Raw genomic sequence first — 238672 nt, forward strand, 5'->3', positions numbered from 1 at the left:
GTGCACTCCAGCCTCGGCGACAGAGTTAGACTCTATCTCAAAAAAGAAAAAAGAGAGAAAATCCACCAACTTGGAAAATTAAAACAGCCCCAAGGGCATCTAGGAACAGTTAACTGCACATCTAAACCCAGGACCGCCATTCTCAGAATCTTTGCAAGCCGAATGGATTGAGACTTCTGACATTTCAGGGCTAGACTCAAAAATCCCTTTAAAAAAATTTTGTTTTTGAGACGGAGTTTCACTCTTGTTGTCCAAGCTGGAGTGGAATGGCACGATCTCGGCTCAATGCCACTTCCACCTCCTGGGTTCAAGTGAGTCTCCTGCCACAGCCTCCAGAGTAGCTGGGATTACAGGTGCCCGCCACCATGCCTGGCTAACTTGTATTTTTAGTAGAGATGGGGTTTCACCATGTTGGCCAGGCTGGTCTTGAACTCCTGATGTCAGGTGACCCACCTGCCTTGGCCTCCCAAAGTTGCTGGTACTACAGGCATGAGCCACCATGCCCGGCCCCTTCTTTTTTTTTTGTCTGTTTTTTTGAGACAGTCTCGCTCTGTCGCCCAGGCTGGAGTGCAGTGGCTCGATCTTGGCTCACTGCGAACTCTGCCGCCTGTGTTCACACCATTCTCCTGCCTCAGCCTCCCGAGTAGCTGAGACTACAGGTGCCTGCCATCATGCCCGGCTAATTTTTTGTATTTTTAGTAGAGACGGGGTTTCACCGTGTTAGCCGGGATGGTCTCGATCTCCTGACCTTGTGATCCGCCCACCTCGGCCTCCCTAAGTGTTGGGATTACAGGCGTGAGCCACTGCACCCGGCCCCCTTTTTTTTTGTTGACACAGGGTCTCACTTCGTCACCCAGGCTGGAGTGACGTGGCGTAGTCGTAGCTCACCACAGCAACTTCCCGGGCTCAAGCGATCCTCCCACTTCAGGCCCCCGAATAGCGGGGGATACAGGCAGGCACCACCATGCCCAGCTAATTTATTTTTTTCTTAGTAGAGATGGGGTTTCGCGATGTTGCCCAGGCTGGTCTCGAATTCCTGGACTCAAGTGATTTGCCCACCTCAGCCTCCCAAAGTGCTGGGATTACAGGCATGAGCCACAACAGCTGGCCCCTTTCTAAGACAGGGTCTCACTCTGTCACCCAGGCTGGAGTGCAGTGACACTACCATGGCTCACTGCAGCCTCAACCTCCCAGGCTCAAGTGATCCTCCTGCCTCAGCCTCCCGAGTAGCTGGGACTACAGGCATGCACCACCAGATGCTGTTAAAGCTTACTGTTCCCTCTGCCTAAAAACGCCCCTCTCTGATTAAGAACTGCACTTAAGTTCAGTCATGGAAAGGGACATGATGAAACCCAAGCCCAAGTTCACGGAACTAACACATCCAAGGGCAAAGCTGTATCCGGGGACAACTGTGTCAGTGGGACCCCACCTCCCTCTCTCCTCCCTCAGGCAGGCAGGTGGTGTGCACGCCTCCTTTCCTTAGCAGTACCCAAAACACCGAGGATGGGAGAACGATGAACAACACATTGATTGGCTGGCCCTGGACTGGAGTACATGTTCAATCAGTTAGGGTTTATTTTGGTATCTGTCATAGAAAACCCCCAAAACCAGCAGTTTACACAAGGTAGAAGTTGAGATTGGTTCTCCCCCTTCTCTCCCCCATTTAAATAAGTCTGTGCTGATATCTGGCTCTGCCATCATTAGGGAACCAGGCTCCTGTCATCCCTAAGGGACTGCAGTCATCCGTACACGTGGCAGTATGACTGCCAGGGCTCCAGCCATCACGCCCACATTCCAGGAAATAGGAAGGGGGAAGAAAGGGTGTACTTGTCTTTTAAGAATCCTTCTAGAAGTGTCACGTAACACTTCCATGTACATTTCACTGGCCGGACCTTAACTACAAGGGCGGCTGGGAAGTGTTGTTTTAACTCCCAAAGTGCTAGGATCACAGGCATGAGCCACTGCTCCAGGCCAAATTTTTAAATTTTTTTGTAGAGATGGGGTCTTGCCATGTTCCCCAGGCTGGTCTCCAACTCCTGGGCTCAAGTGATCTGCCCGCCTCTGCCTCCTGCAGTGCTGGGATTGCAGGCATGAGCCACCACACCTGGCCTCCTTATCTTTTTAAGTCCTGGCACAAAAGTCGCTTCTGTCCTCCATGAAGCCTGCACACTCTGGTGTGGCTCCTGTTGCAATCTGGACCTCTCTCTGGGTTCTAGAGTGTTGTCTGCTTCTGTGCTGATTCCTCCGTCAGCAGTGGGAGGAGATCCATGTCACTCATATCTTCTCTCTGGTGCCTAGCAGAGTCTGGGCACACCGTGGCACTCAAACATACCCCCTGAATGAGTAAGGGCCAACCTTGAAATACCTGGGAGCTGTCATCAAATACCACGGTGTCATTTGTCCCATCCCGTCACAGATGTGAAACTGCAGGCCTGGCATAGATAAGTCGACTCCCGTTGGTTACCTAGCTGAGGCCACTCTAAGAGCTGAGGCCAAAATCAGGAGAAAAAGAAATGCAGCAAAAAAAAAAAAAAAAAAAAAAAAAAAAAAGGCCAGGCGCAGTGGCTCACGCCTGTAATCCCAGCACTTTGGGAGGCCGAGGCGGGCGGGTGGATCACCTGAGGTCAGGAGTTCAAGACCAGCCTGACCACCATGGTGAAACTCCATCTCTACTAAATACAAAAAATTAGCCGGGCGTGGTGGCACATGCCTGTAATCTCAGCTACTTGGGAGGCTGAGGCAGGAGAATCACTTGAACCCAGGGGGCAGAGGTTGCTGTGAGCTGAGATCATGCCATTGCACTCCAGCCTGGGCACCAAGAGTGAAACTCTGTCTCAAAAAAAAAAAAAAAAAAAAAAAAAATCGATGTCCACACATTTCATTTGAAATGGACCCAACCATGGCAGATGCCGGCTGGGTGCAAGACGCAGCCACGAGGCTCCTGGCTACCACTCAGTGTCCACCAGGCTCCAGAGGTAGTCGCTGATGAATTTCCTGGAGAGCTGGGTGCTGTCCAGGTGGATGGGCTGGGCCACACTGGGGCCATGATGGACTGAGGCACAGCTGTAAGGAAAGCCTGGGACACAGAGACCCTCACACAGCCCCACGGGGAAAACTATACTGCCTTTACTTTTTTTTTTTTTGAGACAAAGTCTCATTCTGTAGGCCAGGCTGGAGTGCAGTGGTGCGATCTCAGCTCATTGCAACTTCCGCCTCCTGGGGTTAAGCGATTCTCATGCCTCAGCCTCCTGAGTAGCTGGGACTACAGGCATGTGCCACCACGCCTGGCCTCAGGTCTTCTGCCCGCCTCGGCCTCCCAAAGTGCTGGGATTACAGGCGTGAGCCACCACGCTTGGCCTGCTATACTTTACTATATTTATTATAGACATGGGGTCTCACTAATACCCAGGCTGGTCTCAAACTCCTGGCCTCAAGTGATCCTCCCACCTCAGCCTCCCAGGTAGCTGGGACTACAGATGCACGCCATCACACCCAGCTAATTTTTACAGGGTCTTGCTATGCACCATTTTACGTCCCCACCTACAATGCACAAGGGTTAAAATGGCTCCCCAAAAAGGATACTGCCTTTGATCATCCCTGGCTCACACTCATAATCCCACTCAATTTTACTAACTTGGTGGTAAAGTTGAGCCACGTACCTGTACAGGAAGACAAAAAAAAAAAAAAAAAAGAAAGTTACCCAGCACCAACTTCAACCAAGAGCCGGACTGCACAAGGAGGCACAGGCAGGCACATGTTTTGGCAGAACCTACACGGCCGACGGGATTGTGATTGTCGTGTCCTCGTCGACCTCCTTCTCCTGTCGCTCCAGATCCGCCTCAATCTCCTTGAGCTCTTCCAGCTCTCTGGTGAGCTGAGTAGGGCAGGTCGTTAAGGACCCCAGCTTTTGAGAGAGGGCTGCCCCTGCGCTGACTGCAGCTGGGAAGCCCAGGGTCTTGGCTCTATCTACGCACACTTTCTTCTTTGAGTCAGAGTTTTGCTTTGTCACCCGGGCTGGAGTGCAGTGGCACGATCTCAGCTCACTGCAACCTCCACCTCCCAGGTTGAAGTGATTCTGGAGCCGCAGCCTCCCGAGTAGCTGGGATTACAGGCGCACACCACCACGCCCTGCTAATTGTTGTATTTTTAGTAGAGACAGGCTTTCACCATGTTGGCCAGGCTGGTCTCAAACTCCTGACCTCAAGTGTTCTGTCTGCTTCGGCCTCCCAAAGTGCTGGGATTATAGATGTGAGCCACTGCAACTGGTCTTTCCTTTTTTTTTTTTGAGACAGGCTCTTGCTCTGTCACCCATGCTGGAGTGCAGCCTCAATCTCCCAGGCCCAAGTAATCCTCCCACCTCAGCCTCCCAAGTAGCTGAGACTACAGGCATGTACCACCATGCCCAGCTTATTGATTGATTGACTGATTGAGACAGAGTCTTATTCTGTTGCCCAGGCTGGAGTGCAGGGGCATGATCTCGGCTCACTGCAAGCTCCGCCTCCCGGGCTCACGCCATTCTTCTGCTGGGACCACGCCTGGCTAATTTTTTTTGTATTTTTAGTAGAGACGGGGTTTCACTGTGTTAGCCAGGATGGTCTTGATCTCCTGACCTCGTGATCCACCCACCTCGGCCTCCCAAAGTGCTAGGATTACAGGCGTGAGCCACTGCACCGGCCTAATTTTTTTATTTTTATAGAGACAGGGTCTCTGTTGTCCACGCTGGTCTCCAACTCCTGGGCTCAAGTGATCCTCCCACCTGGGCTTCTCAAAGTGCTGGGATTACAGGCGTGAGCCACTGCGCCTGGCCCTATGCGTGTTTTCTAGCAAGGCTGATCCCCTAGCAGAAAAGGATATAGGAGGCTGGCCTTCAGACGGGTGTCCTCCTCCCTAGCCTCCTGAAGCCCAGCTTCCAGCTGCTGCAGCTCCACGCCTCCCTGGTGTACCTGCTCCTTCGCGTTGAGCAGGCTCTGGGCCACTTCCTTCTCCATGGTGAGGATCTCTGCAGGGTGGAGAGAAGCAGGCTCCCTAAGGTCTGTCCTTCCCCAAGGAAAGCAGAGAGAAGGTGGTTCGCCGCCTCCACTGGCAAGAAACATGCCCCTTCTTGACTGCAGCCCTGTGTCCAGAGAGTTCTACTGGCAACTTGTACAACTACTGTTTCACCAAAACACATTTAAATACACCAAAAATAAAACCTCATCCTTCTTCACACACCTAAAATATAACAAAATAGTTGGCCAGGCATGGTGGCTCATGCCTGTAATCCCAGCACTTTGGGAGCCTGAGGCGGGAGGATCGCTTGAGGCCAAGAGTTCAAGCCTGGGCAACATAGGGAGATCCCATCTCTACAAAACTAAAAACAATTAGGCTGGGCATGGTGGTTCACACCTGTAATCCCAGAACTTTGGGAGGCTGAAGTGGGCAGATCACCTAAGGTCAGGAGTTCGAGACCAGCCTGGTCAACAAAACCCTGTCTTTTTTTTTTGAGACGGAGTTTTGCTCTTATTGCCCAGGCTAGAGTGCAGTGGCGCAATCTCGGCTCACTGCAACCTCCGCCTTCTGGTTTCAAGTGATTCTTTTGCCTCAGCCTCCCAAGTCACTGGGATTACAGGCGCCTGCCACGATGCCCAGCTAATGTTTTGTATTTTTAGTAGAGACGAGGTTTCACCATGTTGGTCAGGCTGGTCTCAAACTGCTGACCTCGTGATCCACCCGCCTCAGCTTCCCAAAGTGCTGCGATTACAGGCGTGAGCCACTGCGCATGGCAACGCCGTCATTATTAAAAACACAAAAAATTAGCCAGGTATGGTGGCAGGTGCCTGTAATCCTAGCTACTTGGGAGGCTGAGACAGGAGAATCACTTGAACCCAGGAGGTGGAGGCTGCAGTGAGCCGAGATCGCGCCACTGCACTCCAGCCTAGGGGGCTGAGGAAACTCCATCTCAAAAAAAAAAAAAGGCTAGGTGCAGTGGCTCACACCTGTAATCCCAGCACTTTGGGAGGCCGAGGCAGATCACCTGAGGTCGGGAGTTTGAGACCAGCCTGACCAACATGGAGAAACCCCATCTCTACTAAAAATACAAAATTAGCCGGGCGTGGTGGCACATGCCTGTAATCCCAGCTACTTGGGAGGCCAAGGCAGGAGAATCGCTTGAACCTGGGAGGCAGAGGTTGCGGTGAGCCGACATCGAGCCATTGCACTCTAGCCTGGGTGACAGAGCAAGACTCCATCTGAAAAAAAAAAAAAAAACAAAAAAACGCTACTGGTGGCTGGGCACAGTGGCTCATGCCTGGAATCCCAGCACTTTGAGAGGCCAAGGCAGAAGGATCGCTTGGACAGGAGTTTGAGACCACCCTGGGATATGTGGCAAAACCCCATCTCCACTAAAAATACAAAAAATTAGCTGGGCATTGTGGTGTGCACGTGTAGTCCCACCTACTTGGGAGACTGAGATGGGAGGATCACCTGAACCAGGGAGGTTGAGGCTGCAGTGAGCCATAATCACTGTCACTGTGCCACTGCACTCCAGCCTGGGTGACAGAGAGAGACCCTTTCTCAAAAACCCAAACCAAACCAAAACAAAATAAAGATGGCTACTGTTCCTTTCTAGAAAGCTGCCAACTCAGAGAATGCAGATTAAATGCCCAGGCCAGGCGTGATGGCTCATGCCTGTAATCCCAGCACTTTGGGAGGCCGAGGCAGGCGGATCATGAGGTCAGTAGATCGAGACCATCCTGGCTAACACGGTGAAACCCCGTCTCTACTAAAGATACAAAAAATTAGCCGGGTGTGGTGGCGGGTGCCTGTAGTCCCAGCTACTCGAGAGGCTGAGGCAGGAGAATGGCGTGAACCCAGGAGGCGGAGCTTGCAGTGAGCTGAGATCTCGCCGCTGCACTCCAGCCTGGGCGACAGAGCGAGACTCTGTCTCAAAAAAAAGAAAAAAAAAAGAAAAAAAAAAGAAAAAAAAAAAAAGCTTCCCAAAGGGCCCATGTTTAGGTTTTAGAAACTTACATTAAGTTATTTTTAATCACAGTATGACATGTATATGGTTCTGCAAACATAAACACACACGCACACACCCTTCTCCAAGCCTCTCCGCCCCTCTGAAGCAGCCACTTTCAAGTTTTGGCTGTTTTCTCTGGCACTGGCCTCCACATTTCTAAGTAACTTGCTTATGCTGCTATTTCTTGATGGGCCTGGTTCAGATGGTGCCTGCTGATTTCCTGTTAGGACAGCTGAGGCTCTGGCTGGCTCACACAGCCTTCCCACCTGCTGTCTATCCGCCCTCCTGAAGGACAACCAAGTCTTCTTGAATTCTTCCCTGAGTAGTAATCTCTACCCCATGGCTGTTCATTATAAGGTGCTCCTACTTGACATGTTCTCACACAGCTCACTGAGGGGAATTTTTTTTTTTTTTTTTTTTTTTAAGATGGAGTCTCGCTCTGTCACCCAGGCTGGAGTGCAATGGCATGGTCTCAGCTCACTGCAACCTCCACCTCCCAGGTTCAAGTGATTCTCCTGCCTCAGCCTCCTGAGTAAGCTGGGATTACAGGCGCCCACCACCATGCCCGGCTAATTTTTATATTTTTACTGGAGACGGGGTTTCACCATGTTGGCCAGGCTGGTCTAGAACTCCTGACCTTGTGATCCACCCGCCTTGGCCTCCCAAAGTGCTGGGATTACAGGTGTGAGCCACCGCACCCAGCCTTTTTTTTTTTTTTTTAAACTTTTATTTTATTATTATTTTTGAGACAGAGTCTTGCTCTGTTGCCCAGGCTGGAGTGCAGTGGCATGATCTTAGCTCACTGCAACCTCTGCTTCCTGGGTTCAAGCTATTCTTCTGCCTCAGCCTCCCAAGTAGCTGGGATTACAGGCATGCGCCACCATGCCTGGCTAATTTTCTTATTTTTAGTAGAGGCGGGGTTTCACCATGTTGGCCAGGCTGGTCTTGAACTCCTGACCTCAGGTGATCTGCTCGCCTCAGCCTCCCAAAGTGTTGGGATTACAGGCACGAGCCACCTATTTTTTTGAGACAGTCTTGCTTTGTTGTCCAGGCTGGAATACAGTGGTGTGACCTCAGCTCACTGCAGCCTCCACCTCCCAGGTTCAAGCAATTCTCCTGTCTTAGCCTCCCAAGTAGCTGGGATTACAGGCAAGCGCCACAACGGCCAGCTAATTTTTGTAATTTTAGTAGACACCGGGTTTCACCATGTTGACCAGGCTGGTCTTTAACTCCTGTGCTCAAGTGATCCACCCACCTCGGCCTCCCAAAATGTTGAGATGACAGGCGTGAGCCACCACACCCAGCCTGAGGGTGTACTTTAACTCCTCTGCTCCACATCTGCGACATGAAAAACAGGTCCAGAGACAGAGAAGTTCAGTGACTCGCCCACAGGTACATAGCTCCAAACCTAGGACGTGAACTGGATCTGTTTGACCCAAAGCCCAGGATCCCTGGATCCTGACTCTCAGTTTTCTTGGCCCCAGATTCATCCATTCTGCTCACAGCCAGGCTGGCTGAGTCACACCTTTCTCCTCAAGCCATCAGAGGGGGAGTTAATGGAGGGGTGGAAGGAGGAGGAGGGAAGGGGGGAAGAGCCTGCTTGGGACATCACACTCAGGATAATATTCAGACTCCTCCTGGGCGCTCACCAGGCCTGGCAGTCAGGCGGCTGCTGAGCTCATCTTCTGCTTGCCAAGTTCATTCTCACCTCCTGACCTTTGCATTTGCAATCCATGCTGCCAGGAACACCGTTGCTGAGCCACCCCGTGGACTGGCTCCATAGGCCAATCAAGGCTCAGCCCAGGCCTCTTCATAAAATGTGACTGTATAAGGCATCCGAAACCCCTGGCACTGCAGCTGTCAGGAAGAACTGTATGGCGGTTCTTCAGAAATCAAACTTTGAATTACCATTTGATCTGCTTCTGGCTGAATACAAAAAAGAATTGAAAATAGAGTCTTAGCCGGGCCCGGTGGCTCACGCCTGTAATCCCAGCACTTTGGGAGGTCAGGGTGGGTGGATCACGAGGTCAGAAGATGGAGACCATCCTGGCTAACACGGTGAAACCCTGTCTCTACCAAAAAAAAAATTAGCCGGGCGTGGTGGCGGGTGCCTGTAGTCCCAGCTACTCAGGAGGCTGAGGCAGGAGAATGGTGTGAACCCGGGAGGCGGAGCTCGCAGTGAGCCAAGATCGCGCCACTGCACTCCAGCCTGGGTAACAGAGCGAGACTCTGTCTCAAAAAAATAAAAAAAAGAAAATAGAGTCTTGGGCTGGGTGCGGTGGCTCATGCCTATATACCCAGCACTTTGGGAGACCGAGGTGGGCGGATCACGAGGTCAAGAGTTTGAGACCAGCCTGGCCAACATGGTGAAACCCCATCTTTACTAAGAATACAAAAATTAGCTGGGCGTGTTGGCACATGCCTGTAATCCCAGCTACTTGGCGGGCTGAGGCAGGAGAATTGCTTGAACCAGGGAGGCATAGGTCGCAGTGATCAGAGTGAGCAGAGATCACGCCACTGTACTCCAGCGTGAGCGACAGCGTAAGACTGTCTCGGGAAAAAAAAAAAGAAAAGAAGAAAATATGGCCGGGCGCAGTGGCTCATGCCTGTAATCCCAACACTTTGGGAGGCCAAGACGTGTGGATCATGAGGTCAGGAGATCGAGACCATCCTGGCTAACACGGTGAAACCCCGTCTCTACTAAAAAAAATACAAAAAAATTAGCCGGGCGTGGTGGCGGGCACCTGTAGTCCCAGCTACTCAGGAGGCTGAGGCAGGAGAATGGCGTGAACCCAGGAGACGGAGCTTGCAGTGGGCCAAGATCGCGCCACTGCAATCCAGCCTGGGTGACAGAGACTCCATCTCAAGGAAATAAAAATACAGTATTGAAGAGATATTTGGGCACCTGTGTTCATAGCAGTGTTATTCAACACAGCCAAAAGGTGGATACAACCCAAGTGCCCATGGATGGATGAATGAATAAACACAATGTGGTCCATCCTTCTATATCATGGAATATGACTCAGCTTTAAAATGGAAGGAAATTCTGGCCAGGCGTAGTGGCTAACCCCTGTCATCCCAGCACTTTGGGAGGCCGAGGCGGGCAATCACTTGAGGCTGGGAGTTTAAGACCAGCCTAGCCAACATGGTGAAACTCCATCTCTACTAAAAATACAAAAATTAGCCAGGCATGGTGGCACATAAGTGTGTTCTCAGCTACTTGGGAGGCTGAGGTGGGAGGATCACTTAAGTCTGGGAGGCAGAGGTTGCAGTGAGCCAAGATCACACCACTGCATTCAAGCCGGGGTAATGGAGTGAGGCTCCGTCTCACAGTAAGTACACAAAATGAAAGGAAATTCTGACACAGGCTATGACATGGATGAACCTGGAGGACGTTATGCTCCATGAAATAAGCCAGACACAAAAGGGGAGATATTGTATGATTCCACTATGAAGGGTAGATATTGTACAATTCCTCTGTGAGGTTCCTAGAGGAGTCAAATTTGAGACACAAAGTAGAACCCTGGTGGGTGCCAGGGTCTGAGAAGGGGATGGGGAGTGAGTGTTTCATGGGGACAGAGCTTCAGTTTGGAAAGATGAGAAAGTTCTGGAGATGGATGATGGTGAGGATGGTTGCACAGCAGTGTGAATGTGCTTAACGCCACGGATCTGTGCAGTTAAAAATAGTGAAGATGGGCCGGGCACAGTGGCTCCGGTCTGCAGTCCCAGTACTTTGGGAGACCGAGGCAGACAGATTACCTGAGGTCAGGAGTTTGAGACCAGTCTGGCCAACGTGGTGAAACCCCGTCTCTACCAAAAATACAAAAATTAGCCAGGTGTGGTGGCAAGCGCCTGTAATCCCAGCTACTCAGGAGGCTGAGGCAGGAGAATAGCTTGAACCCGGGAGGTGGAGGTTGCGGTGAGCCCAGGGCGTGGCAGCAGCAGATGCTCCATAAAAAATCTGAATGCCTTCAGGAAGAAGGGATGGGCTATTGTCACAACCATTTGACAGGGAAGGAAGCTGAGGCACAGAGAAGTTAAGAAACTCACCTCAAGTCTCACAGCGGACATGGGGATGGGTGCTAGGATTCAAACCCGGAGCTTTGACTCCTGAGCCCCAATTCAAACCCTGAGACCGCCAGCTCCTGCTCACGGAGAGCTCAGAAGGGGCCAACCCCTCCAGGCTCCTATATTTACCACTAAACCCCTGGGGGGTGGGGGATGGTTGCTGTCATAAAGCCGATTTCTCAGACGGCGAAACCAAGGCTCAGAGGGGGCCGTCCCAGGGGGGATAGGGCAGGAGATGGGAGAGTCCAGGAGAGAAGGGGTTTTGAGGTCGGCCTGGTCGCCCCCTCCCAGCACCCGGGCCCCGTCCCCCGTGGGCCCGCGCCCACGCTCCGACCCTCACCTCGCAGCTGCTTCTCGGCACCGTCTTGCGTTTCCAGCAGCCGCTCCACCACCTGCTCGTGGCGCCCCAGCAGCCTTCGCTGCTGCGCCTCCGCGCGGTTGGCGCCCAGCAGGCTAAGCAGCCCCTGGCTCACCTCCTCTATGTCGCGGAAGGCGGCCATGACTACGCCAGGCCCCAACCCGCGCAAATTTGACTGCCCGCGGGGCCCGCCCTCTTCCCGAAGAGCTTGCTTTCCATTGGATTTTTTTGATACGTCAGTCATAAGCAATGGCCAATAGACATAGGGAACAGGGTCTTAGAATGGGGTAAGCCGCCTTTGGTCCGGCCTGGTGCGCCTGCGACCACTCCTCCGTCAGTCATCGGCGATGACCAATCGGCGCAGGAAGGGGGAGGCTCCGTTAGCCTTCCCGATGCGCCTGCGCGGGAGAGAAAGCGGCTGTTTATTTCTCCATAGGTCGAGCGCCTGCTCTGTGCAGGGCGGGGTTCTAACGGCAAAGCAGCGAGCAGCTTCTCCTGGAACTTACATCCTACAGTGTGTGCGTGGGATACACAATAAGCATAGAGAATAAGTAGATTCTATGAGAGGCTGCATAGCAAAATGGCGTCTGCAGCCAGATTTACTGGGTTCGAATCCCAGCGTTGCCACTTACTAGCTGTGTTACCCTGGACAGACTTCACCTCTCTGTGCGGTACTTTCCTCCTTAGTAAAATGAGGGTCATACTAGTGCCTATGTCAGCGTTGGCGTGATCATTCTTCTTATTACTTTTTTTTTAGAGACAAGGTATTGCTCTGTCACCCAGGCTGAAGTGCAGTGGCACAATCATAGCTCATTGCATCTTCGACCTCCTGGCCTCCAGCAATCCTCCTGCCTCCGCCTCCCAAAGTGCTGGGATTACAGGCGTGAGCCACCGAGCCCAGCCTGGCGTGATAGTGTCTGCTATTCAGTAGGTGCTATATCGTTGTTTAATGAAACATACATAGAATCCTAGCATGTAGCTGGGTGCAGTGGCTCACGCCTGTAAGTCTGAGCTCTTTGGAAGGCTAAGACAGGAGGATCGCTTGAGCCCTGGAGTTTGAGACTAGCCTGTCTCAAAACAAAAAGAAAAGATCAGTGCTGACTCTAAGGTGCTGGTTCCATGCTAGGCACTAGTATTTCTGCAAGAAACAGTTAAGATGTTAAGATGGCATCTTTTTTTTCTTTCTCTCTTTCTTTCTTTTTTTTTTTAAGACGGAGTCTCACTCTGTTGCCCAGGCTGGAGTGCAATGGCATGATCTCAGCTCACTACAACCTCTGCTTCCTTCAAGGCATTCTCCTGCATCAGCCTCCCGAGTAGCTGGGATTACAGGTGCCCGCCACCGCGCCCGGCTAATTTTTTGTATTTTTAGTAGAGACGGGGTTTCACTATGTTGGCCAGGTTGGTCTTGAACTCCTGACCTCGTGATCTGCCTGCCTCAGGTTCCCAAAGTGCTGGGATTATAGGCGTGAGCCACCGCGCCTGGCCTGGCATCATTTTTATGTGTGCTACCACCTAAAGAACATCTCATTGCTTTCCTATGATTTTTTTTTTTCTTTTTTTTTTTTTTCTCTTGAGACAGAGTTTCGCTGTTGTTGCCCAGGCTGGAGTGCAATGGTGCGATCTCAGCTCACTGCAACCTCCACGTCCCAGGTTCAAGTGATTCTCCTGCCTCAGCCTCCCGAGTAGCTGGGATTACAGGCATGCGTCACCACGCCCAGCTAATTTTGTATTTTTAGTAGAGACAGGGTTTCTCAATGTTGGTCAGGCTGGTCTTGAACTCCCAACCTCAGGTGATCCACCTGCCTCGGCCTCCCAAAGTGCTGGGATTACAGGCATGAGCCACTGTGCCCGGCCTTCTTTTCTTCCTTCTTTTTTTTTTTTGAGACGGGGTCTTGTTCTGTCCCCCAGGCTGAAGTGCAGTGGCTCAGGTGATCCTTTCATTTCAACCTTCCAAGTAGCCGGGACTGCAGGTGTGTGTCACCCTTTGGTGCCTGAGAGCATGGCTTCTTGAACCAGCTGTGTAATGTTGGCATAGACCTCACCTTCTTTGTGCCTAAAGGCAGTGAATAACAATTAGGCAGAGTGAAATCAAGAGGGGATAAGACTTCAGGTTCACTTTCTGACGCCGCAGCTTACCTGTGACCTTGGCAGGTTCCTAACCTTTGTAAGCCATAGTGGCTAAAGATAGCCCTTTCTTATTAGCTGCCAGGAGGTGTCCCAGAGATAAGCCAGGCAAGATTGTGCAACTCGAGCCTGATAGATCTAAAGGCTCCTGTGGAAAAATGCCATCCGCCCACCTCCCTTCCAAAAAAGCAAAGCGAGAACCGCTTCACAGCCATTAGGATGGCTACTGTCCAAAACCAACCAACCAGCCAAGCAACCTGGAAAATAACAAGTGTTGACCAAGATATAGAGAAATTGGAATGCTGTGTACCCTTGCTGAGAATGTAAAATGGTGCAGCTGCTGCGGGAAACAGTATGGCAGTTCCTCAAAAAATTAAAAATAGTATTACCATATCAGCAATTCCTCTGGGTATATCCCCAAAAAAATTGAAAGCAGGTTGTTGGGCCGGGTGCAGTGGCTCATGCCTGTAATCCCAGCACTTTGGGAGGCCGGGGCGGGCGGATCACCTGAGGTCAGGAGTTTGAGACCAGCCTGACCAACATGGAGAAACCCCATCTCAACTAAAAATACAAAATTAGCCAGGCGTGGTGGCGCATGCCTGTAATCCCAGCTACTAGGGAGGCTGAGGCAGGAGAATAGCTTGAACCTGGGAGGCGGAGGTTGCGGTGAGCCGAGATTGCGCCATTGCACTCCAGCCTGGGCAACAAAAGGGAAACTCCGTCTCAAAAAAAAGAAAGAAAGCAGGTCGTAGAACAGATATTTGCAAGTCCATATTCATAGCAGCCATTATAGCGAAAGGGTGGAAAGAGCACAAGTGTCCTTAGATAGAAGAAGTAATAAAACGTGGTTCATGTCTACAACGCAATTTTTTTTTTTTTTTTTGGTTTATCTGTACAACGCACTTTTTTTTTTTTTGGACCACCATGCCTGGCCACAATATTTTTTCTCTTTTTCTTTTTTTTTTTTTTTTGAGACAGGATCTCTCTCTCTCTGCCAGGCTGAAGTGCAGAGACGCAATCATGGCTCACTCGACCTCCTGGGCTCAAGCAATCCTCCAGCTTTAGCCTCTCAAGTAGCTGGGACTACAGGCACATGCCACTACACCCATCTAATTTTTTTTTTTTTCCTAGAGACAGGGTTCTCATTGTATTGCCTAGGCTGGTCTCCAACTCCTGGGCTCAAATGATCCTCTTGCCTCAGCCTCCCAAAATGCTGGGATTACAGGTGTGAGTCACCGTGTCTACCATGTCTGGCCCATAGGACAGAAGATTATTCAGCCTTAAAAAGGAAGGAGGCCAGGCGCGGTGGCTCACGCCTGTAATCCCGACACTTTGGGAGGCCGAGGCGGGTGGATCACGAGGTCAAGAGATTGAGACCATCCTGGCCAACATGGTGAAACCCCGTCTGTACTAAAAATACAAAAATTAGCTGGGCCTGGTGGCACATGCCTGTAGTCCCAGCTACTTTGGAGGCTGAGGCAGGAGAATTGCTTGAACCTGGGAGGCGGAAGTTGCAATGAGTCGAGATGGCGCCGCTGCACTCCAGCCTGGCGACAGAGTGATACTCTGTCTCAAAAACAAAAAGGAAGAAAATTCTGACCAGGTCCAGTGGCTCACGCCTGTAATCCCAGCACTCTGGTAGGCTGAGGCAGGCAGATCGCCTGAGGTCAGGAGTTCAAGACCAGCCTGGCCAACATGGCAAAACCCCGTCTCTACTAAAAATACAAAAATTGGCCAGGCATGATGGTGCGCACTTGTAATCCCTGCTACGTGGGAGGCTGAGGCAGGAGAATCACTTGAACCCGGGAGGCGGAGGTTGCAGTGAGATGAGATGGTGCCACTGCACTCCAGCCTGGGCGACAAGAGCGAAACTCTGTCCCCACCCCGCAAAAAAAGAAAGGAAATTCTGACACATGCCACGAGGTGGATGAAGACATGTTCAGTGAAATAAGCCAGATACAAAAAGACAAACACTGTGTGATTCCACTTATAGGAGGTCCCTAGAGTCGTCAGATTCATAAAAACAGAACGTACAATGGTGGGTCCCAGGGGCTGGGGAGGGGTATGGGGAGTGAGTGTTTCATGGGGACAGAGTTTCAGTTTTGCAAACTGAGAAAGTTCTGGAGATGGATGGTGGTGATGGTTGCACAACAGTGTGAATGTGCTTAATGCCGTTGAACTCTGCACTTTAAAATGGTTAAAGTGGTACATTTTATGTCATGTATATTTTACCACAATTAAAATTAAAAATATACTAAAAAAAAAAAAGCAAAGCAAGAAACTGTGTGATGGAGGGAATCGGTCTTAAGGGTGAGCTGAACAAGAGAAATAAAGATAATGACAAATGGTCCTGGCAATTGCTTTGTGAGAAAGTTTATTTCCTAAGAACCTGTCTTGGCTCACAAAGCCAGAGGAAATTGACATGAGTAATGGATCTTCTGCCTAGAAATACACTCCTCAGCATAACATTTCTGGGTCTTCCAAAAACCTTCTGTTATCTCCTGACTGAACAGCCTAGCAGATAAACAGAGGAAATGAGAAGTCAGGAGATATGATTACCGCTGGGAAATCTGAGGGGAGGGGCCCGTGGGCTGCTGGGGCCAATGATATTCCTTTTCCAGTTCTGGTGCCAGTGACTTGGGGGTGCCGTTTGCAAAAAAGCTATGGAAGGAACTATACCCTTTTGTGCACCATTTGTGCACAAAATATATTCATTTTATACCTCAAGAAAAAAGAACTGTAAAAAAAATTAAGACCAAACATATTAGAAAAATATTTGGTAGGAGATGCTCCAAACTGTTGACAATGGTATTCCTACCAAGTGGGATTATGGCACCCTGCAAGGACTAAACACTGCTGTATTGTTTGAATTTTGAATTTTTTTTTTTTGAGATGGAGTTTCTTTCGTTGCCCAGGCTGGAGTGCAATGGTGTGATCTCAGCTCACCACAACCTCCGCCTTCCAGGTTCAAGCAATTCTCCTGCCTCAGCCTCCTGAGTAGCTGGGATTACAGGGGTGTGCCAGCACATCCGGCTAATTTTGTGTTCGTAGTAGAGACAGGGTTTCTTTTCTTTTCTTTTCTTTTTTTTTTTTGAGACGGAGTCTCACTCTGTCGCCCAGACTGGAGTGCAGTGGCGCGATCTCGGCTCACTGCAAGCTCTGCCTCCCGGGTTCATGCCATTTTCCTGCCTCAGCCTCCCAAGTAGCTGGGACTACAGGTGCCCACCACTATGCCCGGCTAATTTTTTGTATTTTTTTTAGTAGAGACAGGGTTTCACCGTGTTAGCCAGGATGATCTCGATCTCCTGACCTCGTGATCTGCCCGTTTTGGCCTCCCAAAGTGCTGGGATTACAGGCGTGAGCCACCGCGCCCAGCCTTTTTTTTGTTTTTTGAGATGGAGTCTCACTCTGTCGCCCAGGCTGGAGTGCAGTGGCGCGATATCGGCTCACTGCAAGCTCCGCCTCCTGGGTTCACGCCATTCTCCTGCCTCAGCTTCCCGAGTAGCTGGGACTACAGACACATGCCACCATGCCCAGCTAATTTTTTGTATTTATTAGTAGAGATGAGGTTTCACCATGTTGGCCAGGACAGTCTCGATCTCTTGACCTCATGATCTGCCCGCCTCGACCTCCCAAAGTGCTGGGACTACAGGCATGAGCCACTGTGCCCGGCCGGAGACAGGGTTTCACCATGTTGGTCAGGCTGGTATCGAACTCCTGACCTCAGGTGATCCACCCGCCTTGGCCTCCCAAAGTGCTGGGATTACAGGTGTGAACCACCACACCTGGCTCGAATTTTGACTTTTTTTTTTGAGACGGAGTCTCCCTGTTGCCCAGGCTGGAGCGCAGTGGCACAATCTCAGCTCACTGCAACCTGTGCCTCCCAGGTTCAAGCGATTCTTATGCCTCAGCCTCCTGAGTAGCTGGAATTACAGGCGTGTGCAACCGCGCCTGGCTAATTTTTGTATTTTTAGTAGAGGCGGGGTTTCACCATGTTGGTCAGGCTTGTCTCAAACTTCTGACCTCAGGTGATGCCCAACTTGACCTCCCAAAGTTCTGGGATTACAGGGGTGAGCCACTGTGCCCGGCTGAATTTTGACTTGTATAATAAATCACTGTAAATTATTTGGCATTAGAACACAAAAGTCACTAAAGAGCCATTTTTTAGGCCAGGCATAGTAGTTCATGCCTGCAATCCCAGCACATTGGGAGGCTGAGGTGGGGAGATCGCTTGAGCCCAGAAGTTTGAGGCCAGCCTGGGCAACATAGAGAGACGCCATCTATACAAAAAAATTTAAAAAATTAGCCAGGCATGGTGGCACACACTTGTAGTCCCAGCCACTCTGGAGGCTGAGGTGGGAAGATTGCTTGAGCCCTGGAGGTTGAGGCTGCAGTGAGCTCTGATTGCACCACTGCACTCTACCCTGGTGGGCAACAGAGTGAGACCCTGTCTCAAAAAAAAAAAAGAAAGAAAAGAAAGAAAAAGATTGATTTTTTTTTCCTGAGGTGTTCACAGCAGGTGTTCAAAAACTTTGTATGATGGCAATATTCAGTATCTCTGCAAGTCAATACAATAGCCACCAACCATGTAAAGCTATTGAGAACTAATTATAATTCATTGACTTTATTATTTTTGAGTTGGAGCCTCACTCTGTTGCCCAGGCTGGGGTGAGTCTGCCCAGCCTGCAGGTGCTGCAGTCTTGGCTCACTGCAACCTCCGTCTCCCAAGTTCAAGTGATTCTCATGCCTCAGCCTCCCCAGTAGCTGGGATTACAGGCATGCACCACCATGCCCAGCTAATTTTTTTGTATTTTTAGTAGAGATGTGGTTTCACCATGTTGGCCAGGCTGGTCTCAAACATAAATGATCCACCTGCCTCAGCCTCTCAAAGTGTTGGGATTATAGGCGTGAGTCACTGCGCCAGGCATAATTCATTTACTTGAGATTTTTTTTTGTTTTTTTAGAAACAAGGTCTCACTCTGTCACCAAGGCTGGAGTGCAGTGGGACAATCATAGCTCACTGCAGCCTCGCCTCGAACTCCTGGCCTTGAGTGATCCTCCCACCCACCTCAGCCTCCTGAGTAGTTGGGACTACAGGCACAAGCCACCAAGCCTGCTAGTTATAATTCATTCATTCATTTATAGATGGAGGCTTGCTCTGTCACCCAGGCTGGAGTGCAGTGGGGCAATCTCAGCTCTCTGAAACCCCCGCCTCCTGGGTTCAAGTGATTCTCCTGCCTCAGCCTCCCAAGTAGCTGGGACTACAGATGCCCGCTACCATGCCCAGCTAATTTTTTTGTATTTTTAGTAGAGACAGGGTTTCACAATGTTGCCCAGGCTGGTCTTGAATTCCTGATCTCAGGTGATCCACCTGCCTCAGCCTTCCAAAGTGCTGGGATTACGGGCATGAGCCACCGTGCCCAGCCTCATTTACCTTTAAATGAAAATAGCCACATGTAACTAGTGGCTACACTATTGTTGGGTGCTAGTCTAGGACAGAGCATGAAGGTGTTTACTGTGATATTCTTGCAACTGTTCTGTAGCTTTGAACACTCTCCAAAATAAGTCCATTTTGAAAAAGAGATTTGCAGCAGCTCATGTGTGTAATCCCAGCACTTTGGGAGGCTGAGGTGGGAGAGTGGCTGGAGACTGGAAGTTCGAGACTGGCTTGGGCAACATAGCAAAACCCCATTTCTACAAAAAATTTAAAAATTAGTCCAGGCGCAGTGGCTCACGCCTGTAATCCCAGCACTTTGGGAAGTCGAGGCGGGCGGATCACTTGAGGTCAGGAGTTCAAGACTGGCCTGACCAACATGGTGAAAACCCGTCTCTACTAAAAATACAAAAATTAGCTGGGTGTGGTGGTGGGTGCCTCTAATCCAAGCTACTCGGGAGGCTGAGGCAGGAGAATTGCTTAAGTCCAGGAGGTGGAGGTTTCAGTGAGCCTAGATCGCACCACTGCACTCCAGCCTGGGAGACAGAGAGAGACTCCGTCTCAACAACAACAACAAAAAGTCAGGGGTGGTGGCGCAGCCTGTGGTCCCAGCTAGTAGGGAGGTTGAGGTGGGAGGATTGCTTGAGCCCTGGAGGTAGAGACTGCAGTGAGCTATGATTCGCACCACTGCACTCCAACCTGGGAGACAGAGTGAGACTCTCTCTCCAAAAACAACAAAAAGTGGTGGCTCACGCCTGTAATCCCAGCACCTTGGAAGGCTGAGGCGGGTGGATCATCTGAGGTCAGGAGTTTGAGACCAGTCTGACCAACACGGTGAAACCCCCGTCTCTACCAAAAATACAAAATTAGCCGAGTGCGGTGGCGGGCGCCCATAGTCCCAGCTACTTGGGAGAATTGAGGCAGTAGAATCGCTTGAATCCAGGAGGCAGAGGTTGCAGTGAGCCCAGATCGCGCCACTGCACTCCAGCCTGGGTGACAAGAAGCAAAACTCCGAAAAAAAGAAAAAAGAAAAAAAAAAGGAAAGATATCTATCTTAAAGCTTAAAAGGGAGCACAGTGAAAAAAGAAAAGACACAGAATCATCAACATTATTGGTAGCTTTATTAAATTTGTTTACCTTCTAAAAAAAAACGATTACAAAAAGGAATACTTCATTTAAGTGTAATACTGGCTTTATGGACGTACCGTGATCAGAAAGTGAAATTAAAGCTCATGGATATGCGTGAGAAGAGAATCGGAGCAGAGGCACGAGTCCGGTATCCCACGGAGAGAAGGAAGTGTAGAGAGATGCGTGGACCCATCTCAGGGGTCACGCATTCCTGGACCAAGGAGTTGCTTCTAAAAGCTTAAAATAAATGCACTGGCTGGCTCCAGGGCTGGACACACAGGCACAGAACTCTTGTACTGCTTCTCAAAGCTGCGGCCTTCCTCCTCAGACACCCACAATTAATTGTTTCCAATCAGCTTTGGTTTTGTTTTCTCTGCAATTTACATGCAAACACCATCTATCTATCCATCCATCCATCCATCATCCATGCATCCTGCTTGTCTCCTTTGACCAGCCAAGCCCTATTTTGTTTTACGTACATTCCCTTCAATAAAAAATCAAAGCAAGCCAGTCTACATCAAGCCAAGAAACCTACTTTTCTAAGGAGAGAAACCAGTGCTTTGCCTTCTTTAATGAACCTGCGAGCTCTCGGCGCTTTCTCTTGCTGAAATGTGGCTTTTAAAGCCTTGGAGGCTGAGCTCACTGGCCTCGAAAGGGCAGCGCGCCTATTTGGTTTGGAGCGCACTCCTGATCACAAGGCACATTTTTAGAGGCTTGGAACCCTTCCCTTTCTGTTGCTCACCAAGTAAAAGGCACAAGAAAGAAAATGATGTGGAGATTCTTAGGGGACCAAAACAGGCCACGAAGGAAACTGTGAGTGTCTCTGGCAAGCCCCGTTTCCCGCAGGCTCTGTTCCACGCAGCTCCGGAAAGTCTCTAGGTTGTTAAAAAGCCCAGCTGGCCCATGTTTGGTTTTCAGCAAAGCCCTGTCTCTTTAAGTTTGCGCTGGGAGGCCTGGGGACGGCCAACTTTTAATCGTACACACATGGGGTTTTTGGGAGCTGGCCCTGCGTTTTGCCAACAAGCGCATGCCCTGTTTTCTTTCCTTTGAGGAGAGAAATTCTGGAGTCCTGGGGAGGGACAGGACAGCCCTGTGACCATAGTCTGGGGCCTGGCGGGGGGACGCAGAAGCCACCCTGAGAGCCAGATTCTTTTCCTGCGTCTTCAGGTCTGAGGGATTTTCTAGGAAAATTAACATTTGCCAAGGCCTCCATGTGGGGAAGGGCGGGGTTTCTGGGTAATTTGTCTCTCTTTTTTTTTTTTTTCTTGAGACTGGGTCTCGCCGTGTTGCCCAGGCTGCAGTGCAATGGTGTGATCATAGCTCACTGCAGCCTCGACCTCCAGGGCTCAGCCTCCCAAGTAGCTGGGACTACAGGCACACACCACCACGCCTGGCTAATTTTAACATTTCTTGTAGAGATGGGTCTTGCTGTGTTGCCCAGGCTGGTCTTTAACGTCTAGGCTCAAGCTCAAGCTCTTGCCTTGCCCTCCCAAAGTGCTGGGATTACAGATGTGAGTCACCACGCCCGGCCGGTAATTTCTCACTGTGAATTGATTGGCTCCCTGTAAGTCACAGAGCCTGTCCTGAGTCCCTTCATTTGAATGAGGGTGAAAAGACTGAGTTTTCTGTCCCGGGTGACAAGGACAGAATCTATCTTGTGAAACAACCAGAAGAAAATTCCCCTAAGAAAGCCGTCTAGCGGGGCAGTGGACATAACACTATTCTATATCAGACAATTAAATGTGAGGGATGAAGGGTGAACCCCAACTGGTGCGTAATAACACTTAGGATTAAAATGAAAATATGCAAGTTCCAGTGACTTTCAAATCTGGCAACAAAACCTAAGATTCCCACCCCCTCCTGCAACAACCATTCAAAAATACAATATTTTTTTCCTCTCTCTCTTCCTCCATCCATAATTACCAGCTGACTGTTCTCAATGTTCTTCATAAAACCCACACCCCAGCATCAGCCCTGGCGCCAATGTATACAAGAATTTTGCTTTGGTCTGCGCTGTGGCCACTTTGAACCAGGGAGCCAATAAAACCCGCTTGGAGCTGGAGTCCTGTGGCCGTCGGGGCTCCCCCAGGGAAGCAGAGGGAGAGCTCGCTTGCCTTTGAGCTGTGGGCCTTGGGGAGTGTGAGTGGGGTGGGCCAAGGAGGAACGGGAACAGGGAGGAGACGGGACAAGGGACGGTTTGCTCCCGGTCTGGCTGGCCCCTGCCTCCCTCACGGCTACTCTTCTGCCGAGGATGATGTAGGGCTCTCGTCATCTGACATTGGGGCAAACTGAAACAGAGAAGCAGAATTCTTTTTGTTTGGGATCCTTTCCAATCCCCCGAGGCGCCAACGTGGTGGCTGGCCTGGTAGATATGATGGGTAAGCAGGAGGGAGGTGTGGCCCCTGGCCCCAAGGAGGTGGCGATCTGCGGGGGAAGCAAACTCATGACTGTGGCCGAGGATGTTCACCGGGCGTGAGGGATGCAAAGGAATGAAGGTGGACAGTGGCTGGTCAGGGAGGGTGAGGTCTCAGCTGACTGTGAACGGTATCAAGGGGCCAGTGAGCAGGTAAGGGCATTCCAGGCAGCGGAAACAGCACGTGCAAAGGCCCTGGAGTAAGCGCAGAGGGGGTGTGGCAATAAGGCCAGTGTGGCTGGAGGGGGAGAGAAACAGTAGTGGGGAAGGTGAGGCTGGTTGTGCAGGGCCTGGTGGGCTTTGGAGAAGACTTTGGCTTTTTTTTTTTTTTTCTTTTCTTTTTTTTTCTTTGAGACAGAGTTTCACTCTTGTTGCCTAGGCTGGAGTGCAATGGCATGATCTCAGCTCACTGCAACCTCTGCCTCCTGGGTTCAAGTGATTCTCCTGCCTCAGCCTCCTTAGTAGCTGTGATTACAGGCAGGCGCCACCACGCCCGGCTAATTTTGCATTTTTAGTAGAGATGGGGTTTCTGCATGTTGGTCAGGCTGGTCTCAAACTCCTGATCTCAGGTGATCCGCCCATCTTGGCCTCCCAAAGTGTTGAGATTACAGGCGTGAGCCACCGTGCCCAGCCTAGATTTTTTTTTTTTTTTTTTTTTTTGCTTAAAGACAGGGTCTTGCTCTGTCGCCAGGCTGGAGTATAGTGGTCCAATCATAGCTCACAGCAGCCTTGACCATCTGGGCTCAAGCAATCCTCCTGCCTTAGCCTCCTGAGTAGCTGGGACTATAGGCATGCACCACCACGCCCAGCTAATTTTTTTTTTTTTTTGAGACGGAATCTCACTCTGTCACCCAGGCTGGAGTGCAGTGGCGCGATCTCAGCTCACTGCAACCTCTGCCTCCCAGGTTCAAGCAATTCTCATGCCTCAGCCTCCCGAGTAGCTGGGATTACAGGTGCCCACCACTACACCCAGCTAATTTTTGTATTTTTAGTAGAGACAGGGTTTCACCATGTTGGCCAGGCTGGTCTCGAACTCCTGACCTCAGGTGATCTGCCCGCCGTGGCATCCCAAAAGGCTGGGATTACAGGCGTGAACCACTGAGTCTGGTCTGAATGCTCCCTGAGGCCCTGCCTCAGGGCCTTTGCACTACCTGTTCCTGCTCTGCCCGGAAGACCACGTGATTCACTCCCTAACTTCTCCAGGTGTTGACTCAAATGTCATCTATTCTCTGAGGGACTCCAATAGCTTCCCCATCACTTGCCATCCCACGTCCCTTGTTTTTTCTTTTTTTTGAGACAGAGTTTTGCTCTTGTTGCACAATGGCATGATCTCTGGCTCACTGCAACCTCTACCTCCTGGGTTCAAGTGATTCTCCCGCCTCAGCCTCCAGAATAGCTGAGATTGAAGGCATGCGCCACCACACCCGGCTAATATTTTGTTTTTTTAGTACAGATGGAGTTTCACCATGTTGGCCAGGCTGATCTTGAACCCCTTACCCCAAATCATCTGCCCACCTTGGCCTCCCAAAGTGCTGGGATTACAGGCATGAGCCACCACGCCTGGCCTCTTTCTTTTTGTTTTTTTCCAGACAAGGTGGCACTCTGTCACCATGTAGTGATGCAACCACGGCTCACTGCAGCCTCAACTTCCTGGGTTCAGGTGATCCTCCTGCCTCAGCCTCCTGAGTAGCTGGGAGTACAGGCATGCACCAACACGCCTAGTCATTTTTGTATTTTTGGGGGAGACAGGATCTCCCTATGTTGCCCAGGCTGGTCTTGAACTCTTGGGTTCAAGCAATCCTTCCACCTCGGACCCCCAAGGTGCTGGGATTACAGATGTGAGCCACCGTGCCCAGCCTGATTGTGTCTCTTACCAGAATGCCCACTCCATAAGGGTGGATACTGTTTTCTGTTTTGATCAGTGCCGTGACCACTGGGGATGACCTAGAACTGGGCCTAACATGCAGCAGGCGCTTAATAAATATTTTTCAAATGAGTGAATGGTGACTAAGACACGCATTTGGAACCAGACAGACCCAGGCGTGAATACTGTTATGCCAACCATGACCATGCAGCCTCTCTGTGACTAATCTCCTCACTGGGGCACTACGAAGGTTCAGCAAGCAGCTGACCATATTGTGACTTTCTCCTTAGCATGAACCCCATGCACAATCAGCTCTTCATAAACATCCGTCTCCTCTGGCCGGGCACAGGGATTACCCCTGTAATCCCAGCGCTTTCAGAGGCCGAGGAGGAAGCATGGCTTAAGCTCAGGTATTCAAGACCAGCCTGGGCAATATAGTGAGACCTAGTCTCTACAAAAAATATTAAAAAATGTCCGGGTGCAGTGGCTCACGCCTGTAATCCCAGCACTTTGGGAGGCAGAGGCGGGCAGATCACTTGAGCTCAGGAGTTCAAGACCAGCCTGGCTAACACAGTGAAATCCCATCTCTACTAAAAATACAAAAATTAGCCAGGCATGGTGGTGTGTACCTGTAATCCCAGCTACTCTGGAAACTGGAGGCAGGAGAATTGCTTGAACCTGGGAGATACAGGTTACAGTGAGCCAAGATTGCGCCACTGTACTCCAGCCTGGGTGATACAGCAAGACTTTGTCTCAAAAAACAAAACAAAAAAAACTCAGCCAGGTGTGGTGGTGTGCACCTATAGTCCCAGCTACTCAGGAGGCTGAGCTGAAAGGATCACCTGAGCCCAGGAAGTGGAGTCTGCAGTGAGCTTTAATTGTGCCACCGCACTCCAGCCTTGGTGACAGAGTAAGACCCAGTCTCAAACAAAAACAACACCGGGCATGGTGGCTCATACCTGTAATCCCAGCACTTTGGGAGGCTAAGGCAGGTGGATCATGAGGTCAGGAGTTTGAGACCAGCCTGACCAACACGGTGAAACCCCGTCTCTACTAAAAATACAAAAATTAGCTGGGCGTGGTGGTGCACGCCTGTAATCCCAGCTACTCAGGAGGCTGAGGCAGCAGGATTGCTTGAAGCCGGGAGGCGGAGGTTGCAATGAGCCCAGATCGTGCCACTGTACTCCAGCCTGGGCGACAGAGTGAGACTCTGCCTCAAAGACAAAAACAACAAATCTCTCTCCTTTCAGAGACCCACCCATCCCGTGCCTACCCGGCCGGATTGAGACTCACCGAGCACTTGATGTTCATGCGGGAATATAGCATGGACGCAATCTCACTCTGCCCTGCGTCCAAGGCCACCATCAGAGCTGTGCTCCCATCCTGCAGAGTATCCGGTGCTATGAATGACGTCCCCATGCTGTGCTCCCGCCCTCCCCGGGGTGCACCTGGTTGGAGACTCACGCGATCTGTGAGTGAGATGTCACAGCTGGGCACGGCCAGCAGCAGCCCCGCGATCTCCTTGTGGCCGTGCTCACAGGCGCACATGAGGGCCGTGGAGCCGTCATCATCTTGCACGTTGACGTCTGCCTCACAGGCCAGCAGGGCTTTGACAACGTCCACCCGCCCGTGGCTGACTGCCAGCATCAGGGCCGTCTGTCCTGCCTGGGGAGGGCAAGGAACAGGATTATGGCTCATGCAGGCCCCAGGGCAGGACACCCCCTGGTCTAGAACCTGCTGTAGCTCCCACATACTCTGATGGTGAAATGTACCCTCAACTTGCTGATCTCCTCCTGAATCTCAGACAACCCTCCCGCTACCAGGGCAGTAATAAATCAACAGAGACAGAAAGCAGACGAGTGGTTGCCAGAGGCTGGGAGAAGCGGGGGCGGAGGAAATGAGGATGGATACAGGTTTCCTTTGGGGGTGAAGAGAATGTCCTGGAACTAGACGGAGGTGTTGGTTGCACAACAGGGTGAATGTATTTCATGCCAGTAGTGCTTTTGGTTTTGTTTTGCTTTATTTTAGAGACAGGGTCTTGCTCTGTTACCCAGGTTGGCGTGCAGTGGCACGATCGCAGCTCACTGCAGCCTCAACCTCCCCAGGCTCAGGTGATCCTCCCACCTCAGCCTCCCGAGTAGCTGAGACTACAGGCATGCACCACAATGCCTGGCTAATTTTTGTATTTTTTGTATAGATAGGGTTTTGCCATGTTGCCCAGGCTAATTGTTCACTTTAAAAGGGTTAATTATTTTTTTGGAGATGGCGTCTAGCTCTGTTGCCAGGCCGGAGTGCAGTGGTGCAATCTCGGCTCACTGCAACCTCCACCTCCTGGGTTCAAGCAACTCTCCTGCCTCAGCCTCCTGAGTAGCTGAGATTACAGGCGTGTGCCACTATGCCCAGCTAATTTTTGTATTTTTAGTAGAGATGGAGTTTCACCATGTTGGCCAGGATGGTCTCAATCTCTTCACCTCGTGATCCGCCCGCCTAGGTTTACAGGCGTGAGCCACCGTGCCCAGCCTAAAAGGGTTAATTCTGGGCACTGTGGCTTACACCTGTAATCCTGGCACTTTGGGAGGCCGAGGTGGGAGGACTGCTTGACGCCAGGAGTTAGAGATCAGCCTGGGCAACATAGCGAGACCATGTCTCTAGTAAAAAATAAAATAAATAAAATACAGCCTGGACAACTTGGCAAAACCCCGACTCTAAAAAAACAATTCGCTGGGCATGGTGCCACACGCTTGCAGTCCCTGAGGTGGGAGGACTGTTTGAGCATGGGAGGTCAAGGCTGCAGTGAGCTGTGATTGCACCACTGCACTCCAGCCTGGGTGACAAAGTGAGACCCTGTCTCAAAAAATAAAAAATAGAAATAAAATAAAATAAAAAGTTAGAAATAAAGGAGTTAATCTTATGTTTTGTGAACTTCACCTTCTTTTTTTTTTTTTAATAGAGAGGAGGTGGGGGTGCGGGGGTGTCTCTAGGTTCCCCAGGCTGGTCTGGAACTCCTGACCTCAAGCAATTTATCCCACTTTGTTCTCCCAAAGTGCTGGGGTTACAGGCATGAGCCACCTTGGTGAGCCTCACCTTAATTTTTTTTTTTTGAGACGGAGTCTCCCTCTGTCACCCAGGCTGGAGTGCAGTGGCACGATCTCGGCTCACTGCAACCTCCGCCTCCTGGGTTCAAGCAATTCTCCTGCCTTGAGTAGCTGGGATTACAGGCACATGCCACCATGCCCAGCTAATTTTTATATATTTTTTTAGTAGAGATGGGGTTTCACCATGTTGGTTAGGCTGGTCTCGAACTACTGACCTCATGATCTGCCCACTTTGGACTCCCAAAGTGCTAGGATTACAGGCATGAGCCACTGCACCCGGCCAATTTTTTTTTTTTTTTGAGACAGAGTCTTACTCTGTAGCCCAGGCTGGAGTACAGTGGTACGATCTCAGCTCACTGCAACTTCCACCTCCCAGGTTTAAGCGATTCTCCTGCCTCAGCCTCCCGAGTGGCTGGGATTACAGGCACGTGCCACCACGCCCAGCTAATTTTTTAATTTTTTAGTAAAGACAGGATTTCACCATGTTGGTCAGGCTGGTCTTGAACTCCTGACCTCAGGTGATCCGCCCACCTCGGCCTCCCACAGTGCTGGGATTATAGGCATGAGCCATGGTGCCTGGCCTTAATTTTTTGAAAATGAAGCCACTAAAAAAATTTCTTGGAAATTAAAACAAAATTAAATCAATAAAGATAAAGCAGGGTCATGCCTGTTACGGCCCGTCACAGCTCCGTTTTGTTCCTTTGCTATCTTCAGACTATTGGCGATCCCTCTCCTCCTCACTGTCCTCAGTGGGTCCTGGTTTCCCTGCTCTTTTGCCCAGACACCTATTCGTAAGCCCCAGTCACCTCCACAGTACCTGTTTCTGCTTCCCAACACACAGCCGAAGGGAGTGCTCAAACCAGGAATCAGGCCACGCCACTTCCCTGCCTAAACTCCCCTGGTGGTTTCCTGTAGCCCTGAGTCCAAACTGGCTCGAGTCCTGGTGCTCCCTGAAATGCTTATGGCTTGAATTGAAGCACGGGCTAGTGAGCTTCAGGAGACCATGCCTGCTTGTTCGCCATTTGAGTCCCCAGTTTTCAGCCCAGGGAAGCCAGCTGCTGCTCAATGAACTGTCCAGCAGGATGTGGGATGGGGTCATATTAAGAAAGATAAGGACCCCCATATCCTCCACTCCTTCCAGTTTCCACAAGAAGCTCCTGTGTCAGAGACAGCCTGGCCATGAAGAGCAGGGCTCTGAGCTAGACCACCTGGGTTTGGGCCTGTCACTCAGCTGGGATGTCATAAAGTAGGAAGAGCCACCTGGATCTGCAGCAGCCGGGGTCCCCATACCTGGCTGGCTTTGGCATTGACGTCACCGAGCCGGAAGAGCTGAAGGACAGTCTCGATGTCATCCTGGGTCTTCAGGGTGGCCAGGGCGGTTAGCATAATAGGGCTGTAGCCAGCACGGTTCTGTTTGTCCACCTTGCAGACACCTGAGAGAGGTGGTGTGAACCCTTAGACCAGGGATCTCTGCTAGTGGACTGCCCCAAGGAACGTGGATATCACGTCTCCTCCATCAGTCTAGGCATGCCCAATCCCTCCCTTTTCTCAGAGGACCTCACTCTGCCCCAGAGGCCTCCATCTCCATTAGACCAGGGGCTCCTAAAGTTGGAGACAGTCCCTCCTCCATCAGATTTGGGGGCCCTGATGCTGGCATCTATATTTAGGGCTGAGAATAGAAACTGGGTCTCCCCTGTTAATTTTGGAACAGCCATTTACCCTCAGACTGGCCCGTGTCTCCCCCATCAGATTGTGGGTCCTGAGTCCTTCATCAGCCCGGGAGGCTGTCTCCCCCAATAGAAGAGGGAAGGGCAAGTTTCTTACTGACTGAGGACCACATCTTCTTTCCAAGCCCCAGACTTGAGGACGCATCCTTCTCTTAGACCAGGGCTCCAGAGATGTCACCTCCATCATGCAGGTGTGTTAGGGCCACATGTTTTCCCTAACATCACTTCTGCCTTTTCCATTATGCTGGCTAAAGGTAGGGCCCGTGCCTCCCCCACCAGACTGGGAAAGCAGTGTCTCTTCCATCAGACTGGGAGGACAGCATCTCCCCCATAAGACCCGGAGGGTAGAGTCTCTGCTATCAGACTAGGAGAGTCATGTCTGCCTCGTTAGACTAGGAAGGTGGTGTCTCACTCATTAGACTAGGAGGGTGGTGTCTCCACCATTAGACTGGGAAGGCGGCATCTCCTCCATCAGACTGGGAGGGTGACATCCTCGCCATAATGAACTGGGAACGTGTCTCCTTCATTAGATTAGGCAGGTGGTGTCTCCTCCATCAGCCTGGGAGGGTGGCATCTCCTCCATCAGACTGGGAGGGAGGAATCTCCTCCATCAGACTGGGAGGGCCATATACCCCACCCCATTGAACTGGGAAGGTACCGTCTCCTCTATCAAACTGGAAGGCTGGTGTCCCTCCACATCCGATTGGAAGGTGGCATCTGCCACATCAGACTGGGAGAGAGGTGTTCCTTCTATTATACTGAGAAGGCCGTGTCTCCTCCATCATCTTCTCCATCAGATGGGGAGGGCAGTGTGTCTTCCCTATCAGACTGGGCATGGTGGACAGCTGGCTGGTTTAGAGCCGCCTCGTCCTCCCCACTGGGCTCACCGCTGTCGAGCAGCTGCTGCACCACGGGGAAGTTGGCATGAGACACAGAGTAGTGCAGGGCCGTGTTGCCGTTGCTGTCGGCAATGTTGACCACGTAGTCCAGCAGCCGCGCAGACATGGCCCGGAACGTGACCAGGTGCCGCCGCACCAGCTCGGGGTGTGCGTCGCTGCGGCAGGCCAGGCGCAGCCACTCCTGCAGCACTGTGGTGTAGGCCACTTTCTGCATGCGAGTCAGGTGGGAGAGGATGTGAGGGCGGGGGAGGCCCACTGGGACATCCCCCACCCCAGATGGGCCCCCTGGAGCAAAGCGTGGTGCCCTTGTCCTGGAAAAGGATCTCAAGGGAAGTGTAGACGCTCCCAGAGGGAAATGTAGACATCTCTGTCCCAATAAGACCCTTGGAGTGGGGTGCGGACTTTGCAATCCCCAACACGTTCCCCGAGGAAGGTGTGAGCACCTCCACCCTGGATATAATTTCTCTGTCTCTCTCTCTCTCTCTCTTTTTTTTTTTTTTTTTTTTTTTTTTTTATGTGAGACAGAGTCTCGCTGTTGCCTAGGCTGGAGTGCAGTTACATGATCAGGACTCACTGCAGCATCAACCTCCTAGGCTCAAGCTATCCTCCCACCTCTGCCTCCCAAGTAGCTGGGACCACAGGCGTGCACCACTATGCCCAGCTAATTTTTAAAACAATTTGTAGAGGCTGAGTGCAGTGGTTCACGCCTGTAATCTCAGCACTTTGGGAGGCCAGGGTGAGCGGATCACTTGAGGTCACGAGTTCGAGACCATCCTGTCCAACATGGTGAAACCCCATCTCTACTCAAAATACAAAAAATTAGCCAGATGTGGTGGCACATGCCTGTAGTCCCAGCTACTTGGGAGGCTGAGGCAGGAGAATTGCTTGAACCTGGGAGGCAGAGGTTGCAGTGAGCTGAGATCGCACCACTGCACTCCAGCCTGGGTGACAGAGCAAGACTCCATCTCGAAACAAAAAAACAAAAAAAACCAAAAAAACCAAAAAACAAAAAAAACAATTTTTTTGTAGAAATGGGGTCTCACTATGTTGCCCAGGCTGGTCTTGAACTCCTGGCCTCAGGCGATCCTCCTGCCTTGGCCTCCCAAAGCACCGGGATGACAGGCATGAGCCACCGCGCCCAGCCCTGGTTATAATCGCCAAAGTCAAGTGTAGATGCCCAAAAAGGGAAATCTGGATGTCCTGCCCCTGAAGCCCCCAGGAAGAACAGGAACCCAAGGCCAGGCTTGGCCAGTGAGTGTTCGTCCTCCAGCCTCTCCCCATCTCCCTGGCTTCTCTCCGAGGCCCATGACTTGAGCACCACCACCCCCATGCTCTGGGCTTGGGTGTCAGGGTCCCCACTAGGCAGGAGCAGGAAGTCACTGAGGATGACGAGAGGGCACAGGTGGGGTGGAGGTAGGGGTCCGGGGGGGCCACCCTAGGCCCAGGGCCAGATCGTACCAGCTCCCGCTCCGTGAGGGCATTGGGATTGTCCAGGTACTTTTCCAGGGCCAAGCAGGCTGAGATGAGGTCAGGGCTTAGCTCCATCCTGCCGGGAACAGACAAAGCCGGGAACTAAGTAAGCCCTGCTGTGGTGCCTGGGAAGGGACTTGACATTCTGCACCACGTCACTCACACTAGGGTCACCTGAATGGTGGCATCTCAGACTCTCCTTCACCCGGGACACACATTTACATTGCACCCCAAGGGGCAGCTGTGGGGAACATGCAGATCCCCAAGGGAGAGTGGACACACAAGCCAAAGTTTATTCCAAATGCCCAGTGGCAGATGGAAAATATTTCCCAAGGGCAAATTTTTTCACCAGGGGAATAAAAAAGAGACGTAAATAGAACAGGCAAGTAGAGGAAACATCCCAAAGTAGGTGGGTGATTTCGGGATAAACTTTGGCTGGTCCCCCCAAATCCTAACCCTGGCAGCCCAAAATACTTCCACCAGGCCCTTTAGCAAAGCCTCCAGAACTTCAGATGCCCAGAAGGAGCAAGTGTTCGTTTGCTAATTCAGACTAAAGTGTGCATGACTGATAGGAGGGTCCTTCAAAGGGCTTGAACAGTGGGGGTTTGAGGCAGAGGTCATCCACCCCCGGCCCTGCCTGAATCCCTCCCAGCCAGAAAACTGACCTGATCTCCTCCTCCGTGTTTGATCCTGATGCCCCCTCAGCGGTGGGTATGTGCTGAGATTCTCGAGACAGCTGGCACTCCTGCCGGCTGGTCTTGGCCGCTGCCGTCCCTGCAGGCCTGAGCTGGGGGGCTTCGGCCACACTCGGAACCCTCTCCCTCGGCTCTGGGGCCTCGTTCTCTGTGCTGTCGTTGTCTGAGATGTTCTCTGCTGTGCTGGAGTCCTCGGATGATGACTCATACCTGGGGAGGAGCGAGCGGGGCGGGGAGACGCTGCAGAGGGAATGAGAAATGGCGGGAAAGGAAGGCAGGGATCTGGCGACCTGACCTCTGTGGGCCTCAGCTTCCCCATCTGTTCAATGGCAGTATTGACATTCCAGGGCTGTGGGATGTGGTTTACAGGAACTGGCACACAGTAAGCGCTCAATAAACATTAGCAGTGATTATGATCATGCTTGGGGGGAGGGGCACTGCTTTTCACCTGCTGCCCTTTGACACTTCCAGCATACCCACCATTCTTTTTTTTTTGAGATGGAGTCTTGCTCTGTTGCCCAGGCTGGAGTACAGTGGCACTCACTGCAACCTCCGCTTCCTGGGTTCAAGCAATTCTCCTGCCTCAGCCTCCTGGGTAGCTGGGATTACAGGCGCCCGCTACCATGCGTGGCTAATTTTTGTATTTTTAGTAGATACAGGGTTTCACTATTTGGCCAGGCTGGTCTTGAACTCCTGACCGCAATTGATCCGTCCACCTTGGCCTCCCAAAATGTTGGGATTACAGGTGTGAGCCACTGCACTCAGCCATATCCCCCGCCTTTTTAAGATAGGGTCTGACTTTTGCCCAGGCTGGAGTGCAATGGTGCGATCTCGGCTCACTGCAACCTCTGCCTCCTGGGTTCGAGCAATTCTTCTGCCCGAGCCTTCCAAATAGCTGGGACTACAGGTTTGCACCACTGTGCTCGGCTAATTTTTGTATTTTTTAGTAGAGTCAGGGTTTCGCCATGTTGCCATGTTGGCCAGGCTGATCTCGAACTGGGTTTACAGGTGTGAGCCATTGCGCACAGCCACCTCTAGCCTTTTTTTTTTTTTTTGAGATGGAGTCTCGCTGTGTTGCCCAGGCTGGAGTGCAATGGTGTAATCTCGGTTCACTGCAACCTCTGTCTCCTGGGTTCAAGCGATTCTCCTGCCTCAGCCTCCCAAGTAGTTGGGACTGCAGGCACCCACCACACCCAGCTATTTTTTGTATTTTTAGTAGAGATGGAGTTTCACCATGTTGGCCAGGCTCGTCTCGAACTCCTGAACTCAAGTGATCCACCCGCCTCAGCCTCCCAAAGTGCTGGGATTACAGATGTGAGCCACCGCGCCCGGCCACTTCTAGCCCTTCTAACACAGGTGATTCAGACTCCTTTCCACTGCAAATAGGGCTCTCTCGTGTGTCTTGCTGGCTCTGGACAAAACCTAATCAAGGTTCTAGGCTCGGCATTCAAGGCCTCAAACCAACCAACACTTCCTGCATCTCCCACTTCGTGTCACTCTGCTTTCCTGCCTCTGAGCCTTCAACACGCTGTGCTCCTGCCAGGAGAGCCCTCCCCACACCCTCTCTTCACCTTGCTAGCTCCTACTTCTCCCGTACCACCTGTGTCTCCTCCTTCTGGGACTCCCCTAGGGCCACCTGGGGAGTCTTGAGGCCCCGCACCACCTGAGTGTTCCCCATCACGGCTCCAACCACCCATCAGCGCCCAGCTCCCCACTGGACCAGGAGCTCTATCAGGGCAGGAAGTGGAGTCCGGCACCTTCTGTGGGGTAGAGCTGTGCAGCGGTTACACCTTGAGCTCTTGAGCCAGGGCACCCGGGGCTGACTCCTGCGTCACTGAGTGAGCTCCAGCAACGTGCTCAGCCTCCCCATGCCTCAGTTTCCTCATCTCTGTGTTGTGGTTTGATTAGACGAATTAACCAAAGCAAGGAGCTCGAATGAGGTAATTAGGAGGCTCTCGTGCGTGGATGAATGGACGAGGGGGCGGGAAGTATGGCATGGGGGGTGGGGTCTTCTTCTCTCACCCGCCATTGACCCCCACGAACTGGAGGCTCCTCCGGTGGGCCGTGGGGTCTGCAATCTCCTCTTTCCGTTTCATGATAGATCGCACGCCTGCCGGGGGCCCGCCTGGAGGGGAGGACAGAGGAGGTGTTGTGAGAATCCTTCAGGGCCAGACTCCAAACTGGTGCCATCCCGGTGCCCCGTCCCTCTTGGCGGCCACCCACCACTTACCGGCTCCCCCGGCCTCCTCGGACTCTCGGGAGGCTGCTTGCCTGGTGGGCTCCCTGTGGGTGGTGTCCTGGGTGGGCACTCGGCCTGTGCTCTTCTCAGGCTCTGTAAGGGAGGCTACCTCGGACCCCGGCGGTGACGAGGATGATTCGGAAGGAACTTCTGGGAGGCCTGGAGGGACAGGAAATGAGGTGTCTCCTCTCGGTCATAAAAGCCAAACCACCACAGCCCTGCAGGTCATACACCCTGAGCCAGGAGCTGTAACAGGGCTGATTTTTGTGTTACCACATCCAGTCTTTCTGCCCCTTGAAGGGAAGTCAGATTATTACAGATGAGGAAACTGAGGCACAGAGCTGCCAAGGTAACCCCTTGAGCAGGTGGCAGAATCCAGTTTGGTGCCTGCCCAGCAGCTAGTCAGGGACAGGGACAACCCTGTGGCCCCATATTCCTGGCTCGACCCTGAGTGATCGCTAAAAATAAGGTTTGGCCGGGCACAGTGGCTCATGCCTGTAATCCCAGCACTTTGGGAGGCCGAGGTGGGCGAATCACCTGAGATCAGAAGTTTGAGACCAGCCTGGCTAACATGGTGAAACCCCGTCTCTACTAAAAATAGAAAAATTAGCCGGGTGTGGTGGTGCACACCTGTCGTTCCAGCCACTCAGGATGCTGAGGCAGGATAATTGCTTGAACCCGGGAGGCGGAGGTTGCAGTGAGCAGAGATCATGCCATTGCACTCCAGCCTGGGCAACAGAGCAAGACGCTGCTCTTAAAAGAAAAAATCAGATAAAAACATGTCTTGGCGGCCAGGCACAGTGGCTCATGCCTGTAATCCCAGTACTTTGGGAGGCTGAGGCGGGCAGATCATGAGGTCAGGAGTTCAAGACCAGCCTGGCCAACATAGTGAAACCCCATCTCTACTAAGAATACAAAAATTAGCTGGGCATGGTGGGGGGATGCCTGTAATCCCAGCTACTCGGGAGGGTGAGGCAGGAGAATCGCTTGAACCTGGGAGGCAGAGGTTGCAGTGAGCCGAGATCACACCACTGCACTCCAGCCTGGGTAACAGAGAGAGACTGTCCTGAAAATAAAAAAAAAATTTAAAAAACACATCCTGACTAAAAAAACGAAACGAAACAAAAGACAACCAAAGACAACAAAACAAAACACACACCCAGGTTGGTCTGAGGACAAAGGTGACTTCCTGGATGCTGAGGTCCTGGACTGCCAGCCAACAGCGTGGAATAAAAGTCCAGTTTCCTTTTTGTGTAGCCACCAATGTCTTGGAATCCACTCAGGTCCCCCTGGGCCACATATGGCTGCTTTGTAAGACAGGGTTTCACTCACTTCAACCAAGCTTGAGTACAGAGATGCGATCTCGGCTCACTGTAACCTGTGCCTCCCGGATTCAAGTGATTCTCCTGCCTCAGCCCCCTGAGCGGCAGGCAGTAAAGGCGCATGCCACTGTGCCCGGCTAATTTTCTGTAATGTTTGTAGAGATGGGGTTTCACTATATTGCCCAGGCTGGTCTTGAACTCCTGAGCTCAAGTGATCCGCCTTCCAAAGTGCTGGGATTACCGCCTGAGCAGCACTGCCCAGCCCATGCATGGTTTCTGTGTCAGCATTTCCTCGGGGGTTCCCCTTCCTGTCCCCCGGGGCGCCAACTCTGAAGACCAATTAATCTGAATTCCCTTTAATGGCTAAAAAGGTTGTTGGTGTTTTTTTCTTTGTGACAGGATCTTGTTATATTGTCCAGGTTGCCCTGGAACTCCAGAGCACAGGGATCCTCCCACCTCAGCCTCTCACATAGCTGGGATTATAGGCATGAGCCACTATGCCCAGCCTTAAATTTTTTTGCCATATACAGTGACTTTCTGAGGCCCACAGGCAATATTCAACTTTAGTACAGAACGGTGACCAAATGCTGGACACAGGCAAAGAGTAACATAGACAAAGCCGGCTGCATGAGACACTCGGTCATCGGCATGGCCAACAGCATCCCCAGACCAGGGTGTGGCCAGCTCACACCACAGAAAACATAAAAACCATGCCAGAGCCAGGGCTTGAACTCATGAGTGGGGAACCGAGCGAGAGCAAACGCCAGTTGCTATGTCAGTGTCTTGATTTTTCTTTTTAAACTTGGCAATAAATTCACATGAAACAAACAAACATACTGCATGGCCAGGAGACAGATTCACAATCTCAATCTCTGCCCAAAATGCAGGGTGCCTAACTTGAAATCCTGGGAGAGGCCGGGCGTAGTAGCTCACGCTTGTAATCCCAGCACCTTGGGAGGCTGAGGTGGGTGGGTCACTTGAAGTCAGGAATTAAGAGACCAGCCTGGCCAACATGGCAAAACCCCGTCTCTACTAAAAATATAACAGTTAGCCGGGCATGGTGGTGGACATTTGTAATCCCATCTACTCAGGAGGCTGAGGCAGGAGAATCGCTTGAACCCGGGAGGCGGAAGTTGCAGTGAGCCGAGATAATGCCACTGCACTCCAGCCTGGGGGATAGAGCGAGACTGTCTCCAAAAAAAAAAAAAAAACAAAAAAGAAATCCTGGGAGAGCCAAAAAATGAGGTGGAGCAATATTATGCTAAGTGAAAGAAGCCAGATGCAAAAGGGACAAAAACATTGCATGATTCGATTCACAGGAGTTCCCTAGAGTTGTCAAGGTTTATTATTATTATTTGATACGTCCCTCTCCATCATCCAGGCTGGATTGCAGTGGCGTGATACGTCTCTCTCCATTGTCCAGGCTGGATTGCTGTGACGTGATCTCGGCTCACTGCAAACTCTGCCTCCCAGGTTCAAGTGATTCTCCTGCCTCAGCCTCCTGAATAGTTGGGATTACAGGTACCCACTACCATGCCTGGCTAATCTTTGTATTTTTACTAGAGACAAGGTTTCACCATGTTGGCCAGGATGATCTCGAACTCCTGACCTCAAGTGATCCATCTGCCTTGGCCTCCGAAAGTGCTGGGGTTACAGGTGTGAACCACTGCGCCCGGCCCTAGAGTTATCAGATTTAAACAGACAGAAAATAGAATGGTGGATGCCGGGGGCTGGGGGAAGGAGAATGGGAAGTGAGTGTTTAATGGGGACAGAGTTTCAGTTTGGAAAGATGAGAAAGTTCTGAAGATGGATGGTGGTGATGGTTGCACAATAGTGTGAATGGGCTGGGCATGGTGGCTCACACCTATAATCCCAGGACTTTGAGAGGCTGAAGCGGGAGGATCTCTTGAGTCCAGGAGTTTGAGACCAGCTTGGGCAACACAGGGAGATCCTGTCCCTAACAAATACAAGAAAAAACAAACAAACAAAAAATGATGCAAAAGTACTTAATGCCACTGAATTATATACTCAAAAATGGATAAGATGGTTAAATTTTTTTTTTTTTTTTGAGATGGAGTCTTGCTTTGTCATCCAGGTTGGAGTGCAGTGATGCGATCTTGGCTCACTGCAACCTCTGCCTCCTGGGTTCAAGCCATTCTCTTGCCTCAGCCTCCTGAGTAGCTGGGATTACAGGTGTGTGCCACCACGCCCGGCTAATTTATATTTTTAGTAGAGATGGGGTTTCGCCATGTTGGCCAGGCTGGTCTCAAACTCCTGATCTCCAGTGATCCGCCTGCCTCAGCCTCCCAAAGTGCTGGGATTACAGGCTTAAGCCAACACGCCCGGCCAGATGGCAAATTTTATGTTTTATCTATGTTACCACAATATTGTAAATGGTGAAAAAATTTGAGAGGCTGAGGCAGGAGGATCGCTTGAGGCCAGGAGTTCAAGACCAGCCTGGGCAACATAGCAAGACTCTATCTCTACAAAAAATTTAAAAATTAGCCAGGTGTGGTGGAGTGCGCCTATAGTCCTAACTACTTGGGACTATACTTGGCTGAGATGAGAGGATTGCTTGAGCCTGGGAGTTTGAAGTTACATTGAGCTATGACAGCACTGCTGCACTCCAGCCTGGGTGACAGAGTGAGACCCTATCTTTAAAAAAAAAAAAAACAAACAGCCAGGCACGGTGGCTCACGATTGTAACCCCAGGACTTTGGGAGGCTGAGGCAGGCCAATCACAAGGTTAGGAGATCGAGACCATCCTGGCTAACACGGTGAAACTCCATCTCTACTAAAAATATAAAAAATTAGCCAGGCATGGTGGTACGTGCCTGTAGTCCCAGGTACTTGGGAGGCTGAGGCAGGAGAATCGCTTGAACCCAGGAGGCAGAGCTTGCAGTGAGCCGAGATTATGCCACTGCACTCCAGCCTGGGTGACAGAGTGAGACTCTATCTCAAAAAAAAAAAAAAAAAAAAAAGTGAACAAAATAAAACCAAACAAACTAGAGCAGAACCAAAGCCCACTCCGCCTCAACAGAAAAGCAGGCAGTGACTTCAAAACCTGGGATGGCTCCTTCCAGTCTAAGGAATTGAAGGTTAGACATGGAATGCTAGCATAACAAGAAGTTATAATAAAATTGATGATACTTCTTATTGTTATCCCACTGGGGAATGGGGTCAACTGACACTAAAATTTACACAAAAGAACTAAAGTCCATTGATAAGCTAAGACAATTCTACAAAATAAGAGCAAAGATGGAGTAGTTGGTCTATGAGAGAGTAAAACATATTTCAAAGCCACAACCATGAGAACAGCAGGGCATTTATGCATTAATACATGAGAACAGCAGGGCATTTATGCATTAATAAATGGACCAATGGGACAGAGAAGACAGCCCAGCACAGGCTCCAATCTCTGGGCATTGAGTGTAAGACAGAGGGGGTTTCCACAAGCCAGTGGGAGACAGTGGATTCTGTGGTGTGGTTTTGGGAGAAGCAGCTTACTTTACATGAGAAGAACCAAGCTGGATCTCTATCTCATAGCATACACAAGAAAGAAACTGTGAAGAATTAAAATGAAGGTGCAACTACAAAGCTAAAGGGAGATAATGTAGCAGACTATCAGGGACTCAGGAAGGGGAAAGATTCATTCATTCATTCATTCATTCAGTGACAGAGTCTCACTCTGTTGTCCAGGCTGGAGCGCAGTGGCGTGATCACAGCTCATTCCAGCTTCAAACTCCTCAGCTCAAGTGATCCTCCCGCTTCAGCCTCCCGAGTAGCTGGGACTACAGGCATGCACCACCACGCCCAGCTAATTTTTTTTTTTGAGACAGTCTTGCATTGTCACCCCAGGCTGAAGTGGAGTGGGGCCATCTCAGCTCACTGCAACCTTCACCTCCCTGGTTCAAGCGATTCTCCTGCCTCAGCCTCCCGAGTAGCTGGGATTACAGGTGCCTGCTACCATGCCCAGATAATTTTTTTGTATTTTTAGTAGAGATGGGGTTTCACTATGTTGGCCAGGCTGGTCTTGAACTCCTGGCCAATTTTTGTATTTTTTGTAGAGATGGGGGTCTTACTATGTTGCCTAGGCTGGCCTGGCACTCCTGGGCTCAAAGCAATTTTCCCACCAAAGTGTTGAGATCACAGGTGTAAGTCAATGTGCCCAGTTAAGATTCTTTTAAAAATTCTTCCAAGCACAATCCACATATGCAAAATATAATGGTTTTAACTATATTCAAAATGAAGACTTCTGGCCAGGCATGGTGGCTCATGCCTGTAATCCCAACACTTTGGGAGGCCAAAGTGGGCGGATCACTTGAGTCAGGAGTTCAAGATCAGCCTGGCCAACATGGTGAAACCCAGTCTCTACTGATAATACAAAAATTAGCAGAGTATGGTGGCAGGCACCTGTAATCCCTGCTACTCGGGAGGATGAGGCAGGAGAATTGCTTGAACCTGGGAGGCGGAGGTTGCAGTGAGCCGAGATCGTGCCACTGCACTCCAGCCTGGATGACAGAGCGAAACTCCGTCTCAAAAACAAAAACAAAAATGAAGACCAACTAAGATCCTCATGGGTGCGGTAGGGGAGTGCCGGAGATTGGCACAGGCAAAAATTGGCAAGGGATAATCTTCTAAAACAGGGTCAACAAACTTTCTGGGAAGGGCTAGATAGCAAACATTTTTGGTTACGTCAAACATAAGGACTTGGTTGCAACTGCTCAACTGTGGCATAGTTCTAACACAAAACCAGTCACAGTATGTAAGTGATTCCGTGTGGCTGTATCCAATAAGTTTGAATTTCACATAATCTTGTTCATGTCAAGAAATATTTTTTTTGAGACAGGGCGAGACTCTATTTTTTTTTTAATGTGAAAAAAAAAATCAATAAATAAACTAGAGCAGCACCTAAATTCCATTCTGCCCCAACAGAGAAGCAGGCAGTGACTTCAGGAAACTTCTCTTTTTTCTTTTTTTTTGAGATGAAGTCTCGCTCTTGTTGCCCAGGCTGGAGTGCAATGGCGCGATCTCAGCTCACTAGCAACTTTTGCCTCCCGAGGTCAAGCAATTCTCCTGCCTCAGCCTTCCGAGTAGCTGGGATTACAGGCATCCGCCATCATGCCCGGCTAATTTTTGTATTGTTGTAGAGATGGGTTTCACCATGTTGGCCAGGGTGGTCTCGACCTCCTGACCTCAGTTGAGCCACCGCGCCCAGTCTACTTCAGGCAACTTCTGTTGCCCAGGCTGGAGTGTAATCATAGCTTGCTGCAGCCTCAAAATCCTGGGCTTGCCGGGCATGGTGGCTCACACCTGTAATCCCAGCACTTTGGGAGGCCGAGGTAGGTGGATCGCCTGAGCCCAGGAGTTTGAGACCAGCCTGGGCAACATGGTGGAACCCCATCTCCACAACAAAAAAATTCCTGGGCTCAAGGAATCCTCCTGCCTCAGCCTCCCAAGTAGCTGAGACTACAGCTGCACGCCACCATGCCAAACTAATTTTTAATTTTTTTGTAGAGATGGGGTGTCACTATATTGCCCAGGCTGGTCTCAAACTCCTGGCCTCAAGTGATCCTTCTGCCTTGGCCTCCCAAAGTGCTGGGATTACAGGTGTGAGCCACTGTACTTGGCCCAAAATATATTTTTTAAATCATTCAACCATTTAAAAAAAACTTAAAAATCATTCTTAGCTTTGGGTTGTAGAAAAACAGGTTTCAGGCTGTATCTGGCCCACAGGCCGTAGTTTGCCAGTTTTGACTCTGGAAGATACCAGCAACTTCTAAAAACTGCTCAGAGAAAAAAATGGAGAAAGGCTACAAGTAAGACTTACAGAGGAACTTTATTAGGCATACACAGAGAAGCCATATCTCTCACTGCCTGTTAGAGCTATATCAATGAAAACAATAAGGAGGGCTGAATTCCGAGGCTCACATTTATAATCCCATGGCTTTGGGAGGCTGAGGTGGATCACTTCAGCCCTGGAGTTCGAGACCAACCTAAGCAACAGAGCAAGACCCCATCTCTACAAAAAATTACCCGAATGTGACGGCACTTGCCTTTAGTCCTAGCTACTCAGGAGGCTGAGGTGGAGGGATCACTTGGGCCCGAGAGGTTGAGGCTGCAGTGAACTGTGACTGTGCCACTGCACTCCAGCCTGGGTGACACAATGAGACCATCTCAAAAAACAAACAAAACAATGAGGAGATACCATTATGTAGCAGTTATCAGATGGATAAAAAAAATGAGAAAGACAGGGCCAGGCGTGGTAGCTCACGCCTGCAATCCCAGCACTTTGGGAGGCCGAGGCGGGTGGATCACCTAAGGACGGGAGTTTGAGACCAGCCTGGCCAACATGGTGAAACCCCGTCTCTACTAAAGATACAAAAATCAGCCAGGCGTGGTGGCGGGCGCCTGTAATCCCAGCTACTAGAGATGCTGAGGCACAAGAATCGCTTGAACCTGGGAGGCGGAGGTTGCAGTGAGCCAAGATTGCGCCACCGCACTCCAGCCTGGGCAACAGAGCAAGACTCTGTCTCAAAAAAGAAAAAAAAAGAAAGAGGGCCAGGCGCGGTGGCTCACACCTGTTAATTCTAGCACTTTGGGAGGCCAAGGCGGGCAGATCAACTGAGGTCGGGAGTTGGAGACCAGCCTGACCAACATGGAGAAACCCCGTCTCTACTAAAAATACAAAATTAGCCGGGCATGGTGGCGCATGCCTGTAATCCCAGCTACTCGGGAGGCTGAGGCAGGAGAATCGCTTGAACCCAGGAGGTGGAGGTTACGGTGAGCCAAGATCGCGCCACTGCACTCCAGCCTGGGCAACAAGAGTGAAACTCTGTCTCAAAAAAAAAGAAGAAAAATTAGAAAGACAGATAAAGCCATATGTTGGTGAGGATACGAGAAAATGGACACCTTGAACCGGAGCACGGTGTTAGGAGTGCGGATAGGGACAGCCTTTTTTGGAAAGGATCAGACAGGACTTGGAGTGAAGTTGCAAATCCTCTAGGAATGGGCAGTCCCACAGGAGGGGACATGTGAAGATGACTCCAGCATTGTTTGTGGTGGCCGGAAATTAGAAGTAACCAGATACCTACTGTGAGGGGATTAGGGAAGAGTGTAGGTGGGTGGGGTGGCTCACACCTGTAATCCCAGAACTTTGGGAGGCCAAGGCGGGCAGATCATGAGGTCAGGAGTTTGAGACCAGCCTGGCCAACGTGGTGAAACCCTGTTTCTACTAAAAATACAAAAATTAGCCAGGCGTGGTGGCGCACATCTATAATCCCAGCTACTTGGGAGGCTGAGGCAGGAGAATTGCTTGAACCCGGGAGGCAGAGGTTACAGTGAGCCGAGATCACGCCACTGCACTCCACCCTGGGCAACAGAGCGAGATTCCATCTCAAAAAAAAAAAGGAAGAAAAAAAAGAAAAGAAAAAGTGACAAACCAGATTTACAAACATCAGTGTGGAGAGTTCAAAAATAGTGTAAGGAGAGGAAAAAATAAGAAACAGAAAGAGATTTTTGTTTTTCTGAAGCACAACACCATTTAAGGAAATGAAGCACGCACAAGGCATATTTTTCAAGGACACTCAAATGTCTAAATAAGTTTCTGGAAGGTGGATTGTAAGGAATGGTATTAGATGGGGTGGGGGTGGTACTGACGGTGGAGAGCGGAGGGTGGTGAGCTTCAGCCTGTGGGTGCTGTTTTTACATTTTTAACTGGATGGGAAAGAAGAATTTAATTTGGGACTCATGAAAAGTATGTGAAATAGAAATTTCAGGGTCTGCAAATAAAGTTTTATTGGAACACAGCCATGTTCGTTCATTTCCATATTGTCTATGGCTGCTTTTGCAACTGCAAAATGAAGGCTCTGAAGCACCAAACTCAAAAATGTATACATTAAATATGTGCATTTTTTTGCATATTAAGTATACATCAATAAAATCAGAAGAAGCTGGGCATGGTGGCACACGCCTGTAATCCCAGCTATTTAGGAGGCTGATGTGGAAAGATCACTTCAGTCCCCGAGTTTGAAACCAGCCTGGGCAACATAGTGAGACCTCATCTCAATAAAAAGGATAAAAGGAATAAAAATAAAGTGGGGAGGAAAAAAGAACTGAGGCAGAGTTGAATCAATGCAATAGAGACTGTATGACCTGCAAAAGTGAAAATATTTACTGACCCTTAGCATTGAAGTTTGAAGGTGGAGGTTGAAGGTGAAAAAATAATAAGTAATACAAGAGAAGTGGTCTGCACAGGCTAATGTGGATGGTTGTCAGGAGCTGAGGAATGAGATGAACTCAGTTTTGGACTCCTGAAGGCCAAAATAAATTTTTTTTTTTTTTTTGAGATGGAGTCTCAGTCTCACTCTGTCACCCAGGCTGGAGTGCAGCGATGCGATCTCAGCTCACTGCAATTTCCACCTCCCCGGTTCAAGCGATTCTCCTGTCTCAGCTTCCCAAGTAGCTGGGATTACAGGTGTGTGCCACCACACCTGGCTAATTTTTGTATTTTTAGTAGAGATGGGGTTTTGCCATGTTGCCCAGGCTGGTCTTGAGCTCCTGATCTCAGGTGATCTGCCCACCTTGGCCTCCTAAAGTTCTGGGATTATAGGCATGAGCCACCACACCTGGCCCATAATAAGTTTTTGTTTTTTTTTTTAATTTAGGCTGGGTGCGGTAGCTCATTCCAGTTTGTTCAACCCCTTGATAAGCTCGAGCCTCTGTTTATCTCAGGGCCTTTGTCCCTGCTGTGCTCCTCCCTGGAACATTGTTTTTTCCACCTCTTCTGGTGACTTCTTTCCTTTCACGTCTTCATTCAAAGATGCTCCTTGGAGGGCGAGTGCTGTGGCTCACGCCTGTAATCCCAGCACTTTGGGAGGCGGAGGTGGGCAGACCACAAGGTTAGGAGTTCAAGACCAGCCTGGCGAACATAGTGAAACCCTGTCTCTACAGGAAAATTAGCTGGGTGTGGTGATGGGTGCCTGTAATCTCAACTACTTGGAAGGTGGAGGCAAGGAGAATCGTTTGAACCCAGGAGGTGGAGGTTGCAGTGAGCTGAGATAGCGCCACTGCACACCAGTCCGGGTGGCAGTGCAAGACTCCATCTCAAAAAAAAAAAAAAAAGATGCACCTTTGAGAGGCTATAGAGCCAAGAGCTGACCTCGGGCACCAAATATCAACCATGCCTGGTACCATGATGAACACCTGACATGAATTGATTCTCTCTCCCCCACCCCCACCCACAAGATTGGTCTTGCCCAGGCTGGAGTACAGTGGCGTGGTCACAACTCACTGTAGCCTTGACCCCCTGGGCTCAAGCAATCCTCCTGCTTTGGCCTCTGAAAGCTCTAGGATTATAGGCATAAGCCACTACGCCTGGCTGAATTGACATATTAAAGCCTCACATTATTCCAGTGATACTGTGCCATCAGGACCCCCGATTTGCAAATGAGGAAACTGAGGCATAGAGAGATTTCATCACTTGCTCAAAGGCCGAGAAGGTTGGATCACCTGAGGTCAGGAGTTTGAGACCAGCCTGACCAACATGGTGAAACCCCATCTCTACTAAAAATACAAAAATTAGTCAGTCATGGTGGTGCATGCCTGTAATCCCAGCTACTCGGGAGGCGGAGGCAGAAGAATCACTTGAACTCGGGAGGCGGGGGTTGCAGTGAGCCGAGACTGCACCACTGCACTCCAGCCTGGGTGACAGAGCAAGACTCTGTCTCAAAAAAAAAAAAAAAAAAAAAAAAGGAAGATATAGAAATGAATTAAGACATTCCAGCTTGGCTCAAGCAAGGCAGAGATTGGGGCTGGCTGCAGCAAGAGGGAATAAAATGAGACTCCAGGAAGAACTTTCAGGGCAGCAGCTTGCATGCAAAGAAGGTGGACATTGCTATGTCTGTTTGTCCTGCAGGCAGAAGGCCTCTCAGCTGCTCTGGGAGGCACGTCTGGAATGGTGGTTGCCTCTCAGAGATTCCGAGGCTGGGCCAGGCGGGGCCTCTGGCAGGGGGCCAGAACCTCAGGGCCTGGTGTTTGGGATAGACATAGGACAGGCGGGTAGTGTCCAGAGCGGGCCAGGAACAACACGGGCCGGCGAGAAAACACAGCTGGGTCCCTGCCCTCCAGCCTGTGCCCTCCGGTCTGTCAGTAGGGGCTCTGGCCACCTGACATTCGCGGCTGGGATGAGAACTTGGGCCCTACCTTCAAGCCCTGCTGCAGATTCAAGCTGTCCTGGGTTTATTTCTTTTTTCTTTTCTTTTTTTTTTTTTTTGAGATGGAGTCTCACCGTCATCCAGGCTAGAGTGCAGTGGTGCGACCTCGGCTCAATGCAACCTCTGCCTCCTAGGTTCAAGCAATTCTCCTCCTTTAGCCTAGCTAGAACTACAGGCGTGTGCCACCATGCCCAGCTAATTTTTGTATTTTTAGTAGTGACGGGGTTTCGCCATATTGGCCAGGCTGGTCTTGAACCCCTGAGCTCAGGTGATCCACCCACCTCAGCCTCCCAAAGTGCTAGGATTACAGGCCTGATGTCCTGGGTTTGCATACTGGCTCAGTTGAGCCACTTCCTGCCTGTGTGACACAGGACAAATGAATCTCCTCCCTAAGCCTCAGTTTCCCCAGGTATGAACAGGTTGACCAGAACATTATCAGCAGAAGCAGCAACCAGTACTTAACCATGTGCATTAATTCATAAATTCCCCACCTCTCTAGAGGTGGAGAGCGTTATCATGCCACTTCACAAACAGGGACGTTTAGGGCTAGAGAGGTGATGTTGCTCACCCAGTATCACACAGCATGAGTTTGAACGCACCTGGCAGAGCCTCCCTGACCATGTTTCTAGAAGAACAGTTGTCATTATTATTATTGTTGTTGAGACACAGTTTCACTCTGTTGCCCAGGCTGGAGTGCAGTGGCATGATCTCAGCTCACTGCAACCTCCGGCTCCCAGGATCAAGCGATTCTTGTGCTTCAGTCTCCCAAGTAGCTGGGATTACAGGCGCCCACCACCACGCCCAGCTAATTTTTGTATTTTTAGTAGAGACGGGGTTTCACCATGTTGGCCAGGCTGGTCTTGAACTCCTGGCCTCAAGTGATCTGCCTGCCTCTGCCTCCCAAAGTGCTGGGATTACAGGCGTGAGCCACCGTGCCCAGCCAGCTGTCATTATTATTATTAATTATTTTGAGATACAGTTTCACTCTGTTGCCCAGGCTGCAGGGCATTGGTGTGATCTTGGCTCACTGCAACCTCCGCCTCCTGGGTTCAAGCGATTCTCCTGCCTCAGCCTCCGGAGTAACTGGGACTACACGTGTGCGCCACCACGCCCGGCTAATTTTTGTATTTTTAATAGAGACAGGGTTTCACTGTGTTGGCCAGGCTGGTCTTGAACTCCTGGCCTCAAGCGATCCACCTGCCTCGGCCTCCAAAGTGTGGGATTACAGGCGTGAGCCACTGCGCCCGGCCCAGCTGTCATTATTATGAATCATTTGGGTGGCTTCTCCCAGGGACCTCGGGACAACCCGGCAGCTGACATTCTGCACAGCCGGCATCCCCTTTCCTGGCATGAGGACTCAGTACTTCCTCTGGGAAGCACCCCCTTCCTCCCTCAAAGGCCACAGGGCTTGGGTGGGGCTCCCCTACCCCCGGCGTCCATGGCTAGGCAGACAGGGACACCGTGATTGGCTCAGCAATGGGCACATGACCCAGGCCAGCCAATGAGGGCCCCCTCTGGGATTTTTACTGGTGCTCTTTGGATTAAGGAGCTCCCTCTCCACTAAACTGGACAGACAGATGCCTGGAGCAGTGAGGTCACCTTCCTTGCCTGCCTGAAAGAGAAGCTCCCAGGGTAAACAAGAAGAGAAAGGCACCAAGTTAGATTCCTGATGATATCTGGGCACTGAGGCCAGCGTGGTGGCTCATGCTTGTAGTCCCAGCACTCTGGGAGGCCAAGACAGGAGCATCACTTGAGCCCAGAAGTTTGAGACCAGCCTGGGCAACATAACGAGACTTTGTCTCTACAAAAAATAAAAAAAATTAACGAGGCACAGTGGTGCGTGCCTGTAGACCCAGCTACTTGGGAGGCTAAGGCGGGAGGACTGCTTGAGCCTAGGAGGTCAAGGCTGCAGTGAGCCATGACTCATGCATGCACTCATGGAGTGCACCAACTGCACTCCAGCCTGGGCAATGGAGCGAGACTCTATCTCTTAATAACAACAAGATATTTGTGCACCTGGATCCAGCCATGCCTGAAGCTGTCATCAGTTACATAATAACACATTTCCTTTTCACTGCTTAAACAGGTCCGAGATTGATTCCTGCCACTTACTGAATAAACGGAGGATTTCTGCCTGGTAAACCAACAGCCTTGCGGAACTTTCCCCCAAATACCTCCCGCTTTCTGGATACTGACAAAGTGGCAGTCACCTAATTTCTCTGCATGGTTGCTACAGCCCTGAGGTTGGCTGCACAATTCTCCCCCTTTTGTGGATGATAAGACAGAGACTCTTAAGAGTTGGAGTGATGTGTCTGGTGGAAGGTCAGGGCTGGGGCTGGACCTTGGCATTCTTTTTTTTTTTTTTTTTTTTTTTGAGACAGAGTCTCCCTCCGTTGCCCAGGCTGGAGTGCAGTGGTGTAATCTCGGCTCACTGCAACCTCTGCTTCCCCAGTTCAAGCGGTTCTCCTGCCTCAGCCTCCTGAGTAGCTGAGGTTACAGGCGCACGCCACCACACCTGGCTAATTTTTGTATTTTTAGTAGAGATGGGTTTCACCATGTTGGCCAGGCTGGTCTCCAACTTCTGACCTCAAGTGATCTGCCCGCCTTGGCCTCCCAAAGTGCTGGGATTACAGGCATGCGCCACCGCCCCCTGCCTGGATCCTGGCATTCTGAGGGTCCAGGATGAGCCATGGGAAGAAAGAGGGCCCCCCCACCCCTGCCGCCGCCAAGCCATTCTCTCCTGCCTGCGACCGCTTACCTGCCGTTCCATCGCAGCTGCGCTCTGTGATGCTAATCTTCTTCACCATATGGACGTTGCTGGTAGCCGCAGCGGGCACTGGGCACATCGTCTCCACCACCTCTTGGCTGCGGAACACAGGTGGGCTCTCAGGCCCACCAGGCATTGCCAGGGCCCTCAGCCCTGCGCCGTAAGGCTCCAGGCTCTGGGCCCGCTGTGCAGGGGCGCCAGCGGCTGTGCTGGCCACCACCTCCACCTCCCTCGGCCCTTCTATCACCCGGACTGTATCCACGCGGACCGGGCTGTCCGGCGGTGGCCAGGCCTGGGGCTGGGGGTCAGCCTGCCGGGCCTGAGCTGCCTGCAGCTCCTGCAGCGCCTTCTTGAGCTGGGTCTCCAGCACAGCGACCTTGGCAGTGAGGGCAGCCTCCCCATCAGGCATGCCCAAGTCCCGTTCTCGGACCCAGGTGCCCACACTCCGGGTCTCCAGTGCCACTGGGTCCTCTGGGGGATCGGGGAGGTCCAGGCAGAGCTCGCCGCGACCCCGGCCCGCTGTGGGGTGGCCCAGGAACTTCTGGCTCTTAAGTTGTACTGTGAGCTGCCGCTTTTCCTCCTGGAGCACCGAGAGCTTCACCTGGAGCACAGGGATCAGCTTCACCTGCTCCTCCAGTTGCCGCAGCTTCCGCAGGGCACCCGCCATCTGCTCCCGCACGTGGGCCAGGTGCCCGGCACTGGGAGGCACCGGCGTGGACAGTCCTGAATTCCGTGGTGTCGGGGGTGGCAACCCCACGCCCACCAGGGAGGCTGTCGAGCCGGCCGCACTGGGGGTCAGGGAGCCCAGGCCGGCGGGTGTGGCCGCCTGGTCCTCGAGACGGCGACGGGCGTCCAGCAGCGTGCGCTCCACCCGCGGATTGAAGCCACCGCGGGTCTCCAGAGCACCGTACTGAGGGTAGAAGCCACGGCCGCAGTAGGAATAGGCTGAGTGGCGGCTGTCCCCACTGGCATTGGAGCACAGCGACTCAGTGGACGTCCACCAGGAGCCGGGGCCACGGGGCAGTGAGCTCAGGCGGGGGCGGCGCTGCACCGCCACACGTCGCAGCGTGTGGCCCTTCTCGATGTCGTCCACGTACTTGAGGAAGTCCAGGTCCAGGCGGTAGCCATAGGGGGTCTCCACGGAGTAGGGTGGATCGGGGTCCTTGGCAGGGAAGGCAGGTGGGGAGGCTGGGCCAGGGGTTCCTGAGGATGGGAGAAACACCAGGACCTTTGAATCCTCTTGTCCCCATTCTCAGGGTGAAGACTGATGCCTGGGGAGAGTTGGGGTTTATTTGCCCAAGAGATGGGAGCCCACCTGGTATTCAACTGCATCTGCTCTCAGACCCTCCCAGAGCAGGGCTGTGCCTCCCCTTCAGACTCCCGGGGCTAGGCTGTCCCCTCTCAAATCCCCCGGGACAGGGCCCTATCCCCCAGCTTAGACTACTCCGTTTTTCCAGTAAGACTCTGCCTCCCCCGTCAGGCCCTCCCAGGGCAGGACTCTGCCTCCTCCCTCAGACCTCTAATTGTTGGGCTATGTCCCACCCTCAAAGTCCCCAGGGCAGGGTCCCCGGCCCCCTCAGGCCTCCAGAACTGAAGCTCCCCAGGGCAGGGCCCTCTTCCCTGAGTCCCCTGACCTGGGAAGGGGGCAGGCACGTGCAGGACCTGGGCCATCTTCTTGTCTGCAGATGTTCCTTGGAAGTCACTTGAGGGATTGCGAGTCAGACTGCCTGCAGCACCGGCTGAGGCTTACCTGGGGAAAGGGAACCACAGCGCCGGGAGTTAGGAGTCTGTAGGGGGAGGGGAGGAGAGGAGGCCAGCCCCCTCCACAGCTGGCTCACCCAGCCCCCCAACCCAGGTCTGGGACCCACTCATAGACGCACACCCAGCCTGGCTGCGGAAGGGCTCCCCCACCCCGACCCCCTCCCCCACTGCAGGTCTGGAACAAAGAAACCAAACCTCACTGCCTGCTTGCACATCTGTCCAGGCCCTGGACAGGCTCCAGCTGTTCCCACAGCCCGGCCTCCACATAGCCCTGGGGCTGGGGGGCCCCAAGCCCAACAGGCCCCACCCTTCCTGCACCCCCTCCCCTCAGCCCAGGCCTGGAGCTGGCCACAGGGAAGGATGGGGCGCTAAGGGATTGAGGCGCTAAGTGGTTGGGGAAGAAGGGAACCTCGTCTTCCTGCAAGGATCTGAGGAGACAGAGATGCAGGGGGACAAAGAGAGGCAAAGCATGGCGAAGGGGACCCCCAGTGACCCCAAAGCTGAGAGCTGGATCAGGCCTAGACTGGGTCGGGGGGAAGGGGTAGGGAAAGTTGGGGAGGCAGCTAGGAGTGAAGCCTTTCCCCTTTATGGAAACAATTTTCTCTAAAAATAAACAGTTTCACTGCCGGGCTACACAGAACTTCCTGCCCGCCTAGGATGCGTCCGGGCTCAGGGGCGCAGTAGGGATAGAGGGCCGGGTGGAGGCCCAGGAAGTCCTGGGGGTGGAGGGGAGGAAGTAAGAGGGGGCGCCTGGAGGCTGCAAAAGGGAGGGACAATCAGAGCCTCTCACTAAACCCCCCTCAGCCCTGGAGGCTGGCCAGGGCTCTTTTGTCCCCAATATAACCCGTCTGAACTTGGCTGGTCCTTTATGTTATCTGATCTCCAGCCATCATGCTGCAGAGGCCCCAGCCCATCCCACCATCAGAGTGAATCCTTTCTGGCCTTTGAGTGCTGGGGCCAGCAGGTGCCTTGGGAGGATGGGCCAGGTAGGGCACCTGCTGGGCATGAAGGCAGGGCTGGGGCTCCAGGGGCACCTGAGCTTGTCCTTGTTCTCCCGTCCTGTCTTGCTTTGTCTCTCTCCAAGTCTCTCTGTGTCTCTCCACCTCTCTGTCTCTCTGTGTCTCTCTCCACGTCTCTGTCCTTCCGTGTCTCTCTCCCTGTCTTTCCACGTCTCTGTCTTCGCTTCTCTGTCTTTCAACACCTGGAACACATGGTCACCAATTGCAGGAAATTCCGTTTTCCATTTGCCTGGAGGCTCACCCCTGAGCAATAGAAAATTGATTGAAAATATTTTCTGGCCACCAAAGAGAGATGGAAAAGCAGGGAGCAAGCGGGATTGGAGCAGGATTGGAATAGCCGAGGGGGGTGGGGTGGGGATGGGGGAAGTGAGGGTGCTGCTGGGCAAATAGTATAGTAACAGTAATAATAACATCAACTCTTTTTTTTTTTTTCTGAGACGCAGTTTTGCTCTTGTTGCCCAGCTGGAGTGCAATGGCGCGATCTCGGCTCACGGCAACCTCTGCCTCCCAAGTTGAAGCGATTCTCCTGCCTCAGCCTCCTGAGTAGCTAGGATTACAGGCACCTGCCACCACGCCTAGCTAATTTTGTATTTTTAGTAGAGATGGTGTTTCTCCATGTTGGTCAGGCTGGTCTCGAACTCCTGACCTCAGGTGATCCGCCCACCTTGGCCTCCCAAAGTGCTGGGATTACAGGCATGAGCCACCGCACCCAGCCTAACATCAACTCTTTTAATTGTCATGACAATTCCATGAGACGGGCAGTTATCACCCCGTTTCACAGACAGGGGATGCAGAGGGCACAGAAAGGTACAGTGGCTGACCTCGGCGTCACTGGGGCCATGGGGAAGTAGCTGGGCCTGAACGTGAACCTAAGCCTGGTGGATCCCCCCACTGCCCACCAAGCCACCACCCCCAGACTCCACACTAGATATCTCTACCCGTTTCCCAGATAGGGAGACTGAAGTCTGAGGGTCCTCAGTCATCTCACCGCCCTCGATGAGGACCAGCACGTCCCGAGTAAGGGGAAGAGAAAGGAGACGAGGGGGTGTGGTGGGGGACATGGATGTCTGTGGCTGAGACCCTTCTCTCGCCATGGGACCCCTGGGGAGTGGGGAAGGGGTGACAGGATAAGACAGAGATGGAGAGACTGGAGCCTATAAGAGGGGACAGGTAGGTAGCGCAGGGAAGGGGCGCGGGTCTCCCCAACCCACCACCCAAGACCGGCCTGCACATCGCGGAGGTCGGTGGTGGGGGAGGTCTTCCCGCCCCAAACTCGGGGTGGGGGGAGGCGAGAAGGACCCCGCCCCGTTCAGAGACGGGGCGGGGCCTGTGGGATCCCCGGCTAATGGCAAACAGCTGCCGCTCCCCACGCCGGCCCAGCCGCCAAGCCCAGGCCCAGCCCGGCCGGACGCCCGGCCGCCTTCCCGCCGCCTGGGGCATGGCCGCGGAGGAGGGTGAGGGGGGACAGTGCGGGGAGGGGGCAGAGCCGGGGGGGACAGAGGCAGAAAGTGGGACAGAGACAGGGGAGAAGGGGCAGAGGGGAGCCAGGACAGGAGAAACGGGCAGGGCACGAGGAATCGATGGGGGGTACTGGGAGGAATCGATGGGGGTATGGGGTCAAAGACGAGGAGGGGGCAGGGATGCGGGGACAGAGACACTCCAAGTCTGGAAAGTTTGGGCACAGAAGGTGGAGTTGGAGGCAGCGGCTCGTTGAGACCAGCGAGGTCGTGTCCCAGTGTTGGAGGCGGGGGGTAGGGTAGTAGGTGTGTGTGGGGGTGCACACTCGATCCCCGAACCGGACTTGAACCCCTACCCAGCCCCGGGTCCCACTCGCCTTGCGCGCTCCGGCCGCTGCCTTCCCTGCGTCCAGCCGCCCGAGCGTCCTCGCGCGCGCCACAGCCTGGGCCGCCCGGCCCTCGGAGGTGGCTCCGCCCGCACCACGCCCCCCCCGGTGGCCCCGCCCCTCCAGCCGGCCCCGCCCCCTCCAGCCGCCCAGGCGCCCCGGCCGCGGTGGGGGGTGGGGATGTGGAGACGCTGGTTGGAGACTGGATCTCACCTGGACAGCAGGTGTGTGTGCGCGCCGGGGTGTCCGGCCTCGTCCTTCCTTTCTCCCTACGTTCCCGAGGCAGGGTCCTCCCACTGCCGGCCTCCCCCCACCGCCCGCTCTCCCTGGGCCGCTGCGGGGGGCGGAACGGCTCGGCGGCGGGAGGGGGTGGAGCTGGCCGGGGCCCAGCTCGGGGAGGGCGCGCGGGGCGGGCGCGGCAGCGGGAGGTCACCCCTCCCCCAGGCGGCCCAGGGCTGGAAGCGGCCCAGCGCAGGCCTGGCACACGGTGGCGTGACCGCCGCGCGAGAGGGGAGGCTGCACAGGCCTGGGAGCCGGAGCCAGCCAGACCTGGACTCCCTCCCAGACCCATCAAATTTTGCTGCTCTGTGCCTCAGTTTACCTATCTGTAAAATGGAGATGATCATGTTAGCTACCTGATAGGAGTGTTGAGAAGATTCACTAACCATTAGGAAGGGGCCTAACCATCAGGAAGGAGGCCCTTCCGGTTAAAAAGTCTCATAAATGGAGTGGCCTACTTTTGCAGAGATCTTTCTGGGAGCCCTTTAGTACACAGCCAGCCACTCAGCAAGGGCTCAATAAATATTAAGCCAGAGAGGTGGCACACACCTGTAATCTCAGCGCTAGGGAGGCCGAGGCAGGAGGACCGCTTGAGCTCAGGAGTTCGAGACCAGCCTGGGCAACATAGCAAGACCCTGTCTATACAAAAAAATTTTAAAGTGAAAAAAAATTAGGCCAGGCGCAGTGGCTCATGCCTGTAATCCCAGCACTTTGGGAGGCCAAGGTGGGTGGATTATTTGAGCCAAGGAGTTGGAGACCAGCTTTGGCAATATGGCAAGGCCCCATCTGTACAAAAAACAAAATACAAAAAACCACCTGGGGCCGAGAAATGGCTCACGCCTGTAATCCCAGCACTTTGGGAGTCCGAGGTGGGTGGATCACCTGAGGTCAGGAGTTCAAGACCAGCCTGGCCAACATGGTGAAACCCCTTCTCTACTAAAAATACGAAAACTATCCCAGCATGGTGGTGCACATCTGTAATCCCAGCTCCTCGGGAGGCTGAGGTATGAGAATAGCTTGCATCTGGGAGGTGAAGGTTGCTGTGAGCCGAGATTGCACCACTGCACTGCAGCCTGGGTGACAGAGCGAAACTCCGTCTAAAAAAAAAAAGAAGAAAAAGAAAAAAAAGCCAGGCACAGTGGCATGTGCCTATAATCCCTGCTACTCAGGAGGCTTGAGCCCCGGAGTTTGAGGCTACAGTGAGCTATGATTGTGACACTGCATTCCAGCCTGGGGGACTGAGTGAGAGCCTGTCTGTTAAAAACAAACAAACAAAAACCAGGTATTGTTATTCCAGGTAGGCATGTGACATTATTTGTGTGTTGCCTTCCCTACTAGAACATCAGCTCCACAAGGGCAGGAATTTGTGTCTGTTGTCACCACAATGTCCCTGGCACCCAGTATGTTCTTGGTGTCTCCATTGATGATGCAGGGATGTGTAGATATGGGGCAGTGGACTGTGAGCATGTGATGAGCATGTGACCCAGCCCCTAGTGACCGCACCACATGGCACAGGTTGCTTATAAAAACCATTTTAAATTAAAAAAGGGAGGAAGCATCAGTGCATACAGATGGGGACACAGGGGCAGAGGGCCCAGCCCCAAGTACAGTGTGGTCACCCCACGGGCCCATGGGCACCAGGGCAGACTCCCCTTGCAGCACAGACAGCTGAGGCCCGGGTGCTGCTTCCTCTAGGCACAGCTTTGGTCCTTGTGGGCTCAGAGGTCTGCCTTTCGGAAACTTGCTCTGTTCAAGGAGTTCCTGGAAAAAGAATGAGGGTGGGTCAGCATAGCCATGGGGCCCCCAACTCCATAGACCTCCCAGCCCACATCCTCTTCCTCGTCCTCCTCCTCATCTTCCTCCGAGGATCCTTCTGGGGTCTCTCCTGTCCCTGATCTGGCTGTGGGATTCTCCGATTCTCTTTTGCAGTCCACCACGGAAGGTATGAATCATCCCCATTTTACAGATGTAGAAACTGAGGTTCAGAAAGATGAATATTCATGTATCTGGGAAATGACTGCTCAGAGCCTGCCCTGCCTTTGTACATCTGGATGACATATTCACGTGCTTATGCAAAGTTGAAGCCACCGCAGCCGGGCGTGGTGGTGGCTCATGCTGTAATCCCAGCACTTTAGGAGGGCAAAGCGGGTGGATCACCTGAGGTCAGGAGTTCGAGACCAGCCTGGCCAACATGGTGAAATCCCGTCTCTACTAAAAATATAAAACATTAGCCAGGCGTGGTGGCGGATGCCTGTAATCCCAGTTACTCAGGAGGCTGAGGCAGGAGACTCGCTTGAATCTGGGAGGCGGAGGTTGCAGTAAGCCGAGACTGTGCCACTGCACTCCAGCCTGGGCGACAGAGGGAGACTCTCTCAAAAAAACCCAAAAAAACGAAAAAAAAAAAAAAAAAAAACAGAAACAAAACAAAGTCCAAGCTACCAGCAAACATGTTGCTGTGTACGTGTACAACAACAGCCCCCATCCTGTATCTGTCCTGGTCTGCCTCTGCATCCCCTCTGTAGTCTCTAGGATGGGGGCACCAGGTCAGGCACCTGAGGCTGGGTGGGGTGGGTGCCAGCAGCTGGGGCAGGCGCTGGGTAAGCAGGGGCTGCAGAGCCTCCCGCAGGCGGCAGTAGTTGCGCTCCAGCTCGCGGTGGTACTCCTTCTGGTCCGGCCCAATCAGGGCCTTATTTTTCCGCAGTGCATCCTCACATCTGAGGGCCAGAGGGTGGGAGATGCTCAGAGACTTGCACACGGGACTGAAAGCAAGACTAGGGGTGGGGGCATCCATAAGGCGGGACCAGGCCTGCAGAAAGACCCGCAATAGGAGGTCAGGTTGTGAGAGTGGACTTAATGGGAATCGGGCAGATGGGGGAGCCATGCAGAAATCACATGGACAGAGAGCAGGCCTATGCAGGTTAGGCAGGCACAAGACCCCTCCTGGGGGGTTTTGCGCCTACTTCTTGCAGAAGTCCTTGAAGCAGAGCCGCAATTTGTTGTGATGCCGGAAGAGCTTGGGGTCTTCCGGGATCTCTGCTAAAAACACCTGGGCCACCTCCAGGGGACCCTGTGGGGTGAGAGAGGGACTGGTGAGCCAGGCTGCATGGCACCTGGAGTCCCCCGTGCGGCCTGCATCCCCCTTCCACCAGCCGTGCCTGGTTCACGGTGGGCCCTACAGAGCCCTGAAGCACCATCTGTAGCATCTTAGCATCTGGTGGGTCCTGCTCGGTGGCAAAGGCCAGCTCCCGTGTCTTCTTCTGCATGTCCTCGATGGCCACCTCCACTGGTGTCAGCACCGTCTGTGGGGTGAGGGGAGGGTTGTGCACTCGTTGGGGCCTGAGAAGGTCCTGATCGAAGCCAGTCGGGGGCAGCTCAGACCCCGCTGGGAGTGAGAGGGGTCCAAGAACCCAGGCAATGAACAGAATCTGGGGGCCTTCCTGGGTCTGACTCTGGGGGGGTCCAGCCTTGGGTCTGCTGGGTCTGGTACCCTGGGGTCCAGGGGCTTTACATCTGGGGTCTACAGACGTCCTTGGGTCTGGAGGTTAGAGGTTTGGACTGGAAGTTGGAGTTTGGGGTCCCCAACCTGGTTCTGGGGTACATAAGCCAATTTCTGGGTCTAGCGTGTCCACACCTCTCCTCTCTGGGTCTGGAATCCCTGGGCTTCTCCTCCCTGGGCCTTCTTAGATTTGGAGTCCCTGTGCCTCCCCTTTGTGAGTCTAGAATTCCTGGGTCCTCCTGGGTCTGGAGGTAGAGGTTTCAGTTTAGAGATTGGAATGCGGGGTCTCCATATCTTCTCAGCCCAGTTCTAGGGTACCTGGGCCTCTTCCTGGGCCACACCTTTCCTCCCTGGGCCTTCCTAGATCTGGGCTCCCTGTGCCTTCTCTTTCTGGGTCTGGAATCCCTGGGCCACCCTGGGTCTGGTCTCCTCCCCTCCCCTCCCTGGGGATCTGGTCTAGGGTCCCTGTGCCACCTCTCTCTGGGTCTGAGATCCGTGAACCACCTTGGGTCTGGGTCCCTGTGTCTTCCCTCCCCTCCCCTCCCAGGGTCTGATGTCCCCTCACCTCCCCACCCCATCCAGGCCCAGGATCCCCACCCACCTCCTCCCGGTGGCACACACGGATGCGAGTCTTGATGTAGGGGAAGGCGTGGTCGGTGCTGAGCAGCGTCTTACGCTTGTGTTGCTCGGGCAGCTCCCCGTGTGCGCGCCCATCCGGCGTGAAGGGCGTGCAGAACAGGAATGTGCGAAGCCCATAGTTGCGGTCAAAGTAGGTCACCCGGTCCTTGAGCTCGTAGGTATCAAAGTACGGTTCCACATACGTGATCTGGATGTAGGCCTGGGCGCAGGGTCAGGTGTGAGGGTCCCACAGCCCCAGCACGCACAGCCCAGGCCCTGTTCCTGGAGAGAGGGGATCTGGGCATCCCTGGATCTGGGGACTTTGTCATTTCCAAGTCTTCCTATGTCTGGATGTTTGGGAATCCCCTGAGGAATAGGTTTTGGGGTCCCTCAGAGTGAAATATGATTTGGGGTTTCCCAGAGAAAGAGGATTTGAGGGTCCCCAGGAAATAGCAGCTGGAGTCTCTGTGAATCTAAGATTTTGGGGAAATGGTTGGGGGACCCACCTTTTGTGAGTCAAGCTTGGACTTGTCCACAGGGTTAGAGTCTTTGATAATCTCAACGACGTCGTCGCCAAATCTCTCCGTGTAGAACTCCTGGAGACACAGGGCTGACTCGGGGCCACCCAGGGACAGCCCCTACTCCAGCCCCAAGGCAGCCCCATGCCCCGTTCTACCCCCCACCAAAAGGACGTGCCTCCAGCCGGTGTGAGATCTCTGCCAGCTTTGTGATCGATGGCTCCTTGTACACAAACTCCTGCTCATCCAGGTCGCCGAAGCGGGCGCCGTAGAAGCCCACGCGGAAATACGTCCCGAACACGCGCTGGGGCTGTGAGAAAGGGTGTGGTTGTCCGGGAGGCCCCTGCTGGAGGTCTCCCTGCCCCAGAGATAGGTGTCTCAAATATCAGGATGGGAATGTGAGGACCCCGAGAACATCAGGACATGGGCACAGGCAGGGGGCCCTGAGAACATGGGGGCATGGATTGCAATATGAAGTTAGGACTGGGGCTGTATTGTTCACAGGTGTGTCCCTAATGCCCATGGGACAGGGTATACAGCAGGTACCCAATAAATGCTTAGATGGCTGAGGAGAGAGATGGCTGTCTCTCACCCTGGGACGGAGGCTCTGACTCCTTTGTTCTAGGGCATTCTCCTTCCCATGCCCCGCTGCCCACAAGAATGGGTATACAGTAGGTGCCCAATAAATGCTTGGATGGCTGAGGGAAGGGATGGCTGTGTCTCACTCTAGGACAGAGGTTCTGGTTCCCTTGTTCCATGGCATTCCCCTGCTCCTGTCCCCAGCCCTAAGTTTGGAGGAAGGAACCCCCTCCCTACCACCCTAAAAACACCACCCCATGACTGGAAAGGAAGTGGAATGGCTGGATGTCCACTTACCAAGGCCGATCCGGGGAGGATGGGGCAGACATGGTGGGGCCAGAGGTGTGGGGGACAGAGAGACAATGTCATGGGAGAGGTCAGAGGTCAGAGTTCCCTCAACCCCCAGGGTCCTGGTTAACACTGCCCCATGAGAATCGTTCCATGGGGGGAGAGATCAGAGACGGGAGGCGAAGAGGACCTTCCCTCCCCACCCAGCTCCCACCCAGCCTGCCTGCCTGGGCTCTGGGTTTCTGCCATCTTTGGCCAGAACATTCTCCCCAAACTAGGAGATGCCTAAAAATAGACCTAAGCAGGGAAGAAGCGGGACTGGGGGGGGGGGTGCTGGAGTGGAGGGACACATTAACCAGAAATGAGGAGCAGAGCCTGGGGGAGGCTGGAAGCTGGGGACGCAGGGAGGGACAGAGACTAAGAGACAGTGAGATACCAAGATAGGGAGAGCCACGTGATAGACGGGAGCGAGGAGAAAGAGACCAAGAGACCGTGAGGGAGTCAGAGCCACCCCGCCACCCCCCTGCAGTGACCAAGTTGGCCCTGGCAGAGGGAGGGGTGTCTCTGGAGAGCTCCCAGCTGGGTGAGTCACAAGCTGCCCTCGAGATCTGGGGCGGAGGGGGGGCATTTTTGGGGAAGGGAGGGAAGTAATGGGGTGAGTGCCTTGTGGCCACAGCCCCAGCCCCAACAGCCAGCGGCCATGCTCCTCCAGCGCCCCCTGGTGTTCACTGATGGCTGCTGGCCAGTCATCATGGGGGTCCCAGAGGCAGGTGGCTGTCCGCCAAGGCTGACTCACCTCCCAGCCGGAACTCTGTGGGGAAGAGAAGGGTCCAGGTCAGCAGATCCCTGGGGATGAGGAGTGGGGCTGAGGGTGGGGTCTGGGGAGGGGCTCCTGGGCCCACCTGGTGCATGATCTTGGTGAAGGCCTCCTGCAGTTTGCCGTGCACTGCGGCCAGCTTCTTGTAGTCACGGTGGGCTTCCAGGATGGGGATGAGGTTCTTGTAGACCTCATTCACCGCCTCGTAGAGCCCGCCCTGAAGGTGAGGTGGGGTCAGGATTCCCCAAACTATCTTCCCCTCTCCACTGTGCTCCTGTCTACCCATCTCCCTTGTGATCCTCTGTGCTCCTACCCACCCTCCATCACCTCCTCCAGGAAGCCCACCCTGAGCCTTTCCACTCAGCTCCCACAGAGGGCTCCATGGTCTTCACTGCTATTTATCTTTTTTGAGATAGGGTCTCACTCCATCACCCGGGCTGGAGTGTAGTGGTACAATTATAGCTCACTGCAGCCTCCAACTCCTGGGCTCAGGAGATCTTCCCACCCTAGCCTCCCACATAGCTGGAACTACAGGTACATGCCACCATGCCCAGCTAATTTTATTTTAGTTTTTGTAGAGTCAGGGTCTCACTATATTGCCCTAGTTGGTCTTGAACTCCTGGGCTCAAGTGATCCTCCTGCCTTGGCCTCTCGATTAGCTGGGATTACAGGTGTGAGCCACCACTCTCCCAGCCCTTCACCACTTTTAGCAAGAATATTCTATGGCACAGGTACGATGTACATCTGCACTTCACCCATCTGTGTTCCCTCATTGATGGGAGAAACAGTATTTTTTTCCTATTCCTCAAAGAGGAAAGTGAGTCTCAGAGATACAGAGGCATTCCCCAGGGCCAAGACCCAAACACCCGCCCATCTGGCCCTGTGCCCATGACCTCCATGCCAACTGCCTCCTGGCATGTGGTAATATGCCCCTCATCCCCAGCGCGTGCTGGCATCAAGCCTGGCTCAAAACAGGCACCCTGTGAGGTTTGCTGACTGTCAGAAGGCCTGTGTCCACCCCCTGGTTTCTTCCCCTGAGGCTTTTGTGTGTGTATGGTTTTTTTTCATAATCTTTTTTTTTTTTTTAATACTTTGGGGTACATGCGTAGAACGTGCAGTTTTGTTACATAGGTATACACGTACCATGGTGGTTTGCTGCACCCATCAACCTGTCACCTACATTAGATATTTCTTCTAATGCTACCCCACCCCTAACCCCCACCCGTGTATTTTTTTTTTGAGGTGGCTGGAGTCCAGTGGTACGATCTCGGCTTACTGCAACCTCTGCCTCCTGGGTCCAAGCAATTCTCCTGCCTCATCCTACTTAATAGCTGGGATTACAGGCATGTGCCACCACGCCCAGCTAATTTTTTTGTATTTTTAGTAGAGATGGGGTTTCACCATATTGGCCAGGCTGGTCTCGAACTCCTGACCTTGTGATCTACCCACCTTGACTTCCCAAAGTGCTGGGATTACAGGCGTGAGCCACCGCACCCGGCTATATTTATATTTTTAGTAGAGACGGGGTTTCACTATGTTGGCCAGGTTGGTCTCAAACTCCTGACCTCGTGATCTGCCCGCCTCGGCACCCCAAAGTGCTGGGATTACAGGCGTGAGCCACTGCGCCCATGCCCAACTAACTTTTTTTTTTTTTTTTTTTTGTAGAGGCCGGGTTTCTCCATGTTGCCCAAGCTGGTCTTGAACTCCCGACCTCAAGTGATCTGCCTGCCCCGGCCTCCCAAAGTGCTGGAATCACAAGCGTGAGCCACCGCACCTGGCCCTTCCTCTGAGGCCTTCGTCTCCAAGAATCCAGCAAAGTGACAATAATGCAAATAATGTCACTAAAGGGCCAGCACCACAGAAGAAATCTCACTGGAACTCCTGACTTCAAGTGTGACCTTGAATCTCACTGAGCTCTCAGATGTAACTGCCAGTTCCCCAAAATGTGAGGAACTGAGAAACAGGTAAAATGACATCACATGGACACAGCCAGCCCCACACAAACCAGAAAAACACACGGAGCAAAGGCCCCAGGGCTCCTGCAACTTAAATGTAGAAACCACCAACTGCTCTCATACAAACAAGCAAACTAGAGAAGAAAACCTCTTTTCCACAGTGGAAAATCAGTTGCCGGGTATGCTGGCTCACGCCTGTAATCCCAGCACTTTGGGAGGCGGAGGCGAGAGGGTTGCATGAGTCCAGGAGTTCAAGCCCAGCCTAGACAACATAGCAAGTCCCCATCTCTTAAAAAAAATAAAAAAAAAATTAACAAAGAAAAAAAAATTAGCTGGGTGTGGTAGCGCACACTTATAGTCCCAGCTACTCAGGAGGCTGAGGTGGGAGGATCACCCGAGCCGAGGACATCGAGGCTGCAGTGAGCCAGGCTGCACTGCAGCCTGGGTGAGAGAGTAAGACCTTGTCTCAAAAAAAAAAAAAGAAAGAAAAGAAAGAGACTTAGGATACAGATCAGCCACAGCCATTGTGGGCCCTTAATGGATCCTGATTCAAACCAAGTCACCCCAAAAAAGATACATCAGAGATGATCTGGGATATCTAAATATAGAGTGCAATGAAATGACATTAACGACATTAAAGGATGACCATTAACTTGGCCACGCGGGATAAGAGTTTTATAAAAGGTCTTTATCAGGAAGGGTTGCACAGGGGGTACTTGTGGGAATGGTGGGAAAATAGCTGGGATTTGCTTTTTTTTTTTTTTTTTGGGAGACAGAGTCTCGCTCTGTCTGTCAGGCTGGAGTGCAGTGGCATGATCTCAGCTCATTGCAACCTCTGCCTTCTGGGTTCAAGCGAGTCTCATGCCTCAGCCTCCCAAGCAGCTGGGATTACAGACGCCTGCCACCACGCCCGGCTAATTTTTGTATTTTTAGTAGACACGGGGTTTCACCATGTTGGCCAGGCTGGTCTCGAACTCCTGACCTCAGGTGATCCGCCCGCCTCAGACTTCCAAAGTGCTGGGATTACAGGAGTCAGCCACTGCGCCCAGCCTGGGATTTGCTTTAAGCTAGAGCTTCTCCAACTTGAAGATGCATGTGAATATCCCAAATCTTTATTTTATTTATTTTTTGAGACAAGGTTTCACTCTGTCACTTAGGTTGGAGTACAGTGGCACGATTACAACTCATTGCAGCCCCAACCTCCTGGGATCCAGTGATCCTCCTGCTTCAAGCTTCCTGAGTAGCTGGGACTACAGGTGCATGCCACCACACCCAGCTAGTTTCTTGTATTTTTTGTAGAGACAGGGTTTTGCCATGTTGCCCAGGCTGGTCTCAAACTGCTGGCCTCAAGTGATCCTCCTGCCTCAGCCTCCCAAAGGCTGGGATTACAGGCATGAGCCACTGCACTTGACCCATTTTTATTTTAGTATAGAAAGTTTCAAGCATTGCTGGATGTCCCAGCTACTTGGGAGGCTTATGTGGGAGGACTGAGTGAGGCCAGGAGTTTGAGACCAGCCTGGGCAACATAGTAAGACTCCCTCTCTCTAAAAAAATTAAAAATTGGCAGGGTGTAGTGGCACATGCCTGTAATCCCATGACTTTGGGAGGCTGAGGCGGGCAGATCACTTGAGCTCAGGAGTTCAAGGCCAGCCTGGGAAACATGGCAAAACCCTGTCTCTACAAAAAAATTAGCCGGGCATAGTGATGTGTGCCTGTAGTCCCAGCTACTCAGGAGGCCAGGGTGGGAGAATCACCTGAGCCCTGGAGGCCGAGGCTGTAGTGAGCCATGATCACGCCACTGCACTCCAGCCTAGGTGACAGAATGGAGGTCCTGTCTCAAAAAATATCACAAAGAAAAAATATATATAATAATTTAAAAATTGGCCAGGCATGGTGGCACATGCCTGTGGTCCCAGCTACTTGGGAGGCTGAGGTGGGAGGACTGCTTGAGCTCAGGAGTTTGAGGCTGCAGTGAGCTATAATCGCACCACTGTACACCAGCCTGGGCAAAAGAGCAAGACTCTGTCAAAAACAAACAAACAAAAAAACAAGACAGGAAAAAAGAAAAGAAAGGAAAATTGAAAGCATCTCTAATGTATCTAACTAAGGCTTGCTATATCAGGCCTGCATCAAGTGTCTCATGGAGACATAGGCAAATAACAGGGCCTCTGAGAAACCCAATTCTCCTTTTTTTTTTCTTTTTTTTTTGAGATGGAGTCTCGCTCTGTCGCCCAGGCTGGAATGCAGTGGCGCAATCCTGGCTCACTGCAACCTCTGCCTCCCTGGGTCAAGCGATTCTCCTGCTTCAGCCTCCCGAGTAGCTGGGATTACAGCCATGCGCCACCACGCCCGGCTAATTTTTGTATTTTTAGTAGAGAGAGGGTTTCACCATGCTGGCCAGGCTGGTCTCGAACTCCTGACCTCGTGATCTGCCTGCCTCAGCCTCCCAAAGTGCCGGGATTACAGGCGTGAGCCACCGCGCCCAGCCAATTCTCCTTCTTTCTAAATCCCCTGCTGGAAGGGTCTAGGAAGCAGATCTGATGGCGACTCCCTGGCCCGAGCCCTCTCTCCTGCACCCAGTCCCCAAGGCCTCACCATGGTGAAGTAGCCGGCTGCCTGTTCCAGCAACCCTACCAGCCCCAGCTCAGTGAAGTGTTTCCCGGAGCAGAAGCCCTCCTCGTCGGGTGACAGGATGTCGTCGGAGATGGCAGACTCCTCTAGCACATTGGATGAGATGTTCTGGGGCGGGAGAGGTGGCGTCAGACCCTGGTCCCCACTGCACTTGTGCCGTCCGCTGCCTGCCAACCCCTGGCCACTCACCTGGAAGGAAACGCAGCCCACAGGCAGGTGGCGGTGGTCCTCGAGCAGGGCGAGGTACTCAGCCACGAGGGCAGCTGCATGCACCATGCACTGGGCGGCCTCGGCGTGGTTGCCCAGCTCCGCGTGCTTCCCGGCCATGTTCTGCAACCAGGTCAGCCGCAGGTCCGGTGAGCCCTGGTAGCCCCGGGCAATTCTGGAGTCCAGGTGAGGGGGGATGTGAGGAGGGGACTCATCTGATCCTCCCCACCTGCCTCCCACATGTCCATCCCCTTCACTGGTTACCCCCCATATCTGCTCCAAGGACCAGCCAGTCTCCTCACCTGTACCCTGCTCACCTGTCTATCCCTCACCTGTCCACTCCCTCACCTGTCCACCCCTCACCTGTCCACCCCCTCACCTGTCCATCCCTCACCTGTCCATCCCTCACCTGTCCATCCCTCACCTGTCCACCCCTCACCTGTCCACCCCCTCACCTGTCCATCCCTCACCTGTCAACCCCCTCACCTGTCCACCCCCTCACCTGTCCATCCCTCACCTGTCCACCCCCTCACCTGTCTATCCCACCTGTCTATCCCCTCACCTGTCCACCCCATCACCTGTCTATCCCCTCAACTTGTCCATCCCCTCACTTGTCCACCCAGTCAACTATTCCCTCACCTGTCCACCCACTCACCTGTCCATCCCCTCACCTGTCCATCACTTCACCTGCCCATCCCCTTACCTGTCCACCCTCTCACGTTTATTCCCTCACCTGTCCACCCCTCACCTGTCCACCCCCTCACCTGTCCGTCCCTCACCTGTCCATCCCTTCAGTTGTCTATCCCTCACCTGTCTATCCCCTCACCTATCCCCTCACCTGTCTACCCTCTCACCTGTCCATCCCCTCACCTGTCTGTCCCCTCATCTGTCCACCCCTTTACCTGTCCACCCCTCACCTGTTCATCCCCTCACTGTCTCTTCCCCTGTCCACCCCTTAACTGTTCATCCCCTCACTGTCTCTTCCCCTGTCCATCCCCTCACCTGTTCATCTCACTTGGCCATCCCTTCACCTGTCTCATCTGTCCACCTCCTCACCTGTTCATCTTCTCATCTGGCCATCTCTTCACCAGTCCATCCCTTCACCTGTCTCCTCGCCTCTCCACCCTCTCACCTGTCCATCCTCTTAACTGTCTACCCCCTCACCTGTCCATCCCTTCACCTGTCTATCCCCTCACCTGTGCATCCCTTCACCTGTCTATCCCCTCACCTGTGCATCCCCTCACCTGTGCATCCCCTCACCTGTCTATCCCCTCACCTGTGCATCCCCCCACCTGTGCATCCCCTCACCTGTCCATCCCCTCACCTGTCCATCCTCTCACCTGTCTATCCCCTCACCTGTGCATCCCCTCACCTGTCCATCCCTTCACCTGTCTATCCCCTCACCTGTCCACCCTCTCACCTGTCCATCCTTTCACCTATCCCCTCACCTGTCCACCCTCTCACCTTTCTATCCCCTCACCTGTCCACCCCCTCATCTGTTCATCTCACTTGGCCATCCCTTCACCTGTCTCCTTACTGTCCATGTCCTCACCTGTTCATCTTCTCATCTGGCCATCTCTTCACCAGTCCATCCCTTCACCTGTCTCCTCGCCTGTCCATCCCTCACCTGTCCATTCCCTCACCTGTCAACCCCCTCACCTGTCTCCTCGCCTGTCCACCTCCTGACTTCTCTACCTCCTGATCTGTCCATCCCCTCACCTGTCTATCCTGTCACCTGTGTCCTCACATGTCCACCCCCTCACTTGTGTCCTCACCTGTCCATTTCTTCACCCACTCACCTGCCTGTCCAACCCTTTTCCTGTCTTCCCACTTACTTGTCTCCTCACCCATCCATCCTACTTACCTGTCTCCTTACCTGTGCAGCATCTCCCTGCTTCCTCTATTCACCTGTCTCCTCACTTATCCGACCCCTCACCTGTCTATCCCTTCATCCCCTGCCCCACCTTTTCATTTCTCACCTGACCCTCCGCTCATGAGTTGACGCTACCTGTGGAAACTTGAGTCACCTGAACTATTTCCCCTTCCTTGTGCACCACCTCACCTGTCTATCCACCTGTCCCTCCCATATGCCCCACCTCCCCCATCTCCATCACTTGTCCGTCCCTCCTGCACTCCTCAGTGGGTCTAGTCTCTGGATCTCATTTCCCTTCACCTGTGAGCACCTCACATGTCCCCCTCACCTGTCCTGGTTCTCATCTGTCATCCTCATCAGTACATTCTCCTGGCATCCTCTTTACCTGTTTGCTCACCTGTTCTCTCCTTACTTCTGCCCTCATGTCTGCTCACTGTCCCCCTCACCTGTCTGCTCAGCTGTCTGCTCACCTGTCCCCCCACCTGTCTGCTCACCTGTCCCCCTCACCTGTCTGCTCAGCTGTCTGCTCACCTGTCCCCATCACTTGCCTCTGTTAGGGACTGTACGCTCCCCTGCTCCCTCCTCACCTCCTCAGACATCTACTCTCATCCCTGTTCTCCCTGCACCTGTTGGGGCGTGGGCGCGGCTGAAGGTGCCGGCTGGCCCACCTCACCTGTACATGAGGTCGATGAGCATCTCAGGGTCCTCCTGGTGTTCCTTCATCTTCACCGTGTCCGTCAGGATCATGTGCAGGTTGAACATCAGGTCCTGGACCTGGAGCCGGGGAACGTCCGGGGCCAATGAGGGCATTAGGAAGTGAAGGGAACCAAGGTGGTGGGGCTGGGGGTTATATGAAGAGGAGGCGGGGCGGGGACCCAGCAGGTGTCACCTGCTCTGCGAAGGTGCTGTCCCGCAGCCCCACATCCTCCTCAGCATAGGTGAGGATGGTTTTGAGTGAACGTCGCAGGTGTTCTTCACTGAAGTTCTGCGTCGTCCCCACCAGGGACGAGAGAGACATGGTGACCTGCATCTTCACACGGGCAAAGTTCTGCAGGGACAGGGGCGGGAGAGTGGAGCCGGGAGTCTCAGACCCCAGACCCCACATCAGGGTCTGCTCAACCTGCCGACACGGCCCTTGCATTCTTTATTCTTTTTTGAGATGGGGGTCTCGCTCTGTCGCCCAGGCTGGAGTGCAGTGGCATGATCTCAGCTCACTGCAACCTCCGTCTCCCGAGTTCAGGCGATTCTCCTGCCTCAGCCTCCCGAGTAGCTGGGACTGCAGGCATATGCCACCACGCCCGGCTAATTTTTGTATTTTTGGTAGAGACAGGGTTTCACTGTGTTGGCTATGCTGGTCTGGAACTCCTGAACTCAAGTGATTCACCTGCCTAGGCCTCCCAAAATGCTGGGATTACAGGTGTGAGCCACTGTGCCCAGCTTTTTTTCTTTTCTTTCTTTCTTTTTTTTTTTTGAGACTGAGTGTCACTTTATCACTTAGGCTAGAATGCAGTGGCACAATCTTAGCTCACTGCAACCTCTGCCTCCCAGGTTCAAGCGACTCTCGTGTCTCAGCCTTCCGAGTAGCTGGGATTACAGGCACCCGCCACCATGCCCAGCTAATTTTTGTATTTTTAGTAGAGATGAGGTTGGCCGGGCTGGTCTTGAACTCCTGACTTCAAGTGATCCACCTGCCCCAGCTTCCCAAAGTGCTGGGATTACAGGCATGAGCCACCGTGCCTGGCCTTTTTTTTGAGACAAGGTCTCACTTGCTAAGGCTGGAGTGCAGTGGCACAATCATGGCCCACTGCAGCCTCAAACTCCTGGCCTCAAGTGATCCTCTCACCTCAGCCTCCCAAAGTGCTAGGATTACAGGAATAAGCCAGGGCACCTGACCCCCAATTGCATTCTGAGCCCTCCTCCTGCCCATTATGCTCAATGACTGTCTTCCCCCTCCCTCACTCCCTGCATGGCACTGAGACGCCGCCGGCCATCCTGACCAGAGCCATGTGTGGACCATGCCTCCTAGTCCCCACTCACGTGGCCGATCTCAAAGTTCTGTCGCATGAGCAGGTACAGCGAGGCGCTGGCGTGCATGCGGATGGTGCTGATGCGGCTGCCACAGTGTCGTAGGAGCCTCAGGCACAGGTCGGCACACAGCTCTGTGTCCTCCTCGAACAGCAGCTCCGGGAACTGCCCCCAAGGACCCAGACAGACACTGTCCAGCCCCTCCCCGTTCTGGCTCAGAAGGGGACTGGCCCAAACGAGGACTGCTTGGGCAGGGGTTTGTGTTCTGTCCTCTTTGGCCAAGTACCACTGGGTTCGGAGTCAGACCTGGGTTTCAGCCCCTTGCTGTGTGACCCCGGGTGAGTGACTTGGCCACTCTGATTCTGCCTTCCTTCCACTGTAAACTGTGGCAAAGCAGTCAGCTCCATGGAGTTTCAGAGCACACAGTAAGTGCTCAATGAATGAGCTACTTTTTTTTTTTTTGAGACGGAGTTTTGCTCTTGTCTTCCAGGCTGGAGTGCAGTGGCACGATCACAGCTCACTGCAGCTTTGAACTCCCAGGCTCAAGCCATCCTCCTGCCTCAGCGTCCCTAGTAGCTCCCTAGTAGCTGGGATCTCAGGTGTGTGCCATCCTGCCTGGCCAACCTTTTTTTTTTTTTTTTTTGAGACAGGCTCTCACTGTGTTGCCTAGGCTGGAGTCCAGTGGCGCGATCATGGCTCACTGTAGCCTTGACCTCCCAGGCTCAAGTGATCCTCAGCCTTCTGAGTAGCTAGGACCACAGGTGCATGCCACCACACTCGATTAATTTTTTTGTAGAAATGGGGTCTCACCGTCTTGCCCAGGCTGGTCTTGAACTCCTGGCCTCAAGCGATCCTCCCACCTCAGCCTCCCAAAGTGCTGGGATTACAGGTGTGAGCCACCATGCCTACTCCTAGCTAATTTTTAATTTTTTTGTAGAGACAGGGGCCTCACTATGTTGCCCAGGTTGGTCTCAAACTCCTGGCCTCAAGCGATCCTCCCACCTCGGCCTCCCAAAGTGCTGGGATTAGAGGCATGAGCCATTGTGCTCAGCCTAGAGCTTCTACTGTTCTTCTAAGAATCATGGTTGTTGAGTGGTGCTTACCTTGGACACAAGGGCCCTCTGGGTGGCCAGGCCATGCTGCAAGAAGAGGGCACTCTGGGCACTGCCCAGGCTGTACAGCACAACCTTCAGCACTGCCCCCAAGATGCTCTCCCGGGCTTCTGAAAGCATCACCGTCTGGAAGGGAGGGGGTCAGAAATCCAGGTGTTAGAGCCTAGGGTGGTTATGGGGAAAGGGAAGGAGAGGGATTATGGAGTCAGAGATAACAGGGCACTGCAGTTGGGCTCAGAGCACAAGGCAGATGCTGGATCAAGCCCTACCTGCACGATGATCTCCAGTGTGTCCAGAACCACTAGGCTTGCCTCGGTTGCCAGGTTCCCTTCCACTAAGGCCTCGTGTTCCATTTCATCCTTGGTCCTGGAAGGGGAAGGGAGGTCTTGGGGGCCTACTCAGGGTGAGATCCTACTCCATGGCTGAGCTCTCTCCTTCCCCTGGCAGCCCAGGGGGCGCTGGCTCCCTGGAAGCTGTTCTGTTTTTTGTTTTTTTGTTTTCTGAGACAGGGTCTTGCTCTATTGCCCAGGCTGGAGTGCAGTGGTGTGATCACCAGCTCACTGCAGCCTCAACGTCCCAGGCTCAAGTCATCCTCCCACCTCAGACTCATGAGTAGCTCGACAGGCACACGCCTCCACGCCCGGCTAATTTTTTTTTTTTTTTTTGAGATGGAGTCTCACTCTGTCGCCCAGGCTGGAGTGCAGTGGCGTGATCTTGGCTCACTGCAAGCACCGCCTCCTGGGTTCACACCATTCTCCTGCCTCAGCCTCCCTAGTAGCTGGGACTACAGGAGCCCGCCACTGCGCCAGGCCAATTTTTTGTATTTTTAGTAGAGACGGGGTTTCACCGTGTTAGCCAGGATGGTCTCGATCTCCTGATCTTGTGATCTGCCCGCCTCGGCCCCCCAAAGTGCTGGGATTACAGGCGTGAGCCACCACGCCTGGCCCATGCCCGGCTAATTTTTAAATTTTTGGTAGAGACAGGGTCTCACTATGTTGCCCAGGCTGGTCTCGAACTTCTGGACTCAAGCAATCCTCCTGCCTCGGCCTGAACTGTTCTGAACTCAGCAAACACCCTCCTGCCCACACCTACTTGTCCACACGGTCTGAAGTTTGCTTCCAGTGTGTGACGCTTTTCCGCCAGCGCACGTTCTCCGGATTCCCAAACGGGCTCCTCTCTGAGACGCGTGGGCACACGATCACAGATGCGTAAAAACACAGGGCACATGTGAACATCAGAAGAAATGCACAGGCATGAAGATATTCATGTGGGCTGACCCATGAGGGCACTGGGTGGAGCAGAAGCCTGCCGGGTGGACGCACAGGGCAGACACGAGTGACAGATGGGGACGCACAGGCGCATGTGTGTGGTGATGACGCGTGGACTTCTCTCCAGGAAAAGTGAGGCAGAAAGGAAGCTAGGGATGGCCCCCTTCATGGGGTCCCCTTGACACAAGGTGGGAGCAGCTGGTGGGATGGGGACATGTGGGTATGTCACCCTCTTACCACGACTTCGCCGAACCATTTCTTGTCGAGCTCCAATGGTGCCCAGGATGGCTTCCTCTAGCCGCGCCTTCATATCCAGCGATTTTTTGAAGGTGAGGCTGTTGATGCGTTCAAAGGCCTTTTTCCCCTGGGGGGTGCAGAGAACTGGGGTTCAAGGTTGACTCTGCTCTTTTCGGGGGGACCTTGGCTGGCCCCCTTTCTTTGTGCTCTTTCTTACCTCCGGGCCCCTGTGCTTAAAGACAGTTTACCTTTTTCCTCTAAATTCTTAGCACTTACCAAAAAAACCTTTTTTTTTTTTCTTAAAACATTGAGTCTGTCTCACTCTGTCGCCCAGGCTGAAGAGCAGTGGCACGATCTTGGCTCACTGCAACCTCCACCTCCTGGGCTCAAGCAGTCCACCTCAGCCACTTCCGTAGCTGGGACTACAAGCATGTGCCACCATGCTTAGGTAGTTTTTGTATTTTTCGTAGAGATGGGGTTTCACCATGCTGCCCAGGCTGCTCTCAAACTTGTGTGCTCAAGCAGTTTGCCTGCCTTAGCCTCCTCAAGTGCTGGGATTACAGGCGTGAGCCACCGCACCAGGCCCTGTTTTAAAAAAATTTCTTTCTTCTTTTTTTTGAGATGGAGTCTCACTCTGTTGCCCAGGCTGGTGTGCAGTGGCACAATCTCAGCTCACTGCAACCTCCACCTCCTGGGTTCAAGCGATTCTCCTGTCTCAGCCTCCTGAGTAGCTGGGACTACAGGTGCGCACCACCACGCCCAGCTATTATTTTGTATTTTTAGTAGAGACGGGGTTTCACTATGTTGGCCAGACTGGTCTTGAACTCCTGACCTCAGGCGATCCACCTGCCTCGGCCTCCCAAAGTGCTGGGATTACAGGTGTGAGCCACTGCGCCCGGCCTCCACCTTCCAAATTCTATTCACAAAGGCACTTCTGACCTTATTCCTTGCCTCAGCACAGAAACAGTCTACCCCTTTCCTCTCAGTCCCACAGAGTCCTCTGCACAAAGACAGTCCACCCCTTCCCACTCAGCCTGCAGCATGCTGGGGCCCTGGGTACATCCTTAGCCTGCCTCCTCCATCATCTCCTGCCCACGCCCTCGAACCTTGTACTCAAAGGCAGCCAGGCAGAGGTACAGCAAGTCCAACAGACGTCCCAGCTGGGGGAGTGTCAGGTCAGTGGCCCAGCGCTGCAGGAGCGCTGGCTCGGCGTTTTTCAGCACCCACAGCACACACGCCAGCAAGGTTCGGCTTGACTCAGCAGAGAGGGCACAGCCTGCGCGAGAAGCCTGGGGCCAGAGAGGAATCAAAGTCAATTTCCATTTTTTCCATGTGAGATGAATCCTGGCCAGTCTGTATCTTGATAAATGGCTTCTCTCATTCAAAGTGGATGATGTCTATGGGGACAAGGCTCCCTACTCACCGTTGGTGGCCCCTGGGAGATGCTGGCCCGGGAGCCAGGGGCCAGGGGGCCACCAGCAATCGCCATGGCCACAGAGGGGTTGATGGTACCCGCAATGTCCCCTTCGCCTTCTGTGTCTGAGTCAAGCATTGAGGCCAGTCTTGACCGCTGACCTGGGCCCTCTGGCAGGGAAAGACAGAGGGAAAGAAAGATAAACCCTTGGTAAGTGCTGTCCCTGTCTCAAATTTCAGAAGTCTTCCCTCATGGCCAGGCACGGTGGCTCACGCCTGTAATCCCAACACTTTGGGAGGCAGAGGCAGGTGGATCACCTGAGGTCAGGAGTTCGAGACCAGCCTGGCCAACGTGGCAAAATCCCATCTCTACTAAAATTACAAAAAATTAGCTGGGTGTGGTGGCGGGTGCCTGTAATCCCAGCTACTTGGGAGGCTGTGGCACGAGAATCACTTGAACCTGGGAGGTGGAGGTTACAGTGAGCCGAGATCACACCACTGCACTCCAGCCTGGGCAACAGAGCGACACTCTGTCTCAAAAAAAAAAAAAAAAAGAAGTTTTCCCTCACAACAGTCCCAAGAGTGGGTCTCTGGTTGTCTCCTCCTGGAATTCACTTATTGTACTTATTTTATTTATCATTATTTTTTGAGACGGAGTCTTGCTCTGTTGCCCAGGCTGGAGTGCAGTGGCATGATCTCAGCTCACTGCAACCTCCGCCTCCCAGGTTCAAGCGATTCTCCTGCCTCAGACTCCCGAGTAGCTGTGATTATAGGCGCCCGCCACCACACCCGGCTAATTTTTGTATTTTTAGTAGAGACGGGGTTTCACCATGTTGGCCAGGCTGGTCTCAAACTCCTGACCTTGTGATCCGCCTGTCTCAGCCTCCCAAAGTGCTGGGACTATAGGCATGAGCCATGGCACCTGGCCTATTTTATTTTTTTTTGGATAGAGTCTTTCTTTGTCGCATAAGCTGGAGTACAGTGGCGCCATCTTGGCCCACTGCGACCTTTGTCTCCCAGGTTCAAGCAATTCTCGTGCCTCCGCCTCCCGAGTAGCTGGTATTACAGGTGCGTGCCACCATGCATGGCTAATTTTTGTATTTTTAGTATAGATGGGGTTTTACCACATTGGCCAGACTGGTTTCAAACTCCTGACCTCGAATGATCTGCCCGCCTCGGCCTCCCAAAGTATTAGGATTACAGGCGTGAGCCACTGCACTTGGCCAATTTTATTTTATTTTTTTCAGACAGGATCTCACTCTGTCACCCAGGCTGGAGTGCAGTGGCACAATCTTGGCTTACTGCAGTCTCAACCTCCTGAACTCAAGTGATCCTCCCACTTCGGCCTCCTGAGTAGTTGGAACTGCAGGTGTGTGCTGCCACGCCCAGCTAATTTTTGTACTTTTTGCAGAGACGTGGTCTCAGTAGGTTGTCTAGGCTGGTCCTCAACTCCTGGACTCAAGTGATCCGCCGACCTTGGACTCCCAAAGTGCTGGGATTACAGGTGTGAGCCACTGCACCTGGCCTTGATGTTATTACTATAGCATCAATCAACACTTATATGGTATCTCCTATGTGCCAGGTGCTGTTCTAGGGACTTTAAAAATATTCACTCTTTCAAATCATAGGAGCTCAAGAAAAAAAAAAAAAAATCACTTTTTTTTTTTTTTTTTTGAGGCGGAGTCTCACTCTGTTGCCCAGGCTGGAGTGCAGTGGCATGATCCTGGCTCACCACAACCTCCGCCTCCCAGGTTCTAGTGATTCTCCTGCCTCAGCCTCCCGAGTAGCTGGGACTGCAGGCGCGTGCCACCATGCCTGGCTAATTTTTGTATTTTTAGTAGAGATGGGGTTTCACTGTGTTGGCCAGGCTGGTCTTGAACTCCTGACCTCGTGATCTGCCCGCCTCGGCGTCCCAAAGTGCTGAGATTACAGGCATGAGCCAGTGCGCCCGGTTTTTTTTTTTTTTTTTTTGAGATGGAGCCTTGCTCTGTTGTCTAGACTGGAGTGCAGTGACGCGATCTCGGCTCACTGCAACCTCTGCCTCCCGGGTTCAAGTGATTCTCCTGCCTCAGCCTCCTAAGTAGCTGGGATTACAGGCATGCAGCATCATGCCTGCCTAATTTTTTTTGTATTTTTAGTAGAGACCAGGTTTCACCATGTTGGTCAGGCTGGTCTCGAACTCCTGACCTTGTGATCTGCCCACCTCGGCCTCCCAAAGTGCTGGGACTACAGGCATGAGCCACCGAGCCTGGCTTAAAAAAATCACTGTTAATCGGCTGGGCGTGGTGGCTCACGCCTGTAATCCCAGCACTTTCTGAGGCCGAGGCGGGAGCATCACAAGGTCAGGAGATCGAGACCATCCTGGCTAACACGGTGAAACTCTGTCTCTACTAAAAATACAAAAAAAATTAGCCAGGCGTGGTGGCGGGCACCTGTAGTCCCAGCTACTCGGGAGGCTGAGGCAGGAGAATGCTGTCAACCCAGGAGGCGGAGCTTGCAGTGAGCCGAAATAGTGCCACTGCACTCCAGCCTGGGCAAGAGCGAGACTCTGTCTCAAAAAAAAAAAAAAAATTTACTCTGAATCATCAAAACAACCATATGGAGGTAAGTACTTTCATTAGTCCCACTTTATGGATGAAGAAATTGAGGTACAGAGAGGTTAAGTTACTTGCCCAGGGTCACATAGCAGGTAAATGAAAGAGCTACAATTTTGTTTTTTGTTTTTTTGAGACAGTTTTGTTCTTGTTGCCCAGGCTGGAGTGCAATGGCACGATCTCGGCTCACTGTGACCTCCATCTCCCAGGTTCAAGCGATTCTCCTGCCTCAGCCTCCCGAGTAGCTTGGATTACCAGTGCCCACCATGATGCCAAGCTAATGTTTGTATTTTTAGGAGAGACAGGGTTTTACCGTGTTGTCCAGGCTGGTCTCGATCTCCTGACCTCAGGTGGTCCACCTGCCTCGGCCTCCCAAAGTGCTGGGATTACAGGTGTGAACCACATGTGCCCAGCCCAAAAGCTACAATTTTATCCTCAACAGTCTGGTTCCCAAGTCTATGCTCTTAAAAAGGTAATCCCCATTCTCTCCGCTAAAAAGTCTCAACAGAGGGAGGAGTTGTCAACAAATATATAGCAGATCTTGCCCTAAAGTCTCCTGAAACAAAAGGAAGACTGAGTGTAAATAAAGCTCTAGCCCAGTCCAGCCTAGCTCAATTCCTGATTGGACTGAGGTGATCAGCCTGTTATCCTATCTGCCTAAGAGAGGGAAAGGACACCTCTCACTGGGCAAAGATGCCATTGCTTCAACCCTGTGGTTCTTTTTTATACAATGTCCAGAATATAATAAAAAACTACAAGACAAGTGATGAGGCAGGAAAATGTGGTGGATAAGAGAGAAAAAGAGACAACAGAAGCAGACACATAGATGATCAAATCTTGAAGTCAGCAAATAGAAACTTTTAAAGTTAGAAGAAAAGATGAGCAAAAATGAGACAAAAGATGGAGAATTTCAACAGGGAATTGGGATCTACCAAAAAAATCACATGGATATTTTACAATGGAAAAAAATATATAATATCTGAATTTTTTTTTTTTTTTTTTTTGAGACGGAGTCTCTCTCTGTCGCCCAGGCTGGAGTGCAGTGGCGTGATCTTGGCTCACTGCAAGCTCCGCCTCCCGGGTTCATGCCATTCTCCTGCCTCAGCCTCCCGAGTAGCTGGGACTACAGGCGCCCACCACCACGCCCAGCTAATTTTTTGTATTTTTAGTAGAGACAGGGTTTCACCATGTTAGCCAGGATGGTCTCAATCTCCTGACCTCGTGATCCGCCCACCTTGGCCTCCCAAAGTGCTGGGATTACAGGCGTAAGCCACCGCGCCCAGCCTAATATCTGAAATTAAGAACTCAATGGATGGGGTCAACAGGACACTGGGCACAACAGAAGACATAAGTGGTGAACTCATAGACAAGCGAACAAAAAACTTCCTGGTTGGATTACAGAGAGGAAAGAATGGAAAAAACAGAACAGGACATAACAGATGTGATCAAAAGGCCTAATATGTGTGTAATTGGAGTCCCAGGAGTGAAGAGTGAAAATGAGGCAGAAAAAAATTCAAGTGAGAATGGTTGAGAATTTCCCCAAACTGATGAAAGGCATCCACCCACAAATCCCAATTTTGTACTTCCAACCACTGTTATACCACCCCCCTCAACAATGCCTATAAATGTTTGTTGAAAATGAGTGAATGAATGAACTCCAATCGTTTCCTCACTTGGATGTTCCCTACTTTCTGCTCTTCTTAGAAAATAATAAATGGTACAATAATATCTCCCATCTATTGTAGGCTGACAATATCTCAGTACTGCAGCCCCCCACATTTTCACATAACCTTATAAGTAGTTGGTGTTGTTACTGTCTCCATTACAGGGGAGAAACCTGAGGCTCAGAGATGTTATGACTTAAGTAGTCTGTCCTAGCACTTTAACCTGCTCTGCTAATCCTAATGTCTATACTTATACCAGTGACTGTGTTCTCCCACCTTTACTATCCTGTGCCTTCTGTGACCAAGTCCCTGGATCATGTGACCCCATCTTCCCCGGGCCACTGACCAGCAAAGTCATGCAGCCGTGGCAAGGTATCCCGTGCAATCGATAGCAGTGGCAGGTACAGCTCGGCCACACGAGCCTTCACAGTGGCCTCGGCGTAGCGGGGGTCAGTGTCATGGCCACATAGCAGGCTGTGCATAGCACTGATGGCCTTCTTGTGCAACAGGAATGCCCTGTGGGGTAATGAAGTGCTCAGGACAGGGTGGACATGGCTCCTGGACTGTCCCACCTGTCCTGGGGTTAGACAGGAGCTCTACTCACCCCTCAGCCTCAGGTTCAAGGGCCAGTGCCAGCTCCGTCAGCAGGAGCCCAGCTAGGAAATGCTGCTGCCGGAATGGTCCACTCAGTTCGAACATGCTGGTCACCTTCGGGTCTGGGGCTTGGCTGGAGAAGGTGGAGCTCTGCAGAGAGTGGGGGAAAAATGGGGGATGCCAGTGGTCAAGGGTCAGAGGTGGGAGGTCACCATTAAAGCCATCTTGGAGGTGACAGAAATCATGATGCCAATAGCCACAGATGAGAGACTGATGTTAAGTCATCTGGAGGTGACAGTGGGTATGGGTTTCAAGGCCAGAAGTGAGAGGCTGACGTTAACCCATCTGTGATGTAACAGGGCATGGGGTCAAAAGTCAGAGGACTGAGAAATAGCAGATGGAACGCTAGGTTGGGAGTTAGGATTTAGGGGAGAGAAATCAGAAGTTAGTCCTTCTAGGAAATTGCTGAGAATGACAGGAGAGGTGAACGGTCAGAGGTCAAAAGTCAAACATAAGGGATTAGTTCACCTAGGCAGTGGTCCACCGTGAAAGGGACAGAGATGAGGGAACCATAGGAGATGGACTGAAGGTGAGAGGTTGTAGGTCAAAGAGAGGAGGCAGAAGTGAAGCCAGCCCACCTGGGAGGTGGTAGAGGACACAGAGGGGGAGGGCGAGGCTGGGGGTGACAGGGGGCAGCAGGGGAGGTTGAGGGTCACGTAGTGCTCATGGCTGCACAGGATGCGGGTGAATTCCATGCGCAGGGTCAGCAGGGCCGCTGGATTAGGGGACGACTGGAGCCGCGTGGCCACCTGCGGGAGAGGGGCGGCCATCAGTGATGTCAACATTGCTCCGCCTTCCATCCATGCCATGCCCACTCTGCCCACGCCCACTCCTACCTGCTTGTAGTGGGCCCGGACCAGGCTGAAGACAAAGCCCCGGTCCACCAGGGACAGAAGGTCACTGAGGAAGAAGGCCAGGCTGGCGTTGAGGCGCTCGGCCAGCTCCACATCCTGGAGACACAGGTGCCTGTCAACCCACACACCCATACCTCCTCCCCAAACCTCAGCCCCCACAGGAGCTTGGCTCTCACCAAGATTATCTGCCACCCCTAGGAGCTGTATCACTGCCCCAAAGCCTTCGTCTCTGGGCTGTGGTGACCCTGGGACTTCCTGGTTGTCCTCCTCAGGCTGCCTTCCCCTCCCATGCTCCTTAAGACACCAAGGCAGATATGGGCTAACTCCCTGCAAGATCCTCTCACTCTCTGTCCAGAGTTCAGAGCTGGGGAGAGACTATATTTCCCAGCCTCCCTTGCAGTGGAACCACATGACCAATTCTGGCCAATGGGATTTGAGGGGAAAGTGAGGTGGCCACTTATATGGCAGAAGCAGGTGGGTGCCGGGGAACTGCCAGGGCCAGGCCCACACAGTGATGCCTCCACAACCTACTTAATGCTCAGAAATAAGCTTTGGTTATTTAAATCACTTGTGACTGTGTTGAAGCAAATTAGCCTCTGCCCTAACTGATCGACTCTCAGCATCATTTATTTTTATTTTCATTTTAATTAATTAATTTATTTATTTTTTGAGACGGAGTCCTGCTCTGTCACTAAGGCTGGCGTACAGTGGCACGATCTTGGCTCACCGCAACTTCTGCCTCCCAGGTTGAAGCGATTCTCCTGCCTCAGCTTCCCCAGTAGCTTGGATTACAGATACCCACCACCACGCCTGGCTAATTTTTTTATTTTTAGTAGAGACAGGGTTTTGCCATGTTGGTCAGGCTGGTCTTGAACTCCTGACCTCAGGTGTTCCGCCTGCCTTGGCTTCCCAAAGTACTGGGATTACAGGAGTGAGATATGACACCCGGCCTCTCAGCACCATTTAATGTGAGCTTTACTGAGCATCTACTCTGTGCCAAGCCCTGTGAATGAGGCAGATGCCATCCCTGCTGCAGGTCCAACTCAGTCCAGTGTGTGTGTGGGGAGGGGGGGCGGCAGGGAGACACAAAATAAACAAGAATTTCAGATAGTTCTATGTGCTTCAAAGACAATATTAGATTGGTGCAAAAGTAATTGCAGTTTTGCAATTACTTTCAATGGCAAAAACTGTGATTACTTTTCTTTCTTTCTTTTTTTTTTTTTTGAGATGGAGTCTTGCTCTGTTGCCCAGGCTATAGTGCAATGGCACAATCTCGGCTCACTGCAACCTCTGCCTCCCGGGTTCAAGCGATTCTCCTGACTCAGCCTCCTGAGTAGCTGGGATTACAAGCGCACACCACCACACCTGGCTAATTTTTGTGTTTTTAGTAGAGATAGGGTTTCACCATGTTGGTCAGGCTGGTCTTGAACTCCTGACTTCCGGTCATCCGCCCTCCTCAGCCTCCCAAAGTGTTGGGATTACAGGCGTGAGCCACCACGCCTGGCCTGTAATTACTTGTCACCAACCTTAACAGACTGGGGTGACATTTTCAGAGATACTGAAGGATACCAAAGAGCCATGGGGAGAATGGCATCCTGGGTTAAGGGAACAGTCAGTGCAAAGGCCCTGAGGCAAGATGTGCCTGGCAAGTCCGGGGAACAGTGAGGTGGCTGATGAGGCCCAGCTGGTACTCGTTCTGCCCTCATACTCTCTTGAGCCACTCTGAGGCATCACAAGTTAGCCTCAGTGGCCCTCAAATCCCTGCAACCCGGCCAGGCATGGTGGCTCACACCTGTAATCCTAGCACTTTAGGAGGCCGAGGTGGGCGGATCATAGGGTCAGGAGTTTGAGACCAGCCTGGCCAATATGGTGAAACCCCATCTCTACTAAAAATACAAAAAATTAGCCGGGGGTGGTGGCGGGCGCCTGTAGTCCCAGCTACTTGGGAGGCTGAGCCAGGAGATTCACTTGAACCCAGGAGGCGGAGGTTGCAGTGAGCCAAGATGGTACCACTGCACTCCCACCTGGGCGACAGAACGAGACTCCGTCTCAAAAAAAGAAAAAAAAAAAAAATTAGCCGGGCATGGTGGCACACCCCTGTAGTCCCAGCTACTCAAGAGGCTGAGGCAGGAGAATTGCTTGAACCTGGGAGGCGGAGGTTGCAGTGAGCCAAGATCGTGCCATTGCACTGCAGCCTTGGGGACAGAGCAAGACTCCATCTCAAAAAAAAAAGTGGATTATCACAGGTATTGTTCTTCTCTGGATCTCTTTCTTGGGGTAGTTTCCTCACCATCTGGATCAGCCCCTGGGAATGTCAGTCTTTGGGAAGGCTCCAGTGAGACAAGGCCAGAACCCTTGAGACCAGCTTGGAGGTCACATGCGATTGTGCAAGGGTTGGCCTGGGCCAGAACGCCATTTCAAAAATCTGGAAAGTTCCCATCAAATCCAGAGGTCCCATTTCTCCTTAGAAACCAGGCCATCTCCTGGTGTGGGTGACATAGCAAGACCCCATCTCTACACACACACACACACACACACAAATAGGTGGGTATGGTAGCACACACCTGTAGCCCCAGCTACTCTGGAGGCTGAGGTGGGAGGATTGCTTCAGCCCAGGAGTTTGAGGCTGCAGTGAGCCATGATCACACCACCACACTCTAGTCTGGACAACAGAGCAAGACCGTGTCTCAAACAAAAACAAATAAACAAAAACAAAACCACACACAAAAAAACCCCAGACAATCTGGCCAGGCATGGTGGCTCACGCTTGTAATCCCGGCACTTTGGGAAGCCAAAGTGGGAGGAGCCCTTGAGCTCAGCAGTTAGAGGCTAGTCTGGGCAACATAGTGAGACCCTGACTCTACTAAAAAATAAAAATAAAAATAAAAAAATTGCCGAGTATGGTGGCTTGTGCCTCTGGTCACAGCTACTTGGGAGGCTGAGGAGGGAGGATCCCTTGAGCCCAGGAGGTCGAGGCTGCAGTGAACTATGATCGCACCACTGCGCTCCAGCCTGGGCAACACAGCAAGACCCTATCTCCAAACAAAAACAAAAACAGCCAATCTGGACATAGCTGAGCCACATTGCTGCAGGGTTTCTGTTGGCTGGATTGAGTGATGGTCACCCCTGTTAGGTGGACATCTGCCCTCTGCTCCACCATAAGCCCCACTTTCCCAACTAAAACTGGTATTGACAGTGAGGGGTCTGGAGCTGGTGGCTCAGATTCAAAAGCCTCATTCTGCCCCTTCTCAGTCGTGTGGTACAAGGTTAAGCTACTCATTCATTCGATGCCTCAGTTTCCCCAACAGTAAAATGGAGATAACAATAATACTAACTTCATGGGTTGTTGTGAGAATTTAATGATATGATCCAAGGCCAGGCGCGGTGGCTCACGCCTGTAATCCCAGCACTTTTGGAGGGCAAGGCGGGCAGATCACCTGAGGTTAGGAGTTCCAGACCAGCCAGGCCAACATGGAGAAACCCTGTCTCTACTAAAAATACAAAATTAGCCGGGCGTGGTGGCGCATGCCTGTAATCCCAGCTACTTGGGAGGCTGTGATTCAAGGAGAATCACTTGAACCTGGGAGCCGGAGGTTGCGGTGAGCCAAGATCGCGCCATTGCACTCCAGCCCGGGCAATAAGAGTGAAACTCTGTCTCAAACAACAACAACAACAACAAAATGATATGATCCATATAAAATGCTTAGATACACAGTAAGTGCTCAATAAATGCTCAATATTATTACTATTATGACTAATATTGCCTGCCTATCCCCCGAGGGCATTAGAATTGGTAATCCAGGGCCTGAACAAGTCTACTGTCAGGGTCTCAGAACATCAACATCCATTTATTGAGCACTTGCTGTATACTCTGTGCTAAGGGCTAATGGATCTGCCTTGTCACTTTCCTGCTCCCACCAACCCTCATTTCCTTCCTCATTCACTACAATCTAGCCATCCTTACTGCTCTCCTGTTAGCCCAAGCATGGTCTTGCCTCGGGGCCTTTGCACCTGCTATTCCCCCTGCCTGGAATGCTCTTTCCCCAGACATTGCACGGAATGATCCCTCACTTTCTTCAAGTCTCCCCTTAAAAGCTACACGAGGGTAAGGATTTGGGTCTGTTTTGTTTATTGTTATGTTGCTACACCCAGCACAGGGCTGTGCACACCACAGGCACTCAAGAAACAGACAATGAATGGACGGATCCATCCAGCAAAGCGGATTCCTGGTCTTATGGCCAGGAGGCACTGGGCAGGATTGGCGCCCCCTCCTGGCTGGCTCTATGTCCTCCCTCAGGTTTCTTCCCCCATTGAGATCCTGCATCTCTCACCTTGTGGACACGGGTGATGACCTCCAGGCCCACAGAGCCCACCAAGGCAGTGATGTCGTCCAGGAAGCGCCCAGGGAAGCGCAGCTTGCGGGGTGTGTCTAGTCGCTGGCCAAGAAGCAGGTGCAGCGCCATACTCTTCACCTGGGGGTGGGGTGAGAGGGCTGTGGGTGGGATTTCAAGGGCTGTAGGTGGGGCTTGAAGGGCTGTGGGTGGGGCTTGAAGGGCTGTGGGTGGAGGAGGCTTGACAGGAGGGGCGGGGCTTTAGTGGCAAGGGAGGTGGGCTGAAGGTAGGTTTGAGCCCTGTAGCTGCAGGTAGAAGCTGGGGCCTGAGGGATGTGGGTGGGGCTTGTGACCTATGGATGGGGCTTGAGAAAGCCGTGGGCGGATCCTGTGAGCATCCCAGGCCAAGTGTAGAGAGTGGGAAGGCTGAGAGGGTGTGGGAGGGGCTCATGCGGGTCTCCCCAGGGCAAGTCCAGAAGCGGGACAAAGGGTGGGGCTTGAGGCACTGGATTTGAAGGGAGCTTTATTGGAGGCCCAGAGGGGATGCAGCCAGCAGGCCCTGGGAAGGGGCTTCAAATAACCTATTGAAGAGTTTTAGGGATGTCTCTTACCTTGATCAGAAAGCTTTCCCTTTTTTTTTTTTTTTTTTTTGAGATAGAGTCTTGCCCTGTCACCCAGGCTGGTGTGCAGTGGCATAATCTTGACTCACTGCAACCTCTGCCTACTGGGTTCAAACGATTCTCCTGCCTCAGTCTCCCATGTAGCTGAGATTACATGCACGCGCTACTATGCCCGGCTAACTTTTGTATTTTTACTAGAGATGGGGTTTCACCACGTTGGCCAGGCTAGTCTCAAACTCCTGACCTCAAGTGATCTACCCGCCTCGGCCTCCCAAAGTGCTGGGATTACAGGTGTGAGCCACTGTGCTTGGCCACAGCTTTCTCTCTCTATCCAGGAATATCTCTTGCAGGATGGAGGTCTCCTATCTAGGTGAGGGTCTCTTAATGGTTTCTCTCCTTAAAGAGTCTCATGGGGAAGGGAGGCTCTCTCTAAAGGGGGTTTCAGGTACAGTCTCTCCAGGGAGATACCACCTGAAGTGCCTCTCACCTCCCTAGGTAGTGGCGGGGGGGGGTCTCTTGGGGCCATTTCTCAAATATCTCAGGTGCAATTTCAGGGGGCTTCTCTCTCTCTTTTTTTTTTTTTTGTTTGAGACGGAGTCTCGCTCTGTCGCCCAGGCTGGAGTGCAGTGGTGCGATCTCGGCTCACTGCAAGCTCCTCCTCCTGGGTTCACGCCATTCTCCTGCCTCAGCCTCCAGAGTATCTGGGACTACAGTCGCCCGCCACCATGCCTGGCTAATTTTTTTGTATTTTTAGTAGAGATGGGGTTTCACCGTGTTAGCCAGGATGGTCTCGATCTCCTGACCTCGTGATCCGCCCACCTCGGCCTCCCAAAGTTCTGGGATTACATGCATGAGCCACTATGCCTGGCCAGGGGGCTTCTCTCTTTAAAAAAGGAAGGGGCTCCACTGGGGGTCTCTTGTCACCAGGCAGGGAGGAGGGGGTCTCACCATGAGCTGGAAGAAGAACCAGGCGTGCTGGAGGATGGCCTCGCGTACGGCACTGCTGCTGACCACCCACTGCAGAGCCAGCTCCTCATGAAGCAGCTGGGGACAGAGGCAGGGGTCACAGAGTGCGAGGTGCCACCCCTTCCCGTACCCCCTCTGGAGGCATGCCAGGAGAGGATGCAGCTGGAGGGCTCGGGGTTAGTGCAGCAGGAGCCAGGCAGGAGGAGAGGGGCAAGAGGAGTGGACGTGCCCTTTCCCTGGGCTCGCCAGAACCCCCTGGGCTCTGGATGGGGGAGGAGCACTGCACCCCTTTGCTGGGGGCCGGGACAAAAATGGAGTCATCCACCCCTCCCCCCACTACCTTCTGCACAGTGGGTCTCGGCTGGGTGGCTGGTGGGGCCGAGGAGGAACCCTCGAGGTAGGAGGAGGCTCGGCTAGAGTTGCGGTCGATGGCCTATGATGGGATGTGATGGCGAGGAGAGGGTTAGTGTGGATGAGTTGAAGGGGTACGTGGTTGGAGGAAAGACGTGTCCACACAGACAGGGATGGGGGAAAAGAGGTGGGTTAGTGTGAATATAGAGAAAGAAATGCTTCCACATGGATGGACCAGGGCCATGGACAGGCAATGGAGGCAGGCAGGAAAGAGAGATGGGTCGGCGTAGGTGGGGAGGGGAGGGTGGGTGGCATGGCCAGCGTGCTGTGGGAGTAGACCGGGCAGTGCAGGCAGGGACAAATAAAAGAGTAGCTGGAGAGAGCTGGGTGAGTCAAGATCAAGGTGTGTGGGTATGGGAGAAGAACGTGAGGCTGGGCGGGGTGGCTCAATACCTGTTATCCCAGCACTTTGGGAGGCTGGGATAGGAAGACTGCTTGAACCCAAGAGTTTAAGACCAGCCTGGGCAACATAGTCAGACATTGACTCTACTAAGACCAAAAAAAAAAAAAAAAAAATATATATATATATATATATATATATATATATATATATATATGTATATGGCTGGGCCCGGTGGCATGGGCCTGTAGTCCCAGCTCCTCAGGAGGCCAAAGCAGGAGGATCACTTGTCCCTGGAACCTGGAGGTTGCAGTGAGCTGTGATGGTACCACTGCACTCTAGCTTGGGTGACAGAGCAAGACTCCGTCTCAAAAAAAAAAAAAAAAAAGGAGGAATGCTGTAAGCTGTAATCCCAGCACTTTTGGAGGCCAAGGCAGGTGGATCATGAGGTCAGGAGATCGAGACCGTCCTGGCCAACATGGTGAAACCCCGTCTCTACTAAAAATACAAAAATTAGCCGGGCGTGGTAGCAGGCACCTGTAATTCCAGCTACTTGGGAGGCTGAGGCAGGAGAATCACTTGAACCTCGGAGGCAGAGCTTGCAGTGAGCCGAGATTGCACCACTGCATTCCAGCCTGGGTGATAAGAGCAAGACTCCGTCTCAAAAAAAAAAGAATGTGATGGAGGAGGTGAGAATAACAATGAAAACACAGTACGGCAGTGACAAAGCAATGCAACCACAACAGGCAGGAGGAGTGTGGATGGAGCGGGACCGAGAACACACGAAGGCTGGGAATGGGTCCATGGCATGTGGGGTGAAGGCAGAGGAGATGAAATCAGTGTAGACAGCAAGAATGTGTGTGTGGCCAGAGAAGGTAAGGGTGAGTGTGGACGAGGTGCAGAGTGTGACCGAGTCAGTGAGTCTAGAGGACAGAGAGGAGGACGCAGAGGTGGAGGAGGGTGAGTGTAGACAGAGGAGGTTAAACACAAGATGGGGAAGGAGGAGAAAGACAAGGCAGGAAGATAAGGACAGAGGAGGTGAGATGTTGGTGAGGTGCCAGGAATAGCAGAGAGAGCCCAAGGTTCCAGGCCTGGCCCTGCCCAAGCCTGGCTTGGGCCTCAGTATCCCCATCTGTGAAATGGATATGGGCAGAGGAGTTCAAGCTCCACTCTCGCTTCCTCCTTCGCTGGTTAGGAGGTGAGGCTGCTCGCAGGAACAGGAGGTCTGATGACAGAGCCGACCCAACCCTGGGACCTACTCTGACACTTGAGGGCTCTCCAGCTACCCCAGTCCCAGCCATGCCCTGGCAACTCACTGTGCACCGTGAGGGCCTTCCATTGAAAAGGCCCAGCCTCAGTGTCACCCAGATTTCCACATTCCCAGCAATCCAAGGAAATGACTGCCCAAAGGCCCCCTGCTTGTTCTTCTAGGAGTCCCCTGGGCCTGTCACAGAGTACAGGTTACCTTGGTGATGGGCACAGGGCTGGAATAGGCCCTAGGGCCAAGTGTGTAAGGAAGCAAGCCCTGTAGCCTTCTCTCTGTGCATACAGTCCTCTGACCTTGGTTCCAGTATTTGTACGTGCCTTTCCCTCTTCCTGAACACCCACACCCACCCACCCTTCCCTAGCTGACTCTATCTCACCCTTCAGGTCCCAGCAAAAGATGTCACCCCCCTGGAGAAGCCCCCAAGACCACCCAGAGGGAAGCTGGTATTCGGATGCTACTTGCTTCCTTTCCACGCTGTGTGATCATATACTTATGCATTTGTTTGATCCATGTCTATTTCCCCAACTAGCTAGAAGCTCAGGGTCAAGGCCGGACCAAGAATCTATCATCCCAACAAAATCCCGCTGCAGTGCCCTCAGCCCTAACTCAAGCACAGGCTCAGAACTGCTGGGGGAGCACTATATTTTGAGTCCAAACTGCATCAGAAAATTTGGAGTGTTATCTTCATTTTACAAATGAAGAACTGAGGCTCAGGAAGATGCATCCAATTGCTCAGAGCACAGAGTGAGCTCATAGCAGAGCTAGGACTTGAACCCGGTCTGTTTGGAGGCAAAGCCCCCCCCTACACCAGGTACCTGGAAAGAGGCAGGGTAAGGGGAGCTCTTTGTCTAAAATGGGATAGGGGAGCCGAGAGGTTCCGTTCCAGCCCTTTGAGAGTCCCATGATCGGGGTAGATTAAAGGGAGGTGAATAGGCCATGCAGGGCAGTGAGGTTATGGGTGACTGGATTTGCACTTCATTTGCATGCTATTTGCATACCACCCCTGTGCCTTCTGTCTCCTTCTGAGACTGTGGCCTATGTGGCAGCAAAAGGCCGGTTAAGATGACCCAGTGATGCCTAAACACAGACTTCACAGCCCCAAACAAAGGCAGGAGAGGGGTCTCTGCCACCTCCTTCAGGCAGCCCCCCTAGGTTAGTCAGATGCAGCCAGGAAGGTGGGAGGAGCTCATGCTGAGGTGGTGTCACATGAGTGCAGGGACAGGTAGGAAGGGCACCTGTCTGGGGTCGGCCCCACAATAAGGGGGCGCCCGCCGCAGCACAGCCTTACTGCCTCCTGGAGCATAAGCGGAATTCACCCAGGAGTGTGAGCGATCGATGCCCTGGAGATACATGGAGAAGTGGTAGCATCCCCAGTGGAGGGCAGGGAAAGCAGCATGAAATACCAAGCGTGGACACGGTTCTGGACCATACATGTGCCCACGTGTGCACCTACACACAATCCTGAAAAATGTGCATATGTATATAGGTCCATTGGGTGCATGCCTATACATAACTTGTGTATGTGGGTCCACAGGTGCATGCATACACACCCCTGTAAGTCTGTGCATGGGGTGCATGTGTATACACACCCATAAACGTTTATGCATCAGGTGAATGTGTATACAGACCCAGGTACATACAGGCACAGGATGACTGTGTATATACACCTGCGTAAGTATATGCATGGGGTGAATGTGTATACGCACCCGTGTCTGTATATGCATGGGGTGAATGTGTATACACACCTGTGTACATATATGCATGGGGTGAATATATATACACACTGTGTCCACACATGCATGGGGTGAACATGTATACGTGCCCATGTACATATATGCATAGGGTGAATGTGTAGGTATATGCGTGGGGGAGTGAATGTGTATATGCACCCGTGTACATATATGCATAGGGTGAATGTGTATATGCACCTGTGTAGGTATATGCATGAGGTGAATGTGTACATGCACCTGCTACACTAGGTATATACTGCTCTTTGTTCAGCCACACCAAGCTCTGCCACCCATCCTCGGGTCAGTCATGGAGTACAGAGCTCAATACAAAGTCTGATCCACATCCCACAGCCTGAGACAGCCCAGCCCAACTCTGCTGCCCAGAGTTAAGCCTTCATTCACGTTGTCATCTCTGTTGTTTCCCATGCTTCATCAACAGAGATTCTTCACCCACCCACGTGGCAACCACAACCACTGAGGCTAGAGATTCCAGGGCCCCCTTTGCCCTACCTTGCTGGCCAGGATGCGGGAAACCTCGTCATCCACAGAGCCAGGGGCCACAGCGAGGTCAGGGTTGCTGCTGCTGATGCTCTTGGAACGCGCCAGGTAGAGGCTTGCGGGGCGACCAGAGCCACGGGCCAGTGTGGCAGCCTGCACTGTCACTGGAGGGGCCCCTGAGGATAGAGTGAATAGGGTCAACCACCCACCCACCTGATGTGGTGCCTCCCAGTCCCTTCCTACTCAGCTAATCTCTGCAAAATCACTTTCCTTCTCTGAGCCTCCAAGTTCCTCATCTATAAAATGGGTATAATGGCTGCTGCCTCACAGAGATTTGGGGGGCATTGAAAAACTGAGAATAGGCCAGGTATAGTGGCTCATGCCTAAAATCCCAGCACTTTGGGAGGGCAAGCCAGGAGGATCACTTGAGCCAAAGAGTTCAAGCCCAGCCCAGCCAACATAGCGAGACTCTGTCCCTACAAAAAAATTAGTGAAAAAATTAGCCGGGCATGGCAGTGTGCGCCTGTGGTTCCAGTTTCTTGGAGAGGCTGAGGCAGCAGGATTACTTGAGCCTAGGAGTTTAAGGCAGTAGTGAGTTATGATTGTAACACTGCACTCTAGCCTGGCCAACAGAGTAAGACCCTGACTTTTTTTTTTTTTCTTAGAGTGTTTCAATCTTTTCGCCCAAGCTGGAATGCAATGGCGCAATCTCAGCTCACTGCAGCCTCTGCCTCCCGGGTTTAAGCAATTCTCCTGCCTCAGCCTCCTGAGTAGCTAGGATTACAAGCACGCAACACCATGCCCAGCTAATTTTTTTTTTTTTTTTATTTAATGAGACGGAGTCTTGCTCTGTCGCCAGGCTGGAGCGCAGTGGGGAGATCTTGGCTCACTGCAACCTCTATCTCCTCGGTTCATGTGATTCTCTTGCCTCAGCCTCCCAAGTAGCTGGGACTACAGGTGTGCGCCACCATGCCCAGCTAATTTTTGTAGAAATGGGGTTTCACCATGTTGGCCAGGATGGTCTCGATCTGTTGACCTTGTCATCTGCCTGCCTCAGCCTCCCAAACTGCTGGGATTACAGGTGTGAGCCACTGTGCCTGGCCTATTTTATTTTTTGAGACAGGCTGGTCTCAAACTCCTGACCTCAGGTGATCCACTTGCCTCAGCCTCCCAAAGTTCTGGGATTACAGCCATGAGCCACCATGCCTGGCCGACCCTGACTCTTAAAAAAAAGAAAAGAGAAAAAAGAAAAAAAACCCTGAGAATAATGCCTGACACGTAGGGGTTGGTGTTTATTTGGCAAATTAAAAAAAAAAAAAATCCAACTCTATTGAGGGTTCACTATGTGCTAACCATTTTGTGTGGATTACTATGTCATGTACTATTACCAGTGCCCCCATGAGGTGGGTACTATTATTATCCCTGTTTTACAAAAGGAAAAACAGGCTCAGAGAAGTGACATCACTTGCCCAAGGTCATAGAGATTGTAGGTGGCAGGGCCAGGATTCACATCCAGACAGCTCAGCTTCAGTCCCCACTCCAAGCTACTGAAGAGGCTTGCTGACTATCTGAATCATTTTCCAGCCAAGCAAACAGAGGCCACACCCCAGGGATGGGGCAAAAGTGGGCAAGACATTATCTCCCTTGCAAGTTGCTCAAACCAGCCAAGGCCTGTGAGGCCTCAGGGCCTTTGCACATGCTGTTCTCACTACCTGGATGCTCTTCTCCCAGATCTTTCTTTCTTTTTTGAAACAGGGTCTCGCTCTGTCACCTAGGCTGGAGTGCAGTGGCGTGATCTCGGCTCACTGCAATCTCCACTAAAGTGCTGGGATTATAGGCATGAGCCACCGTGCCTGGCCCCAGCTAATTTTTGTATTTTTAGTAGAGACAGCGTTTCATCACGTTGGCCAAGTTGATCTTGAACTCCTGACCTCAAATGATCCATCCAGCTCAGCCTCCCAAAGTCCTGGGATTACAGGCATGAGCCACCGCACCCAGCCTCTTCTCCTAGATATTTCTCGTCTCCCAGGGATTTCTACAAACTCACCATCCGGGAGGCTGGGCTCAGTGCCAGGCAGGCGAAAGGCGTAGTGGACGTAGGCAGCCAGCTGTGGGCAGTGACCGCGGGCATCCTGGGCTGCCTCCAGGCTCCGGTGAACAAGGCTGACTACATGGGCCATTGCTTCAAAGGCTCCACGGCCCAGGTTCACTGCGGGGCAGAGCAGAGGTCAAGTTCCAGGGCCCAAGGCCTCTCACCTCCCCGCCCACTTTCCAAATATAAAGACATCAGGATTTGAGGGATCATGTGCTCATTAAAGGGTCACAGATTTTTTTTTTTTTTTTTTTTTTTTTGAGATGGAGTCTTGCTCTGTTGCCCGGGCTGGAGTCCAGTGGCATGATCTCCACTCACTGTCACCTCTGCCTCCCAGGTTCAAGCAATTCTCTTGCCTCAGCCTCCCGAGTAGCTGGGATTACAGGCATGCGCCACCACACCCAGCTAATTTTGTATTTTTAGTAGAGAAGGGGTTTCTCCATGTTGGTCAGGCTGGTCTCGAACTCTTGACCTCAGGTGATCCGCCCGCCTCGGCCTCCCAAAGTGCTGGGATGACAGGCGTGAGCCGCCACACCTGGGCCAAAGGGTCACAGAAGACCTTCTCTGGGTGCAGGGGACTGGAGGTCATTTTTCAGATGAGAAAAATGGCCAGAGAGGTAAATGAGCTTATAGAAGGTCCCTCAGGACCTCAGGAACTCAGAGCCACGTGGATGGGGAAACTGAGGTCTGAGGCCACATTCGCTCACCAATCTGGCCACTGATGATCGGGGGCCTGACGACCAGACGCACCAGCTTGTCCAGCACGTGGTGGGAGAAGGCCACGAGGGGTTCGGGGCTGGCCAGGCGCAGTGCTGCAAGACTGGCCCGCAGCTCCTGCTCCACGTTGCCCTCGCTCAGCACAGTGTCCTTGAGCCGGAATGGGAAGGCGCCCTCCTCCAGGACGTGCACCAGGGTGAAGAACTTGTCCAGGTGGGGGTCCTGGGTAGGGATGTGGAGTGAGCAGGGTGGGGCCTCAGGGGATGAAGACCACCCCTGCATGAATCAGCAGCTTCCCTTAAAGCTGGGTCCAGCTGACCAAAGTCACGTCCAAGGCCCGAGGCCAGACCTCCCCAGCCATCGGCAACTGTTACTCAATCCTGGGGCAGACAAGAGGGGAGCAGGGCGGGACTCTTGGTTCCCGTCCCACCCCGTACCTGGGGGTGCACAGAGGACACGGCCGTGAGCTCCACACTGAACACGCCCTTGTGACCGTCCACCCAGCGCATGCCCGGCAGCGCCACCTGTGGGAGGGAAGTACCAGGTGGGCACTGGTCAGCCCTCCCCGACTGATCAGGTCACCCAGCGGCCCCAGCCATTGCGACACTGCAGCAGGAGTGTAGCCCGGTCTGGGGGTGCAGCCAAGCACCCCGCCCCCAGCCCTGGTCCCAGTAGACTGAGAGGGTCCACTGGGTAGGCTGGAAATCCACATGCCAAGGAGGGGGACAGAGAATGGAGACACAGGGCTAATGAATATTCATTGAGTAGGTCAGGAGACACAGGGCTAATGAATATTCATTGAGTAGGTCAGGAAACAGGATAGGAGGATTTGAGGCCTAGGGTCATTAACGATGGTGCATTCATAGGGAATGATAAGGTACTACGAGGGCAGGGGACAGTGATCAGGAAGGCAGGCAGGGTGGCTGAAGTGGGAACGGAGCAGAGAGGCAATGGGAATCTTTGGGGAGGACATGTAGGACACGGAGAGGCATTAATAGGGGGATAATGAGCTACACAGGGGCCCTGGAGGCACCAGTAGAGGATAACAAGCCTCCCAGGATTGACAGGAAGGAAGGCAGGTGACTAGGGAGTGCTTCTGGGGACAGTGCATTGGCAGGCAGGAGCCCCAGGGCACATACATCGGGTGTGAGCACGGAATAGCTGGGCGGTGGCTGGTCCACAGACACTGGGAGACAGAAGGGTCCGGTCCTCAGGCGCCCGTGCTGCAGCAGTGGGATCCACTGGGGAGAGGCTGGAGGTCAGGTCTGCGGCCAGGCTGGGGGACGAGGAGGGCTCAGGGGGAGGGAGGGAGGGGACGGCTCACAGTAAAGCCCACGGGTGTCTCCAGGGCAGTGCCCGGCCGGGGCTGGCAGCTGACATGGTAGAAGGTGAACAGCAGATGATGGTTCTCTGTAACGCAGGCTGGAAGATGCAGCTTGAACTCCTCGTAGAACTCGGGCGACCTGGCAGAATCGGGCTGCAGGATCTGCTGGGGGCTGGGGTCCCCACTGTCTGCCCCATCACCTCTGCCATGCCATGCCCTCATTGCTGCTAGGCCCCACTGTCTCTGCTGTCTGCCTCAGCTTCCCTCATTAGCACTCTGGGAGCCTCTACCTCTCTTCTTCCTGTCCCCCATCTTCCCATCGATGCTGCCTTATGTGTATATATAAGGGACATCCTCCTATCCCCATGAGTGCCCCCAAGTTCCTCACGTGTCCCCCTACATACTTGTTATGGTAGACCACCGGTGTGAAGGCCTCGCGGGTAAATTCACTGCAGCTGGACTTGCCAAAGATGACCTGGGAGAGTGGATTCATGAGGTACCCATGGGGGATGCCCTACCCCCCTTCCCTGGGGCGCAGCCACTGACCGGCAGAGCCTGGCTGGGGTCCTCGCCTGTCATGTACTGCACTCGCACGGCAAGGTTGCGCACGGAGCCCTGGCGGCTGCTGAAGTTGAGGCTGTGCGGGTACACGTACAGCAGGTTCCTGTGGGGGGCAGGATGGGGGTGTCAGAGGGACAGGGGCCCTGAAGGTGCACATACGAGGCTGGGGTGATGGGACAAGGCTGGCTGGGAGCACAGACAGTCCAAGAAGAGTAGGTCATGAGGCTGGGGCGGTGAGGGCCAGGTGAGAGAAAATACAGGTATCAGTCAGGAGATACGACAGAGGGCAGAGGGTGGGGGACAAGCAAGCACCCTCAAAGCACAGATTGGGAACAGTGTGGTAGAGGGTGGGAATACAGAAGGACATTGGAGGCACTCATGGGGTACAATGACACACAGAAGGCAGAGAATAGCGAGGCACTCAGGGCCAGAGTTCCAAGGTGCCTCAGGTGGCCAGTGGCCAAGCCTAAGCCCCACCCAAGGGCCTGACTGCCCTTCCCCCAGGAGGTCACTAGAGTTATGTGGCCTATTTCTCAGGTGGGGAAACTGAGGCCAGAGTCCGAGTCATGCCTCCTTCCCCCAGGGGCAACTCTGTGCAAGCCTTGACCCCTCTCTGGGCCTCAATTTCCCTATGTGTATAATAGGCACTTCAGGCCTTCCAGCTGAGCCTTTGTAATGATACTGATGATGACAAATAACAACAATGACAATAATTACACCAAACACTATTACTACGACAATGAAATAATTGTGCCTACTGTGTGCCAAGCTCTGTTCTAAGCACTCAACATGAAATAACTCATTTACTTCTCACAAGTAGCTCATGAGGCAGGACTAACATCACTGCCATTTTACAAGCAGGGAAACTGAGGTACTTGCACAATCACCCAGGGAGTAAAATGGCAGTCAGTGGTGATCTGGCATATGCAGGTCTTGGAGATCAGGCTGTGTGACCTTGGGAGAGTCTCTGCCACCTGCACCTGCCCCCTTGGATACTAACCAGGCCAATAAAAGCCCCCACGTGGCAAGTGTGTGGGAGGGGAACAAGAGCAGATATTGTAACGGCAGGTCAAACAGCTCGGGGCAAACCACCAATGCTTATAAAATCTTTACTATTATTACCATCATCATTGCGATGCCTATTCATAGATGGAGAAACAGGCTCAGCATGGTGAGTCTCAGGAACTCCCAGCAGGGTCTGGGGCCCGTCCTCTCCCAATGCCCCCCACCCACACCTGGCCCTGAGCCCCAGGAAGCGTGATCCCGGCATGGCCCAGTCGGACATTCGCCTGATGCAACTATCGCACCACCGCCAGGCCCTTGTGCAATGCGGGGCACCGGGCTGGCCAGTTAACGATTGACTGGGGATCAGTGGGGGTGTGAGGCATAAAAGGCTTCAGTGACAGTGCTGTGACTACACACTTAAACCCTCAGTCATGCCAGTGCCTGCTCTGTGCCTGCTGTGGGCCCTGGCAATGGTGACCCGGCCTGCCTCAGCGGCCCCCGTGGGCGGCCCAGAACTGGCACAGCATGAGGAGCTGACCCTGCTCTTCCACGGGACCCTGCAGCTGGGCCAGGCCCTCAATGGTGTGTACAGGACCACGGAGGGACGGCTGACAAAGGCCAGGAACAGCCTGGGTCTCTATGGCCGCACAATAGAACTCCTGGGGCAGGAGGTCAGCCGGGGCCGGCATGCAGCCCAGGAACTTCGGGCAAGCCTGTTGGAGACTCAGGTGGGCACCGTAGCTGCGACACTCTGGGGTGGCCAGGAGTCCGAAGAGAAGTTCGTGTCTAGGGTAACCAACCATCCTGGTTTGCCCAGGACTGAAGGGATTCCTGGGATACAAGATTTTCAGCGATAAACTCAGGCAAGTCCTTAGGTACACAAAGATGAGTTGGTCATCCTACTAGTGACTCACTGTTTATTAAGCAGATGGAGGAGGATATTCTGCAGCTGCAGGCAGAGGCCACAGCTGAGGTGCTGGGGGAGGTGGCCCAGGCACAGAAGGTGCTACAGGACAGCGTGCGGCGGCTAGAAGTCCAGCTAAGGAGCACCTGGCTGGGCCCTGCCTACCAAGAATTTGAGGTCTTAAAGGTAAGGAGCTCCCCCAACCCTAGTGGGCTGAGACCCTGATTTCCGGCCAGAACTGGCTTCTGCACCTTGAGTCCCAAAGACCTCCCAGATCAGCCTCCCAGCTCTGTGGCTTCTACCCTGCATGTCCCCAGACAAAACTTAAGTCCTTTTGTGTGCCTCACTTTCCCCATTTGCAAATAAGGGCAACACCTGATATCTCATGGTAGGGCCAGGTACTCAATGCAGTTAAAACATTCAGCATGGGGCGGGCACACAGTTGGTGCTCAATAAATTCTTTTTTTTTTTTTTTTTGAGACAGAGTCTCACTGTCACCCAGGCTGGAGTGCAGTGACATGATCTTGGCTCACTGCAACCTCCACCTCCTGGGTTCAAGTGATTCTCCTGCCTCAGCCTCCTGAGTAGCTGGAATTACAGGTGCACCAGCTAATTTTTGTATTTTTTAGTAGAGATGGGATTTCACCGTGTTGGCCAGGCTGGTCTCGAACTCCTGACCTCAAGGGATCTGCCTGCCTTGGTTTCCCAAAGTGCTGGGATTACAGGTGTGAGCCACCACACCTGGCCAATAAATTCTTACTACTAGAGAAACTGGTAACATTTCGTGAGCACCCAATAAGTACCCAGCACTGTTCTATGCCCTTTAATAATCCATACGATGGCTGGGCATGGTAGCTCACGCCTGTAATCCCAGCACTTTGGGTAGCTAAGGTGGGTGGAACACTTAAGGTCAGGAGTTCGAGACCAGCCTGGCCAACATGGTGAAACCCCGTCTCTACTAAAAATACAAAAAATTAGCTGGGTGTGGTGGCACGTGCCTGTAGTCCCAGCTACTCAGGAGGCTTAGGTAGGAGAATCGCTTGAACCTGGGAGGCAGAGGTTGCAGTGAGCTGAGATCGTGTCATTGCACTCCAGCCTGGGTGACAGAGCGAGACTTCATCTCAAAAAAAAAAAATCCATACGACGTTCATCACCTCCCCATGAAGTGAGTCCTATTTTATCCCCATTTTACAGATGGGGAAACTGAGGCCAAAGAGCATTGCTGACTTGCTGGGTCACACAGATACAACAGGGGGGCTGGGGCAGGGGGTCAGAGGATGGGAGGTGAGGTGGCCATTGGCTGAGGTTTCCATTCTGACCCCCACAGGCTCACGCTGACAAGCAGAGCCACATACTATGGGCCCTCACAGGCCACGTGCAGCGGCAGAGGCGGGAGATGGTGGCACAGCAGCATCGGCTGCGACAGATCCAGGAGAGGTGAGCCTGGCAGGGGTTTGGCAGGCAGGGCAGTTGGATGCGGGGTGCACAGGGTAGCTGGAAAGGGGCCCCCTCACCTGGGCTGAGCCACATCTCCCTCCCCAGACTCCACACAGCGGCGCTCCCAGCCTGAATCTGCCTGGATGGAACTGAGGACCAATCATGCTGCAAGGAACACTTCCACGCCCTGTGAGGCCCCTGTGCAGGGAGGAGCTGCCTGTTCAATGGGATCAGCCAGGGCGCCGGGCCCCACTTGTGAGCACAGAGCAGAGACAGACACAGACGGGGACAAAGGCAGAGGATGTAGCCCCATTGGGGAGGGGTGGAGGAAGGACGTGTACCCTTTCATGCCTACACACCCCTCATTAAAGCAGAGTCGTGGCATCTCACTCAGGGTGTCTGTGTGTGTCTTCGGCTTAGGGAGACCCCACCCAGCATGATGTATGAATACCTCCCATTCGAGTGCCCAGCTGGGCCCCTGAGGCCGTACCTGTAGCTGGTATGGGGGGCATAGACTTCGCGGGCAGGGAACTCCAGGATCTCCTTGGTGGGCCGGCCCCTGGGGTCCGGGTAGGGCTTGATATGAAGCAGCTCAGGGGAGAGGCAGAAGTGGGGATTTTCAGGAGCCGGAGAAATGTCGATCTTGAGCTGGGCTGGGAAGGGAAGAACCAGTTTGCACCTGCCTGGGAGCCTCCTGGCCCAGCCCACCCTTTCTGGGCTGTGGAATCAGGGCAGACTCTCCCACGATATTCTCTGGGGACTGGGGGCTGTGTCCGTCAGGCGCCAAGGCCAGAAATTGCCCTCAACTCTGCTGTCTCTCACCCTACAGTTTTTTTGTGTTTTTCTTTTTTTTAAGTGGACTCACGCTCTGTCGCTCAGGCTGGAGTGCAGTGGGGCGATCTCGGCTCACTGCAACCTCTGCCTCCCCGGTTCAAGTGATTCCTGCCTCGGCCTCCCAGGTAGCTGGGATTACAGGTGTGTGCCACCACACCTGGTAAATTTTTGTATTTTTAGTAGAGACGGAGTTTCACCATGTTGGCCAGGCTGGTCTCAAACTCCTGACCTCAAGTGATCTGCCTGCCTCGGCCTCCCAAAGTGCTGGGATTACAGGTATGAGCCACCGCACCTGGCCCCCAGGCTGGTCTTGAGCTCCTGGGCTCAAACCATCCTCCTCCTGCTTCAGCCTCCCAAAGTGTTGGGGTTACAGACTTGAGCCGCTGCACCCCAGCCTTACCCCTACATTTGATCAACTCTGCCTCCAGGACCCCTGCCTGCCCCCCTGCCATTAACCACCTATTGACGCTGTATCCATCTTATTTATTCTGCTTCTTGTCTATGGTCCCTATTAGAAGCTGTAGCCAGCCCCTGAGGTCAGGGATTTGTCTATCATGGTCATCGTTGGGTCTCTGATGCCCCTGGCACAGTAGGTGTTCTCAGTGTAGGTTTGTTGAGTGACTGAGTGAGTGATACTTCTTGTGTATGGGGTGTGCCACGCACCAGTCACAGGACGTAGTCGCCGCAGCAGGGACGACGGGCGCCTCATGTCAGCCAGGAACTTGAAGAGGTCCTCGTCACTGAGTCGCTCAGCCTCCTACATGGGACCCGCTCCCGTCAGCCTGGGCCAGGGGGCTAGGGGTCCCCAGGGATAATGCAGCCAGCGGGGAGTGGGGGAGTCCCTGGCCCCGGGGTAGGACACCTGCTTAAAGAAGTTTGTGACAGTTAGCGTGGCTGGACGGAAGCCAGAGAAGCTGCAGGCGTCGTCCCCACTACTCGCCCGGTCCTGGGGCCCCCGGCGGCGGCGGTCTGTCCAGGCTGGCCGGCGCTCTAGAGAGGGGAATGACATTGACAAAAGGGGGACCAAGATGAAACAGGGAGACTCGGGGCGGCACAGTTCGGCCAGCAGAGGGCGTACCCCCTCGCCCCGTAGCCCCGCCCCAGGCCTGTCAGCTCCACCCTTTAGCCCCGCCCCAAGCCTGTTAGCCCCGCCTCCTTACCGCCCTCCGAGTCAGAGTCCCGGTCCAGCTGCCCAGCGCTGCTCACGATGTTGGCCAAGTGTACGGCCGTCCAGGCGAAGGGCATGCGGTAGCGGCCCAGGCGGGTGCAGAACTGCTCGGCCGCCAGGCGCAGCTTCTCTAGCTTCTCTTTGTTCTGTGGGGAGACACCGTCCCCTGCCAGCTCAGCATCCTGAGCTGCTGAGTCAGGGATCTGCCCTGCCCCTAGTCCAGCCTCCACACACTTACCTTGGCTGTGTCCACTTCTTTCATCACCATGTAAGGCTCACAGCACTCACTGATGTCTCCTTGCTGAAGCACCTTCTCCAACTGCGGGGCAGATGAATGAATCCAGTGAGGTGCTGCCCGAACGCTCTGTTTCCCCGTGCTGGCTCCCCAGCCTCCTGGACCCCTCATGGGCCCTGAGACACTCCTATCATATGAAGGCCTTTGCTCCAGCACCTCCCATGGCTCCCACTGTCCTTGGGCTCAAGGGTTAGTGCTTGGCCTGCCTGGTGGCTACTCCCTCCCATTCTTCCGATCTACCCCCAAACCCCAAGCCTGCCTTTAGCTGGTGATATTTTCCCTACATTTACTTATTTATTTACATTTATGTATGTATGTATTTATTATGTAGAGACAGGGGTCTCGCTATGTTGCCCAGGCTGGTCTCAAACTGTTGGGCTCAAGTGATGCCCCTGCCTCTGCCTCCCAAAGTGCTGGGATAACAGGCATGAGCCATCACGTCCCCGGCTTGCTGTGAATTTTTTTTTTTTTTTTTTTTTAAGACAGAGTCTCCCCTGTTGCCCAGGCTGAAGTGCGGTGGGATCTCAGCTCACTGCAACCTCTGCCTCCTGAGTTTAAGCGATTCTCCTGCCTCAGCCTCCTGAGCAGCTGGGATTACAGGCATGACCCACCACACCTGGCTTTTTTTTTTTTTTTTTTTTTGTGAGACGGAGTCGCTCTGTCACCCAGACTGGAGTGCAATGGTGCCATCTCGGCTCACTGCAACCTCTGCCTCCCGGGTTCAAGCAGTTCTCCTGCCTCAGCCTCCCGAGTAGCTGGGATTACAGGAGCCTACTACTACGTCTGGCTAATTTTTGTATTTTTAGTAGAGACGAGGTTTCACCATTGGTCAGGCTGGTCTAGAACTCCCAACTTCAGGTGATCTGCCTGCCTCAGCCTCCCAAAGCACTGGGATTACAGGCGTGAGCCACTGCGCCCAGCCAATTTTTGTGTTTTTAGTAGAGAATGGGTTTCACCATATTGGCCAGGTTGGTCTCGAACTCCTGGGCTAAAGCAATCCTCCCGCCTCAGCCTCCCAAAGTGCTAGGATTACAGTTGTGAGTCACCGTGCCTGGCCTTCCCTACATTTTTCTTTGTTAGTGTAAACAGAGGCCACTCTGGGCATGGCTCTGAGCCATGAGGCCTAGACTCCAATCCTGACCACTCAGGGGCTGTGGGACCCTGGACAGTGGGACCCTATCCACTCTGTGCCTCAGTTTCCCCATCTGGAAAATGGGAGCCATGGCACCCCTCCACCTTGGGCCCTGTGGTGAGGACTGAAGGAGGGATCCCTGTGAAGCGTGACCATAGCAGCATCTGCCTGTGGACACTGGATTCATTTCATCATTGCAACCTAATTGAAGGTTTTGAGAAAAGAAACTTGACCTCCCTCCCAGAAACAGAAAATCTCAAATGAGGGTGCCAACTAGGTCTTTCATCTGTCCACAAACTTCCCAACAGCATCTCACCCACCTCCAAGGACCCCAGCCTGTCACATGTGCCCAGGGATGGCTTTTCTCCCAGGCTGCCCACGTATGGTTCTCAGCTCAACTGTCGCCTCTCCCTGGAAGCCCTCGGTGATTTCTCCCCAACTGAGTTGGGTCAGGGGCCTCCTCCCTGCCTGTGTTTCCCCCACAACAGCCCTGATTACCCTTCTTGGTGATGTATCTGTCTCATTCTGTGAAGGCAGGGACGAAATCAGCGATATTCGCCATTACCACCCCCTTGCCCAGCCCCAGCAGGCACCTTGATGACCAGGAAGATGTCAGGTGAGGGGTAGGTCACAGAGAAGATGGCAGAGCGGGCCAGGGTGGAGATGGCAGGGTGGGTGCCATGAGCCCGAAGCAGCCCCTTCATGGAGTCCGAGTTCAGGTCAAAGTAGAAGTTCTCCGAGATCTGGGGACACCAGAGGCAGCTGGGCCACCACCTCTGGGAAGCCCACAGCCCCCCAACAAGGAGGAGGAAGGGGAGGAAAGAGAAAAAAGGGGCTCCTACCTTCTTTTTCTCCCGCACATCATACAGAGCCAAGATCCCAAAGATGGGCTCAATTTCAATCTCGAACCTACAAGTAAACGGGAGGGAGGGGGCTCTCCTTAACCCTTCCCGCCGTCCACACACCCCACTCCCTCTTGAGGCCCAAGGTGGGGGGCATCTGACTCCCACTGGGCCACATGGAACTGCCACTTAAGGGCTTGCAGAAAAGGTACATCTCATCATTTTGCAAAAGGGGAAACTGAGGCACTGAAGTTGGTTGTTTTTTTTTTTTTTTTTTTTTTTTTTTTCTGAGACAGAGTCTCACTCTGTTGCCCAGGCTGGAGTGGAGTGGTGCAATCTTGGCTCACTGCAACCTCCGCCTCCCAGCTTTAAGCAATTCTCCTGTCTCAGCCTCCTGAGTAGCTGGGACTACAGGCACGTGCCACCACGCCCAGCTAATTTTTTGTGTTTTTAGTAGAGACAGGGTTTCACCATGTTGGCCAGACTGGTCTCGATCTCCTGACCTCATGATCTGCCCGCCTTGGCCTCCCAAAGTGGTGGGATTATAGGTGTGAGCCACCGTGCCCAGCCAACACTGAAGTTTTTTTTCCCCCTCCCTACACCCTCAGTAAGTAACTCACACAGAGCTCCTCCTCCCTGCAACCACGGCCCTTGTTCAGTTGGCATGGGGGCAGTTTTGGGCTCAACAATCCCCACATCTTGAAATTCTCAACTTCCGGGCTTCCCCATCCCTCCTTTCTGGGGTGTCATCTGCCGCCACTGTCACTCTGCACGGAGCTCCCATCTCGCTCACCTGAACGGCCACCATACGTCCTTCTCTGTCTTACTCTACCTTGCTGGCCTCCGCTTACCACGCACCAACAAACTGAAACACTGAGCACTCCCTGTTACATCCCTTCCATCCTCTCTATTCAGCCAGCTCCTCTTCCTCACTGGGTTTCCATATACACGTCCCCCTGCAAGGGAAGCTGTCCCAGATACCCGCTCCCACCCCTCAAGCTGGGCCAGGGGCCTCCTCCAGGACTCTAGGCACTTTCAGCATCACTTATCCAGGCTCTGTGTGGTCATCACATGGTTATGTGTCCTGTATATAGTAGGGACTTCATAAACGTTTTTTTTTAGTTTGCTTTTTTTGAGGCTGGAGCGCAATGGCACAATCTCGGCTCACTGCAACCTCTGCCCTCCGGGTCAAGTGATTCTCCCGCCTCAGCCTCCCAAGTAGTGGGGATTACAGGTGCCTGCCACCACATCTGGCTAATTTTTTTTTTTTTTTCAGTAGAGATGGTGTTTTGCCATGTTGGCCAGGCTGGTCTCAAATTACTGAGCTCAGGTGATCCGCCCGCCTTGGCTTCCCAAAGTATTAGGATTACAGGTGGGAGCCACCGTGCCCAGCCAATAAGTGTTTGTTGAATGACTGGATGAGCCCACAGAGCCAGTTCCCAATCCTTGTGTTTAGGGCAGGAGGCCCACCTGGGCCTCAGGCCAGAATGGAGCCTCCCTTTCCTGCCCCGATCCAGGCAGGAACTCGGAGTGGGGAGAGGCAGGGCCAGGCTCAGGTCCAAGTCCACATCCTGTTCAACTCTGTTCCCACGCACTTCTGCTGCTCCCCGGGGGCTGGTGTGGAGGGGCCCTGGGCGGCTGAGAGCCAGGCCCAGGGTCACTAGCACCCGCCCCAAAGCCTCCCGGCCAAACCCTGGATCCCAGCAGCAGAGCAGGCAAGTGCCAGACTCCAGCCTTACAAGTTGTATGGTCTTGGCATCATGATGTTACCACTCCGTGCCTCAGTTTCCCCACCTGTGCCCACTTCGTGAGGTTGTGGTGAAGATTAGATGGGTTCATATACATGAAAGGCTGAGAACTGATCCTGGCATACAATTGGCACTTAAGGATTGGCGACTTGGGATAACGAAAAAGGAAGTCTTACTTCCCCCTATGAAAGCCCATACATAGGTGGCCACATAGGTGACAGGGCTGCACACGGTAATGGCACTGCTCATGTAGTGTGTACCCCACCGGAACCCATGTGGTCCTTTCACGCATCTAAGAAGAGAGACATGTCAGTATACTCACTTGAGCGACAGACACTTGACCAAGATCCTCTGTCCAAAGTGCTCGCGGGGTGGCTCTGGGCGGCTACAGCGTTCCACGGCTTCATCCTGCCAAGAGTGGGGAGTGGGAGCTGGGACATCCTCCAGGAAGGGTCTGGAATGCCCAGCCTCAGACCAGCTCTACCCCAGCCTGACTAACCGTCTTTCCGTCCCTGCCTCTGAGCCTTTACACGTGCTGTTCCCATGCCTGGAAAGCCTGTCTTCTCCCACTCCTCCTTGTCTGGCTAATGTCTGCTCACTGGTCATATATACTTCTACTATATAGAGGTATATAGTAGGTATCCATATATAGAAGCTTTTTTTTTTTTTTTTTTGAGATGGAGTCTCGCTCTGTCACCCATGCTGGAGTGCAGCGGTGTGATCTTGGCTCATTGCAACCTCTGCCTCCCGGGTTCAAGTGATTCTCCTGCCTCAGCCTCCGGAGTAGCTGGGATTGCAGCTTAGCCAACACTTCCTCCAGGAAGTCCTCCCTGACCCCTGAGGCCTGGGCAGGCACCTCTTTCGGGTGCCCACAACGTCCTGGTGTAAGGAGCCATGGTGGCCGGGACACTGAGGAACGTGTGAGGGACAATTACTAGCACCTCCTCATAGCACTACTCTGTCTCGGTTATAAGTTCCTAGTAGAGAGGTCTCTCCTCCGCTAGTGAACTCTGAAGGCAGGGACTGGGTCTCTCTGTTCATGGCTATATCCCCAATGCCAACAATACAGTGGGTACCCAAACATGTTAGTCGAGTAATTATAGAGGTATGCAATAGGTACCTACTAAAAGTTGGTTGGATGAACATATGCATATACAGAAAGCATCCAATAAATGTTGATTGGAGATATAGGGATATACACTCAATAAGGCAACCAGTAAGTACTGATTGAATAAATATGGGTGTATATAGTAAGCACTCAATAAATGGCCAAATACAAACACAGGAGTGTATACTAGGTACCAAATAAATGTTGGTTGGATAAAAATAGACATATGTGCTAGGTGTTCAATACATATTGGTTGATTAAATAGAGAACTATACAGTAGGCATTCAGGTATTAAATAAATATAGGGATATACAGTTGGTACCCAATACATGCTTGTTGGATAAATAATTTTTAAAAATTTATTTTCTGGCCGGGCGCAGTGGCTCACACCTGTAATCCCAGCACTCTGGGAGGCTGAGGCAGGCAGATCACAAGGTCAGGAGTTTGAGACCAGCCTGGCCAACATGGTGAAACCCTATCTCTACTAAAAATACAAAAATTAGCCAGGCATGGTGGCACGTGCCTGTAGTCCCAGCTACTCAGGAGGCTGAGGCAGAAGAATCGCTTGAACCTGGGAGGTGGAGGTTGCAGTGAGCTGAGATGGCGCCACTACACTCCAGCCTGGGCGACAGAACGAGACTTGTCTCAACAAAAAAAAATTTTATTTTATATATTTTTTTACCTTTCCTATGGTGTTGATGGTTGGATAAATATAGGAGTATATAGTAGGTGTTCATATGTAAAAGCTATTGAGGCCGGGCGCGTGGCTCAAGCCTGTAATCCCAGCACTTTGGGAGGCCGAGGCGGGTGGATCACCTGAGGTCAGGAGTTCAAGACCAGCCTGGCCAACATGGCCAAACCCCGTCTCTACTAAAAAAAATACAAAATTAGCTGGGCGTGGTGGCGGGTGCCTGTAGTCCCAGCTACTCAGGAGGCTGAGGCAGGAGAATGGTGTGAACCCGGGAGGCGGAGCTTGCAGTGAGCCGAGATAGCACCACTGCAGTCCGGCCTGGGCGACAAGAGCAAGACTCCATCTCAAAAAAAAAAAAAAAAAAGCTATTGAATAAACATAGGGGATAGAGTAGGTGCCCAATAAATGCTGGTTAGCTAACTATAAAGGTATATAGTAGGTGTCCATATACAGAAGCTATCTTTTTTTTTTTTTGAGACAGAGTCTCGCTCTGTTGCCCAGGCTGGAATGCAGTGGTGCGAACTTGGCTCACTGCAACCTCTGCCTCCTAGGTTCAAGTGATTCTCCTGTCTCAGTCTCCAGAGTAGCTGGGATTACAGGTGCCCACTACCATGCCTGGTTAATTTTTGTACTTTTAGTAGAGATGGGGTTTCACCATGTTGGTCAGGCTGGTCTCAAACTCCTGACCTCAGGTGATCCACCCGCCTCAGCCTCCCAAAGTGCTGGGATTATAGGTGTGAGCCACCACACCCAGCCAGAAGCTACTTTTTTTTTTTTTTGAGACAGAGTTTTGCTCTATTGCCCAGGCTGGAGTGCAGTGACAGTGATTTCGGCTCATTGCAGCCTTCGCCTCCCGGGTTCTGGCGATTCTCATGCCTCAGCCTCCTGAGTAGCTGGGATTACAGGCACCTGCCACCATGCCTGGCTAACTTTTGTATTTTCAATAGAGATGGGGTTTCACCATGTTGGCTGGTCTTGAACTCCTGGCCTCAAGCGATCTGCCCACCTCAGCCTCCCAAAGTGCTGGGATTACAGGCATGAGCCACCATGCCTGGCCTAGAAGCTATTAAATAAGCATAGGGTATACAATAGGCATCCAATAAATGCTGGTTGGATAAATATAGGGGTATATAGTAGGTGTCCACATACAGAAGATATTGAATAAACATAGGATATACAGTAGGTGCCCAATAAATGCTGATTGGATTAATACAGGTGTATATAGTAGATGTCCATCTATACAAGCTCTTGAATAAACATGAAGTATACAATAGGCACCCAGTAAATGCTGGTTGGCTGATATCTGGGAAGGGGCACCCACCTCGTCAGGCGCCAGGTAGAGGGTGAGCAGGGCTGGGGGCCGGTGCTGCCGTCGAAGGGTTTCATTGCGCCGGTCCACATCTTCTGGGGCCACCCGCTCTAGCAGTGAGGGCAGCAATGAGTCAGCTGTCAGGTTCCTCAGGTCGAAGATGCTAGAGGCACCACTGCTTCGAGGTGTGTCTTCTGGGGAGCCTGAGCCACGCTGGGAGTCATTCTGCCAGTGGAGAATGCGCAAGCACTGAGTGCCAGCTGTATACACCCTCACCCCACTCTGGTGACAGTGTCCTCATACTCATTCTAGAGATGGGGAAATTGAGGGTCAGGGGGTAAGGGTCATCACTCTAAGGGTCACCTGGGGGTTTTGCCTACCCTCTTTCCAGAAACTTCTGTCTGGAGAGCCTCCCAACTTTTACCATTGCTGGGGGAGGCTACTCCTTATCTCACATTTGGGACTTTAGGTGATCCTTATCTGGCCAATCAAAACACATCTACCTACCCTAGGGACTGGCTCCAAGGGCCTGGGCTGGGCCAATGAAAGCCTTCCCTGGGACTTTGTTCACTGTCGCCAGGGAAGGAGAGAGTTCTTCCTGACCTTCCTGCACTGGATCAAATCCCACCTCAGCTCTGTGACACTGGGTCTCTGACCCCCAACTCTAAGGGCCTCAGTTTCCCTACGTACATCTAAAAATAATAACAAAATTAGCCGGCATGGTGGCGCATGCCTGTAATCCCAGCTACCCGGGAGGCTGAGGTGGGAGGATTGCTTGAATCCGGGAGGTGGAGGTTGCAGTGAGCTGAGATTGCACCACTGTACTCCAGCCTGGGCGACGGAGTGAGACTCCATCTCAAAATAATTAATTAAAATAATAATAATAATGAAAACAACAATAATATTTGGAATAATCACGGTTGGTACACAGTAGGTGCTCAGTAAATGTTGATTGACAAAATACAGGCTCACGGCCTCTAAGAACCTTGCTGTGCCTCAGTTTCCTTGCCTGGGTGTAATGGCTGCCCTGACTCCTAGGATGAAAGCAGAGGACACATATAAAGCCTTCAGTACACCCTAAGCACTCAATAAATGTTTATAATTATGACCCCTAACTTTTTACTCATGGGGACTGATGCAATTCCTTTTGAGCTCAAGCCTGTTTGGGTCATTTCCTGTCACATGTGACCAAAAGCTGAGGCCGGAGCCTCCACACATATCCCTTCTGTGACCCCAGCCAGGGGCTTCCTCACCGAGTCCTCAGGGCCGGACCTCTCGTCTCCAGAAGCATCCTGCTCAAAGACCTGGCGGGGGAGGCCCTTCTGTCGCTCCCGCTGTGTCTCCGTGGTGACGGGGCTGTATGCTGCACTCAGGTACTGATACCTAGCAGGAAACGGGGCTGGGCAGGTAGGGAGGGCTGAGGGCCCCCAGGGGGTCCCCAGTGTGTTCTGACACACCTACATGGCACCTCCAAAGCCACCGTCCTTGTGCTCCACCAGACAAGTTTGCCTGCTCTTGCAGGGACAATGGGCAGATACACAGTAGGACCGGCTGCAGACATCAGCTCAGCCCTTTTGGGTTCCGAACCCCCTGAGCTGCCCCCAAGTCAGACTCACCTTCTGTGGACGATGACCCAGTCCTCGATATACATCTCCACCACGGCCCTCACCTGGGCATCCAGTTTTCTGCAGCAAAAGAAGATAAGGGTAAACAGAGGCAGAGCCTCTGTGAATCCTTCTGCTAGCCTGTAAGGTTAGCACTGTCCTGCCTATTCCAGACAAGGGGAGATGGAGGCTCAGAGAAAAAGCATGGCTTGTCCAAGGTCATGGCCAAGCCAGGAGCTCAACTCGGGCTGTCGATGGGGATGGCAGAGACAGAGTGGAATCACAGGCAGAGAGGGTGTGGGGCTGAACCCACTCATCCTTGGGGATCCCGGGCTCCGTGGTCCGGCATTCCCGGGGCTGCAGCAGCAGCTCCAGGTCATCAGCTGGGAATTCTACCAGATCCCTGAGGGGACCGGGCTCAGCATCTGGTGGCCGGCTCAGAAGTACATCCTCAAAGTCCAGGGGCTCGACAACTTCAGTCAGTGGGACCTGGATTGGAGCAAAGTGGCTGTGATCGCACTGCCTAGGAGGCTGAGAGTGGGGGCACGAAGCAGGGGTGGGTGCGTGCTGGCTTCAAATTCAAATAGGGGGGCGGTGGGAGCCATGGAGGGTGTTGGAGCTACGGAGGAACCATGGAGGACGATGACCTCAGACTCTCCACCCCCCACCTCAGCTTTCCCTGCCCTGCCCCTCCCTCCAGGGGCTCCAGGAAGGAAATCACACCCCATGCCTGGAAGGGCAGAAACTAACAGTGGAAGGAAAGAAATGTTGACAGAGGCCAGGCAAAAGAGAATTCCTAAAGCGCCCCCAACCCTGTGGGCAACGTGGCCCACACCTCTCAGGCGAAAGTCACTCCCCTCCCCAACCTCCCCCTCCTCCATCCCCATATAGGTGGTCCAGGCGGCTGGAGATGGGGGACATCAGGAGGGAGCCACTCCCCCTGACCACCCACAGGGTGACAAGCAGCTGCAGGGAGAGTGGCCACAGGAATTGGTGACAGTACTAGGACCAGGACAGGGACTCTCTCCCCTGACACTGCTGGGTCCCCACAGGACAGGCCACAGGAGGGAGGGGGTGGGATAGATCCTAGGCCAAGGAAGCCCCTACCTCTGTCTGAGAGACGGCAGGGAGCTGGGGGCAGACCCCCCAAATACTTACCCCCAGGGAGCTGCTGCAGCGCCTGCTGGAGTGGGGGGAGCCACTGCGTTCCCGGGACACCTGCTTCCGCACCTCTGCGGCCACCGTCCTGGAAAGACAGGGAGGGGGCCACTGGGGACAGGAAAACTCAGGCAGCGGAGCGGACAGATTCTTTCTATGAGGAAAATCCAGATTGTGGAATGAAATAAATAGGCCGAGGGCCAAGAGAACCACGAGTGCTGAGGCTTTAAGGGCCCACAGCTCCCCGGTTCCCCCAACCCCTTCCCCATCAAGCACAGATCAGGAGATGAGAATGCTGCCACCAGTGGGGTCTGAAGCCATCACGGACTCTCCTTCCCCTCCCGGCTGGGCCTGTGATCTTCCAGGTCTGGAGGGAGGCCCACGGGTCCTTGGCCTCTGCTCCCTCATCTGTGGGACCTCTGTCCATCCTGCTGTTCCCCAACACACCCAGCCCTGCCCCTGGACCCCATCCAGAACATATATCCCTTCCCATCCTTGCTTTGGGGCCTTGCACAAGTCATTTCCACCTCTGAGCCTCAGTTTACCCATCTGTAGCTGTTGCCTTGACTTCACAGAGCTGCTGGGCAGAGCGGAGCCTGGGGCCTGGCCTAAAGTCACAGAGATCCTGAGATGAGGCCATTGTGTCAGAGGTCAACCTGGCCTGCGGGGCCCAGAGCTGGGAGGCCTTTTAAGTAACCCCATGCAACCAAGGTGGGCCCTGGGGCCTTCCTGGGCCACCTGGATCTGAGCAGGCCTTCAAAATCAGGGAGGATGGCCGGGCGTGGTGGCTCACACCTATAATCCCAGCACTTTGAGAGGCTGAGGCAGGCGGATCACCTGAGGTCAGAAGTTCAAGAAGGGCCTGGCCAACAAGGGAAAACCCTGCCTCTACTGAAAGTACAAAAATTAGCCAGACTCCTGTAGTCTCAGCTACTTGAGAGGCTGAGGCAGGAGAATCGCTTGAACCCAGGAGGTGCAGGTTGCAGTGAGTCGAGATCGCGCCACTGCACCCCAACCTGGGCAACAGAGCAAGACTTTGTCTCAAAAAAAAAAAAAAAAAAAATAGGGAGGATGGGGGTAAAGGGGCAAGACTCGCAGTAGAGGGGATTCTGCAGGAATGTGGAGCAGAGCCAGTGGGGACAGGGATGGCTCAGCCCTCCAATTCCTCTGGCTGAGCTCAGAAGGGAATGAGAGAGCCATGCAGTTACCTGAGGGTAGAGGGTGCCCAGCAGGGGGCACAGCAGGTGCAAAGGACCTGAGTTCGGGCTCCGTGCTTTGAGTGTGGAGACTCCTGCTCCCTGGGGTCTCTGTGACAGCAGGAGCTAGGGCTGTGCGTCCCCCAAAGAGGGCCTTGCACATACTAGGCACACACTCCTTTTTTTTTTGAGATGGAGTTTTACTCTTGTTGCCCAGGCTGGAGTGCAATGGCCGCGATCCCGGCTCACTGCAACATCCCCTTCCCTGGTTCAAGTGATTCTCCTGCCTCCGCCTCCTGAGTAGCTGGGATTACAGGCATGCGCCACCACGCCCAGCTAATTTTTCATATTTTTAGCAGAGACAGGGTTTCACAATGTTGGCCAGGCTGGTCTCAAACTCCTGACCTTAGGTGATACACCTGCCTCAGCCTCCCAAAGCGCTGGGATTACAGGCATGAGCCACCGCTCCCGACCTTCCTTTTTTTTTTTTTTTTTTCCCGAGACAGACAGGGTTGCTCTTTTGCCCAGGCTGGAGCGTAGTGACACGATATTGGCTCACTGCAACCTTCACCTCCCAGGCTCAAGTGATCCTCCTCCCACCTCAGCCTCAGCCTCCCAAGTAGCTGTGATTACAGGTGTGCACCACCACGCCTGGTTAATCTTTCTATTTTCAGTAGAGACAGGGTCTTGCCATGTTTCCCAGGCTGGTCTCGAACTCCTGAGCTCAAGCGATCTGCCCGCCTTGTACTTTTTTTGGATAGAATGAGTGAGTCCCTTCCAGTCTTCTTCTACAACTTGCCCAAATCTGCTGAGTGAGGGGAAACCCCAGGTCTTCTGGCTGTGTGGCTTTGGGCAGGTAGGATACCCTCTCTGGGCCTCAGTCCCTCTTAAAATAGAGAAGCTGATTGACTCGGTTTTCAGGCCTTACTCCCTTCTGCTTCCCAATTCCCTGTGTAGTTGTAAATTTTTTTTTTTTTTTTGAGATGGAGTCTCGCTCTGTTGCCCAGGCTGGAGTGCAGTGGCACAATCTCGGCTCACTGCAAGCTCCACCTCCCGGGTTCACGCCATTCTCCTGCCTCAGCCTCCCAAGTAGCTGGGACTACAGGTGCCCACCACTACACCCAGCTAATTTTTTGTATTTTTAGTAGAGACGGGGTTTCACCGTGTTAGCCAGGATGGTCTTGAACTCCTGACCTCAGGTGATCCGCCCGTCTCGGCCTCCCAAAGTGCTGGGATTACAGGTGTGAGCCACCGCGCCTGGCCCCATTTTTGCTCTTAACAGTCTTGGAGTCTTGCTTCTACTGACTGGGGGGCGGTTGAAAAAGGAGCTTGTGGGGAATTCAAAGGATGTGAAAAATTAGGGCTTTTGTCTTCAAATTCCCAAAGTCAGGCTGCTGCCTCCAGAACCCTGGGCACACAGGGGCTGGGGGATAATTTACAAAAGATGCTGGGACAGGGGACAAAGCTGTGCCCTGGTCCCAGCTGTTCTGCAGCTGCTGCTCCAGAGGAGGGAGAGGGGAGGAGGGACGGCTGGGCCTCCAGCTTCATTTTCCCCTTGGCCTTGGAGAGAGGCCCCTGCAGTGGGAAAATGCCGGGTCTGCAACACCACAGCCACAGAGCCAGCTGACTGCATCACAGGACTCTGCACGGACACCCATCAAGCGTGGATGAGTGACCATCAGTCTCTCAGCCTCGGAGCTCAGGCCACTGACCACCTTCTTGAGCTGTTCTGAGTGTAAGGCTTTGCACACAGTAAGTGCTCAATTAGGGCTTGCTGCCACCATGTTGTCTTCAAAGACAATCCTAGGCAGCTGGGATTTCTGACCCTGGTTTTTTGTTTTCATTTTAAAAAATTTTTTTATTTATTTTTTTGAGACAGAGTTTCGCTCTTGTTGCCCAGGCTAGAGCACAGTGGCATGATCTCAGCTCACTGCAACCTCCACCTCCAGGGTTCAAGCGATTCTCCTGCCTCAGCCTCCTAAGTAGCTGGGATTACAGGCGCCCACCACCACGCCAGGCTAATTTTTTGTATTTTTAGTAGAGATGGGGTTTCATCATCTTGGCCAGGATGGTCTCAAACTCCTGACCTCCGGTGATGCACCCACCTCAGCCTCCCAAAGTTCTGGGATTACAGGCATGAGCCACTGAGCCCGGCCTGTTTTTGTTTTTTTGTGTCTGTTTTTTTGAGACAGGTCTTACTGTCGCCCAGGCTGGAATGCAGTGGTGCAATCACGGCTTACTGCAGCCTCAACCTCCTGGGTTCAAGCAATCCTCCTGCCTCAGCCTCCCGAGTAGCTGGGACAACCGATGCATACCACCATGCTTGGCTAATTATTATTATTATTATTATTATTATTTTGTAGAAATGGGGTCTCACTATGTTGCCTAGTATGGTCTCAAACTCCTGACCTCCCGTGATCTTCCCGCCTCAGCCTCCCAAAGTGCTGGGATTACAGGTGTGAGCCACTGTGCCTGGCCTCTGATCCTGTTTTTACACCAAGGTGAGACGTAGATGACAACCATGAGAGTCAGGCATGGTGGCTTGCACCTGTAATCCCAGTGCTTTGGGAGGCCAAGGCGGGAGGATCGCTTGAGCCCAGGAGTTTGAGGCTGCAGTGATGGCACCAGTGCACTCCAGCCTAGGCTACAGAGACACTGTCTCTTAAAAAAAAAAAAAAAGAAAGAAAGGCTGGGCACTGTGGCTTATTCCTGTAATCCCAGCACTTTGGGAGGCCGAGGCGGGCAGATCATCTGAGGTCAGGTGTTTAACACCAGCCTGGCCAACATGGTGAAACCCCGTCTCTACTAAAAATACAAAAATTAGCCAGGCATGGTGGCACATGCCGGTAATCTCAGTTACTCAGGAGGCTGAGGCAAGAGAATCACTTGAACCCGGGAGGTGAAGGTTGCAGTGAGCCGAGATTGCGCCACTGTACTCCAGCCTAGGGAACAGAATGAAACGCTGTCTCAGAAAAAAAAAAAAAAAAAAAAAATCCATCTGTAAGCCAGGTGTTGTGGCTCACGCCTATATTCCCAGCATTTTGGGAGCCTGAGGTGGGAAGATCACATGAGGCCAGGAGTTCAAGACCAGCTTGGGCAACATAGCGAGACCCCTTTTCTAATAAACACAAATGTACACACACACACACACACACACACACACACACACACACACACACACAGAAAAAACCATCTGTGATTATTAAGCAAGGTTGAAAATATGCCAATCCAGCAATTCTACTCCAAGGTGTAGATTATTCAGAAGGAAACACATGGCCAAGAATGTCGACACCTCTGATCACGACAGCTCCAAAGTGAAACTCACATGTTCACTGACCAAAGAGGGAAATAAATGCACGAGGCAGGGGAATACTACCCAGCAATGAAAAAGGATTGCAGGCAATGGCCCAGCTGAGCCTTCCTGACATGATGCTGAGTGAACAAAGTTGGGCACATGGATGCAACATCTCATGATTCAGTTTATATGACAACCTAAAACACGCCAGATCAGGTAGGGCTCCTGGCATGTGGGAGGGAGCCAGGACGGTGGAGATGGTCCCCATGGGAAATTGACCAAGCGGCCATTTCTCTGCCCTTTGCTTTATAATTATTATTTAAACTTTGCACTTTTCTTTCTCTCTCTCTCTCTTTTTTTTTTTTCTTCAGATGGAGTCTCTGTTGTCCAGGCTGGAGTGCAGTGGTGAAATCTCAGCTCACTGCAACCTCCACGGCCCGGGTTCAAGCTATTCTCCTGCCTCAGCCTCCCGAGTAGCTGGGATTACAGGCACCCACCACCATGCCCAGCTAATTTTTGTATTTTTAGTAGAGATGGGGTTTCACCATGTTGGCCAAGCTGGCCTCGAACTCCTGACCTCATGTGATCCGCCCACCTCAGCCTCCCAAAGTGCTGGGATTACAAGCATGAGCCACCGCGCCCGGCCTATAACTATTCTTTAAACTTTGCACTTTTCTTTCTCTCTTTTTTTTTTCTTGAGATGGAGTCTCTGCCACCCAGGCTGAAGTGCAGTGGCGTGATCTCGGCTCACTGCAACCTCCATGTCCCGGGTTCAAGTGATTCTCCTACCTCAGCTTCCCCAGTAATTGGGATTACAGGCACTCGCCACCATGCCCGGCTAATTTTTATATTTTTAGTAGAGATGGGGTTTCACCATCTACAGTCCCGAACTCCTGACCTCAGGTGATCCTCCTGCCTCAGCCTTCCAAAGTGCTCGGATTATCGGCATGAGCCACCACACCCAGCCTACTTTATTTTTCTTTCGAGACAGGGTCTCACTCTGTCACTCAGGCTGGAGTGCAGTGGCGCAATCATGGCTCACTGCAGCCTCAACCTCCTGGGCTCCAGCGATCCTCTCATCTCAGCCTCCCCAGGAGCTGGGACTACAGGTATGACCCACCATCACACCTGAGTAATTTTTTTTTGTAGAGACAGGGTCTCGCTATGTTGCTCAGGCTGGTCGTGAACTCCTGGCCTCCCAAAGTGGTAGGATTACAGGTGTGAGCCACCATACCTGGCCCAAAATTTGTAGTTTTTGGTATGAATGTTGTATGTTACAGTTTTTTAAATGGTAAAAAAATAACAATATGTGTATGTGCTTGTGTTTGCCGATATATTCAGGGATCGGGGAGAGAGAGAGAGAGAGAGATGTTTCCCTGAAATTTCAGTGGTAATTTTGGGATTTTGAAATTTGTCAATAAATACCTCATTTTCTTCCCACCCCTCCAATGAATCGTTATCTCTTTTCTTTTTTTTCTTTTTTCTTTTTTTTTTTGAGATGGAGTCTCGCTCTGTCGCTCAGGCTGGAGTGCAGTGGTGGGATCTCGGCTCATTGCAACCTCTACCTCCCAGGTTCAAGCAATTCTCCTGCCTAAGCCTCCCAAGCAGCTGGGATTACAGGCGTGCATCACCACGCTTTTGTAAATTTGTAAAGTTACAAAAAGCTAACTTTTTGTATTTTTCGTAGAGACGGAGTTTCACCATGTTGGCCAGGCTGGTCTCGAACTCCTGATCTCAGGTGATCCACCTGCCTCAGCCTCCCAAAGTCTGGGATCACAGGCGTGAGCCGCCGCGCCTGGCCTTTTTTTTTTTTTTTTTGGAGACAGAGTCTTACTCTGTCACCCAGGCTGGAGTGCAGTGGCACGATCTCTGCTCACTGCAACCTCCACCTCCTGGGTTCAAGTGATCCTCCTGCCTCAGCCTCTGGAGTAGCTGGGATTACAGACATGTGCCACCACTCCTGGCTAATTTTTGTATTTTTAGTAGACACGGGGTTTCACCATGTTGTTCAGGCTGGTGTCGAACTCCTAACCTCAGGTGATTCACTCGCCTCAGCCTCCCAAAGTCCTGGGATTACAGGTGTGAGCCACCGTGCCCTGCCGAGAGTGACAACCACTTTAAACCTCAGTTTGAATAGTCACACCTGAGCCAATGGGCCTTGGTGAGGATTAAACAAGTGATATCCCAGATGGGGACCAGCACTCAGTAAGTGCTAACAAATGTTGATCATTCTCATTATTCCATACCTTATCTGTAAAATTAAAAATTGTACAAGTTAAAAAAAGAACAAATTAGATTGCATACAGCAACACTTGTCCATGTTGTCTACACTCTTAAAATTTTGTATTTTAAGTTGCCCTCCCCAAACCTTTTTTAAAAGAATCTATCCATTCATTAGAAATCTGGAAGACTGTCTAATATTCGGGTTAATCTGGTATTTGTGGAATAAATGACTGAATGGATGAACAGATGAATATAGGACCAGCTCTGAGTATGTAGACACCTGGGTGCCCAAGAGCGAAGTTGCTCTGGAAGCCCTGGGCCACTCCCTCACAGCTCACTAGGGCCCCAGGATCATTCTCTACTCTTTCCCTGAGCTCTACAGTATCCAAAACTCCTCTTTCTCACTTGAGTAAAAACCAGGACCCAAGGACATACAGACCAAAATGCAAAGAAACAGACAGCAGGCTGGGCGCAATGGCTCACGCCTGTAATCCCAGCATTTGGGAAGCCGAGGTAGGAGGATCGCTTGAGCCCAGGAGTTTGAGGCCAGCCTGGGCAAGATAGTGAGATCCCGTTTCTACAAAAGGTTAAAAAGTTAGCCGAGTGTTGCAGCATACACCTGTAGTCCCAGCTATTTGGGAGGCTGAGGCAGGAGGATCACTTGAGCCCGGGAGATTGAGACTGCTGTGAGCCAAGATATCACCAGTGCACTCCAGTCTGGGTGACAGAGCAAGACCCTGTAAAGGAAAAAAAAAAAAAAAAAAAAAAGCCTGGGTGCAGTGGCTCACACCTGTAATCCCAGCACCTTGGGAGGTGGGTGGATCATCTGAGATCAGGAGTTCGTGACCAGCCTGGTCAACATGGTGAAACCCCTTCTCTACTAAAAATACAAAAATTAGCTGGGTGTGGTGGTGGGCACCTGTAACCCCAGCTACTCAGGAGGTTGAGGCACAAGAATCGCTTGAACCCAGGAGGGGAAGGTTGCAGTGAGCTGATATTGTGCCACTGCACTCCAGTTTGGGTGACAGAGCGAGACTCTGTCTCAAAAAAAAAAAAAAAAAAAAAAAAAAGAAAAAGAAAAGGTAAGAAAAAGAAAAAGAAAAAGACAGCAATAATGTTTGCAGCCTCAAAGACACCAAAGGTCTAAGACAGAAAGCCAATTTATAGACAAAGATAATGATAGAATATAAAAATTGCCCAGCCATTATGCCCCAGCCACCAGGTCTCATCCCTCCTCTGCTGAGAACTCCCCATGGCTCCCACCTCACCTGGGGACCTAAGTCAAAGTCCCTTGCACAGCCCACAACACCCTGTACATTCTACTCTTACTGTCCCCCTCCAGCTCTCTGTTCCTGCCTCAGGGCCTTTGCACAAACCCTTCCCACTCTTTTCCCCCACAAACAGGCCTCGATCTCTCCCTCATCTCCTTGAGGTTTTTGCTCAAAGGCACCTGCTCATCCAGGCCTTCCTGACCCACCTCCCGCATCGCAAGCAGCCCCCACCCTCCCATCCCCCTTCCCTGTCTTCTTGTCCCTACAGCACTTGTCACTGACAGGTAATCTACTTGATCAGGCTTCTGGTCTCTCTCCGCCACTATATCCCAAGAGGGGGATCTTTTGTCTCCATAAGACCAGGGCCCAACCCACAGGGCGGCTCTTTCACCTGGGGGCAGTCAGAACAGGTCCCCTGGGGAGAGGATACCTGAGCTTCTGAACGCACCCTTGTCGCAAAGATCCCCCGCCAACTGGGGGCGAGGCTTTTCAGCCCCAGAGAGTCCGATATCCCCGTCCCAGGCTGTGACTCTCACAATCCCCAGTGGCCACGGAAATGGATCCCCCAGCGCCTAGGGCCTGTCCCCTCCCCCGTCTGCCCACCAGCTGGTTCTGTCCCCAGCCCCCACTCCCTCCATTCAATCACCCATACATCCCCAGCGCGGTCCAGCCCGTGCTGGGAGAGCCTGAAGCAGAAGGTGGGGGGGCGTCCACAGCTGTCCCCCTTCCCCTCCCCCGACAGCTGGGCACTGGACCCTGGAGGGGGAAGGGCACGAGAAACTCCTCGAGGGGTTTCAAACGCCACCAAGGAGCCCATCTCTGTCCCCAAATCTCAGAGCCTGGAGCCTCCCTGCCCCAAACCAGGCACTGAGGAAGGAACAGAAAGTCCGGCCCACCCCGATCTCCGAGAGAGCGGGGACAGTGAGGGGCCACGAGACGCGGACGCGGAGGGCAGGGAGTTCAGGGGGCGCCCGGCATCCGCATCCCCGCGCCACCTCCTCCGCGAAGCCCTCCGGACACACCCCCGCGCGTCAGGGAGGCAGAACGGCAGCCGCCATCGCGCTCCCAGCCCCGACGCGACTCCCATCTGGGACCCCCGCTGGGACCCCCGCCGGGACCCCCGCGGCCCTCCCCGCCTTCTCCCGCTCCCAGCCCCGGCCGGAGGAAGCTGGCGGGACCCGGGCCGAGGCGGAAAGGGGTTGAATTGGGGGCGCCCGGGCGGGGAGGGTCGCACCGCCCCGGGGCGGGGCCGGGCCACGTGGGGGAGGTGGGAGGGGGCCCTGCGGCCACACTACCTGTTGATCTTGTGCGCGAAGGCGCGGCGCTCGGCGGCCGCCATGGTCCTCGCGTCCCGCCGCCGCCGCCGCCGCCACCCTGGGCCCCGGCCCCGGCCCTGCCGCCGCCGCCGCCTCCGCCTCCGCCTCCCGGTTCTGGGCAGCCGGGGCGGGGCGGGGCCGGCGCGGGGGCGGGGCCCTTCCGGGTGGCCCGGGCCGCTCCGTGCTGCCCCTGCCGGCCGGAGGGGTCGCCTGGAGTCCTGGGGGCTGGGGAAACTGAGGCTGGGGACGGAGAGGAGGCTCCGGGATCCAGGCTGGGCGGGACGCTCTTTCTACCCTAGGAAAAGGGCTGGGGAAACTGAGGCTGAGGAGGGAAGTTAGGGAGAGGAGGCGCTGGGACCCAGACTGGGGGTGCCCCAGACTCCGGGGCTGGCGGGGACGTTCTTTCCACCCTGGGAGCTGGGCTGGAGAAACTGAGCCTGAGGCGGGAGGGAAGGGAAGCGCTGAGACCCAGGCTAGGTGGACCCCAGGCACCCGGGGTTTAGTGGGGGCGGTCTTCCCACCCCAGGAGCAGGACTGGGGAAACTGAAGCTAAGGAGGGAGGGAGGGAGGGGAGGCGCTGGGACCCAGGCTGGGTAGGCCCCAGATTTCCGGGGTTTGGGAGGGCGCTCTTTCTGCCCTCTGACTCCTGGCTGGAAAACAATAACGATGTTCATGTATCTAATAATCATACCTGTAAGTATAATCGTGGCCGTGCATGGTTGCTCACGCCTGTAATCCCAGCACTTTGGGAGGCCGAGGCAGGATTGTTTGAGCCTAGGAGTTGGAGACCAGCCTGGGCAACATAATGAGACCCCGTGTCCACAAAAAATACAAAAATTAACCAGGCATGGTGGTGTGTGCTGTAATCTCAGCTACTTGGGAAGCTGAGGGAGGAGGATTGCTTGAGCCTGGGAGGTCAAGGCTGCAGTGAGCTGTGATTGTGCCATTTCAATCCAGCCTGGGTGACAGAGCGAGACCCTGTCTCAAAAAGTGTAATTGCTAAGATGTCATTGAGCCTGGCCCTGCAGTTCACACATGCAGAAGAAATGATTGTTTTCCTCCATTCTACAGATGAGTAAACTGAGGCACAGAGGTGTTCAGATGCTTGCTCAGGGTGACTCACAGGGGTCTCCGGTGCCTGCATTGTCCGTGCTCCCAGTCTACAGCATGGGAGTCAGAGGAGCCTGGCTAGGCACTGGGGTGCCCGGAGATGTGCCCCAGGTCCAGGTGGTGGGATCTGAGTGAGCCAGTTTGGGAGTCTAGACTTGCGGGGCCGCCTCCACCAAGAGGAAGGGGTGGGGATGTCTTGGTTAATCTATGGTCTCAAATCTCTCCCCACTGGCCTCTCTCCCAGCACTGCTGCAGCATTTTAAGAGAATTCTCCAGCCGACACTCCCCTCTGGAGGAGCTTACCCCTTTCTCACCCACATGCCTCTGCACCGGCAGGTCCTTTCTCCTGGACAGCCCTTCTTTCCCTGGTCAGCAAATGCCCCAGGGAGAATTTGAGGTTGAATCAGACAAGGCCGTGGCTCTGCCTCAGGGCCTTTGCACGTGCTGCTGTTCTCTTTCCCATCTATAGGTTGCTGGCATTTTATCCTTATTTATTTATTTATTTATTTATTTATTTATTTATTTATTTATTTATTTTTAGATGGCATTTCGCTCTTGTTGCCCAGGCTGGAGTGCAATCGCACGATCTCGGCTCACTGCAACCTCTGCCTCCCAGGTTCAAGCGATTCTCCTGCCTCAGCCTCCCGAGTAGCTGGGATTACAGGCACCCACCATCACACCTGGCTAATTTTTTGTATGTTTAGTAGAGATGGGGTTTCACCATGTTGGCCAGGCTGGTCTGGAGCTCCTCACCTCAGGTGATCCACCTGCCTCGGCCTCCCAAAGTCCTGGGATTACAGGAATGAGCCACCACGCCCACCCTGAGTCACCATGCGCCCCCGAGACACAGTTTCTTGCCTTGCTGCCCAGTGAATCCCTGTCAGACCTTGAACCCACAGGAAGGAGGCCTGGATTGTAGGGGAACCCCCAAACCCTGCCAGTCAGACTCAGGATAGCATCCTGCTAGTCAGGCCTCAGTAGGGCTGCTCACAGCCTGGCATGTGACATGTGCACACAGCCCATGTGCCTGCCCAGAGTGGTCCAGCCACTTTGGCCAGGTGGAGCTCCGCCCATCACTCTCCGCCATGCCCCACCCAGTGTCCCCGCCTTGCCTCTCAGGCTGCTGGGAGCTGGGCTGGGCAGGAAATATGCAGATGAGCGAAGATTTGCACATTTCTTAGCCTAGTTCCAGTCCAGCCCCCTTTATATCCGGTCTCCCAGCTTCCTTTCTCATCCTCCCCCCAGCTTGTTCCTGCATCAGTGGCCAGGAAGAGCCTGGGAACAAACACCTGCATCACATCAGGTCCCTCCTCTGTTCAGAACCTTCCACGGCTCCTACAACCCACTGGGCGCGGTGGCTCACTGTCATCCCAGCACTTTGGGAGGCCGAGGCGGGTGGATCACTTGAGGTCAGGAGTTCCAGACCAGCCTGGCCAACATGGCGAAACCCCGTCTCTACTAAAAACACAAAAAATAGCCGGGCGTGGTGGTGGGAGCCTGTAATCCCAGCTACACGGGAGGCTGAGGCATGAGGATCGTTTGAACCCAGGAGGTGGAGGTTGCAATGAGCTGAGATCGTGCCACTGCACTCCAGCCTGGGTGAAAAAGTGAGATCCTGTCTCAAAACAACAACAACAGCAACAAAACAACCAACAAACAAAACCAAAGTCCTCCCACAACCCACAAGGCCCAGCATGATCAGCCCTGTCACCTCCCCAGCTTGCCTCCTCCTTTTCTTTCCCTCATTCCCTCCACTCCAGCTGCCCCTGCCTCCTGGATGCTCCTCTAAACACAAGGACACAGCTCCACTCAAGGACCTTTGCATGTTCTGTTCCCTTTCCCACATATGGGTGTTGCCATTAGCCCCCTTTTACAGATAAGGAAACTGAGGAACACCCAGAGAGGGGATTTGCCCTAATGTAGCCTAGTGAATCAGTGTCAGATCCAAGATCTGACTCCAGGGAGCCTGACCCCAAAGCGGTTGTCTCTAAAGTCTCACTGGGTCTCCATTGGACCTGGCTGTGTGACCCAGGATAAATTGCTCAACTTCTCTGAGCCCCAGTTTCCTTGTTTGCTCCCTGAGAGTTCGTGGTTGGTCACAGCTTGAGACCCAGACATCAGGAGGTAGGTTTAGCCATGGAGCAGCAAACTTCAGGGCCTTGTCAGGGCCCATTCCCTGTTGAAGCCCAAGGGAGCCTTGAGCTCAGCGACTCCACGTCCTGCCTTGGTGGAAACGCTGCTTCAGCGATTGCTCCGATCAAAGGCCCTACCCCAGATGCCTCGAGCCCAGTATCCGCCCCAGTGCCTGCCAGACCTGACTGGTGAGGCTGTTTCTCTCCAGAACACCTCCAGCCCTGACTCAGCTGGGTGTGCCTGGGGTGGCCCTGACAGCTGATCAAACAGAGGCTGAGCATGGTGGCGGGGACTTTGGCCTCCTCTGCTCCACTGCGCGGAGAACACGTTGTGGACATGAGGCTGGAGCTGGTGGACCAGGGAGGAGGGGCTGTACTGGTCCAGGTTGGGGATGACAGGCCTGGATGGGGTGAGGATACAGGGGAGGCGAGAAGTCGGTGGGCTCCGGGCAGATGGACTCACTGGTGGCTGGACAGTGAGTCCATCTACACGTTAGAGTAAGAGAGGAGCCGAAAACCATCTCCTTCACCCACGCTGCTGCCTAATGCTGCTCCCTCCACCTGGAATACCGTTCCATCCACTCCTCATCTGCCTGCACCCTTCTTTGTCCCTTATATCTTAGCTTGGACATCCCTGCCTTTGCCCGCTGCCTCCGCCATGGAGGCCCCAATCACGTCCCAGTTGCTGGGTTACCTTTCTCTGTGGGATTCCCAGCACCTGACATTTAGTAGGAGCTCCATAAATATTGACTTTTTGGTTTTGCTCTTTTTTTTTTTTTTTTTTGAGACAGGGTCTCACTCTGTTGCCCAGGCTGGAGTGCGGTGGCTCTAACACAGCTCACTGCAGCCTCCTCCTCCCAGGCTCAAGCAACCCTCCTACCTCAGTCCCCGGAGTAGCTGGGACTACAGGCATGCACCACCATGGCCAGCTAATTTTTCTGATTTTTTTTTTTTTTTTGTAGAGACAGGGGTCTCACTATGTTGCCCAGGCTGGTCTCAAACTCTTGGCCTCGAGAGGTGCTGCCAACTTGGTCTCCCACAGTGCTGGGATTACAGATGTGTCCTCTTCTGTTTTCCCGATCTGCTGCTCAGAGCTTGTCCCTGATCTCGCTATTGGAATCACTGTAGCATCATAATATGCTTCTGTATCTTTCTGTGCTGGGTGCAGCTGCCTCCAGACCTTTGCACAGGCCATCCTCTCTGCCCAGAACATGGTTCCCCCGACTCCTTACCTGAACAAACTTTTCTTTTTTTTGAGACAGAGTTGTGCTCCTGTTTCCCAGGCTGGAGTGCAATGGTGTGATCTTGGCTCACTGCAACCTCCGCCTCCCAGGTTCAAGCAATTCTCCTGCCTCAGCCTCCCAAGTAGCTGGGATTAGAGGCATGCAACACCACGCCCGACTAATTTTGCATTTTTAGTAGAGATGGGGTTTCTCCATGTTGGTCAGGCTGGTCTCAAACTTCTGACCTCCTGGGAATGCCCGCCTTGGCCTCCCAAAGTACTGGGATTACAGGCATGAGCCACTGCGCCCTGCCACCTAAACAAACTTCTATTCATTCTTCAGGTCTGATGTCTCCTGGAAGCCTTCCGTGACTACCTCCCTCCCCTGTGGAAGCTGGGTCAGGGGCTCCTCTGGGCTCCCGTCCCCTCCAGCCCCTGGGTCTCCCCATCGCAGTCCTGATCACCCTCAGAATAACTGTCTGGTTCTGTGGTGTCTGCTCCTCCCATTTCAATGTCAGCTCCATGAGGACAGAAATTTTTCTTTTCCTTTTTTCCTTCTTTCCGCGACAGGGTCTTGCTCTGTCGCCCAGGCTGGAGTGTAGTGATGCAATCATAGCTCACTGCAATCTTGATCTCCTGAGCTCAGGCAATCCTCCTGCCTCAGCCTCCTGAGTAGCTGGGACCACAGGTGAATGCCACCATGCCCAGCTAGTTTTTAAATTGTTTGTAGAGATGGAGTCTCACTACGTTGCCCAGGCTTTTTTTTTTTTTTTTTTTTTTTGAGACAGGGTCTTGCTCTGTCAAACAGGCTGGAGTGCCATGACATGATCGTAGCTTACTGCAGCCTCCAACTCCTGTACTCAAGCGATCCTCCCACCTCAGCCTCCCAAAGTGCTGGGATTGCAGGCGTGAGCCACCACCGTGCCTGGCCTCTCTGCCTTATTCACTGCTGTATCCCCAACACCCGGGACGCGGCTGTGCATACTATAGGTGCTCAATAAGAGAATGAGTGAGCCAGAGTAGTACAGGGCCTCACTGGCCAGAGGACCTCAGTGCCTCTCTGTCCCCTGGCGTCCACTGTTGATACCATCAGTGTGGCAGGAGCAACCAGTACCACAGCAGGGAGATAGGTTCCTCGTGGAGAGGGAGTCTGCCTGGGCCTCCCAAACTGAGAGGTGTTGGGGGTGACGGTGAAGAGGGAGGTTGAGTGAGGCTGCTCACTGGTCCCTGGTGCCTGTAGTGGAAATGGTGGGCCCAGCCAGCCTAGGACACTTGCCCCATCCTGCCCATAGGCAGAGGACCCTGCTGCTACGTGGAGAATTGAGCAGCGAGAGCATACAAGGCACATCCATGCAACAGGCATCCACGGAGCATCTACCATCTGCAGGCGCCGACTCACCCTGGGAGGTGGAATCATCATCCCGGGTCACCATCCTACAGGTGCAGGAAACTGAGGCTGAGAGAGGAGCAGCCACCAGCCTCAAATCATACAACACTGGTGTGCCAGGCACGGTGGCTCATGCCTGTAATCCGAGCACTTTGGGAGGCTGAGATGGGTGGATCATTTGAGGTCAGGAGTTCAAAACCAACCTGGCCAACATGTTGAAACCCCTTCTCTACTAAAAATACAAAATTAGCCGGGTGTGGTGGTGTGTGCCTGTAGTCCCAGCTACTCAGGAGGCTGAGGCAGGAGAATGGCTTGAATCTGGCAGGCAGAGGCTGCAGTGAGCTGAGATTGCGCCATTGCCCTCACTTCAGCCTGAGCGACAAAGCAAGATTCCGCCTCAAAAAAAAAAAAAAAAAAAAATCACGTAACACTGGAGCCGTAGGACTCGAACCCACGTCTATCATCTTCAGGGAAATCTCTCCTGTGGTTTTTCAGATGCATTTCAGCAACTGGTGAATTACTTGAGTGAATGAATGGGTGTCTTGCAGTCAGTGGTGAGCTCAGAGTAGGAACAGTCATGAGCAGGATTTGGAGTCCCGAGAGACGTGGATTGCAGTTCTGGCTTGGCCACACAGCTGGACTGCGTGACCTGGACTTCTCTGGGCCTCAGTTTCCTCATCTGCAAAGTGGGTGCAGCAACCTCAGTGCTCCACCAACAGGGCCGTGACAGGGCCAGTGAGGTGGCATCAGGAGAGCACAAAACCGAGGGAGACGCTGACGTGTTGGATTGTTTTTTCTGCTGTTTCCGGAGCCGGGGAAGGAAGCCGGAAGCCAACACAGGGTGTCCAGGCCTGCCTTTGGGAGTTTAAGTTATAAAGACAAAAGCTGGGCCTAGACAGGTCAGAGGGGCAGGACTCAGGCTTCCTGTTTTTCTTTGAACAGATGGCCCAGCCACCAGATGCTTGTCTGTCCGGACACGTGTGCATTGTACAAGGAACTCGCTTCTTTTTAAAATACTTTATTTTTAGAGATGGTGTCTCACTATGTTACCCAGCCTGGTCTCCAGCTCCTGGCCTCACGCGATTCTCCCACCTCAGCTTCCCAAAGTGTTGAGATTACAGGCGTGAGCCACTACACCTGGCTGAGGCCAATTTTGTGTCAAATATTTGGAAAAATGTATATATCTGTATTTCCTTGGTTTTCCAGACATTCTCTTCAGACTTCCAAGAAACTGGTGGGACTGGAGGACAAGCAGGAGGGATGCTTTGCTTTTTAACTGACAGATTTATTGCTTAGAGTCGTGTAAATGACAGAAGATAGAGCAGATAGAGGAGAGTTTCCACCCCTCCAGCAGTTTCCCCTATTAACAACTTGCATCCTGCTGAACATTTGTTACAATTGATGACCCAATCTTGATACATCATTATTCATATAGTTTACATTCCAATGCACTGTTCCTGTTGTACATCCTACTGGTTTTTGGCAAGTGCATATGTTTTTTTTTTTTTTTTTTTTGAGATGGAGTTTCACTCTGTCGCCCAGGCTGGAGTGCAATGGCGTGATCTTGGCTCACTGCAATCTCTGCCTCCTGGGTTCAAGAGATTCTCCTGCCTCAGCCTCCCGAGTAGCTGGGATTACAGGCACCTGCCACCACGCCCACCTAATTTTTTGTTTGTTTTGTTTTGAGACAGACTCTCGCTTTGTCACCCAGGCTGGAGTGCAAATGGCAGGACCTCGGCTCACTACAACCTCTGTCTCCCAGGTTCAAGACATTCTCCTGCCTCAGCCTCCCTAGTAGCTGGGACTACAGGTGCACACCACCACGCCCGGCTAATTTTTTGTATTTTTAGTAGAGACACGGTTTCGGCTGGGCGCAGTGGCTCACGCCTGTAATCCCAGCACTTTGGGAGGCCGAGGCAGGCGGATCATGAGGTCAGGAGATCGAGACCTTTCTGGCTAACATGGTGAAACCCCGTCTCTACTAAAAATACAAAAAAATTAGCCGGGCGTGGTGGCAGGCGCCTGTAGTCCCAGCTACTCGGGAAGCTGAGGCAGGAGAATGGCGTGAACCCGGGAGGCAGAGCTTGCAGTGAGCCGAGATTGCGCCACTGCACTCCAGCCTGGGCGACAGAGCGAGACTCCGTCTCAAAAAAAAAAAAAAAAAAAAAAAGAGAGACATGGTTTCACCACATTGGCCAGACTGGTCTTGAACTCCTGACCTCAGGTGATCTGCCCGTCTCAGCCTCTCATACAGGTATGAGCCATCACACCCAGCCAAATTTTGTATTTTTAGTAGAGACGGGGTTTTGCCATATTGACCAGGCTAGTCTCAAACTCCTGACCTCAAGTGATCTGCCCGCCTTGGCCTCCCAAAGTGCTGGGATTACAGGCATGAGCCACCGTTCCCAGCCGTATTTTTTTTTTTTTTTTTTTTTGAGACGGAGTCTCCCTCTGTGGCCCAGGCTGCAACGCAGAGGCGCGATCTCAGCTCACTGCAACCTCTGCCTCCCGGGTTCACGTCCTTCTGCCTCAGCCTCCTAAGTAGCTGGGACTACAGGCACCCGCCACCACGCCCGGCTAATTTTTTTTTGTATTTTTAGTAGAGACAGAGTTTCGCCATGTTAGCCAGGATGGTCTCGATCTCCTGACCTCGTGATCCGCCCACCTCAGCCTCCCGAAGTGCTGGGATTACAGGTGTGAGCCACTGCACCCGGATTTTTTTTTTTTTTTTTTTTTGAGATGGCGTCTTGCTCTGTCACCCAAGCTGGAGTGTGGTGGCGCGATCTTGGATCACTGCAACCTCTGTGTCCCAGGTTCAAGCTGTTCTCCTGCCTCAGCCTCCCGAGTAGCTGGGACTAGAGGCACGTGCCACCATGCCCAGCTAATTTTTGTATTTTTAGTAGAGACGGGGTTTTGCCATGTTGGCCAGGCTGGTCTCGAATTCCTGACCTCAGGTAATCTGCCTGCCTCTGCCTCCCAAAGTGCTGGGGTTACAGGCATGAGCCACTGCGCCTGGCCAAGGTGCAGATGTCTTGTATCTGGTATTATAGTATCATACAGTATCATATTCACAGTGCACAGTATCATATTCATTGTGCTAAAAATCTGCCTATTCATCTCTCCCTTCCCATAGGCCCTGGGCAATCCTGACCTTTTTTTTTTTTTTTTTCTTTGAGACAGGGTCTTGCTCTGTCACCCAGGCTGGAGTGCAATGGCATGATCTCAGCTCACTATAATCCCACTTCCTGGGTTCAAGTGATTCTCCTGCCTCAGCCTCCCTACTAGCTGTGATTACAGGCACATACCACCACGCCTGGCTAATTTTTTTGTATTTTTATTAGAGATGGGGTTTTGCCATTTTGGTCAGGCTGGTCTCGAACTCCTGACCTCAGATGATCTGCCTGCATCGGCCTCCCAAAGTGCTGGGATTACAGGCATGAGCCACCACGCCTGGCCCACTTTTTTTTTTTTTTAGACAAGGTCTCGCTCTGTTGCCCAGGCTGGAGTGCAGAGTGGCACAATCATAAGCTCACTGCAGCCTCCATCTCCTGGGCTCAGACGATCCTCCCACCTCTGCCTCCCGAGTAGCTGGGACTACACAGGTGTGTGCCACCACACCCAGCTAATTTTTTTTTTTTGAGACGGAGTCTCGCTCTTTCGCCCAGGTTGGAGTGCAGTGGTGCCATCTCTGCTCACTGCAAGCTCCGCCTCCTGGGTTCACGCCATTCTCCTGCCTCAGCCTCCCGAGTAGCTGGGACTACAGGCGCCCGCCACTACTCCCGGCTAATTTTTTTGTATTTTTAGTAGAGATGGGGTTTCACCGTGTTAGCCAGGATGGTCTCGATCTCCTGACCTTGTGATCTGCCTGCCTCGGCCTCCCAAAGTGCTGGGATTACAGGCGTGAGCCGCCACGCCCAGCTTTTTTTTTTTTTCTTTTTTTGAGATGGAGTTTTGCTCTTGTTGCCTGGGCTGGAGTGCAGTGGCGCAATCTCGGCTCACTGCAACCTCTGCCTTCTGGGTTCAAGCGATTCTCCTGCCTCAGCCTCCCGAGTAGCTAGGATTACAGGCACCTGCCACTACACCCGGCTAATTTTGTATTTTTAGTAGAGACGGGGTTTCACCATGTTGGCCAGGCTGGTCTCAAATTGCTGACCTCAAGTGATACACCTGCCTCGGCCTCCCAAAGTGCTGGGCTTTACAGGCATGAGCCACTACGCCTGGCCACACCCAGTTAATTTTTAAAATTGGTAGTAGGGATAAGGTCTTGCTATGTTACCCAGGCTGGTCTCCAACTCCTGAGGTCAAGCAATCCTCTCACCTTGGTCTCCCAAAGGGCTGAGATTACAGGCGTGAGTCACCTTGCCCAGCCCCTTTCCCCCTTAATAACCTCCACCCAGGTTGGGCGTGGCGGCTCACGCCTGTAATCCCAGCACTTTGAGAGGCCGAGGCGGATGCATCACCTGAGGTTGCGAGTTCGAGACCAGCCTGACCAACGTGGAGAAATCCCGTCTCTACTAAAAATACAAAAATTAGCTGGGCATGGTGGTGTATGCATGTAGTCACAGCTACTCAGGAGGCTAAGGCAGGAGAATCTCTTGAACCCAGGAGGCGGAGGTTGCAGTGAGCTGAGATTGCGCCACTGCACTCCACTCCAGGCTGGAGGGAGACTCTGTCTCGAAAACAAACCAAAACAAAAAACCAAAACACAACAGGTAGCTGGGTGTGGTGGCACATGCCTGTAGTCCCAGCTACTCGGGAGGCTGAGGTAGGAGGATGGCCTGAGCCCAGGAGGCGGAGGTTGCAGTGAGCTGAGATTGTACCACTGCACTCCAGCCTGGCCAACAGAGCGAGACTCCATCTCAAAAAAATAAATAAATAAGAAGAAGGAAATAGAGTCTTGGTGCAAAGTCTGGCTCTGTGTTCAAATCTTAACTCTGTCACTTGCCAGCTGGGAAGCCCAAGTCCTGTGGGGTCCAAGATTTTTTATCTGGTGAATGGGACTTGCAGGCCCCATCTCACAGAGACAAGGTGTCCTAACGATTGAGTGAAATAAGGCCAGTAAAGGGGCCACCAAAAGATGGAGGTTATTTTATTTATTTATTTATTTATTTGAGACAGAGTTTCACCATGTTGGCCAGGATGATCTTGATCTCTTGACCATGTGATCTGCCCGCCTCAGCCTCCCGAAGTGCTGGGATTACAGGTGTGAGCCACTGTGCCTGGCCTGTATTTCCTTCTTAGCATAACCTTTCAGAGCAGGTGGCAATGACTTTGATAAAGCTCCGTCTTTTAGATGGACCACATTTTCCTTCCTTCCTTCCTTCGTTCTTTCCTTTCTCTCTCTCTCTCTCTCTCTCTCTCTCTGACAGAGTCTTGCCCTGTCGGCCAGGCTGGAGTGCAATGGCATGATCTTGATTCACTGCAACCTCTGTCTCCTGGGCTCAAGCAATTCTCCTGCCTCAGCCTCCCAGGTAGTTGGGATTACAGGCATGTGCCACCACTCCTGGTTAATTTTTGTATTTTTAGTAGTGATGGGGTTTCACCATGTTGGCCAGGCTGGTCTCCAACTCCTGACGTCAGGTAATCCGCCCACCTCGGCCTCCCAAAGTGCTGGGATTATAGGCGCGAGCCACCATGCCCGGCCAACGGACCACATTTTCTTAGCCCAGTAACTCTGCAAAGAAAAGGAGGTGACATCACACAGTAGTTAGACACCCAGACACTTGAGTTCAAATCCTGCACCTCAGCTCACAACACCAGCTTTAATAGACTGTTGCTCACAGGTATTAGAATGGCTAAATGAAAAATGCCAACAACACCAAGTGGTGAGGAAGATGCGGGGAAACTGGACCCTCATATGCTGCTAGCGGGGATGCAAAATGGTGCAGCTACTTTGGAAAATGGTGGTTCTTAAAACGCTCACCATGCAAGCACTGTATGACCCAGCAACCCCACTCCTGGGTAGTGACCTAAGAGAAATGAAAATGGATATTCACATAACAACCTGTATACGGCCAGGAATGATGGCTCACACCTGTAATCCCAACACTTTGGGAGGCTGCGGTGGGTAGATCTCTTGAGTCCAGGCGTTGGAGACCAGCCTGGCCAACATGGTGAAACCCTATCTCTACTAACAATACAAAAATTAGCTGGGCATGGTGGTGGGTGCCTGTAGTCTCAGCTACTCAGGAGGCTGGAGGCACCAGAATAGCTTGAACCTGAGAGGCGGAGGTTGTAGTGAGCTGAGATGGTGCCACTGCACTCCAGCCTGGGTGACAGAGCAAGACTCTGTCTCAACAAACAAGCGAAAAAACCTGTGCATGAGCTGGGCATGGCTGGGCATGGGAGACTGAAGTGGGAGGATCACTTGAGGCTGAGAGTTCAAGGTTACAGTGATCTATGATTGCACCACTGCACTCCAACCTGGGGAACATAGCAAGACCTCATCTCTAAAAAATAAACTAATAATTTAAAAGCCTCAGTGTAGTGCTTCACGCCTGTAATCCTAGCGCTTTGGGAGGCTAAGGGAGGAGGATCACTTGAGCCTGGAGTTCAAGGCTGCAGTGAGCTATGATCACGTCAACTGCCCTCCAGCCTGGGTGACAGAGCGAGACCCTGTCTCTCAAAAAATAAAAAGTAAAATAGAAGAAAAGGCTGTGCATGAATGTCGATAGCAGCTTTATTCATCATCACCCGTGGCTTAAAACAATGGAGTTGTCCCTCAGTGGGTGAATGTAAAACAAACCAGGGTCTTTCCCTACAATGGAATATTCTTCAGCAACAAAAATGAGCAAATTATTGAGATAGGCAAGTACTTGGATGAATCTCAAATGCATTATGCTGCCTGAAAGAGGCCAGACTGAAAAGGCCACATAGTGTATGATTCCAGTTATATAACATTCTCAAAAAGACAAAAGTACAGTGTGAGATAGCAGACAGATGAGGGCCTGCCTGGGGCTCGGGGGAGGGGCTGATGACAGAGGGGCAGCGCCAGGGAGCTTCGGGGGGATGCGGCAGCTCTGCCTGATGGCCCTGGTGGTTCCATGAATCTGGACATGTGTTAAAATTCATAGAACTGTCCACCTCTCCGGGAGGAAATTTTACTGTATTTATATCTAGAGAGAGACATTTGCAGGGGGAATGGGTCCGTGAGATTCTAGGGATGGGGTTATTTATCCCAGTCATCCCTGCTGAGACAATAGGGGTGACCCATTGTGCAACCTGCAGCCAGCCCACTTTGCAAAGTTTTCTTTCTTTCTTTTTTTTTTTTTTTGAGACAGAGTCTCGCTCTGTAGCCCAGGCTGGAGTGCAGTGGCATGATCTTGGCTAGCCGTAACCTGTCTCTCAGGTTCAAGCGATTCTCCTGCCTTAGCCTCCCTAGTAGGTGGGATTACAGGCGTGCACCACCACTCCCAGCTAATTTTTGTATTTTTAGTAGACACGGGGTTTTACATTGTTGGCCAGGCTGGTCTCAAACTCCTGACCTCAAGAGATCTGCCTGCCTCAGCCTTCCAAGTAGCTGGGACTACAGACGCATACCACCATGACCAGCTAATTTATTTTTATTTTTGTAGAGATGGTGTCTTGCTATGTTGCCCAGGCTGGTCTCGAATTCCTAGGCTCAAGCAATCCTCTTGCCTCAACCTCCCAAGCATCTGGGACCATAGGCGTGCCACCACATCTGGCTAATTTTATTATTTGTAATTTTTTTGTAGAGGCCAGAGTCTAGCTATGTTGCCCAGGCTGGTTTCAAACTCCTGGCCTCAAGTGATCCTCCTGCCTCAGCCTCCTACAGTGCTGGGATTACAGGCGTGAGCCACTGCACCCAGCTGGCTATGTGGTTTCTTGTACATCACTCTATCCCTAGTGCCCTGCACACAGCCTGGCACATAGTAGGTACTCAGTAAGTGCTTTCTGAGTGAATGATTGAGAGAAGCAGAAAGTATTCCGAGGGAGGCATGGGCAATTGTTTTTTGTTTTTTGTTTTTTTGTGTTTTTTTTGAGATGGAGTTTTGCTCTTGTTGCCCAGGGTGGAGTGCAATGGCATGATCTCTGCTCGCTGCAACCTCCGCCTCCTGGGTTCAAGCAATTCTCCTGGGTTCAAGCGATTCTCCTGCATTCAAGCGATTCTCCTGCCTCAGCCTCCCGAGTAGCTGGGATTACAGGCATGTGCCACCACACTCGGATAATTTTGTATTTTAGTAGAGACGGGATTTCTCCCTGTTGGTCAGGCTGGTCTTGAACTCCCGACCTCAGGTGATCCGCCCGCCTCGGCCTCCCAAAGTGCTGGGATTACAGGTGTGAGCCTCCACGCCCAGCCAGGCAATTGTTAATCGCTGAATCTTCCAGTTTCCACGTGCCTCCTCATCTCTCCTCCCCTTCTCTCCCTAACTCTTCCAGATTGTGCATGAAATTTCTAGATTGTGCGTGAATGCCCTGCCCAGTCCTGCACATTCAGAATTCATTTGAATTGAACCTGAAAGGTGGAGGTTGTACCGAGCTGAGATGGTGCTACTGCACTCCAGCCTGGGCAACAAAGCGAGACTCTGTCTCAAAAACAAACAAACAAGTAAAAACCACAAAAAACCTGTACATGTACATGAGCTGGGCAAGGCTGAATGTGGTGGCTCACACCTGTGATCCCAGTGCCTCCAGAGGGTGAGGCGAGAGGAATGGCTTGAGGTCAGGAGTTTGAGACCAGCCTGGGCAACACAGTGAGACCCTGTCTATAAAAAAATAAACAATTAGCCAGGTGTAGTGGCGTATATCTGTGGTCCCTGCTACTTGGGAGGCTGACGAGGGAGGATTGCTTGAGCCCAGGAATTTGAGGCTGCAGTGAGCTATGATTGTGCCCCTGCCCTCCAGCCTGGGTGACAGAGTAAAAGACAATAGCAACAAAAACGCTGAATGAAATACAGCAAACATGCTTTTAAGTTATCAGCTAAGTTCACAAAAAAGTAAGAGAAATCTCCAAGGAACACAGAGGAGGGGAAGTTAGTGCTGAGGCTCCACATTCGTTGACCCTAGGAGATAAAGGCTGCAGTGAGCCGTGTTCACACTGCTGCACTACATACAACAGCCTGGGCAACAGAACAAGACTCTGTCTCAAAAAAAAAAAAAAAAAAAGCAAAAAGAAACCTCGTCTCCAAAAAAAAAAAAAAAAAAATTAAAAATCAGCCTGTAGTCCCAGCTATTCAGGAGGCTGAGGTGGGAGGATCGCCAAATTCCAGGAGCTCCATGTTGCAGTGAGCTGTGATCAGGCCACTGTACTCCAGCCTGGGTGATAGAACAAGACTCCATCCCCTCAAAATAAAAATAAATTGAAAAAATAAAGAACAAATTAAAACAAGGTCATTAGGATGGACCCTAATCCAAATGACCACTATCCTTATAAAATGAGGAGGTATGGGCTGGGTGCAGTGGCTCATGCCTGTAATCCCAGCACTTTGGGAAGCTGAGGCAGGTGGATCATTTGAAGTCAAGAGTTCAAGACCAGTCTGGCCAACGTAGTGAAACCCTGTATCTACTAAAAATACAAAAATTAGCTGGGTGTGGTGGCGCATGCCTGTAATCACAGCTATTCGGGAGGCTGAGGCATGAGAATTGCTTGAACCTGGGAGGTGGAGGTTGCAGTGAGCTGAGATTGTGCCACTGCAGTCCAGCCTGGGGGACAGAGGAAGACTCTGTCTCAAAAAAAAGAAAAAAAAAGAAAAGATGAGGTGATATGGACACAGAGACAGGCATTAAAGAAAGACTATGTGAAGACACAGAAACAAGGCAACTGGCTCTAAGCCAAGGAGAGAGACCTCAGAAAGAATCAACCCTGCTGACACCTTATTCTTGGACATACACCCTCCGGAACTGTGAGATGCCCTGTTTTATAAGCTTCCCTGTCTGTGGTGCTTGGTCATGACAGCCTTAGCAAACTCATATACGTCCCCTCTTCCCAACTGGTGCTTCCTGGCATCACCACCTCTCAGACAAAGTACTTGTACTAAATCCTTGTTTCAGTAGTGGCTTCCAGGGAACCCAAACTAACACAAGGCCACCCCAGGGTACAAAAGGTGTCATGGGGAAAGAAGAGAGTCTCCGGGGAGCACTGTCATGCAGAGAAAGGAAAGGAGAGGTCTTCAAGGAAGTAGAGCCAGACCTCAGTTTCAGAAGCCACTGTATTTGCTCCCAGAACCCATGAGAAAAAACTTCTGCTGTGGTGGTGGTGGTGAATCCCACAATAGGAAGCTTCTCTGTGGTTTTGAACCACAAAAGAAAGTTGTAGCCCATTGTTTCATGGCCACAAAGGAAATGGTTTCCAGTTGGGTGATGGTTCGCTTTGGTTGCTGGGAGGATCTGACCTCAACCTTCCTGCTGCACCCTGGGCAATGGGCTCCTTCCGGCATCTTTTCTCTCCTGTTTTTCAAGTTTACTGTTTTTTTTTTTTTTTTTTTTTTTTGAGACGGAGTCTCGCTCTGTCACCCTGGCTGGAGTGCTGTGGCGCGATCCCGGCTTACTGCAAGCTCCGCCTCCTGGGTTCAAGCGATTCTCATGCCTCAGCCTCCTGCGTAGCTGGGATTACAGGCATGTGCCACCAGGCTCAGTGGCTAATTTTTGTATTTTTAGTAGAGACGGGGTTTCACCATGTTGGCCAGGCTGGTCTCAAACTCCTGACCTCGAGTGACCCATCTACCTTGGCCTCCCAAAATGCTGGGATTACAAACGTGAACCACTGCACCTGGCCCAAGTTTACTCTTTCTAAAAATAATTTATTTGGGGTTTGTTCTGTTGCCCAGGCTGGATGCAGTGGTATGATCATAGCTCACTGTAGCCTTGAAATCCTGGGTTCAAGTGATCCTCCTGCCTCAGCCTCCTGAGTAGCTGGGACTACAGGTGTCCATCACCTGACCTAGTAATTAAAATTTTTTTTTGTAGAGATGGGGTCTTGCTATGTTGCCCACACTGGTCTTGAACTCCTGGCCTGAAACAATCCTATTGCCTCCAATACATCTGGCCCAGGTCTACTCTTTTTTTTTTTATTTAGACGGAATGTTGCTCTTGTTGCTCAGGCTGGAGTGCAGTAGCACAATCTCGGCTCACGGCAACCTCTGCCTCCTGGGCTCAAGAGATTCTCATGCCTCACCTCAACCTCCTGAGTAGCTGGGATTACAGGTGCGTGCCACCACCCCCAGCTAATTTTTTTGTATTTTTAATAGAGACAAGGTTTCACCATGTTGGCCAGACTGGTCTCGAACTCCTGACCTCAAGTGATCCACCCGACTCGGCCTCCCAAAGTGCTGGGATTACAGGCATGAGCCACTGTGCTCGGCCCCCAGGTTTACTCTTTTTTTTTTTTTTTTTTTTGAGACGGAGTTTCGCTCTTGTTGCCCAGGCTGGAGTGCAATGGCTCAATCTCGGCTCACTGCAACCTCTGACTCCTGGGTTCAAGCGATTCTCCTGCCTCAGCCTCCTGAGTAGCTGGGATTACAGGCATGCACCACCATGCCCTACTAATTTTGTATTTTTTTTTAGTAGAGACGTGGTTTCTCCATCTTGGTCAGGCTGGTCGCGAACTCCAGACCTCAGGTGATCCGCCCACCTTGGCCTCGCAAAGTGCTGGGATTATAGGCATGAGCCGCCGCGCCCAGCCAGGTTTACTCTTAATTTAAGGTTGAGCCCCTGGGCTGCACACTTAGCCTTGTGGATGGACGACTGGCTTTGGGCCAAGGTTTGGCTTGCAGCTTCTCCTCACTCTCAGCCTAGAGGAAAAAATTTTCTTTCTTTTTGTTAAAAACAGCTTTACTGAGATATAGTCTACACAGTATAGAATTCACCCCTCGAAAGTGTACCATTCAATGGTTTTTCCTATATTCAGAATTGTACAACCATCACCCAGCCTATTTTGGAACACTGTTTCATCTCCTCAAAAAGCAGCCCCACAGCCTTTAGCTATCATTCCCCTATCCCCTTGTCCCTGCCGCCTCACCCCTAAGCAGCTACGAATCTACTAGTCTGGACTGTTACATGAGTGCAATCATACATCTGTCATTTCGTGTCTGGCTTATTTCACATTGCTTAAAGTTTGTAAGATTCATCTGTAGCCTGTGTGACTGTATCATTCCTTCAAATTTTGTTTTAATTTTTAAAATTAAGATGGAATCTCCCATGTTGCCCAGGCTTGTCTTGAACTCTTAGGCTCAAACGATCCTCCTACCTCAGTCTCCCAAAGTGCTGGGATTACAGGCGTGAGCCACCATGTCTGGACATTCATTCCTTTTTTTTTTTTTTTTTTTGAGACAGAGTCTTGCTCTGTCGCCCAGGCTGGAGGGCAGTGGCGCTGTCTCAGCCCACTGCAACCTCCGTCTCCTGGGTTCAAGCGATTCTCCTGCCTCAGCCTCCTGAGTAGCTGGGACTAGAGGCATGCACCACCACGCCTGGCTAATTTTTGTGTTTTTAGTAGAGAAGGAGTTTCACCATGTTGGCCAGGCTGGTCTTGAACACCTGACCTCAGGTGATCCACCCTCCTTGGCCTCCCAAAGGGCTGGGATTACAGGCGTGAGCCATCATGCCTGGCTGTCATTAATTCCTTTTAAAGGCTGGGTAATATTCCATTGTATGGATAGACCACATTTTGTTTATCCGTTTATCAGTGGATGGCCCCTATGGCCTATTGTTAGCAGTGCTCTTACGAACATTTGAGTTACATATTTTTGCATGGACATATGATTTCATTTCTCTTGGGTACGTATATACCTAGGAGTGGAATTGCTGGGTCATAGGGTAATTCCACTTTTAACCTTTTTTTTTTTTCCTGTAAAGGTGGATTCTCATTGGTCTTGAACTCCTGGACTCATGTGATCCTCCTGCCTCGGTCTCCCAAAATGCTGGGATTACAAGCATAAGCCACTGTACCCAGCCTTATCTGTAATCCAGGCTGGAGTGCAGTGGCACGATCTTGCCTCACTGCAACCGCTGCCTCCTAGGTTCAAGCAATTCTCCTGCCTCAGTCTCCCGAGGAGCTGGGATTACAGGTGCTCACCACCACGCCCGGCTAATTTTTTGTATTTTTAGTAGAGACAGGGTTTCACCATGTTGGCCAGGCTGGTCTCGAACTCTTGACCTCAGGTGATCCACCCACTTTGGCCTTCCAAAGTGCTGGGATTACGGCATGAGCCACTGCACCCGGCCCTATGTATAACCTCTTGAGAAGCTCTCAGACTGTTTTCCAAAGCTGCTGCCCCAGCTGACATTCCCACCAGCAGTGTATGAGGATTCTGATTTCTTCGTGTCCTTGTGTGAAAACACTTCTTGAACCAATTTTACAGATAAGACTAAAACATACTGAGGCCCAGCAATGAGCCCAAGGTCCCACAGCTACTGAGACACAGAACTGGGACAGAGGCCCAGGTATCCAGACTCCAGACATCAGGATTTGCTCATTTCATTGAGGCTTTAGCAAAGACTCTGTGGGTCTTTATTGAGCTCCTGTTAACATACCAAACACTGAAGACACACAGTGAACAAACCAATGTAGAAAGGACTCAGATTGCTTAAAATAATAATAATAATAGGCCAGTGCCCAGTGGTGCACACCTGTAATCCCAGCACTTTGGGATGTCAAGGCAGGATGATCACTGAAGCCCAGGAGTTTGAGACTAGCCTGGGCAACATGGTGAAACCCCATCTCTACAAAAAATCTAAAACTTAGCTAGTCATGGGTCAGGCACTCCCAAAGTGCAGTGCTCCCACTGCACTCCAGCCTGGGCGACAGAGCAAGACTCCTTCTCAAAAAAAAAAAAAAAAAAAGTTAGCTGGTCATGGGGGCGCATGCCTGTAGTCCCAGCTATTCAGGAGGCTGAGGTGGGTGGACTGCTTGCGCCTGGGGAGGTTGAGACTGTAGTGAGCCAAGATCACGCCACTGCATTCCAGCCTCAGTAACAGACTGAGACCCTGCCTAAATAAAAAGAAAAAAAAAGTTAAAAATTAAAAAAAGATTTGAATTCAGGATGGCAGGGACTACATCTGTCTTTTTTGGCATCACGATTGGCATACACTAGGTGCTCAATGGATGCTTATTGAATGGGAAGTTGAATGAATTAGTGAGTGAGCAGATGTCACCCATCAGAAAGAATCACTGACCTTGGAGTCAGGAGACCCATCTTCAAATCTGGGCTCCTCTGTTCCAGGCAATGAGCCTCGTCTGTTTTTTGTTTTTTGAGACAGAGTCTTGCTCTACTGCCCAGGCTGGAGTGCAGTGGTGCAATCTTGGCTCACTGCAACATCCACCTCTCAAGGTGAATCAATTCTCTTGCCTCAGCCTCTTGAGTAGCTGGGATTACAGGCGTGCACCACTGTGCCCGGCTAATTTTTGTATTTTTTGTAGAGACGGGGTTTTGCCGCGTTGGCCAGGCTGATCTGGATCTCCTGACCTCAGGTGAACCGCCCACCTCAGCCTCCCAAAGTGCTGGGATGACAGGCGTGAGCCACAGCACCCGGCCAAGCCTCAATTGTAAAGTGGACATGACAATAGCACCTACCTCTAAGCATGGGAGTGAAGATTCTAGATCATTCTAGCACCTGGCATGAAGTAAAGGCTTCAATAAATGTATACACCAACTCTCCCAGATCTTCTGAAAGAGAAGCACAGAAAAAAGTCTGAACACAGCCTGGAAAGAGAATTCCTGTGCTGGGTGGGTTGTTTTCCATGAACCCCGAGGACCTGGCTAAGTTTCAGGTCAGAGCTGTTTTTTTTTGTTTTGTTTTGTTTTGTTTTTCATTCCCAAAATTCTCTCATTTGCTCTGGTCCAAGTGGAGATCCTGGTTCCCAGTGTCCCCCCCGCCCCCACCCCCTTCCCGCCAGGCGCAGCAGGGAGCGTCTGCTGAGACAGCAAGAAAACCCACCCAAGAATGCAGAGGCCTCAGCTGAGGACAGCACTTGTAATTCAGCTTGGGCCCCGGCTCCGGTCACCCTTTAAAAACAATTGTAAGGCCAGGAGTATAATCAATGTACTCATGCCTGTAATTCCAGCTCTTTAGGAGGCTAAGATGGGTGAATGGCTTGAGTCCAGGAGTTTGAGACCGGCCTGGCCAACATGGTGAAACACCGTCTCTATGAAAAATAATAAGAATAATAGGCCGGGCATGGTGACTCACACCTGTCATCCCAGAATTTTGGGAGGCCGAAGCGGGCGGATCACCTGAGGTCAGGAGTTTGAGACCAGCCTGGCCAACATGGTGAAACCCCATCTCTACTAAAAATACAATTAACCGGGCGTGGTGGCACATGCCTGTAATCCCAGCTACCCGGGAGGCTGAGACAGGAGAATTGCTTAAACTCGGGAGGCGGAGGTTGCAGTGAGCTGGAGATCACACCATTGCACTCCAGCCTGGACGACAGAGCAAGACTCCCTCTCAAAAATGAAATAAAATAATAATAATAATAATAAAAAAGATAGATCTTTTTTTTCTTCTTGGTCTTTTTATCCTATTATAGTAATAATAACTGCATAGTGCATGCTGAGATAAGAGGCAGTGGTCGCTCCAATCACTGCCTCTTCCGATGTCTCGTGGCCTTTTCCCTTCTGTCTGTGTCTAAACGTTCCTCTCCTGTCTCTCTTTTTCTCTCTCTCTCCCTTGTTTTGAGACAGAGTCTCGCTTTGTTGCCCAGGCTGGAGTGCAGTGGCGCAATCTCAGCTCACTGCAACCTCCGCCTCTCCGGTTCAAGCAATTCTCCTGCCTCATCCTCCCGAGTAGCTGGGAGTACAGGCATGCACCACCACATCCCGCATATTTTTGTATTTTAGTAGAGACAGGGTTTCACCATGTTGGTCAGGCTGGTCTTGAACTCCGGATTTCAAGTGATCTACCTGCCTCGGCCTCCCAAAGTGCTGAGATTATAGGCATGAACCACCATGCCTGGCTGGATTTTTCAAGAGAAGCCTCAAATCCAGACTTCTCCATTGAAAATATTTTGAATTTTTATTTTATTATTATTTCTTTTAGACAGAGTCTCACTCTGTTGTCCAGGCTGGAGTGCAGTGGTACCATCATGGCTTACTGCAGCCTTGACCTTCTGGGCTCAAGTGGATCCTCCTGCCTCGGCCTCCCAAAGTGCTGGAATTACAGGTGTGAGCCACCACACCTTGCCTTGATTTTTCTTTTTTTTTTTTTTTTTTGAGACAGGGTCTCACTGCGTCACCCAAGCTGGAGTGCAGTGGCATGATTTCAGCTCATTGCATCCTCTGCCTCCCAGGTTCAAGCAATTCTCATGCCTCAGGCTCCAGAGTAGCTGGGACCACAGGCATGCACCACCACACCTGGCTTATTTTTTGTATTTTTGGTAAAGACAGGGTTTTACCATTTTGCCTAAGCTGGTCTCGAACTCCTGGTCTCAAGTGATCCTCCCACTTTGGCCTCCCGGAGTGCTGGGATTACAGGTGAGAGCCACCGCCCCTGGCCTTGTGCCTTGATTTTTTTTAAAGTCAAAGTCACCAGTAAGCTCTGAACATTATCTCTTGTCTTAAGGAAGAAAGGGACCGGGGTGGTGGCCTAGGCAACATAGGGAGACCCCATCTCTACAAATAATATATATATAAAAAAACTAGCTGGGTGTGGTGGTGCATGGCTGTGGTCCCAGCTACTAGGGAGGCTGAGCTGGGAGAATCCCTTGAACCTAGGAGCTGGAGGCTGTAGTGAGCTATGATGGAGCCACTGTACTCCAGCCTGGGCAACAGAGTGAGACCTTGTCAAAAATAAAAAAATAAAAAATAAATAAATAAAATAAGATAAAATAAAAAAAAGGAAGGAAGCAAAGGTCTCCTCCACCGGATGTGGACCCTTTTCCCAAATCTTGTGCTGTGTTTCTCAGCCCCCACAGGCAGCTGAAATATGTCATCGCCCACCCACTGCTTCCTGTCTGTGTTAGATTTTTGGGAGCTGCCATAACAAATCATCACCAATTTGCTGATTTAAAACAACAAGAATTTATTCTTTTTTTTTGAGACAGAGTCTCCCTCTGTCGCCCAGGCTGGAGAGCAGTGGGGCGATCCTGGGTCACTGCAACCACTGCCTCCCAGGCTCAAGCGATTCTTCTGCCTCAGCCTTCCGAGTAGCTGGGATTATAGGCATGTGACACCATGCCTGGCTAATTTTTGTATTTTTAGTAGAGACAGGGTTTCGCCATGTTGGTCAGGCTGGTCTCAAACTCCCGACCTCAGATTATCCGCCCGCCCTGGCCTTCCAAAGTGTTGGAATTACAGGCATCAGCCACCAAGCCCAGCCCCCTAAAATTTATTCTTTCACTGTTCTGGATGCCAGAAGTCTGAAATCAAGGTGTCAACAGAGCCGTGCTGCCCCCGAAGGCTCTGGGGAAGGTTCCTTCCTTGCTTCTTCCAACTTCTGGTGGCCCCTGGTGGTCGCTGGATTGTGGCCACGTCACTCCAATCACTGCCTCTTCCATCATCTTGTGGCTTTCTCCCCTCTGTTTGTGCCCAAATGTTCCTCTCCTGTTTCTCTTTCTCTCTCTCATTTCTTTTTGAGACAGAGTCTGACTCTATCACCCAGGCTGGAGTGCAATGGTGCAATCTCAGCTCACTGCAACCTCTGCCTCCTGGGTTCAAGTGATTCTCCTGCCTCAGCCTCCCTAGTAGCCTGGAGTACAGGCGCCCACCACCACACCCAGCTCATTTTTCTATTTTTAATAGAGACAGGGTTTTGCCATGTTAGCCAGGCTGACCTCAAACTCCTGGCCTCAAAATCCACCCACCTCTCTCTCCCAAAGAACTGGGTGTTACAGGCGTGAGCCACCACACCCGGCCTCCTTTTTTTTTGAGATAATCTTGCTCTGTCATCCAGGCTGGAGTGCAGTGGCGTGATCTCTGCTCACTGCAAGCTCCGCCTCCTGGGTTCACGCCATTCTCCTGCCTCAGCTTCCCGAGTAGCTGGGACTACAGGCACTGACTTCCACACCCGGCTAATTTTTTTTGTATTTTTAGTAGAGACGGGGTTTCACCGTGTTAGCCAGGATGGTCTCGATTTCCTGATCTCGTGATCTGCCCGCCTCGGCCTCCCAAAGTGCTGGAATTACAGGCGTGAGCCACAGAGCCCGGCCTTTTTTTTTTTTTTTTAACCAACAACCTTATTTATTTATTTTTGAGACAAGATCTTGCTCTGTTGCCCAGGATGGAATGCAGTGGCACCATCATTGTTCACTGCAGCCTTGACTTCCCCGGGCTCAAGACATCCTCCCGACTCCGCCTCTAGAGTAGCTAGTACTACAGGTACACACCACCATACCTGGCTAATTTTTATTTTTGTAGAGACAGGGTCTCGATATGTTGCCTAGGCTGGTCTTGAACTCCTGGCCTCAAACCTCCTGTCTCCTCTGGTCTTGCCCTCCCAAAGTGCTGGGATTACAGGCATGAGCCACCACCACTAACCCCTCTCCTATGTCTTATAAAGACACCAGATATTGACCAGATATTGGATTTAGGACCTGACCTAAATCTAGGCTGACTTCATCTCAAGATATTTAACCAATGACATCTGCAAAGACCGTGTTTTCAAATAAGGTCTCATCTGAGGCTCCAGATGGATATGAATTTTGTGGTGACATGACTTAACCCACTATGGTGCCCAAGGTAACCAGAGCTGGGCATGAAGTTCTACAGGAACTGCAAGAACATTAGCAGGTACTGGGCCGAGTTATTTCCCTGTCTTCCCATCAAGAGGCCTTGCAGTCCTGTTCCTTTTACAACATTTATTTCTTTTCTACTGTGGCAAAATATATATAACTTAAAATTTTGTCATTTTAACCGTTTTAAGTGTACAGTTCAGGCCGGGTGTGGTGGCTCACACCTGTAATCCCAGCACTTTAGGAGGCTGAGGCGGGCGGATCACTTGAGGTCAGGAGTTTGAGACCAGCCTGGGGAACCTGGTGAAACCCCGTCTCTACTAAAATTACAAAAATTAGCCGGGCATGGTGGCACGCTCCTGTAGTCCCAGGTACTCAGGAGGCTGAGGCAGGAGAGTTGCTTGAACTCAGTAGGTGGAGGTTGCAGGGAGCCGAGATCGCGAGATCACACCACTGCACTCCAGCCTTGGCAACAGAGAGAGACTGTCTCAAAAAAAAAAAAAAGAAAAGTACAGTTCAGCAGCATTAAGCACATTCACATCGCTGTGCAGCTATCACCACCATCCATCTCCAGAACTTTCTCATCTTTCCAAACTGAAACTCTGTCCCCATGAAACACTCACTCCCCAACCTCCTCTCCATTCCCTGGCACCCACCATTTTGTTTTCTGTCTTTATGAATTTGATGACTCTAGGGACCTCAAATGAGTGGAATCATGCAGTATTTGTCTTTTTTTTTTTTTTTTTTTTTTTTGAGACAGAGTTCGCTCTGTCGCCCAGGCTGGAGTGCAGTGGCGTGATCTTGGCTCACTGCAACCTCTGCCTCCCGGGTTCACATGATTCTCCTGCCTCAGCCTCCCAAGTAGCCAGGATTACAGGCGCCTGCCACCACGTACAGCTAATTTTTGTATTTTTAGTAGAGACGGGGTTTCACCATGTTGGCCAGGCTCCAAATTCCTGACCTCAAGTGATCTGCCAGCCTTGGCCTCCCAAAGTGCTGGGATTATAGGCATGAGCCACCGCGCCTGGCTCCCGTTGTCAATTCTTTTAGTTAAGAATTTGAGCAGGTGTGGTGGCTCATGCCTGTAATCCCAGGATTTTGGGAGGCCGAGGCAGGCAGATCACTTGAGTCCAGGAGTTCAAGACCATTGCTAGAGCCTGTCTCTACCAAAAACGGAAAAAAAAAAAAAAAAAACAAGGCAGGCATGGCGGTGTGTGCCTGTAGTCTCAGCTACTCAGGAGGCTGAGGCGGGAGGATCACTTGAGCCCTGGAGTTTGAAGCTACAGTGAACTATGATCGCATCACTGCACTCCAGCCTGAGCAACACAGTGAGATCCAGTCTCCAAAAAAGCAAAAAAGATTTCTGCATTCATTTTCTCAGCTTTTGAGCATCTTTTCCTCTAGTTAGACAGTCTTATACTTAATCAGCTACTAATACTTTCAAAGGGCATTTAAGGCCGGGCACGATGGCTCACAGCTGTAATCCCAGCACTTTGGGAGGCCGAGGCGGGTGGATCACCTGAGGTCAGGAGATCGAGACCAGTCTGGCCAACATGGTGAAACCCTGTCTGTACAAAAAATACAAAAATTAGCTGGGCGTGGTGGGGCATGCCTGTAGTGCCAGCTACTGGGGAGGCCGAGGCAGGAGAATCGCTTGAACCCAGGAAGTGAAGGTTGCAATGAGCTCAGATTGCACCACTGCCCTCGGCCTGGGCAACAGAGTGAGACTTCGTCCAAAAAAAAAAACCAAAAAAACAAAAACAAAGGGCACTTAAGTTGTTGTTTCCAATCATTCACAAGTCAAGCTAGGCTTAAGAGCAGGCGTTAGCAAAACTACATTCTGCCACCCATTTTTGTAAATAACAAAACCATCTCATATTATAAATAACATTTTATTTTGACAGAGTCACACTTGTTCATTTACATATATTTACATATTGTCCATTTACATATTTTCTATGGCTGCAATAGCAGAGTCCCAACAGAGACGGTATGGTCCGCAAAGCTGAAAATATTTACTCTCTGGCTCTTTCCAGAAAAATCTGCCAGCTCTTGGCCTATGTGCATTTGAATAAATCTGTAGTAGGAATTCCTAGAAGGAGAAACATTCCCCACAAGGTTTTAAAAGTCCATTTGCGGTTGTTACAGGTCTGCCTGTAATAAAATCTCCAAAAGCTATTTATGAGGTTTTCTTTTTTTTTTTGAGACAGAGTCTCACTGTGTTGCCCAGGCTGGCGTGTGCAGTGGCAAGACCTCGGCTCAATGCAACCTCCGCCTCTCGGGTTCAAGCGATTCTCCTGCCTCAGCCTCCTGAGTAGCTGAGATTACAGGCATGCACCACCACGCCTGGCTAATTTTTGCATTTTTAGTAGAGATGGGGTTTCACCATGTTGGCCAGGCTGGTGTCTCCTGCCTTGGCCTCTCAAAGTGCTAGGATTACAAGCGTGAGCCACTGCACCTGGCCAATCTTTTCAATGTGTTTAAGTGAGATACTTGAAGAATATGGGATGGGAACAGTCTTGGCCACCCTGGGACCAGCTGCCCAGACAACAGAGGGAATTAGAACCCGATCCCCCATGCTAACAAGAACAGAAGCCCCCTCGAGATGTGTCACCTGCACGCACTGGTCTGGGGCCACTTGCTGCTTCCTGAACTCTCATCAGGACCCTCCAGTCCTCCTAACCCTTCAAGGTTGATACCCCTGAGACTCTCCCTTCTCATCACTGCCTGGGTATACCTTATATACTAAATATTTTTAATATTATCAAGGATCTTGGCTGGTTGTGGTGGCTCATACCTGTAATCCCAGCGCTTTGAGAGGCTAAGTCAGGAGGATTGCTTGAGCCCAGGAGTTCGAGACCAATCTGGGAAACATAACGAGACTCCTGTCTCTACAAAAAATAAAAAAATTAGCCGGGCGTGGTGGCACGTGCCATTGGTCCCAGCTACTCGAAAGGCTGAAGTGAGAGGATCGCTTGAGCCCAGGAGGGCGAGGTTGCAGGGAGCTGAGATAACACTACTGTACTTCCAACCTGGGAGACAAAGCGAGACCCTGTCTCAAAAAACAAACAAACAAACAAAAAACCCATCTCCTGGTTCTCCTTAATTTCACTCCCCTCTTTTCCAGCCAGAAGCTAAGATAGCTGAAGGGGTAGAAATTGCAGATCTTTCTTTATGTAGCAAGAGAGAGGAACTGGGAAAGCAGTGAGTGTCCCTGTAGGACAGGGGTCTTCTTATTTTATCGTATTTTATTTTTTTGAGACAGTCTCGCTTTGTTGCCCAGGCTGGAGTGCAATGGTGCGGTCTCGGCTCACTGCAACTTCCATCTCCCCGGCTCAAGCAATTCTCCTGCCTCAGCCTCCTGAGTAGCTGGGATTACAGGTGCCCACCTGTAATTAACTGCACCCAGCTAATTTTGTAGTTTTAGTAGAGACGGGGTTTTCCCATGTTGGCCAAAGCTGGTCTTGAACTCCTGACCTCAGGTGATCCACCCGCCTCGGCCTCCCAAATTGCTGGGATTACAGGTGTGAACCACTGTGCCCGGCCTGACAGGGGTCTTCTGATCACTCCTCAGTGCCTCCCAACCCACCATACAGAGCAAAAAGCGTTAACCCTAAGGCAGAATGTGAACACGGGAAAACAAATGCAATTTTAAAAAACAACCAGCCAAACGAAAAAATCCCTAATGGTGGAAATGCTATTTGCTTTTTTTCATTTGGTAGCAATGACTACCATCATGCTTCTCTCTTGCCACAATGACGTCAGCCCCTGATGCTGAAACTTGGTGACACTTCTGTGCTCGTCCCCAGTGAGGGCTGAGGTGCACGACCTGGGAACTCCTAGAATGAGTGACTGATGCCAAAGGTGTGGACCAGCCTCTGCAAGGACAGACACCTTTCTTTTGTGTGTCCCAGACTTTTTTTTTGGATGGTGGATTCTGATTTGCCTCCTTCCCTAACGATGGCTATTAAAATACCTGAAACCATAAAATGCCCCTTTGTCAAGGATGGATCTAGGTTTTGTGAGGTGTAAACAGACAAATACATTTCTGCCGCAAAGGTTACATGAACAAGTGAGCAGGCGAACCTACTGCCACGCTCCTTTCTGACCTTGAATGGTGGGCGCAAGCTCAGGTCTCATTCATTCGCTATTTGTTGTTCAGTGCTCCCAAACACCCAACTGTTGCCCTTGACAACAAACACATGAATTTAAGAAGGGGAGTTAAGGCCGGGCACGGTGGCTCACGCCTGTAATTCCAGCACTTTGGGAGGCCGAGGGGGGTGGATCACTTGAGATCAGGAGTTTGAGACCAGCCTGGTCAACATGGTGAAACCCCATCTCTACTAAAAATACAAAAATTAGCCAGGCATGGTGGCGTTGCGCCTATGATCCCAGCTACTCAGGATCCTGAGGCAGGAGAATTGCTTGAGCCTGGGAGGCAGAGGTTGCAGTGAGCCGAGATCGCACCACTGCACTCCAGCCTGGGCGACAAAGACTCCATCTGAAAATTAAAAAAAAAAAAAAAAAAAAAAGGAGAGTTTGTTGACTAATATGGGTTGTTGACATAAATATTCTGTGTGTGATTGTATTAAACACATTTCATTTTTTGGTTGTGATTTTTTTTTTTTTTTTTTTGAGACGGAATCTCGCTCTGTCGCCCAGGCTGGAGGGCAGTGGCGTGATCTCGGCTCACTGCAAGCTCCACCTTCCGGGTTCACGCTATTTTCCTGCCTCAGCCTCCCGAGTAGCTGGGACTACAGGCGCCCGCCACCACACCCGGCTAATTTTTTGTATTTTTAGTAGAGACAGGGTTTCACTGCATTAGCCAGGATGGTCTCGATCTCCTGACCTCGTGATCTGCCCGTCTTGGTCTCCCAAAGTGTTGGGATTACAGGCGTGAGCCACCGCGCCCGGCTGGTTAATTGTGCTTTTAAAAAATATCCCCCATCCCCATAAATATATACACCTACTATGTGCCCACATAATTAAAAATTAAACAATTTTAATCCCCTAAAAATAAAAAAGGAGACCAAGCATGTGGAGAAATAAATGTCTCAACACACCATAAGGATGTATTGGAGTGGCCCTTCTGTTATTTTGACAATGATATTAAACGTCCTGGCCGGGCGCAGTGGCTCATCCTTGTAATCCCAGCATTTTAGGAGGCCGAGGCAGGAGGATGGCTTGAACCTAGGAGTTAAAGATCAGCCTAGGCAACATAGAGAGACCGCGTCTCTCCAAAAAAAAAAAAAAAAAGCAAGTATCTTGCATTTGCAATTCGTCGGCTGCCTGCACAATTCTGTCTCTTCGCATCAGTTCCGTGGGTGTGTGATGTAGGGATCTGGGGCACGGGAAGTTATTCTCGCTTCCTTTCCTGACGCTGACGGGCTGGGCGGGGTCCCTGGGGCACCGGGGCACATTTGGACGTGTTTGGCAGGGAGAGTCCCGGCCCAGCCCCGGTACGTAGGGCCGCGCTTCCACGGGCCGCCGCCAGGAGACGCGCGAGGCTGCAGATGCGGCTTTGCAGAGAAGCTGGGAGAGTCGAGGGGCGGGGACGGTCGAGGGGCGGGGCCGCGTGCAGCCGGCCCAGATTCCTTTTTGGCCAGTTCCTTCCAAGAGCTGCTCCCACGTCTACAGCGGCCTCTGCTACTCACCCAGCTCTCTTGTATCTGAGCCTCATTTTCCCACCGTCCTTTAAGCCCGTTTTCCCACTGCTCATTTGCAGCCAAGTTTCCATCTCGCATCTTTGCATCCCCTTTCTCTGCACCCTCCTTTGCACCCCCATTTTCCTGCCTTCCCTTGACTCCACATTTCCCAGCCCTCCTTTGCCCCCTACATTTTCCGGTGCTCTCTTGCATGACCATTTATCACCCTCTTTTGTGCCCCCATTTCCAGGCCCTCAGCCCCTGGCTCTGAGGTTCCTTATTTCAAATGACCTTTTTTTTTTTTTTTTTTTTTTTTTGAGACGGAATCTCCCTCTGTCTCCCGGGCTGGAGTGCAGTGGTGCGATCTCGGCTCACTGCAACCTCCACCTCCCGGGTTCAAGAGATTCTCCTGCCTCAGCCTCCCGAGTAGCTGGGACTGCAGGCACCCGCCACCACACCCGGCTAATTTTTTGTATTTTTAGTAGAGACAGGGTTTCACTGCATTAGCCAGGATGGTCTCGATCTCCTGACCTCGTGATCTACCCACCTCGGCCTCCCAAAGTGCTGGGATTACTGGCGTGAGCCACCGCGCCCGGCCTCAAATGACCTCTTAAATAAAGGTGTGGAAGGACACACTCCTGGCTGTGAACAGCACCCGTAGTCCAGGAGGAGACAGCACTCCTCTGTGAACATCTTGCTTAGTTCTACATGTTCCAAGAAGCAGGCGATTTGACAAACATTCATTAAATTAATTAAAGTGTAAGCTATTTCCCCCCATTTGAACCATCTGCCTTCCCCCAATCCGTGCAGGACCTGGACCCAGACACACCCCAGCCCAGGGCTGGACAGAGAGGGGATGGTGGTGGGGCAATGTGAAGCTGCTGTGGTTGGGGGGGGAGGTATGGGGGCAAAGTGGGCTACAGACTGCAGGATCTGGGCCTGGAGGTCTTCAGTGCCGACATACAGAAGGTTTTTGGTCCCGAAATGCTAACTACATCTATCATCATGGAGAAAAGCCCAGTGACCTGCTACTTGGGAGGCTAAGGTGGGAGGATCACTTGAGCCAGGGAGGTCGTGGCTACAGTAAGCCATGACCACACCACTGCACTCCAGCCTGGGCAATGGAGCAAGATCCTGTCTCAAAAGAAAAAAGAAAAAAGAAAAAAAAAAAGCCCAGTGACCAATGGCACACAGTTCCAGGACTCTCTGCCTTACAGGTTCCTGCCCTCATGTTAATCTTGGGGCTTCAAAGCTTGGCCTTGCTTCCTGTGTGGCCTCAGGCAGGTCCCTTGGCCTCTCTGAGCCCTGTATGAAGGATGGGCCAAGTGTGGGCTGGGGCTTGGGAGGCCCGGTGGCTTGTAGCTAGATTTCTGCATCACGGAGCCTCTGGATCCATCCAATCATTCTCCACAGGTTTCTTTTTTTTTTTTTTTTTTTTTTTTTTTTTTTTTTTTGAGATGGAGTCTCGTTCTGCGCCCAGGCTGGAGTGCAGTGGCGCGACCTCGGCTCACTGCAATCTTCGCCTCCGGGGTTCAAGCGATTCTCCTGCCTCAGCCTCCTGAGTAGCTGGGATTGCAGGCGTGCGCCACCACGCCCAACTAATTTTTGTGTTTTTAGTAGAGACGGGGTTTCACCATGTTGGTCAGGCTGGTCTCGAACTCCCGACCTCGTGATCCGCCCGGCTCGGCCTCCCAAAGTGCTGGGATTACAGGCGTGAGCCACCGCGCCCGGCTCCACAGGTTTCTTAAGTACTGCCGTGCCAGGCTTTGGGGGCACAGCTGTTTTTGTTTTTGTTTTGTTTTGTTTGAGACAAAGTCTCACTCCATCACCCAGGCCGGAGTGGAATGGCACGACCTCAGATCACTGCAACCTCCACCTCCTGGGTTCAAGTGATTCTCCTGCCCCAGCCTCCCAAGTAGCTGGGATTATAGGCGTGTGCCACCACACCCAGGTAATTTTTGTATTGTTTGTATTGTTAGTAGGTCTCAAACTACTGACCTCAGGTGATTCGCCCGTCTCTGCCTCCCAACATGCTGGGATTACGGGTGTGAGCCACTGCGCCTGGCAGGGGTCACAGCTGTTAATAGGACAGCCCAAGTTCCCCCCTCCCCCGCTTGGATCCCCCAGTCTACTAGGAGATGTCAACTGTGCAAGTGGTCAGCTCTGGGCACTATGCCCACAGGGTCCTGGTGGCATCTGGAGGGTACGAGGGTAGCATACCATTCCTGTTCTCTTTCCGTGCTGTGACCTGTTTGAAGGATGAGGAGCCAACAATGGGCAATTTGGGGCACCTGATTTCCCTGGACCATGAGCCTTGCTCCAGTACCCAATTGTGATGTGATAAAGGGCTTATGACCAGGGCAGGGGGCAGCTGCTGGGCCGCCTTGGACAACCATCAGGCAGCCAGGACAGAGAGGGGCAGAGCAAGTCAGCGTTGGTGCCCCTTCCTCAGATCCCTATCATCTTGGGAAACAGTAGCCCAGAGGTTCAGGAAGATGTTAACTTAAATGTTCAGGGTGCCCCAGTCTGTTCAGCATGGCTGAAATCCACACTCCGTATTCTTCCTTGAAGAAACTGTTATCTTTACTCAATGGCTTTGTGGCTGTAAGTATGTCACAATCCAGGCCCCTGGTTTGTTGCAGCCCTTCCTCCACAGTCAGCTCCCTGAAAGACAGAAATAAGTTGATCCAAATTGGCACCGAGATCTGTGGTTCCCTGGAGAGGCAGGAGGGATGTAGGGCAGACGGAGGAGGAGGAGCAGGGAGTGTTGGGACCTCCATCAACCCAGAGCTGGTGAAATCCAGCACAGATGAGTGTGATCTGGAGGAGCCCAGGTGGGTGATGGAAGAGCTTGGCTCTAAGTCAAATCCTGCAGCCGACCAAGTTGTTCGGGAAGGCCAGGAGAAAGAGTTATTTTCTTGATCTTTTAAATTTGTCACGACATTTTTTTCCTTACCATAAAAGTAACCTGAAATGTACATTGCTGAGGAATTGTCAGGCCAGGCGCGGTGGCTCATGCCTGTAATCCCAATACTTTGGGAGTCCGAGGCAGGTGGATCACGAGGTCAGGAGTTCAAGACCAGCCTTGGTCAACATGGGGAAACCCCGCCCATCTCTACTAAAAATACAAAAAAATTAGATGGGCGTGGTGGCACGTGCCTATAATCCCAGCTACTCAGGAGGCTGAGGCATGAGAATTGCTTGAACCTGGGCGGCAGAGGTTGGCAGTGAGCCGAGATTGTGTCACCGCACTCCAGCCTGGGCAACAGAGCGAGACTCTGTCTCAATAAAAAAATAAAAAGAAGTAATTGTCTTCACTGTAGCACAATCTAAGGAAAAGCTGCCAGGAAAGAGAAGGAAATGAAATATCACTCCTCCTCTTCACTTGTATTGTAACATTTTAAAGAGAATTAAGGCCGGGTGTGGTGACTCATGCCTGTAATCCCAGCACTTTGGGAGGCCGAGGTGGGCAGATCCATTGAGCCAGGAGCTCAAGACCAGCTATAGTGAGATCCCCATCTCTATTTTAAAAAAATAATAAAAAATAAAGTGTTATTGGAACATGGCCGTGCTCACTTATTTGCAGATTGTGAACAGCTGCTTTTGGGCTACACCAATACAACTGCATAGTTTCAACAGACACCTTAAGGCCTGCAGAGGCCACAACATCTGGGTTTTTCAGAAAAAAAAAAAAATTGCTAATCCCTGTCTTATGACATTATTTTATTTTATTTTATTTTATTTTATTTTATTATTTTGAGATGGAGTCTTGCTCTGTCACCCAGGCTGGAGTGCAGTGGCATGATCTCAGCTCACTGCAACCTCCACCTCCCAGGTTTAAGCAATTCTTCTGCCTCAGCCTCCTGAGTAGCTGGGATTACAGGCGCCCACCACCACGCCCGGCCAATTTTTGTGTTTTTAGTAGAGACAGGGTTTCGCCATGTTGGCCAGGCTGGTCTTGAACTCCTGACCTCAGGTGATCTGCCTGCTTCGGCCTTCCAAAGTGCTGGGATTACAGGTGTGAGCCACTGTGCCTGGCCTATTTTATTTTTTGAGACAGGGTCTTGATCTGTCATCCAGGCTGGAGTACAGTGGCACAGTCATAGCTCACTGCAGCCTCAACCTCATGAGCTAAAGTGATCCTCCCACTGCAGACACCTGAGTAGCTGAGACTACAGGCATGCACTACTACTGGCTATTTTTTTGTTGTTGTTGGGGAGAGGGTACAGATGAGGTCTTACCAAGCTGGTCTTGAACTCCTGGGCTCAAGTCTTGGCCTTGGCCTCCCAAAGTGCTGGGATTACAGGCATGAGCCACTGCACTCACCCAGTTCTATTTGTATACAACTGACAGATTACTTTTTTTCCTTTCTGATTTCTGTTCTAAAGGTGTCTGGCATCATCCTCGTTAGCCTGGGCATTGGTGGTAAATATGGAGGAGCCTCTCTGACGAATGTCCTCGGGCTGTCCTCCGCATACCTCCTTCACACTGGCAACCTGTGCCTGGTGATGGGATGCATCGCGGTGCTGCTTGGCTGTGCCGGGTGGTATGGAGCGACTAAAGAGAGCAGAGGCATGCTCTTGTTTGTAAGCTGGATCTGCACACAGACCCCAGAACTGCCTCCCCACACATACACATCTTTTATTGTGCGTGTTGCAAACAACTTTGCTTGGGGTCACCTATTTTTTTTTTTTTTGGGGACAGGGTTTCACTCTGTCGCCCAGGCTGGAGTGCAGTGGCGCAATCTCGGTTCACTGCAACCTCCACCTCCCAGGTTCAAGCGATTCTCCTTCCTCAGCCTCCCGAGTAGCTGGGATTACAGGCACCCCTACCATGCCCTGCTAATTTTTGTATTTTTAGTAGAGACGGGATTTTGCCATGTTGGCCAGGCTGGTCTTGAACTCCTGACCTCATGATCCGCCCGCCTTGGCCTCCCAAAGTGCTGGGATTACAAGCATGAGCCACCGCGCCCGGTTGAATTGTTTTAAACTGGAGAGGCCAGGGTGGCCTGGGGTGGAGGGTCTGGGGAACAGAGACAACCCCTCACCTGCAGGGTATAAGGTCGGGAGGAGGCTGAGCAGGCTCCCAGGCCCTCTCTCCCCCTGTGTGTCTTTTAGTGCATCCTGTCAATGGTTATTGTCCTCATCATGGAAGTCACAGCTGCAACAGTGGTCCTTCTTTTCTTTCCAATTGTAAGTACAGCCCTGCTCCTCCCGCGTAGCATTAGAAAGATAAAGAACCAAGGACGGGCGCGGTGGCTCACACCTCTAATCCCAGCACTTTGGGAGGCTGACTCGGGTGGATCACCTGAGGTCATGAGTTTGAGACCATCCTGGCCAACATGGTGAAACCCCGTCTCTACCAAAAATACAAAAAATTAGCCAGGCGTGATAGCACGCACTTGTAATCCAGCTACTCAGGAGGCTGAGGCAGGATAATCCCTTGAACCCGGGAGGCAGAGGTTGCAGTGAGCCAAGATTGCGCCACTGCACTCCAGCCTGGGCAACAGAATGAGACTCCGTTAAAAAAAAAAAAAAAAAAAAAAGATATAGAACCAATAGAAGTCCGCCCCTCCCCGCCAGGCATCCACGATCGATTGTGGGGACCCAGTGATGGAGGGGCCCATCACACGTGCCACCTTCGATGGTGTGAGAAGCTGAAACCCTCAGCCTGCCCCTCCAAGGCCTCACAAAACCTGCTGAGTTCATTTAGTTCATCTCTCTTGGGTTTGGTGGCAGGAGAAGGGGAGATGATCAGAAGTGTTTGCATATTGATTGGGGTTTTGAAATGTATTCAAAATAGAGGGACAATTTAGTAAAATCCATCCAAATGACAAAAGCTTCAGCAGTTTGACCTGGCAGTCCCATCTCTGGGAATTATTCAAGAACTCACTTGCTGGTGTGCAGAATCACATTCATGCCAGGGCATGTGAAAGATTGCAAAGAGGGCCAGGTGCGGTGGCTCACGCCTATAATCCCAGCACTTTGGGAGGTCAAGGCAAGTGGATCACCTGAGGTCAGGAGTTCGAGACCAGCCTGGCCAACATGGTAAAACCCCGTCTCTACTAAAAACACAAAAAAACTAGCCAGGCCTGGTGGCACATGCCTGTAATCCCAGCTATTCAGGAGGCTGAGGCAGGAAAATCGCTTGAACCCGGGAGCTGGAGGTTGCAGTGAGCTGAGATTGTGCCATTGCCCTCCAGCCTGGGCAACAAGAGTGAAACTCTATCTCAAAAAAAAAAAAAAAAAAAAAGAAAAAAGAAAGATTGCAAAGAACCTAGTGAGTATGAACAAGGGTTTAGGCGAGTTAAAATACATCCACACAGTGGAATCCTGTACATCAGGTACAGGGAAGGAGGCGGCTCTCTGGGCACCAGATGGAATGCTCTCCAGGATGGAGTGCCGTCCTCATTGGCATCCTCCCCAGAGGCTGACCTTGAAACAAGAATTCAAAGGCATGTGGTTTATTTGGGAGGTGATCCCAGAAAACACCTGCAGGGGACGTGGCAAATGAGGCAGGTAAGGGAAGACAGCCCACAAAAGGGGATGCTGGGCACAGCATAGAACATGCACCTAAGTTATTCCACCCAAGTGGAGAGGGAGCTGGGATATTGATCCACCAACTCCCACCAGCCATTGATGGAGGGCTGCTCCCAGGGGGCATGTGAGCTCAGAGGCCAGAGAATCCTCATTTGCTGGCACTAGGGAGCCAGGCCAGTAGGCACAGAACTGACAAGGGCCACAGAGTTATGGGCAGGCCACCAAGAGCCCCTGCTACTCCTGTCGAGAACAGCCAGACGCAGAAAAATGAGTGCAGCATAAACCAAGGAGGAACAATAGTGAAAATATACTTTGCTTTGACACACATAGAAGAACATCTCTTTGGGGACACAGGAAACAGTTAACAGTCATTGGCATGGAGCTGGAGGGAACTTTTGGCTGGGAGGAAGGGGTGGGAGAGAGGCTTTTCTTGGTCTACCTCCTGCACATGTCAATTTCGAACCATGTGCCTCTATCATCGCTTTGCGAAAGGATTTTTTCAACCTTTATTTAAAAAACAGAAAATTCAATGTGCCCCTTTTGTGCAGAGAGAGATTCCGTGGAAGTTGATATTCAATTCTTTAATGGAGTTACAGCCACATCGTGGGTGCAGCAGGGTGTAGGCGATTCTGAAGAGCAGATGATTCAAATTCGTGTGTGATGGGTACAGAGAGATACGCTTGGCTCCAGACCCACGCGTCTCCCTGTTTTCCTCTCTTGTGGTGGGGGCACAGTAGGCTTCGTGTGTCTTCCTCTAGCACAGACCCATGAGCTGAGGGTAGGAAAAATGAAGGCAGCACGAGGGACGCTCCCACCTCCCACTCTATCCTCAAGAACCTCAGCCAATGAACGGGCCACTCTTGCTAGTTGGGGTACTGATCGCTTCATGTCCTGTCTGTGAGGTTCGAGATGTGGCCTTGGAACACACCTTCGTGACCCTGAGGAAGAATTACAGAGGTTACAACGAGCCAGATGACTATTCTACACAGTGGAACTTGGTCATGGAGAAGGTGAGGCTTACTTAAAAAAAAAAAAATTGTGGTAAAAGGTACACAACATGGGCGGGCAAAGTGGCTCACACCTGTAATCCCAGCACTTTGGGAGGCTGAGGTGGGAGGATCACTTGAGGTCAGGAGTTTGAGACCAGCCGAACCAACATGGTGAAACCCCGTCTCTACTAAAAATACAAAAATTACCTCCATGTGGTGGCCCGTGACTGTAGTCCCAGCTATTCAGGAGGTTGAGGCAGGAGAATCGCTCGAACCCAGGAGGTGGAGGTTGCAGTGAGTTGAGATCGCACCACTGCATCCCAGCCTGGGCGACAGAGGGAGGCTCTGTTAAAAAAAAAAAAAAAAAAAAAGCCAGTCACAGTGGCACATGCTTGTGGTCCCAGCTACTCAGGAGGCTGAGGTGGGAGGATCACTTGAGTCCAGGAAGTCAAGGCTGCAGCGAACTATGATGGTGCCACTGCACTCCAGCCTGGGTGACAGAGCAAGACCCTGTTTCAAAAAAGAAAAAATATTTTAAAAAAGATACACAACATGAAATGTATCGTTTAACATTTTTTTTTTTGAGTTGGAGTCTCATTCTGTCACCTAGGCTGGAGTGCAGTGGCGCAATCTCAGCTCACTGCAACCTCCACCTCTTGGGTTCAAGCAATTCTCCTGTCTTAGCCTCCCAAGTAGCTGGGATTAGAGGCGCCCACCACCATGCCTGGCTAATTTTTGTATTTTCAGGAGAGACGGGGTTTCACCATATGGGTCAGGCTGGTCTCGAACTCCTGACCTCAGGTGATCCACCCGCCTTGGCGTCCCAAAGTTCTGGGATTATAGGCGCGAGCCACTGTGCCAGCCCCATTTAACAATTTTGAAGTGCGCAGTTCAGCGGCATTCAGCACATTCACATTGTTGTGCGACCATCACCACCATCTCCAGAACTTTCTTATCTTCCCAAACTAAAACTCTGTCCCATGAAACGCTCACTCCACATTCTCCCTCCCCAAGCCCCTGGCACCCACCATGCTCTTGTCTGTCTATATGAATCTGACATCTCTAGGGACCTCCTAGGAGTGAAATCAGGCAGTGTGTGTCTTTACTAAAAATACAAACATTAGCCAGGCATGGTGGCGCGTGTCTGTAATCCCAGCTACTCGGGAGGCTGAGGCAGGAGAATCGCTTGAATCCGGGAGGCAGAGGCTGCAGTGAGCCAGGATCATGCCACTGTATTGCAGGCTGGGCGACAGAGTGAGGCTCCATCTCAAAAAAAAAAAACAAGAGATTTGCTAGATTCTATGGCAATTCTACTTTATATATATACATATAGTGTATATATACATATGTATGCATATATATACACATATGTATATATACACATATATATTTTTGAGACAGGATCTCACTCTGTTGCCCAGGCTGGAGTGCGGTAGGGGGGATCATGGCTCACTGCAACCTCTGCCTCCCAGGCTGAAGCAACCTTCCCACCTCAGCCTCTTGAGTAGCTGGGACTACAGGTTCACGCCACCAAGCCTGGCTAATTTTTTTTTTTTGTAGAGATGGGGTTTCACCATGTTGCTCAGGCTGATCTTAAAAACTCCTGGCCTCAAGCGATCCTCCTAACTTGGCCTCCCAAAGTGCTGGGATTACAGGGGTAGCAACCACACTGGCCTATGTTAAATTTTTTGAGGAACTGCCAGACTCCTTTCCACAGTGGCTGCATCATTTTCCATTCCCATCAGCAATGCAGGAGTCTAATTTCTCCACATCCTTGACACCTGTCATTTTCTGGGTTGTTTTTTTTTTTTGAGATGGAGTCTCACTCTGTCACCCAGGCTGAAGTGCAGTGGCGCAATCTTGGTTCACTGCAACCTCCGCCTCCCGGGTTCAAGTGATTCTCCTGCCTCAGCCTCCCAAGTAGCTGGGATTACAGGCACGCACCACCGTACCTGGCTAATTTTTGTATTTCTAGTAGAGACAGGACTTCACCATGTTGGCCAGGCTGGTCTCGAATTTTTGACCTGAAGTGATCTACCTACCTTGACCTCCCAAAGTGCTGGGATTACAGGTGTGAGCCACCGTGCACGGCCAATTTTCTGTTATTTTGATCATCACCATCCTAATGAGTGTGAGGTGGTGAGACTCCCATCTTGATTCTTGGCATTTAAGGAGCAAGACTGGCCTTTAAGTGTTATTTAAGCTTTTGAGACAGGTGGTTGAGGCCAGGCAGGGAGGGTTCAAAGCAGGGAAAGCCATTGCCTGTCTCCAGGAGCATTTCACACCTGAGTTGTAGGTCCAGGAGCTGCTGTGTGTTGATGGCCAGGCTTTGAAAGGAACATGTGATAGGGAACAATTTATTTATGTACTTAAGACAGAGTCATACTCCCAAAACTCAGGCTGGAGTTCAGTGGTGTGATCTTGGCTCACTGCAGGCGCAACTTCCCAAGCTCAGGTAATTCTTGTACCTCAGCCTCCCGAGTAGCTGGGACTACAGGTACGCACCACCACACTCAGCTAATTTTTAAAATTTTTATTTTTATTTTTATTTATTTATTTTTTTGAGATGGAGTCTCACTCTGTCGCCCAGGCTGGAGTGCAGTGGCATGACCTCGGCTCACTGCAAGCTCCGCCTCCCGGGTTCATGCCACTCTCCTGCCTCAGCCTCCTGAGTAGCTGGGACCACAGGTGCCTGCCATCACGCCCGGCTAATTTTTTGTATTTTTAGTAGAAACGGGGTTTCACCATGTTAGCCAGGATGGTCTCGATCTCCTGACCTCGTGATCCACCCGCCTCAGCCTCCCAAAGTGCTGGGATTACAGGCGTGAGCCACCGTGCCCAGCCTAAAATTTTTAGTAGAGACCTTTCAGCATGTTGCCCAGGCTGGTCTCAAACTCCTGGGCTCAAGTGATCTGCCTGCTTAGTCTTCCTAAAGTGCTAGGATTACAGCTGTGAGCCACCGCGCCCAGCCTTATTTATCAAAAAAAAAAAAAAAAAAAAAAATGTTTTGCACGCTATGTTGCCCAGGCTGGTCTTGAACTCCTCACCTGAAGTGATCTTCCTGAATTGGCCTCTCAAAGTGTTGGGATTATAGGCATGAGTCACTGCAACTGGCTGATGCCTTTCTGCATGCTGCTTTTGGCTTCTCAAGCTTGTGATGGTACAGAATGTCTCTCTTTCATTCATTCATACAGTCCTCCCACTAGTATTTATTGAGCACCTGCTATGAGTCAGGCACTCTTTAGGGTTTTTGTTAGGGCACAAAAAAAATCCTTGTTGGTGCTGGGCACGGTGGCTCATGCCTGCAATTCCAGCACTTTGGGAGGCTGAGGCAGGTGGATCACCTGAGGTCAGCAGTTCGAGACCAGCCTGGCCAACATAGCGAAACCCCATCCCTACTAAAAATACAAAAATTAGCCAGGCATGATGGTGTATGCCTGCAATCCCAGCTACTCGGGAGGCCGAGATAGGAGAATCGCTTGAACCCAGGAGGTGGAGGTTGCAGAAAGCCAAGATCGCGCCACTGCACTCCAGCCTGGGCAACAGACGGAGACTCTGTCTCAAAAAAAATAAAAAATAAAAATAAATAAAAATAAAATCCTTGTTGGGCCAGGCGCAGTGGCTCACATCTGTAATCCCAGCACTTTGGGAGGCTGAGACGGGTGGATCACTTGAGGCTAAGAGTTTGAGACCAGCCCAGGCAACATAGCAAGACCCATCTCTACAATACATAAAAAATGTAGCCAGGCGTGATGGCCTGCACCTGTAGTCCCACCTACTCAGGAGGCAGAAGTGGGAGAATCGCTTTAGCCCAGAAGATTGAGGTTGCAGTAAGCTATGATCTCAGCACTGCACTTCAAACTCGTTCTTCCATTACTGACATGTGAGTGGAGATGGGCAAGAAACCAATAACTAAACATTGGTATCAGGGTCATAACTGCTGTGAATAAAAACAAGGCAGGGCCGGGCATGGTAGCTCACGCCTGTGATCCCAGCACTTTGGGAGGATGAGGAGGGTGGATCACTTGAGGTCAGGAGTTCGAGACCAGCCTGGCCAACATGGCAAAACCCCGTCTCTACTAAAAACACAAAAATTAGCCAGGCGGGGGTGGGGGACGTGAGCCTATAATCCCAGCTACTCGGGAGGCTGAGGCAGGAGAATCACTGAGGAGTTCAGCTTTTTTTCTTTCTTTTTTTTGGAGATGGAGTTTTGCTCTTGTTGCCCAGGCTGGAGTGCAATGGCGCACTCTCGGCTCACTTCAACCTCCGCCTCCCGGGTTCAAGTGATTCTCCTGCCTCAGCCTCCCGAGTAGCTGGGATTACAGGCATGCGCCAACACGCCTGGTTAATTTTGTATTTTTAGTAGAAACATGGTTTCTCCATGTTGGTCAGGCTGGTCTCAAACTCCCAACCTCAGGTGATCCTCACGTCTCGGCCTCCCAAAGTGCTGGGATTACAGGCATGAGCCACTGCACCTAGCAAGCTTTTTTTCTTTTCAGAGACAGGGTCTTGCTCTGTTGTCCAGGCTGGAATGCAGTGGTGTGATCATAGCTCACTGCAGCCTTGATCTCCTGCGCTCAAGCGATCTTCCAGCCTGAGCCTCCTGAGTAGCTGGGACTACTGGCATCTGTCACCATGCCTGGCTAATTTTTAAATTTTTTTGCTGAGATGGGGTCTCACCCTGTTGCCCAGGCTAGGAGTTCAGCTTTTACCCTGAGTGAGATGGCAGCCAGGGAGGGTTCTGAGCTGTGACGGGATGTAAGAGGATATTTAGCACAGTCTCTGGAATATTGTGACCATACTAGACAGTAGCCATAGTAACCATGATTTCTGATGTTTTTATTATTTTATTATTTGAAAGGGACTCTCCAAGTATTTCTTCTCCTCTCTATAGCTAAAGTGCTGTGGGGTGAATAACTACACAGATTTTTCTGGCTCTTCCTTCGAAATGACAACGGGCCACACCTACCCCAGGGGTTGTTGTAAATCCATCGGAACTGTGGCCTGTGACGGACGCAATGTGTCTACAAACGTCATCCACCAGAAGGTAACTGGAGATTTTGTATGTTGCCTTGACAGACCCCTGAGGGCTGGTGACTTTATTTTTATGTTTATCTTATTTTGAGACAGAGTTTCACTCTTGTTGCCCAGGCTGGAGTGCAGTGGTGCAATCTCAGCTCACAGCAAACTCCGCCTCCCAGGTTCAAGTGATTCTCCCGCCCAGCCTCCCAAGTAGCTGGGATCACAGGCATGCACCACCACACCCGGCTAATTTTGTATTTTTAGTAGAGATGGGGTTTCCCCATGTTGGCGAGGCTGGTCTCGAACCTCAGGTGGTCCACCCGCCTCGGCCTCCCAAAGTGCTGGGATTACAGGCATGAGCTACTGCACTCAGCCTTTTTATTTATTTATTTAGTTAGTTATTTTGAGATGGAGTTTCACTGTGTCTCCCAAGCTGGAGTGCAATGGTGCCATCTCGGCTTACTGCAACCTCCGCCTCCTGGGTTCAAGTGATTCTCCTGCCTCAGCCTCCTGAGTAGCTGGGATTACAGGTGTGTGCCACCACGCCCGGCTGATTTTTGTATTTTTAGTAGAAATGGGGTTTCATCATGTTGGCCAGGCTGGTCTCAAACTCCTGAGCTCAAGTGATCCTCCCACCTCGGCCTCCCAAAGTGCTGGAATTACAGGCATGAGCCACCACACCCGACCTTATTTTTAGTTTTTTAGAGATAGGGTCTCACTCTGTTGCCCAGGCAGGAGTGCAATGGTGCGATCACAGCTCACTGCAGCCTCAAACTCCTGGGCTCAAGTGATCCTCCTGCCTCAGCCTCCCAAGTAGCTGGGACCACAGGCACGTGCCACCATGCCTGGCTAATTTTTTATTTTTAATAGAGACGAGGCCTCAGTATGTTGCCCAGGCTGGTCTCGAACTCCTGGCCTCAAGCGATCCTCCTGCCTCAGCCTCTCAAATTGCTGGGATTACAGCATGAACCACCACACCCAGCCTGGTAACTTTAATACAAATTGCTTCTTTTGGTGGGGACCCCTGTAAAGGGGGTCAGGGAGAAAGAAATCAACTCTTATTGAGTGTTCAGCTTATTTTGGCAACACAGCTCAGGGACTTACGGTAACCTTCTCTTAGAAACTGAGGCTCAGGGAGGGGACATCACTAGTTCAAGATCACAGAGCTTTGACAGAGTTGGAATTTGAAGCCCCATTGGCCTGAGTCCACTGCCAGCACCACGCTACCTGCCCTCTAGAGACCTTAAATGGAGCAATAACCATCAAAAGTGATCATCCTAGCGGGAGTGAGGGCCAGCCACGTGATGGAGCACTCACTTTGTGAGTTTTGTCCCATCCTATCCCTTGAGGTGGGGAACTACTCTTCTCTCATTTTGCAGATAAGGAAACTGAGGTACAGAGCGTTTCCTGTGTCCAGGGAGTAGTGAGCTGGGTTTCAAGCCACACCCCAGTTCCCCCTTAACTTCTTCCATGAGTGAATGAGCACAGAGATCTTCTCTGAGGGAAGAAATAGAAATCAGAGCCGGGGCAACATAGCAAAGTCCCCATCACAACAACAACAAAAATTTTTTTTTGAGACGGAGTCTTGCTCTATCACCCAGGCTGGAGTGCAGTGGCACAATCTTGACTCACCACAGCCTCCGCCTCCCAGGTTCAGGTGATTCTCCTGCCTCAGCCTCCCGAGTAGCTGGGATTACAGGCGTGTGCTACCATGCCCAGCTAATTTTTGTATTTTTTTTTTTTTTGAGACGGAGTCTTGCTCTGTTGCCCAGGCTGGAGTGCAGTGGTGCAATCTTGGCTCATTGCAAACTCTGCCTCCCAGGTTCATGCCATTCTCCTGCCTCAGCCTCCCAAGTAGCTGGGACTACAGGTGCCCGCCACCACACCCAGCTAATTTTTTTGTATTTTTTTTAGTAGAGATGGGGTTTCACCATGTTAGCCAGGATGGTCTCGATCTCCTGACCTCGTGATCTGCCCGCCTTGGCCTCCCAAAGTGCTGGGATTACAGGCATGAGCTACCGTGCCTGGCCTAATTTTTGCATTTTTAGTAGAGATGGGGTTTTACCATGTTGGTCAAGCTGGTCTCGAACTCCTGATCTCAGGTGATCTGCCTGCCTCAGCCTCCCAAAATGCTAGGATTACAGGCATGAGCCACCCTGCCTGGCCAAAAAACATTTTTTATATTAGCTGAGTGTGGTGACACATGCCTAAGTCCCAGGTATTCTGGTGGTTGAAGCGACAGGATCACTTAAGTCCAGTAGTTCAAGACCAGCCTTGGCAACATAGCAAGATGCTGTTTTTACAAAAAATTTAAAAATCAGCTGGCCATAGTGGCGTGAACCTGTAGTCCCCGCTAACTGGGAGGCTGAGGCAGGAGGATCGATTGAGCCCAGGAGGTCAAGGCTGCAGTGAGCCGTGATTGTGCTGCTGCACTCCAGCCTGGGCCACAAAGCAAGACCTCTCTCTAAAATAGAAAAAAAAAAAAAGAAGAAGAAGAAGAAGAAGAAATATGAATCGTTCATTCCTTCATTTGCACTGAATGGCTCCTGCAGGGAAATAGGCCCTGTGGAAAATCAGCCAGGTTGAGTCCCAGGCAGGGGCCTCAGAGACAGACACAGGCCAGACATTGGCCAGACACTGGCCTACTAGGCCCTGCACAACCTGCCTGTCACCTCCTAACCTTTCCCCCTTGCTCACTCTGTTCCAGCACACTGGCCTCCTTGCTACTGCTCAGAAACACCGGGCACATGCCTGCCTCACGACCTTTGCACAGGCTGTTCCCTCTGCCTGGAGTGCTCTTTCTTCACATATCTTCCTACCTCTCAAGTCTTTACTCAACTGGCGCTTTCTCCATGAGGCTGTTATGACTTCCCATCTATAAAAGGATCCCTCATCCCAACGATCATGCTCTGTCTTCATACCCTGTTTCTGTGTCTTTCCAGCATTTATCACCACTTTACAGTATTATCACTATGCTTGCCATTAGCTGTTCTCCCCACTCAAATGTCAGCCCCATGAGGGCAGGAATTTTGTCTGTTTTATACATTGCTGGGTTGCCACTGTCCAATTCAGTGCCAGGCACTTAAATACCTATTATATGGCCGAGTGTGATGGCTTATGCCTGTAATCCCAGCACTTTAGGAGGCCAAGGCAGGAGGATCACTTGAGGCCAGGAGTTCAAGACCAGCCTGAACAACATAGCAAGATGCTCATCTTCATAAAAAATTTACAGATTAACTGGGTGTGGTGTTGCACACCTGTAATTTCAGCTGCTTGGGAGGCTGACGCAGGAGGATTGCTTGAACCCGGGAGGCGGGGGTTGCGGTGAGCCAAGATCACGCCACTGCACTCCAGCCTGGGCAACAAGAGCCAAACTCCGTCCCCCACAAAAAAAAAGGTGCAGGAAGGAGAGAGGAGGCCCTACCACCCTCAGGAGGATGCCCCGCCAATGCACTTTGCCTGGTTTCCTAATATCTCTGAGCCTCGGTTTCCTCATCCATAAAACGGAGGAAAGAAGAGTACCCAAATCATGGGGTTATAGTGAGACATGAGTAAGAAAATCTGTGGACCGAGAAGCCACTGAATACATGTCAGCTCTTCTGTTCATATGTAAAGAGCACTTAAAAATAACTAACAGTTATTGAATGCTGGCTAAATGTCAGGCCACTGCAATGTACTTCATGTAGATTCCTTCTTTTATATTTATGTATTTATTTAGAGACGGGTTCTTGCTCTGTCACCCAGGCTGGAGTACAGTGGTATAAACATGGCTCACTGCAGCCTTGACCTCCTAGGCTCAAACAATCCTCCCGTCTCAGCCCCCCAAGTATCTGGGACTACAGGCACATACCACCACACCGGCTAATTTTTGTATTTTTTGTAGAGACGGGGTTTCGCTATGTTGTCCAGGCCAATCTCGAACTCCTGGGCTCAGGGAATCTGCCAGCCTTGGCCTCTCAGAGTTCTGGGATTACAGGCATGAGCCATCGTGCCCAGCCTTATTTATTATTTATTTAGAGACGGAGTCTCGCTCTGTCGACAGGCTAGAATACAGTGGCACAGTCTCGGCTCACTACAACCTCCAATTCCCTGTCAATTGATTATCCTGCTTCAGCCTCCCAAGTAGCTGGGATTACGGGCACCGCCACCATGCCTGGCTATATTTTTGTATTTTTAGTAGAGACGGGGTTTCACCATGTTGGCCAGTATGGTCTTGATCTCCTGACCTCGTTATCCACCTGCCTCCGCCTCCCAAAGTGCTGAGATTATAGGCATGAACCACCACACCCAGCCTATTTATTTATTTTTGAGACAGGGTGTTGCTGTGTCCCCTGGGCTGGAGTGTAGTGGCATGATCATGGCTCACTGAAGCCTCAACTGGCTGAGCTCAAGCAATCCTCCTGCCCCAATCTCCCAAGTAGCTGGGACTACAGCCGCACACCAGGCTAATATTTACATTTTTTATAGAGAGGGAGTCTCACTATGTTACCCAGACCGGTCTTGAACTCCCGGGCTCAAGTGATCCTCCCATCTTGGCTTCCCAAAATGCTGGGATTATAGACATGAGCTACCATGCCTGGCCTTTGATTCTTTTACTCCTCACAAAATTCTTGTAAGGCAGATCCAGTGGGTGCCATTTATAGGTGGGAAAATGGAGTTATAGAGAGGTATAGCGACTTCTCCAAGGTCACACAGCTAGTAATAATCGAGGATGTCCAACCACACTTAATTGCCACACTGGCACATTAGCACAGACAAGTAGAAGGGAATCATCGGTATGTTCTTTTGGGGGAATGAGGAGGACAGGGAAGATGCTAGGGTGGCGGGGGGCGGGTGGCAGTCAAATGAGATGGAGGGAAGGCCCTCATGGCTCTCTCCCCCCTTCTCCTCAAAGAATCTGAGAGGCGTCTGGGTGGCCTAATGAGTTGGGGTTGATGGGGACTTGCAATCCATGAGCCCCTAACCAGCTCCTGCTTGTTTTGGTGTTTGTTTCCTCAGGGCTGTTTCCATAAACTCCTAAAAATCACCAAGACTCAGAGCTTCACCCTGAGTGGGGGCTTCCTGGGAGCTGCAGTGATACAGGTAATACCCAGCCTCCCTAGGGTCTTTGAGCTGTTTTATTAAGCACCTACTGTATGCCAAACACTGTTCTGGTCACTGGGACACAGCAGTGAACAAAACACAAAACTAAAAAAAAAAAAAAGAAAGAAAGAAAAGAAATAAACTCAATAAAGAAGAACAAACTAAACCCAAATCAAGCAGAAGGAAGATACTGAAGATTAGAGTGAAAATAAATGAAATGGAGAAAATCAATAAAACCAAAATTTGATTCTTTGAAAAGATAAAACAGGTCGGGTATAATGGCTCAGCCTGTAATTCTAGCACTTTCGGAGGCTGAGGCAGGAGGACTGCTTGAGCCCAGGAGTTCGAAATCAGCCTGGACAACATAGTGAGACTCCCCATCTCTACAAAAACAAAAATAAGAAAATTATCCAGGTGTGGTGGCAGATGCTTGTAGTCCCAGCTACTTGGGGGGCTGAGGCAGGGGGATCACTTGAGCCTGGGATATCAAGGCTAGTGAGGCATGATTGTGTCACTGCACTCCATCCTGAGTGACAGAGTGAGATCATGTCACACAAAAAAAGATAAAATTGACAGAACTTTAGTAGACTGAAGGGGGAAGAAAAGGGAAAGATTACTCAAATTAGTAAAATTAGGAATGAAAGAGAGACATCACTACTGACCTTACAGAAATAAAGCAACTATAAGGGAAAAGTGTGAACCTGTATGCCAATAAATTAGCTAACCTAGATGAAATAGACAAATTCCTAGATAAACATAAACTACCAAAACTGACTCAAGAAGAAATAGAATATCTAAATAGATCTACAGCAAGTAATGAGATTAAATTAGTAACCAAAAAACTTCCCACAAAGAAAGGATCAGGCCCAGATATCCTCACTGGAAATATTACCAAACTTTTAGAGAAGAATTAACACCATTGTTTCACCCGCAAACTCTGCCAATAAAAAGGAGGAAGACACATTTCTCCGTTTATTCTATGACGCCAATACAAGATATTGCAATGACATAAGAAAGTAAAACTACAAGGCTGGGTGTGGTAGCTCTTGCCTGTAATCCCAGAACTTTGGGAGGCCGAGGCAGGCGGCTCACGAGGTGAAGAGTTCGAGACCAGCCTGACGAACATGGTGAAACCCTGTCTCTACTAAAAATAAAAAAATTAGCTGGGCATAGTGATGCACACCTGTAATCTCAGCTACTTGGGAGGCTGAGGCAGGAGAATCGCTTGAATCTGGGAGGTGGAGTTTATAGTGAGCCGAGATTGCACCACTGCACTCCAGCCTTGGCGACAGAGCAAGACTCCGTCTCAAAAAAAAAAAAAAAAATTATATCTTAATAAAAAGACAAGTAACCCAACTAAAATGGACAAAGGATTCAAATAGAGATTTTTATCCAAAGAAGGCATACAGATGTCCGGTAATCACATAGAAAATGCTCTACCACCATCATTAATTAGGGAAATGCAAATAAAAAACACTTTATTCTCACTAGGATGGCTAAAGACAATAACAAGTGTTGACAAGGATGTAGAGATATTTGAACCCTTATACATTGTTGGTGAGATTGTAAAATGGTGAAGCCATTTCCTAAAATGTTAAACACAGAATTATTATTTGTCCCAGCAACTTCTCTCCTATGTTTATAATCCAAGATAATTGAAGACATGTATCCATACAAAAACCTTTACGTAAATGCTCATAGCAGGATTATTCATAATAATCAAAAAGTAGATAAAACCCAAATGTACATCAAGTGATGAATGGATAAAGAAAATGCATATCCATTCAATAAAATATTATTCAACAACAAAAACTTATTGATATATGCTACAATGTGGATGAACCATATCAACATCATGCTAAGTGTAAGAAGCCAGTCACGATATTATATGATTCCATTATACAAAATGTTCAGAATAGGCAAGTCCATAGAAATAAAAGGTAGTTAGTGATTGCCAGGGACCAGAGGGTACGGGAAGAATGGGGAGTGACTGATAATAGGTATGGCGTTTCTGTGGTTCATGATGAAAATGTTCTTAAGTTATATAGTAGTGATGGTAGCCCAACTCTGAATATACTAAAAACCATTGAACTGTATACTTTAGAAAGGTAACGTGTATAGTCTATCAATTATATCTCAATGTTGTTTAATAAAAAGTTCTCCATGCCCCTGATTGCCCAAGAAATTTTTCCTACATGCTTTCCCCACATTGACTACCAACATAGTAGTGTCTTTTCTGCAAATCGCCACTAACCAAGACAAGGCTCTATCTTACCATCTGGGATATTTATTTCTTTGGGGTAATTTTTTTCACTGTACAAATTTATAATATTGAATATGTACTTGTAAACTATACAATACCTTCCTCCCCGAGGATCCCAGCAGGAAACAGCATTCAGCCCCCAGATGGTCCATTTAAGATGTTTTCAGGGGCCTCCTTGCAGAGGGGTGACAGGGTTCAGTGAAATGAGGCGCCCAGGAGCTAAAGACATGGGGAACTTTTATTTCTTCTAGGCCTGAAGGCTCTAGAAAGGGCGTGAAGAGGGTAGGAGCCCAGAAGGAGGGGAAGAAAAGAGGGAGGAAGTGGGGAAGGAATCCCCTACCATTCTCTCCTCCCGCTCACCCGTCTTCTCCCGGTGCTTCCTATTGGCCAAGCCTAACCGGAAGTTATGTGGCAGTGGAGTCTGGGGAATATGGTCCGTAGGGCTCCCGGGAGGGCCGAAGTAGAGAGGATGGGCCAGGCGCAGTAGTTCATGCCTGTAATCCCAGCACTTTGGGAGGCCGAGGCGAATGGATCACCTGAGGTCAGGAGTTCGTGAACAGTCTGACCAACATGGTGAAACCCCATCTCTACTAAAAATATAAAAATCAGCCGAGCGTGGTGCTGGGCGGCTGTAATTCCAGCTCCTCGGGAGGCTGAGGCAGGAGAATTGCTTGAACCCGGGTGATGGAGTTTGCAATGAGCCAAGATAGTGCCACAGCACTCCAACCTGGGCAACAGAGTGAGACTCCTTCTCAAAAATAATAATAATAATAATAATAGGCCGGGCACGGTGGCTCACGCCTGTAATCCCAGCACTTTGGGAGGCCGAGGTCGGGGGATCACGAGGTCAGGAGATCGAGACGATCCTGGCTAACACGGTGAAACCCCGTCTCTACTAAAATACAAAAAATTAGCCGGGCGTGGTGGCGGGTGCCTATAGTCCCAGCTACTCAGGAGGCTGAGGCAGGAGAATGGCGTGAACCTGGGAGGCGGAGCTTGCAGTGAACCGAGATGGCACCACTGCACTCCAGCCTGGGCGACAGAGGGAGACTTCGTCTCTCAAAAAAATAAAAAATAAATAACAAATAAAAAATAAGTGGAGACGAATGCACTGTAACCACAGTGGCTCCAACTTAGCCCAGGCGGTTCTTCAGCCATCTGTAAAACCCTGCCCCTCACCTTTCTGGAACAGGATGCTCCCCTTGCCCCTGTAACTCCAGTATGATTCTGGTTTGGAGGTCTCTAGCATTGGATCCATGTTTCTTTCTTCACCCATTTCAGTTGCCAGGAATTCTGGCCACTTTGCTGCTGTTTATCAAGCTGGGCTGACACCCAGGCCTGGAGAAGATGAGACACCTGGGCCCGTCTGGCTGCTGGAGATTCAGTCTCAGTTTTATTTCTCTGTGGCACTCACTGCTTCTGGAGGGGAGATTGTTAATAAAAGATTTGGGAAACCCCTGTCCAGCCTGACTTCTTTCTCCTTACTTTCATTTTTGACAACTTTACCTCAAAATGCCTGAATGAGAGACTATGTCCTTTCTCATACAACTTTCCTGTTTTGTAAATTATTCTTGGTGTGTGTGTGTCTGTGTGTGGTTTTTGTTTTTGTTTTTTTTTCTTTTGAGAGAGTCTTGCTCTGTTGCCAGGCTAGAGTGCAATGGCACGATCTCGGCTCACTGCAACCTCCACCTCCGGGGTTCAAGCAAGTCTTCTGCCTCTGTCTCCCGAGTAGCTGGGATTACAGGCACTCGCTACCATGCCCAGCTAATTTTTTGTATGTTTAGTAGAGATGGGGTTTCACCATGTTGGCCAGGCTGGTCTTGAACTCCTGAGTTCAGGTGATCCACCTGCCTCGGCCTCCCAATGTGTTGGGATTAGAGGTGTAAGCCACTGCACCCAGCCAGTTTTGTAAATTATTCTGTGAAAAATCTAGAACTTTCACAAAAGCCAAGAACATCCATCCAAAGAAACATACACATCACCCAGGTTCAACAATGCGAAGATTGACATATTTGCTCTATCAATCCCCTTTTTACCCTTGATAAAGTATTTTTTCTTTTTTTTTTAAATTGACAAGTCATAATTGTACATATTTATAGGGTACAATGTGATGTTTTGATATGTGCATACAATGTGGAATGATTAAATCAAGCTAATGAACACACCTATCAGCTCACTTATCATTTTTTTTGTGGTGATACATCTGTAATCCCAGCACTTTGGGAGACCGAGGTAGGAGGATCGCTTGAGCCCAGGAGTTTGAGACCAGCCTGGGCAACATAGCAAGACCCCCCCACCTTTTTTTTTTTTTTAAGATGGAGTGTTTTTCTGTCACCCAGGCTGGAGTGCAGTGGTGTGATCTCGGCTTATTGCAACCTCCCCACATTCTGGGTTCAAGCAATTCTCCTGCCTCAGGCTCCCGTGTAGCTGGGATTACAGGCGCTTGCCACCACGCCTGGCTAATTTTTTGTATTTTTAGTAGACATGGGGTTTCACCAGGCTGGTCTCAAACTCCTGACCTCAAGTGATCCGCCTGCCTCGGCCTACCAAAGCACTGGGATTACAGGCATGAGCCACTGTGCCTGGCCTGACTCCATCTCTACAAGACAACAACAACAAAACCCTCCAAAAAACAAACCCCAGACAACGTCATTTCTTCCCTTTATATTTCAGTACACATCTCTAATAATATGTTCATTTGTGTTCACAACTGTAACACCATTATCACATCTAGGATAATTAACATTGCTTGTTTGGCATCCCTTAATACCTAGGCCATCGTTGAGTTTTCCTAATTGGCTCAAAATTTTTTTAAAAGGACAGGGCCTCACTCTGTCACCCATGCTGGAGTGCAGAGATGCGACTGTTGCTCAAGGTAACCTCTAACTCCTGGGCTCAAGGGAGTCTCCCATGTCAACTTTCTGAGTACATGGGACTACAGGCATGCGCCACCACGCCCAGCTAATTTTTTTTCTTTTTTTTTTGAGATGGAGTTTCACTCTTGTTGTCCAGGCTGGAGTGCAATGGCGCGATCTTGGCTCACCACAACCTCAGCCTCCCGGGTTCAAGTGATTCTCCTGCCTAGCTGGGATTACAGGCATGCACCACCATGCCCAGCTAATATTTGTATTTTTAGTAGAGACGGGGTTTCATCATATTGGCCAGGATGGTCTTGAACTCCTGACCTCAGGAGAATTGCTTGAACCCAGGAGGTGGAGGTTGCAGTGAGCTGAGATCACTGCACTCCAGGCTGGGCGACAGAGCAATACACCATCTCAAAAAAAAAAAAAAGAAAAGAAAAGAAAGTGTGAAATGCTTGAGGAGTGCCACATGTTCTGGGCTTACTGCTTTCTTTGTGGTTTCGGTTATTTACCCTGTTCCTCTTGCCCACATATTTCCTGAAAAGCATGAGTTACCAGCCCTGGCTGTAGATTAGAATCACCTGGAAGCTTTAACAAACTACCTAAACCTGAACCACGGATCCTGATCTTTTATTATTTTTTTGAGACGGAGTCTCACTCTGTCCCCCAGGCTGGAGTGCAGTGATGCAATCTCAGCTACTGCGAGCTCCACCTCCCGGGTTCACGCCATTCTCCTGGCTCAGCCTCCTGAGTAGCTGGGACTACAGGCGCCCGCTACCACACCCGGCTAATTTTTTGTATTTTTAGTAGAGACGGGGTTTCACTTTGTTAGCCAGGATGGTCTGGATCTCCTGACCTCGTGATCCGCCCGCCTCAGCCTCCCAAACTGCTGGGATTACAGGTGTGAGCCACTGAGCCCGGCCAGATCCTGATCTTCTAATTTAATTGAACTGGGCTGTGACATGGGTCTGGGGATGATCCTAGTGGTTTTTAAGATATAGTCATGGTCACAGCTGAGCATCAATGAACTCAGGGGTTCATTCAATGACCATAGCATTCTGAATCAATTCTTTCAGAAGAGGTTGCAAAATAGTGATTTATCTAATTCATTTTCTTTTTTTTTCTTTTTCTTTTTTTTTTTTTTTTGAGACAGAGTCTTGCTCTGTTGCCGAGGCTGGAGTGCAGTGGCACGATTTCAGTTCACCGCAACCTCTGCCTCCTGGTTTCAAGCAATTCTTCTGCCTCAGCCTCCTGAATAGTTGGAGTTACAGGTGCCTGCCACCACACACGGCTAACTTTTGTATTTTTAGTAGAGACGGGGTTTTGCCATGTTGGCCAGGCTGGTCTGGAACTCCTGACTTCAAGTGATCCTCTCACCTCAGCCTCCCAAAGTGCTGGGATTACAGGTGTGAGCCACTGTCCCCGGCCAGAAATAAACTTTTTTACCCACACTTCTGACACCAAACACGTGGGGTTTTCCACACCAAGTAATTCTCCAATTCTCTGTGGACACCCGCTGTGTGTTCTACAATTCAATTCTGACACCAATTACCCAGAGTTGGTGTGTGACCCCACAGATTTAAGGGCTGAGTCCCACAAAACGGAGCTTCCCTCACTTCAGAGGTACAAGTATTGAGTTCCCAGGTTACTCATACTTCTGTCCAATGTGGCTACAAAGTCAGGGGGGTTCTCACAAGCCCCCTCCCTTTCAGGTTTGATAATTTGCTAGAATGACTCACGGATCCCAGGCAAGTGTTTTACTTACTACTCCTGGTTTATGATAAAGGAGACAACTCAGGCCAGGCGCAGTGGCTCACGCCTGTAATCCCAGCACTTTGGGACGCTGAGGCGGGCGGATCACGAGGTAAGGAGTCTGAGACCAGCCTGGCCTATACGATGAAACCCTGTCTCTACTAAAAATGCAAAAGTTAGCCGGGCGTGGTGGCGCACGCCCTGTAATCCTAGCTACTCCGGAGGCTGAGGCGGAAGAATCGATTGAACCGAGAGGCGGAGCTTGCAGTGAGCCGAGATCGCGCCACTGCACTCCAGCCTGGGCGACAGAGCGAGATTCTGTCTCAAAACAAAACAAAAAAAAAAACAAAGGAGACAACTCAGGAACAGCCAAATGGAAGTGATAAAGAGGGCAATGTATGGGGGATGGTGTGCAGCTCTTCCACACCCTTTCTGGCGGAGGGGGGCACCACCCTTCCAGCACCTGTATATGTTCATCAACTCAGAAGCTCTCCAAACCTGTCATTTAGGTTGTGTTTTTTTGTTTGTTTTTTGTTGTTTTTTTGTTTTTTGAGATGGAGTCTCGCTCTGTCGCCCAGGCTGGAATGCAATGACGCGATCTTGGCTCACTGCAACCTCCGCCTCCCGGGTTCATGCCATTCTCCTGCCTCAGCCTCCCGCGTAGCTGGGACTACAGGCGCCCGCCACCATGCCCGGCTAATTTTTTTGTTGTATTTTCAATGGAGACGGGGGTCTCACCGTGTTAGCCAGGATGATCTCGATCTCTTGACCTCGTGATCCGCCCGCCTCGGCCGCCCAAGGTGCTGGGATTACAGGCCTGACTGAGCCACTACGCCCGGCGAGGACTTTTTTTTTTTTTTTTTTTTTGAGACGGAGTTTCTCTGTTGTCTTCCGGACTGGAGTGCAGTGGCGCGATCTCAGCTCACTGCAAGCTCCGCCTCCCGGGTTCAGGCCGTTCTCCCGCCTCAGCCTCCCGAGTAGCTGGGATTACAGGCACGTGCCACCACGCCCAGCTATTTGTTATATTTTTAGTAGAGATGGGGTTTTGTCATGTTAGCCAGGCTGGTCTCAAACTCCTGACCTCAAGTGATCCTCCTGCCTCAGCCTCCCAAAGTGCTGGCATGACAGGCATGAGTCACCACGCCTGGCCAATCCCAGCACTTTGGGAGGATGGCTGGAATCTGGGAGTTCAAGACCAGCCTGGGCAACATAGCAAGATCCCATCTCTCAATCACTCAATCAGCTGGACGTGGTGGTGCTTGTGTAGTTCCAGAAACTCAAGAGGCTGAAGTGGGAGGATCCTTTGAGTCCAGGAGTTCGAGGCTGCAGTGAGCCATGATTGTGGCACTGCACTCCAGCCAGGGCCATACGGCAAGACCTTGTCTCCAAAAAAAAAAAAAAGAAAAAGAAAAAAGAAATGCTGGGGAGGGAGATTGCAGTACTGGGGAGGGGGCAGTGAGAAAGTGAGATTTGCACAGTAACCCAAAAGAGGAAGTTCGGTTAGGGGAGCTTTGTTGTATTAGTCTGTTTTCCTACTGCTAGAAAGAACTGCCCAAGACTGGGTAATTTATAAAGGAAAGAGGTTTGGCCGTGTACGGTGGTTCACGCCTGTAATCCCAGCATTTTGGGAGGCCAAGGTGAGCAGATCATGAGGTCAGGCGTTCGAGACCAGCCTGGCCAACGTAGTGAAACCCTGTCTCTAGTAAAAACACAAAAATTAGCCAGGTGTAGTGGAGCGTGCCTGTAATCCCAGCTACTTGGGAGGCTGAGGCAGGAGAATTGCTTGAACCTGGGAGGCGGAGGTTGCAGTGAGCCGAGATGGCACCACTGCACTCCAGCTGGGTGGCAGAGTAAGACTGAGTCTCAAAAAAAAAAAAAAAAAAGGAAAGAGGTTTAATTGACTCACAGTTCAGCATGGATGGGGAGGCCTCAGGAAATTTACAATTATAACAGAAGGCAAAGGGGAAGCCAGACACCTCCTTCACAAGGTGGCAGGAAGGAGAAGAGCCGAGAGAAGGCGGAAGAATCCCTTATAAAACCATCAGATCTCGAGAGAACTCACTTGCTATCAGGAGAACAGCATGGGGGAACCGCCCCCATGATTCAACGACCTCCACCTGGCACGTGGGGATTATGGGGATTACAATTCAAGATGAGATTTGGGTGGGGACACAAAGCTAAATCATATCAACTGTGACTACCTGGGGTAAGGGCCATCCAGGCAGAGGCAGGGGGAACATTCTGGGCAAAGGCCTTGGGGCAGGAGCCTGGTATGTTCAGATAGCAGCAAGTAGGCCAGAGCGGCTGGAGGGGAGCAAGTGTGGGGAGGCCAGTGGAGAGATGTGGGTGGGGAAGGGATGGATCAGATCATGCAGGGCCCTGGGGCCACAGGAAGGACTTCAGCATTTACTGCAAGTAAGGTGGGAGCCATCGAAGGTTCTAAGCAGAGGAGGGATGTGCTCTGACTCAGGTGTTCACAGATGCCCTCTTGCTGCTGTGGAGAGAACTGAGCTTTTTACTAGAAGTAGTTGAGAGAAATAGTGTCCTCACTACCTTCCATATAACAGAGCTTTCCAAGGTCAAGATGGTGGCCATGAGACCCAGTGAGAGGCAGCCCGAGGCCCGGTGAGGTTTCTGCTGTGTCTTGAAGAGCCCTTGACTGACATCTGCTTAGTTGCAAATCAACCCCCCTTTCCCAGAAATGCACTTCACTAATGGAAATAAAAGCACAACTATATTTGGGCATGACGGATTTAATTTTTTCTGGTCGAGAAAAGAGTACATCTTTCCAAACTGGACATCAAGGAATTGCTACACAGAAGAACCACATCCAGGATAGAAAGGACCAGCCAGAGCTCGTTCAGTAGTGTATTTCAGAATCATCAGGGAGGAGCCAGTAGCGGAATTATCGCGTTAACACTGAGACCACATTTCACCCTTTACTTGTTTTTCTAAATGGAGTAGGAGAGAAAGATGCTAAAATGTGATCTTGGGAGGAGTCCCCCAGTCCCCCGAAAAAGAAGAAAAAAAAAAACCCAGAACTCCAAACCGCTGTGGTCATGGCAATTTCCCATCAAAACTGCCCATGTAAACACAAGCTGCTAAAAGTGAATGTTAAGAAGGAAGGCACTGGTTAGTGGGTGTTCCTGACTTCAATCCCCTGGAGCTGGAGAGGGGTTTTCCCACGGCCTTTGGTTAAATGTGTCTGTAAACTCAACAAACCTCCGTTTCCCTGAGGTAATCTGCAAAAACATCAGTTTTCAGTCCCCAGAGACCATTTCCAATTAAACCTCATCCCCCAAATCATTCAATGTAACATTTGCCTTATTTTTAGAAGAAACAAATGTTCCCATATTATTCCCAGTTTTTGAGAGAATCCTGAGGCAGCTCTCTCCGCTGCTACTTGAAGTTGAATTCTTGAAAAATCTTATGTAAACAGAAAGCTTAGGCCAGGTCAGGAGTAAGATGCAGTCAAAGCTGTTTCACATCACACAGGTGATTACAGGTTAGCTCTGCCCTATTCAAGACAATCTGATCCATTCCTTTTTTTGACAGCAGTTTAGAGACAATTGGCCAACAAAACCAGCCTGGCCAATAAGGTGAAACCCTGTCGCTACTAAAAATGCAAAACTTAACTGGGCGTGGTGGCAGGTGCCTGTAGTCCCAGCTACTTAGGAGGCTGAGACAGGAGAATCGCTTGAACCCAGGAGGTGGAGGTTGCAGTGAGCTGAGATCATGCCACTGCACTCCGGCCTGGGCAACAGAGTGACTCTCTGTCTTAAAAAAAACAAGCAAACAAACAAACAAAAACCTCAGCAGGCCATATTGCATCTTAAGTCTTTTTGAAGCTGCTTTAGTTTGACTTTAGTGTTAAAGTAACTAAAAATTTTTGACTCCCGCCCACATACTCAGATACCCTCACTTGGTGTGCGTATAGGATTTGTCCATTTCACCTCAGTCATCTAATTTGTTGGTATAAAAGATACCCTCGGCTGGGCGTGATGGCTCACGCCTGTAATTCAAGCACTTTGGGAGGCCGAAGCAAGTGGATCACTTGAAGTCAGTTTGAGACAAGCCTCACCAACATGGTGAAACCCCTTCTCTACTAAAAATACAAAAATTAGCCAGGTGTGGTGGCAGGTGCCTGTAATGCCAGCTACTCGGGAGGCTGAGGCAGGAGAATCACTTGAACCCTGGAGGTGGAGGTTGCAGTGAGCTGAGATTGTGCCACCGCACTCCAGCCTGGGCGACAGAGCGAGACTCTGTATCAAAAAAACCACAAAAAAAGATACCCTCACTCCAAAGTTCTAAGGGTAGCCTCTGGTATGAAGAAACCAGGGCTCCCTAGAAATAAATCTAAACTTGAACCAGGCTTTCCCCCCTCACACATACCCCAGGGAAGAGGCTGAGCTCATGAAAGCTGCAGGAAGTCATTTTGGCTTCAGGGGCTGGGGGAGCAGACACAACCTCTGAAACAGAGTCGGGGAGGTGGGAACATAAAACATCCGCTTAGCCATCCTAACAGTGCTGGTCCTGTTAAGGGGCGTTGGTTGGTGTTTGGGAGCAAAGAAGAGGTGCTGCGCCCCTAGAGTTTGGAATCTGATGGGCAGAAAGTGCCTCTAAACTGGAGGTCAAGACGTACATCTTCAAACTGCACACATAACCTCTGAGCAGAAGCCCCTGGAGGTGGGGACCCCAGCTTCAGGGAACCCCCCGGCACTGATCACAGCCCATCCCCCCCATTCACATAAGGGCCCGCCACTCTCAGGCTGTCTACAAAGTACAAGCAATGACAGCAAGTTACTCAATCCTACCTCCTCACCCCTTCCACCCAACCCCCAGCATCCCTTAGAAGTGACCCCTAGGTTTGAGGCTGTGATGAGCTATGATTGCACCACTGCACTCCAGCCTGGGCGAGAGAGCGAGACCATCTCAAAAAGAAAAAAAAAAAAGTGACTCCTCCATTAGCAAAAATTGTCACATCCCTGGGCCCTGCCAATGACAAGGATTGGGAAATGGACGTTGGGTGTCGAAGGGCCCCCCTCAAGTCGGAGGAGCTTACATCAGAAAGTCGCCGACAACTGCCTGTGGTGGCTGGGAACGTTGCTTCATTTCCTTTTCTAGCAGGATGTATGATTGGGCAAGAACTTGCTTAAAACACAACCAGCTAAACGGGGCCTGGGAGGGAGGCCCCAGGCTCCTGGCTCTGAGGTTAATTAACTTCTGGCCGAGAGCCCAGAACCAGAGTGCTAGGGGTTGGGCAAATCTCTGCCCCATCTAATGTGGTCCATAGTTCCAGAATTAAATTCAGGATCAGAGATCCGGTGAACACAGCAAAAACAGTGGCAGGTCGTGGGTGATGTGGATCTTGGGGGAAGCTTGGAAGGCACTTCTGGGGTCCCTGAAGCCGGGGGGATTGAGGGGATCTGACTCCCTGTCCCTTCTACAATGGGGAAAAGCCGCTTTAATGCTGGTTTTTGCAAGCAGAGGGTCTGCAGGGGTCAAAATCACCATCCCATCTTGGAATCCAGAAAGTTCGTGGGGGCAGGCTCAGAGACCAGCCTGCAGGACCTGAGAAAGAGGCGCCGCCTTCCCTGGATGAACTCCAAGAACCCACACTACGCGAGGAAGAAGATGAACCATCTTCCACCAGCTTGGGAATATCAGTCCTGCCCAACCCAGAAGAGACCTGGAAAATGGTTCTAAGCTAGAAGGTACCACGGATGCCCCTCCATCAGACAGAGTGGGACGTGTCACCCACGGCCACCCTCCTTAACACACCCTGGAAAGCAGCAAGCTCATGCCAATGTCCCCGGGCCCCTGCCTGCCATGCAGAGCTGAGTCCCCATGGTCCGTAGCCTCCCACTGGGGCTGCCTGCGGAACCTGGCAGCCACGGCAACATTGTGAAGGAATGAGCCATGCAGGAGTCGGGGGGCAGTTGACAGGAGGGAAGGGATTGCCCTGAGCTTGGAGATAACCACTGTGGCTCATGCCTCGATCACAGTCCCTGCTGAGGCAGGAGAGGGGTGGGTGGGGGGTTGGGGGCCATCTCTAGCAGCTGCAGCTGCTGGGCTGGGGGGCTGGAGCATCCCCCACGGCTGGGCCTTTCCCGTTGCTGCCTGAGCTGGAGCTGGGTTCCAGGGACTCGTTCATCTTCTCGCAGATGACATCCACCAGGCGCTCGAAGACCTGCTTCACATTGATGTTCTCCTTGGCACTGGCTTCAAAGAACTCGAAACCTGGATGAATGTCAAGGTGGGGACACTCGTAAGACCCCTGATGGGCAGAGTCTCAGCTGTGGCATCACAGAAACCTGGCTTCTAAGCCTAGTTCTGCTCTTTATCCTGCTGTGGGAATTTGGTTGTGTGCCTTTGCCGCTCCAAGCCTCAGTTTGCCCATCTGTAAAATGGGAATGATGATCCTACCAATGATAAAAATCTGTGGCAGGCCAGGCGCAGGGGCTTATGCCTGTAATTCTGGCACTAAGGGAAGCTATGGCGGGAGGATTGCTTGAGGCCAGGAGTTCAAGACCAGCCTGGGCAACATAGCAAGGCCCTATCTCTACAATAAATTTTTTAAAAAAGTAGATGGGTGGCCAGGTGAGGTGGCTCATGCCTGTAATCCCAGCACTTTGGGAGGCCGAGGCAGGAGGATCATTGGAGGTCAGGAGTTCAAGACCAGCCTGACCAACATGGTGAAACCCTGTCTCTACTAAAAAGACAAAAAATTAGCTGGGCATGGTGGCAAGCGTCTGTAATCCCAGCTACTTGGGAGGCTGAGGCAGGAGAATTGCTTGAATCTGGGAGGCGGAAGTTACACTGAGCTGAGATCACACCACTGCACTCCAGCCTGGGCAACAGAGCGAGACTCTATTAAAAAAAAAAAAAATAGATGGGCATGGTGGCGTTCACCTGCAGTCTCAGCTACTCGGAAGGTTGAGGCAGGAGACTGGTTTGAGCCCAGGATGTCAAGGCTGCAGTGAGCCATGATCACACCACTGCACACCAGCCTGGGTGATGGAGCAAGAACCTGTCTCAAAAACAAAACAAAACGAAACCCTGCGGCTGCAGCCATGGTCTGGACAATCCTAAGAACCTCTTTGTCACGAGGCAGTGGCTGCAAGAGTGTAGGTGGGAGGGTACATGAAGAGTTCTGCTGCCCAGCGGCCATGGCAGTGCCCACAGGTGGCTATAGCTCAGCTTCCACCCAATTTCTGCTACACAGAAAGGCATGGTCAGGAGACCCATCAAGTCACATTTTCCATTGCTTTTTTTAAAAGAGAAACGGTCTCTCTCTATTGCCCAGGCCGGAGTGTAGTGGTATGAACATGGCTCATAGCAGCCTCAACCTCCTGGGCTCAAGCGATCCTCCCGCCTTGGCCCCCTGAGTAGGTGGGGCTACAGGTGCGCCCCACCACACCCGGCTAATTTTTAAATTTTTTCTCTTGTAGAGGTGGGGGTCTCACTATGTTGCGCAGGCTGGTCTTGAACTGCTGGCCTAAAGCAATCCTCCCGCCTAGGCCTCCCAAAGTGCTGGGTTTACCAGCGTGAGCCACCACGCTGGGCTTCCTGCATCCTTTTAAGGTTCCTGAGGGGTCTGCCTGAGAGGAGCTGTCCCTGAATCTCCATGCAGCCCCACCTGCCACATCACCAAGGTAAGCCAGGAATTCAGACAAATGCCTGCCACGTTACACGTGGCCAAGGGTAAGTGGGCCTGTCTTCTCTGTGTGTCATGCTGCACTATAAAAATGGAATCATAATGAGTTAGGTGTGTAATTATCCATTTATTATCTGTCTCCGCTACTAGAAAGCCAGCTCCAGGCAGGCAGGATTTCCGCCATGGCTGTACCCAGTGCCTGACACGGAGAGGGTGTTTAGAAATTGTCTGCTGAATGGTTGAATGAATGAATGAATGGGTAAATGAATGAATAGCAGAGGCAGGACATGAACTTAGATCTCCTACTGTCAGCCCAGAGATATCAAAGCCATCCCGCTGTCTTCCTGGGCAGATTTGGTGTTTCCTTATCCACGCGTGACCTTGCCTCGTACCATCTGTGTTCTTTATTTTTCTTTTTGTTGAGACAGAGTTTCGCTCTTGTTGCCCAGGCTGGAGTGTAACGGCATGATCTCAGCCCACTGCAACCTCCACCTCCTGAGTTCAAGTGATTCTCCTGCTTCAGCCTCCCAAGGAGCTGGGACTGCAGGTGTGCACCACCATGCCAGGCTAATTTTTGTATTTTCAGTAGAGATGGGGTTTCGCTATTTTGGCCAGGCTGGTATCGAACTCTTGACCTCAGATGATCCACCTGCCTCAGCTTCCCAAAGTGCTGGGATTACGGGCATGAACCACCGCGCCCGGCTTATTTTTCTGATATTAACCAGGCGTGGTGGTATGCGCCTGTAATCCCAACTACTCAGGAGGCCAAGGCAGGAGAATCACTTGAACCCAGGAGTTCAAGACCAGCCTGGGTAACGTAGGGAGACCCTGTCTCTAAAATAAATAAAAATTTTAAAAAGGAAATTCTAAAAGGAAAAAAATATATATTTTTTGGATGTTATTCAATAGAGAAATGTACTGGAGAAACTAGAAACTACAGGTAAGTATTGAGACAGCCTATAATCCCAGTACTTTGGGAGACTGAAGCAAGTGGGTACCTGAGCTCAGAAGTTCGAGACATAGCAAGACCCAATCTCTAAAGAAAATATAAAAATTAAGGCCGAGCATGGTGGTTCACGCCTGTAATACCAGCATTTTGGGAGGCCAAGGTGAGTGGATCACTTGACGTCTGGAGTTCAAGACCAGCCTGGCCAACATGATGAAACCCCGTGTCTACTAAAAATGCAAAAATTAGCTGGCCATGGTGGTGCACACCTGTGATCCCAGCTACTTAGGAGGCTGAAGAAGGAGGATCACTTGAACCTGGGAGGTGGAGGTTGCAGTGAGCTGAGATTGTGCCATTGCACTCCAGGCTGGGTGACAGAACAAGATGCTATCTCAAAAAAAAAAAAAAAAGGGCGGGGGGCGAGCCAGGCGTGGTGGCTCACTCCTGTAATCTCAGCACTTTGGGAGGCCAAGGTGGGTGGGTCACGAGGTCAGGGGTTCCAGCCTGGGGCCAATATGGTGAAACCACATCTCTACTAAAAATACAAAATTTAGCTTTATGTGGTGGCGCGTGCCTGCAGTCCCAGCTACTCAGGAGGCTGAGGCAGAAGAATCGCTTGAACCCGGGAGGTGGAGGTTGCAGTGAGCCGCGATTATGCTACTGCACTCCAGCCTGGCAACAGAGTGAGTCTCCATCTCAAAAAAAATAAATAAATAAATATTAGCCAGGTGTGGTGGCATGCACCTGCAATCCCACCTACTTGGGAGGCTGAGGCGGGAGGATGACCTGAGCCAGGGAAGTTGAGGCTGCAGTGAGTCGAGGTCATGCCATTGCACTCCAGCCTGGGCAACAGAGTGAGACCCTGTCTCAAAACAAAAACACAAAGAAATGTATGGAGAAAGAGATAAAAGTAATTTGTAATCTCATCACTTGGAAACAATTACTATTGGTGTTTTGCTATTTAGCTTTCTAGTATTTATTCATCTTTTTTTTTTTTTTTTTTTAGACAGAGTCTCCCTCTGTTGCCCAGGCTGGAGTGCAGTGGTGTGATCATAACTCACTGCGGCCTCAACTTTTGGGCCCCTCTCAGTCTCCCAAGTAGCTGGGACTATAGGGGTGTGCCACCACACACAGCCAATTTTTAGTATTTTTTTATAGGGGTGGAGCTTCACCATGTTGCCCACGCTGGTCTCTAACTCCTAGACTCAAGTGATCCTTCTGCCTTGACCTCCCAAAGTGCAAGGATTATAGGCATGAGCCACTATGCCCAGCCTTTAGTCTTTTTCTATATAAATATGTCATTGTTGGGGTTAGGTTTGTAGGGGATGTGTGTGTGCACATGTATGTGTGTCTGGCTTTTTTTCCTACAAAATTGGAATCAGGCCAGGCGCGGTGGCTCACACCTGTAATCCCAGTAGTTTGGGAGGCCGAGGCAGCAGATCACCTGAGGTCAGGAGTTTGATACCAGCCTGACCAACATGGTAAAACCCCTCTCTACTAAAAATACAAAAGTAGCCAGGTGTGGCGGTACATGCCTGTAATCCCAGCTATTCGGGAGGCTGAGGCAGGAGAATTGCTTGAACCTGGGAGGCGGAGGTTGCAGCAAGCCGAGATTGCGCCACTGCACTCCAGCCTGGGCAACAAGAGCGAAACTCCATCTCAAAAAAAAAAAAAAAAAAGAAAAGAAAAGAAAAAAAAATTGGGATCAAATTCTGTCTCCTGCTTTGTACTCCAATCTTCTTTGTGTGTGTGTGTGAGATACTGGCTCACTCCATCACCCAGGCTGGAATGCAATGGCACGATCTCGGCTCATTGCAACCTCCGCCTCCCGGGTTCAAACGGTTCTCATACCTCAGCTTTCCAAGTAGCTGGGATTACAGGCACGTGCCACCACACCCAGCTAATTTTTGTATTTTTGGTAGAGACAGGGTTTTACCATGTTGGCCAGGCTGGTCTCGAACTCCTGACATCAAGTGATCTGCCCACTTCAGCCTCCCAAAGTGCTAGGATTACAGGCGTGAGCCACCAAACCCGGCCTGTATTCCAATATTTTAAACATAATAACAGAAAGTGAGAATCTCCCTTTACCCCGAGACCCCAGATATAATCTGCAAGTAGGTGTGGGAAACACCTCCAAGTATTCCAGCCCATGGCGGGCGTAACTGATTTCACTACTTCCAGGCTAACTGGGGATCCAGGGCCCTGCCCCACAGAACAGAGACCCAGTTTCTCCAACAAAGCAATGGCAAGAATAAAAGGGGGAAGGGACTGGTTACGGCTCAGAGGTCAGCAAACCTCCTCTGTAAAGGGCCAGATCGTAAATATTTTCGGCTTTCTGGGTCATATGGTCTCTGTCTCAATTATTCAATTCCACGCTTGAAGCACTGTATATACCCTTTTCTGTATTGAGACAGCCTGTAATTACAGACGTGTGATTACCATAAACAATAGCAACCATAGACAATGCATCAACAAATAGGCATCAACTGAGCACGGGTGTGAGCTCACTCCTGTAATCCCAGCACTTTGGGAGGCTAAGGTGGGAGGATTGCTTAAGCCCAGGAGTTCAAGATCAGCCCAGACAACATGGCAAGACCTATCTCTTAAAATGTTTTTGGTTTTTTTGGTTTTTTTTTTTGAGACGGAGTCTCGCTCTGTTGCCCAAGCTGGAGTGCAGTGGCACGATCTCGGCTCACTGCAACCTCTGCCTCCCAGGTTCAAGGAATTCTCCTGCCTCAGCCTCCTGAGTAGCTGGGATTACAGGTGTGTACCACCACACCCGGCTAATGTTTTTGTATTTTTAGTAGAGACGGGGTTTCACCATGTTGGCCAGGGTGGTCTCAAGCTTCTGACCTTGTGATCCACCCACCTCGGCCTCCCAAAGTGCTGGGATTACAGGCGTGAGCCACTGCACCCGGCAAAAAAATTTTTTTTTAATTAGGCAGGTGTGGTGGAGTACACCTGGAGTCCCAGCTACTTGGGAGGCTGAGGTGGGAGGATCACTTGAGCCCAGGAGTTGGAGGCTGCTTTGAGTTATGATCGTGCCACTGCACTCCAGCCTCAGCACCAGAGAGGGACCTTGTCTCAAAAAAAATAAAAAATAAATTAAAAAAATAAATGGTTGGGAGGTCGAGGCGGGTGGATCACCTGAGGTCAGGAGTTCCAGACCAGCCTGGCCAACATAGTGAAACCCCATCTCTACTAAAGATACAAAAATTAGCCAGGCCCTGTGGTGACGGGCACCTGTAATCCCAGCTACTCAAGAAGCTGAGGCAGGAGAATCGCTTGAACCGGGGAGGCAGAGGTGGCAGTGAGCCGAAATCGCGCCATTGCACTCCAGCCTGGGCGACAAGACCAAGACTCCGTGTAAAAAAATTTTTTTTTAGAAAGGGTATGGCTGTGTCTCAGAAAAACATTTATAGATACAAATTTGAATTTCATATAAATTTCCCATGTCATATTATTTTTTTTTTCAACCACTTAAAAATGTAAAAACCAACCAGGTGCCGTGGCTCATGCCTGTAATCCCAACACTTTGGGAGGCTGAGGCAGGCCGACTGCTTGAGCCCAGGAGTTCAAGACCAGCCTGGGCAATATAGTGAGACCTCGTCTCTACAAAAAATAAAAATAAAAAATTAGCCAGTATGCTGGCTTACACTAGTAGTCCCAGCTACTTGAAAGGCTGAGGCAGCAGAATGGCTTGAACCCAGGAGTCCGAGGCTACAGGGAGCTTTAAACTTACTTTGTAGAGTTGGGGTCTCACTATGTTGCCCAGGCTGGTCTCCAACCCCTGGGCTCAAGCAATCCTCCCTCCTCAGCCTCCTAAAGTGGTGGGATCACACCACTGTACTCCAGCCTGGGTGAAAGGGTGAGCCTTTGTCTCTATTATTTAAACAACAACAACAAAACAGCTGGAGTTGTTTTGTTTACAGCGAAGTGTTTACAGACAAAAGGGCTCGATGTCAAGGGCTTATTTCTCAATGCTCTAGGAAAAAAAGGAAAAGTATTTTGGGGGAATAGATGATTCAAGATTGAATAAATGTTGAGATCTAATTATGCTGAATAATGTTTTATGAAAGTCTATTATATATTCCTTTCTACTTGTGAATGTATTTGAACTTTTTTTTAGATGGAGTTTCGCTGTTACCCAGGCTGGAGTGCAATGGCGCGATCTCAGCTCACATAACCTCCGCCTCCTGGGTTCAAGCGATTCTCCTCCCTCAGCCTCCAGAGTAGCTGGCATTACAGGCATGCGCCACCACGACCGGCTAATTTTGTATTTTTAGTAGAGATGAAATTTCACCATGTTGGTCAGCTCGGTCTCAAACTCCTGACCTCAGGTGATCTGCCTGCCTCAGCCTCCTAAAGTGCTGGGATTACAGGCATTAGCCACCAGGCCTGGCCGAACATTTCTTATTTTATTTCATTTTTTTTGAGACAAGGTCTTGCTCTGTCGCCCAGGCTGGCATACAGTGGTGCAATCTTGGCTGAATGCAACCTCTGCCTCCCAGGCTCAAGCGATCCTCCCACCTCAGCCTCCTGAGTAGCTGAGACTACAGGTGTGCACCACCATGCCTAGCTAATTTTTGCTTTTTTTTGTACAGACAGGGTTTGCCATGTTGACCAGGCTGGTCTCAAAGTCCTGGGCTCGAGTGATCTACCCACCTTGCCCTCCCAATGTGCTGGGAGTATTTGAACATTTTTATCACAAAAAGTTATTATTTTCTTCCTTTTTTGAGACAGGGTCTCGCTATATTGCCCAAGCTGGTCTCAAATTCTTGGCCTGAAGCAATCCGCCTAAATAAGTCTCCAGAGTAGCTGAGATTACAAGCACATGCCACCATTCCTGGCAAAAGTTATTTTTTAAAAAAAGTGTAGGCCGGGCCTATAAAAACCAACCAGGTGCAGTGACTCCATCTCAAAAAAAAAAAAGTGTTAAAAACATCTGTGATCAAACTGACAGATTTCTTGCCACATGTGCCCAAAGAAATACATGTAAAAATGATGGCTGCAGCTGCATTTGTCAGAGGAAAAGGCTAGCAATAATCTCCATGGCTGTCAACAGAGGAAAAGGTTAAGGAAACACGAAATGGAATAGCACACAGCCATGCAAAAGAATGAGCCAGCTCTGGGGCTGCTGGAGAAATATTTCTTTTTTTTTTTGAGGCAGAGTCTCGCTCTGTCGCCCAGGCTGGAGTGCGGTGGTGCGATCTCGGCTCACTGCAAGCTCCGCCTCCCGGGTTTACACCATTCTCCTGCCTCAGCCTCCCGAGAAGCTGGGACTACAGGCGCCGCCACCACACTGGCTAATTTTTTTGTATTTTTAGTAGAGACGGAGTTTCACAGTGTTAGCCAGGATGGTCTTGATCTCCTGACCTCATGATCCACCCGCCCTGGCCTCCCAAAGTGCTGGGATTAGAAGCGTGAGCCACTGCGCCCGGCCGAGAAATATTTCTAGGATATATTATTTAGTAGAAAAATTCAAAATGCAGGAAAGGGTATATACAGTAGGGAACATCTGTGTAAAACAAAAAAGTAGCCAATGTGTTGTTAATGCCTGTAGGTGCTCAGGATATTTCTGGAAAGAGATACAAGAACCAGAGAAGCTGGGAGACCAGAACTGGAAGTGGGGAGTGAGTTATTGTCTTAGTCTCTTCCTGTGCCTTCTGAATTTTGCACATAGGGTGCTGGCTTTGATGGGGCTTATGAGAAAGCTGGGGTTAAAAATTGATTGCAAGCATCAGTTACTTTCTTTTTTTTTTTTTTTGAGACAGAGTCTCCCTCCATTGCCCAGGCTTGAGTGCAGTAGCAGGATATTGGCTCACTGCAGCCTCCGCCTCTCAGGTTCAAGCGATTCTTCTGCCTCAGCCTCCCAAGTAGCTGGGATTACAGGCATCTGCCACCATGCCCGGCTAATTTTTATGTATTTTTAGTAGAAACGGGGTTTTGCCATGTTGGCCAGGCTGGTCTAGAACTCCTGGCCTCAGGTGATCTGCCTGCCTCAGCCTCCCCAAGTGCTGGGATTTCAGGCATGAGCCACCACACCCAGCCACAAATAAAGTTTTATTGGCAAACAGTCACACCCATTCATTTATGCGTTGTCTATGGCTGCTGTCATGCACAGTTGAGTAGTTGCCATAGAGACTGTATGGCCAAAAAAATTTACTATCTGGCCCTTTAAGAAAAGGTTTGCTGACTCCTGGACTAAAGAAAGCAGTCGTAGCCACTATTTTGCTGGAACAAAACAGCCGGGCATGGTGGCTCATGCCTGTAATCCCAACACTTTGGGAGGCCGAGGCAGGTGGATCACCTGTCAGGGGTTCAAGACCAGCCTGGCCAACATGACGAAACCCCATCTCTACTGAAAATACAAAAATGAGTCAGGCGTGCTGCGCACACCTGTAATCCCGGATATTCAGGAGGCTGAGGCAGGAGAATCGCAGGAGATAGAGAATGCAGGAGGTAGAGGTTGCAGTGAGCCAAGATCGCGCCACTGCACTCCAGCCTGGGCGACAAAGTGAGACTCCATCTCAAAACAAAAACAAAAACAAACCATAAAGAACATCCCCTTGGCCAGGTGTGGTGGCTCATGCGTGCAATCCTAGCACTTTGGGAGGCTGAGGAGGGAGGATCACTTGAGGCCAGGAGTTCGAGGCCAGCCTGGGCAACATAGCGAGACCCTGTCTCTACACAAAATTAAAAAAAAGGCCAGGCGTGGTGGCTCATGCTTGTAATCCCCGCACTTTGGGAGGCCAAGGTGGGCGGATCACGAGGTCAGGAGATCGAGACCATCCTGGCTAACACGGTGAAACCCCGTCTTTACTAAAAATACAAAAAATTAGCTGGGCATGGTGGCACGCGCCTGTAGTACCAGTTGCTTGGGAGGCTGAAGCAGGAGAATTTCTTGAACCTGGGAGGTGGAGGCTGCAGTGAGCCGAGATCGCGCCATTGCACTCCAGCCTGGGCGACAGAGCGAGACTCCATCTCAAAAAAATAAAAAATAAAAAAATAAAGAACATCCCCATCCTTTTCCATGGCTGCATAATATTCCACCGTGTGAATATAGTTTATGTCCACTTGGTTCTCCAACTGTGAGACACTTGGGAGGGATCTGTATCTCTAGGATCAATTTCCAGAAATGGTTTTTCTGGGTTCCCAGGAGATAGGCAGTGGGGCAGTGGGAGTTCCTGCACATGGATCCCCTGCAATTAAACGGGACATGTGGCATACACATGGGTATTTTCCTGGGCAGATCCTCAAAGGATCAGTGACTGGGTTGGACCCTGAATCAGAGGATGGGGATGAGGGTTTGGTTCTGGGAGACCAGGGCCTGTGGCCCAGGCTGGGCACTAACCAAGGTCGTCGGCGAGCCTCCGGCCATCCTCTGCAGGCACGACACGTTCGTCCTCCAGGTCACACTTGTTCCCCACCAGGATGACCTGGGCGTTGTCCCAGGAGTAGGTCTTGATTTGCGTGGCCCTGCAGAGTTACCAGTGGTGAGCCATGAGCCGGGGTTTAGGGGTCAGAGGAGAGGGCAAAGATCAGGGGTCCATGATCAGCAAGCACTTACCAGTCCTGCACAGCGGCAAAGGATTCCTGATTGGCGACGTCATACATGAGCAGGAAGCCCATGGCTCCCCGGTAGTAGGCTGTGGTGATGGTGCGGTAGCGCTCCTGGCCCGCCGTGTCCTGGACAAATGGCAGTGGCAGTTGGCTGGGAACTACCTGTTTCCCAGTCCACCCCTGTCTGAGAGGGGCACTGCCCTGTGCTCATAGCCCCAGTCTTATGGGGGAGACACAGACCTGCTTGTACAACCTCCGGTCTGATGGAGAATACACAGATCCTGCCTTCACAACCCCAGTCTGATGGGGGAGGCATGGATTCATTACCAAGGGACCTCCCCAGTCTGATGAGGGAGAGACTTGGGCTTGCCCTTGAGGGGTTCCAAGTCTCAGGGGTCAGTGGCCTCTCACAGACTAATGAGCCCCTTTGACCTTGTCTGTAAGAACCAACTTAACAACTGCAAATAAGAACCAACTGGGCCAGATGGTACCATCTTGACAGGACACCTTGGTACTCTTGCTACCATGATGATTGTTACCAGCAGCTAAGTTGGGAGAGGGGGCTGGGTGTGACTCTGCAGACCAGGTCGGTCCAATGGGGGTCCCAGTGGTCCCCTCTAAGATGGTACCCAAAACTCTTCCCCATTGGTCACCAGCACCTGGAATCTTTCTTTTTTCTTTCTTTCTTTTTTTAATAGATGGGGTCTCGCCCTGTCACCCATGCTGGAGTGCAGTGGTGCAATCATAGCTCACTGCAGCCTCAAACTCCTGGGCTCAAGCAATCCTCTCGCCTCAGCCTCCTGAATAGCTGAGACTACAGGTGGGAGCTACCACGCTGGGCTAACGTTTAAAGTTTTTTTAGAGATGAGATCTTGCTATGTTGTCCAGGCTGATCTGGAACTGCTGGGCTCAAGTGATCCTCCACCTCGGCCTCCCAAAGTGTTAGGATTACAGGCATGAGCCACCACGCTTAGTGTCACGAGTACTTCAAACATGTCTTAGGTTAGTATCATCTCTGCAATCAGACCCCCAGGAATAATACTGTCTCCCTGCCAGGCACGGTGGCTCACGCCTGTAATCCCAGCACTTTGGGAGACCGAGGTGGGCAGATCACGAGGTCAGGAGTTCGAGCCCAGCCTGGCCAACATGGTGAAACCCCATCTCTATTAAAAGTATAAAAAATTACCCGGGTGTGGTGGCATGCACCTGTAATCCCAGCTACTCGGGAGACTGAGGCAGGAGAACTGCTTGAACCCAGGAGGCGGAGGTTGCCGTGAGCCAAGATTGTGCCATTGTGCTCCAGCCTGGGTGACAGAGCAAGACTCCGTCTCGAGAGAAAAAAAAAAAAAAAAAAAAAAAAATATATATATATATATATATATATATATACACACACAGTCTCCCTCGGAGTCCCCCCAACCAGGTCAGGGCATGTCCCCTCATCCTGATAAATTCACCTAGTAGATTAGTAGATAATTCCTCCCTACTCTTCACACCTGCCCCAAGTGCACATCCCAACTCTGGGCTACTTCTCCTCACTTGAGAACCCTCCCCACAGCCAGAAGAACTCTCCAATGAGGCTAGGCACGGTGGCTCATGCCTGTAATCCCAGCACTTTGGGAGGCCGAGGCGGGTGGATCACCTGAGGTCAGGAGTTTGAGACCAGCCTGGCCAACATGGTGAAACCCCACCTCTACTAACAGTACAAAAATTAGCCGGGCATGGTGGTGGGCACCTGTAATCCCGGCTACTCGGGAGGTTGAGGCAGGAGAATCGCTTGAACCCAGGAGATGGAGGTTGCAGTGAGCCGAGATCGCGCCACTGCCCTCCAGCCTGGGCGACAGAGCGAGACTCTGTCTCAAAAAAAAAAAAAAAGAACCCTCCAATGAACTTTCCTGGAGGGACCCCACCCCCAACCCACAGCCAGCCTCCCAGCCTACCCAGATCTGCAGCTTGATCCTCTTGTCATGGCGGTAGACGGTCTTGACCTTGAAGTCGATGCCCACAGTACTGACGAAGGCGGGCGTGAAGGAGTCGTCCGCATATCGGAACAGGAAGGAAGTCTTGCCCACGCTGCTGTTGCCTATCAGTAGCAGTTTGAACATATAGTCGAAGTTCTGATCTGCTGCATCCCGTGGGCCTGCCTGGGGGTCTCCAGCTGATGCCATCTTGGCACAAGCCTCCTGGGACAGGGAGACCTGAAATCTTCAGGGAGAGGAGACGGGCGTCCTGCAGGGGAATCAAACATCAATAACAGCTCCTGTGGATGCACCAGGCCTGGATTCAAATCTCAGCTCCGTCACTTGGAGACCAAGTGATGCTGGATGCATTGCTTGCCCCCTCTAGACCTCAATGTCCTCTTCTGCAAAATGGGATGTTTGTCATAGTCCCTTCCTGAAAGAGTAGTTGGTTGTGAGCCTAAAACGAGTTTCTTTCTTTCTTCTTTTTTTTTTTCAGAGACAAGATCTCGCTCTGTTGCCTGAGGCTGGAGCGCAGTGGCGTGATCATAGCTCACTGCAGTCTTGATCTCCTGGGCTCAAGTGATCCTCCTGCCTCAGCCTTCCAATGTGCTAGGATTACAGGCATGAGCCACCACGCCCAACCTAAAATGTGTTTCTTTATTCATTCAACAAATGCTTACTCTCTGCCAGGCCCTGTTCTCTGTGGAAATGCAGCTGTGAATAGGACAAGAAAAAGTCCATCCTCGGGTGGTCACGTTCCTTCCAGTGGGAAGGTATTAACACACGTAACGGTCATTAGACAGTGCCTGGTATAGAGCTGGGGCACAAAAAATGTGACTGCTGTTTAATCTTCACACCCTGTGGCGTAACTGAGTCTTTATTGGGGTGGAGGGTGGGGAGACCTTTCCTGTCTGGAAACCCAGAGGCCTAGCAAAGGGTTCAAGTGCAAGGCCAAGGGTAAGGGGCTCTGGCCGCTGCAGAACTAGATTCTGGAGAAGGCACAGGTGTGGACTTCGCCCCAGCGTGTGCAGCTGGTGTGGCCCAGGTGTAAGCTGGGGTGGGGTGGGGGGAGGACCTGCCAGCTGGATAAGCTGGATAGAGCCCCCGATTAAGGCTTGGGTGTTGACTTTGGCAGGTGTCAGCCACTGGGGTGCCTGCCCCCCACCAACTCATGCCAAATACAACCCCTTCTCTGAGTTCCAAGGGGAAGGGGTTTTCTATGTACAGGGCCCAGGTTTAAAGTCCAGTTCTACCCCCTAAATGGGTACTGCTATTTTCTATTTGTCAAAGGGGCCGGGCCTGTCTCCTTCTGCCCAAGGCTGACTCACTCCAGCCCCAGTCCACGGAGGCAGGAGTGAGAGTCCTTATACCCAAGGAAACGATCCCAGCCACTTAATTAACACAACCTCACTACCACGACCACTGCTGCCCACCCCTGGTCTTTCCAGGCAATCTGTCCCACAGCTAGGCTCCTTGAATCTGCCCACACTCCAACATGCTGCTTCATCCGAGTCCAAGGTGCTCCCTCAACCCTCATAACCTCTCCCAGGCCTCAGTTTCCCCAGCTGTCTATGGCCGCTGCGGGAACCGCACAGAGAGGCTGCAGAAGGCCTGGATGCAGGCAGGGCAGAGGCAGAGAGAGCCCTGGCACAGCTATTTCTCAACTGCCTTTGGGGCTTTTTTCAATTTTAAACGAGGACCCAACCGGCCCCACCCCGTGTTCCAGGAGAACGAGTTTAAGGAGGGGAAGAGAAGAGGCAGGAAACCTTTCCCCACGCAGGGCAAGGCCGCAAGGCTGGGGCCCCCACCTCCCCCAGCCTTAGCTCACCTGTGTCAGTCGGTCCCGCCTCTTTCTAACCATCTGCCGACCCTCCCTCAAGCCTGGCCCCGGAGGGCTCGCCTCTGTTCCCCTTCACTAGATTTGGGGCGCCCCAGCCAATGCAGGTGGACTCAGGAGTTTCCCCCATCACCATATGGTCCCAACGCCTGTCCCCAGCTGGGCTCTCTGCCCCGCCCGCGCCCCATCAGCGCTTCCCAAGTGCCCAGCTGGGTGGGGGCGAGGGCAGAGGCGTTCCCCGCAGCCCCGCCTTTGTCCCCCAGACCCCCTACCCTCCTCCCAAACTCCTGTACCCCACAGACCTGCTCGAATGCGGAGGGGCCGGGTGGGCTGCGCTCCTTCCCAGGGGTGACCTCGCGTAGGGGGCGCCGCCTACAGGGGTTCCGCCTGTGAACTCGCTGCGGCTTGGCCCTGGCCGCGACCCCGACCCCGCAGCCGCAGAAGCCAGCAGCCTGCAGCCACCCGGATCCCGCGCGGGCTCCGCCCAGAAGGCGGAGGAGGGGCCGTTCCCGGAGCGGGGGATGGGGAAGGACTAAGAGGGGCCGAGTCTTGGGCGGGGCTTGCAGAAAGCGGGTGGGAGGGGCTGGAAGCTGCACCAAGTGTCTAGAGCCCGTCCTAGCCAAGCAACATCTCATTTTCCCAACTGCTTGTAAAGAGCTTCTACTATACGCACGGCTGTTAAAAGCATAGAGTCTGGGGCCTGGTTCGAGTCCCAGCTCCACCACTTTCTAGTCTTGTGGCTTTGGACGCGTTACTTAACCTCTTTGAGCCTCAGTTTCCCCATCCGTCAAGTAGCTCATAGCAAGAGTACCCAACCTCACAGAGTTGTGGGAGGATTCTGATCTGAGTTATGTTTGTCAAGTGCAATGCCGGCCTTAAAGTAGGCTAGGCCAGGCGCGGTGGCCTGTAATAACAGCAGTTTGGGAGGCCGAGGCAGGAGAATCACTTGAGGCCAGGAGTTTGAGAACAGCTTGGGCATCGTAAGGAGACCTCATCTCTATTAAAAATAACAAAAATTAGCCAGGTATGGTGGCGTGCATCTGTAACCCCAGCTACTTGGGAGGCTGAGGCAGGAGGATTGCTGGAGACATCGAGGCTGCAGTGAGCCTCGATTGCGCCACAGCACTCCAGCCTGGGCAACAGAGCAAGACCCTGTTTCAAATAAATAAAAATAAACGAGAGCCGGGCGTGGTGGCTTATGCCTGTAATCCCAGTACTTTGGGAGGCCGAGGCAGGCGGATCACTTGAGGTCAGGAATTTGAGACCAGCCTGGCCAACATGGTGAAGCCTCATCTCTACTAAAAAAAAAAATACAAATATTAGGGGCCAGGCACGGTGGCTCACACCTGTAGTCTCAGCACTTTGGGAGGCCGAGGCGGGCAGATCACCTGAGGTCGGGAGTTCGAGACTAGCCTGGCCAACGTGAAGAAACCCTGTCTCTACTAAAAAATACAAAATTAGCCAGGCGTGGTGACGCATGCCTGTAATCCCAGTTACTCTGGAGGCTGAGGTAGGAGAATTGCTTGAACCCGGAAGGCGGAGGTTGCAGTGAGCCGAGATCACGCCATTGCACTCCAGCCTGGGCAAAAAGAGTGAAACTCTGTCTCAAATAAATAAATAAATATACAAAAATTAGCCGGGCATGGTGGTGCGCACCTGTAATCCGAACTACTTGGGAGGCTGAAGCAGGAGAATCGCTTGAACCCAGGAGGTGGAGGTTGCAGTGAGCCAAGATCGCGCCACTGCACTCCAGCCTAGACGACAGAGTAAGACTCTGTCTCAAAAAAAAAATAAATTAATTAAAAAATAAATGAAGCTGGGCACAGTGTCTGATGCCTGTAATCCCAACCCCTTGGGAGGCTGAGGCAGGAGGATTCCTTGAGCTCAGGAGTTCAAGGCCAGCATAGGCAACATAGAGATCCCAACTCTACAAAAATTTTTTTTGAAAATTAGCTGGCCACAAAAAAAAAAAAAAAAGAAAAAAAAATTAGCTGGCCATGGGGGCACATACATGTAGTCTTAGCTACTCGGGAGGCTGAGGCAGGGGGATTGCTTGAGCCTGGGAGACAGAAAGGCTTCAGTAGGTTATGACTGTGCCACTGCACTCCAGCCTGGGTGACAGGGCACGACTTTATCTCTAAATAAAGAAAGTTAAAGTGGGTTGGATCCCTTTGTGAAATACTCAGGCTTTGCTGGTGTTGGAATCCCAGCAACTCCACCTTACTCAATTTGCTGAACTTCTCTGAGCCCCCACTGCCTCGTGGGAACAAAAGTAGCTGCCTCAAGAGCTGCCACGTGGATGAATGAGGATGAAGTGCATTAGTTAGGAAGGGCTGGGTTATGCTTAGTAACAAGCACTCCCAAAGACTTCATGGCCCCAACAGCTAAGGTTTGGTTCCCATGATGGTTGTTTTGTGAAGTGAAAATGCAGCAAATTATGCACTGTTTTGTAATACTTCTCCTTGGAAGGGACACATGCCACCTCTGCTCACATTTCATTGGCCAAAGCAAGTCACATGGCCACCCCCAATGTCAGTAGGGTGGGAAATATGATTGTCCTCTAGGATCAGAACCATCTGGGCCTGGTGGCTGGCGCCCGTAGTCCGAGCTACTCTGGAGGCTGAGGTGGGAGGATTGCTTGAGTCCAGGAGTTGGAGGCTGCAGTGAGCTATCATGCCACTTCACTCCAGCTTGGGTGACAGAGCGAGACCCTGTCAAAAACAAGACAAAACAGGCTGGGCGTGGTGGCTCATGCCTGTAATCCCAGCACTTTGGGAGGCCGAAGTGAGCAGATGGCCTCAGATCGGGAATTCAAGGCCAGCCTGGCCAGCACAGTGAAACCCCGTCTCTACTAAAAATAACAAAAATTAGACGGGCGTGGTGGCAGGTGTCTGTAATCCCAGCTACTCAGGAAGCTGAGACAGAATGATCGCTTGAACCCGGGAGGCGGAGGTTGCAGTGAGCCGAGGTCGCGCCATTGCACTCCAGCCTGGGCAACAGAGCAAGACTCTGTCTCAAAAAAAAAAAAAAAAAAAAAAGACAAAACAGCCAGACACGGTGGCTCACGCCTGTAATCCTAGCACTTTGAGAGGCCAAGACGGGCAGATCACCTGAGGTCGGGAGTTCAAGACCAGCCTGACCAACATGGAGAAACCCTGACTCTAGTAAAAATACAAAAAATTAGCCAGGCATGGTGGCAGATGCCTGTAATCCCAGCTACTCAGGAGGCTGAGGCAGGAGAATCGCTTGAACCCAGAGACAGAGGTTGCAGTGAGGTGAGATCGCACCACTGCACTCCAGCCTGGACAACAAGAGTGAAACTCCATCTCAAAACAAAACAAAACAAATAATACATGATATGTCAGTGGTTAACAACATGTCTGGTATACAGCAGGTGCTCAATAAATGGGCATCATTATAGGAGAGGCTTACAGGATAAAATGGCTGACACTCCAAACCATCGTGCTTCATGAATGGGGAAACTGAGGCTCTTGGCTCTACCCTTGCCTGCCCCTCCCCCTGCTTCTCATGGCGGAAAAAAAAAAAAGACAGCAGCCGTTTCTGAAGAAGCATTTATTAGCATGCAGGGCCCATGCTAGAGGCTCCTTATTTCCAGTGCAAGGCCAGCGAGACAAAGCCCATTGCTCAGGACGCAGCCCAGATTGCAAAGAGAGGACAGCCCATGGTAGCGGAAGAAATTCTGGCGGAGAGCACTGTACTTGGGGTCCTTCTCTCGCAGCTGGCGGTAGGGATCGGGACCCTGGTGGCTGCCTGGTACCTCCCCACCCAGGCCTCGCTCCTTCTCCACGGTTTGCAGGGCCCACATGGCAGCTGTGGTGCGGGGTTCCAGCCAGCGGGCGTTGACAGTGGCCAGCGTAAGGCTCAGGAACAGCAGGTAAAGCTGGCAGGGACAGCAGAGGAGAAGGTGAGCCATGCCTGGGAGGCCAGAGGGGCCCTAGGGAGGGTCTTTCTGTATCCTCAACAGCACAGGGGTGGGGGTGGGGACAGCACTGGATCAAAAAACCTGCCTCCCCCTCTTTCCTTGAACCCAGACTGAGGGACCCAAAGCAGAACTCTAGCTCTTCTACTCTGAAAACCGCAGCTCTGAAGGAAAGGCTCCATCCCCACCTCCTCTATCCCCCTCAAAACCTCCCGAGCCTCTTCTCCACTGATATTCAGACTGGAAGTCCCCAGGGCAGGATCTCTTTCCTCAGTGGCCACAGCCCAGAGCCCAGAAGCTGACATTGGACCCACAGAGAGTGAATAAAAAGTCTTTGAGTGGCTGGGCGCAGTGGCTCATGCCTATAGTCCCAGCACTTTGGGAGGCTGAGATGGGTGGATCACTTGAGGCCAGGAGTTCAAGACCAGCCTGGGCAACATGGGCAAAACCCCGTCTCTACTAAAAATACAAAAATTAGCCAGGTGTGGGGGCTGTCCCCCTGTAATCCCAGCTACTCAGGAGGCTGAGGCATGAGGATTGCTTGAACCCGGGAAGAAGAGGTTGCAGTGAGCCAAGATTGCACCACTGCACTGCAGCCCGGGCGACAGAGCAAGACCCTGTCTCAAAAACAAACAAAACAAAAAGTCTTTGAAGGCAGGCATGGTGGCTCATGCCTGTAATCTGTAATCCCGGTGCTTTCAGAGATGGGGGTGGGAGCATCACTTGAGGCCAGGAGTTCAAGACCAGCCTGAACAACAACACAGCAAAGACCCTCATCTCCCTTTTTTTTTTTTTTTTGAGACTGAGTTTCACTCTTGTTGCCCAGGCCGGAGTGCAATGGCGTGACCTCGGCCCACTGCAATCTCCGCCTCCTGGGTTCAAGCAATTCTCCTGCCTCAGCCTCCCAAATAGCTGGGATTACAGGCACACACCACCACACCCAGCTAATTTTTGTATTTTTAGTAGAGACGGGGTTTCACCACGTTAGCCAGGATGGTCTCGCGCTCCTGACTTCGGGATCCACCCACCTCGGCCTCCCAAAGTGCTGGGATTACAGGTGTAGCCACCACCGCACCCAGCCTCCCTATTTTTTTTAATTAAGAAAAATGTTTTAGCCATTCTCACATTGCTATAACCCCATCTCTATTTGTTGTAAGTATTTGAATACCTTCTGAGCCTGTTTCATTAAAATAAATAAATAAAAGAAAGAAAAAAAAACAGTCTGTGAAGTTCTAGTTACCCATAATCCCCTCCTGTCTATGAGATTATTCTTGAAACACCTGTCAGGTCTCACTTACCCACATCTATGAAACATAATGCAGGCAAGGGAAGGCCAGATTAAATAGAGAAATCTGAGATGCAGAGTTAGTTTCTTGCCTTGTGGCCAGAAAAATGTGTGGAAGGGGGTAGGAAACCATAAATTCCCAGTCGGGCTGGTTTTTAAACAATAAGCTGGGGTCAATGTCCCAGCTCAGCTGAGTCACCACAGCTTGGCAGCAGGCCCAGCCAGCGGGAGGAGAGGGAACAGCAGCTAGCAGGGAGATGCTGGGGGATAGACAGGGCTGCTGGGGACTGTTGTACAGGCTGTGCACTGCTCAAGGGTATCCAGAGCCCAGCTTTGTATCTACCAGGAAGAAGGGGCTCCCCTCCCCTCCCCTCCTTTCCCCTCCCCTCTCCTTTCCTCTCCTCTCCTTTCCTTTTTTTTTTTGAGACGGAGTCTTGCTTTGTCGCCCAGGCTGGAGTGCAATGACGTGATCTCGGCTCACTGCAACCTCTGCCTCCTGAGTTCAAGCAATTCTCCTGCCTCAGCCTCCTGAGTAGCTGGGATTACAGGTGCACACCACCATGCCTGGCTAATTTTTTTGTATTTTTAGTAGAGACGGGGTTTCACCATGTTGGTCAGGCTGGTCTTGAACTCCTGACCTCGTGATCCGCCCACCTCGGCCTCCCAAAGTGCTGGGATTACAGGCGTGAGCCACCATGCCTGGCCTTTTTTTTTTTTTTTTTTTTCCGGAAAAGGTATAGCCATAGGCGCTCACTGGGGTCCTGGGAACAAGTCTCCAGAGGGCAGTGGCACTCAAACCCACGTACCTGGCTGGCCTCCCAGAATGTGAGCTGAGCCCAGGCATGCTGTGAAGCCAAGATGCAGAGGTTGACGAAGGCACAGCCCATGGAGATGTGGAAGTAGAAGGGGAAGAGTTTGCTCTGCACTAGTCCGAAGGTATGTCGGGGAAGGCTTCGGAAAAGCAGGAAGCCTGCAGGGAGGGTATGGGGACCACAGGGTTGTTAGGGCACTTCCCGGTTCCCCTCTTATTTCCATCCCCACCCCAGGTACCCATGACATCCAAGCTGAGGGTCCCTACCTGAGACGAAGGTCACCCACATTTGCATGCCCCAGGCACCTGACAAGACCAGTAGATGGACCATCTTAATCAGGCCTCCTAGGTTCCCGCCTTCCTCCATCTTGCAGTCCTGGGAAGGAGGCACCCGGTGGCTCAGAACTTTACCTTTGCCTCGTGTGTGGCCTTCAGACCCTGTGAGCCCGCTCAGGGACAGGGTTACGGCCAATCCAGCAGAGATTCTGGCAAAGCATCCCGGGAATGAGAGTGAGAAAGGCCCAAAGCAGTCAAGGCCCAAAGACAACCCTCAACCCCATCTCTCCAAATGTCAGCCCTCAAGATCTCAGGCTCTCTGGACCTCAATCTCCATGCCACTTCAGAGGCCCCAAATTTCAGCCCCAGCAGGTCCAGCTCATAGCCCTAGGTCTTCAGAGATCACTCCACTAACTCCCAAATATCACCCCAGGGATCCAGTTCTGACAGCCAAGACTACTCCTCTCATAAAATAATCCCGGATATTAGGTGAAGATCCCCAAAGCCCCAAGGAAACCCTAAATCTCATCCTGAGGAAACCCTAAATCTCATCCTGAGGACACCGATCCCACCAAAGCCCCGAGGAAACCCCAAATCTCATCCCGAGGACACCGATCCCACCGTTAGGAACCGGGACCTCAACCCGCAGCACCCGGATTCCGCGAACAGAGGCGTCGGGGCCAAACGGGCTGAATCCAGTACCTCACTCCCACGCCCCCGGGTGGACAGCGACCCTCCTCCGCCGCGTCCCCTCGTGGGTTTCCCCCAACCAATGATTCGTCCCGCCTCCCAGCTGAGCCCGAAGCCAATCGGGTCGTAGATCTGCACCTTTCTATCCCGCCCTCCTGGGTATTGACTAATCGTAGAAACCCCCCTGGGATCCCGCCCCCTCCACGGGCTTTAATCCAATTACACCGCGGCTACTAAGCGCATCTGAAGCGTGAAGGCGCCAATGAGGCCTTCGGCTACTCCGGCAGGGGCGGAACTAAAATGCCGGCCACACCCCTCTCTATGACTCTCTCAGTCGCTGAGCATTTTAATGCGATGGTGTCCCCGCGGGATCAAACTTCAGCGTCACAGCTGAGGACTGGCTTCGTGGTCCCTGATGGGAGAGCATGAACAGGTGGTATGTGGTAGGTGGGGTTCTGGAGCCTGGCGGGTGCAGATTTCACAACCCAGGGGCGGAGCCAGGATGATGACCCCGCCCCCCTTCCTAAATAATTCTCCCGGGAGGGACACGGAAGCAGCAACCGGGATGGGACGGAGAGAGAGGAGGCAAGACTGGGGACCTAAGCTGGTTCTCAAATGCCTCTCCTTTTCCCCTCCAAGCCTCCCAGGCTTCCTATGGTCCCTAAGTCCCAGGTTCTCAGCGTGACATTCCAGAGCAAACACAGCTTCCCATTACTCTATACCAGGCACTGGCATGGATTAATTTATTTAATCACAACATCCCAGTAAGGTGAATATTATGACATCTCGTTTTTATAGTTGGGGACACTGAGGCATGGAGAGGTTCAGTAACGCGACCAGTATTACACAGCTGGAAGGGACAGAGCTAAGATTTGAACCCAGGCCATCTAGCTGGAGAGTTTCCCTGCTTAACCATCATACTCTGCTGTCCCTGGAAGTGAGGACCTCCCTGAGGCAGTGTCTCTCGGAGGGGCAGCTTAGGACATTTCAGGCAGAAGAAAAATGTGTACATCACAGGGTGGGTGTGAAGATCCAATGAATGCTTAGGGGATGCCCGGCACTCAATTAGGTGCTCAGAAAATAGGAGCCTAAAAAAGGATTAAGGAAGATTTTACTGAATATATGATGAATAGTTTTTGTTTGTTTGTTTGTGTTTGAGATGGAGTTTCGCTCTTGTTGCCCAGGCTGGAGCACAGTGGCATGATATCGGCTCACTGCAACCTCCGCCTCTGAGGTTCAAGCGACTCTCCTGCCTCACCCTCCCAAGTAGCTGAGATTACAGGCATGCGCCACCACACCTGGCTAATTTTGTATTTTTAGTAGAGATGGGGTTTCACCATGTTGGTCAGGCTGGTCTCGAACTCCTGACCTCAGGTGATACACCTGCCTTGGCCTCCCAAAGTGCTAGGATTACAGGTGTGAGCCACTGTGCCCAGCCTGAGTAGTTTTGAAGAGCGTGTAGGAGTCTTCCAGGTCAACTGAATCAGGCAGAGGGCCTGGCAAGGGTGACAGAAGAGAAAGGTCTAGAGGATTTGGGGGAAGAGGCTGAGTGTGACTCAGGGCAAGGTGCCTTTCACCTAGAAGTTTCTCCAGGCAGACCTGCCCCAGATATCTCCATCTGTGCCATATCTGGCTATACTGGAGGGGGAGGGGAGTTGAATGTGAGACCCAGAGCTTAGCTGTTTCCTGTTCCCAGCCTCTTCTAGCACAGGCCTGGGCCCCAATTCAGCTAACATTTATTGAATAGATATGCCCTGCCTCTCCTGCTCACACTCTATGGCTGGCATTCACCTGTGGGGTCAGGTCCAAGCTCCTGGCTTGGCTGTCAATGCCTTACTGGAGTGCTCTGCTAACCTCCTGCTCCTTCCTCTTGGACCTCGATTCAGCCATCATGAATTTACCAGCATACAGCATGTGATTCTACACCTCCAAGCTTTTGCACGTGCTGTTCCCTGCCAGGAAAGCCCTTCCTTTAAGCCAATGTCAAGGTCCCTTTTTTCTTTGGACTCTTCTGAGGCCTGATTTTTTTTCTTTGGGGCCTTCTGGGGCCTTCTCACTACCCAGCCCAAACTTTGGGGCTGGGATAATCTTTTTTTGTTGTTGTTTTTTATTTTTGGAGACCGAGTCTTACTCTGTTGCCGAGGCTGGAGTGCAGTGGTGCAATCTCGGCTCACTGCAACCTCCGCCTCCCGGGTTCAAGTGATTCTCCTGCCTCAGCCTCCCGAGTAGCTGGGATTACAGGCGCCCACCACCATGCCCAGCTAGTTTTTGTATTTTTAGTAGAGACGGGGTTTCACCATATTGGCCACGCTGGTCTCGAACTCCTGACCTCAAGTGATCCTCCCGCCTTGGCCTCCCAAAGTGCTAGGATTACAGGCGTGAGCCACATTGCCGGCCGCGCCTGGCCTTGGGATCATCTTTTATCCAGCTTTGGCTCCTACCATAACTGAGAAGCCTTGAGTTTAGGGCTGAGGCCTCTCTGGCATGTCAGGGAGGGTCTGGGGACACTGGGGACATGGGGACTTATCTCAAAGCAGCCCCTGCTTCCCTACTCACAGCGACCCTCTTTTGGCCGGCCTACCCCGGGACCCTGACTACTCTGTGTCCTGCCTCTACTCACCTCCCTCACCCTCCAGCGTGTGTTTGCCTGCTAACATGAAGTGTGACAAGTACTGGGGTTCGTTAGGGGGCTCCCATAGGGCTGGGGATGCTGGGAGGGGCTGGGAATGTGAGGAGTGCCCTGCACTGTCCCTCAAGGAAGCCCTCACTCCTAGGCTCTTCCTCGGACAAGGCTCTGGAGCATACAGCTCACTGGTCCAGGACCCCAGAGCCAGAGACCTTGGGACGCCCTGTTTCTGGGGACACAGTGAGGACTGCAGACTGCAGGCCAGGGTGGGGCTCGGGGCCTCCGCCACATGAGGCTGCCCCCTCCCCCAGTCCAGACCTGCAGAAGGAGTGCTGTAATGACCAGGACGTTTTGAAGAGGCATCACAACGTAGCTAAGGTTACCCCCACCCGGGAAACCCCTTCAATGCAGAAAACTACTGCAATCTACTGCTGTGGGGCTTAGGGAAGGGGCTGTAAGGCAGAGAGACTCCCATGAATGTACCCACTGTGTTTCTTCAGCACCTAGAACAACGCCTGGCACTCAGCAGGCCCTGGCTAAGCAAGTCTTAAATGAATGGATGAAGGAATGAATGGAAGGAAAGAGTGTGGTTGTGTGTCTTCCATGGGGATTTGGCTGTGATCGTCTCTCAGCCACATAAGTGCACTTCTGAGCATATGTAGCCCCAGGGGGAGGTGCATGAATATGCCTGGAGTGCAGCTTTGCCTGCACTTATGGTTTGGGACACCTAGAACTGAGGAGATCCAACTCTTGTCCAGCCCTCAAAACTGGGTTGAGGTGAGCAAGGAGGCAGCTCAGGGACACATTTCTACTCCCATCTCATCTCTCTTCCTTAGAAGCCCTTGGAGACCAGCTCTTCCAAAGTCAAAGGTGAGAAATCTCCTTTCCAACTAAACTGTGTGGGGAAGACCTGCTGGTTTCTACCTCTACCCTCTGCCCCAGCATCAGCTGACCCCCTGCCATGGTCACCCATTCACTCCTGCCCAAGGCTGAGTGGGCCCCTGTTCTATATCTTACCCCCTGTCCCTACTGCTACTCTGAGCCTTTGCTGACCTCTGCCCTGCCCTTGCCCCAGACCCCACCCCTTACAGCCCTGGCTCACCCTCTTCTCTGCCCATAGCCAAGACCATTGTGATGATTCCCGACTCCCAGAATCTCCTGCGATGTGAACTTGAGTCGCTCAAGAGCCAGTTACAGGCCCAGACCAAGGTGAACCGCCTTGGCCCTGCCCCCAGCAACCTCTGTTTCTCGTTGCCCTCCCCTCCTTCCTCCCACCCCAAGGCTGACCTCTTTCCTCCAGGCTTTCGAGTTCCTGAACCACTCAGTGACCATGTTGGAGAAGGAGAGCTGCTTGCAGCAAATCAAGATTCAGCAGCTTGAAGGTGAGGACTGGCCAGAGATCAAGGTCAGGCTAGGTCAGGCGTGGTGGCTCATGCCTGTAATCCCAGCATTTGGGGAGGCCAAAGAGGGTGGATCACTTGAGGTCAGGAGTTTGAGACCAGCCTGGACAACATGGTGAAACCCCATCTCTACTTAAAAAAAAAAAAAAAAAAAAAAAAAAAGGCTGGGTGCTGTCACTCATGGCTGTAATCCCAGCACTTTGGGAGGCTGAGGCAGGTGGATCACCTGAGGTCAGGAGTTCGAGACCAGCCTGGCCAATATGGTGAAACCCCATCTCTACTAAAAACACAAAAATTAGCCACGCATGATGGTATGCACCTGTAGTCCCAGCCACTCAGGAGGCTGAGAAAAGAGAATTGCTTTCTGGGAGGCAGAGGTTGCAGTGAGCCGAGATCACGCCTCTGCTCTCCAGCCTGGGCAACAAAGCAAGACTCCATCTCAAAAAAAAAAAAAAAAAAAGTCAGGCTGGAAGCTGGTCCTGTTGGGATCAGCTGGGCCAGGCCAGGGTGAGAGAAATTGGGAGAGTCTGGGTTCTGGGTCAAGATTAGGACAAGCTGGGTTCAGGGTGGGATCAGGGCTCAGTCAAGGTCCCACACTCTCTGCAGAGGTGCTGAGCCCCACAGGCCGCCAGGGAGAGAAGGAGGAGCACAAGTGGGGCATGGAGCAGGGCCGGCAGGAGCTGTATGGGGCCCTGGCCCAAGGCCTTCAGGGGCTGGAGAAGACCCTGCGTGACAGTGAGGAGGTGCAGCGAGCCCACACCACTCGCTGCCTGCAGCTGCTGGCCCAGGAGATCCGGGACAGGTCGGGGATGGGGATGGCGGGAGGGCAGCTTGGAGTCCACATGAGGGAAGGGAGACCCAGAACTGGGGAATGGAGGCAGGATGGGGGAAATGGCAGACGCCTGGGGGAGGCGGACTGAGGGATGGTGGAAAGCCCGAGGGACAAGAAGAGGGAATGAGGCCGGGTGTGGTGGCTCATGCCTATAATCCCAGCACTTTGGGAAGCCAAGATGGGTGGATCACCTGAGGTCAGGAGTTCGAGACCAGCCTGGCCAACATGGTGAAACCCCATCTCTACTAAAAATACAAGAATTAGGCATGGCGGCAGGTGCCTGTAATCCCAGCTACTGGGGAAGCTGAAGCAGGAGAATCACTGGAACCCAGGAGGCAGAGGCTGCAGTGAGCTGAGATCGCGCCACTGCACTCCAGCCTGGGCGCCTGGGCGGCAGAGCGAGACTCTGTCTTAAAAAAAAAAAAAAATGAGGAGGGGATGAGAGGCTCAGGGGAGACAGGTGGCTGGTGGGGGTGGGGGAGTGGAAAACTGAGAGGCCAGAAGGAAGGGAAGACAGAAAGCTGGAGGTGGGATGGAAAACGAGGCCAGGGGATCAGAAACGGGGATGGCAGGGGAGACTGAGAGGACAGGAGGCTGGGGGTATAGAAAGTCGGGGGACAGGAGGTGGGGAGGTGGAGGCCAGGTGATAGGAGGCTGAGTGGGGTAGGAGAGGCTGAGAATGGGAGGCAGGGGATCCGAAGGAGAGGATGGGGATGAGGGTAGGGGGATTGTAGAAGGGGAGGAGAAAAAGGCAGGGAGGTGTGGGGAGGGGACAGAGCTTGGGGGGATGGGTGGAGGGACAGATAGGGGCATGGGAGGTCAGGGGCCAGGCAGGGAGTGCAGGTCTGGGCTGCACTGTCCCCTCAGCAAGAAGTTCCTGTGGGAGGAGCTGGAACTGGTGCGGGAGGAGGTGACCTTCATCTATCAGAAGCTCCGTGAGTTCCTGGAGCCCACAGCCGGTGTGTGGGGAGGGGGTCCTTCTTCAGCCTCTGTCCCCCTGAGCCCCCTCCCTCCACAGAGGCGCAGGAGGATGAGATCTCAGAGAACCTGGTGAACATTCAGAAAATGCAGAAAACGCAGGTGAAATGCCGCAAAGTGAGTGGAGGAGATGAGGACCCTGGGGAGGAGTGGGAGAGGGAGGGATGGGGATTTCGGCCAGCCTCCACCATGAGATTGGAGCCTGGGTTCAAATCTCAGCTCTGCCACTCACTGCTATGTGACTGTGGGCAAGTCACTTGACCTCTCTGAGCCTCAGTTTCCTCATCTGTATAATGGGTGTAATAATAACTCATCTTGGCCGGGTGCGGTGGCTCACGCCTGTAATCCCAACACTTTGGGAGGCTGAGGTGGGTGGATCACCTGAGGTCAGAAGTTCGAGACCAGCCTGGCCAACATGATGAAACCCCGTCTGTACTAAAAATACCAAAATTAGCTGGGTGTGGTGGCGGGCACCTGTAATCCCAGCTACTCAGGAGACTGAGGATGGAGAATCGCTTGAACCTAGGAGGCGGAGGTTACAGTGAGCTGAAATCGCGCCATTGCACTCCACCCTGGGCGACAAGAGCAAAACTCCATCTTAAAAAAAAAAAAAGAAAAAGAAAAAGAAAACTCATCCTGTTGGGTGCTGTGGCTCATGCCTGTTATCTCAGCACTTTAAGAGGCTGAGGTGGTTGGATTGCTTGAGCCCAGAAGTTCAAGACCAGCCTGGGCAACATGGCAAAACCCTGTCTCTACAAAAAAAACAAAAAACCAAAAAAACAAAGAATCAAAACAAAAAAAAAACACAAGAGGGTGTGGTGGCACATTCCTGTAGACTTAGCTACTCAGAAGGCTGAGGTAGGGGGATCACTTGAGCCTTGGAGGTTCAGGGTGCATTGCGCCCTGATAGTACCACTGCACTCTAGCCTGGGCGACAGACTGAGACCCTGTCTCAAAAAAGAAACAAACACCAAAAACAAAAACAAAAACAAAACCAAAATAAAACACTCCTCCCTACCTGATCAGATGTCTGTATTAGCTGAGTATTATGCACTTGAATGCAGTCTGGCATATAACAAGTGCTATATAACAGTCACCTTTTACTATTATCATTATTATTATTTATTTTGTTTTGTTTTTTGAGACGGAGTTTCGCTCTTGTTGCCCAGGCTGGGGTGCAATGGCGCGATCTCAACTCACTGCAACCTCTACCTCCTGGGTTCAAGCAATTCTCCTGCCTCAGCCTCCCTAGTAGCTGGGACTACAGGCGCCCACCACCACACCCGGCTAACTTTTTGTATTTTTAGTAGAGATGCGGTTTCACCGTGTTACCCAGGATGGTCTCAATCTCCTGACATCGTGATCCGCCCGCCTCGGCCTCCCAAAGTGCTGGGATTACAGGCGTGAGTCACCGCACCCGACACTATTGTCATTATTATTATGATTGCTGTTCTCTCATCCCTTCCCACCCCAGATCCTGACCAAGATGAAGCAGCAGGGTCACGAGACAACTGCCCGGCCGGAGACTGAAGAGATACCGCAGGGAGCCAGTGGCTGCTGGAAGGATGACCTCCAGAAGGAACTGAGTGATATATGGTGATGCCCAGCCCACAGTCTGACCCCTGACCCTCCTCTGAACCCCTTCCCCCAACGGGATCTGGCAGCGACCACCAGAACCTGGAGCCCACCTGAGTCCAGACCTCCCTCACCCCCTAGGACTCACCCCCACCACGGCCCCCAACCTTAGCCCTACTGCTGTCCACACCCTGAGCAATGTGGAGTCTCCCAGCTCCTCATCTTCCTGCAGGTCTGCTGTGCACGTGCTGCAGAACTCCATAGACAGCCTCACCATGTGCTCGGGGGCCGCTCTCAAGGCCTCGAGCCTAAGAGGTGAGGGAGGCTGAGAATTGCTCAGGGGTGGGAGGTCATTGTCTAGCTTCACTCAGGGGGGCTATGTTCAGAGAGCCTATTTGGGAGTCACACCTGTTGGGTGTTATTCTATGGTCACATTAAATAGTGTTCTGGGGTCACATTAAGGAGTCACTGGAGGTTTCATCCAGGGGTCATTCATGGTCACATTCAGAGCCACTTGGATCTTATATGAGTCCATGGGGACTCCACACAGTGGCTCATGCCTGTAATCCTAATATTTTGGGAGGCTGAGGTGGGAGGATTACTTGAGTCTAGGAGTTTGAGACCAGCCTGGGCAACACAGTGAGACCCCATCTCTCCAAAAAATTTAAAAACTAGCTGGGTGATGGTGCACCTGTGGCTGAGCACGCCTGTAGTCTCAGCTACTCAGGAGGCTGAGACAGGAGGATCGCTTGAGCCTGGGAGGTTGAGGCTGCAGTGAGCCATAATCGTGCCACTGCACTCCAGTCTGGGCAACAGAGCAAGACCCCATCTCAAAAAAAAAAAAAGTGTTAATTGGGTAAAATTCAAGGGTCATTGAAGTCATAATTTGGTGTTACATTGGATCACATTCAAGGGAATTGGGGGTCATGGTTTCAGTATCAGTGAGGTATACTATGAAGGGACACAGGGCCTATATTTGGGGGTTACTTGAGGGTCACATTCAGGGAACCTGTCCCTCCTGCAGGCCACAAGGGGCACTGGTGTCTGAGCCCTCCACTCCCCTCCTGGGACTCTGACTCCGACTCTGACCAGGACCTCTCCCAGCCACCTTTCAGCAAGAGCGGCAACTCCTTCCCAGCCGGTGCAGATCCTCCCCAGTACCCCCTCCACCCATTTCCCTCCTGACCTGCCCTTGACTCCCACAGTCTAGACCCTCGGAACAGGCCCAGATCCTGATCTGGGCATGCGGTCCCTGACCTGCAGCCCCGGAGTCCTCTGGACCTGGCCAGGCCCTGACCCACCCTCTCTCTCCACAGCTTGAGCAGCCGGGACTGCTCTCCCTGAAGACCCCTCCAGAGAGAAAATAAACTAGCCGAGACCCTCCTCTAGCCCCGACTGTTAGTCCTGCTGCTTCTTGTGCCTAGGAATCCCCCTGCCCTCCCAGTTTACTCCTCATTGTTGGGGGGGGAGGGGTGTAGAGACCCCAGGGGTCATTCGGGATGTGTGGGCTTGGAATCAGGGGACATCTGAAGCCAAATTTAATATATGACAAGGCAAGGAGTCATTCTGTCCAGACACGAGCAGCCGGACAGACTTCCACACTGGCCACAGAGCCTTCCTTTCTGGGGGGCCCTGGCGAATGGGGAAACTGAGGCCCAGAGAGGGAGGGGCGCGGCCCAGGGACATACTCTGAAGCCCCTCCCTCCTTTACCCTCGGAGCCCCGCCCACCCCAGGGTCCTCCCTCTCTACTTCCATTCTTGGTTCCTTCCCACAATCGATGCTAACACGCCCCGCCTCCAAGATCACGGAGGCCCCGCCCCGCCCCGCGAATGCGGCCCCGCCCCACGGGGCTATGCAAATGAGACGCCAGGAGGCCCCGCCCCTCCCTCCACCTCGGAGTCTGCGCGGCGCGGCCAGGCCGGGCCGACCGCGTCTCCGTCTCCGCGTCTGTCAGCCTGGCTGGCAGTCCGTCTGTCCATCCCGCCGCGCCGGGGCAGTCTAGGCGGAGCGGGGGCTCAGGCGGCGGCGGCCTCGACGCGGTGAGAGGTGGGGCTGGGGGCGCCCCTCATCCCCTCCCGTGGGCTTTCCACCCTCGGTGTCGGTCCCCGGTTCCTGAGGGTCGGGCCCCTCTGGGTCCAGCGCGGGGAGGGGTGGGGGAGGGGAGGCGGCGAGCTGGGGGAGGGGATGGGGCTGGGGGAGGGGACCCCGGGCCGAGGAGCCAGCACTGGTGGTGAGGGCGGCTGTGGGTAACTGTGATTGTGTGGTTGTCATTGTGTGTCTGTGTGTGGTTGTGTAACTGTCATCGTGTGGCTGTATGACTGGGATTGTGTGGCTTCGGGAGGTCCGCGGGTGTGTGTGTGTCACTGTCATTGTGCGGCTGTCGTTGTGGGTGTCACTGTGATGGTTTGTGTGTGTCTGGCTGTGCTGTGACTGCCATTGGCCCCCCGTGTGGCTGCTGTCTCTGTGTGTGACTGTCTTGGTGTTCGTGTGGTTGTGTGCATAGGACTGTCATTGTGTGGCTGCTGTTGTGTGTTCATTCTGATGGTGTGTATGTGTGTGTGGCTGTGGTCGTGCGCTGTGCACCTTTCTTGTGTGGCATTGTGAGTCTGTGTCATGGTCCATGGATGTGGCCATGTGGTTGTGGATGGCACCGTGTCTCTCCCCTGTGACTGTCGGTGTGAATAAGAGACTGTTAGTGTGTGTGTGGCTGTTGCTGAGTGCCTTGTAATTGGGGGTGTGACACTGTGATGGGTTCTGTGACCCCCATTGTGTGCGGTGTCTCTTTTCTGTGACTCTTAAGTGTGTTGCAGGCCTGACTGTGTGTCCCTGACTGTAGTGGCGTGGGGGCTTGTGTGGGACTGTGATGTGTATAGGGTCTCCTGATATGTCTCTCTCTGTTTGGCCTGGGGTGGGGGTGGGGGTGGGGACTTGTTTGGTCTGTTTAGGTGTCTCTGACAGGCTATGAGCCCACTGTGTGTGAGTATGCAGTGACATGTGTTGTGTGTGTTGGACACCTGTCTGAACAAGGGAGCCCCTCTTGTTCACTGCAAAGTGGCGCCCAGCACAGCGCCTGGAAGTCGGCAGGTGCTCGGTCTTCACTGTGGGATGGGTGAACGCTATGCCATGGTTGTGTGTGTGTGTGTGTGTGTGTGGTGCCAGGATGGAGGCTGCGGCTGGGTTGTGCTTCCTAGGGGTGACAGCATGGGTGACTCTGGGTATCTAGGACCTCTGGCAACCATCACCCCATATCACACTGCAGAATGAGTGTCGTGGTTGGGGTGCTGGACCCAGAGTGCCTACCCTTGCCTGCCTGGGTCTCAGTTTCCATATCTGCACAATGGGGGTGACCATCCCTGCCCTGCTGGCTGCCAGGAGCGGCTGTGAGTCTTCGGGCGTGGATGCAGCCTGGGGGAAGCCATAGGGCGCTTTCACAGGTGAGATGGGGCTGGGAGAATGGATGTCAGCAGGTGTGACTGTGTTGAGCCCTGAAGCGCTGGGGACTGGGGGTAGCCTTGGGGGAGGGAAGAGGAGAACTGGGAGGCAGACCGGCTGGGAAGAGGGGGAAGGAGGGAGAGGCAGTTGGCAGAGAAGGAGGGCTTGGCTATCAGCCCAACCAGACACCAACACCACAGCCCATGGGGACAGAGAGAGGGCCCCCTGTGGAGGCCATGGAGGAAGGGACTCGGGGGAAGGGTCTGGTAGGGATGGGGGGCCCCTCGGGAAAGAGGATGGTATCCCCTAAAAACTAGTGGGGACCCTTCTAAGTGCCATGGGGGAGGGGTTCCCATGAGGCTGGGGAGTCTCTTCTAAAGGCCCACCTCCTAAAGGGCATTGGGTCAGAGCCTCCCATGTAGGCTGTAGAGGAAGGGACCCCCTTAGACTCTCGGGGAGTGGTGTCAGGGGAGGCAGGTGTCCCCAGTAGGGTCAGGACCAACAGGGCAGGACCTGGATTGCAGAGGCGTGGCCAGAAGGTTCAAGGGGCAGAGTCAGGGCTTCCCCGGGGTGTGGCCAAAGGACTCAGGGATGAAGCCAGGGTCCCGGTGACCTGAGCCTTCCTCTAGGCACACCCCCTGGGACTCCCACTCCCCTCCACCTCTGCAGGCCTGGCCTTCACCATGGCGGGAGGGAGACCACATCTGAAGAGGAGTTTCTCCATCATCCCCTGCTTTGTCTTCGTGGAGGTGAGGACCCTTGTACCTCTCCAAGAGACGGCGTGCCTATCTCTGTCTCTGTCCAATCTCAGTCTCCTTATCTGTACTCACTTTTCCATCTCTGCGATCTCCCTTGCTGTCCCCTTTCTCTTGAGAAATGGTTATGAGCTTGGATTCAGAAGTGCTGCTCCCCGGGGTCCAATCCCTCTCTGCCCCATCCATACTGCAGGGTGCTGGACACCACAGGTACCCTCCTGAGCCTCAGTTTCCTCATTCATAAAATGGACATCACCAGAGTCCCAACTCCTAGGGCTGTTCTGTGTGTGTGTGTGTGTGTGTGTGTGTGTGTGTGTGTGTGTGTGTGTGTGTTTTGGTTTTTTTTTTGAGATAGGGTCTCACTCTGTCACCCAGGCTGGAGTGCAGTGGCATAATCTCGGCTTACTGCCACCTCCACCTCCTGGGCTCAAGCAATTCTCCTACCTCAGCCTCCCAAGTAGCTGAGACTACAGGCGTGTGCCATCATGCCCAGCTAATTTTTGTACTTTTTGGTAGAGATGAGATTTCAACATGTTGGCCAGGATGGTCTAGAACTCCTGACCTCAAGCAATCCTCCTGCCTCAGCCTCCCAAAGTGCTGGGATTACAGGTGTGAGCCACCATGCCCGGCCTCCTAGGGCTGTTCTAAAGGTAAAATGTATTAATTCATGGACAAAGCTTGGTACAACCTCCTGCCCACAGTGACAGTTACACCTGTAGTAGCTGCTAGTACCCCTACTCCTCTGATTTCTTTCCTTGTGGGAGAGTCTCTCCACCTCCTGCTGTCTGTCTGTCTCTCATTTGAGCCTTGGCCCTAATCTCACTCCCCATGCCCATCTCTTCTCTCCCTCTCTCTACAACTCCCTTCCCTTTTCCTCTCCCTTCTCGTTCCTCTTGCTTTTTTTCTCCCCCTCCCCTCCTTTCTTGGCTTCCCTCTCTCTCGCTCTGTTTTTTTTCTTTACATTTCTTCCTTTTCTTTCTTTCCCTCCCTCCCTCCCTCTCTGTCTCTTTCTTTCTTTCGTGATGGAGTCTTGCTCTGCTGCCCAGGCTGGAGTGCAGTGGCACGATCTTGGCTCACTGCAAACTCCGCCTCCCGGGTTCAAGTGATTCTCCTGCCTCAGCCTCCCGAGTAGTTGGGAGTACCGGCGTCTGCCATCATACCCGGCTAATTGTTGTATTTTTAGTAGAGACGGGGTTTTGTCATGTTGGCCAGGCTGGTCTCAAACTCCTGATCTCAGGTAATCCACCTGCCTTAGCCTCCCAAAGTGCTGGGATTACAAGCATGAGCCACCTTTTTCTTTATTTTTTTTTCTTTCTTTCCATCTTTCAGCCATTCCTTTTCCTTTCTTTCCGTCTTTCAGCCATTCCTTTTCCTTTCTTTTTTTCTGAGACAGGGTCTCCCTCTGTCACCCAGGCTGGAGTGCAGTGGTGCCATCATGGCTCACTGCAGCCTTAACCCTCTGGGCTGAAGCAACCTTCCTTCCTCAGCCTCCCAAGTAGCTGTGACTATAGTTGTATAGAGATGAGGTCATGCTGTGTTGCCCAGGCTGATCTCAAACTCCTGAGCTCAAGTGATCCTCCCGCCTCGGCCTCCCAAAGTGCTGGAATTACAGGCACAAGCCGCTGCACACGGCCCCTCTGTTTCTGTCTCCTTCTCCTTCTGTTTCTCCTAAGCCCTGACCCTTCTCTCACCTCCTTTCCCGATTTCTCTCAGTCTCTCTCCCCCTTGTCTCTGTCTCTCTCCATCTTCTAGTTTCTGTCTCTAACCCATGTTTCTCCATCTCTGTATCTCTGCCTCTGTGGCCTCAGCTGGAGCCCTGACCCTCTCTCTTCTCTCTCCGCCACCTCTCCCCGCCCTGGCTTGGTGGCAGTCGGTGCTGCTGGGCATCGTGATCCTGCTTGCTTACCGCCTGGAGTTCACGGACACCTTCCCTGTGCACACCCAGGGATTCTTCTGCTATGACAGTACCTACGCCAAGCCCTACCCAGGGCCTGAGGCTGCCAGCCGAGTGCCTCCTGCTCTTGTCTACGCACTGGTCACTGCCGGGCCCACCCTCACGGTGAGACAATGAAGGCCTCCTAGGAGGTAGGTGGGTGGGTGAGGGGATGGGCTGGAAGGCCAGAAGACTCCATCTTGGTCTTGCCCGCAGATCCTGCTGGGAGAGCTGGCGCGTGCCTTTTTCCCTGCACCACCTTCAGCCATCCCAGTCATCAGGGAGAGCACCATCGTGTCCGGGGCCTGCTGCCGCTTCAGCCCCCCAGTGCGGAGGCTGGTCCGCTTCCTGGGTGAGAGATGTGGCCTGGGGTCAGCCCCGTGGTTATGGTGGGGAGGTGGGTATAGAAGAAAAGAGTCGCGGGCCTGACAGTCATAATAATTCCAGGCTGGGTGTGGTGGCTCACGCCTGTAATCTCAGCACTTTGGGAGGCCAAGGTGGGCGATCACCTGAGGTCAGAAGTTCAGGACCAGCCTGGCCAACATGGCGAAACCCTGTCTCTACTAAAAACACAAAAAATTAGCTGGGCGTGGCGGCAGGTGCCTGTAATCCTTGAACCCAGGAGGCAGAGGTTGCAGTGAGCCAAGATTGCGCCAGTCTGGGCAACAAGAGCAAAACTCCGTCTCAAAAAAAAAAAAAAAAAAAATTCCAGGGAAAAGCTGGGCATGGTGGTGCATGCCTGTAGTCCCAGCTACTTGGGAGGCTGAGGCAGAGACTCAGCTACTTGGGAGTACCAGCTACTTGGGAGACTGAGCAAGATCCCACCTCTTTAAAAAAAAAAAGGGAATTCCAGGGGGGAAGGAAAAGGACCTGGAATTGCCATGATGGGGATGTTAGGAAGCAACAAGGGACTTAGGCTCAGACCAGATGTAATGGAGGTTCTAGGGACATGGGTGGGGCCTAACCCAACCATGGTGGCAACTGTCGGAAGAGGGTCCCAGAATGCCATAAGGAGAGTCTCAGGCACAAAAGAGAGACACAGGCACAGGACAAACACCCTGGAGCCCCTGGGTAGGGAGATGAGACTCTGGCTGTGCTTTAAATGGGGTCCCAGCCTCAAGTAGTGGCTGTGGGAAAGGGGGAGGGGCAGAGCTTACCTATAATGATGGTCCCAGGGGCAGAGGGCGGGAGACCCAGCTCTAACTTGGTGGCCCCAGGAGGAGAGTGTTGAACTCAGTAGTAGCCAGTTTGGGGGCAGGTAGGAAGAGCCCCCGGTATGCCATTAGGGTTTTCCCTAGCCGTCCTAGGCATGGGGTGGATCCTGATGTAATGGTGTTGGGGCGGGGGTCCAAGCCCAGCTATAATGGGGCTCCAAGGGAGGACCCGCCCCTGACATAGTGGTAATCCTAGAAAGACAGGGGCCAGATAATGAGGGTCCCTGGGGGCAGGAGGCCTCAGAGTACCTTCATGGTGGTCCTAAAGGAAGGCGGATGTTGGCACAACTACGGGGTCCCAAGTGTGCTTTAATAACAGTCACAGGAAAAGGGAGCTAAAAGGCCCAATGGAATCAGTGGGAGCATCAGGGCCTGGCGCATGAACCCCTTCCACTATCCCACCCCTAGGGGTCTACTCCTTCGGCCTCTTCACCACGACCATCTTCGCCAACGCCGGGCAGGTGGTGACCGGCAATCCCACGCCACACTTCCTGTCCGTGTGCCGCCCCAACTACACGGCCCTGGGCTGCCTGCCACCTTCTCCGGATCGGCCGGGTCCCGACCGCTTTGTCACTGACCAGGGTGCCTGCGCCGGCAGCCCCAGCCTCGTGGCCGCCGCGCGCCGCGCCTTCCCCTGCAAGGACGCGGCCCTCTGCGCCTACGCGGTCACCTACACAGCGGTGAGCTTCGGGGTCGGAAATGGGTGTGCGGGCTGGACAACGACCAGCAGCCAGGAAGCCGCCAGGGTTGGAGCCTCTGCTCTTCCACGCCCCGGATGCTGTTGGAAGCTCTCGCTTCTCCTCCCAGATCCTAGCCAGGCCCCCAGCCAGAGGCTATCGCTGTCCATTGACTCCGCCCCTTGCTCTCTGGCCACGCCTCCTGAGCCAGTAATGCGAGGGAAGCTGTTGGCTCCACCCTATGGCATCAGGACACTGTCCCTGATGTGCAAGACTCAGAACCCCTAGAGCCTAGCCAGGCCCCCAGGATGCTACAGGCGCTAGATATTAGCTGGGAGACTGGGTAGATGGGACGGCCCTCTGGAGTCCTTGCCCCTCTTCTGGAGCCCTTGCCCCTCTCCTGGGGGCCTTCTTTCCTCCCGTTGTAGCCCTGGTCACGCTCCTTGCTCTTAACTGCTCTGGGATTTCTAACTCTGTCCCCTGCTTTTTCTTGGTCACATCCCCTGTTGCTTCAACTCTTTTTTCTGGCATCCGGGTTTCTGCTCCCACCCTGTCAGTGGTCCCCTGGGGGTCAGGGGCTCCACCTCCTGCAGCTCCTGGACCTGCCCCCTTCGCCCTTACTCCACCCTCTGATTCTGTGGCCACGCCCTAATCCAGTAAGTGTCTGTCCCCATCTGCGACTCCGGACCAGGGACACCTGGGCCCCAGACCTTGTCCTCTGCTCTTGGGAGCTCTGGCCACACCTAGCCCTGCAGGTAGTGCCCACGAGACTCCAAGACCTCAATCCCTGATCCCCGCCCCCACTTTGCCGTTTTGGTTACGCTCCCTGGAAAAGCCCACTGGGAGCCCATGACTCCATCCCTGGAGCCCTTTGGCCACACCCTCCAGCCCCAACGCTCTGGCCATGCGCTCTAGCCCAGAAAGGAGCGTCCACTTGGGTTCGGCGACTTGCCTCCGCTTTCCCCCTGACCAGTCTGGCTCCCCGCAGATGTACGTGACTCTCGTGTTCCGCGTGAAGGGCTCCCGCCTGGTCAAACCCTCGCTCTGCCTGGCACTGCTGTGCCCGGCCTTCCTGGTGGGCGTGGTCCGCGTGGCCGAGTACCGAAACCACTGGTCGGACGTGCTGGCTGGCTTCCTGACAGGGGCAGCCATCGCCACCTTTTTGGTGAGTTCCCTCCTCAACCTTCCCAGCATGGAAGACCCTCACCAGCTCTCTGACCCAAGAGGCAGGACCACATGATGGAGAAGGGTGTGGACTCTGTGTGACCTTGGGCCAGTCCCTTAACATTACCCTTCCTGGATATTCTCATCTGTGAAATGAGATACCAGGATCAGGGTGACGCAAGGCCTTGAATGCAAATTTTAAGACCGTGCCCAAACACTCGGTAATCAAGATTAATAATATTTTAACAAAACATTTTTAAAGATCAAAGTTAATACAAAACTATCATAATGTACAGAATACAAAAATTCTACATAAAGATGAATCAAGGCTGGGTGCGGTGGCTCACGCCTGTAATCCCAGCACTTTCGGAAGCCGAGGCGGGCGGATCACTTGAGGCCAAGAGTTGGAGACCAGCCTGGTCAACATGGAGAAACCCCGTCCCTACTAAAAATACAAAAATTAGCCAGGCGTAGTAGTCCCAGCTACTCGGGAGGCTGAGGCAGAAGAATTGCTTGAACCCGGGGGACGGAGGTTGCAGTGAGCCGAGATCATGCCACTTCACTCCAGCCTGGGTGAAAGAGTGAAAGTCTGTCTCAAAAAAAAAAAAAAATTAGCTGGGAATAGTGGCACACACGTGTAGTCCCAGCTACTCGGGAGGCTGAGGCAAGAGAGTTGCTTGAACCCAGAAGGTGGAGTTTGCAGTGAGCTGAGATCGCACCACTGCACTCCAGCCTGGGTGACAGAGTGAGACTCTGTCTCAAAAAAATAAAAAATAAAAAAAATTAAATCCTGCCCCTGTACAACTTGGTCTTACTTACTTTACCCTAGTCTGGGGTCTGTGAGATAAATAATAATTGCACCTACCTCGTAGTAAAATGGAACCAACAGTGCCTGGCACATACTATGCATCAGCTGTTTTTGAAAACCTGAGCCTCAGTTTCCTTATCTGAAAAATGGGGATGGTATTTACATAGCTCCTATGTGACTGGCCCCAGGCCTCAACAATCTCCTCTCCCTCTGTTCCAGGTCACCTGCGTTGTGCATAACTTTCAGAGCCGGCCGCCCTCTGGCCGAAGGCTCTCTCCCTGGGAGGACCTGGGCCAAGCCCCCACCGTGGACAGCCCCCTCGAAAAGTTAAGTGTGGCCCAGGTAAGGGGGGCCGGGGGCTGCTCCCGGCTGGAGAGGGTGGTGGGTGGAGGGGGCCAAGGATAGAGGAAGGAAGTCAGGCAAGAGGTGGGGGTCTCAGAACCATGAGGAAGTGGAGGCATCACCCATCTCTGTGGACATAGGTCCTGGGGGGACAGCCCCAAAGAATGAAAAGGAGCACCCCCGTCTTCTTCCCAAGGGGACATGGTTAATCATGAGAACTGTGGTTGTCTTTTCCATGGGGCTCTTCACCTGATGAGCTCCTTGTGGCTGTGGCCGGTAGGGCCCAGGGGGCCACTAGCCCCTTCCCTCTGTCTCTTTGTCTCAGGAACCCGAGGTCTGCAGGCCGCATTCGACACCGGCACGGCTCACCCCATCCAGTGAGTGTTGGGGGAGTGGGGGGCTAAACAGAGGGACTTCCACGTGGGCAGCCACTGCCCCAAAGGTCTCACCTAGGCCTTTATGCTGCCTCCCAAGTTTTCTGATCCCCTGATATCTGGCTTCTGACCACCAGAGTCGCAGAACTGCGCCCGCCGTGGCCACCTGATCCCCAGCTGTGTCTCCTCCAGGGCCCCAGCCATGTGTTCGTCGCCCCGTGTGCCCCGTCCTCGATTGAGGTCTGAGCCGACGCCCTTGCCCCTGCCCCTACCCCTGCCAGCGCCCACCCCCAGCCAGGGCCCCTCGCCTTCCTCCCCTGGACCTGGGGGGCCAGGCGGGGGTGGTGGACGTGGCCGGAAGCTGCTGCTGCCCACGCCCCTGCTGCGGGACCTGTACACCCTGAGTGGACTCTATCCCTCCCCCTTCCACCGGGACAACTTCAGCCCTTACCTGTTTGCCAGCCGTGACCACCTGCTGTGAGGCCCGACCACCCACCCAGAGTCTGCCCAGTCCCCACTTCTTCCCTGCCACGCGTGTGTGTGCGTGTGCCACGTGAGTGCCAAAGTCCCCTGCCCCCCAAGCCAGCCAGACCCAGACATTAGAAGATGGCTGGAAGGACATTTAGGAGACACCTGCCTCTCTGGCCCTCTGAGATATCCGATGGGCACAAGTGGAAGGTGGGCACTTGCCCTTACTATTGCCCTTTTAAGGGCCAAAGCTTGACCCCATTGGCCATTGCCTGGCTAATGAGAACCCCTGGTTCTCAGAATTTTAACCAAAAGGAGTTGGCTCCAGCCAATGGGAGCCTTCTCCTCACTTCTTAGAATCCTCCTGCAAGAGGGCAACTCCAGCCAGTGTTCAGCGACTGAACAGCCAATAGGAGCCCTTGGTTTCCAGAATTTCTAGAGTGGGTGGGCATGATTCCAGTCAATGGGGGACCGCCCGTGTCTAAGCATGTGCAAAGGAGAGGAGGGAGATGAGGTCATTGTTTGTCATTGAGTCTTCTCTCAGAATCAGCGAGTCCAGCTATAGGGTGGGGGGCAGGCTCCCCCATGGCAGGGTCCTTGGGGTACCCCTTCTCCTCTTAGCCCCTCCCTGTGTGCGGCCTCTCCACCTCTCACCCACTCCCTCCTAATCCCCTACTTAAGTAGGGCTTGCCCCACTTCAGAGGTTTTGGGGTTCAGGGTGCTGTGTCTCCCCTTGCCTGTGCCCAGGTCATCCCAAACCCTTCTGTTATTTATTAGGGCTGTGGGAAGGGTTTTTTCTTCTTTTTCTTGGAACCTGCCCCTGTTCTTCACACTGCCCCCCATGCCTCAGCCTCATACAGATGTGCCATCATGGGGGGCATGGGTGGAGCAGAGGGGCTCCCTCACCCTGGGCAGGCAAAGGCAGTGGGTAGAGGAGGCACTGCCCCACTTTCCTGCCCCCTCCTCATCTTTAATAAAGACCTGGCTTCTCATCTTTAATAAAGACCTGTTTGTAACAGAAGTTTGGCCACCTGCCTTCCTCCCCCGGGTGGTGGGGGGGGGGGTGCGGAGGACTTTCATCGTGGGTCTAGATGTCTGTGGAGCTGGGTGTGGGTGTATTGCTGCAGTGTATCTAAGGACGATTGTGGAAAGGCAGCCCGGTTTCATGGAGTTTCAGACTTGGGCTGAAATCCTGGCTCAGCATTCTGGGCTCTGTGGCCTCAGAAAAGTTCATTCACCTCTCTGTGCCCTTGTTTCTTCATCTGTCAAAGGCAAACAGTCACTCAAGCCACCAAGGCACACAAACCCACATCAGGAGCCGTACATGCCCTGTCTGTCTCAGGCCAGGGCACAGAGGGCACAAGGAATGGGATGAGGATACCTGGGGGTCCTGAGAGGGATGGGGGATGTTGAGGGGCACTAAGAACCTCCAAGCCAAACACCTGGCTGTGTGAATGAGAACAGGGGTGCTGAGTATGAGATTACACCAAGACCCAACCCCCCTGAGAACTCAGCAGATACTGGGGATGTTCAAAGGGTCAGGGAGAGGGAGCCACAGGACCCCCCTAGCAATTGTGGCTCTGAGGGCCTTCAGACAGGGCATTTGGGACCCAGAGTTACTCAGGAACCAGGAAAAGGGAGTCTGTTTCCCTTCTCTCCTTAATTAATTCACTCATTCATTAAGCAAACACTGTAGAACCCCTACTGTGTGCTAGATGGTCTTAGTCTGTTCCAGCTGCTGTAACAAAATACTGTGGACAGGATGGCTTATTTATTAAATTATTAAAAAATAAATTTCTCTACTACTATTAAATTCCTCTACTAATTATTAAAAAATAAATTTCTCGGCTGGGCACCATGGCTCACGCCTGTAATCCCAGCACTTTGGGAGGCCGAGGAGGGTGGATCACGAGGTCAGGAGATTGAGACCTCTTGGCTCACAGGGTGAAACCTCGTCTCTACTAAAAACACAAAAAATTAGCTGGGTGTGGTGGCGGGCACCTGTAGTCCCAGCTACTCAGGAGTCTGAGGCAGGGGAATGGCGTGAACCTGGGAGGTGGAGCTTGCAGTGAGCCGAGATCGCGCCACTGCACTCCAGCCTGGGGGACACAGTGAGACTCCGTCTCAAAAAAAAATAATAATAGAAATAATAAATTTCTTATTTATTTATTTATTTATTTATTTATTTATTTATTTTGAGACGGAGTCTCGCTCTGTTACCCGGGCTGGAGTGCAGTGGTGCGACCTCGGCTCACCGCAACCTCCACCTCCCAGGTTCAAGCAATTCTCCTGCCTCACTCAGCCTCCCAAGTAGCTGGGACTACAGGTGCGCACCACCATGCCCAGCTAATTTTTCGTATTTTTGGTAGAGACGGGGTTTCACCATGTTAGCCAGGGTGGTCTAGATCTCCTGACCTCGTGATCCGCCTGCCTCAGCTTCCCAAAGTGCTAGGATTACAGGCATGAGCCACCGCGCCTGCCTTATTTTTATTTGTGTGTGTGTGTGTGTTTCTTTTTTTGTTAAGATGGAGTTTTGCTCTGTCTCCAGGCTGGAGTGCAATGGCACGATCTCGGCTCACTGCAACCTCTGCCTCCTGGGTTCAAGCGATTCTCCTGCCTCAAGCCTCCCAAGTAGCTGGGATTACAGGCACCTGCCACCATGCCCGGCTAATTTTTGTATTTTTAGTAGAGATGGGGTTTCACCGTATTGGCCAGGGTGGTCTCGAACTCCTGACCTTGTGATCCGCCTGCCTCGGCCTCCCAAAGTGCTGGGATTATAGGCGTGAGCTGCCATACCTGGCCTATTTTTTTTAATAGAGACAGGGTTGTGCCATGTTGCCCGGGCTGGTCTTGAACTCCTGGGCTCAAGTTGTTCACCCACCCCAGCCTCCCAAAGTGCTGGGATTACAGACATGAGCTACCACCCGTGGCCTAACAGAAGTTTATTGCTGACAGTTCTGAAGGCTGGGAAGTCCAAGATCAAGGCCCCAGCAGATTCGGTGGCCAGTGAGGGCCTGCTTCCTCATAGACTCACTCTAGTCTCACATGGCAGAAGGTAGAGAAGCTATCTGGGGCCTCTTTTATAAGAGCACTAATCCCATTCATGAGGACTCCACCCTCATGACCTAATCACCTTTAAAAGGCCCCCACCTCCTATCACTGTGGGTTAGGATTTCAACATATGAATCGGGGGAAGGGGCACAAACATTCAGACAAAGCACAGGTGCTGTTTAGTTAGGCACAGGGTGGGGGTTGTGGCGGGGGGAGGTTACAGCAGTAAACAACAGACACAAACCTCTGCTGTCACGGATGTGAGTGTTCTAATATGTAAGACAATAAACAAGGTAAATGGGGCCTACTCTCCACACCTGTAATCCCAACACTTTGGGAGGCCAAGGCCGGAGGATTGCTTGAGCTTAGGAGTTGGAGAATGACCTGGGCAACATAGTGAGACCCCCGTCTGTACAAATATATATATATATATTTTAAAATTAGCTGGGCATGGTGGTGTGCACCTGTAGTCCCGGCTATGCAGGAGGCTGAGATAGGAGTCCCTTGAGCCCAGGAAGTCGAGACTGTTGTGAGCCATGATCATGCCACTGCACTGTAGCCTAGGTGACAAAGCGAGACCATGTCTCTGGATAAATAAATACGCAAATTAATAAATATAAAAATAAATGAGCTATATACAGATTCACAATTCCAATTTTTTACAGAAGTCTGAAAACCAGGCCAGGCACGGTTGCTCACACCTGTAATCCCAGCACTTTGGGATGCTGAAGCGGGCGGATCACCTGAGTTCGGGAATTCAAGACCAGCCTGGCCAACATGGTGAAACCCCGTCTCTACTAAAAATACAAAAATTAGCTAGGTGTGGTGACACACGTCTGTAATCCCAGCTACTAGGGAGGCTGAGGCAGGAGAATTGCTTGAACCCGGGAGGCAGAGGTTGCAGTGAGCTGAGATCGCACCACCACACTCCAGCCTGGGTGACAGAGTGAGACTCTGTCTCAAAAAAGAAAAAGAAGTCTGAAAACCAAAATCCTTTCATAACTCATTTATGGCAAAACCTAACCTGAACTGACCTGAGATTATGTATAGCTTTTATTTATTTCACTTGATATGAATATTCTTGTGTTTTGCTGAAGATAAAGTGATTTGAGGATGTTACTCCTGGTCCCACTAGGGGTATGAAACACATAGTATTTATACCCTATTACTTTTTTAACATCTGAAAAATCCTGAATTTCCAATTCCAGGGATCATGGATTTAGCTAAGGGATCTCTGATATGTTAGATATTCATATGTGATAAGGAGAACACTCAAGCTACAGAAGGCGATGTGACAACTGTGGGATAGGGACATGGTTTGCAATTTTTTTTTTAAGAGATAGGGAGGGTCTCGCTCTCTTTGTTGCTCAGGTTGAGCGACCGGTGGAATGCAGTGGCACGATCATAGCTCACTACAGCCTTAAACTTCTGGGATCCAGCGATCCAGTGATCCTCCCAAGTAGCTGGGACTACAGGCACACACCACCATGTCTGCTAATTTTTTAAATTTTTAGTAGAGACAATGTCTTGCTATATTCCCCAGGCTGGTCTTCAACTTCAGGGCTCAAGCGATCTTCCCACTTTGGCCTCCCAAAATGCTGGGATTAAAAGCATGAGCTGCCATGCCTGGGCTATGGTTTGCAATTTTAAAAAAAGTGATCAAGGAAGTTCTCTCTGAGATGACACTAGGAGGGAGGGAGCCATGCAAATATGTGGTGGGGAGACCTCCAGGCAAAGGGAAGAGCAAGTGCGAAAGCCTTGAGGTGGGAACGTGCCTTCTGTGTTCAGGGAATAGCAAAGTGGCTTGTGTAGTAGTTGGCACAGGGTGAGCGAAGAGGAGACAGAAGAAAAGGAGGTTGGGGAGACGGTGGGGAAGTTGGGGAGATGGTGGAGCTGATCATGGGCCACTGAGGGATGAGATGAGAGCATCAGAGAGCTGATGGCAGAGGAAAGACAGCATCATGAGGCCCCCTGATTGACTGACCAAGGCTCCTGTTTCCAGAGCTTACACACTTGAGACCCGTGGTCTCTCCTGACACACAGCTGTCTCCACTGGGGCCAGGAAGAAAGCAAAGCTTCAGCACAACGGACAGCACCACCACCCAAACCAGCAGGCCCTGTCTGTGATGCTGATGCGGAGCGCTGGCCAATAATGGGAAAAGTGGGGGAAGATCAGGTCCCATTCAGGAGGGTGGTAACAGCAGCCCTGGCCTTGCACCAACTCCCATACTGGGATAGATGAGCTTAGAGAACACAGGCTGGCTTGTACCTGTTTGGGATTGGCCTGGCGTGGTGGCTCACGCCTGTAATCCCAGCACTCTGGGAGGCCCAGCCAGGCGGATCACTTGAGGTCAGGGGTTTGAGACCAGCCTGGCCAACATGGTGAAACACCGTTACTACTAAAAATACAAAAAATTAGCCGAGCGTGGTGGTATGCGCCTGTAATCCCAGCTACTCAGGAGGCTGAGGCAGGAGAATCGCTTGAACCCAGGAGGTGGAGGTTGCAGTGAGCTGAGATCATGCCATTGCGCTCCAGCTTGGGCAACAAAAGCGAAACTCCAGCTCAAAAAAAAAAAAAAATGAAAGCCTTCTCAGCTGGGCACAGTGGCTCACTCCTGTAATCCCAACACTATGGGAGGTCTAGGTAAGAGGATTGCTTGAACCCAGGAGTTTGAGATCAGCCTAGGCAATGTAGCAAGACCCCGCTCTCTAAAAAGTAAAGTGTTTAGGCCTGGAGCAGTGGCTCACGCCTGTAATCCCAGCACTTAGGGAGGCTGAGGTGGCAGATCACCTGAGGTCAGGAGTTCCAGACCAGATTGGCCAACATAGTGAAACCCCATCTCTCCTAAATTACAAAAATTAGCCAGGAGTGGCAGCATGTGCCTGTAATCCCAGCTACTCAGGAGGCTGAGGCAGGAAAATCACTTGAACCCAGGAGGCGGAGGTTGCAGTGAGTCCAGATCGCACCATTGCACTCCAGCCTGGGTGACAGAGCGAGACTCAGTCTCAAAAAATAAAAAAACGACAAGAACAACAACAAAAATCAAAAGCATTCTCAACATGCCCCTGTGGGTCTCACAGCATCTTAATCTCAAGTTGACTAAAACAGATCTCTGATTTAGAACGTCACAACACAACTATCCCAGGCACAGAGCTCTCTTCTGTCTCCTCATGACTTGAGTAAAAGCCAACTTTTCTCCCAATGCCTCAGGGCCCTTGCACTTTCTCCACCTAGAATGTTCTTCCCCTGCATATTTGCACAGTTCACTCCCTGACCTCTCTCAGGCCTTTTCTCAAATGTCGCCTTCCCAGCCTGACCCAAACACCCTATTCAAATTGAAAAAACAACTGACCCTTCCTTCTAACTTCCCTTCCTTGTGCAAATTTCTTTTATTTTTATTTTTTCTTTTGAGATGGAGTCTTGCTCTGTCACCCAGGCTGGAATGCAATGGCGCGATCTCAGCTCACTGCAACCTCCACCTCCCGAGTTCAAGCGATTCTCCTGCCTCAGCCTCCTGAGTAGCTGTGATTACAGGCGCCCCACCCCGCCCAGCTAATTTTTGTATTTTTACTAGAGATGGGGTTTCACCATGTTGGTCAGGCTGGCCTCAAACTCCCGATATCAGGTGATCTGCCCGCCTCAGCCTCCCAAAGTGCTGGGATTACAAGGGTGAGTCATCGTGCCCGGCCCCTTGTGCAAATGTCTTTTTACCTATGCTTGTCATGTGCTCACACGGTGTTTAAATTCCTTGTGATGCTCAGTGGGTCTTTATAGGTCTCCCTCACTCGGATGTCGCTCTACCAGGACAGAGATTTGGTCTGTTGTCTGTTCACTGTGGGGTCTACAGTTACTGGAATAGGCCCTGATACATAGTAAATGCTCAATAAATGTTTGTTAAATGAATGAACTTATTGCTTGAGGATGCCAGTAAACTAAGGATAGGCACAGAGTGACCCCAAGCCACCTAGTTCCTACCCCATAGCCCCAGGTCCAACCCTACCTGCAGGTAGGTCCATTCCTCCATGATTCTCCTCTGTGGTAAATCTTCTTCTGTCAAGATGTGAAGACAGGCCAGACACAGTGGCTCATGCCTATAATCCTAGCATTCTGGGAGGCCAAGACAGGCGGATCACCTGAGGTCAAGAGTTTGAGGCCAGCCTGGCCAACATAGTGAAACCCCATCTCTACTGAAAGAAATACAAAAGAAAAAAAAAAATAAGCTGGGCATAGTGGTGTGTACCTGTAATCCAAGCTACCCGGAAGGCTGAGGCAGGAGAATTGCTGGAACCCGGGAGGTAGAGGCTGCAGTGAGCCGAGATCGCACCACTGCACTCCAGCCTGAGTGACAGAGCGAGACTCCGTCTAAAAAAAAAAAAAAAGATATGAAGACAAAATTCTGATAAGTGAAAGAAGGGCTGTGTGCATGAGAGATTTGCCAAATGTCTGCATCACTCTGAATATTCTCAACTCAGCCGACATTCATGAGCACCTATTGCGTACCAGGTGCCATACTAGAAACTGAGGAACTAGCAGTGACCAAAAACAAAGACCTTATCCTCGTGGAGCTAGTGGGGAGAGAGGCCATCAGATAAACGGATAACATTAGAAGTGAATGTTATTTAGAGAGAAATAAAGACAGCTGGCTGGGCGCAGTGGCTCCCGCTGTACTTCCAGCCCTTTGGGAGGCCGAGGCGGGTGGATCACGAGGTCAGGAGTTCGAAACCAGCCCGGCCAACATGGTGAAACCCCCGTCTATACTAAAAATTCAAAAATGAGCCAGGCGTGGTGGCGCACACTTGTAATCCCAGCTACTCAGGAAGCTGAGGCAGGAGAATTGCTTGAACCCGGGAGGTGGAGATTGCAGTGAGCTGAGATCGCGCCACTGCACTCCAACCTGGGTGACAGAGCGAGACTCCGTCTCGAAAAAACAAAACACGACAATAACAACAAAAACAGATAATCAGTTAAAGAGTGAAATGTGTGCAATTTTGGGCAGGCAGTCAGGGGAAGCCTCTCCGAGTAGATGATATTTTGATCAAAGACCTAAAAAGAGTGGAGGGAAAAAAAAGTCGGCTGGGCACAGTGGCTCACGCCTGTAATCCCAGCACTTTGGGAGGCCAAGGCGGGCAGATCACCTGAGGTCAGAAGTTTGAGACCAGTCTGACCAACACGGAGAAACCCCGTCTGTACCAAAAATACAAAATCAGCTGGGCGTGGTGGTACATGCCTGTAATCCCAGCTACTTGGAAGGCTGAGGCAGGAAAATCACTTGAACCTGGGAGACGGAGGTTGCGATGAGCCAAGATTGCACCATTGCACTCCAGCCTGGGCAACTAGAGCAAAACTCTGTCTCAAAAAAAAAAAAAAAAAAAAAAAAAAAAAAAAAGTCAGAAGGATATCTGGAAGCTGACTGCTACACACACAAGAACATCAAGTGCAAAGGACTTGTGGTGAGGCTGTATTCAGCATGCTCCCATGTATGTAACTGTGCTGGACTCTGTGATGTGGGTGTCACTACTGAGTATTTGTGCATTTTTGTTTGTTTTTGTTGAGATAGGGTCTCGCTCTGTTGCCCAGGCTGGAGTGCAGTGGCATAATCACTGCTCACTGCAGTTTTGACTTCCTTGGGCTCAAGCAATCCTCCTGCCTCAGACTCCCAAGTAGCTGGGACTATAGGTGCACGCCACCACACCTGGCTAAATTTTTTTTTTTTTTTTTTGAGACAGTCTCGCTCTGTCGCCCAGGCTGGAGTGCAGTGGCGTGATCTCGGCTCACTGCAAGCTCCGTCTCCCGGGTTCACGCTATTCTTCTGCCTCAGCCTCCCAAGTAGCTGAGACTACAGGCGCCTGCCACCATGCCCGCCTAATTTTTTTTTTCTATTTTTAGTAGAGGCTGGGTTTCCACCGTGTTAGCCAGGATGGTCTTGATCTCCTGACCTCGTGATCTGCCCGCCTCAGCCTCCCAAAGTGCTGGGATTACAGGTGTGAGCCACCGCGCCCGGCCAACACCTGGCTAATTTTGAAGTATTTTGTAGAGATGGGGGTCTCCCTACATTGCCCAGGCTGGTCTTGAACTCTTGGCCTCAGGCCTTGGCCTCCCAAAGCACTGGGACTACAGACATGAGCCACCACACCCGGCCTGTTTGTGCATTTGGAGTGTTGAAATGTGAGGTGAATCATGGGTTGTATATCTGCTGGGGGATGGGGGCTGAGGTGGTGTGTTTGACAGCCCAGTGTATCAGTGTGCTTCACCGTGTGTGTCTGTGTGTGTAGTGGCAATGTCATAGTTGCGTGTTTTGCAAGAGAAAGGGTGTGGGGGATGCATGTGGGACAGAGTTTGTATGGGATGCTTTGTGTCAGGATAGGGCAAGGTTGGAGCACGTGGATGATGGGGATTCTGAAAGTAGAATATATTCAGAGATGTCATGGTGTGTGTGTGTGTGTAGAGGGGTGTGAGGGTGCCCAGCTGTGTGAGTGGGTGTGTTGGGGGATGTCGTGGAGCTGTTTTCTGGTCCCAGAGGGAGAGAGAAAGCCCAGGAAATCTCACTTTCTTCCTGCCCCTGGGTCTCCAGGCAACGGCACCACTTTGGAGTTACCAGGAGACAAGGTTGCCAGGGCAACACAGGCGTGAGTGGCAGCTCTGGGGCGAAGTCTGGGTGAGAAGAGCCAGCCAGGGATCACGATCATTCACTTTGTTCCTCCCTTTCTCCCTGTTTCTAATCAATCCCACCTCCCTTCCTTCATTGTCTTAACGAGCATGTATTTGAGAACCTACAAATGTGCTAGGTGCTATTCTGGGTACTGGAGAACAGAAGTGAACAAGACAGACAATGTCTCTGCTGTATCTCTCCTCCAGTCTTCCAGCGCCTGTCTCTTTATCTCTCCTGCTCCCTTCTTTGTCCTGCGGTCCTGCCTTCCTCCTGTACCACAAAGGCGGCCCCACAGAACCCCTTAGCCAGTGAGGAAGTAAGTTGAGAGCCTTCATCTCACAGACTTTCGTGGATGGCCGTTGATGTTTTGCACACGAGTGTCCATGAGCCTGTGTCCCCAGACACACACTCCTGCCCATACTCAGGTGCACAGAAAGACAAGCACACAGCTCATCCCCCTCTCCAACTCTCAGTTGTCATTGGATGACATCAGCAAAACCACACACAAATACATGCCGATCACAATACTCCTCTGAGATATCATAAGCCCCATTTTACAGCAGGGCAAACTGAGGCTAGGAGACTTTAAATAATATGTCACTCATTCTGGTCTACTCCTCCAACTCTCAACCCTTGTATTTGTCTGATTAGCTGACAATAATAGTATTCGTGCTGGTTCCCCCAGCAGCCTCCCTCAGGGAAGGCTCTTATTTCCCTATTTCCCTCGAATGCACCCATTCCTCCGCATAGGGTCTAACCATTTGCCCATTCACCAGAGGAATCGAGTTTTGATGGACAGATTCCTAGACCAATAGAGAAACTAAGTGAACTGTACCGATGCGGCCACGGCTTGGGCGGGACTAAGGCTGGGAACGAGCCACCGATTGGTCAAGAGCTACGCGGCGAATGGCGGAGACGCTGAGGAGGGTGCTAACCAGGGGCGGTGCGGTCTGGTCCGGGGAGAACACGCCTGCCGCCGGACCGCCTTTGCTGCTGCTCGGTACACCAGGATCTGGAAAAACAGCGCTGCTATTTGCTGCGGCCCTAGAGGCGGCGGGGGAGGGCCAAGGCCCAGTCCTCTTCCTGACACGAAGCCCTCTTCAAAGCATGCCCCGCGGGACCGGAACGACTCTAGACCCAATGCGACTCCAGGTAAACGTGGGGTGGGAGCAGAGGCGTTCTAGCCAATGGTGGAGTAGATCCGGGATATTGAGTAACAGGTAGACAAGCCAATGGAGAGGACGGTGGAAGGGCGAGCCAGGGCAGCCACGATGGGGCGGAGTCAGGCAGGCGGAGTGAGGAGTGGCACCACGAGGAGCTTAGTTAAGATTGAAGTGAGAGCCCATCCAATGATGGGCGGTGTTAGCAAGAGGCGGTGCCCAGAGATTGAAGTCCGGCCCATCAAGGGGCGGGGCTAAGCTTGGGTCCATTCTGGACCTGAGTTGGTTCCTGTTAGTGTCAAGGATGGGGTCAGACCGAGAATGCTGGGGGAGGGTTTTCCGTGGAAAAATTGCGCTAGAGATTTGGCCAAAAACAAGCAAAAATGGCTTGCCCTCAACTAATACTCGGCAGTGATGAGTGCTGGAAAAAGGGGCGAATACAAGAATATTTAACAGCTCTAAGCTGGTTCATCCTGGAACCAAGGAAAGTATGCAAGGAGGCAGGGTTACTTTTGCGGAGTCTGGCTTCCTGTGCTGAATCCGGCCCTTTCCTTCTGTTTCTCCTTCTAGAAGATCCGCTTCCAGTACCCACCCTCAACCCGAGAGCTTTTCCGGCTCCTGTGCTCTGCCCATGAGGCCCCGGGGCCAGCCCCCTCCCTTCTGCTGCTCGACGGCCTAGAAGAGTACCTAGCGGAAGACCCAGAGCCCCAGGAAGCCGCCTACCTCATTGCCTTACTTCTAGACACAGCTGCCCACTTCAGCCACCGGCTTGGGCCTGGCCGGGACTGTGGGCTCATGGTGGCCCTCCAGACCCAGGAGGAGGCAGATAGTGGGGACGTCCTGCACCTGGCACTGCTCCAGCGGTATTTTCCTGCCCAGTGCTGGCTGCAGCCAGATGCACCAGGTCCAGGAGAGCACGGCCTCCGAGCCTGCCTGGAGCCAGGCGGGCTGGGCCCCAGAACAGAGTGGTGGGTGACTTTCCGATCAGATGGAGAAATGATGATCGCTCCGTGGCCCACCCAGGCTGGTGACCCCAGCTCAGGCAAGGGTTCAAGCTCTGGAGGCCAGCCCTGAGCTTTGGTGGGTGACTACCTCTCTGTGCTTCAGTTTCCCATGGCTGGAATACTTACCTGAGGGACATATGCAGATCCAAAGACCTAAACAATATAAAGTGCTTTTTCTCTTTTAAAAGTATAGCATTATCTTGTATATATTGTACCCAATCAATATGTTGTTTAGTTTTGTTGCTTTAAACTTTATAAAAAGAGCTTCAGGCCAGGCATGGTGGCTCACGCCTGTAATCCCAGCATTTTGGGAGACTGAGGCGGTCAGATCACCAGAGGTCAGGAGTTGGAGACCAGCCTGCCCAACATGATGAAATCCTGATCAACTAAAAGTACAAAAAAATTAGCTGGGTGTGGTGGCAGGTGCCTGTAGTCCCAGCTACTCGGGAGGCTTAGGCAGGAGAATTGCTTGAACCCAGGAAGCGGAGGTTGCAGTGAGCCGAGATTGTGCCACTACACTCCAGCCTGGGCGACAAAGCGAGACTCCATCTCAAAAAAAAAAAAAAGTTTCATGATAAACATAATCTTCTGAGACTTCCTTCTTTTTGCACTCAACGTTGTTACTAAGATTCATCTACATTTTTTTAGTTCATTCCTTTTTCCATATTGCATATAATTCCATGGGTGACTATACCCTGATTTCTTCATCAGATTGCCTTATTTACTGCTGCAAACATTCTTGCACACATGCCCTGGTACGTGTGTGTGTTTTTAGGGGCCGAGACAGGTGGATAACCTGAGGTCAGGAGTTCGACGTCAGCCCGGCCTACGTGGTGAAACCCTGTCTCTACTAAAAATACAAAATTTAGCCAGGCGTGGTGGCATGCACCTGTAATCCCAGCTACTTGGGAGGCTGAGACAGGAGAATTGCTTGAACCCGGGAGGCAGAGGTTGCAGTGAGCTGAGATCGAGCCACTGCACTCCGGCCTGGGTGATGGAGACGAGACTCCGTCTCAAAAAAAAAAAAAAAAAAAAAAAAAAAATCAGTCAGGCTTGGTGTTGCACGCCAGTAGTCCCAGCTACTTGAAAAGCTGAGAGGCAGGATGATCGCCTGAGCCCAGGAGGTCGAGGCTGCAGCGAACCATGTTTGAGCTACTGGGCTCCAGCCTGTGCAACAGAGTGAGACCCTGTCTCAGAAAAAAAAAAAAGTAGTTAAAGCAAAACTCCCATTGAGTTACTTGTTGACACCAAGTGTCATCAGAGTACTTTCTTAGAACATGGCCTGATTCAGAATTATTGTTATTATTATTAGTGGCAGACACAAGCTGGAGGCCCTTAAACAGCTTTGCTCTTCCTGGGTGTACAGCTAAACTAAGTTTCCCAGGCTTTCATGTGACTGGGGGTCATGTGACTGTTTCCAGCCAATGAGGTGTGAGAAGAAGAGAGGAAGCCCATTTCCAGGCCAGATCCCTCAAATGGCCCATTGAGGGTCATTGCCGCCCTTTTTCTTCCCTTGCTGACTGGCAGTTTGTAGAATAGGGGATCCATCTAAGTACCCTAAGAGAAGGTAGAGCTACAGACTGGAAGAGTCTGAACCTCTGATTCATCCCATGGATGGCTGCCCATTTGAGCTGAGTTAGGAGAGAGAAATCATTTAATGTGGTAAGCCACTAAGATTTAAGAGCTGTTTAACATACTATTTTGTTATGTTATGAGTAGCATTCAGATTGCAGATCCAGCTTCTGAATAAGCTCAAGAACTTTAACTTCTACCCGTATGGCCTATGCCCAGGGGAAGATGGGACTTACAGGGTGTTTGTAGAAATCATGGTAGAAAAACTTACATACATATGTGTATATATACATATAGATACAAAAAAACTATACATATTTAAAAATACTGCAAGGTTGTGATTTCCTGAGCAGGATGGATTGGGCAGACAAAATCAGCAATGCCCCTACTCCTGAGAGAGGCTTCGCCATCCCTTTTCAGTAAGTCTTGAGTCTGCCCTGGCTCTCTGAGTCATATTGGATCCCTGATCATCTGCAGCCTGGTGTCCTAAGAGCAAGCCACATAGCTGGGGGGCAGAGGCTCAGCAGCTGGGATAAGGCTGTTCTCATAAGGGTTGGAGTAGGGGCCATCAGATAAGCCCCCTTGGGCTCCCTGGGAGTCCCCTGAGCTGTAGTCAGTTGAGATGCCAGAGTCAGATACCACAAGGTACAGGTACTTTAGGTGGGGTGGGGTAGGGGGCAGCTCAGGGCACAGTGTCCATGGACGCAAGAGCTGGGAGCTGGGGTCCAGGATAGTGTACTCAAAGCTGGCAGCAGAGGCTCCCTCTGGGCTGGGCTTCGAGGCCAAAGCAGATGAGCAGGAGGATGCTTCTGAGCCTTCATCCATGGCCACTATGTCCACACTGCCACCAGGCCCTGGGAGGTCCTCACTGGGCGGGTTCCGGGGCAGCAACCACTTGTCCAGCACCAGATAGGTATCCTGGGCATGCTCACTGCCCACCGGCTCCAGCAGGGGGCCCTCATCATCTGTCCCCGGCTCCACTGCTTGCATCGTCCCCCAGCAGCGCTCTGAGAGGACTTCCAGGGAAGCAGGTGGGTCCTCTGTGAAGGGGGTGCAGGGGCTCCACCACAGGCAGCCATCATTCTGGTACAGCCACAGCTGAAGAAATAGCACCAACCTGCTCAGAGAGGCCTGCAGTTTGGCTGCAAGAAGCAGGGAAGCCCAGGCACTGAGAGGACAACCAGGCCACCTACCTGGAAGTTACCCTTGTGGGTGGTGAAGAGGCCTTCAAACTCACTCTCTGGGCTCGGGATGCCAGGCCAGATCTTCTGCTTCAGAGCCCTGTTGAAGCCAATAGAAATAGTTACATAGATATGACTCATTGAATACTCACCAATACCCCCTCCACTCCCAGTCATAGGGGCACAGATACACTTGGTCCCTGTGATCACAATGGAGGCAGAGGAGTACATCAGGGCCGGGGGACAGGGGTTTTGGCTGAAGCATCAGCAAGGCCCTACAAAAGGGTAAATGGAACAGGGTATTGAAGGGTGCATAGGAGTTCAATATACATTGGTCATTCTCCCTTTAATCCTGGCCATGGCCAGGTGCAGTGGTTTACACCAGCACTATAATCCCAGTACTTTGGGAGGCTGAGGTGGGAGGATCACTTGAACCCAGGAGTTCAAGACCAGCCTGGGAAACATAGTGAGACCCCATCTCTAAAAAAAAAATAAATAAAAAAAAACCAAAACTCTGGCCCAGATTTTTCCAGGAGGTCCATGATGTCACTTCATAGATAAATATTATGTTACCTTCTGGGGTAATGAGAGAAGGCATTCAGGATAAAATCCAAGCCGGGCACGGTGGCTCACGCCTATAATCCCAGCACTTTGAGAGGCTGATGTGAGCAGATCACCTGAGGTCAGGAGTTTGAGACCAGCCTGGCCAACATGGTGGAACCCCGGCTCTACTAAAACTACAAAATTAGCCGGGCATGCACGCCTGTAATCTCAGCTATTCAGGCAGTTGAGGCAGGAGAATCACTTGAACCTGGGAGGCAGAGATTGCAGTGAGCCAAGACTGCTGCACTGCACTCCAGCTTGGGCGACAAGAGTGACTCTGTCTCAAAAAAAAAAAAAAAAAAAAAAAAATCCAAACTCCAAACTCCTCCCCACCACCCTGCAGAAGGCCCTGCATTATATGACCCCTGTCACCTCCCTCATCTCAATATCTGCCACACCCCCTTACATACTGCTCTAGCCATGTAGCAATTTTTTTTTTTTTTTTTGAGACAGAGTTTCACTCTTATTGCCCAGGCTGGAGTGCGATGGCACGATCTCGGCTCACCTGCAATCTCCACCTCCTGGGTTCAAGTGATTTTCCTGCCTCAGCCTCCCGAGTAGCTGGGATTACAGGCATGTGCCACCACGCTTGGCTAATTTTGTATTTTTAGTAGAGATGGGGTTTCTCCATGTTGGTCAGGCTGGTCACGAACTCCCAACCTCAGGTGATCTGCCTGCCTCGGCATCCCAAAGTGCTGGGATTACAGGTGTGAGCCACCATGCCAGGCCATGCCATGTGGCAATTCTTGAAGCTGGCTGAATGTTCCAATCTCATTCCCACCTCAGGGCCTTTGCACTTGCTGTTTCTTCTCCCCACTTTTCAAGCGGCTGCTTCCTTCCAATCTTCAGGTTTCCGCTCTGATGTCACCTCCTCCTGGAGGCCTTCCCTGACCATCCTGTCATGTCACCACATTCTGTTTGTTTCTGTGATATCACTCATTACAATTTATCATCAAATATTTCTTGGGTCCCTTGTTTGTTGACTTGAGATCCACAAGGTCAGGGACTTGTGGTCAGGGTCTAGCTTGTTCTCCATTCTCTCTCCAGTGCCTGGCACATGTTTGGCACTCTGTTTGTATTTTCCAACCAAGTAAATGAACAGGGCCATGAAAGACGACTAGAAGACTGCTTAGCAGACAAGGCAGGAAGGGCATTCCAGGCAGAGAGAACAGCATGGGCAGAAGCTTGGCGGTGTGAAACCACCTAGTGTGTGCTTGGAATTACAAATACCTCAGAATGGCTGGTCTGATCATAGTGTCTGAGGAGCTTCACCGCAGGGGTGGGGAGGCATTTAGGGGCTTAAATTCTTTCACTAAATCCATCTAGTTGATTTTACAAAGGTGATGACACTGGGGAAAGGAACTAACAAAGGGACCAAAGAAATGGCAGCCCCTGATGTAGAAGGAAAATCAGGTGAAAGTCCCCAAGAGCAGAAAATGTTAACGAAGAGTCTGGGTCTAGTCTGGCATGCATCCCAGCCCTGCCACTGACGTGAATCCTTACTGCGTGACCTTGGGCAAGTGCGTGTCTCTCTCTGAGCCTAGGTTTCCATAGTGAAAGAGGACCGTTGGCGGGAAGGAGTCTGGGCCCAGCGCCCAAATGGGGAGCTCACCGGCGGTGGGAGAGCAGCGCGAGCACGGTCAGCAGCACCAGGATGAGCACGAGGATGAGGGAGAGCGTCAGGATGAGGGGGTCCAGGTCTAAGAGGCGGGGAGGAGGTCAGGGCGGTGGGCTTGCCCCGTGATTCGCCCCGGCTTCTCCTACACCCCCCCCCCGGGGCCTCACCACTAGGCGTCAGCAGCGACACAGGCTCCGACCAGGCGCTCCAGAAGCCGCCGAAGCTCGGCTCAGCCATACGCGCGCGGACGGCGAAGGTGTAGCGCGTCCGGCCCCGCAGGTTGCTCAGCACACACTCGGTGCGGCCCTCCAGGATCTCCACCTGGGGGCGGAACCAAGGCAAGGGAGGCGTGGCAGACAAAAATAGATCACGTGGGGGCGGGCCCTGGTGGAACTGGGCCAATCAGGGGAAGGGAAAACGGTACCCTAGAATAGCAATGGGACCAATAAGAGTAGGGGGAGGAGCCCAAGAAAGCTCAGGGCCAATGAGAGAGAGAGTCTCTGGTACCAAAGGGCGGGACCCGGGCAATTTAATAACTGGGCCAGCACTCGTAGAGGGAGCCGGGCGCTAAAGGGGTCTAGGGTTACGGGCCGGAGGGAGAAGAAGTTGGGGTTCAGCAGGCTTGCGAGGACATTAGGAAAGGGGGCGTGTCTGTGTGCGTGGAACGGTCTTCAGCACCAGGGTAATGGGATGTGGGATGTCACGGACCGGCCCTGAAGGCGGCACCGGGCGCGACCTCGAGAGGCGTGGCTGGGCCCTAGTCAGTGGAGCTTTGGGGGCTGGGCCGTAGGGGCTGGCCTCACCCTCTGCACGCTCCCTGCGCCGTTGCCGGCCGAGACGTCCACCTCGTAGCGGATATGGGACGTCATGGGTGTCTCAGGCGGCGGGAGCCAGCGCAACACTACGTGGCCGCTCTCGTCAGCCAACCGCGCCACCAGCCCCACGGGGGCGTCCAGGAGCACTGCAGGCATGGGGTTGGTCAGGTGGGCGAGGACTGAGACACTCTCCTAAGACCACTCCTCCATTCCCAGAGCACTTACCTACTTCATTGATGTGGATGACACGGTGATATCGCGGAGCGCCGGAGGCTGCTGTGACGCGCAACTCTAGGGGCACGAAGCTCGACGTGTCGGCTGTGGGCAGCGAACACCAGAAGCGCACCGCACCACGAGCCGTGGGAGCCTGGTGCAGGCGACACAGCTTCCATGGCTCATCCCTATGCGCCCAGGGACCCGGGAGGGAAGGGAGCAGGTTGGGAGACGGGACCGGGGAGTTGGCATTGCCTGGCCTGTGGGGGGCTGTGTGTATGTGTGACACAAGGTCTAGCCTTGTGTGTGTGTGTGTGTGTGACAAGGTCTTCCTTCGTCGCCCAGGCTGGAGTGCAGTGGCGCGATCATGGCTCACTGCAGCCTCAAATTCTGGGGCTTAAGGGATCCTCCCACCTCAGCTTCCCAAGTAGTTGAGACCACAGGCACGCGCCACGCCTGGCTTTTTTTTTTTTTTTTTTTTTTTTTTTTTGAGACGGAGTTTGGCTCTTGTTGCCCAGGCTGGAGTGCAATGGCGCTACCTCGGCTCACCGCAACCTCCGCCTCCCGGGTTCAAGCGATTCTCCTGCCGCAGCTTCCCGAGTAGCTGGGATCACAGGCATGCGCCACCACGCCCGGCTAATTTTGTATTTATAGTAGAGATAGAGTTTCTCCATGTTGGCCAGGCTGGTCTCAAACTCCCGACCTCAGGTGATCCTCCTGCCTCAGGCTCCCAAAGTGCTGGGATTACAGGCGTAAGCCACCGCGCCCAGTCTAATTTTTTTTTAAGAGACGGGGATCTCGCTGTGTTGCCCAGGCTGGTCTTGAACTCCTGGGCTCAAGCGGTTCTTCCGCCTCGACCTTCCAAAGAGTTGGGATTACAGGCATGAGCCACTGCTGGCCTCCTTTTGGATACTACCTCGAGAAGGCGTCCCAGCCCCGACGTAGTAACGCCTTACCCTAGATTTGGAGGCGTTGTTATCCCAGCCTGATGTTTGGGGTCGCGTTCCAGCGGTGATCGCGGGAGTATTCGCGCCCCGGCCCATAGAGGGCGTGCCAGCCCTGGACCCGCAGGTTTCCCTCCAGTGACCACGACTGGAGGCGCCGTTGGGCCTCGAACAGCAGGGGACATACGAGGCTACGACCTCCAGGGAGCTCTGCCCCACCCCCTCCCTCCGCCCGTGGAGGCGCCCGCCGGATCGGACTCACTCGAGCTGGTAGGAGAAGCTGTAGTTGCCCGGGCCCACCCCAGCGCTCGCCGCTTCCTCCCAGAAACACACCAAGTCCTCCAACCGCTCGGTGAAGCACAGAAGCTCTTCGGGCCCGCGGGCCGCCAGCAAGGCCGCTGGGGAGGGGCGACAAAGGAAGGGCATGGGGGTCTGAGCTCTATCCTCGGGAGACAGCCCCCTCCTCTTCCCTCCCGCAGCCTGGGTGGACCCGATAAGAAAAAAGCCCCGCCCTGCCATCTTCCCAAGCGGGGCCCTTGGAGGGGTCCGCAGAGGTGGTGCCCCCCTAATTCCCAGGGGCCAGTTGCTCGCCTTACTGTTCCCCGCCGTCACCACTCGCGCACACCTGCCCACCCAGCGGCCAGCTGAGCTGGGCGCGGCGTTCAAGACCTCGAGCTCCGGACTGCCAGCCCCGCCCCAGCCTAGGACACGCGCGCGGCTGGGGGTGTGTGCGGAGAGGCGGGCCCCCTATCGGCCCCGGCAGGCTCCCCGCCAACCGATAGCGCCAACCGTGCCCCCCGCCTCCCTCCCTCCACCGGGCCGGGCAAGTGATCTGGCGCCCTCACACAAACCGTGTTTACAGTAGCCTGTGGCTTGGCCCCTCCAACTCGGACTCAGGCTTTATCCTCCCTCCCCTAGGGAGGGTCGGCTTGGTCCCCATCCCCCAGGGACCTTAGCACCAAGTCAGCCCCCTTAGGATTTAGCATGTCCCAGACTCCCTGAAAAGGTAAAACGGGAACCTTAAGCCCACTCTAGCTCTTCCCCGGGACGCGATCAGGAGTCTTGGATCCTAATATACCCCACCCCGCCCCCCACCCATCCAGGACCCAGTCTAAGGGTTCAGATGCCAGCTTGGCCCCCAGGACCCGGTCAGGAAGTCCAGAAACAGGCATGGCCCCCAGGACCTAGGCTGGGAGTTCAGGCCCCAGCATGGTCCTGCAGGCTCCAGTGTAGGGGTCCACACGCAGCTCATCCTTACCTTTGCTCTCGAACTTGGGGTCCGGGAGGTTGGGCGGGGGCGCCCAGGCGGCCCCAGCGAGCAGGAGACAAAGGGAGCCGACCTGGGGCCAAAGGGACGCCCCGAGGTGGTCCATGATACAGCCCCTGCCACGGGGAGCCCAGGGCTCCTGCCCCTCCGTCCCCCGCCCCTGGCACAGTCCACAGCTGGGTCAGCAGCTGCCTCCGCCGGACGCAGCTGACCAGGCCCTTCCCGACCAGGCGCCTCTAAGTGGCAGATCCCCGAGGGGGCGGGGCCAGCACTCAGCCTGGGTAGAGATAAGTGCCTGGCGGGAGGAGGCAGGGGCCCTTCCCGAGCCCAGAGGCCGCTTGGGGGCAGGGGAGGGAGTTGGGCTGCGACAGCTCCCGTTCTGGCTTCAGACACACTTTTTTTTCCTATGTGGCCCTGGACAGGTGACTTACCTTACCTGAGCTTCAGACTTCTCATCTGAAAAATCTAGCCTGGCACATAGCGAACATTCCAAAAAATGTATCTACTG

The 238672-nt window shown here is 52.1% G+C and overlaps 10 protein-coding genes and 1 long non-coding RNA gene across 58 annotated transcripts; 5 read left to right on the forward strand and 6 right to left on the reverse strand.

Moving 5' to 3' along the window:
* Positions 1-1541: 1541 nt before the first annotated feature.
* SPC24 (SPC24 component of NDC80 kinetochore complex) lies at positions 1542-11661 on the reverse strand. 2 transcript variants are annotated; one of them, XM_063657434.1, is made up of 5 exons: positions 11409-11661; positions 4855-5113; positions 3774-3878; positions 3583-3659; positions 1542-3052 (listed from the first exon to the last, which is right to left on the reverse strand). In XM_063657434.1, exons 1-5 carry the CDS (start codon positions 11566-11568, stop codon positions 2946-2948), a joined length of 708 nt encoding a protein of 235 aa, XP_063513504.1. In that variant the 5' UTR covers positions 11569-11661; the 3' UTR covers positions 1542-2945. The 2 variants fall into 2 exon arrangements, with proteins under 2 accessions (XP_063513504.1, XP_054319928.1); XM_054463953.2 differs by having other exon boundaries at positions 4855-4999; positions 11409-11615.
* Positions 11662-20086: 8425 nt separating this feature from the next.
* Positions 20087-53828, reverse strand: KANK2 (KN motif and ankyrin repeat domains 2). Of its 16 annotated transcripts, none has more exons than XM_063657832.1 (13): positions 53654-53828; positions 51613-51779; positions 50452-50567; positions 48809-50020; positions 34506-34673; positions 34298-34400; positions 32246-32485; positions 31569-31656; positions 30099-30318; positions 28775-28917; positions 25854-26054; positions 25683-25772; positions 20087-22400 (listed from the first exon to the last, which is right to left on the reverse strand). In XM_063657832.1, exons 3-13 carry the CDS (start codon positions 50486-50488, stop codon positions 22347-22349), a joined length of 2556 nt encoding a protein of 851 aa, XP_063513902.1. In that variant the 5' UTR covers positions 50489-50567; positions 51613-51779; positions 53654-53828; the 3' UTR covers positions 20087-22346. The 16 variants fall into 16 exon arrangements, with proteins under 16 accessions (XP_063513902.1, XP_054319937.1, XP_063513898.1 ...); XM_054463962.2 differs by having other exon boundaries at positions 32246-32515; positions 53654-53782; XM_063657828.1 differs by lacking the exon at positions 53654-53828 and adding an exon at positions 53432-53533 and having other exon boundaries at positions 32246-32515; positions 51613-51840.
* Positions 53829-55235: 1407 nt separating this feature from the next.
* DOCK6 (dedicator of cytokinesis 6) lies at positions 55236-118049 on the reverse strand. Of its 5 annotated transcripts, XM_054463954.2 has the most exons (50): positions 117895-117989; positions 108615-108702; positions 107770-107945; positions 107469-107537; positions 107106-107235; positions 105865-106077; positions 103067-103152; positions 100997-101063; positions 100748-100897; positions 98966-99046; positions 98720-98873; positions 98422-98549; positions 98223-98316; positions 97216-97378; positions 93365-93482; positions 93223-93293; positions 92819-92957; positions 92634-92735; positions 91932-92018; positions 91485-91716; positions 90733-90894; positions 88698-88861; positions 87693-87797; positions 84780-84872; positions 84422-84517; positions 82854-82994; positions 78505-78618; positions 78247-78417; positions 77619-77758; positions 77361-77530; positions 72767-72927; positions 72450-72632; positions 71344-71470; positions 70931-71015; positions 70108-70204; positions 69830-69964; positions 68739-68891; positions 67591-67749; positions 67375-67475; positions 64811-65003; positions 64586-64729; positions 60121-60252; positions 60015-60029; positions 58530-58655; positions 58340-58429; positions 57817-58053; positions 56875-57018; positions 56680-56786; positions 56272-56433; positions 55236-55480 (listed from the first exon to the last, which is right to left on the reverse strand). In XM_054463954.2, exons 1-50 carry the CDS (start codon positions 117936-117938, stop codon positions 55438-55440), a joined length of 6342 nt encoding a protein of 2113 aa, XP_054319929.2. In that variant the 5' UTR covers positions 117939-117989; the 3' UTR covers positions 55236-55437. The 5 variants fall into 5 exon arrangements, with proteins under 5 accessions (XP_054319929.2, XP_054319930.2, XP_054319931.2 ...); XM_054463955.2 differs by lacking the exon at positions 84780-84872 and having other exon boundaries at positions 117895-118049; XM_054463956.2 differs by lacking the exon at positions 87693-87797 and having other exon boundaries at positions 117895-117988.
* Positions 73633-77073, forward strand: LOC134738824 (uncharacterized). The gene is made up of 2 exons (XR_010124941.1): positions 73633-74125; positions 75510-77073. It is a non-coding gene; the product is annotated as an uncharacterized LOC134738824 (long non-coding RNA).
* A 32321-nt stretch (positions 118050-150370) lies between the features above and the next one.
* On the forward strand, positions 150371-169398 carry TSPAN16 (tetraspanin 16). 5 transcript variants are annotated; one of them, XM_054463971.1, is made up of 7 exons: positions 150371-150637; positions 152422-152619; positions 153151-153225; positions 155475-155582; positions 160456-160608; positions 165582-165665; positions 169210-169398. In XM_054463971.1, exons 1-7 carry the CDS (start codon positions 150569-150571, stop codon positions 169255-169257), a joined length of 735 nt encoding a protein of 244 aa, XP_054319946.1. In that variant the 5' UTR covers positions 150371-150568; the 3' UTR covers positions 169258-169398. The 5 variants fall into 5 exon arrangements, with proteins under 5 accessions (XP_054319946.1, XP_054319949.1, XP_054319950.1 ...); XM_054463974.1 differs by lacking the exon at positions 165582-165665 and having other exon boundaries at positions 150403-150637; XM_054463975.1 differs by lacking the exon at positions 155475-155582 and having other exon boundaries at positions 150403-150637.
* Positions 169399-175278: 5880 nt separating this feature from the next.
* On the reverse strand, positions 175279-193598 carry RAB3D (RAB3D, member RAS oncogene family). The gene is made up of 5 exons (XM_054463976.2): positions 192808-193598; positions 190648-190936; positions 188715-188833; positions 188499-188623; positions 175279-178781 (listed from the first exon to the last, which is right to left on the reverse strand). Exons 2-5 carry the CDS (start codon positions 190873-190875, stop codon positions 178594-178596), a joined length of 660 nt encoding a protein of 219 aa, XP_054319951.1. The 5' UTR covers positions 190876-190936; positions 192808-193598; the 3' UTR covers positions 175279-178593.
* Positions 193599-196063: 2465 nt separating this feature from the next.
* TMEM205 (transmembrane protein 205) lies at positions 196064-199937 on the reverse strand. Its single transcript, XM_054463990.1, has 4 exons — positions 199731-199937; positions 198809-199026; positions 198537-198700; positions 196064-196406 (listed from the first exon to the last, which is right to left on the reverse strand). Exons 1-4 carry the CDS (start codon positions 199748-199750, stop codon positions 196101-196103), a joined length of 708 nt encoding a protein of 235 aa, XP_054319965.1. The 5' UTR covers positions 199751-199937; the 3' UTR covers positions 196064-196100.
* CCDC159 (coiled-coil domain containing 159) lies at positions 199785-208306 on the forward strand. Of its 17 annotated transcripts, none has more exons than XM_063657844.1 (13): positions 199790-199950; positions 202066-202184; positions 202282-202511; positions 202970-203003; positions 203254-203342; positions 203434-203515; positions 204140-204335; positions 205233-205300; positions 205384-205460; positions 206818-206939; positions 207151-207233; positions 207943-208059; positions 208235-208306. In XM_063657844.1, exons 1-13 carry the CDS (start codon positions 199946-199948, stop codon positions 208237-208239), a joined length of 1227 nt encoding a protein of 408 aa, XP_063513914.1. In that variant the 5' UTR covers positions 199790-199945; the 3' UTR covers positions 208240-208306. The 17 variants fall into 17 exon arrangements, with proteins under 17 accessions (XP_063513912.1, XP_063513914.1, XP_054319961.1 ...); XM_063657843.1 differs by having other exon boundaries at positions 199833-199943; XM_063657846.1 differs by adding an exon at positions 200147-200276 and having other exon boundaries at positions 199851-199943; positions 207943-208306.
* A 146-nt stretch (positions 208307-208452) lies between these two features.
* On the forward strand, positions 208453-219107 carry PLPPR2 (phospholipid phosphatase related 2). Of its 8 annotated transcripts, none has more exons than XM_063657838.1 (10): positions 208453-208965; positions 210179-210353; positions 210981-211100; positions 212977-213165; positions 213256-213391; positions 214662-214933; positions 215919-216095; positions 217122-217244; positions 217570-217621; positions 217756-219107. In XM_063657838.1, the coding sequence occupies exons 2-10, from the start codon at positions 210318-210320 to the stop codon at positions 218097-218099; spliced, it is 1449 nt and encodes a 482-aa protein (XP_063513908.1). In that variant the 5' UTR covers positions 208453-208965; positions 210179-210317; the 3' UTR covers positions 218100-219107. The 8 variants fall into 8 exon arrangements, with proteins under 8 accessions (XP_063513908.1, XP_063513909.1, XP_054319953.1 ...); XM_063657839.1 differs by having other exon boundaries at positions 217122-217228; XM_054463978.2 differs by having other exon boundaries at positions 213052-213165.
* Positions 219108-228078: 8971 nt separating this feature from the next.
* Positions 228079-231298, forward strand: SWSAP1 (SWIM-type zinc finger 7 associated protein 1). Its single transcript, XM_054463995.2, has 2 exons — positions 228079-228939; positions 229518-231298. Exons 1-2 carry the CDS (start codon positions 228694-228696, stop codon positions 230019-230021), a joined length of 750 nt encoding a protein of 249 aa, XP_054319970.2. The 5' UTR covers positions 228079-228693; the 3' UTR covers positions 230022-231298.
* Positions 231299-232009: 711 nt separating this feature from the next.
* Positions 232010-238400, reverse strand: EPOR (erythropoietin receptor). Its single transcript, XM_054464003.2, has 8 exons — positions 238156-238400; positions 237160-237295; positions 235966-236141; positions 235729-235886; positions 235093-235246; positions 234920-235007; positions 232717-232804; positions 232010-232621 (listed from the first exon to the last, which is right to left on the reverse strand). The coding sequence occupies exons 1-8, from the start codon at positions 238268-238270 to the stop codon at positions 232010-232012; spliced, it is 1527 nt and encodes a 508-aa protein (XP_054319978.1). The 5' UTR covers positions 238271-238400.
* Between the last annotated feature and the right edge of the window lie 272 nt (positions 238401-238672).

Source organism: Pongo pygmaeus, chromosome 20 (assembly GCF_028885625.2).
Source record: "Pongo pygmaeus isolate AG05252 chromosome 20, NHGRI_mPonPyg2-v2.0_pri, whole genome shotgun sequence".
NCBI lineage: Eukaryota > Metazoa > Chordata > Mammalia > Primates > Hominidae > Pongo > Pongo pygmaeus.

Excerpts from the sequence above, each read along its gene's own strand:
- EPOR (XM_054464003.2), bottom strand. The coding sequence starts at position 238,270 with ATGGACCACCTCGGGGCGTCCCTTTGGCCCCAGGTCGGCTCCCTTTGT. Across the intron at positions 237,296-238,155 it reads CCCCAAGTTCGAGAGCAAAG|CGGCCTTGCTGGCGGCCCGC; the intron begins GTAAGGATGAGC and ends GCCCCTCCCCAG. Across the intron at positions 232,622-232,716 it reads CCCACAAGGGTAACTTCCAG|CTGTGGCTGTACCAGAATGA; the intron begins GTAGGTGGCCTG and ends CTATTTCTTCAG.
- DOCK6 (XM_054463954.2), bottom strand. The coding sequence starts at position 117,938 with ATGGCGGCCGCCGAGCGCCGCGCCTTCGCGCACAAGATCAACAG. Across the intron at positions 72,928-77,360 it reads ACGGCTGCATGACTTTGCTG|AGGGCCCAGGTCAGCGGTCA; the intron begins GTCAGTGGCCCG and ends TTTCCCTGCCAG. Across the intron at positions 56,434-56,679 it reads TTCAAGGACTTCTGCAAGAA|ATGTGAGGATGCACTGCGGA; the intron begins GTAGGCGCAAAA and ends TCTGGCCCTCAG.
- KANK2 (XM_054463962.2), bottom strand. The coding sequence starts at position 50,488 with ATGGCCCAGGTCCTGCACGTGCCTGCCCCCTTCCCAG. Across the intron at positions 34,401-34,505 it reads CGAGGAGGCCGGGGGAGCCG|GCGGGCCCCCGGCAGGCGTG; the intron begins GTAAGTGGTGGG and ends CCTCCCCTCCAG. Across the intron at positions 22,401-25,682 it reads GCATGAACATCAAGTGCTCG|TTTGCCCCAATGTCAGATGA; the intron begins GTGAGTCTCAAT and ends TCTCTGTTTCAG.
- TMEM205 (XM_054463990.1), bottom strand. The coding sequence starts at position 199,750 with ATGCGCTTAGTAGCCGCGGT. Across the intron at positions 198,701-198,808 it reads GTGGGTGACCTTCGTCTCAG|GCTTCCTGCTTTTCCGAAGC; the intron begins GTAGGGACCCTC and ends CCCTCCCTGCAG. Across the intron at positions 196,407-198,536 it reads CATTCTGGGAGGCCAGCCAG|CTTTACCTGCTGTTCCTGAG; the intron begins GTACGTGGGTTT and ends TGTCCCTGCCAG.
- TSPAN16 (XM_054463971.1), top strand. The coding sequence starts at position 150,569 with ATGGCTGAAATCCACACTCCGTATTCTTCCTTGAAGAAACTGTTATCT. Across the intron at positions 150,638-152,421 it reads TACTCAATGGCTTTGTGGCT|GTGTCTGGCATCATCCTCGT; the intron begins GTAAGTATGTCA and ends TCTGTTCTAAAG. Across the intron at positions 152,620-153,150 it reads GCAGAGGCATGCTCTTGTTT|TGCATCCTGTCAATGGTTAT; the intron begins GTAAGCTGGATC and ends TGTGTCTTTTAG.
- SPC24 (XM_063657434.1), bottom strand. The coding sequence starts at position 11,568 with ATGGCCGCCTTCCGCGACATAGAGGAGGTGAGCCAGGGGCTGCTTAGC. Across the intron at positions 3,879-4,854 it reads CGTCTGAAGGCCAGCCTCCT|TCAGCTCACCAGAGAGCTGG; the intron begins ATATCCTTTTCT and ends GACCTGCCCTAC. Across the intron at positions 3,660-3,773 it reads ATCACAATCCCGTCGGCCGT|GTACGTGGCTCAACTTTACC; the intron begins GTAGGTTCTGCC and ends CTTCCTGTACAG.
- RAB3D (XM_054463976.2), bottom strand. The coding sequence starts at position 190,875 with ATGGCATCAGCTGGAGACCCCCAGGCAGGCCCACGGGATGCAGCAGAT. Across the intron at positions 188,834-190,647 it reads GGATCAAGCTGCAGATCTGG|GACACGGCGGGCCAGGAGCG; the intron begins GTAGGCTGGGAG and ends CCATTTGTCCAG. Across the intron at positions 188,624-188,714 it reads TTTGCCGCTGTGCAGGACTG|GGCCACGCAAATCAAGACCT; the intron begins GTAAGTGCTTGC and ends GTAACTCTGCAG.
- SWSAP1 (XM_054463995.2), top strand. The coding sequence starts at position 228,694 with ATGGCGGAGACGCTGAGGAGGGTGCTAACCAGGGGCGGTGCGGTCTGG. Across the intron at positions 228,940-229,517 it reads TAGACCCAATGCGACTCCAG|AAGATCCGCTTCCAGTACCC; the intron begins GTAAACGTGGGG and ends TTCTCCTTCTAG.
- CCDC159 (XM_063657841.1), top strand. Across the intron at positions 204,336-205,232 it reads GCCCAGGAGATCCGGGACAG|CAAGAAGTTCCTGTGGGAGG; the intron begins GTCGGGGATGGG and ends CTGTCCCCTCAG. Across the intron at positions 205,461-206,817 it reads CGCAGGTGAAATGCCGCAAA|ATCCTGACCAAGATGAAGCA; the intron begins GTGAGTGGAGGA and ends TTCCCACCCCAG.
- PLPPR2 (XM_063657838.1), top strand. The coding sequence starts at position 210,318 with ATGCAGCCTGGGGGAAGCCATAGGGCGCTTTCACAG. Across the intron at positions 213,166-213,255 it reads CTGCCGGGCCCACCCTCACG|ATCCTGCTGGGAGAGCTGGC; the intron begins GTGAGACAATGA and ends TCTTGCCCGCAG. Across the intron at positions 213,392-214,661 it reads GAGGCTGGTCCGCTTCCTGG|GGGTCTACTCCTTCGGCCTC; the intron begins GTGAGAGATGTG and ends TCCCACCCCTAG.